Here is a 208789-nt window from a genome sequence, read left to right as displayed (position 1 = left end):
AGTCTTCTGGGATACACCTCACCTCAATGCAGACTTCAGGTGCTTTGTTGTTTTCTTTTTCTTCCTCCAAAACACCAAGAGATCAAAATTCTTGGTAAAAATAGGACTTCTACTTTCAGTAAAAGCCAAAGAGGAGCTCTGCAGGGCTTCTTCCTAGATACAGATAAAATACTCTGGTGATCTTATCACATCCTGTTCTCAAACTTTTGGCACCAGCTTCTACTCTGGAACACCATGACTTCCTTGTAATCTGAAAAAGGGAACAAATCAAACCTCAAGAACAGGTCCTACCTTTAAAACCAGTGTCCCTTCCACCAGAAACTTCTTTTCCTGTTGTGATAGACGAGTCATATGATGATTGACTCTCACAATTAATAGACAAATATAATGTGTGTGAAAAACGCATATTATATGGCTCTATGCAGATATTTACCATATGTATTTTGATGGATTGATTAGTAGTGCTGTATTAACATTTTAATAATATGATAAATGTAGTCTTGTAATTAAACGATAACTTTTGTAGTTAAAATAAGAACTATGTCAGTGGGAGTTTTTTAAGAAAGGAATGAGGCACTCGCACCAGATAGCAGCCACAGGACACCTGAATCTTTCAGAAAAAAGAATGTATTGCCCTCTTATCAGAAGAAACGAACTTCTTCCTGCCTCGAAGGCACCGTTAGGATTAGAAGGAAGAAGATGATGATGACCAGACAGAATCTTGTGTTTGAATGGAATTTATGCATCACGTATGAATTGTATGAATATGCAATGGGCTACTGTTTTTAAGGGTTAATCCTTCGTTAACAGGGGTCCTTTTCCGGGCTCCTGCTGCCCAGAAAAAGGTACCCAGACATCCGTAACTCTTTGTCTTTATCGTCTCATATTGTCCTAATTCAACTTGTCCAAATTTTTCTAATTGCATTACTATTTTTATAACCATTTTATTACTATTAAACTTTTAAAATTTTAAAAACAAGTGATTGGCATTTTTCACAATGTATATAGGTTAAGCAAAGTTTATAGATTTATAGTTGTGCTGTACCCCTCACGTGGTTATCAAGGGACAGCTGTGGTTGGGACATCTGGGAGGGCTGGCTTGGCACTACGGCCACACCTGACCCCCATTCAGGATTTGAGGAAGAGATCTCCACCAGCAGACAGCGAAGAAGGGGTTGATGGATAGAACTTCAGGAGGGGTTAAAGGGTTAAACAGGGAAAACCTCCATTGTGAGGGGGCTGAGCACATGGTGAGGAAAATCTTTTGCTCCCAGTGCTGTAACCTTTTTTTTTCATTCAATCTTCTGTTGTATTCTTAATAAGGTTTAATAAACTTTCCTAAACTATGAAAAGTGGGTAGCTATTTCTCACACTGTGGTCTGCAACCCTCACTCTTTATTACAATAAAATGCTTCTTTTTATTAGGTTTACATCAGTTCCATACACTTTTATGAGCTTTTATGCCTTTTTATCTATATATGTTTAATACCACTATCTGCTTATTGCAACATTCCAGGAATCCCTTTTGACTTTTCTCTCCATATTCCTGCAGAAGGTCAGGTCACTCTGGGTTTTAAAAAGATATTCTGCAAATATATCTCTTATACCTACATCTCACATTACTGTTGGTAAGCCCATTTGAAAAACAAAAATGCTGTTATGATGAGATGCAGGACAGTCTTCAAGACAAAAGACTGGAGTATTAGATATTAAATAGCTCACCTAAATCCCAAAGATAAAGAATTCCCAACTTTCTTTCACATTGCTTTTAATGCTTTTCTAAATAATAAGAGGTCCTTGTTTTGCTGAAACAATCTGTTCCCGCGAAACCTGAGAATTCACATGTTTCAGAAACATGCAATTTACTAAGTACTGATCCAGTTTTTCACTCCTGCTTTGTTACATTTTTAATCAAAAGTAACTCTTGCCAAGCTCACCTAAACTAGCAATATTGAAATGCACCCCAAATTTATAAGCCTTGATGAGCTGGTATCCAGCCCTGTTTAGCAACCAGTGAAGAGCTACGACAAAGAGAAGGAGTCTAAGTTGTTGAGTCTATAATGCCCGTAGAGTCTGCATTACTCAGCCAAACTGGCAAAGCAGCCTGGCTGTCCTGAAGAGAGGAAACAAGCACCAAACAGGCACAACAGCCAGCATTCACTGTCACTCCAGAAAATCTGAGAGGCAGGTCAAAACAAAGAGACAAGGCCAGAATTCCTGTATGGGAGGTTCTTGTACAGCAGGTTACAAGATTAGCCTCTGTACACTGGTGAAGCAGGTCTTGCATAACAAGTTTCTCAGAAAATTTTCTTCCGGATATTTCTAATGCTTACAAAGCTGTAATAAGATACATGTCTCATTCATGTGATGGTTCTGGGAAACAGCACGCAGATTATATTTTTATTCCACTGGAATTAGCATGCATCCCTTCATGGAGACCAACAACAGCAGCTCTCTAAATTTGTCAGATCATGGGTGGTAGCCAAGGGAAAAAAATATAACTTGATTTCTGAAGGGTAACATGAGGTATACTTCTTGACTGTATCAATCAGAGAAATCCAAATTGTGAAAACATACAAAACCAGGATACTTTCTGTTAACTATGGTTGAAAAGTACTTTTCTTAAAAAAAAAAAAAAAAAGAGTCCGAGAAGTCCATAAGTGACATGAAATCTGAAAATTCTCTAGCTATCATAAAATACTTTTAGTTACGGTAATGTGGTGAACCAACAACATCAGAATTAGAAGGCAAGCAAAAAAACTCAGTAGGCATTTAGTAGAAATAGCAAGCTTGAATAAAGCAAAACAAAAGGAAAAAAAAATAATTCAATACAGTTGAAAATTAAGAAGAAAAAAGATTCCATAGAACAATAGTCTGTTGATATGCCAGTGCACAGAAAGGTTACATCAGCAAAAAACAACAGCACAGTTCTGGGTATATTATGTCATTAATATGCACAGCCAAACAGAAAATAAATTACAGCAGAAAATTACTCTTGCATAATTGACATTTAGTAATTATTTTCTGTTCCTTACCTTTCCAATTTCACTTAAAATATTATCCTTCTGTAGCAGAATTTAATCAGAATGTAATATTCTTTACTAGACTTACCTATGTGAGGAACAAGACAGGTTCTTCCTATCTTAAGAAATAAAAGGGATAAAATAAGCAAGAAATAGAAAGGTATCAGAGCTTCTAAAATGGACATTTCATCTCTAATATACTTATGGCCATATGCTATAGTGCAAGATGTAAAGTAAGATGCAGTTTAAGGGTAAAATTTTTACAATATGGCACAATAATTTTGTCTTACTGTCACTAAAGGATTTGTGACACTCTTTAAAGCAATCCACTATTAAAACTCATATTAACCGGATTCCAATTTGGAGTGCTTGTTTAAAGCAGATAGTGTTTAGAATTTTGAATAAATTGATGAAAATTCCTCTCCTCTCCTCTCCTCTCCTCTCCTCTCCTCTCCTCTCCTCTCCTCTCTCCTCTCCTCTCCTCTCCTCTCCTCTCCTCTCCTCTCCTCTCCTCTCCTCTCCTCTCCTCTCCTCTCCTCTCCTCTCCTCTCCTCTCCTCTCCTCTCCTCTCCTCTCCTCTCCTCTCCTCTCCTCTCCTCTCCTCTCCTCTCCTCTCCTCTCCTCTCCTCTCCTCTCCTCTCCTCTCCTCTCCTCTCCTCTGTCAAATGTAGGTAAACAGTTTTTGTTTAAAATGAGACATATACAATGAAAGAGTAAATAATTCATAACTACAGACTTCATTATCCAGGTGTAACACCAAAACTTCTTGAGTTGGATCTGTTAAGATGATCCTGATTAATCTGGTTGTACATAGAAAGTTTAAATCTGCCCTTAGCAGATACTGTCAGTGCTATAACACCTTTCAACAATCCCAGTATGTGGCCATGAAAAAATGGTTTTTGTGTCCTGCTGTTGGAGCTGTCCATTGGGACTGTGGCCCTGAGGCCTCATTAATAAAAGAGGGATAGAGGGTAAACATTTTTGTCCAAGCAAAACAGCTTATAATCAACTCTGTGATCACAATCAGTATTGCCTGCCCTCAGTAGAGAGAAACATCAGAGACCCTGATCATCACACAGTTGGTAGTCATCACACATGACTAATATTTTCGATAATATTTAATGTATGACTATGAAATCAGCACTAGTCAGGAGTATTTCTGCTATCTGAGGGATGCCGACATACTCTCATACTCCTCCCTTGCTGCAGTGTCAGGAAATAATGACAGAGGGCAATGTAGGCAAATCTTATGGGACTTGCAGCCTGGGATTTGATTTAGGGAATCAGTAGCTGGGAAATAATTTTATGCTACTTTGAAGACATCATTCTGACAACGGGCAATTTTTAGGTCACTTAAGCATGCACAAAGAGGTGTCCATTTTAGAAAAAACTCTCTCTTGTCTGGTAGGTATGAGAGCACTCTGAAACAGCACTGAGGAAAACTGCAGGTCCTGTCAACCTGCTCAGAAGCACCAGTAAATAAAGGTACCAGGAAAATATTTGTCATAATGAAGGCCAACTGGCACAAGAAGACTGCAGCTCTTCCAGTCAAATCTTTAGACAGGTTTCCAAGAGAGGAGCTGCAAGTAAGCTACCTGTCAGAAGTGGAGGGGCCTGATGAATTCTGACTCCCAAATCATACCCGAGGATAATTCTAGGCAATGTTAGGCAATAGAAAAAATATGCCAGGAAATATACTAGGGTAGGCATATCCAAAGAGTTTAGCAGGCTTTGGATCTAATAGCTTTGAAAGGAACTTTTGTGGCTTATTAGAAATGACTGCACACACAGAGCTGGACTGCTTTGCTGTTACTGCAAGCCAGGAACAGAAGACTGCTCGTTTTTATAGCATTGCTCCTTTCAGTGCCCTATAAATTTTGGAGATTTTATTAGTTGGCATTTCTATCTTAAAAGTATTTTAAAAAGCATTGCATGATTTATGCAGTCTTAGTAAGAGATTTATGTCAGAATTCATGGCTATCACCCAGGAGCCTGAGAAGAAAGTTTAAAAATTTAATGCTCAGGTGGAATGTGGGACATTTATCCTTCTGAAGTAAGAGGTAGATCCTAAGCTAAATTTCACATTTCTTTTTTTATTTAAAGTGCAGGTTATTTTATAAGAAAATTAGAAGAATGACTACCAATTAAATAAAGATTAGTAATTTTGGAGTTGAACAATAGGAATTTGATAGTTGCCTAAGTTGGTGACCACTTTACAATTAGACAATCTTGTTGCCCATGAAATCTATACTCCCTCTCAATTTGTCAAGTTACAATTTTTAGGACAAACATTTATGAGCCTGTTTTTTATTAATACAGTTCATCAGATAATATTTTTCAATAATTTTCAACTGTCTACAAGTTATTTCCAGAAAAATTATAACAAAGTTAACATAAACCCCAAATGAATATACCACACACCTTGGAGGTCTTCTGAAGAAATGCTACAGGCTTTCGCAATACTGAATGAACTTTTCAGCTTGCCCACTGGTGAGACTCGACATTCATTATCTTCAGAAGCTTATTTGTGCCAAGCAAGGAAAAGAGAAACAATTTGTTTCTGAATTTGACTATAGTTACATCTCAAAGCCATCAAGAGAATTTAGATTTAAGGATGGATATGATTCCATAGCTTACTTCAAAGTTATACCAGATTCTCTTGTCGTGCTAAACTGTGACAGCTGGCCATATGCGGGTTTGAAACTGGGCGATTCACATGGCACTTGAAGATGAATGTGAGGAGCATTTTTAAATACTGCTATTGTTTTTAAACAGCAGAAAAAATACATACAGCATTTACTGCTAAAGTCAAAGTCAGAAGATTACTTCTGTGCTTCATAAGACCAGAATTGCAGGGAAGAGGAGGACTTTATGAACTCAGATGAATTTTATTTAATTGCATATGAGGACCTGTGTCTAAATAAGCTCATTACAGTTGACATGTCAGGTACTCATCAAGTACACATCAAATACACCCCAAGACAAGGAGCCAGTGCTGGGGCCAATACTTTCTAATACCTTCATCAATGGCATAACCAATGGTATTGAGTGCACACTAAGGAGGTTTGCAGATGACACCAAGCTGAGTGGTGCAGCTGACACTCCTGAGGGACAGATGCCATCCAGAGGGACCTGGACAAGCTCGAGCAGTGGCCCATGGGAATCCCATGAGGTTCAACAAGGCCAAGCTCAGGTGCTGCCCCTGGGTCAGGGCAATCCCTGGTGCCAGCCCAGGCTGGGCATGACCAGATGGAGAGCAGCCCTGCCCAGAAGGGCCTGGGGGTGCTGTGGGTGAGAGCTGGACATGAGCCAGCCATGGGCACTGCCAGCCCAGAGAGCCAAGTGTGTCCTGGGCTGCACCCAGAGCCCCTGGGCAGCAGGGCAGGGAGGGGATTCTGCCCCTCTGCCCCACTCTGCTGAGACCCCACCTGCAGAGCTGCCTCCAGCCCCGGGGTCCCGGCACAGGAAGGACATGGAGCTGCTGCAGAGAGGCCAGAGGAGGCCACAAAAAATTATCGGAGTCAGAACTGTTTAGCCTGGAGAGGAGAAGGCTCTGGGGGAGACCTTTATGTGGCATTTAAATACTTAAATGGGCTGCATAAGAGGAGAGAGTCTTTAACAGGGCCTGTAGTAATAGCACAGTGATGATTTAAACTATAAGAGGATAGATTCAGCCTAGATAAGGAAGAAAATTTTTTTGGTAATGGTGCTGAAACACTGGAACCCGTTCCTTAGAGAAGCTATGGATGACCCACTCCTAGAATTATTGGAGATCTGTCAGGATGTTGCTCTGAGCAGCCTGATTTTTTTGATGTTGCTGCCTATTTCAAGTCATTGCACTACGTCACCTTTAAAGGTCTCTTCCAATGCAAACCATTCTATGATCGTTTGATTCTATGAAGTATTAAATTTGTGGTTCTCAGAACATCTACAAGTAGGGAAACACAACATAAAGGCTGCATAACAAAGTGATTAACTCTGATTTGCCTTAACCTTTATATTTTTAAACTGCTTTTTACCTTTGCACTTGCCCGTTTATTCGCTGACTTGTGAGGCTTTGAACATTCTCCTCTACAATACTTTTATACCTAGAGTAGGATGTTAAGGATGCAACGAAAAACAAACTGGAGAGCAGCTTTGCTGGGAGGGAGACGAAGGTCCTGGTGTACAGGAATTTGGGTGATTCAGCTCTGTGCCCTGTAGCGAAGGCCAACACCATCCCAGCCTGACTGGGATAACATAATAACATGAGCACAGGTTAAGGGAAGTGATTATCCTGCCTCATGCAGCTCTTGTTAGACCACAGTCAGAGTACTCCTGCCTCTGGTTTTGAACATACAGTGAAACAAACATTGACAAACTGGAGCAAGTGAAGCAGAAGGCCTCCAAGAAGGTAGCTAGCCATGTCACCCAAAAATCCCTTCTTGGCCATCTTCTGGTGCACTAGTTGACCTCTGGGGCACTAGCTGACCTCTGCAACTCTGCTCAGCCTCATGTGGGACCCTAACCCATGTGACAGACTGCCACCTTCTCCCACAGGCACAGAGTGACATTCAAGGAGTGCTGCTCTTCAGCCTCACCTGCCCATAGGTACGGTCTGTAGGGTCATGGATTGATGTTGGACCTGCCCTATGCTCATAGATCTGTGAGATGCCCTGGACTTGGGACTGCTCTTACTTTCAGCCCATCTGCACTGAGCACTGCCCTGCTCCCTTCCTGGTGTGCTGAGATTGATTGCTGTGAGATTCCTGTCCTGAGAGAGATGGGTTCCCCTTGTCTCCCTGGGCCTGGGGACACCCTGGTTCTCTCCTGTGCTCTGGCACCTAGTTGTGACAACATTTTCAGTTGGCTGGGTCTCTGCAATCACAACTCAAATGTTTAGACATAGGTGACTAGAAACAAGGCATTGTCACGTGGTGACAAACACGTGTGGAGTTCACAGCTATCCTTGTCACTACATAGAACGTTCAAGGTAACAACTCTGACATGCCTTGCTTGAATAAAGAAAAATTATGTGAAACATGGATAGTTAAAGATGCTTATTTGAATAATCCATAGAAAAGGTGCCAATGGAAATCTTGGATTAATGCAGCAAAACCAGTCTTGCTACATACACTCCTTTCAAGGTTAGACATGTTGTTGCATTTATAAATTATACAAGAAGACACTCAGATGAAACACAGAGGATGTGTCTTTAAATGTACTTCTCTCATCATCTGGAAGTATAAAAAATGAGATCAAAACAGAATTTCCCACAGTTGAAAAAGATTATTTTTTAATTAAGCACAAACCAGATATCTAATATAAAGTGCCAAGAAATTTCTGTAATTTGATATTGAAAGTGAGGAATGCTGATAAACTACAGATATTACATTCTGTGCACTTCCATCAACAATTTAAGAGCAATTTCATCTAAAATGGTATAAACATAATCCTAGAATATATCTGAGCAGGGAAAATCCCATGTTTTACAAGACACACACTTCATAATTACATACAATGTTAAAAAGAAGGGATTATGTCATCATCTATGAAACAAAGCAAACTATTTTGATAAATGCTTAATTTAAAATATATTATGTTGAATTTTTTATTTAAACAATGAAACAGAATCAAGTCAGAACTTGTTTTAACCCCCTATGGATTCTAGAGGGCACAATTGATTTACTGCTGGTGATTAGACAAGGGCAAAAAAAAGTAAAAACCTAGTAATACATTTTTTACAGCTTCACCCACAGGTATTCAGAGCTGGAAGATGGATATCTGCCTATTTTTCATTTGTTTCATATTGCTGCAAGCTGCGGAATCCGTAGCGCTGGCCTTTGGAAGCGCTCCCACTCTGTCAGCGCTGATACACGCAGGGTTCAATGGGCAGGGTATCAGCACCTCCCAGGAAAGGCTTCCTGCTGTGTGGAATAATGCTTGCTGTTGCATAAAACTCTTGTTTGCAAATCCTACTGCCGGTTTCAGGGTGATTCACTTGCCAGAGGTCCACAGAACTCTGTGTGTGTACTCATCCATCCTTAAGACAAGGTGTAGGCCTGACAGGCCTAAACTGTATAAATGTGATATAATCTACTAAATACTCAGTATATGTCTAGTGGCACAACATACTGGATACACTAGCAAGCACCAGCTTAATTTCCAGGGCTAGGAGCTAGTCAGCTGGCCATAATTTTACCAGTACCAGATAGCAGTCAAGCTTGTATTAAAATATGAGAAAACTGTTGATCTGCACTCTTTCTCTCTCTCTCTTTCTCTTATTTTAAAATATTTTTCTAAATTTATTTTCCCTCCCAACCCTCTTTCTGAGAGAATCTATTTGTTAATGTATGTATGCTTATTCACAGACCTGACTAGCTGGTCTTTCCAGGCAAGATGTGTGAGCTCTTACATAGTTAGAAACTGTTTGGAATGGACTCTGAGAGTCAAAACTGTATGGCAGATAGCTCTTTGTACCCAGTTATTATTGCTGTGCTGAGTAATACTTAAAAGACAATTTTAGTTGTGAAATACACTGTGCTTTTAAAAGAGCAATGCTGTGTAAAGTATCCCAGGCGACTGAGCTCCACGAATCTAAAGCAGTTTCTGATAAGCAGAAATTCGGCTTTAGAGAACTTCTAAAGAAATCCCTGTGTCTCTCCATAAACTCCAAAGTAAATAATGGCAAAATTGACATTTTTTTGCCTTGGGAGCTCTACTGTTGTTTCTTTCTAAATTTTTCAGCTCCATACTTTGCAATGACATGGTGTCCCTCCAGGTATTCTCTTTCTAATAGGTACTGAAAAAATATTACTGGACAGGACAGTTCTATTACAAAAAGACATAGGATTTTAAGAACATGTTTCTGACATCAGGACAACAATTATACTTTGGCTTTTCCCTTGAGGAGGAGAGGAGAGGAAAGGAGAGGAGAGGAGAGGAGAGGAGAGGAGAGGAGAGGAGAGGAGAGGAGAGGAGAGGAGAGGAGAGGAGAGGAGAGGAGAGGAGAGGAGAGGAGAGGAGAGGAGAGGAGAGGAGAGGAGAGGAGAGGAGAGGAGAGGAGAGGAGAGGAGAGGAGAGGAGAGGAGAGGAGAGGAGAGGAGAGGAGAGGAGAGGAGAGGAGAGGAGAGGAATTTGCATCAATTTATTCAAAATTCTAAACACTATCTGCTTTAAACAAGCACTCCAAATTGGAATAGCCAAAATTATAAAATATGGGGCAACTTATACCCCACTGAGGAAAAAACTCCCAAGTATGAAAATGAGGAAGTGAGAAAAATATTTTAACAGGTTTTACTATTGAAATTACCCTTGGCACCAGAAAGGTAAAAATAACAGAAGAGTAATCCAATTTCACAAATCAAATCTGTGCAACCTTTTTTGTCACATCTAAGGAGAGGCTGAGAGGAAGAGCTGCATCTCTTTGTACACTGGCTCTGGGAAACACCTCCATCACTTACCTATAGAGATGTCAAGTCACTTAATCAGCCATGGTGCTGTGGAAACAAATTTATATAAACTCTTCACCCTAAAAAAAAGCTTTGCCTTAAAGGAACAATATTTTAGAAACATGTAATCTTATAAACTCTGTTTCATGACTGCCTTCTTGGTGATTTTTAGTTTAATAAAGTTTACTTTTATCTTCTGCTGCTGCTTATATTTTAGAAAGACTCCTTTACTGTAGTAGATATAAACATTATCTATCAAGAATGATTAAATCATCAACCTGTTCTGCTGTCTCAAGGCAAAGACTGAGCTTCTAGGCCATGGATTAACAACTTCTGTTTAAGAGTGTTTTTTGTTGTTTGCTTGCAGAATTTTATTTAGTTCTATCAGTTTTCTTCACTATGTAATCCTACCAAAAGCTGTGTCAGCACAACCTAGGGTGGTAGCATATTGCAGCATGGGAGGAGGAATGTACATTGTTTGTGAGATGCAGGAATACTTTAAGCTGGAATTTGTCCTCAAGGTGGGTTTTCTTAATACACTGAAAATTGTTTTATACAAACAGATTCACAGTGATGGCCACAATTTATTTAATCATATAAAGTATCTTAGCCTGTGCATTACAATTTTGTCTTCTCAGAGTAGAAAAATTTTTTCCTATCTCAGGTTTGGATAGGAATGATGACACCAAAGAGGTAATTCAACCCTGTTGCTTCAGGAAAGGCACGTTTTAGTGGCAATGGTAGCCTGAGGAATTGGCACACTCGTCCTCCTTCGCCGACTCCTCACTGCGTGGCTGAGTTGTGCCGGCCCAGCTCCTTCCTGGCTGTGCTGTTCAGCAGATAGGGAACATGCTTTGTTTGAAAAATTGTAACAGGACTTGCATAATGAAACCATGTACATTTTAAAGTGACAATACATTTTTAAGCCTGGTCATCTCCTTTATGTCTTTTGCAGAACATGTGCATAAACTGCTGGTGCACTTCTGGGAGCAGAAGTGAGGAAAATGCTGAAGACTGAGGAGGGAAATACCTCTAAGGTGGAGGGCATCAGAGGAATCGATGCTGACTTCAGGGATTGTATCCAAAGATTTAAAATCATTAACTGCAGTCTGAAATAAAATACCAACAGAAGGCTCAGTGGCCTTTTACCTGGGTACATTCACACACAGCTGGCCTGCTTTCTTGCAGCTGGGAAATGAATTTGCTTTAACACCATTGAAATATTTTAAGGTGGTTTCTGTATCATCTGAATGTTAAATATTTACCCTGTTTTCCAGTCTTTATAAGTAAGTAGCAAGATGTACCATGATTTTCAAGGAGAGACATTTATTCAAGGAATTATTATTCCTTTAGCTTAAGAGTAATAACGAGCTCTGGTTTTGTTGGTGTGTTAGGTTTTTTTTTGGTTTTTTTTTTTTTTTGTTTTGTTTTTTTTTGTTTTTAATTAGACAGGAGCATAATAACATGGCTTAACAATGCTGCTCCACAGAGCTAGAGGTAGAAAACTTAAATCAGTGTGTCAGTCTGTAGTGCCACTTGATGCACAGGATAAAACTTGGATAAAATTTTATCCCAGGATAAAACTTGGGCTTGTCATATCAGTAACGTGGGATCATTGTAATGACATTGCATAAACTCTGTAATTATTCTTTAATTTATTTAAATGCTCAGGAACTTACCTATAAGTCTCCTCCCTCATCACAAGTTGATACAGGATATTCTTTAAACTCTGTTTGATTTCAGTGAGTGTGTTCCAGTATTTGAGCAGTGTATCTGTGGCCGTCTATTAGGCTGAAGCTTATGACTCCAATTAATGGTAACAGCAGTAAATTTATCAGGACTTTAACAGTTTTAGGAGGTCAGGTGTTTGAATGTAAAATCAGAAATTTGAATGCAAAATCAGAGATTTGAATGTATGTTTTTAGCTTTGTATTATGAGTGGAAACTCCACTACTGCACACTTGTTCTTTGTACTCAGGCATTAGCAAGGATCAGTAGCAGCTTTTAAGAAAAAAACCATTAAATTCCCTCACACCACTGGGAATTTTCACTATTGTCTTCTGAGTTTTAATTCATTATAAAATTAAACTGAATTTGGTGGTTCCTTTGACTTCTCTGAGAAGTTCTCTGGCAGATTACAGTTTACAGACATGAAAAACAAATTGTGTATGTGCACATTGAGCCTGCTTATTTGTATATGTATATACACATATATGTACATATATGTAAATATTTATGGAAATAAATAAAAGTAAAAGTATGCTTACTTCTGTTAATTCCACCATCATTTATTTAGCCACCATAGAAAAGAAAATAGTCAAATTAATGTGAATTGGGATGGACAAGCATTGCAAGTATTAGGATTTAGCAATATGTATCTGCACTATAGCTTAGAGCTGGGAAAATCCTGTCAGGTTATTCTAAGGAAACCTCCAGGCCCCTTAAACACAAAATGTGTAGTTTTAAATAGCACAGCATAGATTTGAAAAGGGTCTGAAGGCAGCACTAGTCAGATCGTGGTGTTGCCATAGCAACAGACATTGAAATTCAAAATATGAAGTACAAAATGGGGGTGGGAGAAAAAGAAGGGTAGAGAGGAGAAAAATAGCAAGTAATAATGAAAATCCCTAAAAAGAATACGAAAATAAGACTTCTATAATCAATGATAGAATAACTATAATATCCTTACTTCGCTTACTATTATTTGCATTTTTTCACCTTTTCCACACAAAAATTTGAAGATGCTTTGTAAATATTAACAATCTACACCTTCTACCATCCTGCAAGGAAAGTATTGATGTTGTCATTTACAGATAGAAATACTGAAGCAGGGAGTGCTTTGCATAAGTAGAATACCTATGGCAGAGGTAAAAAGGGAGTTCAGCTGTTTGCTTAGCTCCGTATTCACATGCTTTTTTGCTTCATTGCTTCAGCATGCCTCAGTTTTATGATGTTATTATCTGGATATGCAATAGAAGAACCAGAATAATTTTCGTAAGAGCAGTAGCAACATTATTCTCCTTCTGACACAAAAGCTCCGGTGCTTTAATACACATTTGGTATAGTTATTTAAAGGTTTCTTGGTATTTCCTTACGATGATAGTGACAGAAAATAAGAAAAGAATGAGTAAAATGGTAAAATGCAATTTTTTTCAAAGGTGTTCAATAGTTCAGAAAAAGACATTAATTCATGCCTAACTCATCAAGCTACTGCAGCAAATCTAATTCAACAGGAAGGAATTAATACACATTTGTTGGGGATCAAGGATACATACTGCAGGTTAAAAGCCTGAGCTAACGTTTTTGTTGGGTTTTCTTTGAAAATTTATTATTTTATCTTTCACAGAAATCTCTTAAAAGTCTTTACTTCTGAGTGTATATCTATATTAATCTTTCTGTATTGCTGACTTGTATATAATAGAATCCTTTAGTATATCCAGGAACTTTATTTAATCTTGAATTTTGCAATGACTCCCATTTTACTTCAGCACTATGATGGAGTGATAATGAGGAACTTTCCATCTCTCTATTTCCTACATTTATATTTCCCTTCCAGGCATGTAATTTAGCTTACAGTCATTATTCTTGAAGGAATATAATGCTACAGTATGTCTCCTAAGAATAACTTTGAGGTTTTTCAACATCAGTATCAGCAGAATAGAACAACTGATAACTTGCATGTCACATCCAGGAATTTTAGGCAATGAGCCATAAACAAAGAAACTAGATAAAAGGTAGAAAAGAAAATATGCTGACTGAATTATAGACTTGCAGTGTAACAGAGGAATTGCAGCAAACAGAAGAACAAAGGGAAGAGAATTCTTGAAAGTTATAGTTTATCTAAATAGGACAAGAGTTTTACTATTTAAGAAGCAAAACTCCGGTATTTCTAGGACCACAAATGTGTGTGGATAGATTATGACAGACTGATAATTCTCTAGCAGTTGGAAAGCCAGAAAAAACTGAAGCACAAGCTTACAGAAAATGAGTAATGTGAGAGGTAAAGAATGACCCAGGATAGTGAACTCATTTCTTCAGGTATTTTTAACCAGAGAGCTGCAATTGTTTTAGGTGGTTGGGCCATGAAGTAATCTGCCTGGTAGCTGTTGAGGAGTTGCACCATGGAACCCAGCACATGTCCAGGTTCTGCTGAGTTTTTTTGGGAGGCAGTTTTGCAGTAAGGTCTGAAATAATGCTTCAATGGCACAGTCGTCCAAACTAGCAGGTTTTAAGTACTGATGCTGATCACCTCTGGTCTAGCATGAAGATATCATGTGTAGGAGCTAACATTAGGAGCTGCTGAGGGCAGAATGGAAAGTTTCAACAAGATTTATGAGGGAAACTCTCCTGCTGCATCATGATGTTCAAAAAGGTTCTAGTTTTCTAATGACCTCCTCAGAGAGGAAACCAGGTGTGGCTGGATCCACACCCAGTCCCAGACTTGGTCAAGAGTTTATGTCCAAAGATTTTTATAAGCATAATTAAACCTTAGCACAGCTTTATCCTGGAGAGTTAAGGATTACAAGACAATATAGAAGATTTATTCATTTTAACTGATGAAATTAAAATGCTTAGACTAAGGGATCTTAATCAGAATTTGTTACTACACAGTGAACATAGTTATAACTACTAGTATAATGCACAATTTATTAAATAATGAAGGAATAATATTAAAGCCAGCAAAACAATTACTAAGCAGAGATTGATGTTACCCACAACACCAGAGGGCAAATTTCTTCTGTTCAGCCTTGAGAGTAGCCTTGAGGGGCATCCCCGTTCAGGGGTGGAGTATCCACAGTCGCTCTGAGAAGTGGTGTGTCAGAATCCCCTGCAATTAAAAAGAGGGGCTGGGCTTTTGTGGCACAAGGTGATTCACAGTCAGATGTCTCTGGGCCTGCAGCATCACCTCAGCAGCTTCAGGTTATCAGCACTATGACCTGATGGTGCCTCTAATAGCAACTTCACTTGGCACATCCTCACCAGTGCCAGTTCATGTCAGGAAATGTTCTTCACATCCTCAGAATGTTTCACTTTGGGACTGATCAATCAGGCTGATTCTTCAACACCAAACACAGTATGAGGCCCCTTCCCCACCCACTACTGATAATTTTTTTCAAATAGGGTCAATTTTGAGCTGTTTTACCCCTACTTAGGCAGAGCATCCTGCTACAGCAGCAAAGGGGAATGGGTGGAAGAAAGTACAGCCAGAATATGTTGAGGCAAGAATATATAAATTTCCCTGATTCTTTTCATCTCTTCTGGATACTTGCAGGAAGCAGCCTCTCCAATTTTGTACTTAGGCAGTGGGCCCTGGCTCAGGCTTGGGAGGAAAAGGGCAAAGGAAATATGGACTGGGCTGAGTGAAGGAATGTGTGCAGAACTGGAACACTGGGATAGGGAGGATCCTTTTACAAATAAACTTGCTAATTTGGATTTTAATTGCAAGTGGTGATAAAATTCTAAAACTTTTTGTATTCAATTAATAACGGCACTTTCTATATAAAATTAAGAACTTGATTTTTAAAATATTTTGCATATGTCTAGACTACACTGCAGTGACTATAGTATAGGAACATCTCTTTTTCACATTTATTTTAAAAATATTTGAAAGCTGCAGGGGAAAAAAAGCCAACCCTGTTACATGAAAAAGCACACAGAATCCCCCCTTCCTCAAAAATCAAGTAGATTCTTCAATAAAGTTTAAAAATTTCTAATCAGAAAACTAATGAAGAAAGGTTTTTCTGCCCTTGTACCATTGCCTACCAGTTTTCACAAAGCTGAAGGGTCTCAAGGCCAGGTAAACTACTGAACTGTAGACAAAAATCATGCAACATCTTCTGCAGGCACACGAGACTGATAGGATACCTGCCCAATAAAATAGTCTGTGTTTGAATATAGCTGAACGAAGAGACTGGCTCATGCTGTTTGCACCAGCATTTGTCATAAAACACTCTAACTGATGACTTCTTACAGCAAATTCAGTACTTGCATATAAGATATTTATCCCAGATCTAACACAGTTGGAAATTTACAAATGTAAATTACAACTTAAACCCCCATTTTCTACAAGTAAATAGCTTTTTTTTTCCTTCAGTACCATGCAAATGTGTTTATTATTGCATATAGGTCTCAATTTGCCTCAAGGTGCATAGAGATGACGTACGAAGGAATGTAACTTTTTCTTATTTGATAAAAAGGTAAATAAAGGAAAATATTTTTATAAGTTGTTTGGGAAGCAAATGTGTGAATGGTTTAACAGAGGTAGAGAACTGCACACAGCAAATTTCATTAGTGCTCTTTAAACACTTGGGTGTAAAAAGAAGCCATGAACTGGAATATGAGTGCTCTGTGCACATTTCTGTTTTTAGAGTCCTGAATATCCATCACTACCAACCTCTCAGAAAAAAAAAAGAAAAAAGATACCTCTCTGTTAGTTTAATCTAAACTGTTAAGGGGCTCTTCAGTATCTCTGAAATAGATAATACAATCTGATTTTGTTATTGCTACTTCATTAAATTGACTTTTTTCCATTTCTTTTCAGCTTAATCTATTATAAAATACAATATTAAAAACTTTAATATTAATGGGTTTTCCTGAAACCTATCAAGGGGATTTTTTTCCTACCTCTTTTTTTGTTTTTCTTTTTTTCTCTTTTTTTCCCCTCCCCTCTTTTTCTTTCTGTTCTTTTTTGCCCTTCATTTTTTCTTCTAGTTTTTCTTTTCCCCTTTATTCTTTTATTTCCTTCTTTTTCCTGCCACTTTTTTATCTTTCTTTTTTCCTGCCATCTCTCCTCTTCCTTTTGCCTTCTTCTTTTCTTCCATTACCCACCCTTCGTTTCTATTTTGTTTTTCCTTCCCCCTTTTCTTTTTCCCTTTCTTCCCACCTCCCCCTTCTTAAATTTTCTTTTTCACCGCCTTTCTTTTTTCACTGCTCGCTGCCTCTCTCTGGCTGAGCTGCTGCAGCACCAAATCACCAAATTACTCCTCGTCCACCTGTTGGGCAGCCCAGGAGTCACTCTCAGTCAGCATGGCGCACCGCTGAGCCTCGCACGCCTCCCTCCCTGCCGCGGGCGCGGGCAGCAGGGACCTGCGGGGACACGGGGCTGTCCCCCGGGCTGTCCCCAGGGGTGCTCCCAGGGGTGTCCCCCGGGCTGTCCCAGGGAAGTGGCGGCCGGGGGCGCGGAGCGGAGGCGCGCGGGGAGGGGCGGGGAGTGTTGCCGGGAGACGGAGGCGCGCGGGAGGCGTTGGCGCGGGAGCGCGCCCCCGCCCCCCGCCCCTCCGCGCGCGCGTCAGCGGGAGGCGGACCGCGCCGCCATTGGCCGGCGGGGCGGCGGGCGGCGCCGCGCGCATTGGCCCGCGCGGGGTCACGCGGTGCGTGCGGGCCCGTGACGCGCGCGGCGGCGGAGGGGGCTCGGCTTGTCAGGTAGGGACGGTCCGCGCGCGCCGCCCGCGCCCCCCGCCGGCGCCGCGTCCGCGCACGGGTCCGGCCGCCCTCGCCCCGCCGGCGCCGCGCCCGCCCTGCCCCGGCCAGGGACCCCCGGGAGCGCCGGGAGCGCCGGGACCCCCGACCGGCAGTGGGACGCTGGCGGGCCCCGCGCCGGCTCTACCTGCGGGCGGGGCGGGGCGGGGAGCGGCGCCGCTCGCGTTCCGCTGCGCCGGGGCGGCGGCGGCGGCCGCATCCGGTCGCGTCCCGGTGGCGTCCCGCGGGGAGGTGTCGGAGGCGCCGCTCGCCCGGCGGCGGCTCCGCCCCGGCGGGGCAGGGGCAGCGCGGCGGGCGCGGGTCCCGCCCCTCCCCGGGTCCGCCGCCGAGGTCCGGGCTGGGGGAGGCAGAGGGCGGGTTCGGCCCCGGTCCGGCGGTGCCGGGCGTGTCTGTTCCTCTCCCGTGCTCCGGCCGGGCTGGAAGTGCTGGGAGTAATGGGAGGACGCGCCGGCCACCGCTAGGAGCTACGATGTGTGACCATCCCTGCTTCCCAATAAACGCAGCAGCCCCGGGAGGCGGTTTGGGGTTTTGCGTTCCCTTCCTCCTTGGTGCCGCCTGACAGTTCTGTGCAGCACAGCGGCCGCCTGCGAGAACTTGTGCCTTAGTGCTGGAGCCTGCACGGTGAGGCCTTGTCAGCGTCGCTGCCCTGGCGCTCTTCGTGTGCCTTCTGATGCTTTGTGTTTGAGATAGTGGGATTTGCGCGTGTATTGAATACTTATGTTTGGTGTTCGAGTGGGCATTAAACATCCCTTTTCATGTTGGAGTATGTTTCTGTTTGGTTGGACTTCACATGAGCATCCACATCCCTAAAATTACACATGTGTGTGAGCACCAGGGTTTTGTAAGACCTTTAAAACAAGCCAGCTCATTTTCTGTTTGCTGGAGGGCATCACTGCTTTTCACATAGGTGAAATAACTTTTCCCTGCTTTGCAACAGACCTGCTCAAAGTGGCTTTGGTGGTCTGCTCTGTTGTACTTTGTACTGCAGATTCCTTCAAGAAGTTGCAGTGTGAAAAATGATGGGTGATGCGTGAAACTAGACCAAAAAAAAATATTGGGTATTAAAATATTTTTATTAAAATAAGTTAGTTTTACTTGTTTACAATACCTAACAAGGAGATTGGTTCTACAGTTTATTTTATGTAAGTGGTAGTCTTTGAGAATCTCAGGGAGGTGGGGCATTCACACATCATCTGCTCACAGTCAAATCAAATTGCAAATGATGGACGGGTTAAGTTGAGTTAGAGTAATGATTATTGTTGGGGAGACCCATGTCTGTTCCCTCTTCTTATAAATTCTTTGTAATGTGTTGACAAAAATTGTCAGTACAATTAAAACTTTAAAATACACATGTATGGAATGTTAACTCTAAACTTGGGCTTTGGAGATATTTCATTGAGGGAGAAGATTAGGTCTCCTATGTACAATGTCACTTACTAGCTGAGTAAAAGCTGAGTTATCCATCAGATTTCCTGATTTTCTACAACTGTAACTTCATGTCACAGCTGAGTCCTTTGTCCTTTGTCAGTTGGTATTTGGATTGCCAGTGTATAAAGTGATCATGTAGAAATAATTCTGATACTTGAAAGCAAGACAGGCTACAGAAGGCAATGAACAGAGTATAGAGAATAGAAATTTTCAGTTCCTCTGGAGTTGTTTGATGGAGCTTAAAGATTAACTTGCAAAAAAGATAAAAGAATGTATCAGTGTGTGCACAGGATGTCGGGCCAATTTCGAAATCAGAACTTTAGTGATGCGAAGGTGAGATGGGCCTTTGTTAAGAGAGGGGGAGCGACATTTGCTTCACTAGATTAGAGGTATTTAACTAAGAGCATAAAAGGGAAGAAAGGTTTGCCTTCAGGAGGTGCACTGCAGTTAGGTAACATGGGATGCATTTCCATGCTTAAAATGTTCAGAGTTCAGTGTCATTCTTCCTGCAGCAGCAAGCAGAGGTGCTTTGGTGGTAGGAGAGCGGGGCTGGCATCTCGTGGCCTGTTGTTTGTCCATGGGAAATCCCCTCTCCCTGCCTGGTCTGACCTCCCAGTTGCCGCCTGTCCTCAGTGTTCCCTCAGCTGGGAGCAGCAGGGTGAAGGAAGATATGTTTGCCATGTCAGGCTGAAGGCGGAGAGAGCTGGCAGCAAGTCCAGAATTGCTCCATAGAAGGAGATGGACTAGGAGCATGAGGTCATCACTTTGCAAGGAGGAGGTTCTTTTTGCAGTGTGTGGGAAGTAGCTCTAGGAAAGGAGACTTTTTTGCTGGCAGGGAGAAGAAACAGAGCAGTAAGGGAAGAAAGACTAAATGCAATCCACTGGGAAGTAAACTGCATAGATGCTCGTATTCTAAGATAAAACTGTCCACTTAGTCTTGCCCTAATTATATTGGTGCTGTACTTGCCTTGTGAAAATAGATTTCAAAAACCTAGTGGAGAGCTTTATTCTACCGTAGAGATAGTCTTGAAATTGTTGAGTGTTCACCATTTTATTAGGGAGTTAAAGGATTTAAAATTTGGAGCATGAAAATGTGCAGAAGGTCTATGCTGTTTATCGTGTGTGTCAGGTAAATCTAGCATTTCTTTACAAAGGTGTATTTTCGAAACTTTTTTGCAGTAGTGAATCAGTAAAATTCACAGCTTTGTTTCCAGGGTTTGAGAGAAGATAGTCACCTCTTATTTTAAGAGTGTATGGTATCATACAGTACATAGGAAGTTTGGGTAAGATTCTTAAAAACCAGCAAGAGTCCTTCTAAAATAGCGTTTATTTTTGTGTTAGGGAATTATAATTTTTTTCTTGTGGAACAGCTTCACTGGATGGAAGGCTTTGATTGCTGTCAGCTTGTAGCATGAAATTATATTTTTGACCATTACGGTAATTCTCTATTTTCTCTTTCAAGTTTAAGTGCAGAGTTCAGTTCAGTGTAAGGAGTCTGAGATAATAGGGAATTTTTAAATTGCTGTGTGTTTCCCTGATGATATTAAAAATAAATGCACAATAATTTAGGGCTTAAGGCTGTTTTTAATCTGAGTGAGTGAACTGTACCTCATGACATCATTCTACTTTGGATTTCAGATTTCTGTTTGCTCTATAGTAACCACCTTCGCTTGCATTGCTGCTTTCTACACTTGAGAGAAAATGCCAGGTGCTTTAACGACATATAATTTCAGACTTTTTTCTTCATATCTGGGTTTCTTACCTGCTTACAATACTCAGATGGGTGCCTTAGCAGTTTGTAGAGACAACCCTCTGTACTCATAACTTTACTGCAGTTCTGTCGCCATGTATGGGTTTCACAGAATTACTGATCTTTGGGGTGTACTAGTTGGCTCTTTAGAGCGTCGTTGATGTTGTGGGCTTGCATCTTGAGCAAAAAGGATATTCTATTAGGATATCTGGTATGGCTGCTCTTATTTTCTGCTCAGGGCACAGTTACTGCTTGGACCAGATAATTCCTTCAGGTTGTTGACAGGGTGAATGTGGAGTAACGGCACTAATTGCATACTCTGAGAGCTTTCTGCCATGTAGCTCTCTGTTATGACAAACACATGCTGTCAGCTGTTTGTTGAGGGGGGAAATAGAACAATCATGTGTATGCTGTTAATCTGTTCTTTAGGTATGCTGTACAATACTGCCTGCAGAATACTGTAGTCCACTGGCAACCCTCTCTTAGTATGAGCTAGTAAGAAAATACTTAATGAATAAGTTCTTAATGGTTCTCATGTATTTGGCATTTTTCAATATGGCATTCAAGTCTTGGTCTGAAGACAGGTAGCTGTCTTGAAATTGTCATTACTTAATCTTAAGAGTCTCACAACTTTTTTTTTTTCATTCTGTGATTCTGTAAGTGATTTATTTCAACATGAGGAGCTGAGACATTTAGAAATTACGCTTAAGCGTAAAACTAAATTACCATAATTAAGACTTAATGAAAAACTAGTTATCTTGTAAGTAGTGGCAACCTGTGAAAAGTCTGTGAATTGTTGTGTATTACATGAGCACTCTTTGCCAGAAGTAGAAGTTAAATCCAGAGCAGTGTTAAAGTGCATTAATCATGAGCCATTTGTTCCTTGAAATTGCCTGTTTAGTAAATGGGAGACACACAATTATAGCAATGAGCCTGATAAGAGTCGTGAAGATGAGCCCCTCTGACAGAGTGCTGAATCATACTCAGAGCACTCCATCCTCTCTAATAAATGGGTTGGGCATTTCTGGAGAAAAGCTCTATGAAAATAATTACACAATCACATAATGCATATTCCAAAGAGGGTGGAATTTGGGTTTGCATCCTCATTTTGTGAGTCTCCTAATTTCTTACTCAGTTTGTCAGCTTTTCTGCTTTTTGTCAGTTCTGTTTATGCCTAACTTTTTGCTTTAGAAAATTTGGAAAATCTTCATACATTGACAGCATATTGTAGCTTACATTGTCTGTCATCACATTTGTAATGTTTGCTGTTTGAATTGAGAGTGGCCGTTATAAGTTGTTTTCTTTCTTGTAATAGAGAGCTGGAAAGGACATAGATTTAATGGTTATTTAATAAGACAGGAATTATTTTATTGAATATTTGGTGCTTTAATACTCAGGCAAATAACCTATTAAAATGGCTGAGCTGGTGGGTGTTGTTAGCTGCTACACTTGTAAACCACAAAATTCACCTTTGGTAAACATATAAACAAGTAGGAGTAGCATCATAGGATAAGTCCTGATTTTTGAATATATTAAGCTTGTTTTATTTGCTGTTACATTGTATAAATTTGTTAAATTGTGATCACTGCAGTGTATTACCATTGTGTCTGCTCAAGTACAGCTTTTTAGAATTATGCTAAAGCTTCCTTTCTAGATTACATGTGTCTTTCAGATAGCATCTGACTTCCTAGTTGTGGCTTCTGCTTTCAAATGTTCATGAGTGTAAAATAATAAGCTGCAGCATTTGTTCTCTAAGTTTCAGGAAGTACAGATAAGGGTTACAGTCAGGCAAAGTGGTTAAGTTCAAAAAATGTGACAACTTAAGCTTTGTAAAAATGTGAGAATTGTAATGTTAAAAAAAATCATACAACTTTACAGCAGCTTTTTACTGGTTAAAAAATAGAAAACATGGAATCAGATAAACACATCCTTGTTTATTTTAGGTATATTTGTTGTATGTCAATGCTGTGAATGCTGTGTTACCTCCCAACTTTTCTGAAATTTTCATTATATTGTTGATAAACTGAAGTTCATCAGATAAAAGAAGATGCCAAATACAGAGAAAATGGTGTCAGTTGAAGTGAGCATCTGAAAAAGCAAACAGTTCTATAGGGTCTGTAACAAAGATAGAAGAAAGCTATACCATACCAGTTCTGCCTTTTGGATTAGGTGAATGTTGAAATTGGAGCGCAAAATCTCTCATCAGTGAATGTGTTAAGTAAATTTGAAGCTACTATTTTAATAAATTTAATTGGCATCCAGATAATCTAATTTATCTAAATGATTTTTTTAATGAGAGAAGGTAATTATATGTCATTCTTACTGAAGTGAAAATCTCAGTTCGAGTCAGTGGATGTGTTCTAGCTTCTAGCTCTCCTTCTCTGGAGCCAGGTGGTATCCTCTGAAGGGAAGCCAACTGATGGCAGTTTACTCCAGGCTCTGCTTCAGACACAATGTGGGAACTCACTGCAGGAGATTTGTGCCCTTTGCAGAACAGTCTTCAGGAGGTATCCTGTCCTTGTATGCCTTGTGTCCCAAGGCCTCATGTTTCCGGGAAGCATGCAGTGCATACCCTGTGCAAAAAGTCAGTCCAGTGGGCTGTGACACAGCGATTTCTTGTGCTCTGGTATTTCATCACCAGTCACCCCATCCAGGCTTGGGGAGCCTGAGTGGGGCTGTAGGGGTTAGCAGTGTGGGTGTGGTCAGTCTGCTTTTGGTGGGGGGGGAGCTGCCATTTCCAAAGCTCTGATTAAGCAGATGGTTATCAACATTTGGCCATTACAATAGTGTGGCTTGTGTCTCTCTACAGAATTTTTCTCAGATTAAGTTGGGATTTCTGGTTTAGAGATGCAGTCAAATTCCCTTTATGTATCTCAGAGTACAGTAAGACAAGAATTCTGAGGGAGCTAAATAACTCTTGTCTACAGTACAACAATATTGTCATCTCTAACTTGTTTCTGAATGACACTATGTTATGAAGAATATTGTCCTTTTAACTGAAATATTGGCTGCCTGGTATAATCTTTGGAAAGAACACTTTTGGGCGGCTGAAGGAAAAGCTGGATATGAAATAATAATCTAGTGCAATAAAGATCAGATAGGCTGAATCTTATGTATGCAAATAAATTTCCATGTGAAGACTCCAATCATGCATGTGCACTTCAGGATCACTTGTCCAGACATCTGGAAGATTAAGTCTCTACCACTTTTACTTGTTTGTAATAGCATCCATTAATTAAAGCTCATACATTTTCAAATGAGAGTAATATTCTTCAGAAGGAATGTTCTTTAGCTAGGATGGCTGATGAACCCAAACAGAACTGACTGGAACTAGGGAAAGAATAGGTAGGTTTTACATTTTGGTGTATATCTCTAGAATGTATGTAATAAAATTTGTTACACACTTAAAGCATATAATAAAGTTCAACAAATGCATCTTTCAGTCATTTGCGTTTCTGGTGAGAGTAACTGTGTCCCATTTAACAGAGAGTTATCACTGTATGGAGATGGGAAGGAGCAGTCAGTTCAGGAGCAGCAAACAGAGGCTTGAGGCAACACCTTTCACTGAACCACAGGACAGGTTGTCTCTCCCACAGTGCAACAGCCTGGAATATCAGTAGTTAGCAAGAGACAGAACTGTCTCATGGGCCTATGGTCCTCATGGCTAGTGTTTTCTGTACAAAATACTGGTAATCAAACTACATTAAATGTGGTACAATGATGCCAAGGGAATAAGTGACCCCAAGAAGACTAAATGAACAGTAAGTTAACTAAGTAGAAGGTTTAATGTACCAGAAGGATATGATTAGTTTAATGAAGGAGGCAAGAGGAAGAAACATCCTGATTGCTCTTTCAGTTTCTTTTCAAAGAGCAATAAATACTTGGAACTAGATTATGTTTCTCCTGAGGAGACCACATTGTCATTTATTACAGACTAATGGCAGATGTCTTACCTAATTGTTTTGTCTGAAGTGAGACATTCTGGCTGATATTGGGCCATAGGAAGAAATTAAATGTCTCTAGACTTTATAAAGTACTTCACATCCTGAGGATTTATCTTTTTCTATGGCTGTTCTTGAATCTTGAGAGCTAAGACAGTGCTACTGGGAGAAGCTTCTGGTAGTACTCTGGATTTCTAAGTTGAAATGTGCAATGGCAGCAGCCAGTGAATTTTGGGACCTGAAGTCTTCAGGAGAAGTCTTAGGTGTAGCTTTGTGATGGTGAGAGGCCCCCAGCAGGAGTGTTCTTCAATCCTGTTCCCCTTACATAGGCAACTATGCTTACATAGGCAGCCTTGGCACTCAGGATTTGCATGTGGGCTGTGTGTATGTTATTTCTGACTTGCTATGTATTCATCTCGAGACTGATGATCGATATCAAGATGTGAAATGCTACTTTCAGAGGTTTAGGGTATTTTCTCAAATACAGGAGACTGCTTCCTTCCTTCCGACTAAAGAACTTGGTAGCTAATTGAAATCTAAATATCTAAGAGAAATCAGCAAAGATATAAGTTAACATGTTTAAAATTACTCTTCAGTTGAGGTGGTTACTACAGGTACTTTTTAATTCCAGTGTTGGCTATTTCTAGAAGTTGTTTCTACCTTCACTAGTTGTCTAAGACAAGAAATCCCTTGAAAACGCAATAGTTTAATTTTCTTTAGCTTCTCTTTTTTTTTGCTCAGAGGTTTCTGTAATACACTGTATAGTACACACTTTAAGTGAGCTTGAGTCACTGATGTATTTTTTATTCTGTTTTCAAATTGTGGCAAATTTTTGGACATTTTAACATTATGTATTTCTTCGTGATTCTGGAACAGTCTTTCTCTTTAGCTGGTAGAATTGGTTAACCAGGCTGGAGATGCACAGTACCTGCCTGTGATAGTCCCTTTTAGCAGCCTTATCCTGCTCAATCCATTTTTCTTTTAGGGTCTAGTGTGGTGATACATGTTGGAACACTGCGGAGTTGAGAGGTCAGAAAAAATTTGTCAGTCAGGAATTCTCTGTTGAGGCCATGCTTTTTTCTGCCTTTCTTTGAGTCCTGGAGCTGAATTTAAGGAAAGTGTAATTCTTGGAAAAATAGAGGAAGGAAAGCTTTTTCTTTCTCATGAAACTCATGAAAGGTAATGGGAAACTAGGCGTGTTTAGCTTTGTGTTTAGCTTTGAAAGCAAAAGAAGGGTGTGTGGCTCATTTTGTCACTTTCTCAGAGTCAACAAGACAAGAGAAGAGTCTTGAAGCATTAGTGACAGGATGTGACTTCTGTCAGCTGGACTAGCTCTTTTCTTCTTAACCTGTATCTGCCTTCACCTTCTTGTTTGTCTGCCTGATGAGATTCAGTCTTGCTATTTAGCTGTGACTGTAAGGTAGGAACTTCTGTCGGGTGGAAACAAAGCTGGTTAAGTAATTGCACCTAAAAAGCACTTACTGCATGGTTTGCTACCAGATGTCAGCTCTACTCTTTGCCCATTCTTTCACAAAAGGCCTGAGATGATAAAGAACGTGCTGAGCAAGTTACCAGGCCATGGGAAGTGGCAAACAACTGAAGATGGGGAGGAGAATGAGATTACTGTTTCAAATAGTCTTGGAAAATGGAAGATGTCATCTGGAACAAAGCAGGTATCAGTGAGTATGAAAGCTCACTGGCTGTTTGTAGGCTGGACAGAGTGGATATGTGGTGGTGGAAGATGAAGTTATGTGGAAAAAGAACATGAATTTTTGGATAATGAACAAATAAGGATATATTATCAAGTTGTTAGAAAGAGGGTAAGCACATGGGCAAGGAGCTTGAAAGTAATTTGAGCTAATTTCTTGTTCTTGTCAGAGTTGGTTGGTCCTACAGTTGGTCCTACAGTTTCAGCTTCTGACTTCTTATGTGAGATGGAGACCAGTTGCAGGGTGTTCAGAGGAGAGCAGTGGTTTAGAAAGTGGTTTAAAAGGAAAGATTGAAGATTGAAAAAAATTAGAATTGTCTTATGATTCTAGGTAGAGAATCTGGAGGCTGTCTTTTTAGGCTTCTATCTGTTTCACTTTTTTTTTGGATTGCTGCTAAGTGTAAATCCTATTCTTTGATGAAGCCCACTGCTTCTTATTTGCATTTATTTTTAATAACATCACAGCTGCAGGAACTGCTAAGAAAAAATGTGGTCTTCCTACAGGTGCACAAATGGGAAAGTGAGAGTGCACTGTTTGAGGATGTTAGTGCCTGACCAAGTAAAATCCATGTAGCTCAGTACTTGCTACTGTCAGATAAGAAGGAGCTGTTGGCATAAATATAGACTAGTAGTTCCTGTTTTGCTTTTACAGTTTAGACACATCTTGAGATGGAACTCTTACTGTTCTACAGATCTGTTTTCAAAATGAATTTCTAGAATAAATTTGTACTTCTTTGTTTCATGGTCTCAGAAATGTCTTTAGGCATTGAATTATCTAATTTAATTATTTTCTAGGCAAAGAAGGACATAAGAGCAACTTTTTAAAAATTTCATTTGATGTTCTCGAGTTCTTCTGGAAAACACTTCAGGCATTTGACATAGCATATCACTTTGTGCTACAATGATTTTTTTTTTGGTGTACTTTGATTTTACACCTGTCATTCTTACATTTTTTGTGAGCTAAAAATTCTCTTTGTGTGTAAGCTGCTCCATGCTATGATCAATATTATCTATATATTTTTTTGTGCTTTAAGTTTTTCTTTAGCTAGAAGAACTTCAACATACAGGGATACCACTAATCTATCAGCAGCATAAGGCTATGTTATGTTTTCCCTTCCCTTCATTAAAAAATAGTTTAATATTCTGGATGGTTTCTAACCTGACTGCTTGAAAGCACTGAACAAATGTTTTTGAAGCTATGTGTTCTGTTACAGTTTTTTCTGGCACTGTTATTTAATAACTCCTACCAGTGTATTATGTTGCATTTATTGACATGTGACTTCATCTGCTGCTTTCTGTGCTTGCTGCTCAGTGTTCTGAGGTTTTGCAAGTTTTGTAATGGTTTGTTGGTTTTGATGAATCAGAATAATTTTGTATAAAGCGCAGATGCTTCTGTTATGATGTGTAGGCAGGTAACCATTCTGAAGAGCAGTCCGAGTCCAGGCACAGATTATGAAGAGGCTTCTGAGCTCTTTCCCCTGTCAGGCTTTGTCTCTTAATCTTATCCTGCAAGGTCTTCAGTTCTCTAGTAGCTTCCTATCAGAGACATCAGCAGAAACTTCCTACTTCCAACACCTTTTCCCACAGGATCCTTGATGCCTTCATAGAACTCTTCAAGTTGTGGAACATGATTTTGCTCTGTAAAAGCTGAGTTGTTCTTTTTTTCTTTTGATTTATTCTAGTCTACAGATTCTTAGGCATGGTTTTAACCATCTTGTGCAGTATCAGAGTCAGACTGTGTTGTGCTTCTGATTGCCTTGTCCCATCTGAGGAAAAATTTATTTATTTTCCTCTCTTGATACTTCTTTGCTTGGCTCAACTTAAGCCCAAGTTTTTGCAGAATTAATATTTTGGAAATTTCAATGCTTTGGCTCAGGAGTGTTGGACTGGTGAATTCTTACTGATAATTTGATATTTTTAATTGCCTCTTGGATGCTTCATTTTTAGAAAATGCGTTATATATCCTAAATCTGAAGAGGATCTAATTTGGGGATTGGCCTTAACTGTCTTGTTAGTAATTTCAGAAAACAACAGATCATCTAGGTTTTCTGTTCTGTCTTTATCTTCTTATGAATTTGTCTTTTATACCTTCATTAGCTAGTGAATTATTGCATTGAGGTAGCAAGATGTTTGTAACTATCAGATTCTGCTATGTTTGAGCTCAGAAATAACAGTGGACATATTGTGAGATTTTATTGCCTTCTGGCAGATGGCTGTGCAATTCACTGGAAAGCTTTTATTATGATTCCATGTACTAGCTAGTCTATGCCTGTCAATTAGACCTGTATTGGACTTGCATTACCAGCTTTAAGTTCTACTAATGACCTGTGTACAGATGAAAAAATGCACATAGGTAAAAAGTTAATAGTAACAGGAATTCTAAGGAGAAGTGGGGTTTGCATTTAGTTTTCTTATTGACAAAATTCTGCACTCCAAAATACGTGATAGCTCAGTTCTTTAAAAAGAGAAATAAAGCTATGTTGTTGTTTGTGTTCAGGGAGCAGAAGATAGAACTTCTTTGTGTTGAAGTGGCTCCAGCCTGTTGTTTCATTTGATAAATGGACTTCATTTTACCACATGCAGTTCTTAACATTTGCATGAAACTTGAATGTGCCCAGGTGCTGGTGGTGGTGTTTGTTCCACTTTCATGAGTCCCATTTGAATGAGGATTAGGATTTATGTTCCTGTCCAGTGACTGGTGTTTCTTCTACCCACTTTGTATTTTTGTTAGTAAGATGAGCCAAATTTACTCTAATGTTTTGCTCTTGCTTGTACTTTTTTGCTAGTGGAGACTTACCCTTGGGCTTTGCAAATTTGGAACAAATTATTTTGTATCTGTTTCTTAGAAATGGGATGAATTTTATAATGCTTGTAACCTCCTGTGGTTTTTTTTTCTCCTTTCGTATCTACTTGCTGATCCTTTTCAGTGCCTGAATCTTAGCATCGCTTAGTCTTTTCTATTTTTGGTCATGGAGAATAGAAGTTTTGTATTTATATTAGGCAGTTCTTTGTTTCTCAAACATACTAAGTAACCAGAAGGGAATACTAAATAATGCTGCTTGAATGTGAGCTACGACTGTCCCTTCTCAAGGTTTTATGCATGTGTTTGTGAGCAGTGCTTTGTTTTAAATAATGGAGAATTTGAAAATAATTTTGTTTTCTTCACCCCTACGCACTTGTCTTTCTTTCAGTTTTGCTTTATGTGTTTTTTCCTATGAGGGCATTGCTAAACTGTTATGGAATGTTTTATTTGAAGTTGGACATTGTGGTGTGAGATTGTGAGTGAATGCTTATCATGGGTCCACACACAGAGATTATACAGTATACCTTACACTTGTAAGTTGTCTGCAAAGCTTGTTCTTTACCATTCGTTAAACCAAATATATTTTTTCCTTAATATAAACCCTCAAAACCTTCTGTGTCAGTTTGCTTCACCTAAATTGTGGTCCAGATTTACAATTTGAAGTTTTGGTCCTGCTAGTCATCCTAACTTCCTGACCTCCTACTTTTCTAGATCTTAGAGTAGTTAGAGCCAGACAAAAATGTATGTCTTGAGTGGTTCCTTTCTCTCATTGCCACTTGTTTTCTTCCACTCTTATGAATAACTTGGTCTTTCATATAACAAATTTCGGCCTTTTGTGCTTTCATTTTCCTTAATAGGTTTCTGTTTTCATTTTACCAAGGGCAAGATTCATAAATAAGTAAAATTGTCTTAATTTTTCAGCTACAGTACACTTGTCATAAAAAATTCCAAGAATTTAAAGAAAAATCTTCTCTTACATGTGTAGAGACAAAATTATTTCTTCACTCAAAATTATGTGTACTAAGTGATAGCATACTATTGCTAGCAGTCATTTGAGAAGTCTGCTCTTTTCTTTTAGTTGTATTGTCTGTTTTTTTTGTTTTTTTTTTTAAAGCTGGCGTCTGGCAGTCTGAAAATGCAGGGTAACTTACCTAAGTTTGAGTTTTGCAGTGTATTTGAAAATGGTGAGATAGTTAAAAGAAGTTTGATATGTTTTTCTTTCACAGAGTCTTCAGAAAAGAAAAAAAAAGTATCTTTCAGTAGGTGAAAGAGGAAGTAGCTGCTGACATAGGAAAACTGTACTAAAGGACATTTCTGAAGGAAAACTTTTAAGGTATGTGGGCTAAGTTATGCTTTGCGGAAGAGCTTTCCTGAAAATTAGGTGCCTGCTTTGCTTTGAATGGGACCAGTATTTCAAATCAGCTTTGAAATAATCAGGCAAACTTTTATTATCCCTTCAGATGTTTATTGTTGACAAAAGCTCTGCAGAAGGGTTAGTTTTACTAGTTTATGTTGTATGCATCATATCTATGCATACAAAGATGATCTTATGAATATGAGATTAGTGTACACAAAGGGTAGATAATGTATGTGTTTTGAGTTTCATGGTCTTGTGCATTCCAGGAATGGATCCTACACTAACAGAAATGTCAGTTGTTTGACTGTCTAATTTTTGTTTAAGGTATGGATGGAACACTAAGAATGATTTATTTCATTATTTTAATGGAATATAACTATTGTAAGCCTCACATTGAGAAATTGAGAAAGACTGTCTAACAAATTCATAATCTATTGTAAAAACGCTTTTAGTTTGATATAGAAGCCTTGATTTTAAGGATTTGTCTCCTGAATCCAAATCCTCTTTCTTTTCTGATTTTGAAATATTTTTAATGTTTGTAGAAAGTGTTTGCAGAATAAAAGACACGCTGTATTCTCTATGATTTGGAGCCCATGCAGATTTAGGAGTAATCTAAATTCATGGTCATGGTCATCACATGAAGAGTGGGAGAATCCAGATCTGTGATGTGCTTTCCTATTCCGACTTTAGTTGGGGGCCAGGTGTGCTTTCTGGGTTTGTGGTTTTTTAGTTGCCTACCTTGTCGCTGGTACTGTGAAACCACAAGTTCCAACTTTAGATCCATCATTATTTTAAGTTTATAAAGTCACAGCCTTGGATATAAGTGATGGCAAATATGTAGCGGAAGACACCAGTTGTTACAAGTGGAAGTGTTGCATTGTATCTGCTCTGTTCTTCCTTGCTCATTTAATTTCAGTGCGTGTCAGACACAGGACCTTTGGTCAGACACAGCATGGCCACTTTCCTGTGTCACAGTCAGATTGCAATCTTTAAATTAAACGTACATGGGTTATAGAAACTACTTTCTTCAGAGTTGCTGCTGGAATCCAGCAGCATGACTAACTGGAGTGCTGGTTTTATTTCCTGAGGGGAGTGTTACAATGTTGAAGGATTATGTGACCAGCAACTTCCTTGAAGTTTCTCACTATTTGGCTGAAAAACTTTTAACATTGATTTGTTTTGAATCTGACTGCACCACTGTGTTGATGGTTGACAGAAATTTTAAATTGTCTTTGGTAACTCTGCTTAAATTTAGAACAGGTTGAGATCTGCTTGCTCATTCACACTATATTATTGAATGTACATTCAATGTGTACTTCCTGTGAGTGATTAGTTCATTGTTTTGAGCGTAACACTGTAAAGAACGTAAGTGCTACTTTCTTGGAATTGATTGTGAGATGCATTTTACTCCTAAGTTTAACAAATATTTTTTTTACTAATATACAGGTACAGTAATTTTTTTAGCCATCTGTATCTATGTCTGTAATAGATAATATAGGATATTACATATCTTCTAAGATATTATATATATATCTTATATTTCAAAATATAAAAAAATAGCTGAAGCTCATTTGTCTTATTTGGTGGTACTGGTATTTTATTGCTTTTACAAGACGTGGTACAATTCTGTTTGAAACTTCACTGGCATGTCAAATTGTGCAAGCTATGTTCACATATGGAAAAAGAGATAAACCTCATGGATATCTGCCAGAAGCAGAAGAAATCTCTTCACAGTAAGAGTAAAGCAATTCCTGAAGGTTTCTATTTCTGTATGAATTTAGCATATCGTGTTTGTTTTTATCACTTCTCTGTCTAGTTTGTTTTAAAACCTCATGCCATCTCTGGTTTTTCTGTTAAGATAAAGTACTCTCCCATGTTTTTTTGAGAATTTTTTTCCCCCAGAATAGCACTCACACTGTATTTTCATCTTTTGAACATTAGAGAAGAAAGTATGCTTGTGTCTCAAACTCCTCATATCTCGTACCAGTTCCCCATTAAATCTTTCCTGGGTTCAGATTTTGCTGGTTTTGCTGATTTTTTTTTGCCAGTGGTCTGTGATTACAAAATCTGTTTGGGAATCTTTGTCTTTCAGTGTGAGTGTTTTAGTGTTGTGTGGTAAAGCCAAAAAAATGGGAATATTAGTATCCCATAATCCAGTAGCTGTGAACGTGGGGAAGCACAAGGAGAATCACACCATGAATAGCAGCCCAGCTAGTCTGCTGTTCTTAAATGTCTTGTGGTGCCATGGTTGGAGACACAGGGCTGATCTAAATGCATGTGTTGTGCCTGGGTGATCACTGTAGGTCCCTTCTGACTGAAATATTCTGCTGTATTGCTCTGGCCCTGTAGGGCAGCTGTCGTCTCATCTGTGGTCACTAGCGAGGGACATAGCAAACTTGGAAAAATACCTGTGTTGGTGCTAGATATAGTATTTTTGAACACTGCTTGAAAATTTGCTTGTGTTTTTTAAGAGTATTTGAAAATCAGGTTTGTGTGTTCATGTGTTTGGTAAATCTTACAGTTCTGACTTCAAATTAATGTCTGTGTGATCTGTACTGTTTTCTATTGTTTAAAAACATTAAAAATCAGAAGTGGTTTAAAGCAACAGAATTAGTTTTTAGTTTATCAAAATTTAAGCTTAGGCAAGTGGCTTAGGTCTTGAATACTTCTTCACCATTTCTTAGCCTCCAAATAAAGCACTTGAATTTGGCTGGATGTCTTGGTTGAACATTTTCTCAATTTACATGGAAGTCACATGGCAGCTGACTTACCTATTTGGGAGTCATCAGTTCTCAGTTTCTGTGCTTGTTAGTTTTAGCAAATCAGAATTGTACCACTTTTGCAAAACAATTCTGTGCTGTGCTGCTTCTGTCACAGAGAAAGAAATAATTTAAAACAAAGATGATAGTCCAGTATGTGTGCAATTTTTGCCTATGCATCCAGGCATCTAATAGTGGAATTGGAAAAAAAAAATCTGTTTACTGCTTCATGTAGAGGAACTTAGCAGGCTGGAGTAAGATATTCTTGGGTCTTTTGTTCTATTGATTTTTGTAATCCTATATCTCCTTTGTAAGTCACTAGAAGCAGCCTGAAATATCACATGCTGAGAATATTTCCTCCTTCCCTTGCCATACTGCCTCTCAGTAAAAAACAGAGGCTAGGGTAAAAGCAAGCAAGCCATTAGTTTACTCATAATACAAAGCTGAACTTCACTGTGAGACTCAGTTCCCATCTCTTCTGAATCTGGATATAAGGAAACAAGGGTACTATCTTTTCTCACAGCTATTCTGCTAGGAGAGTTTGGTAATGTGCTAAAATGAGGTAGGAGAAAGATGAAAAGTCATAAAAATGGGTTTAGATGTAAAGGACATTGAAAATTCACTACTGTAGCTTTTGTCATGTTAATAAACAGGGACTTTAAGGTTTTTTTCTTTGGTTCATGTTGCTAAAATGTTTGTGGTTCTACAAGAGTGTTTCTCAATTTTAACTGTGGATGTATTTTCATAATGCTACTAATAATGACATAGTTCATAAATACAGCCAACATAAACTATTTACTGTTGCTGCGTATGAATGAATTCCTAGCCATCAAGAAAGATTCTGACTAAAATATACAGCTTCAAATTAAAGAGTTTATGAAAGCTTACAGGTTTAAGGTTACTCATACAGCTTTGACTTGTCTGTATTGTGTAGATCCATAGTAATGTGTCCAAGTTCTAGTTTTCTTTATTGGATCTTTGTTTTGTTTTGTAGCATGGTTTGTGTTCTAAGAATAAACACATAGTACATGAGGCTTATTTCAGAGGTTGCTTGAGGTTCTGATTTGCAAAATCTTCAGAAATTTTGTGCAGTAACTGAAGCCAGTAACATATTTATTTTTTCTGAATACCTAACATGCTAAAATGCTAGGCACTCTGAAAAGTCTGTCTTTAAGCCTTGTACATGTTGGTATGAGCTGCCACAGTGTTGACATTAGTTTATGTGTATCAGTTCTTAATGCAAAATATGAATATTATAATATAATATAATATGAATATTATAAAATATGAATATTAGTCCTACTTCCCTCAATGGACTGCTAGGAAGATAAATTTGTTAATGTTTGTAGAACACTGCTAATTTAAGTGGTAATGTGTAAAGTCTATGAAGAAATTGGTATTTCTGTGTTAAAAAGAACCAAGACTTTGCTGTAGTGCAGGAATTGGTGAATAGGCAGTGCACAGGCTGTGGCTGCACTGCAGTCCAGAGATAAGGGTTGCAGTTTATATAAGTTTATCTTACCTACTTGAAGCTGATTAATATAGGAACAGGTGGTGTGTACACAGAAAAGAGGGTTCAGCCCACATTACAAAACCTTGTGCAAGAGTGTGTAGGAATTACTTCTTTGTGTGGTTTCAGCTCTTCCACAGTGTAGCTGTAGGTTTTATCACCATCAAATGCAGGTGTTTCAGAGCTAACTCTAGCAATTGGTTCTGCTACAGGGTTTCATAAGGCAGCATATCTTATGTGTTTATCAATCTTACTTTATGTCAGTTTGGTACAGTAAGACTGGCCTGTCCTAGGGTAAAATGGTGTGAACTAAAGAACTCTGACCCAGGGGACTAGTGTATGGTTGGATGGGAAACCTACTTTGGGATATTTTCTGGTTTTTGGGAGGTTGAATCTGCAGGTTTAATGGCCTGTTAACACAGGGTTTAGGAGCAAACTAGCTTCTAAATAGTTACCAACTTCTCACAGATGCAGTGCTTTATGTGGATTTTTCTGTGCTCTTAGGAGAGTAAACGTGAGAAACAAATGTTTCAGGTCACCGGGAGTAGAAAAGTGCAGCTGGCAGCTTGTCTGGAGATACTGTGCTTATTTGGTTAAATATATAGATTGGTCTTAAGTGTTTGTCTTAGATGCTGTTATCTTTACTTTCATACTGTACTTTAGGTTAGGAAGGAATGATTTTGCGGAAATGTGAACTGGAATTCTAAGGCTGAAATATTTTCCAGTCAGAGTTTGTTGTTAAAAACAGTGCTCTGAGCCTCCTTTCAGTTTACACTGAGGAAGTTAATGTATGTGGTTAATCTTATGATTAGGTAATTTCAGGGTTCAGGCATCAATAATTGCCCTTTGTCTTACCAGAAGTTTTTTCTTTTGATAATTGTCTCATCAGTCTTGTTCTCCCTTTCAGATGTGGTGAAGAGCCTCTATTTTCCCCTGTCTGGTATATAGTGCCTTAAAAAATGGGGTTTGGAGGTGACCTGAAGTATTCTCATGATGCTTTATTAAAACTGCAAGACTGGGAACTACGACTGCTGGAAACAGTGAAGAAATTTATGGTAATGAGAGTAAAAAGTGATAAAGAATATGCGTCCACTTTACAGAATCTTTGTAACCAAGTAGATAAAGAGAGCGCTTGTCAATTGGATTATATCAGCAATGTGTCCAAGGTAAGTCTGAAGTTTGAATTTGGAATATCCTTGGCTTTTGGGTTTACTTTTATTTTTTTGGTTTGAGTTGGATTCCTGTCCATTCAGTTTCTTGAGAGTTAATGTTGACAAAGTATTTAAAATGGATTATTTTAATTTGTCAGTGAAATATGCATAAGTTGAGCTCTAGTCTTGCTTTGAAAAAAAATAACTGAATGAGAATCAATGCTGATTCTTGAAACTCAGTATTTTACATAAATGGGTTGAGCCTGTCTCTTTGTTTAATGCTTTGAAAATCAAGTATGCTATAGTAAACTTTTCTTTTAAGATAGGAACTATTGTTTATGCTATATAGAATTTGTGACAGAAATAGAAAAATGCCAGGAAACCAAGGCAAAGCCTAGCATTCCAGCTGTTACTCACACTGCAGCATGTGTTGTAAGAAGAAAACATTAATTCAGGATGTTTCTCATAATTGTGAGGTTTTGTATTCTGTTTAAAGGAACTATGTTGACTTTTTTAAAAGGTAAGGCTATTCTCCAAATTACTGGTTTTTAGATTTAGAGTAACTCCAAGTAAATGTAATAATTAAGCAAACGTCCCTTATCACCTGTTTGAAAGTTTTACTCCAGACCTGGAATCTCTACTGGCAAGAGAAGACTATTCTGTTTTGATGGCTTATTCGGTTCTTGGCCCTTGTTCTGTAGCAGAGGTTACACAGTCCATTCAGTCTGGAGTGAATCCTCATTTTCTCTCTGCAGGAAACACCCTTTCTGGGTCAGGTTAAATTTCAGACAAAGCAGTTTTTATGTCATGGGCTTATTGGATGGCTGCTTGGACAGCCCATGACATAAAAACATGGCTGTGGTGCAGCATTAGGAACAGAAGTGCTCCTTGTGCGGCAGGATGGATGTATACAGGGTTAAAGTGGCTGTGTGTGACTTGGAGGCTGTGCTGATATAGCTGGGCTACTTCAGCACTGTTATATAAACTGCAGTGTTCATGTATAACATGTTCTGTTGTTGCTTCCCTCCCTCACAATAATTCTTGCCTTGTAAATTGAAATACTGCCCTTGTTTTTCATTGGCACAGAGCATTTAGCATTATAAGGTTTAAACGATCATTAACCTTCACATAGGTATCTCAGTCTAGGACAGATCCTGTTAATAACATGAGCATTTCTTGTGAGCAGATAAATCAAAAAAATCTGGAGATCTGACTTAAGCCATCTTCTTTTTGCCTTGAAAAGAGGTATACATGTCACATTTTGAAATCTTGTTTTGAATGAAGGCGCTCAAGTTGTCCTTCAGCATCATTTTCATTCCCTTTTTTTTCCTCTTAAGGAGGTGTAATTTTTCAGTGTTGCATCTCTGATTTCTATGTTTTCTCTCTTTTCCACATTTTAATAGCAAAAATATTCATATGGACTGGCTGATCTATTATATGGGCTTGCCTTATAATTTCACTGACACCTTGGATTTTGCAGTTCTGTAGTGACACTTTATGTTACTAGTTTTGGCAGTTAAAAAGCCTGAATTATTGATTATTTAATAATCTCATTCTAATTTATTTTCATCTTTTGTGATACTTTTTTCTCTCTTCCTGACATTTTACAAAACCAAAGAATGATGGAAGTATGGGAAATAAGTCAAGTTTCTTACATCTTTTAAGATATAAAATACCTGTTTTTGTTATTATGGTATTATTTGGCATTTTGTGGCATTAAAACCCAATAGCAAGCTGTTTAATTTTTAATGGGTTTTGTTTTGTTGGTTTTGTTGTTGTGGTTGTTTGTTTTGTTTTGATTTGATCTCTAAATGGACAGTAAGAATGAGCACTTAGAGAGAAATGGTGTTTGGGAAAATCTGTCTTCTGTTTTTTTTTCATGTGGAAACAACAAACTTGCTGGAAGGCATGGTAGCAGGAACTGGTAACGCTAGAAAAGGGGTGTTTTTAACAGCTTCCCGACTGCTCTTTTATGTGTGTATATGTCTGAAAAATAGTGTTAAAACAAACAATAATGTATTTTACTGCATTTGTTGAACTGTGGTCATTTTTTTGTGAAAGGAAATGCTCTTTACCTTTTCTGCTGTTCCAACCCAGCTTTTTTGTCCCATATAAATCTCTGTTATTGAAGCATTTTCATGTCACCTTCTCCTAATTTAAAATAATAAAAACACAGCACAGAAACCCCACTTTACTGATATTTCCTTATGGAAACATCACTTTCCTCTTTTCCTGATGGAAAGAGTGATGTGAAGAGCAGGGAAGTACATGATTTTTTTTTTTTAATAGAAAGGGAAGTAATTGCTATGTTTCTGGCTTATTTAAGCTCATTTAGTGAGTTATGAACTAAGCATTTCCTTAGAATACCTGTACTATTGAAAAATGCTTTTGGTGTGATTTTTCAGGATTCAAACAGTAGTTGTTTCATCAGTAACAAATCAGCCTTGCAGAAAATGGATGATTCTAACTACATTTTCACCTCTGAGAGCACTTTCATGAACTCTTCTGCAACCAGAAAGGCCCACTCTTTTCACAAGTGTTCAGTGCTGTTTTATCCTATGCAGCTTTGCAGTATGACTTCTGAAATGGTCTCCAGCCACAGCAGGAAAGCTTTAGGCCTTGACATTTTATAACATCACACTTTAAGCAGTCCAGATATCTCTGTGCCAATCTGTGGGACATTTACAAGCTGGAAGAAATGTTAAAGATAGTCCAGTATGTAGGGGAGTCAATTGTCTTCTGTTCTGTATAATCCAGTCTCTGTTGCAGCATTGTCATGTAGAGATGGAAATATTAGGTATATATGTTTGTATACAGGATATAAAGAAACTCCAAAGCTAAGAAACAAATTTTTTTCTAAAGTTTTTATCTCAGATTAAGAGCCAAGATAAATGCAAATAGAACTCTTATGCTAGGTGTCTTCACAACCTTGTAACTCTGTGGCATGTAGCCACTCTGAAATCTTAGCTATAGCACAGCATTCATTGTCAGGGAGTTATCTTTAAGGAATCCAGTGTATGACAGCAATCTTGAGGGTAACCAAGGTTTTATTTGTACTGAAGTTTAATTTCACGTTTGTGTCTCTGGTATCTGTAGATGTATATCTGTATTCAAAGCCACTCACAGCACGTTAAGCTGTCCTGAAAACTGACAGAATGACCGAGCAAGCTCTTAAAGCAAGGGTACAGAGTGATGCTGGGTTACAGTGACAGATGGGTGTTGTATCTGTGCTTTGATACTGGTGGCCTGACTGATGCTGCTGTGTGAAGCAGCTGATGTAATGGTGTCCTCTTAAACCACCACCCCTCAAATGCATATTGCTGTCAGGTATTCAGACAAAGGTGGAAGTCAGCTTGGGCAGAGCAACTATGGGGGGAAACTGGAGGACAAAGGATGTTGGAACGTGGTTGTCAGGGATGTTAGGGGTATATTTAAAAAAAATAAGGCTGCAGTGCTTTCTTTGGTGTAGAGAAATACCATGACAATGCTGAAGGGTGAATATTCAATACTGTATTTTTCTCTCTGGTGCTTTTTTATGATTTTATGAGTGAGATTGAGGCATGATTTTCCTGTTGCAGGAGGATCTTGAATGCATTTGGGTAAGCTTAAAATGATTTGCTTTACTGAATTTTTTTAAACAATGATGCATCTTTTCCCACAGTTCTTATTAATTGTGTGGTTATTGTGAGCTGAAATAAATAAGTGCTTTTCTGTTCTGACTTTTTTATAGTCTTGGTTGCTTGTGGTACAGCAAACAGAACAGCTGAGCAAAATAATGAAGACACATGCCGAGGATCTTAATTCTGGGCCCTTGCATAGGCTTACAATGATGATCAAAGATAAGCAGCAAGTTAAGAAGAGTTTTGTAGGTGTTCATCAACAAATTGAAGCGGAGATGTACAAGGTATTTTATTCATCTGTGCTTGATAAGTAGATTATAATACTCATATTTAAAAATATTAAATTAGGAGTGGTTTTTTTGGGTTTTGTTTGTGCTGTGGTAAAAGCGTAGTGGGTGATATGTAGAATGTTTAGTTTAAATTTTAATCATTTTCTTCACAGATTTTCTTTTCCTGATAGTTGATAAGGCAAAGATGGAAAAGTTTCTTCCATGAATTTCCGTGGACAGATGGAACTGGAAACGTTATTCTAGTAGAGGATAATGAATTCTTGTGTGACGCTTCTCTATTCCATCTATTTTCCTGTTCTAATTCCACTTTAGACATTCATGGGACCAGGGCACTGTAAACTATTCTCAATGAGTGCTCTTGGCAGTCCAGACTCTTTTGGGAGGGGACAGGGTTCTAGTCCCTATTCTAAAATATAGAGCAGGTGTAAACTAAACATTGAGACTGCAGGTAAAACTCTTCAGAGTGTTTTCCATGACATGTCTGTTATCCTGCTTGTGTTCAAAGTGCTGTATCTTGTCAATAAAGCTGACAGAAATCACAGTTTCAGATGCTCTGGGGGAAATTTAGCTACAGATGTCAAAAATCAGAGCAATAGTCTGAAAGGTCTACTGAGAGAAGGAAAAGCACTGTTTCTTCTTTCTTCCAGCAGAGAATTTGGGATTTGAAGTAGTGTAATTAAATTTTAAATCTGAGTAAAGCAGAAACACTGTCACGGATTGATGAGTAAAAGATTCTTGGGTCAGTTCTGAGAAGAATTTGGAGCTATTCTGTATTTAAACTAAGACTATTTTAAGTTAAATACATTGGCTCTAATAAGATTGCTTCCATAATATGCTAGAATCCTGGCATCTTCTTCAGGAAGGGACTATGGGGATGTCTTTTTTGATGCACGGTCAGTAGGCTGTCATTATCTGATAAAACTTCAAGCCAAATGACCACTTACTGCTGCTTACGAATTGGTGCACCTCAAAAAAGTCAGAATGGAAGAAGAGGAAAAACTGGAAGCATGTGTTAGAAATAATAGAAGCTGTAAAGAATTGCAGAAAGAGAAAAAGAAAGATGAGAAGGAAAGGCTGAATGGAGTAAGAGTGCTGTAAGCTCAGGTATACTTTGAAAAGAGACTATGCAATGTTCTGTTGTCTGTTAATAGACCAAACTCTAATAGAGCCTCTTATAAAATAGTTTTTTAAAATAAGATTTTTCCAAAAAACCATAATGCATACTGAGCACTTGCCAAATGATTATTACAAACCATATTAACTTTATTTTATTATGGGTTGCATAGCCACGAAGGTATTTTGCATCCTGCTGATTAAGCTTGCATTGTTGTTTGGTTAAAGGTTTTTTGGGGTTGTTTTCTTTTTTTCCTCTTCCTGAATTTGCAAAGAAGTATTTGAATAGCATTCTCCTATTGTTAGCTGACACTGTTCAAGGTTTTGTGTACCTGGAGCACTCTAAGAATGAATCCCTGAAATTCAAAAGACTTCTGATGTTTTGTGGTATTATTTCTGATTGTTATGCACAGAGGTAAAATGTCAATTATATCTCAATACAGTATGGAAAGTTTGTGAACATCAGTGTCTGTGCAGCTCCTATTTTTAGGATAAGATGGCATAAAAATATGTTTAGTTGAAATGGATATATGTCGTCCTTTCTTATTCTAGGCACCTCTACAATGAGTAATCTTACGGGGCAGATTCTTAAGAATAGTAAATAGCATGGCTTTTGCACAAATGTAGTGGACTTGTAGATTTATTCCAGTTTCCATTAAGATGTTGAATAATTTTCTTTCTTCATGAAATTTGAAGGGGAAAAAGTAGAGTACTGTGCTAATTAGGTGGATAAGACCTTTTGAAATAAAAATGGAGTTTAAAGAAATCCTTGACTGTCTTAATTCCTTAAGTGTTCTTTGGGAACAGACATGCTCTTGGTGTTGGTTTTATCTGTTGGAAAAACACAATCTAGATTAAGAATCATAATGTAGATATTATAAAGGTTTCCTAATGCTAGTGCCCTGTTTTATTTTTCAGTTTTCTGTAAGAGAAGCTGTTCTTATTATTTATTTAGGTGTTCTTATTATTTAGATGTTCTTATTATTTGTCTTATTATTAGCTGGTCTTAATTACTTCCTAATTGCATCTTTTTCTCCATTTGTGATGATGTCTTTATGACAATTTGTATTTAAAGTTATGTCTCCTATATTGCCTCTATTGGTGTATAATAACAGCAGATGTGTATAATTAACAGATTGTAGAAATATGAGATGAGTGTATGTGATTGATGTGGAGAAAAGGTTCTGCCTTCAAATTAAATATTGCACAGTTGGCCCAAAAATAGAAGCTGTAGACAGCACTTTGTTGGATCTTTAACGAATTTCATAAAGTTTTCAGATGTTGATGAAAGTAGTGTTATCTGGGCCTTGCATCATGAAAAAAAGGGAAAATGGTGAACTTCAGCCTTCTTCCTGCCAGCTGCAGGAGGAACAATTTTTCAGTAGAATGAATTTCTTTTTCTACACATTCACTGAGAGGAGCGCTTCCATTAAAAGTAGTTAATAATTTCTCTTCCATGATTTTCCAGTTGATGTCTGTTATTCTGTTGGATTTTTTTTTTTGGTTGGAATTTTTTGTTTTTCTTACAATATATGGTAGGTGATTTGGTATTGTGATGGCTGGTTTTGTTTGCAAGTTCATTATTTGGGATTATTTCTGAACAGTGCACTACTTTTGTCACACACTGAATGAATACTGGCGGAAGAAGAGAAAACTTTAATTTTTTGGTCAAAAATGTTGTGTTCAGTGCTCAGTTTCATGGTAGATGTTTCTTATTTGGTTAGTTGCTTATGTAGTTGGGTTTTTGTTTGGGTTTGTTTGTTATAGGTTTGGTTTTCCTTTTAAGGGCTTAAATTTTACCATTGATAGATTATTTCATGACAAGTTACTGTTCCTTAGTCAATTGTAGGAAGTGTAATGTCTAAAAATTTTGCTTTTTATTAGGTGCAAAAGAAATTCCTTCCTTTGCATAGGACATTCTAAGGCAGTATGATTTATTAAGCATATTTTTGATTTTTTTTGCCTTGTAATTGGAATAGAATATTGTTGATGATTAGCTGGATTTTCTAAATATTTTTAATTACATTGATGTGAATGGGGATTTGTGTCTTAGGCCTCTTACTTAATTCGATGCATTTATTGATTTTGATTTCACGCCATGTAATGTACACCATGAAATTTGCACCATGTAATATCCTTTTAAGATTTTTCTCAATCCAGTGGAAAGTGTAGCATCCTTATTTTGGATAATAAATTCTGTTAATTCTGTGTTACTAATGCTAATTTTTTTTTTAATATGGTGAGAATAAGTATTTTTAATGCTTTTAATATTTCCCTTTGTTAAAGGTCACAAAGACAGAACTAGAGAAACTTAAATCTAGCTACAGGCAGCTAATAAAAGAAGTAAATTCTGCCAAAGAAAAGTATAAAGAAGCTGTGGCTAAAGGTATGATTTACTTCATTTTGTATATTTATTAGTGCCTTTTTCAAATCTGCTAAAACTCTGACAATGAAATAAGGTAATTTTTTTATTTTGAGCTGCTTGATTACAATATAAAAGATAATTTAGTATCTTAAGTAAGCCAGGCTGATTGTCATCATGTATGTTTGGTATAACCTCTTAAAAATTAATTAACTATAAATGGTGATTCTTCTAAGTTCTTGTAGCGGCCCTTCAGTGGATATTTTTGAAATCTGAAATTGCTCAGATGGACTCTGGTCTCACCTGTATTGTAGCTACAGCCTACTTACCTGTGAATTATTATTGTTGCTACAGTGGCATCAGCATCAGTTCTTGTCAGTGTAACACATCAAACCCTTGTCAACTTCATCTAAAAGAGGAAAATAAGTCATTTGCACACAGAGATTGTTTTTTTTTAGGGAGTGATGTGCTCAATCTGCATGGATTTTGATTCCTGTTGAATTGTGCTTGAATAATGAGATAAAAAAGAGCTGTTGTTCTATTATGTATTGAAATATTGTGCTAATAGTAGTTCTTATGTGTCCTTCTTAGATTTTATTTTCTTCCTTTAGTGAAAACTGACTGGCAGTATGTAAGTGCAATTCCAAGATCCATCTTAAGGTTTTGTATGAGTGTCTGAATCACAGTTTATCTTCTTGGTTCTGTTTTAGTACAATTATAGTAGCTGTCAGGGAGGAGAGATTTTTCTTTCAAATTTGTCTCAAATTTGGACAAAACAGCAGGAGATAAGAAGTTATGCTTAGCACTGTTGAACTTTTACTGTTCTTTTTCTTTTACTGAAGTTCATAAACACTTAAAAATAAAAATGCATACTTTGATGTCAGTTTCATCCAGTTCCATGTTTTCTGTATGTAACTTAATTTGATTACTTGGTGTATTCTCAAGTAACTACTTAGCATTGCAATATGTAGTATGTATCACGGAAAATATAATGGGATGTTCGGATCTTAGTATGTTATTTTTAGCCTGTTTTATCCTCTCTTCCTGTTACTAATTTGGTCACTCTCTATTCCTGAAGCACCATACTTTCCCACTGGAATATAGGAGTGTTTTGTCTGTCAGCAGCTGTGATGTTTTGATGTGGTTTTGATTAACTGAATTAATATTTCTTCAGATAGACAGCAAACATAAATTATTTTTAAGACACATATCTCCTATGGTTTTCTTTGACCTTCTCTTTCAGGCTTTTATCTAATATTTGTCTTATATAATTCATACTTAATTTAATTTCTGGTAAAATCTTGCTTTGATAAACACTGATGCCCATAAAAATATTTTTCTCCCAAAAGTTGCAGAATTGCTTCTCTCCATCCCAGGCTCTGTTCCTGTTTGTAAATATTTGTGCATTTGATGAGCTACTACAGTTTATTAGTTGCAGGTCAGCTGGGCTGCTTGAATTTTTCTAAGTCATGGTATTTCTGAGCTTGTAGGTTGTCAAGCTGGTTTGCTGGTGAAATGAAAAGTTAGGGAAGTCTTAAAATTACAATGCTTCATTACAAGGTATTTATTCAGTAAGCTAAGCTTATCCACATTATGTGCCATTAAGGTATATTACTTTTGTTAATGTACAAACTGTTTCAGTCTTTCAGGATTTGAAGAATTATTGAAAACAAGAGAAGAAATAGTGCTTACCAGAACAGTGGGAGGGCATAAATAAGTATTGAAAATAAGCTGAAAACAATTTTGTTAAAAAATGAAAATCTTTTGACATCAACTCTTGCAAGTAATATGTTAAAAAAAGCCCATCCAGGTTCATTTATGTAAAATGTTGTTTTAAACAGAATCTCTTCCTCTGAAAGGACTGTACAAGTCTTTAAGACAGTGACTGGCCTTGCCTCTCTGGAGGCAAAGGGGAAAACTGCCTCTTAGGACATAGAATTTTAGCTTTACCCTGGGGGTTACGTACAAGTTCGTGCAACACCTGTACGAGCTGGTCCCCAGGAAAAGAATGAAAATCACACAAAGTAGTCTGACAAATGTCTCTGTTTTGCAAGAGTAGTGATTTTGAAATGTAGTATCTTTTTCTGCTTTGTTTTAGAATAGCAAAGCTGCTTTCTGGTGAGAGAGTAGGTTTGTTAAACCTAATAGTGAAAGAGGTACAATTGGTTCTTCAGCATGTGAAGACAGTTGCTTCCTAGTTTTCTAGTTGAGTTAGTAAAAGTGATGTTAAGCTCTGGGCTAAACACACATGGTAGAGGATATTAACTGATAAGGGTAAAGGCTGGCAAAGTTTGTACAGTTAAAAGTTTGTACATAACATCACTTTTCAAGTGATATGATTTTCTGGAATCAGGAAGTAGTCTCAGGTAAACTTGAATGTCTGTGTGTGATACTTTGCACCATGAAGTGGGTAGTCCCTTTGAATCAATGGCACCCTGATGCAGGGTTACAGGTGTTTTCGTTTTTTGGTGAAAACACTAGGAGGACCATTGGAAAATTAGTAAGTGTTAAGGACTGAATAATAATACTGGTTAGTTACAGGTTTTGTTAGTGTTTGAGCAATGGGTAAAGCATGTGGTGGGAATTTTTGGATAGTTTTTTAGTCGGGAAAAGGGAATTGGTTTCTGAAAGAATGCAGGAGCTTCATTATGGAAGACTTTGTGCTGTCGAGATTTGGAGGAAGGTGAAAGCATGTGAGATTGTGTCCCAGGAGCTGTTCTGGGGAACCCTCTACTAGCACTGCTTCTGCTTGTGCCCCAAGGGAAGCAGTGGGACTGTTGTGTTGCAGAGGGAGTACCACTGAGACTTGGCTGCCGCTTCCACCTTGGGCTGGTTTGCACTGCCTTGTTGTGGCCACCAGTGTCTGCCTAATGGCTCAATCAGAAATGGCTGATTTATTTTGTTTGTTCTAGCCCTTACCCCAGTAAGTCATGCATAGCTGCTTCTTTCTGGACCAGTGATTACCATAGGAATCACAAATGCAGTCTGGTTGGTTTTTCTTGTGCATGGAGGCTCCAGGTGTCAGGCAGTCTGGTTGATGTTCGTCATTTGCATGATAATTTTCTGCCCTTTTTTCCCCCAGACGTTCATTCTTATGTTTTTTAATGTATGGTAAGAGATAACAGGCAGAGAGAGGATGAAGTCAGCAAGCTGAACTAGTCCAGTGCCTCTTAAATGAGGCGTGCTTCAGGTTTTGGGACTCTGTGGACAGATTGGATGCAGTATTCTCTTCTGGATTAGAAAGCTTTGTTAAAAAAACTCCACAAAGTATGTGTAGTGGGAATGCAGAGCATGTTCCTTTGCAGAACTGGGTCATTGGAGTCATAAGGCATGCAGGGGTCTTTGGAACAAATATAAGACAAGAGCTTGTTATATTATTTTTCTTTAATGAAATTGACAGCCCTGTGAAACATTCTGTATGTGCGATACTGACAAAACATAGTGTGAACATCTTCCAACAGCAATCCAGAGTAACAGTCTCAGAGTGTATATGAGTCTGTGTTTACAGGGCTGTGCTAATCAGTGATGCTGAGTAACAAGGTGGTTAGAATGTGGCGTGTCGATGTTGCTGCTGTAGAAAAACACATCAAGCCAAAATTTGTGCCAGATGGAAAAACCATGATTTCACCAAAGAAGTCACAAATCCTATGAAATAATTTAATGAATGATGTATTAAGAATACAAAATAGAGACTGTAGGACAACTGTAAATATCAAGTGTGATATTTCATTACATTTTGAATCTCATTTGGTTGGATCAGTAACTGCTTCCACTTAAGTTTGCTGTTTGCACAATTATTTTTGTTTCTGCAGGATTGTGCATCTCTAAGTATAGTTTAGTGTGTCCATGGGGGTTTCAAATATTTTCATCCTTGAACCTTTTGATTAAGCATTACTTACTGCTGTATAAATAAGGGAATAATGATAACATGAAAGAATAATTTACTCAGTTCACTACAGGTTTTTAAAAAAGTGGAAGTGCATCAATAAAATTTAGCATCTGTTTTTGTAGCTTATTTTGGTGTTAGATGTTGAAGTGTGAAAGAGTTGCTCATATATCAGTAAATATTGCAAGTTGGAACAGAGCCAGTGTAGCTTTGGGAGGTTTATACTGAATTTTAATACAACATACTCTTTAGAAAAACTACAGTTTTTGTGTAAATACATTAATTACAGGTGTTTATTATAGTCTTACTCCTGGTTCATTACTGATTGAATGTAGAAAATATTTTGCAGTGCTCTTACGTGACACAGTGGGTCTGAAATAAACAGTAAAGGAAAAATACATGGATTCTAAGTATTTAATACCATAATTTCATTTTATGCTGCTACAGCAACATAAAGAATATTTCATTACATTTCTCTAGGCTTGTGTTCACTGACAACATTGTGATTTAGAGGAGCCTAGAAATATTAAGTGTACACCTACCACATTATACCACATTGCTTCTGATGTAAGAATGTTTTCCCTGCAACTCAGGTGATTTAATACGTCAGAATTGATGTGACTTCTGTGGCACATACTGAAGTTTCACAGCAGCATAAGCTCACATCTATGATAAATAAGGGAGCTGTTAGAAAGCTTTCATTATATCAAATTATTGTCCTACTATTTTTTGTAATGGCCAGAAGTGGTCAGAAAATACTTACTAGGTGGCTGGTGCATTCATTCTCAGATGCCTTTAAAATTGTTATTATACAGCTACATTTCCTGGTGGTATATGTTGCCTGGAGTTGTTGCTGCAATGAGGGAAACTCCTAGTAAGATTTTTTTTTTAAGCTCAGCTTTGACTGAAACTCTCATATTGTTAAGACAAAACAAGTAACACTGGCTGAACTGGTCTTGTCTTACAGAGGCCAGCAGCCTGCATAGATTTAAAATTAATGCTCTACTGCAAGTGTTTCAACACATATTTACTACCAGAGCTTTTGCTTGGAAGGGGTAGGGTTGTTTTTTTCTGTGTAAAATAAAGCTTCTAGAGCAGGAAACCCCAGGGAGTGCAAAGAGATTGTGGTGACTTCTTATGGAGTGTGAGACCAGCTTGGACATGCTGTTTCCTCTTAACACAGACATGCAGCACCAGGAGGTGCTTTCCTCACAGACCAGCAGGCACAGGACTGAGAATTGGCTAGAGGTGCTTAATAGCTTGCCCTGACAGTATCTGAGAGCAGTTCAAAATATAGAACATGCATGTTTGATATTTTTATGCTATGTTACTTACATAAGATTACGCTGATAGCTTTGGTGGACTGATTCTGTACTCAGAAGTTTAGATGTGGTATTCTGTAAATTTGAACTCTTTAAATATACACAAATAATTTTGGTGGTTTTTTTTCCCATTACAAAACTATTTATTATTTTCAGTCATTAATTTGTCAAGTCATAATTGGGAGAAACCTATCCTCTTCCCAGAAACTGGTTGAGTGGAGAAAGGAGTAAGTGATTTTATTTGTTGAAGAAATAGATTAATATAACAATCTTGCCAGACATAAAAAGGAGGAAGACCTTTGAGATTGAAGGTGAAGATCCTATCTTGTTTCTGTCTTTGTGATTTTGGTATTGTAAAACTTGTGTTAATTGAGACCACTCTGCATCTCTTGTTTTGCAGAATGATGATAAGGCTGGTCACCCACTAAACTTCTTAGCATGTTTCCAGAGACAGAGCTGACAGTCAAAGCTGTCCTAGTTTAATGGCAGCAGTTTGCATAAAAATTGCTTTGTAGAAAGGAATATTTAAAAGTCTAAACTGGGAGTGGAGTGGCTGGAGAGCAGCCCTGCAGAGGGAGACCTGTTGTGCTGGTGAATGGCCCACTCCACATCTGTCAGCAGGGTGACAGATGTCATCTGGGGTGCATCAAACACAGCACAAACAGAGAATCAGCAGTGGGATAGTCTTCTGTATTTAGTGCTTGTGAGGTCTCACCTGGAGCACTGAGAGCACTTCTGGGCCTCACTTGAGGAAGGGTGTGAAGGCACTGGGCTGCACCCAGAGCAGGGCAGTGGGGCTGGCGGAAGGGCTGGAAGGGCTGTCCAGTGAGGGGCAGCTGAGAAGTTGGGGTTTGTCCATCTTGGAGAAAAGGAGGCTGAGGAGTGACCTCACTGCTCTCTGCAGCCTCCTGGGGAGGGGAAGTGGAGAGGGAGGGAGGTGCTGATCCCTGTTCCCTGGGATCCAGGGACAGGACACATGGGAAGGGCTCATAGCTGTGCCTTGACATTAAGAAACATTCATTCATTGAGAGAGTGTTTGAACATTGGAACAGGCTTCCCAGAGAGGTGGGTGCCCCAAGTGTTTAACAGACATTTGGACAATGCCCTCCAAAACCCGCTTTATTTTTTTGCTATTCCTGAATTGATTGGGCAGTTCAACCTTGTAATTCTTGTAGGTCCCTTCCAATTGAAATATCCTAGCCTAGTTTTAGGGAAGTGAAGTTGGGCTCAGTATGGGAGTCCAAATGATTCAAAAGTCATGTCACTGGTGGTTTTTTTTGGATCAATAAGAACTATTGTATGAGGAAGTGATTTTCATAATCACCTATGGTATTTAGATGTTTCTAGCATTACAGTATGAAATATGTAATTTTATTAATTTGGATCAGAAAGGTCCTGAAATCACTTAAGTGGGTAGTACAGAACAATCAATTCCAGAGCAAGTTCTACAACCTGTGTCTTTCCTATTGCACAATAAAAATCTGGGAAATTGAACAAACTATGAGGAAATAGAACTGGAGAAGTAGAAGATTGCCTCCAAAAGCAGGGTGCAATTATTTTTTTCTCAAGAACTAACTGTAAGTTGTGTAATGTACTGTGTTTGGAATCAATTTCCGTAATTATACATTGTTACAGTGGTTTGATGTATAAAAGTAGTCTTTTTTCCCCCCACCATATCTAGGCTTTTAAATTACTTGCTGTAAGCTTAGTCCATACTAAAATTCAACTGAGATGAAGACCCTGTTCCACTCCAGTTTCAGTCTGTGGAGTAGCTGAGTCAAGTTTTATGATTCTCTCATGTAAAAATATTTTACTGTGTTAAAAAATTATGTTTCTAGAAAAAGAGCTATTTGAAAGCCACAGCCATCTCATCCATGCGTGTAAAGAATGTGTTCAGTGTGTTTGGTACTATAATGTAAGCAAATAATGTAATGGAGTGTTGTTTTCCAGGCACTATTAAATATTGCTCTGTGAAAAGGTGTGTCTCCAAAGTTGAAATAAATAAGGAAGTGACTGTATTGGACTTTTGGTATTGATAAACAAATGTAAAGACAGCAAAACACTCAGAAATGGTCTGTGTTGTTGAAAATGCTGGAAAAATGTGTAGATGGAAAGAAATGCAGTTCTGGAAAATTATTGAAAAACTGCAGTCATAAAGAATGGGAAATTCATTGTAGATCACTGTATGCATTGTCAGCTTTATAGTTTAGTGCTGGTATTTACAAAAATAAAAGTTTCTAAATCAAACTGAGGAAGAAAGGTTTGTTCTGTCTTAAAAATTATTACATGCTCAAGATTTCCATACTTATTCAGGGGAAGATTGTTACTTCCTTTAAAAAAAAAAAGAAAAATGAAAAATAGCAAAATTTCTGATTCTCTCCTTTTTTTCCATTTAAAAATATTCTGAAATCAAATAATGTGATACTTAGTGAGATTTTAATCCAGAAAATTGCAGCAACTCTGGAGCCAAGCTGCTTAGTGTTCTTTGGGACCTCACCTGTTCCCTCCTTAATCCTAACTCACAGGATCACTCCTTTGTCACCCCTCATCCATCTTGAGGCAGTGCTCCATGCACTCCAGCTGCTCTCTCATGTGAAGAGCAACTCTCTCCTTGACTTCCTGGACTGCTTTTCCCCAGGAGACTGAGCTCTACATTGCATAGCTCTGGTTCTGCCTCCGTGTTCCTGACAGCATCCTGGTCCTACAGCTGTGCGCAGACACCCAACTCACCACGTTTATCACCCCCACTGTGTGCAGGAATACACAGGAATTTCCAGGACCTCAACATGCCAGCATGTTGAGGTCCTGGAAAGGATTTATGGGACTTCTCACACTGGTGCTTTGCAGGGATCTTCTTGCCCACCTGCACCTCCTGTTTTGTTTTCTTTGTGATTGATCCCTTCCCATCTTACTGTGCCCTTTCCTTAGCAGTCTCCTTCCTCAGGACTGTAGGTCACCCTCTCCATCCTGTGTAGTTACTAGTTTAAAGCCCTCCTAATGAGGTCAGTCATCTTACTGACAAAAATACTTTTATTCTGCTTAGCAAGGGGCTTCCTGTCTTTCAAGCAGATGGTGGTCTGCAAAAATGGTCTCATGGTTGTGGAATATAGACCCAGGTGGCTGACACTGGTTCTGCAGCTACTTACCAGCCTGGATTGTCAGTGCTCTCCTTGCATCTTTTCTCTTCCCCGGCAGGATTAAGGAGGACACGGCCTAATCCCTTGTGCTTTTCATGTCTGCTCTTAGATCTCTGTAGTCACTTTTGGTACTGTCCAGGTTTCCCCTGGCAGCATCATTGCTACCCACATTTCTTATGACATTGCCTTTGCTCCTCTTCCCTGTACTTACCTATACCCAGAAATTTGGATGGGTTTGCTTTTTGCAGTGCCTGAACTACAAGACATGGTTATGCTCCTGACATATATTTTAGTCCTCAGTTTCTGTGGATTTTTAGCCACGGTTTTATTTATGTGAGATAAAGACTTTCTTCCTTCTTGTTATTTGTGTAGATAGTCACCTTGTCCTGTTTTTCATTTTGTTTGTCTGTTCCTACAATGTTAGCATATTTAAGGTTTCTCACTGTGTTTCTGTTGAAGGGATGTAACCATATATTGTGACATCAGATGTGTCATTGGCTCCTTTTGAAAACAAATTAAATTAATTGTCAAAAACTGGCCTTGTGTAATATTGTGTCATTGGTATGTCTACATGAGATGGCGTTCATTGTGTGCTGAAGCCAAAGGTCACATTTCAGTACTGGGACTATAAATCTAGATATTTAGTTTGTCTGTTGTGAGCTAAGCCTTTATAATGATCTCTGTTGAGTCTTTTATGAATACTTTATCATCACTTCAGAACGAAGGTCTTGCTGGAAGGAGTTGGAAAACCTGGGAAAACGGGGAAAAGCCTGAGCTCACTGGCATAATTATTTCTTTTAAAGCCAAAATATGTGTGAAAACTTTCTCTGTCTGCATTGTTTATTTCTTTAAGGTCAGCTTCCCTGAGTCATTTGGACTGTACATTGATGCTGATTTAAAAAAATATTAACATTATGAGCTAAAATTTTTCTCAGTTTTTTGTCCCATCCAGTATTTTTTCTTCTATTTTAGGTGATTATTAGGCCACAAGAGTCTAACAATTATGGTTGCAAGAATTTGGGATTGGCAAATCTGCCTTTTAATTGAAAATAGACTAAAACATTCTTTTCCTGGATGGCTGTGTTGTACTGTATGCAGTAAAATCTTAAATGAGTTTCTATTAGAAATTGGAATACTAGACTCCAGAATGAGTGAAAAAGAATGCCAGCCTTTTCTCTGTAAATATAAAACTTCCATAATTGAATTTTGCAAGCTACACAGTACAGTTTATGGTGTGACATATTGTATACCCATCAGTTTCTATTTACATTAAACAGTTTTGTCAACAGCTGATGGCAGTAGAATTATAATTATATCTATTTATGAAATTCATTGTAGAGATAAAGAAAATTGGATGTTTTCCTCTGTGCTAATTGACATGTAGAACAACTGTGTATGCTGCTTCACTGCATTTTGCTACTTTAAAAAATAAATTACAATATGAAAATAATACTGTAACTATGTTCCCTGAATTAAATATACATCCAAGGCTCTAATTTAAAGTTGAATGAATATGATAATTTGATTTATGTCACAATTAGTTGAGGTGTTCTTTGGAGGAATAATGTGTAGCAAAAGTGTTTAGTCCTTAAAACAGATGGAAAAATCAGATAGTTTAGATGCTAATGAGTTATTCTGAAGGAGATGTAGTATTACTAAATTGTGAGTTATTTGATAATTTTAGTGTAAATTTTCAGTTTAGTTTAGCTGTTGAAGGTGGTTTGCTGCAGTTTACAGGTCACAAGCCTGATGGTACATGGTATGATTTCAGATGTGCTAATATTTCATAAGCTGAAGACTGATAAGGAAGGTCTTTTAAACACATGCATAGACAACTTGTAGCTCTTAAACTACGACATATGGAGATAATTTTAGAATATTTGACCCAGGGGATGCTTGAGTATGAACAGGCAAACACAGAATAACCCAAGAAATGCTGCAGCATTTTTGCCTCTGCTACCACCTTGCCTGACTCTTCTGGCTTCCTGAACAGCATGGACTGGCAAGCAAAACATTTCAGCCTTGGCTTCCAATAGCTTTGTCCTCTCCTTTTTCATCCAGTCTTCATCCTCTAATGTACATGACCTGTACATGACCTGTTCCTTTCCCTTCCAAACTCTCTTCAGTCACCTTCCAGTATTTCCCGATGCACCACATACCTTTCCGTCTCCAGAAAGACCTTATGGTGTTTATGTTTTACTCTGAAGATGACCAGGTTGACTCTGTAACCTACTGTATTTGAAGAAAGTATGTATGATACTCTGAAATTAGTTGAGGTTTTCTGGTCAGGAATAATGTACATACAGGAGGAATTTAGTTCCTAAGGCAGATAGGAAAATAGGATTTTTCCCTCTTGTTACATTGTTGTGCTGATGTCAGACATGCATATTTGGGGATATTTAACTTCTGGGATGTTATTGTCATGTGTTGGATTATTTTTTCCCTTATAAATTGTCTATATTTCATTTAGAAATAAATACTGATAAATACTGTGTGTTTTCTTTTTGGGGGGGAATTAGTCTCCATATCATCTAAACATAAGTTTAGGTGATATGCCACAGACAAAACCTGCTATGTCTGGCTAAAGTTTAAGATAGCCTTGTGAATGTTATCTCTCGAAAACACTTCTACAAAAATTTTTAAAGTGGATTGTTTCATTCATACCTACATGAAAAATTCTTCTCTGGTGACAGCTTTGGAGATGTGCTTTGTCTTTGTTGTACACAGTAATTCAGACAAATTGTAATGTAAGAAATCTGTACCTTCCATGTACAAAATTAGGTCAGCAGTTGGATTGTTTTCAATTAAATGAAAGACATAATATCCTTTTAAAGTGATTTTTATTAATCTGTGTTTGAAATGCAGCTGACAGTGGTGTGAAGTAGCAAGTGTCTAGAGAGCCATAGGAGAGTACAAACTGATAGAAATGTGCTTTGGCTTCATGGTAATTTGTTACCTAGGGAGTTCCGAGTCAGAAGTGCTGTCCTAGTTCTAAGTAACTCTTCAGGATTTTTTTTCCCTTTATTTTTATTTTGCATATACTTGTCCCTTCACTGTTAAACCATGTAAATTTCTTTTTTTTTTTTTTTGCTGATGATAACTTTTACCAGAAGAAAACATAGGTCAGCTGTGTGCTTATTGAAGAAGGTCTTTTTTTTTTTACTCCTTCCATATAATGTCATAAAATGTACGGTTTTTACATTGAAAGTCGTTGTGCAGATCTGTTAACTGTGTCTGTTCTTACACGTTCCTCCTCAGACTCCTAGTGCTTCAGGACCCTTCACTGTAGTAACTCTTCCTGTGTTTGTCTTCTTTCCCACCTTTCTGATGGTAATGCCCTTTTCTAAACCTTTTGCACATCAGATATATTCTTCTTGAGGTCAACAGATTTCACACTTTTAAGTGGATTTGATCAGTAGCATAACAACCCAGTCTATTCCTTTGCTAAATAGCATTGTGTTCAGCAACTGCTGAACACTGAGTTCATATTTCTGTCAACCTTGCTGTACTGACCCCAAGATCTCATTTCTGTGTGCATTTGGATTACTAAACTGGAATAGTTCTTTACCCATGTGCACCTCTCTAAATATTCACTCTATAATTTATTGTTGTTTTAATCAGTGCCTCTCAAGGTACCTCTCAGTACCTTTTTGTGTTGGTTTTGCATGGCCTGGTTTTTGGTAGTGGGGGTCTAGAGACGTGGCTTCTGTGAGAAGCTGCCAGAAGCTTCCACCATGTCCGGCAGAATCAATCCCTGACAGCTCTGAGGATGGACATGCTGCTGACCAAAGCTGGGCCAATTAGAGAGGTTGGTAACAACTCTGTGATGACATATTTAAGAGGAAAATCAAAACAAAGGGGACACAGTTTTTTCCTATCGAGAGAAGAGGAGGAGGCAAAACAACATGGAGACACCAAGGTCAATGGAGATGGAGGAGGTGGAGCTGCTCCAGGCACTGGAGCCGAGATTCCTCTGCAGGCTGTGGTGAAGACCATGGTGAAGCAGCTGTGCCCCTGCAGCCCATGGGTGCACAGGGAATGCAGAGATCCACCTGCAGCCCATGGGGGAGCTGCCCATGCTGGGGCAGATGGATGCCTGGAGGAGGCTGTGACCCAGGGAGAGACCCAGTGGAGAGAGGGCCCTTGCTTCCAGGCTGGAGCAGCCTGTCCTTGGAGGAGTGCACCCCCTGGAGTGATCCATGCCACAGCAGTTTTGGGAGGAGTGTCTGCCCATCGTGACCGTTCATGGTGCAGCAGGTGGGGTTTGGCTGTTTTTTGTGAGAGTGGACCCACAATGGAGAAGTTCATGGAGAGCTGTCTCCTCTGGGAGGGATGCCATGGCCTCACAGGGGAAGGACTCCTCTCCTGGAGCAGTGGAAGACCCCTCAGGTGATGGACTGACCAAAACCTCCACGCCCTGTCTCCCTGTGCTGTTGGAGGGAAAGAGGGAGGGAGTGGGGGAACAGAGGTGTATTTAAGGGCTTATTTGACTTCTCATTATCCTCCCCTGATTTTTTTAGTAATAAATTCGCCTTGTACCTTTAAGTTGAACATGGTTTGCCCTTGGAGTGTTTTCTCCCCTTTCTTAATCAAGAACCCTTCCTTAACTTATTTTCTCTCCGCCCATCTCTGTTATTCATTAAATTATTTTCCATCTGTCCAGCTGTGGCAGGGGAGGTTGGGGGAGCAGCTTTCATGGGTGCTTGGCATTTGGCCAGTGTCAAGCTATGACAGCTTTTATTCCAGTTCTTCACATTTGGTTTCCCTGATGGCTACTTTCAGACAGCATCATCATCATCGTCTTCATCACCTCATCTATCAGAGTCCAACTGATGTTCCTGGGACACTCCATTGAGTTCCTACTTCCTCCTGTATAATCTAATCATAATATTTTAGCTAAAACTTTCTCAAGTACCTTTGAAGTTTCCAAGCTAAGCACCATCCAGTTCTCATAATTTGTTCTCATTTCATTTCTTCTCAACAGCCTCTTTTTCTGACAGCTTAGAAAAAAGAGGTTCTTTGACTCTTTCACGAAGTAATATTTCATCCTGGAAATCTCTGAAGGTCTGAGGTAGTGATCACAGAAGCAAAAAAAAAATCTTTTCTTGTACCAGCTCCTTTTATATGGTGACTGTTGTTTACTTTTTCTGACAAGGTTGCTGACTCCAATGTATATGAAAGAGGATTTGTTACTGGTTTTCCCTCAACTTCTTTTTAGTGTGCCTTTAATGTTGCTCTGTTTTGATTTATTTGAGTTCACAGTCCCTTGTGTATTCCTTATATGACACAGCTCTTCAAGGTCTGCTTTCAAGCAGCTGTTTTGCCATTTAGCTATGAATGCTTACATTTTCTTTTTTCTCAGCTGCTTTGTGATGGGTAGTAGACGTGTTTTTACTTACATAAATTATTTTAAGTTTCTAAGAAATGCAGTAGTCTGAATGAGATTGCTTGAGGTAGTATATATTTATCTGTGCAGGTACTTGTGACTCTGTGCTTGATATTTGCAGATATGAGAATAATTTAAAATAGTCTTAGTTCCTGAAAAAGTAATGAGATACTTGGTAAATATCAAGAAGACAGCAAGGATGTCATTAAAAGCTTATGTGTGTGTTGTGGTTATGGTTATTTTCTTCACAGTAGCTGTTGCGGGGCTGCATTTTGGATTTGTGGTGGAAAAAGTGTTGATAACATACTTCACGTAGCTGTGCAGTTACTGTGGCAAAGAATGGAATAGGTGACCTCATGAAATACCTTGTAGCTCTGCAATTCAACTCTCAGCTGGTCCTGTCAGCTTGAACTTGAGGAATTCCAGTCTCAGTGGTGCAAAGCTGGGGCTGTAGAGCCAATCTTGATCCGGATAGGGGAATGTTAGGGTGTAGGAGAGAAGCTGGGCATTTTGAGCAGGAGTAACAGTGTGAGGCTTCAGCTGCTCATGTGGACTGACTGCATCATTGCTTTATTAGGATTATAGGTAGCAATAGGAATGCTTGAATACAAAAAAATAATGTATTTTTAGTGCATCTAGTATGGGAGGACATCACTTTCTCTTCTAAAAATATGATTTTGCAAATAAAAGAAAAGCTTTGAGATAGAAATACGAGATTTCTTTGTTGTTGATATTGTATTATTTTTATACTTGTGGTTTTTATATACTTTTAGATAAGAAATTCTTACGTTTCTGCTCAAAGAAAATAACCTTTTTTCTTATGAAGTTTATTAACTTTAAAACCTAGATATTTGATCATACTAATTATATGGAAGTGGTTGGATTTTGCCTTCCTTATAGAAGTACCTTGGAAATTACTGCAGATTAAGAGGCAAACCTGACATAAATTTACCAGATGTGTCATCTGTAGGCCTGTATACTTTTTAAATCACCATTTTTGTTTTGTTTTCTCTCAGGAAAGGAGACAGAGAAAGCCAAAGATCGGTGTGAAAAAGCCACTATGAAACTCCATATGTTGCATAACCAGTATGTGTTGGCGCTGAAAGGAGCACAATTACATCAGCACCAATATTATGATACTACACTTCCTCTGTTACTTGATTCACTACAGAAGATGCAAGAAGAAATGATTAAAGCCCTGTAAGATGTATTCTTAAATATTTCTAACTTGTAAAATTTCTATGTGTAGTATTCTAATTAATTTATAAGAATAGGTGAAAATAAGAAACTGTGATTAATTACTTATATATCAGGGGATAACAGTTGAAAAAAGTCTGTCCAATTGATACATACAGTAGTTGTGAGTGCTCACTTAAGCCTATCAACAAGACACCATCTTTTTATAAATTCTTACAGATTGACTGCCGTGTTTATATTTGAACTCATGACGTTTCCTTCAGTTTATAGACTATAGCAAGTTTGTTGCCTCTCTGGTTGTCATTATTATGAAATTCCACCAGCAACGAGTTTGGTTTAAACTGCCCAACTGTCTTGAAAGTGATTGTGGAGGCGCCACAATCGGATGCATAGTTAATGGTATGGATTAGGATTAACAGAATTATGTACACTTGATCTCTCTGTAAGGAGTCTCCCCTTAAAAATACTGTGACCTCTTTCCTAAAAGATCATTCTTACATCATTACAGAGTACATGCAAAGTGGTGACATCTGAGAACAGATAGTGAGGACTTTCAGCCCTCCTTTCTGGTTTGTAACCACTATGCTGCCTCCTTGTCTTAGCTTAAAAAAGGGGTGGTTAGCTTTTTTTTGTAAGTTCTTAATTTAGATGTGAAATACTCTTTTTTAGTTCATTGTCTTCCCTGTTCTGAATTCAGAATTCATCTTTATTTCAGTGCACAGGAACTGAGCGAGAGTTGGGGACTGCACACTTTATATGGTGCAGGCATCATTAGCTTCCCTGTGCAGTAACATTTTAATTTTTTTATTTCAGGGGCTGGTATTGAAATCAAGCTTTGTAGTACTCCCTGTATGGTCCTTTTAATTTTATATGTAAGATCACAGCAAAAGGCTACAGTTAAATATGTGTGCTCTAATTCAGGTTATTGTTTTAGAATCATGAGCTGTAATAATTAACTGAGGAAATTTATGATGGAACAAGAGCTTATTGAACTTATCTTTACTCTTCCTGGAGTAAAAACTTGTAGAAAATACTTTTTTCACTACATAGACTTTTTTGTGAGTTCTGAATGTATTGGAAAATGATTCTATTATATTAACTTTTTTTTGGTGCTCATATAGAGATGCTGATTTCAGGTGTAGAGCTTAGTGTTACAACGTCTGTAAAGCAAATCTTCCTCAATAACCCTAATTTTGCAGGTGAATTAGTTTTTCAGACCTGAAAAAGTATAGATTAATATTGCTGATGATATTTTTCCTCTTTTTTGTCATTGTAATTGATATAGATTCTCTAAGATATGACACTGCTATTGTTGATGTTTATCTATCTATTCATCACACTCCTTGAAGTATTTTCTGGAACTTTTTCACACATATTCCCAGAAAAAGACAAGATTTAATGCCTTCTCTTGCCTGCTTTCTGCTCAGAATTAGTGCACTGAAAAAATCCTATCACACCATTCTCTTTTTACAGAGCAAACACAACTTGAGATCTTATCCAGAAAAAATGCATTTACACTTTTTCCTCTGCATATTTGGCTAGCCAAAATTCATCAGTGTTTTTTGAGTGGCCACCATGCTTCAGATCCTGGCAAGCTAACAAGTTTATCAGAGATAAAAATGAAATAGGAAATAATTATGAAGGTACATGATGAAGGAAAACTGAAAGTTAAGGAGAATAGGAGGGTGTTCTGAGTGTGTGTCACTGGATGTTATTAAATAAGAGTAGTGTCACAATACCACGTCTTCCTTTGCCATTCCTTTTCCACTTGGTTTTTCCCACTCTTGAAAGCAGATGACGACAAGGTTGAGTGGCTTGTACTTTCTCACAGCAACTTCTTGGTTAATTTTCTCTCCTCTTGTAAATGTATGCTTACTTGTGATTTATGCTTATTTTTGTCTGAATGATGAATAATATATATAAAAAAGTTAGAACAAGATGGAAAGCCAGTGTTGAAAGGAAATGCACACATTTCTGTAAATCATTCTGCCTTATGCCAGAATATATTTTGCCATGAAACATGAAAAGCTTCAGTGTTATGAATGGATAATGTGATGATTGGCTCTCACAATTAAGAGATTAATATTGTGTGTATGTTAGGAGAAGTTTTTGTTGATGTATGGTTATGTTATAGTAGTTTGTTTGGTCACCCTCTGTTCTCCCCATAGTCCCCTTTTCCTTCCTGTATTGTTGTCATTGGACAGCCTTGGTTGTCAGGGTCATGTGGAGGGAGGGTGTGTACTTGTGCCCCTTGTATAGTGCCTTTGGGAATGGAAAAGCTTGTTGCATGACAACACATGACCTCAGTCAGGTTACAAGAAAGCAGACTCCGTCAGCAGATGGTGAAGAAGAGTTGACAGACAGACTTTGGGAGGGGCCAGGGTTGGCTGATGGGACCTCCAGGGGTATAAAAGTTGGAGCAGGCATTTTGAGGATGAGCCTCTGGCAGTTGACGACGCTCCCAGCGCTGCCCTTTTTCTGATTCAGTCCTTTGTTGTGTTTGTTGAAGTTTAGAAAACCTTTGAAATTTTAATGTGAGTGGTTGTTTCTCACTTTCCGCGTGGTTTATAACAAGTGTGGCAAGTCCTCTGTGAAGAAGAGCATCCTTTCTGAACTATATACATTCCCTTTCCTTGTAATCTCTCCAGTTTTTAGTTTAGCTATGCTGTGTGTTGGTGCACTGAGATCAACAGAAGGAGCATGGTCTTAAGAGCCAGCCTAAGCCTGTAGAAGAAAGTCCTCAGATGATAGATTGTTTCTTTGAATAATATATTGTCATACTTTTCCCTTTTTAGCCAGCTGGAACAAGACTTTGTCAAAACAACAAATAGAAAATTTGAAGCATCTTCAATGCCATCTGTGCCTTCAGTGCCATATTATACACTAGACTTTTTTTTCCTTTCTAGAAAAGGGATCTTGGATGAGTATAGCGAAATCACCAGTCTTGTAACAGAAGAGATTGTGAATGTCCATAAAGAGATCCAGACCTCAGTGGAACAGATAGACCCTAACTCTGAGTATAATGACTTCATAGATACTCACAGGTGAGCATTTTCATCTCATATTTCTTCTTGAGAAAACCCTGCATTAAACTCCAACTGTTTAAGTGCTCAGAGGAATTTGTTTCTGTTTGATTCCTTTTACCTTGTTTCTTGTAAAACTTCATCCTCATTTGAAAATTGTTTTACTTTGCAGATACAGAAAGCTGGCTGAACAGTCTGTTTGGCTGGTTCTAGAAAAACAAATTTCCAGTTACATGAGAATAGCCAGGACTTTGATACTGACAGCAGACTACACATTGCAGTCTAGACTCAATGTGAGCCAGTTTGCTGTTTATTTGGATGCAATTTGCATTCTGGGCTGAACTTTAAACTTGTTCTAGTTTAAAGTCAACTCTGCAGTTATTGCAGGTTGAGACTTCAGAGCATGCAGATAACACATGCTCTGCGTGTATTAAAAAGTGTATTTCCCATTTACTGAACTATTACTCTGTTTTACTGTATGAAAAAATAGCTGTAAGATTTCTTTCGTTTTCTTCTTGTTATGGTTATCTGTGAATTCGTGGTCATTATGTGCAAGTTTGTGATGGAAGCAGATAACAGGCACCTGTTCACATTGGTAGTCTTTGAGAGTCTTGATTGTGCTGTGAACTTTATTCCAAGAACTGTAGTGTGTTTTATCTCATAAGACTTTAGAATTATGGTTTTTTTACGGGAAAAAGAATATGTATCCAATTGCTATCTATCCTAATATGTCATAAATAATTTTAGCTATAATCTAGTTAATGAAATACTTCAAAACCTAATGATTTGCTCTATGATCCACTCAAAGATACATGTTGATTTTTAAATGATAACAATTATTTACTAAATTAGGTCATCAGAAGTTGTTGAACAAGAAATAGAGTTTGATACTTCTTTACTAGAAGAAAATGAAAACCTTCAAGCTAATGAGATCATGTGGAATAATTTAACAGCAGAAAGTTTGCAAGTCATGTAAGTCTCTACAAATCTTTCATCCTTTGGAAATGCTAGTCTGTGTTATATCTATGCTCACTTAGATCCTTGCATGGCTGTGTCTCCATTTTTAAGGTCCAATTTCTATGTGTAGTATTTTCAGGGTACAGACTCTTTCCCATTCTGGTTGTACTGTTCTTTGCACAAAATCCTTCTCCTTAGTCTCCTCAAAAACTTTATGCAATTCTTTGTGCCAGTTAATAAAATGCCCCAAATCTGTGATGAGTCCTCTTTGGGAAGGTGCTGGTTCATTTTCCCAAAAGTGTTTCCACATTCACTACCCTAGAAGAAGCAGCAAAATATTTTGATGAAATCACTGAGTAGAGTTATGTGATCAGTGATTTAAATCACAGTGTAGAAAATTTTCATGAATAAATTTATCTTGTTTTTTAAGTGTTCGCTTTTGTTTTCTAAAGGAGATTGTGATTCATTATTGTAACCTTTAGAGTACATTAACTTAGTAACACAGATGTAGCAGTTGTATAGTGTTTCACAGTTTTTAGCTATACGGGGTGATGAACTACCTCTCTGTGTTTTCTTAATATATTGCCTAGTTAAATAGTTTCATTACTTTTACCAAGTTCACCTTTAATCATTTGTTATGGGGAATGAATCGACTGCTGAGAGTATTATATTTGTATATTATTGGCCTCAACTTTTGACATAAAATGGTCCTGCGTGGTCATCTGTGGGATTGCAACTGTTAATCGTGCATTAAAAATGGGAAATTTAGAATTTCATTGGTTGATGTTTTTGCTGTGTCTACTGTATTTCAGTTCATGTGAGACTTATTTGAAATATTTTCCCCTTATAAAGTAAAACTGATGCAAATAAGACATCAATGACATATTGTGGGAATTTTTACATTTAGTTTTATTTTCTTTAATTTGACTTCCTTAATCAAACTGTGATCTTTATTTTTTGTAGGCTTTTCTGAAAACCAAAATTAGTGTGAAGTATTTTCAAATGTAAACATATAGCAGTGTCTTCTGCAGGTTACTCTCCAGCCCCGTGTTTTCTCAACATGACAGAAACTCGGGATTTTATTAATTTCTTTTTAAGGCTGTTAATCATCCTCTCTTTTTTTTCTGTATAATTTGATTACTTTCTGTAAATGTATTCCCTTGGTAAGTACTGAAATATTTTTTAATATGAAGTATCTGCCTTCTTAATCATGAGGAAGCTTTACCTTATGAAAAGATCCCATGATAATTAAACCCCCCCAATTCCCTTAAACATGCTTCTCTTTTTAATATATTCTGCATCATTACTGTATTGAGATTATTCCTGCCTAAACTCTGAGATGTTGTACATCTTGATTTACTTAAGCACAGCAGCAAGAAATATATAAATACTTAGCCTCCTTTTTAAATGGAATATTAAAATTTTTCTAAAATTCTGCCTTTGGCTTGTCTTTTGTATCCAACTGTTTAGAAATATGACAGCAGCATATCTAAATAAAAGAGATGAAATCTTGCTTTTCTAATTAACATTTCTGATGAAGTATATAATTTTGTTATAAATGTATGTCTGTATATTTACCTACATATATATTCAGTACAATTTTCATAGTATTCTCTTGCAAACCATTCATCCACTTGAAAGGGTTCTGCAAATTGGAGAAATTTTATGGTGTAGCATTATTTATGGAACACAAATCAGGTAGCCCTTTTTCGTGTTGCTGTCATTAAGGTGTTCACTTTCTGGTATATATTTAGGGTTGTGAGAAAGGCAGTTAAGCCCTGGTAGGCCAGACCAAAGACAGACACTCAACTTTCTTCATTCCCATGTTAGATAACTGGGAAAAAGTGTTGAGAGAACAAAGCCAGGATGATCATATAATGCTAATTCCGTAGTCTCCCATAATTTTAACCTCTGAAATATTTTGAGACAAATGTCTTTAATGGCTGTGGAGGTAGTTTATAATATCCTTGGGAGTACTTTACTACTGTGATCTTCTTCAATCAGGTTCAGTGTGTAAAAGTATCTGTTGTCCATAGAATTTTTGGTCAAGGAATTCCAGAAATTAACTTCCTATTTTGTGAACCTTCTCTTATCTTTTTCCATTTTATGGTTCTTAATCTGTTGTTTTGAAAGAGAAGACAAACAATCTGTTCCTTTCTGCCTATAATAATGTAAATTTCTGTTCAACTTCTGTTCTGTGATCTCTTTTTCAGAGTTATCTTTTAGCTTTAATCTGGCCTTTCACAAAGCTTACTCATCCTTTATCCATCTGGTTGTCTTTATTTGAATATTTTCAAGGTTGCTATATTAGTTTTGAGATGAATGACTAGAATTTAACAGGTAATCCAGATAGAGAGTTTAGAGGGAGGCCTTCCAAGGTTTTCTGTGTTCTTGCTCTGCTTTGGTTTTAACAAATCCTAGAGGAGCATTCAGTTTGATTTTCTGACCTGAGCAGGTCATCAAGCAAGTGTTTTCAGGGAATCACCAACTGTATCTCCAAGATTTCATTTCTGAGTGGTAGTGGTCATTTTAGATCCATGCTCCATTCTCTACATAAATAAAGCTTTGGATTATTTTTTCCTCACTACATATTTGCCTATTTCCATATGTATTGAAATGACAGCCCCGGTATGGAGTGTCATAAGGTCCAGAATAATCCTTTTTTATTTTTCACATTCAGCCTTCCCCCGACCTCAAATAACATTATATGATCAGCATTCTTTGTCACTTTTCAAACTGTCTTTTTATTTGGGTTATTATGAATATAGTAGAGAGTGTAGATTATATATGAAGCTCCACTGTCCCATGGTACTGTAAAAACTGTTTATTATTATCCTGTTTGTCCTTTTGCTTTTTAATGCAGGTCAGAACGCTTCATTTTTTTTTTTATAGTTCTTGGTAACTTGGTCTTTACTCATATCTCTTGTTAACTGTGTTTTATATATCTTGCCTTAAAGCCACTGCAGCCAAAAAACTTGTATTTCTGTCAGCTGTGTATGATGAGAAATTTGCAAGCAAGAGATGTGTACTACATCATTTATCCATAGTTGATGACTTTTAAAAAGTCAGCTTTACATGATGAAACAATAGAAATTTGACTTTTTATCTTCAACATTAAAGTCATGGATTTCGAGCTTTAAAATGCTGCATTATGTTTCTGCAGAGGAAAACTACCTTCAGTATCTACCAAATAAAATAAATGCACATGACAGATTTATTACACAAACATTTAAAACATTCAAAGACTTATATTGATTTATAATCAATAGTATTTAGTTGAATCAGCTGTTTTATTGACTATGCAATGAAAAAATGACAGCTTTGCTTACATAACTGTTTAATCATTTTAACCACATGTATTTTAAGGGAGCATGATGAGAAAACTGGTTTTTACATTTTAAGGTGAGCTTATATTTATAAATAAAATTTTGACAAAGGGAGGTAGTTAAAAGTCAGCGTTGACTAGCTAACCTTTCTAAAGAATGATTTGTGGTGTCTCCTGATTAATATTCATAGATGTCACTGAATAGTACTGAGAAATTCTGAAAAGTGTAGCAGGGTAAGAGTTTATGCTTTGAAGAGATGCATTAAAAGCTGAGAGGAAGCAACCTCAGCTAAAGGCTGATCAATGAGCATAGTAATGTCCAATTCTTCTGAAATATGAATTCTCTAAGATCAAGCATTTGTTTTAATTGATAGTTGCAGCAGAACAGAGCTTAAAACTAAAGGAATAGAAATGGAAGCTTTCCAGGCACGGACATTATGTGATTTTTCAAGTGTTACAGTGATTAACTGTTAAGTCATAGTAACCCTTCTGTAAACTGATTGTATCCATAAGGCATATACAACACCACAAGAAAATTCCTTTGGTAAACAAGGGCCAAGATGATACAAGACAGATGCAGAGTTGTCAGCTGTAGCCAGTTTGAATGGAAGTTATTGTTTAAACAAAGAATAGATGTGAAGTGCAAGGAGGCAAGTAGTTTTGGTGTACCTGGTAGCTTCTTTTTCTTTTCCCTAAGATAAATAAAAATCTTTCTGAAGTATCTCAGAAGTTTCAGGAAGAACTACATCAACTTAATGTTTCAATCTGATATTGCAATATAAAATATAACATCTAATATTTTTGAAGAGGTGAAATAATAAAGATGTTATATCTGCACACTCATTCCTTCTACTGATGAAGTCTTATCAGTTTCGTTTTTATTTCATGACTGTTGATGCTGGATCATTAGATAAAACATGCGCTTCCTGTAAATCAGTTGTTAAGCAAATACAATATTGATTAAAATTTTGTTTAGAAAGCTGTTTAAAAAGCAGTTAAATTTTTAAAAATTACTTTCTTTAGCAAAGTATTAAAATAAAAAAGTTAGTTGGTAATAAGTTGGAGACCCAGTATAAGGAAATATAGAGAAGTTCAGCATAGAGATGTTGACAGCCTAAAACTGATAAAATGTATATGGAAAGCAGAGCTGTGATGATGTTACTTTGAGGGAAATGTTTTAAGTGTTTATCTTATCTCAAACACATGTGGAAGGTTTATCTTTTGGGAAATAAATCTTCATCATTCACTCTATGGCTTTTTTTTAGTGGTTCTAGTCTCCTAGAGTAAAGTACACGACTGGGTACAGATCATATATAATCAACATTGTATAAAATATATTGGGAAGTGAGGACTTGATTCAGTGTTTAGAATCAAGTAACTCAGTTTGGCATATATGGACGTGTGGAATAGGCCTCCTAGATATTTAGAGAGTTGGGTGTACCACTCCCTGGTCTGGAATGGTTTTGGGCAGTAGATCTGTGCAATGGTAATTGCTACATATATTTTGCTTGTGTTCCACTTTTTACTTCAGTAATTTTACTGAAATTGGGCTTGAAAATATAGGGAAAATAAATTAAGATAGTTAAAGATGTATAGATAAATGACAGAAAGGAAACAAGATGTATATGCTTATTTATCCTTAAGAGATTGTTCTGATTTGACAATCTTGATTGATACACATTTTAGAAGTTGTCATTATGTAAGCCATTTACATGCATTGTTTAGAATGCAAATGGTGTTGTATGTTCATGGAACTTTTTTTGTTATTGGAGTATTTACCAGTATAATTATGAATTGTTAGTAATAGTTTTAAAGTGTTATACCCCTTCTCTGTTAGTATTGAATGGTTTTGTACTTTACTTTTAATTAACCATTACCAGAGATTGTAACCTGAAAAGGATAATTGTAAAGAAAGATACAATCACAATTACAACAGAAAGTGATCATTTGTACTTTTGCTATTTCTAGAAGTAAATACAACCCTGCTACTGATTCTGTGTATTTATTTAACACATGTTTTGTGAGTCAGAAAGCTTTTGTCTTTCTTAAAGCATCTCACAAAGTAGCAATATATTAGGAAGGCATTAAATCATGGAACTCATCACATATTCTGGAAAAATATTTTCTTGATAGGAGAACCTGCAGACAGGAGATAATTCTGTAACCTTGTGTGTAAACAGAGGCTCACACAAAATCTCTAACAATACAGATTAGCAACGTGAAGGTCCAGCCACACAAAAAAGAACTGTCACTAAGTACTGAGTAACATAATCTAAAAAATAATGCTCTTTTACGTCTTCAGGAAAAAGATTACAATGTTCACAGTTTATGCATTCACAGGCTGGGTTTCTGAAATCTGTTTACAGGTTAAAAACAGTAATAGAAGAACTTATGCAAACGCAGCAAACCCTTCTGAGCAAAGAGGAACTTGTTTTGGAACTAGAGAAAAAAATAGAAGAGTCATCTAAGACATGTGAAAAGAAATCTGAGTAAGTTGAAATTTAAATTTCAAAATACAATAGTTTGATGGGGAAAAATGTCTATAATGCAATTCCTAAAACTTAAGTAAGAAATAATCTTCACTAATCTTGTTCTGCCTTTGTGTTTAGGAATTACTGTGAAAAACAACGGTAAGTTAGTTTCTTGTCTCTGAAATAAACCTTGCCCACTGCAGACCCCAACTCACTGAAGAGCTGTGCAGCTCCATAAGTTTAATATAATTTCCATGGTTTGGCGAGAGCTTTTGGCTCAAGAGCTGGACCTTTCATTAATTCAATTCAGCTTGCTCAAAGAAGATGAGTGAGTTCAGTTGCCTCTGTTTGGCAGAATTCCTTATGGAGGTGTAATTCTGTGAAAGGCTTTCAGAGCCTTGTGCAAGACTTTCTTATGCAGTAATATGTTTGCAGCTTGTCAGGTTAAGTTCATTCTTCTTTGCATTTCCTTTACAGAAGTGTAAATGTAAAGTATGTAAATCTCATACCCTGTACTACTGCTTAGTAAATGCCAAAGGTGAAACATTAGTGAGTGTTTTAGTGCACCATAAATAAAACATTATTATAAAGAATCATTCCTGGACAACATCTTTAAGTATTTAGTTCTACCTTTGGTTAGAAAAAATATTCACATACTCTTCTAAACTGATGTCGGTACAACAGATAAGGAAACCTTTTGTCTGTAGTGATATTTTTCTGATTCTTGTTGCAATCAATCTTAAATCTTACTAATTTGGTAATAAATATTTGTTTACAGTACCAGTAGTGAATTGGAATGCAAGTCCTTTAGGTAATCTTTCATTTACTGAAAAAGTCTTGATGCTCTTTGTTGATGGAACCTTGTCATGAAACATTGTATCACATTGTTCCATCACATGAAACATTTAATTATCATCTAAAACTTTAAATATCTGTTGTCAGTGTTTCAAATAGATATTTTGTGTCCTTTCTGTGGTGAAGTTCACATGCACTCACAGTGTGTTTTCCAATTTTTGGTTCTTGACCTGTCTTCTTTGCTGTATGCTACTTAAAGGATGAACTATATTTGAACTAGCTGAGTTTAATGGGGTGCTGTTTGGGTTTTTTCCCCTCACTATCGTTTTATTATGAGTTATCACTCCCTGAAAATAGTTTAGACCCTCACTGTGTTTCTTACTATGTGAAGGCTTCTGTGACTGATCCTTTAGCAGATGTTTGTGATATTGAGAAGATGATTTCAGTTCAAATTACACCAGTACCTGTTTCTCTTATTAAAAGGCAGGGAATCTGGCTTAGATGTGTAGCTGCACAGTGAAGGCTTCCCTGAAGTCATCCTTGTTCTGATTTGTCATTGATCATGCCTGCCTCCAGCAAACTCCCTTTTCACCTTTTAACTGCAGTGCAGAGTTGATCAGGACATTTCAGGATGTTTACTGTCCCCAGAATAACTTGTCCACCTGTAGCATTTGGTTTAATAATGACTGCATAAGGTCATACCTTATGACAATGTCTTGGTACTATTGTCCCCACACTAATATCCCTTTCCATCTTCAAATGATGATATCACCTTCAACACAGAAAATGTTTTAATTGTATTTTATTTATATATGTATATGTCAAGCATACTAACTGCCCTTAAAACATGATAGCGTATTGAATATTTAGGTTTTGGTTTAGTACACCTTTTTACCACTTTCTCACATGTAGCTGTGATTTGCGGGGATCCTTCAAAAAGATGTCACTCTGTGAAGTTGCTTGTAGCTATTACTAGCAATAAGAACTTTGCAGTTTGCACTCATGCAAGCCACAGGCAAATTATTTTATAGATTGTAATTCCTCATGCATGACTGGAATGGCAAGCACTGAAAGTTGGATTTGGGAAACCAAATCAGATTGTAATCCATATTGCCACAGTTCAGAAAGAGACTAGCTTATGAGTGACTTTTCAGGGTATTATTATGTCATGTTATTGCTGCGTCCTGTTTAGTTGAAACCATTCTGTGTTTGGGGATGTTACCCCAGCCAGTGTGTATTCACGTAAAGCCTTGCTGATGGTTGAAACCTGTTGTTTTCACATGGTGATGTCCTTTTCCTTCATAAAGGAGACCAGATGAAAACACATTATCTTCAGGATGACTTCAGAATAGTTGTTCATTTGCTTCTCTGATGCATTTAAATATGTGCATAAGTCTATGCCAAATCTCAGTTTCAGATTTGAGAATTGTGTCTGCATACCTCACAGTTAGTGTTTTTGGATGAACAATGATTTTGCTGATAGTGAGGAGTTTTGCTTATTACTGACTTGATGTAATATTCACCTGTATCAATACAATTTGTATCTTTTCCTGCCAAAGAGGAGTTTATGACATATAGTTCCCCTGTTATTTGAAACCCATTTGAGTACCCATTTGACTGAGCATCACTTTGTGAAGGATCAATCCCTGCATGAACTACTTTTGCCTTTATTTTTTTCTTCAAGGGTAGGGCTTGCAGAGGGCTTGTCTTCAAGGGGTTATCCTGAAGATACAGAATAACACAATACTGTGATTTTTCTTCATACAGTCCTCATTCTTCATAGTTCTGGTCCATTCACCTCCTTCATCTATTCTTGTAGACTGCGAGAACTCAGCATCTCCTGTAGACCACATATTACTGGGCACTGGTTGAGTGCTTATAAGGGTGTCTGTATTATACTGTGAGTGATAGTGTCTCTTAGGCAGCTTCTGTCAGTCTTTGGTTTTGGTAGTTGTTTGGGACGATAGAGTCAACTGGGTACCTGCAGATACTCTACGTGCGTGTCCTTCAATATGATTTAATCTCAACTGTCTCAAGTATTCACGAGTATAAGTGGTATTCAGAGAAGAACTATAAAAATAAGCAGAAGATGAAAAGTTGCTTTTAGTTCCTCATAAGGATACGTTTATTTAGCTTCATAAGACAGTTATAACCCAGTCCAGAAATACTTACAGTGCAGAGGAAAAAACAGATACCTCTTATGTGATGCCATATGAATGCATACTGGATGTGAGGGGAGTTTAATATTGCAAATTATTACTGCAACAACTACACTGATTAAAGTGAGTTTTTCATCACTTCAAATCATTATCTAAAATTTACTTATTCTCCAAGGGAGGGGGAGCCCCAGTATTTATCAATTCAGTCAAAAGTGGATGAAAACAGGAGTTCTACCTATATTTATTGAACATTATTTTTTGTGATAGAGAGAGAGAATGAGTGTTTGCTTTTATTATCTTGTTGCTTTGAAAATTTTCTAGAATTGCTTCATCTTTGAATAAATGATTATGTTGAGGAGTTGTCATGCTTTCTTCTCCCCAGATTTTATGAAGCAAATAGACTATTTTGATTCATGTACATTGTTAAATTTTTATTATTCTTTGCAGCATTGTACTCTTGCTGAGCCAAAAGCAAGCGCTTGAAGAACTTAAGCAAACAGTCCAGCAATTGAGATGCTCTGAAGCAAAATTTGCAGCCCAGAAAGAACTACTGGAACAAAAGGTTCAAGAGAATGATGGGAAAGAGCCACCACCTGTAGTGAATTACGAAGAAGATGCCAGATCAGTGACTTCTATGGTAAGTTTTACATCTGTTTTACTGAATTGTGTAGCCCTGCCATTGTACTTCAGACCTGGGATCAGAGTATCAAGCTGAGGTGATTTCAAGTGAATGGGCTTCACTTTGCATTTCTGGGGACTTGTTTGGACAAGAAGTTCAGTTGCATGATATTTTTTGTTTTTAAGTGTCAGTAATGTATAACAATCTGTCTGTGAGGACTTGGATTCGTCTTCTCTACACTTGATGCCTAGATTTTCATTACACTGTTTAACAAAGAAAAGTCTTAACCCTTACATAGATTTAGTATATGTGACTGCATAGCTGTTGGTAATTTACTTGGCTGTGTTGAAGAAATAAATTTACAGTTGTAGGTAGAAAATTAACAGCAAAAGCTCTTGGAATTGGTGCACATGTTATCTAATTGAGAAAAATTAATGTTATGTACTGTAATTACTCGTCTCAAACAGAAATGAACATTGGTTTCCTTACAACTTATTTTTAGGTGTTTACATGCTCTTAATAATTAAAAGGATTTTTTTTTGTCTGATGAGACCTCATATAGTTTAAATAAGTACCTTACTTTGCTGATATTTTCTGTGACTTCCTTCTCTCAGTTGTGTGCATCTATATGCAGAGTTTGTAGGTCAAATAAAAAGGCAAACGAACAGTACCTGTTTACTGAAGGGGCAAACAGTTTTTGCCTTTGTGGGTTAGTTTTGACATGTTGGAGATATTTAGTGACTTTTTTTCTTTGAGGTTTAGCCTCACATTCTTTTTGGCCCATGGGGCAGTAGCTCTGTGAAATGATAATTAAGTAGTTATTTCTGAGGGGAGAGATGTTTTTCTTCCTCTGTCTATTTGTGGAACCGTTTGATTCCCATTCTACAAATATACTTGATTGTCAGCATTCTCTTTTTCCACTACTGTTTAATATTTACAAGGCACTATGAGATGGTTCTCATTTACACTGGTACAAAACATTATTTTACAAAGCTTGTATGCTTGTCGTGACCTAGAAGGAGTTTAAAAAAGTACAAAAAGATGAAGAGAAAGGAAGGATCAGGATAATGATTGCAAAAGATTAGGAGGCTTGGAGTCTTTTTGGTGCAGGCTATCTTGTTAGTTACTTAATGCCATATCCTGTAGTAGTGTTAGTGATTAGTGTCTGCTAGTATTAGTTGAGATGATGAGTCTAGTCATAAGAGTGGTACTCTTCCCCTTCAGCTCAAGGTGACTGAAGTCTGCTTTCTGGTGTCTAAACCTCTGTTTCATTGAGTGGGAGAAAATAATCCTGTGTGCTGAGCACAGGCCTACACGGGGCCAACAGGACAGACACAGCAGCTCCATCACTACCAGCACTGTGTCACTTCCAGTGTCACCTTCAAAGGTGAGAGGGCTCATCACCTCCAGTGCAGCCGCTGATGGGCGCGCTGTGCCCCAGGGCAGATGGCACAGGGTGGCTGATTCTGTGCTCAGGGCACGGTGGCCTCTGCAGGAGGGCAGGGAAGGGAGAACAGAGCCATAGGATGATTTGGGTTGGAAGGGACTTCCAAGATTGCCTAGTTCCAACCCCTTTCAACACCTTCCACTACAGCAGGATGCACCATTTACAAAATCTTGCCACTTTAACTCAATGCAAGGTTGCAGAGAAAAGCTGTGAGAGCAATTAGAAAGGGGCCTAATGATGAGAGGCAGTCTGGTCAGCTTCTCAGGGAGAAGGTAAAATGGCATCAGGAAGTTGGTACAGAAGGAGGCAGAAATATGTAACACACTAAGGTGATGTTGTGTAAGCTGAAATAGGATAATGTTGATTTTTGTTGTTTTATTTTTTTAAACCAGTAGGTAAAATTTACTGTTAAGGCAACTTCAAAAAATAAATCAGGTATGCATTTGTATGCTGGAGATAATGTTAACATTCATTTTTAACATGGTTTGTGTACTTTAAGTAACTTGCTCTAGTTTATGCAGTTCCATCTGGCCTGTGTTATCTGAGAGTTCAGAGTGCCTTCACCTTTTATGAAAATAATGCAGATTATTCAAGCTACCTTGAAGAGACGACCTGTCATGAAGTGTGATATGTGAAGATTCATCAGAAGAATAAATTGTGCAGAATTACCACTTTCCTTGCTTCAAGGCAAAGCTTGCCAGAAGGGCTAAGCCACTCTTGGACATGCACTCTTATTTTTTGGGTGCCAGATGTGGAAGTCCTTGTCTTGTACAGGAGACTGAATGGGACTGAAAACAGGCATGTTTATTTGCACAGCTAAGTCAAGTTCAGCATTTACATGTACAGGATACAGCATTTACACGCAGGCCATTGGTACTGAGGCTGCCTTGGGATCAGCACCTGTTGCCTCAGAAAGGAGATGGTTGTGATCTACTGCAGCCTGCACTGGACCCTGTTCATTCTGCTGCTTATGCTGTTTTTTCCCTTCGGACCTGAAGAAGCTCCTGCACCTCAGTAAGGAATTCTAGCAGCTTTTAGACTTGAAAAAAGACAGGAGCTAAGCATGCCTGATGGTGTTGACATTGTCCTTGCTTTCTGAGAAGGGATTTGAGGTGATCGTTAAATGATTTGATGCCTGTGATGTTGGATAAGTCCTTAACCTGAGCTACACAGTAGAAGTGAGAGGTAGTACAGACTCTGGGGCATTTTTCTCTCACACAGCCTGTTCCCCAGCTGGTTGCTCCAGTGAGCCAGAAGTAGTCAGGCCTGTTGTCTCTGCACATGAGAGGACTGCTGCTGTCACCCTACAATGGAGCAGAGAGGATTAAGGTGGTGTTGGGTGGTCACTGTCAATAGTGGGGACGTCTCCTCTCCCACAGCTTGTGCCAGAGCTGTGTTCCCAACAGGGTAAGACTCTACTCAGGTGCTGGAACCTCTCCTCTTTTAGAATAAGACTGGTTCCCCTTATATCACTGTCTGCCAGCCTGAAGAGTCAGCCTCCATCTTTCTTATGAGCTTCCTTTAAGGACTTAAGGGCTTCAGTGAGATCTTCCTGGAGATGTTCCTTTCCTTCTCCAGGCTGAACAGCTCCTCTCTCAGCCTGTTGTCATAGGAGTGGTGCTCCAGCACTATGATCAGTTTAGTGGTTTTCCTCTGGGAGTGTTCCATCTCTTTCTTGTCTTGAAGACTCCAGACCTGGGTGCAGTTTTCAAGATGGAATCTCACAGGGGCGGAGTAGAGGGAAATAGTCACCTCCATCATCCTGCTGCTCGTGGTGCTTTGAGTGTAGCCCAGGATGTGGTTGACCCTTTGGGCTGCAAGTGGATGGTGTCAGCCCATTTTTGTCTACCAGCACCCCGGAGTCCCTCTCTGCAGGGGCTGCTCTTGATGTGTTCTTCTTTCCCACAGTCTGTGCCTACGTTTGGTGTCACCCTGACCTGGCAGTCTTGACTATATCTCAAGATGGAAAAATAATGCTCTGATGCGTTGTTTCTGTAAATAAACATAGTGGTGATTTTTAAAATGGGATTTTTTTTTTTAGTAAAACTCCTTAAAAATATAGGGTTGTAAAATATCAGAAACTAAATGTTCTTGCTGGTGATTGCTCGTCCTGGTTTCATTCAAGAGGATGACTGTTTCTTCGGCTATAAATTAAGTTTTCTCCACTTTTTCTGAGAGCAGTTAATCTAAATGTCACTCTGATACACTTGAATGTAGTTATTTATTACTGTTCAGAAATTAATTGTAAACACTTGTTTTGCAATTTCTTTTTCCTAACAATTAGAAAATCATGGTTGGCTTGTGTTGTCAGCATCCATATGAAGCAAATTTTCATGTCCTCAATTCACAAGTAATTTTTTTGTTTTGTAATTTAAAATATAAAAGAGGGATATGCAAAGCAATTTTGTTTCATATCTCCTAAGTATTTATATCATATAAATAGAGCCAATTTCATGGTGGAATAGTTTGCAAATTGTTTTGTTTCCTTTCTTTTACATTAGGTAACTGTGTAATAGAATACTAACACAAAGTGAAATTCTGAAATGCTGTTAGATATGTTTTTATAGACAGTATAATGTTATGTGAGTGTTTTTACTTAGTTTCCATGTTCTTTTTTCCCTCCATTAAATGTAGGAAGTTTTGTATTGTGTTAGTGTCTCCCATATGGTTTGCTTTAGTCAATATATTTTTTGAAGTATATTTGCTGTGTATTGGTAGTCATGCACTCATTTAAGGAAAAAAGGAAATCGCCGAACCATTCTCTTTTTTTCAATCAGGATATAACATGGAGTGAAACAAAAATTTCTGAACATTGCATTTAACAGTTTTATCATTGTATATGGAAAAATGAAACATTTTATTGTTACTAGCAATTATACTTTTCTACTGACTTATCCATGCAAGACAGAGATAATTATAATTCTGATGGCACTAGAAGTTTAAAATCTTGTTTTTTAGCCCCTTAGAGTTATGTATTTATGTCATTCACTAAGTTAATGGGAGATTTGTAGTTCACATTTTTTTCTGTACTTTAAGTATGAAGATACTAAAAAAAAGCTGATTATTCCATGTAAATAGATATATTTTGACAAAAATTCAGTAGTATCCAAAGTTTTATGTATTATGTCACTTCATAAAATTTAACTGGAAGCTACTTGAGCTAACTTTTCCACATTTAGGTGTTCAGTCAGGGGACGTATGGTCTGTCATTTGTCTTGAGTTACGTAGGGTGTATTTTTGCTGTTGATGTGATCATCAAAGCATGGCAGTAGTCCATGGTAATTCAAATGAAGAAAACAACAGCAACAAAACTTTTATATGTCTGATGATCAGATTAGAAATAAAAACGTCATTAATTTTTGAATATTGCAGTACCAGCTAAACATTTACTCAGGTAATTACGTACAATTATGATAATTTGCATTTCATGGTAAAGCTTTAAACTTACAACATCAGTATTGCCTTGGAAATTGTTACTGGATAGGGAGTCTTCAGGGAGTTCTTAAACCAGGCAATAAATTCAGTTAATATAAAATAGTAATTAATTTTGCTTAGCAATCAAATAGTGAAATCTCTATACCACTGTAGCATATCTTTTCCTTTTTCCATACATGATAAAAAAAATTATGAAGGCATAAACTCATGACTTTTAAGAATATGTGTTTGAAATTACATACTGTTCTCACCATAGAAGTGTTTCATGTAGATTTATTTTGCACACTGCAGCATTTTCCTGGAGCTGGTTGACAAAACTGAGACTTGGTGTGCAAGCTCTGCAACACTTGAGAGACTTGTCAGCAGGTGGAGCTCAGTGCCACAAGACTAGTTATGACTGAATAAGCCAAAGCTGTTAGCATGAGCTCGGGAGAGATACCCAGGGTAGAAGCAAGCTGAAGCACCATGGTACAGCCGTTGGGATGTTGTAATGCCTTGTGCCGGTAGAGTTCAAGACTTAAAACTGTACACAGTAGAAAATGGTTTTATCTGTCCTAGCATAATGCTTGAAAAAATACCACAGAAGTGCACCTCATATGTAATCACTTTTGTTGTTTGTTATTCTTTTTTAAAAGGCTTCAGAGACCTTATCCTTAGTGATTGCCTTAAAAATAAGATAAGCCAGCTTTTAGTGAAAGTTGTGGTAATTAAAAAATTAGATCTCAGTCATTACACCAGGAAAAAAACCCCTAAATACATGAAACAGAGCTGAAGTGCTATTTTATTTGTTTGTAAATTGTTCTACCTAATGTGAATGTTTTATCTTTCCATCCTTGCTTATTAGAATCCAAGACATGGTCCTGTAATTAGTATGATCTTAAAACCAATAGCCAGATTCTTGTTCTGCAGGTTTGTATTTGAAGAGAATGTGTTCAGAACTCTCACTAAAATAGTAATTGACAAATTTAATCAGTTTGTATGTTTTGATTTTTTCACTGTCAGTTACACAGGTATGAGAGAGGCTTTGCATGAGTTTGCGATTTCATTAAAGATGCTTCATTGCATACATTTTTGATGTTGGATCGCGGGGTCCTGAAACGTAATCTGCTGCGAGAACTACCACGCTCTTGGTGGTTCCTTTTCCCCTGCTGTGTAGACTATCCAGACTATGCAGGTTCTTTATTTTGAAACAGATGCAAGGAAGTGATTGCCTTCTGAGACAGGCCATTGCAGCAAGCAGAACCGTAGAGATAAATTTGTCACTTTTCTTACTGATTCAGGAGATACATTCTTATGCTCTGTAATGCATCACCAAACATCTCCCTTATCTGTGATTTGAGGCTCATGACATTTATATAAAACTAAGGTTGTATTAGAGCATGGTAGGGGAGCCCTACACAGTAATTTGATTTATATATTTATAAATCTTGTACACTTCCACCATGTTATTGCAAAATCTTAACTTTCTTGTCAATAGACCCAGGGCCAGAGTTAGTCTGTGCAGCCTTGGTATCCTTATCTTTTATTTTATTTTAGTCTCTGGTGAGGAAGTGCTGCCAGTACAGTCATGCTGTAGAAATTTTTGCCTATTTATTTATTAAAGACCTGGAAATAAACAGTTTTATTTGGTGGCTGCCTGGACAGCTGAAGTTCAGTTTTGTTTATGGCCACTTTCCAAGTTTGCTGGCTTGGACCTGTGTTTCTGGCATACAGCCAGAATTTGACATGGATCAAAAGTGCCCCAAATGTCAGATACTGTTAGGAAGTGTGGAGAAGATGAATTCTAATAATCTTTCTCTCTTACTGGATATATTCTAGCTTCTTTTTTAAATCTCAACTGCTGATGGACATATATCAGAGGAAGAACAATACAAAAGGAGATGACAAGGTAGTAGGCAGATAAAATAAGTCATGCTTTGTCCCACTGACTGTCCAGAATTTACAGGATAAGAGGTCAGTGGAGCTGTCAAGACTTTTGCCATTGAACATGCCTAGAGACTTTTGAAGTAAAAGGCTGGACTAAGTTCGCACACTAAGGCTCAGAACTTAAGTATTTCTTAAGGTTAGCATATTATCTATCAGAAATGTGTTGAGAAATTACTTGGTCTTGGGGAAAAGTGAAATTAGAAGTATAAGCAAAATTTTTGAGGAATTGAAGGAGGTGGATCATTCACAGAAACAGGACTCTTTAGAATATTTGAAGTGCAAAATTAGTTTACTCTCTCTGTATGAAGGAGAGTTATAAGCACTTGAGATACCTAGACCTCTCTTGAGCTGCCAAAAATATTTCAAGACCTTTCATTTCTTCCTTGAGGAAGCAGGCTTCACCATAGTAGTGTTCAGAACTGCATATCCACTGGGGATTTGTTATTTCACTATGTATCTTCTCTGTAGATTAAGAAAGCCTCACAGAGAAGTTTCCTTTCGAATAGAAATCACATAGTAGTATCCAGCATATGTTTCTCTGTGTGCTGGGAGAAAAGTAGTAATTCTTTGCCAGAATCATCATCATTGCCTTCTTGAATCTTTTTCATAGTGATGAGACTGAATTAGTGTGATTGCTCACTTCTCATAGCCTCTAGGCAGTGCACAGGAAGTAATATCATAGAATTTGGCTGCTTTGAATCACTTCTCTGCTTTTCTCTCTTCCTTTTTAAGTTTTAAAAATACCATTGTCCTTAAAGGCAATTATTAGGCTTCTAAAACTCCTAAAGTCTGCTGTAAAATAATTATTAGAATTAGGATTTGTGTTTTTAATCTAGTGTCACTGGTGATTTTCTGCCAGATAGAAGTGTATGATTTTATGCTTAGCTTCTGTTTTTTTTTCTGCCATGTGGGGAAGTTCTTGCCTGCTACAGACTTGAGAAACCAGAATGGCAATCCAGCTTTCAGACCACTGTCTTCAAGTTACAGAGCTATTTTTTTGTTCTCCTTTTTATTTTTTTGGGTTTTACTGCTGCTTTTTAAAAGTGGGGTAAGTGAAATAACATGTTTGAGATAATCCTTTCTTTTTCTTTTTTATCATCTAGCAGTCAGATGCAAAACATTTCTGGCCAGTTTAGGATGCAGGTGCTTGAACATCAGCACAAATGCCCGATTTTAGATTGCTTAAGGCATCCTGCCTGTGACATGAAGCTGTGACTCAAGTCTGGCAATCACATGTTGTTGTCTTGGAAATCTAGGCCATGAAGAGCACTGGATATTAGTTTTCAAACAGGTGAAGCCCTCTTTCCAACAGATATTGAGGCTGTTCCTTGTTCAAAATAGTCTTTAATAGTAGGGAAAATTGAAGTTCTGTGTGAGACAGTGGTAGTCACTGTAATTTTGTCAAAAAATTCCAGGGTACTTATCTCAATTTCTTTTAAGGAAAGTATAGAAACAGGTCATCAGAAAGTTAATTTCTCTTTGGCTGTTGTGTTAGGGTAACGTGATAAAGTCAGTGGCATTTGCGTGAAGAAAATAACAGATATCCAGGAGTTTCTGAAACTGATGTCCTCGTCCTAGAGGAAAGAAAGTTTGGAGTATCACAGCCCAGTTACGTGGAAATTTGTAGTTCTTGGAAAATTATTGAAGGTCTTTACTTTTAGAGCACTGTAGGATTTTGTAGACCAAAAGCAGGTTGTTTTCTGGAAGTTACTGCAAAATATTTTTGCAAGAAAAATGATTTCTTAAATCTGATTTTTTTGTCAAGTTTCTGAAGAAAGTAAGATTTGATGGTGTCTAGAAGCTAGAGTATAGATTATTAAAACTAGAGGGGAAAAAAGGAAAGAAACCAAATACAGGATAGAGTGGCAGAGCCAGACAGTGGCAGCTCAAGAGGCAGCAGAGTGTTTAGTCAGGGTCAGAGTGTGCCTAGGAGTCCTATCAGGAGCAAAATGAAAAGAGGTCAGGGACAGTGCTGAGGACAAGACTATCGTGTTGGTCCAAAGTCTGTCCAGGACACAGGACCAAACATAGGATTGGAGAAACCTATTGCATAATCATGTAGGACTCATGCAGGACAAAGGGCTGAAGACAGAGCAGTTGTCAGTATAATTTCATGAGACAGTATTTCTGTGAGACTGTGGCTTCATGAATACATGTTGCCACTGTGGTAAATTGAATGCTAAATCACAGCCTAAACGGTATGATAAAAAAATATACAATATATATAAGATATATATATTTATAATATACAAGGAAAGTATACAAGTAATATACCTGATCCATGTCTGCAATTTTTTGTTTCTGATGTGCCTCAGAATGACTTGTTTTGTTTCTAGATCTTGGCTATGATTACGAAGATGAAATAAAATCACTTAATGTTTGGCTTTATGTACAATACAAACTTCTGTCATTCTCCTTTAGATTAAATTGACTTAGTTTTGCTAGAACTCTGTAACAATGAGGACTTTCACAATGCCTAACTGAAATTATCTCACTCTGGAAACCTCTGTAGCATTTACTTAGCAACTCCTGTAAAAATGAAAATAAAATGGAAACACAAATATATTGGTTTGGGGGGCTCAAATGAGATGCTTGACAGTCTTGACAGTTTCTGTATCATGTTAACCTGAAATTTTTGTCTTCTGTGGTAATTGCTGTTTAGAGCAGTTGAACATGTTGATTTTTGTACTGAATTCAGTGTAATGCAGTGAATGCTGCGATACAGAAGGAGCTGGTGTGACTGAGCTGGCCATAGACAATTGTAATGAAAGATGATGCAGATTTTGCATGGCTTTTAAGTGAGGGGAGATGTATTTAGAGAATTCTAAAAATGAAAAATTTTAAAAGTAACTTCTGAGCTAGAAACAATGAAACAAGCAAAAAAAAGTAACTTCTGGTTTATAAAACTGTAAGACTAAAAAAAGTAGCTCTGGGTTTAAAAAAACTAAAAACCTTTTAGGTTTGTATTTTGCTAGTCTGAAAGAGAAACACGCATCCTCAAGGAAAATCAAAGTTCAGTGCAGCTGATATAAATTCAGTTTTCTTATGTTAATTTGTTGGCTCTTATAGCATAGCACGGAGATGATGTTTTCTCTGTAGGGGGTGGGGAAAGACAAACCTGCAAGTGGAATTATAAACTTTTCCTACCTAATAGGATCCTGCTATGATGTGGTTGTGCTCCTTTAGTGATGATTCAAGTTCCAGGCCACAGTAATATGTGACAACTACATAAGGACCATTAATGAAGGAATGATTTGTTTTAGACTAGTTTTGATACAGGCAAATGAGATAGCTTTTTGACAAAAATGCAACTGTTTTCTTCTTAGGCTGTTTTGTAGTAGTATGCAAAGCTGTTGGTCTGCTTGATACTGCTGCTGCTTTTGTCCATTTGATCTGTTCACTCTATAGGGATTTTTTTTTTATATAACATATAGAGTAACACTGGTTTTGTGGATAGTTGTATGTGCAATTTGATCTTGGTGTCTCAGGAACTGTGTGACAATGAAATTTGTAGCTGATGCATTGAATCATGTATAGCTATACCTATAAACTAGAAAATACTGATTTTTTAGGGTGGGGGGGGTGTGGGCACAAAAGGATTTTCTTCTGTAAAAGAAGAGACTGTTCTTTGATTCAACAAGCAGCTTGAGTATGCCAAATAAATACAGCTTATGAAATCTGAGGGAACGCTGCTTGGTTGTTCGCTTTTTAATAACTAATGACGCTTTTTAATAACTAATGATTGAAATAAAAAAAGGAACTCTATTGACTGAACTAATAACTCAAAGTGTTTGCATTTCTGTAGAAAAAGTGCTGCCTGGTTTATTTTGGTTCATCATGCTAGATAAAATTTATGAACCTTAGCTTGAATAGGATTGAAATCTTTTATTTGGTACAATTACTAAGACTTACACACTGACTCTGTCCTCCGTGTTTATTTTGATGATGTTTATATATTCAAAGCAGTCTTGTTTGTGTCCAAGATTTGTAGCTGTAATCTGTGCATGAGTTCAGTGGACCACAGGCTTCACTCAGAGTTGAATTTGAACACTGCCAGGAGGGTTGGCATTGATGTTTCTGTTGTTTAAATTGGCAGATATTTGTTGTTTTGGCACCCTGTGAGGATTAGTTATTAAGCCTACCTCAGTTATGATGCTAAACTTGTGTTCAAGCTGTCACAAAGTTGGTCCATTATTTTATCTATTAACATGCAGGCTGATTCGTGCATAAACAAGTATCTGTCAAGACCAAAAGTAAACATCCCATTCTGATTACCCTGCCAAACAGCTGTCAGACAGAAATACCTGATCAGATTTGAATCTAGGCATAGTGCAAGCTCCTTCCAGTTATGAAAGTTTCAGTTTTATTGTTTAACACATCTAATCTAAATGTGGATTTGGCTAAGAACCTGTCATGTCCCATTTGACTGAAGTTCTTCAGGGTCATGTACCCTCTCACAGTAGGATTTTCCAAACAGTTACAAACACCAGTCCATATTTAGTAATGCTGTTTGCTGGGAGAAGAAAAGGGCTTCATATCCTGCCTGATCACTTAACATATAATGCCATTTCTTGGTACCTGACACAGCATTTGCCAGGTGGTGTCATTAGAGCCAATCAGTGAGTCACCTCAAGCCAGTTAATGAATTATAAGAGGAATCTTGATTAATAGATGCCAGTGTGTAGAGGGCAGAAGTGAAGAAATCTTTCTTTGTACCAGTCAGAACACGGTGATGACAAACATAAAGATAGCACCCCTCTGGTGCGATGACACGGTGGTTGGCTGGGGAGACAGGATTTCTCTGCTGCCTATAAGAACTTCCTTTGAAGTTAGGGAAAAATTTGGTGGTTTCCCCTCTTCACACCCCTAGAGAATAGTGTTTTCTGTAGGTTGGCATGGACTTGTGCTGAAGTTGGGCTGCAGGTCCCTGCCTGCAGCCTGGGTCTTGCAGCTATTGGATATTTAGTTTTTGATGTCTTTTGAACCATAGGAGGATTCATGGATTTCAGGATCATGCAATATAGTGATGCTGTTCTTACTCTTTATTCTTTACACGTTGACTTTTGTCCACTGCTTCCCCAACAGCTGTTCAGGTTTCAGCTACTACAATACATCTAATCCCTTCCAGAAACCAGACTTTCTTGAATTAAATGCCTAAGATCTGGACTCCACCACTAGCTTTTAAAGCACTTATCTTCAGCAGGTATTGCTGAGTGTAAATATGGCTGAAAACCAACCAAATCCATCAGTGTTTGAGTATATTTAATGAGATCTGGAAAGACTGTCATTCCTCTTGTTAGTGAGTAGGGCATTCTAATTAAAATAATTGACCGATGTAGTAAGTGCAGTCACTAACAAATGCCATAGTCAGTTCATGCTATGTTTATAAATACTGCATTTAGATATATTTTGGGCTTAACCCCCTGTTGGCCCAGTTGGAAGAAGCATCATCTGCTTCATTTGCTGATGCACAGAGTACTTGCTCCCATAGCTTTTCTTTTACCTTTATGCAGTTGGTACAGCATCCAGTTAGTTGAATCAGTTGTCTTCCCATGTCTTTGGATACAAAATGCTGAACTTAAACACATGCAGTCCTCCTTAGAAAACCATGTTTTGGATGAAACCTTTGCTTGAGTTGAGGTCAGGAAATTTTTTTTTTCAGAATCTCTAGGAAGAAACTTCCCAAACTGTCCTTCTCACTGACCTGTTGCCTTAGTTCTCCATCCCCTGTACTTTACTGGAGCGTCTTCTAACTAACCTCCATGGCAGAAATAAATTGCCTGCTTGCAGCTCATAGCTGTAATTCTCTTCTGTGCTGACTTATAATCCCCCCCCTACAAACTGCTATACAGATTTACTTTACGAGATCACATTTTGTCAAGGTACTGATGCCATTGTACTCAGTGAGAACAGAGAAGCTCTGCCTCTGCAGATCTGGAATAAAAGAATGAGAACTGTTTTTGTTTTGTTCTCTGCAGAAATGTGGCTTGGCTTCCTGTTGTAGGGTTTTAGTTTTAAAATAACTAACACAGGTTGTAATGAGGAAAGGAGAATGGCTTGTGCTCTCAGTCTGCAGGGTGTGTAAGTATATATGGCAAGCCTGTTACTGTTATTTTAAGTCTGGGGCTAGTAAAGACAATTTCCAGTTCCAGATGGCATTCTTTGGCATGCACACTGCTCTTCAGGAATTTGTCAACATGCTTGTGGTAGCTGTGGATGATCTTCATCACTTCCTTACTTCAGCCGCAGACTGTTGCAGAGAACATTAGGAGTTGAGGTATTTTGGAGATTTATTTGCAAGACTTTATGTTTACAAGTTCGATCCTTGTGTAAAAATGTCCTGGACATTGAGGTTGTATTTGCTTGGTCTGCTGAGTTGAGAACTGTATGCATAGCTTTGTTCTTCAGGCACTTGCAGTGGAAAATTTTGCATGCCTCTTGTGAAATGTAGCCTAGAGGTTCTTCACTTGTGGCTTTTTGTTATCAGCCCACAGAGTGGTGACTCTACTTCTCTTTATTAGTCCAGTAGTTGTATTAAAGTTCTTTTGGTCCTTGAGTAATATTTACGGGTTTGAAAAGCTTGATGTTAACTTTTTTAAAATTGAAGCTAACTACTGTACACCTAAAACTTCACCATTCTATTGAGGAAGTGCCATTACAGAATACTGTAATTTTTGAACAAGTGCCAAAACAACTCTCTACCTTTATACTTGGTTTTGTGAATAAATGAGTATATGAAAACATCAGGACATAAATTTTATTTCCTACGCTAATTCCCATCTCTAGTGGAGGAGTACTGTTTTCTTGGTTGCTGTTTTATCACAATCTAGTTCATTAGAGATGCAGTTTTCCAAGTAGGAGTCATGCTGCAAAACAGGTGTCTATGTAGAAAAAATCAATTTCTTCTATTACCTTAGCCAGAATTTTCATTCTAACTCAAGCTTTGTTTTGTTTTTTCTTTTTTAACTTGAAAGAAGGATGCAAGACCATCTTTTTGTGCATAGATGCATATAAGTTCAAAAATATATTGTAATTTGAAGACTTGAGCACTTCAAATGGCAACTGTAGTGTTGATCTTGATTAAAACTCTGGGGCAGCATGAAGCACTACTACATTTCTCTGTTTTTCTGAGAATTCTGGTCATAAAACCCTGAAACTGTTTCAACTGGATGTATGCAGTACTAAAGAATAAAATTAGTCTCTTTGATTGAAGAATTCTCCCAAGAATTTTAACGTTGAAATGGTTTGTGGATGCACATTTATTCACTGCTTTTTGACTTAGTTTTCTTGAAGCAGCAGCAGCAGCACAGCCCAAATGTTGGGCATGTTGTCCTAGCAGATGCTGACCTTCACCAGCAGCCAGTTCATCATACAATTGTTTTTTTTCATGCCATTGGTTTTTTGAAATATTAGCTGCCAGTGGATGTAAGATGTTGGCTTTCTTTTGTGAACATTAAGTACTGCAGTATAACTCTGAGTACTCAGTGCAGTCTGTTTTATGTTCTCCCATTGCAACTTAATGAGCACAGAATTATAGCAAGAGAAAACTTGTGAGTATATTTGGAGATCTGTTAGTGTGATGTGGCTATGACAACAAAGAAAGAGAAGGTCCATGCCATGAAAAGATAGTTCCCTTTCATATATAGCAAGAGCAGTCATATACAGACTGAAATTTAAATTTAATAGTTTTTTATTACTTGAAACAAGTAAAATGATCTTTTGAGAATTAATATTTTTTTGTACATTCAGTTAATAACGGCATTGTTGATTAATAACACTGCTCTTGAAATCAGTGAAACAGTTCATATCTGCAAATGTTCATACAAGCCTGAGGTTTTTAAAGGATGGAGGTCTTAATTTTCCCTGTTATATGTTTCCAAAGTTAAATAAGGTAATAGCGTTTAAATTTATCTTTAAAAAAGTATTTATTTATTCTAAATTTGTCCATAGGCTTTCAAAAGTTTTAATTGGTTTGTTAAATTGCCTTTATTGATATCAGGTATAATTTACTTGGCATCATTATGTAATCAATGGATAGTGGTGTCTTGGGATTTAGTGGTGTAGAGATACAGCCATTAAACAGAGAAGGAATACTTAATTTTGGGGGCCTATCTGCACTGCAAAACCCTTGTCTGGCTACCTTTTCCTTCCACAAAACCAGTTTTTATACAAGATCTCAGTGCCTCAGCTTAGGTGTTGAAGTATATTTAGTCATCTTTTTCTCTAGAGAGCTGTTGACATTCTTGACGATAATTTGGTGAAATCCAAGTATCATGTTTTTAAAAATAAAAGTGCTGTTAGGTGTATATAAGAGTTAAAATGGACTGTGTTTCTGGAAACATTATTGCTAACCCCCATTATGAGGTGCTCGACTTTCATTAAGACATTTAATACATGTTCATGTGTTTGGAAGATTTGCTAATTATTTAAAAGATGAAGGTGACATTTCCCTGACATTTCATATGTAGCTTGAAAAATTAGCCTTCTGAAAGTCTTAATTAAAACAGAAAACAGGGCAGACAACTTAACTGTACATTCTGTTATGATAGATAGGGATTCAAAAAAGAGAGTGAAGGGTCAATCATATTGTAATATCTGTAATTCTTTTTTTAAAATTAATCTATTTACACAGAGTGTTTGCTGATAGCCAAACCTTTCCTAGGTAAAATCTGCCAAAGATTTTTCAGGTTTTTGTCTCCAAATATTTCACCAGTCTCTTGCTTAATACTTTTTCTTGCTGCTGTTTGTAGCCACTGTTGTAACTTCAAAATCTGATATATAAGAAATGAAATACATAAAAGTAATCATAAGAGAAAAAAACTTTATTTTGAATGAAAACAAATGTTTTTGATAGTAAGTTAAATAAATCCCTGAACTTTTTACAAATTGTACGTATTATTTCTAACACCCTTTTAAAAACTTGTAACATTGGCATTGTAGTGTGTTACTACATTCCTGTATACCAGCCTGTAGTAATACTGCCTGATTTCATATAAACCATTAATGACTTCTGATTTACCACTCAAAATAATGTCTAAATGTTGCTGAAGATGTGAGGTCACTAGAAGTGATCAAAACCAAAAAGCATGCCAGAAAGTTTCAGGAAAAGAAGAATAGAGCAGAAAACATTACGTCGCTGTACTAATTGATGTGCACCTGCTTCCCAAATGCCATAGAACCGCAGAATAATTTAAATTGGAAAAGATCTCAGGGGGTCCACCTGGTCCTGCTTCTTTCTCAGAGCAGAGCCATCTTTAATGTTATACCAGACTGCAAAATGCCTTAGGCATGTTGAGGTTCTAGCAGCTCCAGTGTTGGAAGTCCCTCTGGGAAACCTGTTTCAGTGTTTAATCACTGTCCTCATTGTGAGGTTTTTGGTTTTTTTCAGTATCTTAACTGGTGTTTTCCTTAATGCAAATCGTCCTTTTGCTATGTACCACAGAAGAGTTTGGATTTATGTAACTGATTGTATTTTCAGCTCCCTTAATTAAAAAACTGATGTAGAAAAATTCAGAAAGACAAAATAATAATGCTTAGATATGTGGAGGAGCTTCTGTGGAATTAGTGAATAAGCAGATTGGGCTTTACAAACTTGAGAAGTGCAATGAAAGGGATTGTGATAAAGATGTAGTGGGTGTGGGGATACATGGGGAAAGTGAAAAAGGAATAACGACTTTTCTTTGTCTTTGCAGAAGCAAGAAGTAGGGCTCATCAAGTAACCACATTAGTCAAATGATTCAAAACAAGCACAGAAGCATGTTCTTCAAAAATGTGTAATTAATTTGTGCAAGTGTTTGCTACAGTAAGGCATTGTAATAAGTTACATAAATTCAGAAAACAGCTAAAAAATATGGAAGGAAAATCCTTCCATGACTGTTGCATGTAGAAACATCACATCTTAACCAGTGACACTTATCTTATACTACAGCTGCTTGGAGAACAAAGACATGCTCTGAAGAATAGTCATTCTCCTTTTCTTACAGGTTATTAGTCCACTGGCGTAGTCTAGGATATGCTTTTGGTCTGAGAAATTATAACAATTATCAAATTTCACACTACTAAGTCTTGTTTTTCAGGCTACCCCCTGCAATGCAGGATAGGTAACATTAATTTTCATCCAGTGCAGTGTTTTATAATATGTATACATCAATTATGCATAATTTCTGCTGCTTTGGAAGGTGTTTAAAACAGAAAATGCTACCTTTATCATAAAGTGATTTTTGAATACCTATGTTGTTTTAATTGGTTTCACTGTGTACATGAGATATTTTTAGTTAGCTTTGAATATTTAAATTTTTAATAACTGTATTATATCTACATGGCTCTGCGCAGTTCTAGATATCTACAGTAGTAAACTAAGAAAATGCATATTATAATTCCTGGAAAGGAACTCCAAAGAGATGATCTACTCAACTCAGGCAATCAGCTTGTATCCAACCAGCAACTGGTTTTGTGTGTGAGTGTCATGTTAATAATTTAAAATACTCTGTGTTTTTTTGTAAAGATGGCATGATTCTTTATCTGGTTTTCTGCATGTGGTCTTTCTGAGATACCTAATTCTGTCATGAATGGGACCAAAAAAAAAAACCCTAATAAAACAGAGAACAGTGTTTTGAGTAACAAAATTAGTCTTATTTCTGAAACCATGTCATAGGCTTTAGGGGTATTGGCCATGTTCGGCTATATGCCAGAATTTTAATATGTCAGCATTTATATCTCTTTCAGTAAGTGCTAACAGCTGTGAAACAGACATACAAAGTTTTTTGTGGTTAGTATATCCACTCATCAGTTGGCAGGCCAGAGTTAATGTCACAGTAAAAATTTATTACATGCTTTTGGGGCCACTCCTTAGTAACTTCTAATCTCCACTACTGAAGTGACTAATGCAGATGATCATTTTCAGAAAGTTATTTTCTCTGTTTTGAAGAGTTTCTGCTTGTAAATCACAAAACTTCATTCTCACTCTATACTTCCATAGACTTCAAAAAAACCCAAATGATTCCTTGTTCTGCCCATTGTCTAAATTTTAAGCCTTGAGATGAATGTTGTTCAGCACTTTTTTCATCGAGGAATGTGTATTATCAAACAAGAAAGGAAGCTAGCATTCACTTTACAAAAACTGTATTAATTACTCTGGCAGATGCTGTCTGTATGCCTGTTTCATCTGTATGTTCATTGAACATCGTTTGCAGTAGTTGCTGGAATTTCCCTGTCAAATTTATCTTAGAGCCCTTGTATTCTACTGAATTTTCATCAAAATGTCTGAGGACCAGTTCCCTAGCCAAATTACAGAAACAGTGATATGATTCTCATCTTTTAGATATCACTGATTAATTTCTTCTAATTGAAATCCCTTTTCTTCTGAGAGCATTTTCGCTTTCACTTGTAGAGTCATCATCACATTTCCTCTGAGTTTTCTGTGAAGGTTCTATGATTTGGTTTGCACGCCCACATTCAACTTCTGTATCCATGTGGACAGCTCACATCTGACTCATGAGACATTTTTTTCTTTGAATGGAGTAATGTTAGAGTATGGGCTTATTTGTATCACTGTACATACATGGCTCACTAGTGTTTTAGGAATATTCAATATATGTTGCATTGTCCTTTGACTCTTGCTGACAGTCTTGCACCTTTGATTTGCAGTGTTACTGTTTTCCTGTCTCTCAGAAGCATTGATTCTATTTTATTTTTATCTTAGGTCTCTCTCTAGCCTCTTACTTCATTGCTTTTTAAAAAAGAGTATAGACTATTTTTCTTTTATAGAAACTTGTAAAATACAGCCCTAGTCCTGGATTTATACCACTAAAAAACTCTTCTGGGCTTTTACACAGTTCAATTTAAGCAAAACCTTTTTTTCCTGTTGCTTTTTCTTGCCTATGTTCGTTGAAAATACTGTTGTGACTCTGACTCATCTGGTCTACCTTTTTGATTGCATCACTCTGCTGGGTATATTGTTTTATTTCTCATACACTGTTAAGATTTGCAGTGATTGCACTCAGTGACAAGACTGTGTGCTTGGCAAATGAGCGACTTGTCCATAGGAATGTATCAGTTAAATGTCATGACCATGGAAGAAGATAAATTGTAGTGAAAAATCCACTAAAACACACAGCATCTCTCACTGCACAAGATCCCCCAAAGACAGTACAGGAAACACAGAAGCCCAGATTCTGGTCATATATAAAGATGCAGTTGAGGAAATCCTCAGGTAAAATAGCAGGTGCTTCACTCATGGTTTTCAACTGACCTAAATCCTGCTCTTGTTTTTTGGTTCTTATGCTTATTTTCTTCTTTCTGTCACTTGTGAGAAGAGAAAGAATGGAAGAATGTCAGAATGGTTGTCTTCTGTTGTGACATCTCTTGAAAAAAGCTGAAGTAATTTTTCCCCTCTTAAGAAGGAAAGAAAACTGAACAGCTTTTCATCCTTCCATTCTGACACTCCACAGGCGCTGCCCTACCATGCTTCAGTGATACCAGTGAGGTTATAGCCCTGAAAGTGTGAGCACATCTCCAGTTCTTCCTGTTTACTCCCCTGCTATCTGCAGCTGTGTAGAGTCATTTCAGTGGGCTCCCAGCAAGGCTGACTCTGTGTCTGGGGTGACTGAAATTCCCTGGTGTTCTTTCAGGTGTTCTCCTGCTGACCTGCCTGGCTATCCCAGGCTCTGGGCATCTCAGTGGTGTGTGTGGATGGCATCTCATCCCACAGCTTATCATTGTTAAACCTGATGATATCCCCCACTTCAGTTATGTCTAGTTTATGATATAGTTAATTTCAATTTGTTCTGGGGAGTCATTAGAAACATGGCTAGTTATAAAAAGGAAAATATCAGTCATGTATTTTTCATAATTTTTTATTATGTGCTTCCATGACACATATGTGTTTAAACTCACTTAAAAGAAATAGGTTAAAACGTTTTCTGATGACAGCTTGTATTTGCGTGCATACCTAGCTTCTTAATGGTAGAGTACAAGTTTTTCTGTAGTAATTCAGTTATTACATAAAATATTATGATCTACAGGTTAGTTTGCTTTCTAGTGAAATTGGTGTTATATAAAATAAGTGAGAAATCATGCTGCCATTTTCTTGATGTCTCTGAAACTAATTAATTTGAACTGAAATGAAACTGAATCAGCTAATATGCTTTAGTGGCTGTGTTGTGTATGCTAGTAAGTGTAATACTCCATATTGCTCTCTATAGCATCACTGGAGCAGAATTCCTAATACCTTTCCAGTGTCTAGATCAGATTGCTTAGTCTGATAGTCACATGTCTTACAACTTTGAAACTTTTGTCATGACTACATATTTGGCATGTTTGTTCTGTTTGGTGACATGATTTCTGTTGGAATGAGCACTGTGTGCAATTGTAATGAACTTTCTGAGTGAAGAGTGCCTCTGTTCTCTGCTAGGTTCCTTCAGAACTTTTAAGTTACCTAATACCCTGAAATAATTCTTTCAACTACTAAATCCTTTGTTGAATTGAGAGTGTCTTGACTAAGAGGTTCAAAATTTGGGGCTGGGGAGAGATCACTGAAAGATAGCTGTGATGTGCATTTGCTTTTGTTTTGTAAATCAGACTTAAAATAACACCCTGATTTAACTAGTAAGATATTACACACGCATGTACATAAATACATTTTAAAATAAGTAGATGGCATCTTCTGGGTTGCAGTTCTACACTAGTTCAGAAAAAAAGATATACTTAATGTGCATTAAAAAATCCCTTTATACTGATTTTTATAATATTCTGAGTGAAAAACAGGTTTCCTGCAAGATCAGACAGTTCCTTCTAAGGCACACTGCAGCTGGAAAATGGCAAAAAAAGTCAGCAGAAGACCACTTTTGTAGCTCTTTAGCTTTATCTAGGTTGCCCTAAAATACTTGAATGGAATAAATAAACTCAGTACTGACTGCAGTTGTGTTTTGTCATATGTTTGGTTAGGCCTGCTGTGCAAATTCTGAGTCTTCATTGCTGTAAGATATAGACTAGTTTCAATATGTCAGGGGAAAGAACTGTAGAAATGCTAAATACTGTTTATAAATGTGCTATAGTTGGAACAGGATGTGCTACATTTTGAACAAAGCCAAAGCTTATCCCTTAAATCCACATTTCAATAGTCACTCTATTTAATGGAGAAGTTTGTCTTTGTATGTCGTTCAGTGGTGCTTATCAAAGTTGTCCCAGGCCTTGAGCCTGATATTTTGAGTGAAAAAAGCCCCCTGTTGTTAATGTGTTTTTGTAAATGAGAAATTGGTGAATGTAGGACCTTACTTGTAGTTTGATGTTGTTGCTAGATAAGCAGGCTGTTAGTGTCCACTAGAACGGGAGCTCTTGAATTTTGGTTGTGGGAAGTGAAGTAGAGTTTGTACATCTTTTGGTAACTTATTTTCTCCTGTTATGTAAGAAGTATACAAATAATTGGTGTTAAATCTCCTGGCTCACTTCTGAAGAGATGTGTGGAGTGGATTATTCCACAACCAGCATGCAAGCTAATGTAGACTTTGTGTCTTAGTTGTTAATGAAGTTTTTTTGGTTTTGTTTGGTTGGTTGGTTGATTTTTTTTTGGGGTATTTTTGGTTTTTCCTTTTTTTTGTGTAAGCAGTTTAATTCAGCAGCATCATAAGAATAAAAATCAGGTTTCAGCACAGAGTTGTTTTACTAAAATTAAATTACTTAGTGTATGATAATACTGAGTCCGATAAAATGTATAAAAATGTTATTGATGGGTAAGTGGGCACCCTGTTAATGAGTATTTCTGTGACAGATGCACTCCCTATCAAAGTTCTCACAATTTGGCTGGTTTTTGCACTCTTTTATTCAATAGCGTACAAATTAAGGCAAATTGCAGACTTCTGCTAAAAAATAAATAGCGTTATTTTGCTAAGAGAGCGCTTAACCTGTATCTTGTAAAATAAACTCTATTTGGAAAAAATTTTCAAAGACTGCTAAATTTGGTGTGCAGATTTGTTGGAAATCTTGGAATAAACTGAAGCTGCATTTCTTACATTATGAGATCTATGCTTTCTTCTCTCAAAGGTGTATATTGGAAACTTGGAAGCAATTTTTCTTTGTAACACTGGCAGTTGTAGTCTGTCTTCATTGTCAGTTTTTTACAGTTTTGAGTTAACCTAAAGCATGAGGTTGTTAATGTGTGATTTTTCTGCTTCAAGTTTATATACCTTATGAGTACTCATTGAAGTATCTTTGTCATTTCTGAAGGTGATTTACAAGTAATAAACTAAGTTTATCCATATTGAAAATACTTTTTTTTTAAAGGTTGTTCTTACTTTGAGAGCTGATAGTAGAGATGAAGAAAAATACAGTCTTTGGACTAAGTCAGCTTTTGAGACTTTGGAATTTATATTGATTTCTGCTGAACTAGAGATGCTTAAAGGCTGTTTCAGTGTTCCAGTCAGAACCCTCTTCTTGCAGAATTTTAAATTCAGGCAGTGGCTTGTCAGAAGTGACAGTGGCGCTTATGGTTTACAGTAATATCAGAAGAGAAATGGCTCCTATTACTTGCACCAATGGATGCTAATATTTACAGGTAGTCTGTTGTTAGAGAAGGACCTGTTAATAAAGGGAAAAAATCTAAAAACCTATTAAGTAAGGATAATGCACATACATAGAGTTTTTTACTGTGTGGGGATTTTTATTACATATTTTCAAATCATTGTCCCTTTAAAATTTCAGGTATTTCAGGAGAACTGAGACTTATGTCTCTTGTTTTTGGAGTAAAAAAGAATTTCAGTTTTCTTTATAGTCCAAATATTTGCACAGAATATTTTAGGAAATATAGAATTTGTAAGTGGTTAAATTGATCTCTGCTTAATCCTGCTGATTTTGACACTTTCTGTCTTGTATCAATAGCAGTTCAGCCCATATCTTTTATTTAAGTGAAATTCAGGATTCTATATTGTACATTCTCCAATAAATTAATGATCCTACAGATTTGCCTTTTTTCACTAAAGATTATGGCCTTTCTCCTAGGACAAGAAGGATAAAGTGTCAAGGTTTGACACTATACGTCATTCCATAGCTGGAATTATAAGGTCTCCAAAATCCATGTTGGGTTCATCATCGGTAAGTAGTACCAATACTGTAGTGTTGTGATATTGTTTTTTCAGCTTAAATAAGATTTCTTTTTCCTTTAAACATCATGCATTTTCATCTGAATGGACAAAAATGACATTAAAACAATGTTATATATACATTGTTCTGACTGATCAGCATACAGGATAATATCATGGTATAGTGGTGTGTCAGAACAACTTGCCACACTTCAGGAGAATCACATTTTGTATGTTCTTTGCAGCTTCCAGAGTGGTGCTATATCGTTCACAGTATTCTTCCTGATGAAGCTGATTTTCTTGAAATGCACTGTATGATAATTAGGTTAGATGGCCATACATGTTTTACCAATTGTTGCAGTAATTGTATTACCCGTATTTTTTAAAAAAAAGCTCCAGTGTACAAGCATATTGTTACTTATTGCTACTACTCCTGTACTGTATAAGTTACTTGAAGTAATCTTGCCTAAAACCCTACTAAAAATGGTTGTTGAGTATCTCTGAGATATAGTTTGCTTTTGTTGAAATTCTGTAATTGCTGGACAGATGTCCTTGTTTGTTTTACTTTTGTATTTACTTCTGTTTGTTTCATGTGGAAGCTTGCAAGTTTAGTTAGAAGCCTTGAGCCTCTACTTGTGGATGTATGAGATTGTACTTGAAAACTTGAAAGCCTTCTGCCTTTTTCTTGAATATGTGATCACCATAACCCTCCCAACTAAAAATAAAACAAAAACCGCAACTCAAAAATCAAACAAAAGGGGAAAAAAACCTGGAAGAAATTTGGGTGAAGTTTTAAAATTCGTTTAAAATTGCCTTTTAATTGTGATCTTGTCACCTAAAATACAAGCTCAAAGTAGCATTCTTGAGAAAACTTCAGAAGTAATGGGTCTTCTATTTTATGCTGCAGGATTGCATCCAAGGACCCATTAAAGGGCACAGCAAACCATATTTAAGCTAGATAGTATACAGAAGGGGTGGAAGAGATAAAAATTACATATGTGTAAATACACATGTTGTATGGAGAGGACAACTGTACATAGTGATGAAGGAATGGAAATATAAATATAATAATGAGATAAAATTAGGGTAGAAAGACTTTTCCTCTGAAAAACATAAAAGTTGTGTGGCATTTGAAAAGTAATAGGAAAAACCTTGCTAAAATATTAAAATATCCTTGATGTTAAACAAAATCTCTACATTATTGTGATCTTCATTTTATTAAAGTTCTAGTTGTGGTAAAAATGCAGCATTTAATATTAAAAACTGATGAAAATGTGTATTTCTGTGACCTCTGTTCTTTATGTAGGTGAGACAAAGTGTTCATCTCTGTTTCTATGTATTACAAAACTTATGACTTCAAAACAAACCAAAAAACTTCCACAAACCACAGAAAAAACTTATCTGAAACTGCTTCAGAGAAAATTTGGAAGATAAAAAAAATCTTGAGATAAAAAAAAAACTTAAAAAAAAATCTTGAAATAAAATGCTTAGATTAAATCAGGGAAAGTCGATGTCAAAATGTCAATTGGCTTAAAGTGTCATTTTAAATAGTCTATGTGCCACACTCCAATTTAATTCCATGTAAGGTGATGTAAATCTGGCTCTAGTGCGTGATAGATAGGATTGGTGAAACCTTGGAATATATTTGGAAGAACTAAGATTGGTGTTGGTTCATTTGAGTCAGAAAGTAAAATCTAGTAACAAGTGCAATCTTGATCACCTGTTTCTTAAATGACACTTAAATTACTTCAGTTACAATGTATAATTTCAGCCAATTTTCACTTTTACTTTGTATTTTGATTTAGCGGCTTTGTGTATGTTACAAAAGCTGACCAGTGTGTACAGCTCAAATTTGCTTCATGACTTAGCTATTAAATGTGGTCAGCTATTTCCTTCTGACAACTACATAAGCATGTTTAATTGCTAAATATATAAACTGGTACTTAAAACTTATTATCCATCAACAAAGTATTCAAAATTATTACTGAATGTGTATTTAAAGTAATACTAACATCCATTTAAAAAAATATATATTTTTAAATGGACCAGTACAAAAAGGATGTCAAAGCAGATTTGCAAAAGGACTGGTACTGATCTTCTCATATAGTCTAGTCTAAAATGATCCTACCTACCTGTTTTCAAATTATTGATTTGGAGCATTTAAAGTTTTTAAAGTATTTCTAAGTATTCAATTTTTAAATATATTAAAACTTTAGAAATGGAACAATGTAATGATTTAAATGTAGTGCTACATTATAAACACTGTCCAGTATTTTTAATTGGTGGAATAAATTGAATTTTGTTTGTACAAATTTGAGAGGACTAATTTTTTGTGTGTTATCTGGAAAAAGTCATAGGGAAACTGTGCCATTGTAAAAGCAGACAGGAGTTTTTTGTGTGTTGACATTGAAATTCTGTATGTGCTCTCAGAATGAGAGGGTAATACAGGAAAAAAATGTTGTTTGAAGAGAAAGAAACAAGGTGAAGGATTCAGATAGTTTTTGGACAAAATACAAGCCAATTTTCTATAACAGCAAGAGATGTAACTTAAATGAAATGAGGAAACACAACAGTGGGGGTATCTTTCATGTACCAGTAATGAAATGCTGTGAATAATCTGAATGAAGAGTCTGAACAAATTGCATCATGAATGCCAGCTTCTGCCCTTCTGCATATTTTTTTAATATGAAACATTTGAGCTTGACAGAAACATCTGCTTTTATTTATAGGATTTTTTTTTACTGTTTATAGGATAGTAGGTGGAATTACTGCTTGTTTCAGATGGTGTACTATTAGCATGTGGGCATGAGCCAGGTACACAGACTAAATATTCCATAGGGTATTGTCTCCAATTAACAACTTAAATTTATTACTTTACATTCTTATTTGTGTCAGTGCTACTCTTTTACTCCGTGAGAGAAAAAATATCTTGAGAAAATGTTTTGTTTGCTCAAACATGGGAAATAAGAGATTACTGAACATTTGCATTCAGAATACACACAAAAATAGAATATTTAGCATGCTGTTAGTGCAATAAAATATCATCCCCATTATTATTTTTATTTAATTCTTGGTGCAAGTGCAGGAATAATATACAGTTTTTTGAGTAGAAATAACACACTGCTGTTTGCTCAGTTTTTTTCTTGAAATAAGGGAAGCAGCAGAGGACTGCTTCTTTTTACTGTTGGAGAAGAGCATATGTTTTAATGGGTTGTTACGCAGGGAGAAAGGAGCTCAATATAAGGAAAGAGGACAACATGATAAAATACATGAGGATTTGATGATGATGAAAACCATGAGAAGCATGGTGAAATACGTGAGGCCATCTCCTTGTAGAAGAAAAAGTGTGATTAGATATATAAGAACACACACCGCCCCCCCAGCCCCACCCAATAATCCGTGGGTGCAATATGGCAATAAATGGAGATCTTAAAGGGCAGTGGAAATCTTAGAGATAGGCAATAAACAAAAAGTTGGGGAGAGGGAGAGTTGAAATTTGCAGTGTGAGTTCCTTTCTCTTTGCACAGTTTGGTTAATTATTGTTACCTTCCAGCAAAATTAACAAATCCTAGAAGCAATATTTCTTCCTTTAGGCTATTGAATCATTGAGTGCTTCTGTAAGTGTACATACAAATGAGCAAGAGATCCATCCCCAAATGAGATTGTAAAACTTGTCATATTAACTTGCTGGCTGATATTTAAGTAGAGTCTAAAGAAAAGCAGTGAGTGAGTTTAAAGAAAATTTCATTTTGTGCAGGTAGGGTTTTTTTTCCTCCTCTGTTTTCCTTGAAGACTAATCTATCGTCTAATTCTAACTATAAAATGCAGTAGAAATATAAGTACTAATAGTGGTAAACTGAATTAAAATCAATATTGAAGTAGATATATATCCTGCATTGGTACTCTTTTTTCTAGTCTTTCAGCCGTGTTTTATTCTATAGCCAGTTAAGGTCAATATTATATCACAGAGGAAATATGTTGGAATCAGGAGACTTGTTCATAAAAATAATGTGATTTTAATAACATTCAAGACAAAAATAATTGCTGCTTACTTCATCAGAAAAGCCACCTTGATATGATAAAAAGTAAAGGTAAGGTAAATTGAAGGACAATCAACAAAGAAAAGTCCACGGAATTTCCACTCTTTCTTTCTGAAGTAATAAACAATACTTCAATCAAATTTTAAAGGGAGGGAAAATTTATGATAGAGTTATACACAATACCATTGTTATCTGTGTCTAAAATGGTCATAAACTCTTTCTCTGTCATAAAGGCTCTTAAGATGCTTTGTTTTGAGATTTGATCCTGATTGTCTGAATGGTGCCTCAGCCTGAACCCAGTTGTACATAAGCATATTTTACAACGTGGTTGCTTCATTTTTAAGATATAAATGAATTGCATGTCTGGTTGGTTTTTTTTTTAAACTTTCTTTCATGAAGGCCATGAAGTAGATCAGTCACCCTGTACTGTCCTTTTATCCTTAGGAGCATTCCCTCTCAAGTAGGAATCTGCTCCTGTTAAAGAGTTTGCTGCTCTGAACATAACAGAGATCGAGGTTTTCTTTCAAGTCAAGCTCAGAATATTTGAATAAATAAATAAAAAAATACTTACTTGAAATAAATGTTCAAGTAAATAACATTGTCTAACATTTTGAAAGCTTTTCTCTTTCTTTTAGAAATTTGTGAAAGAAAATGTCATAATGTCATTTAACAGTGGTGAACAGTTTTCACCTGGGATGTTTTTTAACTGTTGATGAAATTGAAAGATAGTCATATCTTCTTGGCCAATCAATATCTCTGCTTTTAAACAGCTCATTGTGCTGATAAACACATAACCTTGTAGTACAGCTTTTGCCTCTAAAAACTCTGTGCAATTTTTGTTCAAGCTGTAGTTATTTCTTACATAGTGCTTCCTATCTCTGACTCTGTAACAGAGCACACTCTCTCTTGTGATCAGCCTTTTGGTTTATAGCACTTGTTTCAAATCTCAGGTCTGAAATTCTCCTGAATTTCATCCATGATGATTCTCTCTCTCTGTTGATACCTGAGACTACAAGGGTCTGTCAGGTTCTTAAATATGTTCTCCAGTTTTCCGTCAAGATCCTGGCCAAGGATCCTGACAAAGAACTAAACTGGTTCTTTGAAGTATAACTTAGGCAACTGGAAGCTAACAAAGATATTTTTAACAGCTAAAAATATGTGCAAGTACTAAAGAATTGCAGATATTTGGAAACAAGAATTCCTGTGTAGATTCCCATTCTTGGGTCTGCTCATTTCCACTCTCTGAGTCTGAGACCATTCCTAGTGTTTTTTGGACTAGGTGAGGCATTGTAGTCTAAGTATCTTCTGAGAAGAACCTTAAATGTACAGATGGCCCCCAGCCTGGGGTGTTATCAGGGCAGAGCAATAGCAGAGGTTAATTCAGAATGGTATTGCTTTGCTTGCATCTGTTTGATTGTGCTTCACTGAGACAGAGATCTCTGTGCTGTTGCCTAGGTGCACTTCAGGAGTCTGGGAAACATCTGCATACCTGTTCTACTCACAGTGTGTACTGTGTTACATTGTTCAGAGCTTTACCACTCTGGCTGTGAGAATTTCTATGAGCTTTTGAATTACCTACAGCTTAAATGAGGGCTTGCCTTCCTACCCAAAGGTAGGAATAAATAAGTCTGAAGTGGTCAGTGACAAAATACAAAGTTTTAGTCAGAGTTTTGTTAAACAATGTAGGCATGTTAAAATTAACGTGTGAAATAATAGATTAAAACTCATTAGCTTCCACTTATAGCTAGTAGCTTCCATTTGCAGCCAATTCCATGTAGTGAAAACAATTCCTTACAATCTTTGTGCCTTACAGTAGAGTTCCTAAAGACACTACACCCAAGTGTGTACTCTGCTCTACAGGGTACGTGTTAGGAAAAAAGGCTCATAATTGTTAATTGATTTGGGATGCAATTGATGAACTCTGAAAACAATTTTTCCAATTCAAGTGCTTTGTATGAGTCTCAATGTGTTATGGTTTTGTCTGAGAAGTTTCTGTCTGGATAGAGAAATTACTAATTTTCAGTTGTTAATAGCATGTCAGAATGTGTGAGAAAGAGTTGGTCAGTATGGCTTACGAAAAACTGCAAGCTAGATGAAAAATATTGCATGCTTTATAGATGATTCCTTAAACTTCTGCTTTTGATATATTGATTTTTCAGGTAAAAAGAAAAGAAAGCAACCGACATGCTTTTGTGCAAGTGTAAGAGCTGTAAGAGCCTTGATCTTGTTGGTTAATAGAAATACATAATTTAGATACATAAAACAGAAATTATTGTTGTTTGTGGTACTTTTCATGTGCAAGGAAATTCTTAAAGTGTACTATTATAGTAACATTTTTCTTCAATATTTTTCCCAAGTTCTTTGATGTAATCTCAACCACTGAGAAACCATTGGCTGAGCAAGACTGGTATCATGGTGCAATTCCAAGAATAGAAGCCCAGGAGCTGTTAAAGCAGCAAGGAGACTTCTTGGTGCGAGAGAGCCACGGGAAACCTGGTGAATATGTCCTTTCTGTGTTTTCAGATGGACAACGGAGACACTTTATCATACAATATGCTGATGTACGTCTCTGATATAGTACTGAATATTCAATTTAGGATCTACATAGTTTGCTGTAGCAAATGGATTTAGCCTTTATGTGCAAATATGAAAGCTGTTAGAAATATTTCCATCTGTGCTGTAATCAGGAGTAAAGGTCATTCTGGGAAATAAAGGAAAAGTAGAAAGTATCAAGTTATTCAGTATCTTTTGTCTTATACTGAAAAGCCAAGATATTTCTGTAAATGTTTTGAAATCTGGAAATTGTTACTGTTTATTTATGCATTTACATTTGGTTATTGATTGGTTGGTTACCCATTTTCATAGTTGGTGCAAATTTAGCTACTTCTAGTTCAGACTGTAATGATCCCACTGCATCTTCCTGAAAAATTGAAATAGCCATGCAGAAGAAAATAATCTGTGTGGTTTTTTGTAAACATGGGAATTGAAGTCCCTGTTGCACTTTGGGTGCCTATTTTCTTTTTAGTCGTGTGGTAATTGTTTTGTTCAGTATAACACAAACACTTTTGGATGTTGCACAGTGTGTATGCTTCTAAGGACCAGAATTGACCCCCTTGTTGCTCTGAGGAAAAATCGATGACTTAATGAACAATATATTAATGATCTACCTTTATAGAGTGTGGGGTTTTTATTCTTAATGCATTGCTTGGTTTTTTTAATGTATGTAAGTTTCTTGTTACCTTGCCGAATTTTAAACTTATTCAAAATGTGACAGTTCCCATAACATTGCTAGAAATTTTTCTTGAAGTATGAAATTGCAGCAAATCATTCTCAGTTTTGATTCAGTAGTGCTGTCTCTTCAGTCTCTTGTAATAAAGTTTCCCATGTACAGAAAAATTCTCAAATTTAATTGCATAATGATACTACACTGAGGGAATTTCATTGTCTGAATCCCCAGATGATACAGCATGCCTGGGGTAACTCAGTATTGTGTACCTGGTTTATTTTCTTTTGAGAAGCAGCAATATTTTTCTGAGATTCACAGAGTTTGCAATGCTTCTCTAGGATTAATGATTATGGACACTTGTCATGCTGGAGAGTGTTCATTAGTTCTCACCTACAATTTTCCTTGTAGAAGTGAACACACAATCAGTGTTTATTTTATTTTGATTGTATGACGTTAAAGTATTTTGATATGTCAGACTGCTAAATGAGAAAATTAAAGCAATAAAATTACCTCTACCTAGAATCTTACAAGGTGCTTGGTGCACCCTGATCTGACCCAGCAGAAATAAAAGGACATTATGTATGTGGTCTAACTGAAATAATTTCGTACAAATCACTGTATGTGCAAGTACATCTTGAAAAGATAGATTGGACTTTCAAGTCCAAGTTTCAACTATTACTTTGGGGCCTACCTGTAAGCTGACTTCTTCTTTTGTGTGTCTGTGTAGGAGGGTTTCCACCAAAGCAAAACAAAACAAAAGAAGCTATCTTTCTCTCCATAGAATCTAGCAGTTAAATTTGAAATGTAAGACTGAAACTGTTGCATGGCCTGGACAGTCCCAGCATTGTCAGGTCGAGATATTTACCTGCTTGTACATTTACTAATCTACAAGCATTTTGTTCAGCTGCTCTTGGGATTAATTTGTAGTAGATTTTCTTGGCAATCATGGAAGTTAACACTTTCTTTTTTTCTTCAAGATGCTGTGTCCACTGTATGCATTCCTATTCAGTGAATTTTCTGAGAATGAGGAAAAAGTTTATTAGCTTTAGAAGGCTGGTTAGCTTTATTAAGCTCTAGAAAATAGGTGTTGGGAGTGTTAGGGTCACGTAATGAGGGATTTATTCATGTACATTTTTGTAGGCAGGTTTAAGGAGGGTTTAGTACAAAGGATTTGCTGGTTTGTTTACATTGGTATGAACAATGTAGATTTGGGTTTCTGACTGGTCAAACCACACTCTTGGATCACTGACAGGTTCCCATATTTTTTTCTGATTCAAGTACTGAAGATTAGAGCAGGACATCTGTTTTAACAGCAATCCTTCAGTTGTTTAAGTGTTCTCTCTCTGGTTTTACCATTATTTTAAAAGCTAATCTTGATACAATTATGTGTGTGATAAATTAATTCATCATTCAGCTTTAAGCATAAAAATTCATTGCTGTCATTCAAGGCTATCATTGTTTTCATTTCTGCTTATTTGAGACTGTGCCATTTAAAAATTTTTGTTTGTTAGTGATCTTAGTAAGGGTCACAATTGGGTATAAATACACAGAATGAAAGGACAGTGGCTCTGCTCTAAAGGTTTTACATAAATGGCAGCAGATGGGCAGTGGCTGGATCTGGAATGAGGAAATTATAGGCAATAGTGGTAGTTGTGCTGAGGAGTCTCTTAGGACAGCAGATTTTTTGGATCATCATCAGAAGTATGAAGGAGCTTATTTTAAAGGAATGGGAACTAGTCTTAGTGGTCAATCAAAGCTGAGTCACTATTTAACAAACAACAAAACATTCAGACTGTGGAAACATTTTTATGACAGAGATCGGTGAATGTTAAAAACAGCTGACAAGACCCTGCTGTCTTTACCAACAGCAATGACACATTTCAGGAAGTTAATGCTTTAACCCTCAAGGAAACAATGAACTTAAAGTCACTCTGTAAGGAATTCAGCCCTTCAAGCTAGAAAGAAAGCATGCCAGTGGTAGAGGTGTTCATTGCCCATTTGTGCAAATGAACTTGAATCACCACCTGTGCTCTGAGTTTTGAAAATAGCAGTACTTGTTCATTGTTGCATTGTCAGGCTTGTGGCAGATACTGCCTTCTGGGAAAAGCTCTCTGTCTGTAGATGCTGAGACTTAGGAAAGCAGAAGACTTTATCGTGTTTCACAATCAGCTGCAGGATCCTGCCCAACTTCCCTTTGAAGCCTGTGTATCACCTGCCTTTGTCTCTAGCTCGTTTAGACATTCCTGATAAATACTCTTTTTACAGACCAATCATGCATTCTATACTCTGTGCCAGGGATTTACTAATTTTAGGAGACACTAAGTACAGGAAGATGAGATTAGGATAGCTATTGTGTATCTCCTGTTTGTTTTATTGCTTGTTGTATTTTATCATATAGATTTTTTAGTTTGCTTGCTGTAATTTTTAGAAATAAATAAGAAGTTGGTGTTGTTTTTTCTGGTTTATAATATTTTTATTTCACTCTGTAATAATTTTGATTTTAACTGGCCTATCTATTTAAATTACGAGTTTAAATAGTTATTTTATCATATTGCCTTAAATGACTGATGCAGTCATTTTTCTTTTATTAATTTATCATTTTCATAACTGCCATTCCTGTTAAGTGAGTATAAATGCTACTCAATAGATCAGAAAAGACATCTAAAATAACTCTATAAAAATGTACATTTTTTTTCTGTGTTGTTACTAATGAAGAAAGTTTGGTCAAGCACTTTTGCAGTTTCTTGTCCAAACTATTGCTTATAGAAAAATAAGTTTTTCCTTTTCCTCCATACAGAATCAATATCGTTTTGAGGGAACTGGCTTTCCAACTATTCCTCAGCTTATAGAACATCATTACACAACGAAGCAAGTTATTACAAAGAAGTCGGGTGTTGTTCTGCTTAATCCTGTTGTTAAGGTAATGCATACATTCCAGAACCTTTATTTGACAGACAATAACTTTGGGGGTTTCTGTTACTATTTAAATAAGCTTCTATGGAACTTCTCAGCAAATTTTTAATTTTTATTTATTTTGTGACTCTGTTCTTGATCTCTATTAAACTTCTCACCTCTGTGCAATACTTTCACTTGAAACAGCTCTCCATCCTGATTCTTACCATGAATTTTTGCTATTTTGAAAGAACAGCATTCAACTTCTTATCAAGTATCCTCATACTTTTATTTTTGGTTTCCCATTTGGATTTCCCTACTAAGTAATTCAAAGTAGTAGTTCATTTTAGTTCCTTTTATAAAGGAAAAAATCTATTTTATACAATGGAGAAGGTCTCATGAAATTTTGGAAGACTTATGGCAACTGCATTTTGTCCCTATTTCATATTGCAAAAATAAGTTAGATACAAGAAAAGGTACTGATATTCCAGTATCAATGAAAATTTGAAACAAAAATTTACTTTTTAATCAGGAAGCTATTGCAGAAAGTCTTTCAGGATGGAAATAAAAAGGACTTAATATTAAACTGTATCAGTGTTTTGAGAGTCTCCTTGAGTTCTTCCAGCAGTTTTACAGTTAGTATTTATCTAGCTGGTACTTCATTCATAAGGCAACTCCACTTGTATCTTTGCATCTCAGCTATGGATAAGCCTTTTGTTCTTGATACATTTATTTTTTCAAGACTGGTTTCAAACCCGTGTTCATCAAAATTTTAGGAAGTACGACAATTTATATTTCACCATTAGTTACCTATTACAAGATCCTAGTTTTTTCCTGCTAGTCAAGTCAAGTATGTTCTTTTTCTCAAAATTGCACTTTATCTGCCCTTAACTATTCTATATAATTTTAAAATTTTAAGAGTGGGACATTGGAAATACACATTTTAGGTTAGTATCTTGCTGATTACCAAACTGATGCTTCATTGAACATAAGTTACTGCTTACATTCATTCTAGATCACATGTGAAAGCAGAGAACATTAATTTTAATGTGTAATTATTTTTGATATAAATGGTTTAAGCTACAAATAAGGGATAGTCAAACTCAAAATTAATTTTTTTAAGACTGTTTGCAAATTTCTCTCTCTCTTTAATACCATGTTTGTTTTAAATGTGACTGTACATAATGTGAGAGCAGCCCTGTTTCAGCAAATGTAAAACAGTAGTATAGAATATTATCACATAATCTTAGTTATTGTCTGATAAACTGGAACACCTTATCTGTAAAACAGCATTCATTTTTCATTCTCTGTTGCTTACTTTGATGATGGGGGGTTTCTTACTCCTTCCTTTTTTGTTTCATTTTGTATTTTCTCTTCATAGAGTTAAGTTTAGGGTAACTATAGCCGAATAATTTTTCTAGTCCCTATCTTATAGAAGAAACATATTCCCAAAAGACATTCCTGGTCATTTCACCATTACCGCACTGGTGGCAGCAGCGAATTCCCCCCCATGAGGCAGCTCCGACCATTCTCCAGAGCCGAGAGAGCAAGATGGAGCTCGCAGCTGCCCCAGCCCTCCTTATTTCCAGCTCAGTTCTTAGGGTGTCTGTGCCCTTCCGAGAGAAATCCTCACATAAGAGAGTAACTAACCCGCACCTTTTTGGGACAACTTCTTTTTTCTTTTAAGTACCTGGTCATTATGTCTCTCAGCAACAAAATGGGAAATAATTCTCTACGAGAAAGATAATGAAAGGAAAATCCCAAACTTCCAACAGGCCTTTTGTTTTTCCTCTATTCAGGGGGAAAATGAAGTGGGTCCACTCCTCCCTGGGTTTGTTGACTTGAGTTAGTATCAACTAAGCTCAGTATTAACTAAAAATTAGTGGAAATAATAATATTTCCTCTAGAATTGTGTTAGTTGATAGTTGATCTGAGGTGCAGTGCACAACTACTTCAGTTACTCAGGTTTCCCAAAAATTATGGAAGTAATCGGCATCTATTTGTAAAATCCACAGGCTGCATCTGTTTTTTCATATGACTGACCTTGTCCTGGTGTGCATCAGTCTTAATATTCAAGAGTCCTTTGGGTTAGTAAGCCTTTCTACTTCCGTTCTGGTATGTTATGTAAAGTAATGGAAAGGGTGACTGTTAGTACTAAGAAAAGTATTGGATGACAGGAAAGTGAATGTATAGATTTTTTTAAATATACATGTTGCAATTGCATGTAGGCTTTCATGAATTTATGAAATAGGATGTCAGTTTCTAGAGCTGCTAATACTTGGAGTAAAATAAAACCAATGTATAGTATACTTAGTGCTTCCTGACCAGCAGTTTGAGCCAAACAAGGCAGTGTTGAAAAGGGTGTTAGCTACATGATTTGAATTTTTTAAGAGCAACTGTTCTCAAAAATGTTTTCATTGTTTTGGTTTGAGCTATAATTTTATGGTGGTTTTACTTCTCCCATATGATAAAAACTATTTGCAGTATTCTGAAAGATGTACTTCAGAGTTAAGCAGAAGATGGTTGTGAACTTTCCTTTTTAATTTGCATGGAACTCTTTCATATGGGAAAGTGGAGACATTTCAGGTCGTTTTCAGAAGTAGGATATGCACTCTGACACCTAGTGTTGGGGGTAATTTATGCATCATGTGCTATTATCAAGATGTCTTTAATCATTTCCTTAAAGTTCATTTGGCATCTGCAAAGACTGTTTTTGCATTATAGCTGCAGAGCAGTCATTGTCATTTCATGTAATCTTTAATCTTCTTATGCAAATTGCTGTCCCTGTAATAACCTATTTAGAAATTGAAAGTTAAATACGACAAACTTCACAGAAAAAAAAAAGTTATTCTTTTTAGTTTGCTTTTGCTTTCCTTCCTTCCCAAAGTCATTCATTCTCCTTTACTATATTAGGAAAATTAGTGTTCACCTTCTGTGATGTTGCCCTTGAAAGGAACAGGCTTAATTGTGTCACAAAAGGCCTGTCCCATGTCCCATTTCATGTAGACTGAATTGCCTGCTTGGAATTTTAATGATTCTGTAATAATAGAATTTAAATTAGAAAAACTGATGGCATTAAAAAGATATTTGCTAATAACTTCTTTAATGGAAAAGTGTCTCATACTTATTTATAATCTTCTTTAAAAAAGTGTACATTATGTTCTTCAGGTTGTTATTGGTGGATTGACTGGCACACAGAGCCGCTGAGTAACTCAAAGCACACCCAATGACTTCATTATATAAAAAAGCTGTTTTAACCATACTGGATGTATTTTAACCTTCTAAGATCTTTGAGCTCCTGTTTTTGAGGTTGATAGATTTCTTGAAATATAATTCCTTTTTATATTTTTACAGATTACACCACCTGTATTAAGGTGTGAATGTGCTTCAGTTTGACTACTAGAACAGAGAATGATCAAAAAAATAAGGGATACCATTTTTATTTAAGTGTACCTGTATTAAAGTTTTCATTTGGATCGTAAATACACCTTTGAAGCAAATCTGCCCAGGATGCACAGCTGCTCATGGGAGGGAGCTCAGTTTTCAGAACCAGGAAAGATTTAGCCTGAAATGATGCTTTTCTCCCAAATACATGTTTCAGATTCTGAGCACCAGTTGATTTGCTCTGAAGATCTACTACTATTTCACTAGTGCTGAAATACTCATGGTATATGAATGTTCTGTAGTTAATTCAAATTCTGAACTTATGAAAAAAATTAACTGCTGCTTTGTCAGATGAGTTAAGCCATGTGTTTGTTACTAGTAACTTTAATTTTAAAATTCTGGGGTTTTTTTTATGTGACAAAGAAGCCTGTGATATGGTCTGATATGTTTTGTGTACATAGGAAAATGATGGATCAATCATAAATGATGAGATGAAAGAAAAGTGCTGAAAGAAAAAAAACCAGGCATTTCTTATTAATGTTTCTAGTGCTGATAAATAAGTTTGCAAGTGACGTGAAAATTCTCTGCAGATCTGAAGCTGTCTTGCAAGGTATGAATGTATTGATGAGTTAGACTTGGAAGGAAATTGTGAAGAGCTGTAAATTTAAGTTAGATTTTCTTCATGAAAATCCATTAGTAACAATCTGAAATTATGCTAATTTTTTGTTGATGGACTTTCTGGGGAGGCTTGTTTTATTTTAGCAAAGCAAGCTGAGGTTCACTGTTGCAGACAACACATGTGCTTAGAGTTCAGGTATTGTGTGCCCCTCAGGCCAGCAAAGCACAGGAGGAGGAGGAATTGAAGGAGGCTGCTGAGCAGTCTCTGTTTCAGGGAAGCACTCTTCAGCCTGCTGGGAGATACTGAATAGAAACAAGGAGACTTAAAAGGCCAAGTTTATCACAAAGTAATGCTGTCACACAATTACAGATGCTCATTTCATGGCTGGAGACAATTAAGGTGCTGCAGAGGGAAGCAGTGGCAATAATGGTGCTCCCTGTAGGGAAGATCATCTTGAGTCTGTTTGACCTGAGGACAGCTCTTGAGGAGCAGGAATCCAAAAGACAGCAGAAGCCTGTAGCAGGGAGTGATGCAGTTATTGCAGCTCTACCTTGGCTAGATCTGTCACTCCAGAGAGGATTACAGCTTATCTTACCTGGCTTACCTGTGTGATACCCACCAATTTGGCCAGGCATTCTGTAGAAATGCCAAGAAGCACATGGTGGTAGTGATCTTTGGGCATTGGTTTTTGGCCTAAAGCTGTAATTTTCATGGGCGTGGTTAAAGTCTAATACATGCATTTTCAAATGTCAAAATACATCTTCAGTTTTTTTTAAGGAAATTGATCACAATTGAAAGGGAATGTTTATAATATGCAAAAGACATACTTACAGGAAATGAATGTATTTATTGTATGTGCACTAAATTAATCAACAGCCTGCAGCTATTGACATTTGAGAGCAGAGTTTCATATCCTAATATTAGAGGTACATTTCAGTTACATTCTCATTCCTTCAGAATTTGGAGAAGTGTCACAGGATTTGCTTTTAACATTTTTTAGCAGAGATTATTGCAATATTTCTGTCAGATAACAAAAGGAATGCATCATCCTTAATGGTGGCCTGTACTTGTCAAGGCATGTCATCCTGTAGAGAAAAGGGAAAAAAGAGAGTAATTTACTCTTTGTGCTAACAAAGTACTGAACCAAATTTATGTATAGTTTCAGGTATATTGACTTGTTTCAAAATTGAAAGGATTTATTTTCTCAAAAAATCTCATTAAAATGCTTCATGATAATGGAGGCAGATAAGGCTACTTGAACAAAGACTAATAAGGATTGTTTTATATTCAGTGATCAAAGTTTTTTATAGTTTTTTTAAGAGGCCATGGCAATAAACATCAGCTCTGTTGAATGTTTCTGGTTCAGTCTTGTTTTTCTGGTATTTCTTTCCATGATGAGGTTTAGATTAAAATTGAAAGATAGCCCTCCTAAAGGGTGTAAGCATTACGCTCAAACCTAGAAAAAAAAGTATTTTATCAAGGATATGAATTTCATTTTAACAAACACAATGTAATTCCTGACCAATTTAATAAAGAAAATTCTCTGTCCTTGAAATTTTAAACCTTGGCAACATGTGCATTCCTACTTTCTGTGCAACTTTCATATAAAAAAATTACAGAATGCCATACTGCTGTGTAGAGTGCAAATTGAATAAAATGAGTTATCTCAAACACAACTGAAACAGTAGGAAGCAGAAAAAATAAGTAAAATTTATAAAGCAAGAGATGGAAGCAAGCAATTCATTCTTAAAAAAAATAAAAAGGTATATTATTAGGAAAGGGTAAAAATTTTTAAATGAAAGATTTAAGACGATATTTTTTTATAACTGATAGCTAAGAGAATAAACTACTTCAATCAAAGCATCCTTCATCGAAGATTATTTAGATTTACTAGAATTTGCTGCTGTTTATTTGGCTATACACGTGAAAATCAAAGGATTGACTGTGTTCTGTAATATTCTGGGTCTAAATTGTGCCTTATGGAGCACTTTTAAAAACTGGGCCTTTTATCAGAAGCTTTATAACCAGATGTTAATATAGTGCAATAAAAATTATATTGGAATTGTGTATGATTGCAGCAGTTTTTCTGTTGAACTAAAACTCTTGTAGTCCTTTGTAGTAAACTTCTTGTAGTCCTCTAATTATATTCTTATTCCTGTTTTCACTAGTGCAGTCAGGATGACTTTAAGGCAAATAATGCTTTGAGTTTTCAGTGTTTTCATGGTATGTGGCTGACAAGCACATAACCTTCCTTGAACACTGGCTCTCATGGGTCAGAAAACACAGTGTAGATTAAGAATAGGAATGAGTGCCTGTGCTCTTAAATTCCTGTGAAGTAGCTTGTGGTTGCTTAAGTATTTGGCCTCCGCCAATTTAAGTGGAACAAAATGTTAAAAAGGAGTGAAATGGCATTTCAGCTGTGGAGGAATAAAGGATACACACAAAAAGGAGCTACAGGGTAAGAAGGATACGTTTTTCTTAAATCTGGTTAGTGCATCTGATGTATGTAATAGTGTCTGAATTCTCAAGAAGATCTGTTTATTTAAATGTTGATTAAGGAGGAGTTCAGAGGTGAGAACAGGTAAGGCTTCAGGATTCCTTATTTGCAAAGTAAATACTGTACTTAGCGTACTATTGAGGGTAGTGCATGGATTTCATGCTCAGTTCATTATGAAGTAAATGCTATTACCAATTCTGTCCTTTCTGTCGCTTGGATTTCTTCCTAATAGATTTGCCAATGACTTACATAGTGTATTACTAAAATCAAGATCACCCCCAGAGGGTGGTGATCAGTTTGCAAAGTCTAATTAGAGGCCAGTAACTACTGCTCTACCCCTAGGGTCAGTCGTGTGTCCAATCCTTCCTTTATCCACTTCTTCATTTACAAGCTGGGTGATGGCTAGCAATCTTACTGATGAGACCAGTCTTGGAGGATGGGCTGATAGACCAGAGGGTCAAGCTGCCGTCCAGAGCAGCAGGAAAGGCTGGAGAAATGGATTTGACAGGGGCCTTGTGCAGATCAACAAGGGGGAAAACAAAGTTCTGCAACTGGGGAAGCACAACTCCAGGCACCACAACATACCTTCACTCCAAACATCTTCCCCCTTCCTTCTTTTTGAGCAGCTTTATATGGTAGGAGTGATGCTGTATGGTATGGGATATGCCTTTGGTCTGTTTGGTGTCAGTTGTCTTGTTTCCTCACAGCTACTTGTACAGCTGCTAGAATAGGTGGTAAATTCTTCAAAACATTCACATTCACTGTTTATATTTCATGTTTAATTTTAGAGAAGGATGTGCACACATGCATGCCATAAAGATTGCTTCATGGGCAATCATCTTTGTCAAGAGAATGCTTTAACATGTAAATCAAAATATAACCCCAGACTAGCTACTGTGAACAAAATTACCCCAGCCAGAATCAACACAGTAACAAAGATTACTGTGTAATCTGTCTGTAGAATCTGTATATTCTACAGACCAACCACACAGGAAAATTTTGTCACTAATACAGGAGAAAAAAGATTGCGGAAGACAGCATTTAGAAGATTACTAAAGTAATAATAGAATCTGCTAATATCTAGCAGAACCATTTCGTGTATTTGCTTCTTCCTTTTGTGTGTCCTTCATTGATCAGCTTTTTTTTCTGCTGCTAAGAGATTTTCCATTGCTTTTGCTATCTGAATAATGAGTTTGTGGTATGTGAGAAAATACCAATATCTTGTTAAAGAACTGTATGCATTTGATGTAAAAAACCCAGTGCAGCATGTTCTTTTTAAACTCTTGGCATCCATGTAGTGTTGTATGACTTCTGATTCAAAGCCAACATCTTACATGGAATGCAGGTCAAGCTCACTGGTACACTGAAATCTCATAAGTTAAGGCTACAGTTTCCTTTCTGTGTGGCTTTGCCTTTTTCCTGTGCTCTCACAGTCGCAAATCAGCTAATACATCAGATTATTTGAAATTTGGACAGCTTATTTCTGTTCCAGCTCAGCGCTTTTAACATGCTATCTGAAGCTTATGAAAGACAATGCAAAATAAACATGTGTGGCTAGAAAAACTTAGGATGAAGAATCTTGGGGTTTTGTTATTAAGAAAATAGTAATTTGGTGGAAGGTCTAATGTGGAACTGTAGCACTCTGAAAAGTATTGCATGCTGACCACTGAAACTTAGACATTATTTTTGAGGGATGAATTGAGCTTTTCTCTTCCTGGGGTAAAGAAATCTAAGTGGAAATAACTGGATATGGAACTAAGTATGTGGCTAAGTGTCTTATATAGTTCAAGGAAACTGTCTTGGACATTGTTACAAACACCTGTAGTTCCCCCAAGCCCATTTGACCTTTCCATATGTGGGTGGAAGTGAAAATGTGTTTGCACATATCTGAAAATATTTTAGCCTATTTTAATAATTTGAGTGTTTGGGGAGTGTGTTGTGCATACATAATGTGACTCTGCTTTTCCATTCCTCTCTGTTTAAATTACATGGAATGTTTAAATGAAAACTCACGTTACCCCATGGTTTTGTTTGCCTTTGAGTGTTTTGTTGGTCATACCTGATCCAGAGCTGATAATTTTTCTGTTGGAATATATTTGGTTAATAGATGATTCAGAGTACTTTGTTTTGGTAGCTGAATTTACTGTATTCAGTCGAGAGGAATAGTGTGTGTTTTAATGTCCTTGAAATATAAAGGTTTTGACATAAAGTTGACTTTCCTTTTCCTGTGCTTAAGTATTTCACATTCTATGTCTTTTTCTTTTCTCGGTTGTTTTTTTAAACTTCTTTATTTTTCTTTATTTCCTGTTTTTTTCCTGAAATATTTTTAGCATCATTTTAGCCCTTTCATGAAAAAGAAAACATAAGTTTAGGGAAGAACTGCAAAAAAACCCTGAGGAAAACAGGTATTGTATGTTGAATTGTACAGTCACTTTGTCTACTGATCTTCAAGAAAGAATGGTCAAAGAACAGCTGTGCAGGTAATCTGAGGTCACTTCTGCAGTTTATAAATTGCACAGTAGCTTTTCCAAATCTTACTTCTCCTGTTATATGATAATTCAGAATTTGGTTTAGCAGGAGGGTTGAACTTCACAGAGTTTTTATGTAATAGTAAGAAGTCAGATAAAATAGTACTTTTTTCCCAAGGAGCTAAACCTGTCTGTGCTATTATTCTCTTTTACAGCTCACATTGAGTTTCATCAGTGTGGCTTAATACAGTGCTGTTAATAATGCAAAGCAGCTTCCATAACAATTTTTACAGCTCATGAATCTTTATTCTGAAACAGTTTTAAAGAAGTTGCCAGTGAGGTTTTTCAAAACCCCTCCTGTAAAACCCACTTATTCTTATGAAAAATCTTTCCCATCAGCTACCTTTATTTCTGTACTTAATCTGAAGGACTTGAAACACATAGTTTATGATTCATGAAATTGATATGAACATTAGATCTACTGGCATAGGTGGTATCAAAAATAGTACTTCTCTAAAAAGACAATTTCTCATTCCAATGCTGATAAGCCCTATCCACATGTACACAGCTGTTACTTTTTTTTTGTCTGGTTCATCAAGTTCTGATAAGTGAGATTTGAATACCCATCTGATGAAAATTGTCTGTGATTCTGATTTTCTTAGCCATAAAAAGAATATTACTCTAATTATCCTTACTATTGGAAATGAAAGATTAACTTTCCATTTTTGTTGATGTGGAAAAATAGCTCTTAGCTGCAGTAATTCATACTACCGTATTTCCTATTTAACTTGTAAGAAGGAGAGCAAATAATACTTTCCAAAGTATTTTTAATGCATTTTTTCTGCTTAAACCATGAAGAAACAGGCATCATCTTTGTTTGTGCACTTGACTCCTGAGGTGTTGACCATATCCCTCTATTTTGAGTTTTTTTTGAAGAATGTTAAGGATTAATGTACTGGGATGAGGGAAAGGGGAAGGATATTTAGGTTTTTCACAATGTTCTGGGATAGATTCTTAAGATTGGAAAGTCATATGTTTTGAGTTCTCTTAAAGCAATAAGTTTTGGTTGATTCCTTCTGGGGCTCCTTAAATCAGCTGAAGTTTCCAGCCTATAGAGTTTTTTATCCTTTTTCACTTTGCTACATCTACAATTAAGATGAAAAACAGTGACAGTTATAGATACTGCCTTTTGACCTAGGAAGAGTAAATAATGTGACAGAGAACAGGAGATGAGTAAATAACAGTGATGGTAACAAAAAGTCTTACTTACTCAGAGTGTTGGTGCCTGATCAGTATTTCCTCACTCTTCCTCTTTGAAAAATCTTGCATTGGAGTTTGGGTAAGAATCTTGATGTTGTTTGGTGGTTCTCTGAAACTGAATACACAGGTGGCTTTTTTCCTCCTGCCTTTTCTCTCTCCTTTTAGAAATGGTAAGATTTTTAGAACCAAGTATTTAAGCTGAGGGTCATAAATTCATACCTAATTCTCAAAACATCTGTTTTTAAAAGTTTATTTTCTGATTGCTTTACTGCTGGTTTTTAATTTGAAAAAGTACCATTTTAGGATTGTTAATGATTGAAATTGTTACTGAGAATTATAGAAAAATAATGCTAAGGGAATTTGAACACTAAGTATTAGATCGTGATTATGTTTTCTATTTTACTGAAAGCTATTATAATTTACTGCAGATGATTTGTAAACTTTCTTCCTGGTATAGTAATTTGTGATCTCTTTGATGTAACTTCTCCTAATGAAGGGAGATGGGCAGGATAAAAACTGCATTTATGTGTTTTGAAGATGTTTAGGGTAATAGTGATAACATTTTAGTCTCATAGCTCAGAAAAGGAAAATTGAGATTTCATTTTTTGCAGCAATCAACTGCCATTCAAACTGTTTTCAGTGCCTTGCACACAACTCCACTGTATGCTCACTAAAGTAAGGAATGATGAACAATTGCATCTTTGCTAACAGTTCAAGGTTTGAACCTTATCATGGCCTAGGGAACCATGTAACACCCTAACATTATAAAAGAATGCTGTGTATACAGGAAAAGAATAGTGTATATCCAGAATACTTTATGAGTAAAAGGAGACATTTCTTATTATTTCTAAGTATTGCTTTTCACAATTGAAAGTTTTATTTCTTTAATTACTGGTCTGTTTGAGGTTTGGTTTTTGTCACTTACAATTAACTTCTGAAATAACTCTTCTCTTTGAAAATGCTTTTCTTTGTTGAAATCAGACAAGTGTGCTGAGTGGTTGCCCAGAGTCTAGAAAGATAGTCACTAGCAAGCTGCTGCATATAAAAACCTTGTGTGTGATGTGGGTTATCAAGTGCCTGGCTATTGGGTAGGAGTAACTGTCATGGCTGACCAAGTTCTCCCCTTTGTGAACTGTCTGGTTGACAACTTGTTTCTCAGTGTTTGACCAACAGATGTAGAAGTACCTCCAAAGTAAGATAAACTGATAGGATTCCTATCAGTAAACCTGTTCTTCAAGTGTGATGTTCATGTAATTCAGTTTCTCCTCCTGGGGGAAGCTAGAGGACAGAAATAAAGCAGAATGTGGTAAGCTTGTAGATGTCCCAAGTTATTCCATTTGGAAATAAGGTATATAATTAAGATTACAAATGAGTATGCTCAAATGCTAATTTGTGTGACTGAATTTTTCTGAAGTGTTTTTATATTCTGTGGTCCAAAATTAATCTGAACAAGCACAAGGCAAAGAGATAGCGATGTCACAAGAAAAGGGCTGCATCATAAATGTCTTCCTTCTGGGTGAAATTAATGGGCATTAATAGTCTCAGGAGCTCTGCTTGGTGTCATTCAGATTACTTTGATTAGGTACAAAAATGTACTGGATTTGCTCCATTTGATTTAGAAGCAACTAACTCTATTGAAATGAAAAATTCTGTGACTTGGATTGATATGCATTAAAGTGTCTGTTGATCTACACCTACATTCAAGAATATTTTTGACCCATTCTGCTGTCACATTTCTTTTGTAACTTTCATTATCTTTTGCACACTTGATGAATCTGTAGAGTAATGGCATTTGACAGCTGGAAAAATCCTTACATTCTAGTCACAATCAGAATTAAGCAGTTAGAGAAGATGATGAACTTCGTGATCAGACACATTATTTCATAACCTTTGTTTATGAGTGCTAGTATTTATGCATTGATTTTGACATTGATAAGTGTGCCTTATTGATGTCTTTAATTACTGACAGCTATTCAGATTATTAATTGATGTCATATTAAACTCAGAGCAATTCAAGTAGATTTAGTGAGACAACAAACTTGGAGTAGAATGTCTTATTATTTTTGACCTTACTGTTCATATTATAGTTTACTAATTAAAGGCAATTATCTGACCAATGACACTGTGTTTTGAACACTATATTTAAATTAATGTCTAACACATTGCAAATTAGAAAATTTGGTTTGTTTCCTTTTTAACGTCAGAATTGTACATTGGCATGATGTATATGACTCTCTCTTCTGTTAGATTTTTTTCTTACTGTCTGCTGAAGGAACTACTTTTGTGCAGTTTATAGGAGTAGTATCAAATGAAGCTGATCAAGCTTTGACTAATTCAATGACTGTGAAAAATCTGGCAGAACCACAATAAATTAATAAATGAGTTAAAGTGGTATAAAGAAATGACTGAAGGCTTTCATAAAAAGTACAGATAAATGTGCAGATGCAGTGATAATAAATCCTTCAACAGATAATTTGATTCCACTTTATGTTGTTATTTTCTTTTGTTAGTTCTCTGAAGAATTATCGGATTTTTTTCCTTCATAAACAAGCTTTTGAAATGTCACATTGTCAATTTATTCAAAAAGTTATTCACTGAAGTACAGAATCCTTGTAGTTAAGCAGTAAAAAATCCATTCAATTTTAATTTTCTAACTTTTTGGCTCTACCACACTTATTTCAATGTTAAAAACTCTTATGTTAATACCTCTAGGTAATAGTTTTTGTGTTGGTGGTTTTTTTTTTTACAGCTTTCTTGGCAAATTATTTTCTTAAATGTATTATTATTGAAAGAGTGTGCAGTTTGATGGCACTTCCTATCTATTTGTAGTATAACAGCTTCTGAATGTGACATTCATTCTGCAAAAAGTATCAACTGAGATGAAGGAAATACATTTCTTATGATGTTTGATCAGTGAGGCTGTAGTTTTAATCTGTGTATAGGGGAAAAATATACATTGTATTGAGAATTGTATTTTGAGAATTTCCTCCTAAGTCTCACAGCTTCCCACCTGGGGAAGAGATACAGTAAAGATTGGTTTCCATCATGCAGCATGGTAGTGTGGTACAGGAATTCTTGGGATGGGACTGAGAGGTGTTGTGTGCTGCGAGTTTGGGTTAATGGAGGCATTCAGAGAGTCTCTGGAATGCACACTTGTAACATTCGACTTATGGACAAAAGCATAGAAATCACAATAGCAATGATCCCCGCCCCTTTTTAGATTTGTTGAATTCATGTTCGACAAAAAGTCGCCAGAGATGGTGAATCCATGACCTCCCTAGGGAGATTACTCCAGTTCCTAACCACTCGGTCAGTTAAGAATTTTTTTCTAATTTTCAATCTGAACCTCCCTTGGCACTATTTAAGTCCATTTCCTCTTGTCCTTTCATTTGGGATGTGGCAGAAGAGACTTATCCCCACCTAGCTTCAACCTCCTTTTCTTTAGACTGAGCACCCCCAGGTCCCTCAGCTGCCTCCTATCAAACTTGTGCTCCAGGCCCTTCCCCAGCTCCAGTGCCCTTCTCTGGACATGCTCCAGCCCTTCAATATTCTTCCTGAAGGGAAGGGCCCAGAACTGGACATCAGTGCCCAGCACAGGGGGATGGTCAACTCCTGGACAAATGCTTTACCTGTCATGTGTTATCTTTTCAAGCAGTTGCCTGTATTATTTCCAACTTCCAAAAAAGATATAAGAGATGCAAATATGTGTCTTGTTGACAAGTCAGAAGATCAGTTCATTTCCATGTGCACTGAGGAGAAAAATGTGGGAGTTTTTTTTAATTTAGTAGTAAGTTACTTCATATACTAAAATGAAGTCTTCTTATCTAATTTTCACTTGACAAATTGTTAAAATCAGGGTGCTAAATATTATTTCCAGAGCTTGTGTGAAACTTTGCATAGTGCTAATCTATCTACATACCATCATGCTGTAGGCTTAATTTCTAATAAAAATTTGCTATACGATATCACCCACTATTTTATTGTATAGCAAGATTTCTAAACTCTTGAACTATAAATGCGTATGTGTAAAATTTCTTGGTATGCTTGTGACTGAGTGCTCTAAATGTAATACTTCTTCAGCTCCATTTCTGAAATGTGTCTTAGAGAAACTGTATCTGGCATATTTGCACAGACTGAAATTTCTGCGTTCCTTTTCATAGGATAAGAAGTGGGTTCTCAATCATGAAGATGTCACGCTGGGGGAATTACTGGGCAAAGTAAGTAATAAAGTGAGCTAAATAACATTTGAGTAAGCATACTTTAATAATTAAGCTATTTCTGTATACCTTTTCTTTTAAATTGTTCTAGTATGTAATTTTTATGTCAATTTTTTACACTAATACACGAGACAATCTTATGCTTTAAACAGACATAAGTCACACTTACTAGTAAACATTATCATGATTGTGCTGAAAATATTTAACTAGCATACATATTTTTTTCTCTTTTGGAAGTGTTTTGAGGTAACTAGATTTCTATAAAGCATGATGTGGCTGTTTTACTTTCTGTAGTTGGAGACAAATGTTGCAAAATATAAATAAAAACACATAGAGAAATAGGTGTATGCTTATGCATTTGTGTATAAAATTTGATATGATGAGATGACGAAATAATTACTTATTAAAACAAATACTAATTGCTTGTACATAATTATTTTCACTCATTCATTGATGGAATCAGATAATTTCACAATCTTATTAAATCGTGTGTAGGTCATATACATGTGGTTTACAAAGTCTGCTTAGCAACTACAGATCTTTAAAATCAAGCAATTCCTCACTTTTTTGGCACCTTTGCACCTGCAAAGACCATTTCGGGTGCTGCTCTGGACACAGAGTAGTTTGAAAAGATTTTCCAAAAACTGAGAAAATAAGATTAAATGAGGAAGAGACAAATCAAAGTAGTTAATTGCCTTCTTACTATGGTGCACACTAAAAAAAAAATCAGTAAGAAATTCAAGAATAGGGAAAAAAATATTTCCATAAACTTCTGTTTCCCAGTATAAAAGCTTTTTCGGAGATTAAGATGACAAAAAATATGACCATATTGAGCTGTGCCTTCATAAAATACAGGTACTTAGGATCTTCACATTCTTAAACAGGATGGTATCAAGGGAGAAAAATGAAGATGTTCCAGCCACAAAAAAAAAGCTTTGACTTGTTAAAAAATAAATGTGAATTAGTTTTGAAAAGCATTTTTAGTAAATTCAGTTTACATGGTATTGCATGTTTTTGGCACAAAGCATTTTTAACATTCAGTAAAGGCAGCTCAGAATTTTAATTATAGAAGGATGTTCTTTAAGAAATACAGAATAGGCTAAGAGCTTTATTGGAACACAGCATGATTCTTATGCATTCACCTCTAAGAAGATGTGTTCATACTAAAAAATATAAGAATGACAGGAATATTGACATCTGTATGACAAAATGTGAAATAAACTATAGCCATTCACCACAGAAGTGAGAAATCAGATTCTACAAAACCTTGAGTGGCCTGGAAAAGATGAGGAAGAAATCACAAAATTTTAATGTGTAAAAGATGCAAGTTTTAGAAAAGATGCACCTCAGGGGTGAATGGTCAGTTTATTTACTCAGTGTAAATTCAATAGTATCCACAAAATGAAAATTGCAGAATTGGAATGTGTTTTACTAAAAATTATCTATCCAATAATACTTTAATATTGTCAATAAAGAAGTAAAGCATTTTCAAGACTTAAATAAAGCTCAGGATGGATTCAGATTTCACTGTTAAATACTTCTGACCAGAATGGTAAAGTGGCCTGGGAGCAATTCACCTGCTTACCTTGGGTGCCTCATGCCATTTCAGATCTGAGAGGTAATGTGCTAGCCCCTGGAAGTGCTTTAGAAGGGCTGTCAGAGATCCTGAGCCTCACTTGCCAGCTACATCTTCCTTGTCCCAGCATACAGAAAACAATTCTGCAGGCGTGTTCAGCCCTGCATTTATTCCCTTGTTACTGGAAGCATGTTACTCTCTTCCATCTGTGAGTTTCTTTTTTTCCTTTTCTGTCATCTTTCTTTGGCAACACTAAATTCAGCTGCATGATGTAATGAAATCTTCGTCACTCAGGAAAGGAAGGCAAACATCTCCAGCAGATTTTTTTGAAGTCACATGCAGCCCCAGACATCAGGACACAGAACTGTAGTATGTGTAGAAATTAATCAGACATAGTTTCAAAATTGGGTTGTGCTTATTCTTTGGGAAATACAAAGCTTTACTAGATGTATCAGATCTGTAGTTTTCTTCTTGTTTCCTTCTCTTGAGGGTTTTTTTTCATTGATACCAGTGCTTTATACCTCACAATTTCCTTCTTCTTTCAATTTGTGTCCTAATTAATTTTTCTTTTCTTTTCATTACATAAAAATGCATCAGGTGGAGTCTTTTATGGTATTTAGTACTTCAGTTTTCTTCTATGAAAGCTAAAAAAACTTAAGTTGCCTTGGGGGTATGTTATTCACTACCTAAAATGTCTGATGATAAAAGGAGCTGCTTTCTAAAGTCTTGTCCAAATGACAGCCTTACAGATTTGTCTTTATAGAGCAGTGCTGAGCTTGAGTTTTAAAAAAATTCTGGATCACCATACACAGCAATACATTTTGAAGTGGGTTTAATTTATTATAAAAATTAATATTCAGTGTTCTCCTTCTTCGTATTTTCTGGTTTTTCTTTCTTGTATATGAGAATGTTTGTGTTATTTTGGTGTGTTGTGTCACAGTTTTTGAGATCAGGTTTTGGTCTCTTCCAGACTGCAAGTTAAAAACTATTCACAAAATACAATAATGTGAAAATGAAAGAGGGCAAGAGTAAGAATAAGAACAAAGTACTACAGTTGATTTGAAAAGCCACTAAAAGGTTTTATGAGAAAATTCTAATTACTTAATTAATGGTGTTTTTTTCCTCCTTCCAGCAAGGTCAAAACAGAACTCATATGCTGTGTCCACATAATAGATGTACTATGTCAGAGTGAATGGCTTTGATTAGGACAGATACTGAAAGAAAACCTCATTTGGCTTCATAAACACATTCCAGAGTTCTGGTCCACTTTCAGTAGCACTCTGCATTATTTCTTCTGACAATTCATTAAGATTTTATTTACCTAGAATGATCTTTTTTCTCCTGATTTCAGGGTAATTTTGGTGAGGTGTATAAAGGAACATTAAAGGATAAAACCCCTGTTGCTGTAAAAACTTGCAAAGAAGATCTTCCTCAAGAACTGAAAATAAAATTTCTGTCTGAAGCCAGGTAGGTTCTCTAAAATTACTTGTGGCAGTTTTTTTCAGTTTTTATCACCAGATGCATTTACAAAACCTGACCTTCTAAAAAATTCAAGAAAGCAGTTGTCAAACTTTTCCTTCTTTTCTCTCCCTCAGTACATTCCACAGCTGTCACCCTCGTAACTAAACATTGGCATTTTTAACATGTGAATGCAGTAGCATTTTCACTTGCTGAAACCATCTTGTTGACAAAGCAAGCCATGCCTGTAAAATAAAATTTTGTTGTCTTAAGTGCTTTCATTTAGAACTTCTAAGATATACCATGAGGATTGGGATAAGAAGAGTGGAAATGTTGTTAATTTAAGTGTGATTATACCAGGCCTTATATTCATGGCTGGTAGAGGTGATCAAATGTGTGCAGATTGCTTCTCTTAGTGGGGTATAGGCCCCATTCAGTAATTTTCTCTTTGTAAGAAGAGTTTGCTCCAGTAGAGCTTTTTTTTTTACTGTGTCAATCAGCATGAGATTATATGCTTATTTTCCAAATTACATGACATGATACAATGTGCAAAGCATTCTGAGTATCAGCTAATGTACATAGGTAGATTCTTAGACTCCAGGGTGAGGGCCATCTTGAGATAAATGTCATAATTTTTAAACTACCTTGCTTCTTCTTGCTTTGAGAATCCATATGCTTTGATTTCCACTCCCAAGTTAGTGTGATGAGTATTGGAAAATAAAAGACACCATCTGCGTTTATAGAATGAGGATCAGCCATCCTATCTGTTGAATAATTTAAAAAAACTTGTAACTTGGCAACAGCAGAGATATGTCATTTTTTAAGCAGCTTGACACTAATGGGAAAAAATGGTCTGAAAAAATGGAATGTGTTATTTTTTGCTAAATGTGTGTGTAGGTTAGTATTTTACTCTTGTTCCTTGGGAAAAAGGGAAAAAGAGGAGGTGCTTTGAGTCAGCAAATATCAGAAGGAACATTTGAGTTACAAGGTCTATGTAGAATTTTTTCTTGCTCTTCTGCATGCTCTTTTAGGCTGTAAATCTTCTTATTAAAGCATTGTGTCAAAAAATGTAAATAGTTCATTTAATTCTCAAAAATGATGTCCTTATAGTCTTCTGAAACTTACTGTATTTATTAATCTCTCTAAGTAATATTGTAACAAGTGTTCTTTTGAACAGTGCAGCAGGGAAACATACAGACAAGCTGTGCATACTGTTTTGATGTTGTTCTGTTTCTGGTCCACCACTGAAATTCTGATTATATACAAGGGTTCTATTAGGCCATTTTTGAGTTATATATAGATAAGTGTCACATAGACAAATGGTAAAATTACAATAAGAATAATTTTTTATTTATTAGTGAATTAGTTATGATGTTCATTTAAAACAGAGTGGTGATTGATCTAACAGATTCTATCAAATCATTGATTTTGATAACAGCAGTGATATTTTTTCTTTGATAACAATAATGATATCTTCCATTAAAGTAACATTAAGGGTTTTAGATATTCTCCTATAATGTTTAATTAGCCTGTACAATAAAGTTTATTAATATAATAAACTTCTTGTGTGTTTTGCAGAATACTCAAACAATATGATCATCCTAATATTGTAAAACTTATAGGAGTTTGCACTCAACGACAGCCTATATATATTGTTATGGAACTTGTTCCAGGTAATTGGTTTTTTCCTTTTTTTTGCAGCATATTTCCATAGGTTTCATTGTTTCCATAATGTGAAATGTATTATTTTCTATTTGTCTTATTCTGCCTTCCTATGGCTGACCTCAGAAGTCACCTGTATTGAAAATCTTTGAAAATGCTGGGTTCTACTAGCTTTGGATTGGTTGAGCTCCACAAATCTATTGAGAATTTTACTGTAGCCTTTAACGACAACAGAAGCTTTATTATTCTCCTGATAAGATATAAAATGTTATTTCCTTTAACAATAGAGTTCAGTATTGAATAAGAAGTATTTAAAGAAACTTCATGTCTGGGTAAGGTCTCAATTTTAATAACTCTTGTTTGGGTCACCTTTATTAATATATATTTTTTTCTTTACCAGAATGTATTATTTCGTTTTAAGGTTGCTTTATTTTTGGAATTGAGTTCATTTTATTTAGCAATGGCTGGAGTGAATTTCAAATTACTGAGATGATAACAGCTTTTGGGCAATTTTACCTCTTTGTTGATTTTCTCAGCAGCTGCAAAATGTGTTGGTTTGGTAGCCTCTAGTACTGCTTAATATGCAACACTGTATTTGTTTTGTATATCACTGGATTTATCTTGAGAATTATACAGCAAGCTTCTTTAATAACCATTTTATTCAGGAAGACTTAGATTGCTTATAATTCTTGAATACTGACTGTAGAGCGCTGATGAAATATTTGACCTTGTGGAGTTTTCTGCCTTTATTAAATTAGATTATATTAGATTATTATATTTGTATGCACGATTAACTTTATTAAAATGGAGACTGAAAGCAGTGTCCTTGGTTTTAAGGGGTACTTTAGTAATCAGCTTCTCCAGACATCTCTGAAGATAAAAGTAAATCCTGATCTTTTAACATCTTTATCATTCTGGTTCAGGTTTTCCAGAGCCTTGTACAAGTTGTTGAAACATGCTAACGCAATTGAGGAGGAATTGAGTCAGAACTTTCTTCTGATTCTTATGCCTATTTTGCAGTTCAAGTCTATCCAAACATTCTTGGAACTGAATTTGCTTCAGAAAGAAGCTTCTTCCAAAGAGAACTGTTGCCCTGTTTCAGTGGTCTGTAAACCCCCTGGGCTGGCTGCTCTGCCTGCACACCCAGATAAACAAGGGACTGCCTTCAAGCCATCACACTTCCCCACGAGCTCTTACTTCTTGGCACACTAAAAGACTGACCATATGAGCAGAAAACATAAGGATGCCAGAGAAATGTCAAATCATTTAGATGAGTAGAGAAGCAGCGATTCTGTTGTTTTTTCTCTTTTTTTAGTGACAAATTTGGATGAGATGACAAAAAATGGTAGTTAATAGTGCTCTGACTTGGTATTTAACACTGCCCTTTGAGGAACAGAATAATGATAAACTTGTCTTCTACTTGACACTAAACTTTCTCAGTATCTTCATTGTTTTGTTTCAAATGTGTTTATGCTTGAAGGTGTTTAAGCAGTTTAACTCTGACATTCTGTTTAATAACTAAAAATGTCAAGTTTTAACTCAGAATTGTGTTCTGTGAATGTATGCCTGAGAACACATGTAGTTTATAAATGCCTGACAGTTTTTTCCCCGAGGATAAAATTAGAAACATCTCCATAAAACAAGGGATTTCTCCTGTGATTTCGGACTTCTATCTAATGCTTGCAAATTTTCTGCCATTTTTATAAATACACATCAGCTGCACACCTACTGTGTCTTTTGAGACTCCTCTGGTGTGGTTCCATAGCAGCTAATTCTGCTTTGCATTCCAATTATGATTTCAAATCAGAGTCTTAGTTTAGTCAGGTCTTAGAAATAGATATTGAAGCTTAGGACTTTATACAGAGAGGTGGTGCTCTGTTGGTGATTCTGTTGTAAATTGGCTCTGCAGACATATCTTTGTTGAAGGTGTAAATGGGATTAAAAGCAATGCACACAGGCATCACTGAAAACGGTAAAGAAAGGTTGCAGATGCATCTTTAATTACATGTTCATCCTTTGGTACATGTAAAAATAGCCCAAATGTTGCTAGCAAGTAACAGAGAAACAAAGTTGTCAAGGACAATTACTTAACCCCTTTTCTTATGGGGTGTTAACATGAGTGATATGTCCTGCAATAAAGAAATGTCGAGATGGGTGATGTAGGAAGGATTAACTGAAATAGTAAACAATGTAGCATGTCATGGATATATAGAATCATAGAATGGTTTGTGTTGGAAGGGGCCTTGAAGATCATCCCATTCCAATCCCCCTGCCATGGGCAGGGGACACCTCCTGCTGGAACAGGTTGCTCAGAGCCCCACCTCACCTGGCCTTGACCATAACTAACTACATATTAGTGAGAAAAAAACATCCTTTGCCTACTGTTCACTGGCTGTTGGCCACACTGGTCTCACTGTACATGTCCTCCCAGTGTCAATCCATCACAGATTGCTCCAGTACAGAAGGAAAGACTTGGTTGTTTTTACAATCTGTCTATCAAGAAATTAGGGAAAGATCTTAATGTAATGTATGTGTGTGTTGTACAGATCTCTCTTTAAGGGACAGAGAAAAATGCATCTGATCTCCCTGGCATTGGCTGGGTTTTTAGAGGGCCAGGTCTCTTCTCTCCTGAGTCTTTTCCTACAGGTCTTTCTGCAGATTCCTCTACAAATGGGAAGGAACATCTTGTTCCTTGCAGAATGTGTGCATTGTTTATTTATTGTAGAATTCAGATTTAGTGTTGCTTTCTATAATTTTTTATTTTTAATTGTTGAAGAAATAAACGAAGTAAAATGTTCTTTGTTGTATACTAACAGAAGCTAAACTGTATGTAGCAGCAAGAAATGAGACCCAAAACCACCATTCAGGAATTTGCAGTTACTAAAAGTTAAATTTTTTTTTAATCCAAAACAAATTGTCTTGCTTTTCCTCCCCTCACCTTCCCAAAATTACCAAGATAGAAAGGAAAATGAATCAATAAACTGTTACTATTTTTCTTATTAACATTTTATGTATTTGTTATTTGAGATCTATACACAAATCTGATTTGCAGGCTTAAGTTATGCTAGCTAGTTTCTGTGAAAAAGGAGTCTAGCCAAGCAGATGGTTTATAAATTTTTGTGGTTGCATAATGGATAAATTTGCAATAACCTTTAAGGCACTCTTGCAAATAATTGATTTTTTTTATTTTTTACCTAAATGACATTGAAATACTAACTAAAAGGATAGACAGCCCGGATCTTTATAAGGGCCCAATGCTGTAGTTGCTGGATTGCTTTTCAGCTATCATGTAATAATAAAACACCCTGAATTTTACAGTGGCCTGGTTTTCTTCTGTGAAATTTATAGCAGACTAAGAAATGAGAAAATAACTCTACTTGTAAATTGTTATCTTTCTATTAAAACATTTCGTTATTAATGGAGAATGTACCATAGAGAGTTCCCCTTCTTCTGTGATTTATGACTCTTTCTCAATGACAACTGTTGTTCCTAGTTGGAAAACATGAGGACTGTTAAAAAGACTGCTGCTTAGATAAATCAGACCATTGCAACATGTTAGTGTCTTGTATGACTCTGAACATCATGTAGGTTGCTATAGGTTATTTTCTTTGTAATATTCCTCTTAATTTTTACTGCTTTATAGTGAAATGCTGTTTAAGATGGGTTTGATAAGGTTTGTTGCAAAGGTCACATTTGGTGGAGTTTTTTTTTCTGGTATCTTCTGATCTAAAAATAGGAATACTGGACTGCTTCATAACTGAATACAGTAAAATTTTATTAATCTGTTGTGATACACTTTAATTATGCAATTTATCCTGAGAAAGAGAGAGGAAGTTAAAATGAGAATTGCTAATGAATTTTGGGGGAAGAAACCCCGTATGTTGAGACTTGCCAAATGCGTGATGGTAGTGTAGAGCTGTGAGTTTGTATTGTCCTATGGACTTGACTAACCTTACTGAAAAGTAATGTAGTAAATGTGCAGCATGAGTTTTAAAGCTATTCAGGGGGAATTGCTGCGTATTTGCAACCACTGGAATTTTCTAATGCAGATAATCCTTTGTTAGGGATTGTTTCCCACATGAAAAAGAGCAGAACTTTGTGTAAGAGTTTATAGTGCTGTGTAAGAAAGAATGTTACTTTCCTGTAATGACAAGTCAGTCTGAAAAACTGAGCATTATACTCATATTTTCTGTGTTAATTTATTAATTTTTCTTTGCTCTGTGTCTGTTGTCCCAGTGGAATTTCTGTGCTTTATCTTGCATTGTTGACCTTAAAACTGAAGAAAGCGAAATAATTATGAGGAACTGCTTTGGTATTCAGAACAGTGAAAGAACTATTTGCCATTGTCTCTTTATGCCACACAGGGCATAAGGAGTTTTCGTAGCAGCTCATTTTCGGCAAATTTATATGATGATCAAAAACACTGCCTGGAATACTGCCAGAGTCCAGACTGACAGCTGAAACAAATGGATGCTGTATTTTATTGGGGCGTGGAAAAGATTTATCAGGAACATTCTGAAGGGGCTACAAAGCCTGCTTCCTGTTCTTTTCAAAGTGAACTCAACATATTTTCATTTAAAAAAAAGGAAAAAAAAAGAAACTAAAATCCCCTTCTCTTTTACCCTTTTAAACTGTTATCTTTCTGGCCCCAACTTCTCTTTTAGTGATCACGGGTGACAAAGTGTGTTTTAATTCATTTAACTCAGGATCATTAAACTGCATTTTCATTTGCTTATAATTTGTCATCCAATCTCCCATGTAATCAAAAAGGAACTGCAGGAGTCCCATTAAAAATGTGAATGTTTTTTCCTCTTTCTTTAGGGGAAGAACAAATCAAGATCAAATGTGATCTGTAAGATGCAAAAAGCAATCCCAAGCTACAACGCTCTTTCTTTTCCTTCTTTATGTTAATTTCAATTCACTTGAATCTTAGTCCTGAAAGGAGAATTTTATTTAGAGGTAAGAACTTGGTGTGTCCCTGAAATATGAGTTCTAGAACAGTATCTATTTTGAGGATAGATGTGGAATCCTGTGGTGCAGTTACCACTTCATGCAACTATTTTAGCAGCTTATCTTACAGAATCTTCCATGGTGCCTCTGTTCCTCCAGCAAAGAGTGTGCAAGATAAGCACCATCATCGTGCTTGCACCAGCTCTCTCTGAAAAATTTGTCTAATTAAAAGTAGATGCAAACATCTTTGTGTGTTCCAGTGCTTGATTCAAGGTAGTAGATGGAAGCTTGAAGTCACATGTTTTGTGACCTCTTTCTTTTCGAAGCTGAAACGTTTAATCTCAAGTTGGTAGCCTGCTTTCTCTGTTTTGGGTTTCTATATATTTAAACATTTTTATAACCAACATAGTTAAAATTAAAATCCCAAAAATATCTTGGAATAATTTTATTTCTGCTACGTCAGGCATTCAAATATAGGCAATTGAAGTGTCTGTCTTGTCTCTTGAGCCTTAATATAGCTTCCTCTAGCATATGCATTATGCTAATATGATCCATGATGAGGATATTATATATTATGACATTATGAAAACTAGATGATATTCCTGTTCCAGGTCCAGTACTTCAGACAGTTCTAAACAATTTCCCAGAAGTTGTCTCTTGGCTCCTGATCCATTCTGTGGCCACATACCATATTTAGTCTGTTCTAGCAGTGATCTGCTCTGATTTGATTCTCACCCCCTCTCCCCAGTGTGTTCATGGACATTTTTCATTCTCCTAATGCATTACATTTCACTGGGGTACCAGTGTGCCTTACTGATACCACTGTAGAATTCCTTTCTGTTAATAGATACATGCTTTTAAAAAAAAGCAACTTCCTTTTTAACTTAACAGTGAATTTGTGTTTGTTGTTTTAGCTACCTCTTGTTGGCATGTTCTAAATGCTGGCAGCTGGAAAGAGGTAGAGCTATGCCTGTACATGTAAACAGCTATGGAAATATCCAGTAATCTAGTGGGAAGATTGTCAGAATTAGGTTTTAGCTATACTCAACTTATATCCAGACATGTGCAGCCAGCTTCCAAGGGGGAGCAAGGTCATAAGTTCTGTCTTTGCAGCTGGATAAGGTAACCTGTTCTGTTCTGAATCGTTTGGGATACAAATTGCCTGTGCCACTGATGCAGAAACAAATCAGAGGTGGCAGGTTTTATGAGCTCAGGTGCAGCACTGCTGGATGTGCCCTGACTCCCAGGCACACCCGGAATGAGCATGGCCATTTCTGCTGTGCCTGTAGCCAGTCACCACTCCTGGAAGTCCTCAGAAAATGACTAAACCTAGCACTTTGAAATATGGCTTAGTGAGCATGGTGGTGTTTGGTTGAAGGTTGAACTTGATGATCTTGGAAGTCTTTCCCAACCCAAGGGATTCTATGATTCTTAACCCAAGTGTGAGATTACCTCTGAACCCTGTTCATGCTGTCCTACCTGTGGTTGGATTTGGTCTGGCTTAGTTTATTCACTCCCTGTCTTCTGAAATGTGGTTCCCATTGCTATTTTCTCTATGTTAGAACACTTTTCAACTTCCATGGGGTGTGTTATGTCAGAAACGTGCCAATGAAGTGTGGTGTCTTCCTGACCTACCAGGCTCACTTTTTGGCTTTTTTTGGAAAAGAGGGCTCCAGGGCATAAAGTGTAGAAATATCTACAGATCCATTATAGGCGGTGCTGGGGAGCTGATACAATTTACTAAATCTTAATTTACTTTTGTGGAATTGCTCTTATTTCCTGCATGTAGTGATAATCCGGAGTATAGCACCAAATCACAGCTGAGTTTATGCATTTCTCTTGTTGCTTTCACTGGAACCAGTAAACCCATTTATAACTAAAAACTCAGTTCTGAGACTGAGATGTGTATAATTTATTTATTAATATGAAATACAACATCCCTATTATCTTGAGCTTTTTGCTAAATTAATTCTCTACTTGGATAAAGGAGAGCAGATGCTAAGAGCAGCTGAAGACCATGTATATTGTGGCTTACTTGAGCCTTAGATTAGACCTCCTGTCTTTGAGGTGCCACTGATTTCATGCCAGGCCTGGAATGCTGGTTGATGCTAGTAAATATCTGAACTTTTACTTTCACATTGTGTGATTCAGCTGCTGTGTTTTCTACTTCAGTATTTTTTTTCCTCTTTCCTACTTTTGAAGGCAGTGAGATCTCTGTAGAGATCATTCATGTTTTTTTCCTAATTGCTTCTCTTTAGAGAGTCCCTTAAACTTTAAGAAAGTTTTGCATGATCTCACCCATTGTTTGTATTGGTTGTACGTCCTCTGTAGCTGTCTTTTGTGAGCAGATTTCAGATCTGAGTCCTACCTTGCAGTCACATCCTGAGTCTTTACTGCACACTGTCCAAAATTAATACAACAGAAAAAAAGAAGGATCCATCAAATGCCAATTAGAGATAAACTGCAGTGATAGTGACTGTCTGGCTTTGTTTCTATTCTGTTCTCTTTTTTTCTCCAGTCAAATAAGTTATCTTCTCATTATTACTCATTGGTGAAGCCACCTTCTGTCTACCCTACAGTTTCTCTTCACACAGACTCCTGTCTGCTTCTCTAGGTTTTCTCTCTCACGTCATCCTCTTAAGTTTCCAGCTCCCATTTTGATTTGTCTCTGTGTCTCTGCAACTGGCTGTGCTTCTGCCTGTGCCACCTCCTGTTGTTGGGCGTTTCACTCAAAGAGCCAGACACCTCCCACAGATTCCTTCTCTCCATGTGTCCAACTTTTCCCTCTCCTCACCAGCCCTCGTGCAGTATGCACACAGATAGGAACAGACCCTGTTTCTTCTTCCTTGCCTTCCTCATACCTCTGTAGGGCATATGGGTCTCTTCCTCCCTCTTTGCTTCATGGATTCCAGATTATTAAGAAAAGTCAGATTCCTTTGTAGGTGGTGGTGATTAAAAATTTCTTTTTTCTCAGAGCTACTGTTTAGTAAAACAGGACCAAAGTTCTGGTCTCCTTTTATAGTAGCATTTCAGACTATATTTCGATTTTTTGTCTCTTCACATGTTCTAGGCTTTGATGTTACTATATTTTGTATCAATATTGTACAAAATCAAATCAGCAAGTAGATTAAACCAGAAATTCCTTTTTTTAAAGTGAATAAAACCAACCAAACATAAAAAATTAGTGAAGTGTTGTGGTAGTTTCAAAAACTTCTGTATTCAACTTCTTTCTTTTTATTTGTTGTTATTCACTTTTTTCTTTTTACTTTGCCTAGAGCAGTTTTTGCTATAGTAGGTATTTAATGTGTCTGTGTTTAAAAAATGTTTACTGGTTAATTGTTTTTCTTTAGATTAAAAAAATCCTCTGTTCTTCAAGTACATTCTGTTTCATATCAGCTATCATGTCTCTGCAATACTTTTTGAGGCCTTTGATTATGGATTATTGAGCATAATCAGTTTACAGGAATTATTTATTGAAGAATGGGAAGGCCCTCCTTTCAGGTAGCTTCTGAAGTAGGTTTTATCTCTACACTCACAGTGGGTATCCTTACAGCCACAATACTAAAACATAAAGAATCCAAGTAGTCTGGGTAGTGTTGTTTTGGCAGCACAGAAGACAAGGGATGCCAGCTGTTGATGTCTTGCTATGATTTCTGATGTCTTCTTGACAGGTGATTACAGACTGTTTTGGACAGGCACTTACGTCACATGGGATATTGTGTTCATGCTCTACCTTATTTGATCCTCCTGAAATCTAAAGCAGGACTGCTGAGCATAGTCAATATTTCCTTTATTTTGATAATCATATATCTGTGGTCTGTCATCCAGTTGAAAGGAAGTGAAATAGCGCATTTAAATGTGTTGTAACCTTCTTCTCATCTTCATTTTATCACAGTGCAGTTATATTTTGTGCTCATGAATCATCTCTGTTCTGATCTCACCACAAGTGTCTGCTAAAAGGCCATCCACAGCACAGTTCTGGTACAAGCCACATTTTCTCTGTTTACTTCTTTGATGCTGTTGCTCCTGTCCTTGGGTCTCAGTGCACACTATTAGTTTAACTGTTTTTTTCTTTCTTCTTCTTTTGTTTTCACATACAGATATTTCTACTCATACTTCAGTACTGCCATTGTTAATACTACACATTGGCAGCACATTGCATGATTATAACAACTTTTATTTGCTTTGCTTTACAGGAAAAGTAAAGTTTTAACTGAACTTCACAATACTACTCTCTATGCAGGTTAGAAAAGTAAACCTTGGATTTATTTACAATTTCTGTACTGTACAGAAAGTTATATAAATACATATATATAATATGTAGTATTTCTGGTACTACATATATAAAATAAAAGAACAAAAACAATATTAAAGTAATGCATTGCACACAAGTGATGCATTAATTGAAATGTGAAGGTGCAGTACTTTACTGAAAATGTGTTTTAGCATTTTTAAACCCTTGTACTTTAAATAGGTTGTCAGTTGCTTCTTACATACTTAAAAAACATATCCCCTAGAATTCCCTAGAGATACATGTTTACTATTTTGAATTCATAGTTTTAAGTAACTCCATTTGGGCTTATGTTTTTGATGCCATGTATATAGTATTAAGATACTGGACAATAAAGGAAATTCTAAATTGCTTTAAGGCTACTTGGAATACTGACCATTTAAATTCTCAAATTTATAAACACTTACAGGTGCAGATAAAGGTAATATCAATAATATTTCAATGGCATGTAAAGCAATTAGGAATACTGAGTTCTAAAGCTCCCCTGGGTTAGGTGACTTTTAGGACATATGGCCACAAGCAAGATGCATCTGCATGGTGAATGCATGTATAAATATAAGAAGAATTAAGCAACCTCTTTAAACAAACATAATTAAAAAGGCTGTTTAACAAAGGAAATTACCCCACTTTATTAAAATTTGTTTGTGAATAAGGATACATATAGCTTCCTATTGTTCATAATAATTGGTATTGTATTAAGACATATGTTAATATTTGTATAATTATTTATAATATTATTAGGATACTAGATAGAGATACAATATATTAACAATGTATGTGTATATACCAATTCAGTGGGATATTTCCCATCTTCATTTCAAAACATATTTTAGTTGTGTTCAGCGTCAGAATTGTTGTCAGAATTGTTGCCAGCAGTGCCTAGAGCAGGTAGGTAGGTGTCACTATGGACACTAGATCAGGAAAACACTGAAATATGTGGTCGTAGTTGATGATAAATGCCAGTCAAATCAGAGATTGCCATAACTTAATACTTTGTAAACCTGTTTAACATTTTTCATTGTTGTTTCTTGCATTTTTGGTCTCTTCTCATAGATCACAGGGGTTTTTTCTCTTCCAAAGCAACAGATTGCTTTTTTGTGTGCAGAGGAGTGAACTGTTTTATTACCATGATATGCCACTTATTGTACAACAAGAAGTTTATGATGTAAAGCACAGCCAATACTAGGAATTGGTGATGTGTGGTATTTTCATTCTCAGAATTCCAGCATGTAATGAGAAATAGTTCCCATCCAGAGCAAAATACACAAAGGACTATGTTCAGAAACCCAATTATAACAGGCTGGTCTCATGGAGCTTCTGCTCATGAACTGTATTTTGTCCTCTACTTAGTAAAATAATTCTCTTGTACTAGGAAGGGATTCCAGTACTGTTATATATCTTCCTGTAAACCCAAACCAGGCAAGCCATTTCTGCTAGGTGATATATAAAAAATGGTCTAATTTTTTTGATAATTCTTAGTGCTGTTAGAGCATACCCCATTTTCTAGAGATGTTGTGGGCCATTAACCGGAATCACAGGTAGCTGTGCAAAATCCAATGGAACTTCCACACAAAAGAGAAAACATTGCTTACTATTACCTAGTGTCCTGGTCTGTTTATTTCATTTGTATTAACAGTTATTACGCTGGAAATAATGCAGTGACACTCTGTGCTGCAAATGCTGAATTAGGGCTTTCATATTAAAATTTATTTGTAAAAGTACATAAAGATGTTAGCAAACCACTGCTCTGCACAGTAGAGTTTGTAGAGAAATACTCTTAATTCAGCCTTGGAGATATTCATGCGGGTGCTTTGCTGTGAAGATGAATAGTTGGAACATTGACCACAATAGAGGTCAGAATTTACTGAGGAGTAACTCTGTTACTTAAAGGACAGACGCTTAAGCCTATGTTAGTATCACAATGATGAGGATAATCAGATTTAGCATAAACATTACATATATTGTACAGAGCGAGATGGGTGTTACTTGGCTCTTTTGTCTAACTAACAGAAGCTACTAACACTGCTTTTAAATTAATATTAAACAGAATATTTAGAAGAAGTTTTTGCCATTTCTACGCAAGGAGAGGTATTTAGAATATTTAGAAGACATTTTTGCCATTTTTATTCAAGGACAGGTACAGCAAAACAGAAGATGAAAACCCTGAGACAGATTAAAGTAATGTAATTAAAATTTAATGATAGGCATCTAGTACACTGTATACGGCTCGACATATGGTGCTGTTTTTGCTGGAAACTCTAGAATTTCATACAATGCATGCCACACTCTGAAAATCAGCAAGTCTAAATCACTTCCTGATGGTACTGAATTGCATTGGCAAGCCTGTGCTTTTTGAGTTTGACATATTCTGATGTTAGGAACTGAGCAGCTTTTAATATCATTCAGAAATGGAGTGTTGAAAATTGGGATATTAGTGTGATTGCTTGAGTGTATTGAGAAAGAATTTATAACATGTATTATTTTAAAAAATTTTAGTGGATACGGTTGGGTTTTCTTTTGTTTAAAGTTTGGTTGAAGTTTCCTTATTGTCTTTAATACCTTGCTACTTGAGAACAGATAAGTTTCACTGTTGATTGTAGAGAGCATTAATTTATTTATATGAAGAATTTATATGTATTGTGAGAATTATAGTTTACACTGGTGTTGTTATAGCAAGTTTTTTTTAAATAGAGAACTTTTGCAAGATTTTTAGGGGCATTTGTTTCTGCGTGTTTTTTTGCTTGTTTGTGTTTTGTCCTTTTTTGTTCATTTGGTCTTTTATCTATTTTATTTTCCCAGAATATCAAACTGAGCTTATCTGTCTTTTCAGTTCTTCCTACATGAAGTTGCTAGCAATTATTAATCTTCAATATTGAAGCACTGATTGATTGACAGTAGAGTTTTTTTTAAGATCTTAAATGCCTTTTAAGGTCTTAAATATATTTTTATAAGATGCCTTCATTTACTGCTCTTATTAAAGTAATGCCACAGTCTGTGAAGAAGGGAAGATTACACATTCATAAAGGCTTGTAGTCATACTTTCTCATTCAAAGATGATTCCTGCGTAGAGAGCAGTGAGGTCTCAGCACATAAATAACAAAATTTTCGTCAGTTTGTTGTGTGTGTTGGAGGGGTGAATTGCTTGCAAGTTTTTTTTAGCTGTCTGCTGTAACTAGAATCATTCTGTTTACATGTACAAGAAATGACACATTATTTTTTGGAGTGCTTATCAGTAACCTCTCAGATTAAGGAAAAGATATCGTTGCCCAGTCAGTTTGCAGAAGTCATCTGTCCTTTTTCACTGGAGTTTGAAAGTCAGTATAGGGTGTTTTGATTAGCTTTAGAGTCAAGGCTATCCAGTCACCTCTTGCTCTCCTATCTATGTGTTACCCAGTCTGGGAGTAAAGAGCAGTTCCAGCATAATGTCTGAAGGCTTCATAACCTCTGATTTTTTTCTTTAATATAGTCTTACTTTATTTCTTACACCATGAAATATAAATATAGATAACCTCTTAAAAGAAATCACATATGAAACTTTTCATATAATACCATAATTTCATATTTCTAAGAAAAGGCAGTAAATAAAATTGTGTAACAGCTTAGAACAAATCGTAATAGTTCAGTCCTAAATGAACAGAAACAAATACTGGGGCAATGACTGGCTACTCACTATCGAATAACTGTGTTATACGAAAAGGTCTGCTGTGATTTTTTGGTCTTTGCCTGGAACAATAAAATGTATTTTGGAAAAGTCTTTTAATACATTTGTATCCGTTGGAACATGGCTTTGCAGTGTTTGTGTAATATTCTTCCAGCTTACCTTTGTCCTAAATCGGTTTTAAAGAATACTTTTTGCTAACACAAACACTTTTTGCTAACTTTTTGGGAACTCTCCACCCTGAGCCCTTCCACTTCTCAGATGAGAGGACAGTGCCTTTGCTCCTCTGAGGGCAGAGTAATAACTGTTCACCTTCCACTGCCTGGGTGAAATGTCCAGTTAACACTGCCCCAGAAGAAAAACACTTTGTTACTCCTCCAACACATCTGTGTAGAGTTAGAGAAGCATCACTGCAAATGATCAGTTAAAATGTAATTACTTTCATGTAGCTAACAGGACCTAACCTCTTTATTCACAATTAGTAATTCTGTGATTAGAGAAGAATGTGCATCACAGATTATCAGTTGTTGTCAGCGGTTTGTGAGTCTGTATTTAATGTTCACTAGTGAAGACTAGATGTTTTCAAAAGCCTGCTGTGCAATTCTCACTTTCAAGCACCTACTATTTAAGGAGAAATGTATTTTTGAAAGATGAGTTCTTTCCTTGTTCTTGGACTAGCCTCAAACTTGGGATGAGGAGAACAGCTAATAACCTGCATTTTGTTTGGTCTTGCATGCCTAATGAGAAATGAATGTGTATGTCCTATCAGTCTGTCTCACTGTCCATCTGTCTGATTTTCTAGGAGGTGATTTCCTGTCATTCCTAAGAAAAAAGAAGGATGAGCTGAAAACCAAACAGTTGGTGAAATTTTCATTAGATGCTGCCTCTGGTATGGCATATCTTGAATCTAAAAATTGTATACACAGGTAAGGAAGATTTTTTTTCTCACTATTGTACCTTTGCTCAGTAGAATTGCAAGGTGTTTAAAGGTGTATGGTGTTTACTATCACACAAGTGAACCTTACGATTTAAAAATACATACTTTTTCTGATTAACTGGTCATTATTACTTATCTAACTCAAAAATATTCAGTTGGGTAACAAATAAGTGCTACATTATTTGATGTCTATAGTTTGGTGCTATTAGTGTAAGTTAAAAATTATTTTTCACCATAATGATATGCATTATAAGGAGCCTGATTCATACAGTGAGAATGAATCATAGTAAGAAACAATCTGTGAGGCTTATGTCGTGTCTGAAATTTACAGATTCTTGCTGGGACAACAGAGAACTTACAGTATTAAATTAATACCTTAAGTATTAAGAACTAAAATTCTGTATTTTAAAATATTAATTTCCTGAACTGCTCTCTCAGAGGTATGGAAGATTATGGAGCATTATGCTGTTTGAGTTTCTTATTTCTGTTCATACCATTCCTTTTTCTTGTTTCTTCTCCAGTTTGACTCTGCCATCGCTGTTTATACTCCATTTGTATCAAAGAGGATGGAATTCGTTTCCACCTGTTTTGTTCTTTCACAATAGCACAATGTACTTAATGCTGTGGCTGAAATATGAGATGTAAACATAGTGATGATCTATTTCACAGAAAAATTATGGAGAACAAGTTTTGATTTCTGATCTTTATGTCTTACATTTTGTGAAATGTGTGACATATCATTTACATCATCAGTTAATTTGGGATTTAACACCTTTCTGGTGAATGCTCTTACCAGAGACCTGAGTGGCATTTCTCTTAGATTTTCATCAGCAGTGAATGGGTCAGTTGCAATCCTGCACATTGAGTTAATCAAAACAATTCTGCAAGATCATGATCTATAAAAAACACTGAGAGAAAAAAACCCCAACTCATGATCTAAAACTATGTAATACTCCCTTAGGGAAACCCAAGAAGGGGGTTGTAAGCATTCTCTCATGACAGAATGTGTTTCAGCCTGGCTCTGTTTGTCAAGGATATAATGGCATAAAAATCAGAGCAAATAACAGCATTAGTGATTTACACTAGCCTCATAAATGCTCCTGTGCTTAATAACAGTCAGATCAATGTTAAATCTGAAGTGCCTGTTTAAGCTCTTCTGTTCTTAGTTAAATAAAGCAAAGATAAAAATAGCAGCTGGATAACTGAAGTTCGTTATTGCAATTATTGAAAAAAAATTGCAATATTTATTCATTAAATGGTAGTGTGCTGCCTAAATTATAAGTAGCTTTATATTTATTTTTTTTTAACACTGGGAAAAGGGTATTCCTGCACAGATATATGAAAAAGAATGTTCTAGTAGCTGTAGATGACATTGTGGCTTCACTGTAGCTCTAGATATTTGCTCTGCTGGTTGGTGAATAGGAACTTCTATTCCTAAAATTTGTTTACAAAGCTAATAGTGATCTAGAGAATGTGTTTCTGAGAGAAGATATGTGGAGTATTGTCTTACTATATGAAGATTTCAGTTTTTCATAATTTTTAGTTGAAAATCCGAATACAAATGTGTCATGGAGTTCCCAAGTCAGGAGGAAAAAGAGATGAAATCTGACATGTTTTGTTAGTGCCATAGATGTGCCAATGCACACAGTCTGGGTTACACCTACTGTAACACAAAGAGAAAGGAACTTCGATCCCCTTGTTTACTTTTTAACTTCTAAAATTTTAATGAAATTTGTTGATTACCACAGATTGTCAGAGAAGGTTATCACAGAGAGGAAAAAGGAAAAGCCAAAATTTTTAAGAAACGTATTCTAAATAAAAATAGTTTTAATGCAATGAAACAAGCAAGCCATGCGTTCAGGAGAACTTCCTGCTTTTATGAAACACACAGGTTTATAAACCAAAATATGCATTTCCAGTATTAGTTTGCTGAAGCGGCGCGGCTGAAGATGCAAGCACGGCAAGCACGCCAGCACCGCTTGCAGCCAAAGAGGCACTGTCCCCGCCTCGATGCCAGGGACAGCGCCTACGGCCAGCACCCTGCGTTACAGCAGCAGGGCGGCCTTGAACAAGGACGTGGCCGCCCTAAAGCTACTGCCCGCAGGGATACGAGAGCGCTCCTCAGTTACAGCAAGTCTGCGTTTATTGTAAATCCAGGGAGGCCAGCAACCTAAAAGGAGGAGGGAGGGATTACATGAACCTATAAAGGGAAGGGAATCCAGGGGAGGAGTCGTTCTTTGGACCAGTAGGGTGACAGGGGAGAGTGGGGTACAAGAGATTGACATAAAAGAAACACCAATTATAACAAACTGAGGAAGGGGCCCCGGCCCCTGAACCAATCACTCAACGCCCTAGCTAGAATGTTCTAGAGAAAGAGGTGGGGCTGAAGAGTGACTGGCAGGGCACTGGGGTGGGGCTTGGAGGAAGATACGTTGGTTTCTAAGGAAACCGGGGAGGGGTCAGGAAAGGATACATTTGTTGTCAGGGCAACTGGGGAGGAGCTGGGAAGACTGACAGAAACAGGGAGGGGAGGAGAACCAGGGCAGAACCATTATATAAAACAGAGAGAAGAAGAACCAGCCACCGCAATAGAAGAGTTTACCAGTCTTATTTTCTTCCGTATACAACATTCTTTATTGTTTTATGTGGTTAGCTATAGCACCTGCTTACTTTATTTATGAGTTAATTTTTCTAAATTTAATAGGTAAACATAAGGAAAATTTCTGAATCAGCAAACAACCAACATAGTTTAGTGATTCTTGCAGTAATAATAACGAACTTGTGTTGGTTGGTTTTATTTTTAGTTGCTAACACAGGTTGATTACAAATGCTTACTCTGGGAAAGAATCTCATGAAGTTCTAAAATGTATTTGATCAATGGCTGAACTGTAATTTGGTAGGCCTGGCATACATAGAATTTTGCTAGGTCTGTCCCCTCTTTGAGTGCTGATCCAAGATTTGTGGACACTCTGGGGAGTGGCTGGAGCTGCATCAGTCCAGAACCCCTGTCTGCTGCAGGAGCCCAGGAAAACAGGGAAAAATCAAGCTGTGTTATGCTCCATGAGCAAGTTCTTGGGTGTTCTAACTCAGAAGCCCACTGGAATTTCCCAAGCACTGGAAGTGCAGCCATCTGGCTGCATGGTCTGTACAAGAAATTTGGGAGTCTTTGCTGCCTCCAGTTTAAGTCAGATAGGACAGATTGGTCATGTGTAAGTTTAATGTTGACAGGAGGTAAGTGGGAATGGAACAATTTAATTCATAACAGTAAGAAGCTTTAGCACTCTGTAAAAAAGATAGTGGTTTTCTGAAAGAACATTAAACTTGTTCTTTTTTTGTCAGAAAGTTCATCCACTGAAAGCGGTTCTCAGGTAAAAAAAGAGGTGAGAAAATTAACTAGAGGCAACGGACCAAGCAGTGGTTAAAAAAACCTTAATATTTTTGTTTGTTTAAAGGTCCTTAGGCCTTGATTACTACTGCTTAAAGATCAGTAATGTACAGTTAGAAATAGTTTCTATGACATAGATTGCAGTAAAGTGAAATTGGTTTGCTTCATGCTGTTATCTTTTTGTAGTGTTCAATTTAAGTTCTTTGATTTAAAGATTTTTTTCAGAATCACACATAAATATTTGTAGTATTTTAGGTGATTAATTTAGTACCATGCATAATTGGCTATCTGCTAACAGAAATTAGGGCTACTCGTCACTTTATTCGCATTATTTTTGACGCTGCTCTTTAGTTGTAACTGCAGTAGCTACACTTAGCCTTTATATTTTAAAATTCTACCCCAGTTTGTGTTGGATTTTGGAAATTATTGTCTGAATTACACTTTAACTTACCCTTTAAGTGGTCGGGACTGCGCCACAACTAATGTGCTGTTTGTTTTCCATTTTTTAATGTGTTAACTATATCAGTAGGTGAAAATGCTTACATTGGCATGTAAGTGATTATTGAATTACTATTTGATCCACATTTGCATTTTCTCTAGCATACAGATATCACTTGTTCTTTGCTCTCTCTTTAAAGAACAGAAATTACTTCACTTTCAGGGGGAAAAAAAGCTGCATGAAAAGATGTTATTTAAAAAATGAAAAGAGTAGTTGAACATGCACAGAAGAATGTAATCATTTCATCTCCATTTAATTAACATGAGGTTGAAGAATTGTTTCTTGCTTTCATTTTTACCATATGCTATTGTTTAGATAGTTCAATTTTTCTGTTAATTAGAAACAGAAGATAAGGATGGAGATGTGATAATTTGAGTTGGCTTAATAAGCATTTGGGAGTGGCCTTCTTTTCCAGTACTTGATTTGCATGTGGTGAATTCATTTGTCCATAATTTATCTTCAGTTTTCAAAGGTGTCTTGGGGGCTATAGGAGGGAAGCTGCAATTTCTGTTGGACTTTACTGGATGTGTGGGGAGGTCTTCTACAAGATCAGGTTGACTTTTTTGCAACAGATGCACTATGAATGTGAGGAAACAGGGACCAAGGTCCCTGCGTTCAATGTCAAATTTTCCTTTCAGTCAATGAAATTATCTTCTGGAGGTCTCCTGTATTCTGAATTAAAGATGTGCTGGTTGGCAAGAAGATCATGTTTTCTGGCCTAGTTTTTCCATTTTTAGTCATATTGCTATTTCTTCTGTTTGCTTTGGTTATGTAGCTGTGAAAACACCTGTGTTATGTTAAATCTGGCTTAATTTCATGTTATGAAATCTGACTCTGTGGATACTCTGTGGATAGTAATTCAGGATTTCTAGAGTTTTCATTAGATTGTATAATTTAATTTAATTACATATAAATTGCTAGGAACGTACTTGCTTCCCTGATACTAATCTCGTTTAGCCGATCTGCTCTGCTATGAGAACTTTTTTTCCTCTCAAGTCTGGTAACTGCCAATGTATAGAATTTTGGAAAAAGAGTGTCAGAACACTTTCATAACCATGAACTTAAGAGCTATAATAAATAGTTAAGTAGGTCTTTTATTTCCTGTGAATCTTATGTTTCTACTTGGAACAACAGTTCAGTTACCCTGAAAAAGATGAAAAGTGATCCTTTTAAGTTTAGCAAAGGTGCTGCTCAATTCTCTGTGTTGCAGGAGGGATTGGAGCCTCCTGGGAGCAGGAGAGTGACAGTTTAGCTCCAAAATGGAGCAGATCTCCTTCCTAAGAAGGAGGAACAACCTGTCTGCTTGATTTCTCTACTTAAATCCCGTGAAAGATAATAGCTCAACACTTCTGTGTGTGCCCTTGGGAGGCTCCACACAGCCCTATGCTCCCTGGAATAACAGCTTTGGTTCTGTTCTGCAGCAGCTTGGGCACTTGTTTCTGAATATTGCATTTCCTCCTGGCCAGTTGCAATGCCTGAGACCTTTATTGCAGTTTCTGTAATTTTATCTGCTAGTATGACTTACAAAGAGAGACAACATTTAGGTGGTAAAGCACCTCAACTCTCTGAGGTTTATTGCAAGGATTAATTTGCCATTATTAATTATCTTCTTATGATTCTTTCCGAATTACATGTGAAAAACAATGATCTGAAATTCCATTTCTATAGCTTTCTTTCATAGAAAATTTATTTATAAGTGAATGAAAAAGTATGTGCTACTGTGTTGGTAATACCTGTTGATCATGCTTCAATGAATAAGTGTTTGAGAGAATTATAGTCAGTGCTACAGTTGAAACACTCTGTAAATGTAGTGAATAATCATAGTTTTGGTCCTTTTTTATAAGAAGATGTTTCTGCTTTATATAAAATGATGTTTGAAATAATTGTTTTTCAATATAAATATTGGGGATGTTTCTATTCTGTTTAAAGAGAAAAACAAATGGAAACTTTGATGAAGAGCTGTTACTTTTTGCAGGCCACTTTATATAAGATATATTGTTAGTTTTTAAAAAATCCACTAAAATTTACTATGTCGATAAAGTAATTTTTAATCAAACTTTGAACTTGATTGACACATTACCATGTGTTGAGCTTTTATTTCTTAATATGGGCATGACTTTCTCTGTTGCCTTTTAACTGGTGAGGGTTTATCACCAAAATGAGTATTTCCACTGACTTTATTAGATTATAAATATGCTGTGCAATTAAAGCATTGCCAGTTTTATACACATTATTGTTTTTTATTAATTCTCTTGGTCATAAGTATACTAATGAAAGAGCCATTTGCAAGATTACAAAAACCCTCCTTCTCGTAGTTCTGTGATGGGTAAATAAGGATCAGTCTACTAACTCTTCCCAGAAAAAACTGAGTTCAGAGAGCTGCTCTTGGGACTCCCAGCTGTTGCTAAACAAATAGAGGAAGGCACTGTTTCCAGAACAGTGGTGCTGCTCACCTCTCAGCACATTAATGCCAGCGCTCCAGAGGTGCTGCTGGGACATTTGGTCTGCCATGATCCTTCTTTTATTAGTGGCTATTGAAACTGCATTTCAGACCATAATACTGGCAAAGACAAATGTGTTGGTGCCTTCAAATGCACCAGGAAATTATTTGTCTTAATTTTCATTCAAAATGAGGTGTTTCCAGTCCTAGAATAACTAATACAGAGCTCTCCAACTGCTGTCATCCAGAAGAGGCAGCTGAACATTGCTGGATTTCACTAAGCTTGCCATTTAGGGATAATTTTTAGAGTATTATATACCAGGTTTCAGCTTTTAAGAATAGATTTTTAAGAGATTCCCGCCTCTTTTTTTTTCCTGCTGTTACATTGGTAAGTGTGGTTTGATCCTAGAGATGTACATTTGTGATTTAATGTGGATCAGTTCTGAATTAGTATTTCTGGTTGTCTGAGATCTTACTTGAGCAGAGTGATTATTTTTTTCTTTAGTGAGCCTGTATGAATCTAATCTGAAAGCATTAAAGGGAAAAAAACCCAGGAAACATGAGTATCTAAGCCCATGAATATTGTATACTTTAAACTCATTATAATAAATTAGAGTGAGTATTGAATTCGAAGTATATTGTAATGGAAGTGCCTGTGAGCTATGGTGAAGAGTTGCTTCTGAATAAAAATTGAACTTTCTTCTATTATCTGTTTCTCTAAGCTATTCAATTTTGACATGGTTGGTAACAAAAGAATTTAAAAGGACGAGAAATACAGTTTTTTCCTTGTGGACGCTGTGCAATTGTTCTGCTGGTTGATACTGCTTTCCCTTGTGTGCTTCATTTGAAATTCACCCCAGGCTATATGAAAGCAAACTAGGCATCACAGATTGAGCTTTGCCATAGCTGCACAAGGCTTGTAATTAGAGTAACAGGTGTGTGGGTTTGGATGGCCAAAGTGTGGTATAAGAAAGATCTGCGTATGTTTTTGTTTACTGTAAATCCCCACGTCATTCTGTCTTCCCTAAGACCATGCTATCTTTATATATTCCTGATGTATGCTCAAGGTAGTGCTGTTACCAGAGGAGTTAGTGGTCACAATGTGCAGGAAAAACATATTTGAATTGTGGCTTTTTCATGTTACTGTATTAAACAAACATGCAGTAGACTACCCAAATACACAAAGTATTACATTAACTTAATAACTGTTACATTAATGATAGAAGTGAATGCTCTGGTGCTTGGTTTTTCTTCTTTAGGAATAACATGATAGTTTATTCAGCTGCTATTAGGACAGATTTTATTTGCCATGGGGATTTTCCACTACTACTTAGTTCTACCACTTACTACTCTTCTCTTAAAATATTAAAATATAAGGTATCTATTCATACTAGTGGAAAACAAAGTTCTTGTTCAACTGTGGCCATTCTGAGGCTAATATTAATAATTTATTTTCCCAGAGGCCAGTTTAGTATAGGATATTAGATTATGCTGTTCCTGAGCTTCAAATGGCAAATTGAGGTTTCTTCATATTAAATAAATAAAGGGAAATTACCTTTTTCTTTCTATGTTTGTATTTTCTTTTGAAAAGGCTGTTACAATGTTTCATCTTTATTTTTGCCTAATTGACATTTCCTTTAGCTTCCATTTTATGTCTGAAGATAGCACTGCCTGTATATCAACTGAATAGCATCAGGGATAACCCAGTATGATCAGTTAAGCATAGTTCTTGATATTAATGTTTTGAAGTGTGTGTTAAAATATTCAGTAAGACAAATATTTTCATTTTATTGTGAATTTTGCCTAGTGATCCCTATTCAGTATGTGCTTAAGTATCACCTTCCATGTGTTCTCCATAAAATGGGGAAAATATCCAGTCCTCTGAGCTTTCAATATTCCAGTTTTTCTAGGATGGTGATTTAAAATGTCATATACTGTTAAACTAAAGGTAGTAATAATTAAATTGGTTGGCATGTTATTGCAGAATTATTTTGTAAACCTAAGTATTTAAAAAATATAGTGTCAATATTGTCAGTAAGCTGTATTCGTGCATATATATGCGGTGATAGAATTCACTGATAACTGCTAATATAAGGGAAGCTGAAAATCCATTACTTTTCAGAATAGCTAGAAATTTATAATGTCTTATAGTTTTTCTTTCTGTTTGGTACATTTCACCTGTCAGTTTGCAATTGGAGGTTGGATATTTACCATTAGAAGGCAGATTCTTCATTCTGGTCAGCTGACTCTTGCATTTTTAAAGAACATTGAGCATTTATGCATAACTTATTTATGGCTTGAGGTCTTAGTCTCACAAAGAAGAACATGAAAAATCCTTGCTAAGGATCATATGTTGTGTACAAATATAAAGGGACAGAAATGTGCCCTTTTAAGGATAATATTTTGTAAGAAAGTGACCCTAAAGCTTAAACTTTTTGAGGTTCTTTTACCTTCTGTTAGTCCAGGGCTTTTCCTTCTGAGATTTCACAGCTTTCCTTTACATTGTTCCTGCCCTTCTAGATTTTACTGTACAAGTGGGTAAGATTGTGAGTGAGAGAAAAAATATTGGCAAAAAGAAAATTGGTTAAGAAGGAAATATTTTGTTCTTATTGCATAGGTAAAGTACATATTGCATAGGTAAGGTTGTATTACTTACTAGCTGATATTTCTGCTCTTACAGGTGTAAGTGAATAGCAATGAATCTGTTCCCTGAAATCTCAGATAATGGTCTGCTCTTTCTGCCAGGCTGAATTCCTGTTTGGATTCCAGGAATCATCAGAGAATCCAAAAAACTAACACAAAGCTCAAAATATTTCCAGATACTGTAACAAAATGTATGTGATGAATATAGCTACATGATCTCATCCTTTAGAAGTGCATCTATGGTATTCTAAGGGGGCAGTTGTTCTGTGTAAACCAACATGAAGTTATTCGAATTTAGTAACTATTTAATAGTTGGTATTTTATAGACAGTGAGGAGAAACATTAAGTATTAAAAGCTAATTATAAAAAGGCTTATATCAGAATAAATTCTCAAGTAGTAAACAATCTGTAGGAAATGCCAGAGAGATTTAGATTTTTTTTTTTTGTCACAGAAATTGCATAGTATGAAAAATATTTATTTCTTGCCATTGGAGTTGAATTAGTCTATTTCTCATGAGATATCCCTGATACAGAAAGCTCCCTCCTAAAAAATTAGTAACCTTTGCTAGGAATAAAGAAAATAAGGCTGAAAGAAGTTAAAGCAAATTTTCTTAGACTCTCTCATTCTGTTTAACAAACAGTAACATTTTAAATGTAACATTATTGTACTGTATTTGTTTTTATTTGCTGCAGTATCACTTTCTTGTTGATAAATATTAGGCATCTACAAATATTACTCAGTAAAATAATTTGAATAGTATTTTTAGTATAATAAATCTACTCACTGCATGAAAGCAACATGCTCTCTCTAATTAAAAAGCAAAAAGGAAAAAAATGAAAGTTACAGGCTGTTGAAATTGAAATAAAAATAACATGCTGTTTGTGTTAGTGGAAGCTGTAGTGCTGACCATAAAGTCACATAGCTCCTCTGGATAGTGTAAATAATATTTTCTCTCGTCTCATAATCCTGGTACAGTGGTGAGCAGTGAGTGAAATGTAATTACTTTCTAAGAAAGATGGGCTGCAGTATACCATTTGTGCAGTGGGCAAAGGAGGTATTAGTAGATGATGAACAATGAATTAGATGATAGGATAAGACAAAAGCAGAAGATTGAGGGAAGAGGAGAACGGGAAGAAGGCAGAGAACTACATCAGTTGCTTTAAAAATGAGGTTTAGGGTGCTCTTTGAGCACAAGTCATTGACCACAGCGTGTGTCAGTGTTTGCATAGGGAGGCTAAAACATGCTTTCATGCACCACTTTATTTTCTTTGGGGTGTAGATCTTTTCCTGGTTTCTTTCCTACAGCAGAAAATTCTAATTATTGTTTTTGAAAAGGAAAAATATGTATATCTAAGATACAATGCACTAAGATATTATGTATCACTTCAATATTTTCTTGGCTTCCTGATACTAATTCTTGACATTCCAAAGAGGAATATACCACAGTTGTCTCCGAGTGGTAACAAATTTCTTTTAATAAGAAATTTTTAGGCTCTATGTGGTAACAAACAATTAATTCCCAAATTGTTTTCCAGAGGAAAAAGTTATTTCTCTTTTATGTGTTTTGTAAATATACATACACACAAATATGTATATATATGCTTACTGGGTTACTCCTATTTTGTGGATTTGACAAAATAGTAATCCACTATTTTTACGATAGCACTAATGGTAATATACTTTACGTGGTTTTTATCACTGTCTCAGGAGGTTTTTCAGAAGTGCCTGCAACCTTTTATGGTGCTGTAGTTTTATCACTGATGTATCATATTCAGCATTGTTATCTGGCTGTGTATGTAGTGAAAAAGATGAAAGAAGGACATGTGATGGGTTTTAGTGTGTATTCATGAAATAACTTGGTTTTAAAGTTTATGGAACTGGAAAACTTCATGGCATGTAGGTCTACACATCAAATCATATAGAGAGGGCTGTTTTCTAGATCTTTTTGTAAAATCAGGACTTTTTCTTATAAAGGTAAGAGAAACTTATGCCTGTTAAGCTAGGTTCAAAGGTAAATTCAGTTCCAGTAGGTACTGCTCACAAAAAATGTTGTGATCAAATTTAAACTGTCTGAAAGAAATTGCACTTGCTGAGGATGAGTACTATAAAACACACAGAAAGCTTAGTGCATGTTTTGTTCATTTTTTGCCATTGTTCTGTTGTTCTCAGCCTCTTTCCTCCTCATTCAGCAAAACTGTAGTGCATGGATACACTTTTATGAAGCAGTATTTTATCACTGTGAGTTTTTATTCAAATAAGGAGTTACTCTTTGTCAAAGGCTATTTCAAAATCCTTATGCAAGGTAGTAAACAGCAAGGGAGAGCATACTGGCATGTTAACTGGTTTGGAAGGTAGATGGAGATCATCAGGGTACGTGGAACTGTGAGAATTTTTCAGTCAATGTTGCTGTATTTAAAGGCTGACAGATTTCAGCTGAGTCATTCAAGCCAGACATAAAAAGCTCCTGGCAATGATGGATGTCAGATACTTCATCAAGTGTTCTGGCTGCTGGGAAATAAAAATAGATGAGTGGAATAAGGGCCAAGCCCCAGTTTTAAAAAAAACCTCAAACTATATGTAGGAGTTAGCATGCTGTAAGTAAAAATACCTGATTTGAAATGTTTCTGCTTTGGAATAGTTTTGATTTAGGAGATCAGTAAGATAGTTAGCCTGCATGTGCTCAGAAGAAAGGGTTTGAACTTTACTGCTCCGAATATTGCATCTTAGTAGTTAGTTGGTAATAAGCACCTCCAGGCCTATCCACAAACTAATTAATTGACTGTCCTTTCTGCTTGGTATCTTAGACCTCTCTGACTTCTCATCTGCTTCCAGGAAGCCACCCTTCCTGCCCTCCTTTGCAGACCATGCTCTCTTGTATGAGATTATCTGGACTAGTTTCTTACTCTTCTTCACGGTCATGCAAAATCCCACTCCCTCGTCATGAAAATTCTGAGTATCCCAAATGAAGGGCAAAATTGAGATGACAGGGTCTCCCATGCTGCTATTGTCTTTTTTTGGCAGAACTCAAGTATAAAATATTAGTTTTGTGGTTATAAATATTTATATCTACCCTCATTGTTTTTTAATAGATATTTATTTCAAAGGAGTTATTAAACTTCTGTACATATTATTAATCTTCTATAACACAGCTGGACTTATGTTGTAAATTGAAACCAGTTGTTTTTAGTTTTGTAAGTCAATGAGCATCTCTAACCACAAGAGAGCATTATGACCTTCAGATAGAGTCAGGTAGACAGAACTCTTAAAAATAAGACTGTAAAAGTCATGGAAGATTTTTCTATGTCAAATATAAAGACCTTAAGCAGGCAGTTTCTGCTTCTTTTAACTATCAAGGAGCTATTAAATTTAAGTGCTTCAGTTCCCTTTTGGGGAGTATTTTACAGTAACTTATATGGAGTTTGGTAATCTCTTAGATTTGACAGTGGGCCAGTATTTTTCTCTGACGGTTTTAACCTATTCTTTAAAATTGCACATTTCACCTCTGCTGATGTTCCAAGCCCCTTGCAGATGTCTGAACCTGGAGCTGGGCTCTGATGTGCTGCTCACACCAGCCTGGGTTAGGAGAAGGGGAAAACTGGTACTCTCTAGGGAAGCCTGCAGTTGAGGAAACCAAAATTTGTGTGATAGGTTTGCTACACACAGTGTGGGGCCACATTTGACATGTGAAACTACCTGTAACCACAAATAAATACCTGAAGCTGCCTGATGGAAATCTGAGGAGACTCAGCAGCAGCTGTGTCTTTCTAACTTCATGGGAATCTACCTGTACTCGACTGGCAACACTTGTAACCCTTTTCTGTGCAGAAATTAGTAGTTTGTGTCATTGCATTTGGAATTTTGTTGTTTCTCCAATTATGTGATTGGTTGAAAAAGTCACCGTTTCATATGATAAAATGAACAAATGCACTAGGCCAGGAAATTAATAATTCTTTGGGTCTCTCCCTCTTTGACCACTACCTTTTTGTTGTGTACTTACTTTAGTTGTGTACTTACTTATGCCTGATACTAACAATAGATTCCAGGGCATCTGACAATTCTAATGTTTACTGAAAGTCAGTAAAAAGTTGGGTTCATTTACTTAATCCATCCCTTTGAAACAGACACTGGTCTGTACATCTGTCGAACTTTTTTTGGTTTATTGAGCAACTTCATTAATAAAATAGAATTTCTTACTTTTCCTAGACAGATTTCTCACAGTCTAGTAGATAATGAGCTTTTATTTTTCTGATGCTCAATTTAATTCCTTTACTCTTATTTAATTGGAATCCATATCTTTTTAGGCTCTCTTTTTTTCTATATGATTGCCTAGTAGTATTTTTTTTTTACTGAATGTTTGTATTTAGGCTTAATTTTTTAAAATATAATAGTTCCTGTTTTACAGGCTATGTCTAACACTTATCCCAACAGATACGTTTCGTCCCTCTCTCCCCCTCTTTCTCCTTCTTTCCTTTCCTCCTTTTTATTTATTTGCCCTTATTTTGCTTGCAGCTGCTCTTAATTTGATATTATCTGGAAATGTAATTAAATTCCTGTTTGATTTTTCCCTCAGATCATGAACAAAGCTGCTAAATGAAAACAGGCAACTCTAATTTATTGCCCTATATTATATCACCTGCTAAGATATTTCTTACCCATGATTTTTTAAGCAGGAAAATTTTAAATGTTTATCAGTTGACTAGCTGGACTTCAGTTATTTTATAACGTTTGCCCACAATAAATGCTAAAATGAATGTAACATTAAATGGCAAAGAGGATCCTGTCTTCCTAAAGTATAATGGCAGAATAGTTTTTCCTGCAGAAATATTTCAGAATAATCGCCAGGTGCAGTAAATCCGTAGCTTTGCAATAGCTTTCTAATAGTTTTCTCTTCCTGTCTTACATTAAGCACAGGAAAGTGTTTTCTGCACCTCCAACAAACTTTGAATCCTGGTAGGACAAGGAACATTCAGATCTGTAGGGAGTCAACCCTATATAGGAGTGAACATGCTTCCACAGAGAGCAACCAGAGGCAGAGGAGCTATTTCTAAATACAGAACTCTGGATTTTCCGGGGCAGGGACATTCTTGTAACAAGCAAATGACTTTTGCTATCAGATAGCATAAGGTTTTAAGAGAAGAAAAAGGATAGAGTTCAGTACGTGATGAACTTGGAGCCCCTGTACTTACTAACATCTCTTCCTCTACTCAGCCCAGCTGTGAAATTCTACCATGGTGAATATGATTGTGACGTGTGAGTTCATCCAGTTCCCAAAAGCTGTGGAAATCCTATCCTGGCTCCAGCTATCAATATGAGATGTAATCATGATCCTTAATCAGCACTGTCATCTCCTTTTTTTCTTCAACATCTCCCGCTTTGAGTATCCCACTATAATTCCATGAAAATTCCATCACTTATTTCTTTTTCTTGTGATGAAAAAAGTGCAGAATATTTTCTTTCACATAAAAGTTTTATTTTTGAGTGGGAAAACTATTGTGGATTTTAAGTAATAGAGACAAAAAACCAGGAGAGAGGTACAGTTTATTTACTGTCTTGTTAATTTACAGGAAGTTAATAGGTAATTTTATTCCTCTCAATTTCTATATATATAATTCTCTGCAATGTGTTAGTCACCTGAATTTCTTTTGTATTTCTCTAAGCTAACTGTGGATCTTACTTAGCTGTCTAAGACAATTAGTAAATTATTCCTCATCTTTATTTTCATTCATCCTTTTTTATTTTAGTTACAAAACAGGCTATTTTTAATTTACTGAAATATTTGTATTTGTTGGTAATCCTTGATTAAAGGTAGAGAAATATTGTAAAGCACAAATTAGAATTTTTTTCTCTGACTGGAAAATTATGAATTAGTGGGTTATTACTGTACATCTTTGTCAATGGTTTCCATTATTAAGAATGCTTAGCTGGCATAAGTAACCTGTGCCATTCATCTAAATTCTTTTTTCCCTAAATAAGGAATGTTCCCCAGATGAATAATTGCCTTAAAATATGGCTGACTTTCCTTCCTTTGCTATTGGCTTTCTTTGTGAGTGTCTCCTAAAAATGCAGGACATTTTATTTTTGCTTTCTAGCCACTCTGGTTAGGACTGCAGCATAATCCTCTTGTCTAACAATGCTTGATTTTGCTAATTCTTTGTTCTGTCTTTTCCTCCTCATTTCTAATTAGACCTAATGTATTTGGTTTCTCTCTTATTCCTTGTGTATTATTTTCATGAATATGTAGTGGCTTGTACCTTAATTATGCTGGATGCTTCATTTCTTTGTAGCCTGATTATTACCTTTACCTTTTTTTACCTTCATTAACAAAGTGTTTCAGGATCTGATTCATATAAAATACTTTATCTACTGAAAAATCATGCTTGTCTGTTACTTTTAAAATCTTAAATGATGCCTCTTTGTTGTAGGAACAAAAATAAATTTAAGTGATGGAAATGCATGGAGAGATAACTTAAACTACAGCTACTGTTGCATGCCACATTATTGATTCTGGCTGTTGAAAAAGCAATAGAGTTGCTACTCTACCTGTCTCAGATGAACTTTGATATTCACCTGCGGCGAGTACTTAAATGTACCCTGAGAAGACTTTGAAATATTTCCTGTTTCATTAGGACTTAAAGGCCCTGCAAATACTGTATCATTGTGCTATTTTATTTCATTCTAGTGAAAAAAGGTGGGAAAAAAGTGACCCATATTATAATCATGCTTTTGAATTTCTTGATTTCTTGCACACTTGCAGTGTTTTTCAATTCCACATGCTCTGCTTTGCATTATTAGTCATTTGAACTTCATATATTGTGATATTAACACTAGAAAATGGCTTTATTTAGTAGAATGAAAAGTTTATTTTCTAAAAACCTTAATCATCAGAAAAGTCAGTGATAGAAGCTACTCTGCTTTAGACATTTTCTTTTAATCCAACATGCAGCCTTTTCTATCTCTGATACCTTATGAGCAAGGGAATGTGAGCCGTGACCATATCTGATCTGGCTCTTTGGATGATTACAGTTTTATAAACAAGTTAAACCAGAGTTTAATGCTTCTGTGCAGAGATATCAATTACATTTTTACATTATATTATATAATAAGATATAATAATAGAAATATTGTAGAATTAGTAGAATAAGGAAGAGATTAATTCAAAACTAGATTCAGAATTAAGAACTAAATTGAGTGATCCTTCTGGTCTAAAAGGGCAAGGACACTCATTGTAACAAGACTTGTGTTATCACATATGTTGAATAAAGCCATGATACTATATTAAAAAATGTTCCTGTTAGCAAAATGTTGTGCTCTACTGTTGTGTTTCATTTTAGTTGCTTCTGTGAATGATACAGTGTAAATTTTTGCTTGAAAATGGTATTTTTCTTCCTATGAATAATACAATATACTTATATAACTGGTTATGGAAATGGATGGCATTGTGATTGTAATTTAAGTCCACTGTAATTTTATCAAGCACAAAATGTAAACTTGTGTTCTGGTACATCTTGGATAATTAATTTTTGGAGACTTAGTTTCCCCTGTAATTCAGTTAATATCAAAGAGACTTTCCAGGACTGTTACAAGCCTTACACATTTCCTAAATGTCATTATGTCCTGTAATGCTTCTCTTGATATCCAATAGCTTAGGAATGGTTGCATGGAACCCAGCAGGGATGTTTATTCCCATGTCTGTTCTCTCATTAAGGATTTCTAGACTGTATATTTAATTCTCGAGTCACTCTAATATTGTAGGATCTCCATGAAGTTGCCTGTCTTCCTCTCTGATTACTGTCCAGACACTTTGTTTTTCACTAAAATGGGCACACAAAAGAAATTGGATTGCAAATCTTTGTTTCAAGATATAGCACAAAGTAAAAAAAAGGACATTTTGTTCAGCATATTACATATAATCAGCAGTGCACAGGAAAGAATTGGTTATAAAAATCTGCAGTGATATCAATGCTTAGACTGTTAAAGACCAAAATGACTGTGATGTCATTTTCATCAAAATAACTGTTCAGAAGAATACAGGCAATAACTATTAAGTTCTAAAACAGTTGAGAAACAATGCAGATAAAAACCATTTAGATGGTACTGATAGGAATGTTTCTGTTCCAGGAGCAGGCATTGTGAAGACAACCTTCAAAATAGGAAAAAGCGGGGAGGAATAGATGATGCAACAATTTATTGCTTCATTTCCGTTTTCATAGTCTACTGCTTTGATTCACCTCAGAAACTGCTCATTGTCTACTATTCCCTTCTTTATCTTTCTTAAAATTGCTGGTATAGAAAACTTGCCCTGCTAGGAAAATGGAGGGCGCATTTTTGGTAGCAGTAGCCTACCAAAAAATCCTCAAAGATAAAAGTTTTCTAATGTGTCAGTAGATCTGTACAGTCCCTTGAGTCATATCTGGGTGGGAGACAGTAAATGAGTTGACAGTTGTGTTCAGCTACTGAATACAATTTTTTGGGGGTTGTTTTGTTACTTTTCCTCCTTTTGAGTTCCTTTTGCAAAATTTTTAAGTCTTTTGCTTAAGTGCAAAGTGCTTTATAAAGAGTAATTGACGTCCACCAATGCTGTGAGGTGGTTGAAGTTGCTTATTTATAGTTGAGAGGAACTGAGCAATATCCGAAACTGGATGGCAAGCCGAGCACCTGACATTATTGAGAAATCACTACTGTATCCACTGTATCCAACTTGGAGTTTCTCTGGTTTGCCAGCACCGTTCATCAGTGGAGATGAAGATGGACTTGCATTATATATGAGGAGCTGAGAGCAGTTATTGGCATTGTAGTTAATATGGCTCCAGTATTTTCATAATAACTAAAATAATGTAAAGAAATAATTAAATTGAAGTTAAAAGGGGGAAGAAAATACTGAATTCATGGAAGGATGTTCTTCTAACCCTCTAATGTTTTCCCAGTCTGTTACTAGGCACGTGTTATTTGTTGTACCCTCCACATACAGCAAAATTAGCATATCAGGAAAGTTCTGAAATAGATTTAGGCACGACTGTATTTTGATTTAGACATTATTGGAAATTGCGTCAGGTGTTTGAAGGTGAGGTATCTTACAGTTCACAAAAAGCCAGCAATTTATCTTGTACTTTCACTTCCCACCCCTTTTTTTGTGTTTAGGTAATAGACCATTTTCATTGAATTTAATGTGCAGAGGAGATAAACCGATCCTGTTCACTAATTAATTACTTGCTTTTATCACCTTAGAGTATTTTAACTGCATAATCCAGGGATGGAATATAAAATGACTAATTAGTTCAGTGAGGCAGTCTGTGCTGCTGATTTAGTAATGAGGAGTTTGCTCTCTAGTTTTGATTTGCTTTAACACGTGGAATTCCATTGCAATGCTAGGTAGTACTTTCTCTGCAGATCCTGTGGGGTGTGGAGGGGAAGAGGGGAGGGAGTGTAAGAATGTCCTTAGAGAGAAGGCTTTAGTAGGTTTATGTCTTTACTGACAGATGTGAATCCAGGTGGTAACAGCTCCCAGCACAGAGCTCTACTTCCTCCTTGAACTGGCTGTTGGATTTTTAGCCAAAGTCCTATGACCTCTCTCTTAAAGTTTCAGCAGATTTGACCCATATTGCCATCCCTAGGAGATGTCCTGTTTGTACTTACAGGAACTGCAGAGCAATGCTTAAAAAGGAAATTTCCAAATTACTTGCTGGTTTTTACTTGCTAGTAGCTGGGAGGAAGAAACTTTGTTTCTAGCAGTACTAGGAGTTTATATAATCTTGATGTTAAATAGTGAGAGTCAGCTTCTCTTTTACTAAGGAGCTTACTCTATAGCAGTTCAGTGTAATATGTGCCCAATTTGTAGAACTTTCACAATGTAAATAAAGAATATTTTCTTGCTTTCTGTGTTAAAGATAAATACTGATTTTATGAAATTACTGCTTTAAGTAGCAAATGCTTTATGAGAAAAAAAAATTCCTAAACAGAGAGACCAATTTTCATAGAATTATCTCTGTGTTTCTTCAGGATGTTGGCTTTAGAGAGCATTAGGGAGAAGGAAGAGAAAGCAAGCAGAATACACTGGTTTTTCAGAGGCAAGAAGACAAATAGACTGTAGTTGATTTTCGTGGAGTTTTTTTTGTTTGGGGGGCTGGTGTGCTGGAGTTTTGTTGTCATTATTTTTTGGGGATTTGTTGTTCATGTGTTTGATTTGGTTTGGTTTTTAATGTTCATGTAGAAAGAGTCATGATTTACTATGAAAACTTAACACTGATGAAATCTTTAATGTTGACATCTCATAGTTAATTTTGGTCATCAGACCTCTGTATTTATATTTTCATGTTTCCCCCAACTCATGTTGTTTATCTTAAAAATGGAGTAGAACTCCACTGTGGATTTCTTATGGAAGGTTAAGGAGTAAAGGGTCTTTATAAACCCCTTAAAATTATTATACTAGAACGCCTATCTGTAGAAAATAGAAATTAATTATAATTATGGAAACTGAAAGAAAATTAATGTCGTAATTTATTATTTTAAAGTAATGGGAGTAATAGTTGCTGTTGCCATTTTTTTGCCAGATTCTGGCTATAAATTCTGTAATAAATCTTGTTGACTGAAAGCATCTTCTGTATTTTTCTCTTATGTCTAGACTGAAAAATAACATCCTTTTTAAGGAAGCTGTCAGACATAATGAAGAACAGTGAAGAATTTATTTGAAAAATACTGAAAAATCTTAACCAAACCCTCAGAATAATAGTAAAAAAAACCCGACAAAAGCTGAGGTACCCACAGCTTTCAGTGTAACTGTTTAAAAAATGTTTTTAAGTGTGCAAATACATATAAAAATTATCCATAAAATTAAGCAACAAATCACTGAGGATATGAAGCAGATGTAAAATGACAGTGGAAATACTAAGAAGGTAATATAACTTTGTGACATTTATATGCTTGAGGAATGAAATTATCACATCTAAAGTATTTTCTAAGTAAGTAGTAGAGTGAGCATATCATACTCAGGATGTTAGAAGAAGGCAAATTTGCTTATGTCAGAAATAAATACATGAAGTGCGCACAAGACTTTATTAACAGAAATTATGTATTGAAAGTAATACAGAGTATTATAGCATTTAAAATGGGAGAGTTTTAGCTAAAATTGGAAAAAGGCATTAATACTGTGAGACTCAAAACATGCAAACATTTGATTTCTTTTTTGAGGTGTTAATTTACATGTATCCTGAACAGAGTGTCACAATTTTTATGAACTTCTACGAATGCCAGTTGATTTTCATGGAAGTGTTTTAGTCAATTTTCAGTAGGGATGAAAAGCTTTTTCTCTAGTTGATTCTGAATGAAAAAGAAAACTCATATATATCTCTATGTACAAAGCTGACAAAAATTATGCAAACTGAGTGTAATCTTTGTTTATAAGCACCATACTGTGCATATTATTTACTATCCACTTTCCCAAATAATCAGACTTATGCATGAGGAATAAACCTAAGTCAGCTCAGTATATAGATTTTTCTTCACTTGACTCAATATTTTTAAATGCTATGTCATACTTCAGGTAGGGGGATGACTGCACTTTCAATTAACTATAAATTTTCTTTGAGATACAACCTCATTACTTTCCACTCCTTATGTGCATCAGTTGCAAAATCTAGACTATATTGAGTAACATGATGAAAAACCTAATTACTGAAGTATGATTGGAACCTAAGTCATAAATTCTTGAAGTTCTTGGTGATACTTTTTACACACTTGAGTATAAACAATAACAATTTGATTTTGTTTTGCAGCTCGCTTGCTTTAACCAATATTGCTGTATGTAATGATACTGCATGCTAATATCAAGCTATGTAAAACAGTGCACACTGAGCTGTTTTATGCATTTGTGCGCATCTTCAGCTGGTGCCTCTGAGTTCAGATTTGTTTGTAGTGATCTGTCTTCTTGAATCAAACTATTAACTTCGTTTCTGTCACTCAAGCTCTAGAGCTATTAATGTTTTAGGGCAGAAAAGCTGTGTGGGTCAAATATGTTAAAATTCTTAAATCAAGTTATGATATTTAGGGTCGTACCTAGGCTCTGTCTACATATTGAATAACATAACCCAGTATCAATATGGATGAGCTGATTAAAGCCAGATGTATGAGCTTCAGCATCCTTAAATATGGCTCAAGACTTTTATTTTGGGTTAAGCGTAGTTCAGTCCTTTGTCATTACCGTGGGTAATGCTGGAAGCTGTTTGCCACTGGTTCAAACCTTTCTGCATTAGCTGTAGAAACAAATTCCTTGGAAAGAAAATTCTGTCACTAGAAAAACAAATTTCGTGCCTATCATGAGCAGAATTCTAAGTTAGTTTCTTCCAAGAGCAATGTAGTTTGCATGCACCAAATTCATCCTTCAAAAACCAATGAATGTGCATTAAGTGCTCAAGGGATTCACTTCAGAACTATATTACAGGTCCAATTCAAAATATCAAAGTTAATACAGTTTTTCCGGAATATTCATGTAAGCCATTTGTGAGCATATTAGCTATTTAGGTCAGCAAAACCACAGTAAGATTAGTTTAAAAAAATATTTTGTCCATGATGTTCATAATGGTATGGAATTAATCCTCTTGCTTGGCATGTCTCTCCCTTTTTATTACATTACCATGGGAATAAGAATATATATTTTATTATGTTGTATTCTAATAAACTGTGAAACACTGAAATGTAACATACATATAGTATGTTGATAATATATTATTAACATATAGAGAAGTCACAGTAGGTCTTTTATCAGGTATTACTGCATGTCTTCTGATCTAAAAAATAAAAAAAAATTGAGGTGAAGGGAAGGAGTTGACTTTCTGAGCTTCTCATCCATCACTGAGCCAAAATTTCTTTTCTATGCTGAGTAGCTTTAACTTTTGATAAAAACTCTAACGGGCAGAGGGAAGATGGAGCGGTTTCTCAGGTTTCTCACTGAAACACTTCCTGAACACATTTCAGAATGCTTCTTCAAATTCTGTTTCATTTTACATAGGATCCAGTTCATTAATCTGGGATTTATTTTTGTGGAGGAGTAAATGGAGGGCAGTTGTGGTGGGTTGACTTTGCATGACTGCCAGGCACCCACACAGATGCTTTCTCACTCCCCATCCTCTACAGGATAGGGAAGTAAAATAAGACAGAAACACTTGGAAGTCAAGATAAAGGCAAGGAAATCATCTACCAATTACCAGCATAGCAAAACAGAATGAACTTAGGTAACGTGAATTTAATGTATTGCGAATTAGAGTAGAGTTACATGGTGAGAAATAAAAGTCAAAAACTGAAATAGTTTTTCCCTTTCCCTTTTTCTGAGGCACTCTTTCATTGTGAAATGCTTCACTTCCTCCCCTGAGGGGTGAATGGGAAATGGAGGTTCTGAACTCGCCATAACAGCTCCTGTCCTTCAGCCTCACACTCCTTCCCTGCTGCACTGTGCCTCTTCTCTGTGGACTGCAGGAGAGTCTCTGCTCAGGCACTTTGAGCATCTCCAGCATCCCCTCTCCTCGCTTTTTCATAGGATTATTTCTGAGGTTTTTTTCTCCCTTCCCTCACTTCTGTTTCCTCACGACTGCTGTGAAGTGTTTTTTACTCTTTTGTAAATAAGCCTCTGAGAGGTACCACTGTCTTGGCTGAGGGGCTCAGCCAGTTTAAATGACTTCCAATTACTTTCAGACCTGTAAAAATGTGTTGGTTTGGGTTTTCTTTTTTTTCTAATTTAGAGACCTGGCTGCAAGGAACTGCTTGGTAGGTGAAAGCAACATCTTGAAAATAAGTGATTTTGGGATGTCCCGGCAAGAGGATGATGGCGTGTACTCATCATCAGGCCTAAAGCAGATACCAATCAAGTGGACTGCTCCAGAAGCTCTGAACTATGGTAAGAGTATAACTGGATTTTCTGGAAAAAAGAATAAAAAATCCGAAGTGCAGTAAAGAGCACCAGAGTCCCAATATTCGACTATATGTACATACAATTCTTTTCCCTCATTCAAATTAATGAAGTTTAAAATAATTTTAGTATTTCAGTCTGATTTATGTAAAAAATGCAGTTGTGCTGCTGAAAAACAATAGGGCAGCAACGTCAAAATTGCTATTATGCAGGAATAGCAGAGTGCTTTGGCTCTGTTGCTGACTCATTCTTGTAGACAGCCTCGTCAGTCATCTAAATTATGATCGTTAGCAAAATGAATGGCAAGTTCTGCATATTTATAGCCCCTCACTGAAAACAGTAGAAAATGTTAATGTGCTGTAACACTGTGTTAGATAATTCATTGCATTTGTGAAAGATACAGTCATTGTTTTATTTTCAGGGGGTTTTAACTGCAGTTTTACTTTGCCTGCATTTACTTTACCTGCATACCTGTATCACTAGGTTTTTACATTGGGGATAAAAATTCATTATCTATCACGGAGGGAGGTGGTCCACAATACTTGGTTCCAGAATAGAAGCTGAAGCTGCTGCTCTTACCTTTTTTTGCTTATATGAAACTATAAAAATATGTTCTTCTAGGTAAAGGGGACTGTGGAGAAGCAGCGCATTTAACAAATGATGGCATGTTTCGAATGTACTTCTCTAAAGCAGTTCTTTAGTTGAGTACACAGAATAAAATATTTTTGAATTCTTCATCTGAAGTGTCTATAAATATTTCTACCATCTCTTAAATTTAGCCTTTTTTTCAGAAATCATAAGTTTGTGAATTATGATTGATAGCAGAATGCTTCCTCTCGTTAGCACTTTTGCAGCAATTAATGACATAACACAGTAATGCAGATCTTCCCTTTAAAAGGCTGACAGTAAATTCAGTTTAGTAATTGATCCTGTATTACCAGTTACTCTAAGAAGTGTTAGTGTTGCCAACATTCACTGGTGAATGCTTTGTTCTTTTGGGTGTTTGATCCACTATAAAAGGTGGTTTTAGTTTTTATTTTTGTTATTTTGGAAATACATATGGTGTTTTTGATGTATTATGAAAATGTATCTTTATAACCATGTGTGGTCCAGTTGACTGCATTTAGCATTTGTGACCACACCTTCACTTTGTACTGCTGAGTCTGTTTTTTCTGCACAGTGCAGGAGAAGAGGGGATTGTTGATTAACATCAACTTACTTTGTGTTTCCTAAAGCACATACACATTCCAGCAGCTATAGGTCATTGTCTGTAATGTTTGGTAAATAAGCTCCCCCAAACATGTTGATATGTTCAGCCGTCAGTATTCAACTTTCAAAATGTCATGGAAGATTTCTGTGTGTTTTTGAAGGATAGATTTTTCCACTCCCTTGAAAGATGCTAGTAAAACTTACTGGATTATGTTTATTGTTTTCCATTCTAATAATAAGGTTGTAATAATTGCATTGAATTGTGATTTATGATTGGTGGTTTTTAAGATATCAAAATGAAATAAAATTAAATCTGCGGTATTTCAAAACTAGTTGGTAACCACTGGCCAGGTCAGTCCTGAATATCAAGATTCAAGGGTTGGAGGAAAATGACAAATAGGATCATTTGGCCATTACATGAATGCCAATGTGATTAAGAAGCTACAAAAAAGTTATTTTTTTGTCTTTGCTGAAGTCACTGTATATGACAAATTAAGAGTGGTCACTAAAGTATGTTAATTAAAAAAAAAACCCACAAGTTGTGAAGGCTAGAAACCAGGCTAGGGCAAATGTTGTGGTTCTGACACAAATTGTGTCAGAAGTTAGAAGCAAAATTCAGATGCCACTGGAGTTTTTGAGAAATGGAAGCTTTGGTTCTGTGGGTGCTGTTCAGAGCCATTCTACATTGCCTTCCCATTATTGGGAAGGCAAACCCCATCACTCCAAACAGCTCCCCTGTCCTCCTTGGTCCCCCCACCTCATACACTGAGCCTGATGTCACATGCTCTGGAATCTTGCTTTGGTATGTTTGGGATCGCTTGTCCTGGCTGTGTTCCCTCCCAAGGACCCCCAGCTTCCTCCCCAGCATGGCAGTGGGAAAAGCAGGGAAGGCCTTATAACAAAACCATCACTGAATTATCAACCCTGAGTTCAGCACAAATCTAAAACAGAGCCCTATACCTGGCACTGTGAATAGAATTAATCCTACCCCACCAAAATTGGCACATATTTAGGATGATTATGGGGTATTTTTGCTTCCTGATCTTTGAAAACTAAAATACATTTAATATGTATGTTTTCTCCCTAAAATATTTTGAGTTATTTGTGATGTTAGTAGTAATGTGGGGAGGACTTGGGGTTTTTTCCTAAACAGATCTTCTTTTTTTCCCCTCAGATAATGAAATAGCATAAAATATAATTAACTGTACAGAACTTGTACTTTTTGTAAAAAAAGCCTAAAAACCAGCTAATCACCTATCTTGTATTAGCTGAATGCTTTCAGTGAAAAGTGTTAAATTACTGGATGCCCAACTGTGGGAAGTTGATACACAGACAAGAAAACTATTCTTACTCCAAAGAGCATAGTGAATATCCATAATTGCCAACCATGAGGCACACAAGCTAACATAGGACAGCTTGAAGTGATATTTAGTCTAAGAGTAAACTGAGATTTCTGACATCAGAAGGTGTCACTGTCATCAACTGTCACTGTAATTTACATGTATTTTCATTTTTTTCCTAGTCAGAAGTGGCTTAGTTTGGCTTGTTTGATGATTAGAGATAAACAAGCAATACATTCACAAGTGTTGTTTTTAAGAATAAAGATATGTAAATACAAAGTAATAGTACACAACAAAGAAGAACAGTCATGAAAAATGTTGAAAATGATGTTGAAAATGGATTTTTAAGGTAACATTTTCACTGATTCTGCTGCAAAAGGCTGGGAGTCTTAATTTTCTAATGAGAATCCATCAGGGACAATAGAAATATCTGCTCCAAAATGTCTCCCTGTATAGAAAGCTACAATTCCACAAAGAGGCTTGGAATTCAGTTATCTATCAATTATCTGTTTTGCTATCTCTGAAGCATAATTGGAGGCAATTGGGCCAGCAGGCCTGATTTTTTTTTCCTTAAACTCATTGGGTGTGTCAGTTTTGCAGCAGCTAGCCTTACTTTGATTTTCAGAGATCAGTTTCTCAAAGCATAAGAACCAGGCCTTCTTCACACTTAGAAGCAGTGTTGGTGGTAGCTCCTCTAAGAATAAACACCACCATGCTACAATGGAGAACTAGAAAAGGTAACTTTTTAAAGAATATTTGGAATTGAAAGCAGTTGTAAATGAGTAGGAAAACTCTGACTTTTTTTTGTCTTTTTATATTAAAAGAAAAATATTTTTGTACGTTAAGAAGGAAAGAAATTCTTAACTTGCTTGACAAACTGGAGTTGTATACTGTGTAGAACTTAAAGTTAGCTTATGTTACTCCAGAGTCTTTGCTTTAATATAATTTGTTCATTCTTTGAAATACTGGAGACTGTGAAATCTGTAGAATGTTTTATTAGTAGCTACAGCTTTGTTTTGCTTGGAGATGGCCAGTGTAACACTTTTACCTTTACAGGAAATTTGGGCCATAATTATCTGAAATACCAATTTCTCTGTATGTTAAATTCAAGGTTTGCTTTCCTTTTTTTAGGGAGATACACATCTGAGAGTGATGTATGGAGCTTTGGAATCCTTCTGTGGGAGACCTTCAGTTTAGGAGTGTGCCCATACCCTGGAATGACCAACCAACAAGCAAGAGAACAAGTTGAGAAAGGTAATTATTCCTTGAAAGTGAAACAAATGCTGGATAAATGGTAAGGACTCAGTGTAAAATAGCCAAGAAATAACATACAAGTTTTGTAGCAACTTTAGCAAAAACAGTATGAGGTTTCCTAAACTGCTGACCAACTCTCTGGGAGGAGTAGGGTGATATAGGCCTTTTGGAAAAAAAGGAATACACTGACCAGTAACTTAAACGTTGGAAGACTTACAGCATGCTGACTTTCATTATTGCAGAACTAACAGGTGAGATGGAAAGGAGGGATTTACTGCTGTGCAAAGCAGAAGCTTGAACAGAATGAAATATTTAAGATTATGCTAATGCAGGTATAAATATTCTAAACTGCCAGGAAAAAATCTCTATCATTCCATCTTCTTTATTAAATAATTTCACAGAAAGATTTAACAATTCTGGTGGAGAATGGTAAGCTAGTTGAGCATTGCAAGCTGCATTTCTCTTTTGCTAAATAATCAAAAGATTAAAATAGCAAATAACTGTGAGTAGGAGTTCAGGATTTTGATTTATTTTCATTGTCTTTAGTGGCATTTCAGAAGTGTTCCTTCCTTACATAATACTACTGTAAAATTTATAAATATGTTCTAAGCTAGTAAAACTTCCAAATTATTTAAAACAAAAACAAACTGCAAACAAACAAAAAACCTCTGGTTTGCTGATTTACACACATTGTCAGTGTTTGTTATAGTTTTATAAGCACTGTAGGTGATAATAAAGTTTCTCCTTAAAGGCCAAATCCAATCCTGGCGCCTGAGCCATATTTGTCTGATAATTTGTGGAATCACAGACTCAAAGAATGGCTGAGGTGTGCAGGGAGCTCTGAATATTGTCTGGTCCAACCACCCAACTCAGCAGGATCACATTCAGATGACTTTTGCATATCTCTGTAAATGTGATTGTCTTTGGACAATCTGTACTCAGTCACCCGCACAGGGAAAAAAGTGTTTCTTGATACTCAGGAGGAATTTCCCATGTTTCAGTGTGTGCTCATCACCTCCATGGCCTGTCACGGAGGTGGAACGGGCATGGAAAGAGCCTGGACCCACCTTCTTTGCACCCTTCCTGCAGGTGTTCATATACATTGCTGAGATCCCCTGAGCTTTCTCCTCTCCAGGATGAGCTGCTCCAGCTCACTCAGCATTTCCTCATAGGAGAGAGAGATGTTTCAGTGCCTCCATCACCTTGGTGATCCTTCATGAGATTCTCTCCATTGTGCTTGTGTCTGCCTTGTACTGGGGAGCCCAGTACTGGACCCAGAACTCCAGGTGTGGCCTCAGCCACTACTGAACAGGTTGGGCAGATGATTTCTCTCAACCTGCTTCAGTGCTCCTTCTAGTGCAGCCCAGTGTGCCATTAGCATTCTTTGCTGGAAGAGCTCGTGCTGGTGTCCAGCAGGACCCCCAGGGCCTTTCCTGACAAACCGCTTCCCATGGGGCATTCTCTGCCCGTGCTGGTGCCTGGGGCTGTTCCCAGCTGCAGCACTTGGCTCGTCCCATTCTTGAGGCTCCTGTCAGCCCCTTTCTCCAGGGGCTCCTGGCCCTAGCCTCCTGCCTTTCTCCAGCCTGTCCCTGTGGACAGCACCACCACCCTGTAGTGTATCAGACCCCCTCACGGGTTGGTGCCACCAGCAAGGAGGACACTGCCGTGTCACCATCGCTGAGGGGGCGCCTGCCCCTCACTCCCAGCCTTAATGAAGGTGCGACACAGGACTGGACCCTGAAGCTCCACTCAGACTTCGAACCACTCATCACCGCCCTTCAGGGCTCACTGTTCAGCCTGTTTTCAATCCACCTCCCTGTCCTGTCTCTAGCCCATAAATTCAGAGGTGTCTTTGTGGAATTTTACAGTGAAATCCCCTCATGTATCAGGCCACTCATCACATTGAAGAAGTTTCTCACATTGGTCAAGCATGACTTGCTCTTAGTGAATCCATGCTGACTTTCTGCATGCTTACGCCTGATGACTTCCCTGTGCTGCCTGGAAATTGCTTCCAGCATTAGGTGCTCCATCACCTTCTGGGATCAATGTGATGCTGACCAGCCTGCAGTTCCTTGGGTGCTCTGACTTGAAGATAGGAGTGGCATTTGCTTTACTTCTGTCTTCAGGTACTCCTCCCTGTAGTTGAAGTGATGTATGAAAGATGATTTGGAATGGTGTGGCAGTGACATCAGGCTGTTCTCTCAGCACTCAGGGGTGCATCAGAGCCCCTGGACTTTACTAAATCTGATGTGCTTAAGTATTCTCTGATCAGGTCCTCTTCCATCAAGGGCACATCTTCCTTGTTCCAGCCTTTGTCACTGATCCCTGGAGTTTGGGATTCCTGGAGGCTGGTCTTGCTAGTAGAGGCTGAGATGAAGAAAGTGTTGAGTACCTCAGCTTGTCCCTGTCCTGTGTTGCTGAGTTGATCAGTGCCTCTTTCAGCAATGGGCACACATTTTTTCAAGCCTTTTGTCCCCTGCATAGTGAGAGGAACTCTGCTTGTTGTTGACATGCCTGGCCAGATTCAAGCCCTTCTGGGCTTTGTCTTTCTTAGCTTCATCCCTGGAGGCTCAGGCAGTGTTTTGGTATTCCTGCCATTACCTGATTTTGTGTTTGATTTTGTCCAGGAGCTCCTTGTCCATACATACAATCCTCCTGGCATTTTTCCCAACTTCTACTCATTGAGAAATTGTCTTCACTGCTGTGAGTACACCTCTGTGGTCCAGGCTATTGATGATAAGCCTGAATAGCCACTTACCTGCGACTTTTGAATGATTAGCTGCTAATTTACTTTACTGATTGTCCATTCTCCTGCTCATTGTCAAGAGAACTGCTTGGCTGATGGCAGCAGAGAAGTGTGGAAGCCACTGCCTGTTTAAGCAAACCAGAAGAGAGATTTGAGATAAGATGGAAAGATCCAAAAGTCAAGAAAACAGAGGGAGGAAAAATTAGTTACTGAAGTGCAGGTGGGGAAGAACTTCCTTAAGGAGACAAAAAAGGGAAGAAATGTGAGAATAAAAGTGGATACATCTTCAAAAAGAGCAAATACATTTACTCGCATCTTCATTTTTATTATCAGTTTCCTCACTGCAGTGAAGTAAGGAAATACAACTGAAAACCAGAGGGTAGCCGCTTTCTAAGATACAAGAAAGAAATCTGTGTGAGTTGCTGCTCTTAGGAATGGGCAGCATCACAACTTGATGGTGCTGGTACTGGTACTGAATTTTAATTAGTTTCATAATTATCTGTCATGTATAGGATACGTATTTAAGATGTTCCTCATATTGCCTTGAAGGTCTATATAATATATTTGAACTTTGCTCTTATCTTTTAAGATTTGTCGATAAGCATCTGTTTTCAGTACTAAAAGTTTTCTCACTTTTTCTGTGTAACAGGCTACCGAATGTCTGCACCACAAAAATGTCCAGAAGAAATATATAAAATAATGCAGAGATGCTGGGACTACAAGCCAGAAAACCGGCCAAAATTCAGTGAGATTCAGAAAGAGCTGTCTTCAATCAAAAAGAAAGTGACATAGTGATGAAGAAGTGCCAAACTCAATGTCTGGGACTTTATTTTCCAGTGAAGTAATTGTTTCCCTCAAACACTATGCATTTATATAGCATTATTTGCAATATTCTTCTAGGATTACTTTGAATTAACTGGTGTACCATCTTGAATGGTGCCTACACCTGCATTAAAGATATATACTGCGAAATGCTATATATCTAGTCACAGTAGTACTGTAATTTAGGTTACATGTACATAGGAAAGCACATACTATAAATTTAAGGGACTGTGGCTTTTTTCTGTTTTACAGCAAATAACTGCTAGTGACATTTTCAGAAGTATTCTACTTTAAGCTGTGCTCCCACTCTGCTATCCCTGTTCTGTATGTCAGCATATTAATGTGGGGATTGTCATACATGTTGGCCTTAAAACTCAAGACAGTTTTGACAAGTATTTCAACTAGAAGCTTTTTTTTTAATTCTTTCTACATCTAATATATTTATTTAGGTGATACTTGGTTTGAAGCATGAAGCTCGGTTAGATTCTGGATGCAAACATGCTTACCAAATGGAAAAATCCAGAATTTTTGGTAGTTGAATTACTTGTGCATTTGTTACCATACAGTAGAAATACTTCTGACTTTTTATGTGATCTATTTAAATAATGCCTTTTTTCTCCTTCAGTGCCATCAGAATTCAGTAGCATGTTTCTTTTATGGTGACCTATGTTTATTTTAGGAAAAAAAAGACTAATATAAAGTATATTTCTTAGCACATGTTAAGAAATACTGCAAACAATACTGCAAACTTCCAAAAAATATGTGAAATTACTAGGCCAAGAAAAAGAGGTTTATTTATGATAGCAGCAGATGACAAATTTTGATCTTAGAGGCACTAAAAAAATATGCTGCTAGATTTGCTTTTGACCCTGATTTTTTCCCTTAAATTGGTAGAAATTCTCAGAATCCAGCTGGAGCATGCAAAAGTTTATTCTGAACAAAAGAACATTTCATGCATAGTGTCCAAAGGAAAATACTACTTCTGTATGGCATGAGGAAGTTGTGCAAACAACCAAAAGGAAAGAAGTATGTTTAAAGCCTCTGACAGGGAACAGCAGAGTAGAAATACTAACCTTCTATTTTTCTTACATTATTGCAATCAAATATCAAAAGACTGGGGATAAACAAGGTTTAAATGCACCAAGAATATAAACCTTGTGTTTGTATATATATACATATAAAATATATATTAAAAAAAAAAAGCCAGAAAGAATAAAACCTTACTAGATAGTGGAGGGAGGAAGTGCACCATTTGTTACTTTGACTCTGGGTCCTCTTTGCAGCTGGAATTGTTTTCTAGGGCTCCGAATAAAAATAGGAACAAGTTACTGTGTCCCTGTCTGAATTCCAGCATTAAGGTGCTTAAAATACTTCTAGGAATTTACTGAAATATTCAGATCAAGGGATACTAGTTGCTGCTAATGCAAGTAAGAAACAGGGATTGTAAGTAACACAGCATCTGGAATGTTAATTAGCCTTATATTTTAGTGTTACGGTGGGAATGAGATGTAGTGAAGTCAGTGGCTACATTACATTTTTATTTCTGTTAGGGTGGCTTTTCTATTGTCCACATCATCTTTTGCTCTCTAAAGTATATTTACAGTAGTGCTGAGTGGTGGTTTAGGGCTATGTGTGACCAAAATATGTGTAGGCTAGAAGAATTTGTCTGTTACATAGGAATCAGTGTCCAGCTACAACAGTGAATGGTTGTGTGGGATCACATCACCTGCATTTGAGGTGGTACTGTCAGTATCCAGCTGTAAGGAATGGTAAGTGCTTCTTGCATTTTGTTAAGTGATTTTTTTTCTTGGAGATAAGGAAGCATTTATATACACATACCCATTAAAGTGTAGTGCTTGGAAAACTTGGTGGCATAAATTAAAACTTCATTGTAAGTGTACTGGATATATTTACTTAGTTCTGTACTTCAAGTAGCCCAGAGATATTTTTCAAGAGCAGTAGGAAACGTTCTTGTTAGCTTGTATGCTTCTAAGTAGTACACAGAGTCTGTGCCTTAATTTGCTAGTATGCTAATGCAAGTGCAAGTGTACTAAGATCTAAGAGATGTTTCACAATCACTTGGGAAAACCCATCCAACAGCGTTTCCTTACATATGCATCCCTGAAGTCTGCAAGTAAGGATGACAGTGTCAGCATTCATAGCTTTTCTGGAGAGTTAATATTCTTTTATTAGAGAGATGGACTGTTTCTTTGCCATGCGCCCTCTTGACAGCAAGAAATACTGCTTCAACCAGATAAAATAAAATACTGTTTTATTTGTCATAAATTAACCAGTCACCATCCTGACTCTCATAGAAGGATAAAAACAGTACTAACATTTTATTCTGGAATTGTTAACCTCCATACATATATATCACACTTCTGTTTAAATTTGAAGTCTTTTTAAAACAGGGAATTTCTACAGCATTGGAAAAATTTGTTACTGTTATTGAAGTAGGCACCAGTTCAGTTCAAAACTAGTAATACTTGGGGAGAATACCAGAATGGCTTTGTAAATATAGAATAAATTTCAACACAGGTACATGTCTTTTCAATTATTTAAACTTTTTGTAGCATTCATTTAACAGTTTGTGGCAGAATTTATTTGTCATGTCTGACTTGTAAGTGTTGAAACTATTCAATTTAGGAGGTGGACTCCATACCTATAGCTACTGTAGGCTTCTCACAGGAGCATTCACAACCAAGCCTGCCATGCCATGAAAATTAAAAGAAAGACATGGCACTAAAGAAGCAAAGCTGCAATATCTTCTCAATATGGCCTTTTGATGACTTAATCTTGCCAGGTTAATATTACCAGGTTAGCCAGGTCATTTGGCTCATGTACTGTGTTTAGGGAAGTTAAAAAGAGAATTTACAAAGAAGTTAAGCTTCAGCCTCTTTGGCAAGCATGGATTTCAGGTTAGGTTGTTACACTGGCATTGTCACAACCAGAGGGACCCCGAGAGAATCCTGAATTATTTTGTGTTGTTAAATGTAGGAAACTCTAAATACTGTTATCCTCACCTTGTAATGTGAGAGGGATTTCAACAAGTTTTCTCTTATTTTCATGGTTTTCCTAGCAATTGCATTCATTGTTTTAAGAAAATTGCTTTGACAGCAAGAAGTGCATCCTTAGTTTGTTTTTAGTAGAAAATTAGTGCATATTTTCTTCCAAGTCCAGTCCTCAGTGAAGTCATAAGTTTTTCTCAGCTTCTTTATTTTATGAAAAGTAAAATAGGAAAAGTATCTTGTCTGGAAACAAACCTTGGTTCCGCAAAGGGTGGTAATGTAGTGTTAGCATCCCACAAAGGCATTAACTTTGAAATTCTTTGAAATTAGTGCATTTTCATTAGTTCTGTAAAAAAACAATGAACTAGCTTTTTGTTTATCAGCTACAGTTATATTGCATTTCTTCTTAACAAAAATATGCCCTTTTGCAGAATTGCTTAAAACTTTTTTGGAAATTGTTATTGGGAAGTGCATCACCAGAAGGCCATCAGTGAGAACTGCAGCTGGTAAAGCCCATTCTCACTGAAAGGAAAGAGAAAACTGGTTAAGGAAATATTAGGTTATTCATACTCAAGTATTTTTTCATTAATGTCTTTGACCACCTGTTATGCTTACTTAAATACAAGCGCATGATTAAACTTGACTATGAAGTTACCTATTTGTTATCTCTTTATAACTGTTTTGTTACCCCTTTTGCACTCATTGTAAAGGTAATAAAAAAATCAAAAAAGAAGAAAAATCCCCCACATTTTTCTGAGGTTACAGTGTAACGAAGGCTCAGAAGTATTTACAAATGTCTCCCCTCCAGTTTTCTCAGATGTGCTGCTGCACAAATATTAACAACAGTGATGAAATACTAGCCCTGTTTCCAGTATTCTTGCTGTCATATCCTCTAAATGTCCGTGCTACTCACAGACTTAAGGGAGTGCAATATTTGAAGACCTAAGCTAGTGTGTAGATAGTGTCATCAAACATGGTATTCAGCAGTTCTGAGAATAATTGATTGTCACAAATAATAAATCATTATAAAGATTAAATAAAGAGAAAGAAGCTGAGAGAGTCCACTTTCTGTAACAGCTGTCCTCTTTTTAGGCACTAGAAATATTTGTTTGTGCCAGTGCTCTTGGATTTGTAACATTTTTATGGCTAAGCATAAAATAGTTTGCTATTAAAGGAAGAGTTTGCCAATTAATGTTTTCTTCTTGTAAAGCACAAAAGGACTTCAGATATTGTTGGAAGCTTTCTTCCTAGGCTAGTCAGGCTACCAATGAAGCAATGCATTTTTTTCCTCTTAGAGTGGTTTTCATGCAGTCCTTCACTTCTAGTAATTAGTAATACAGGACCTCAATTAGTAATCAAAAGGTGCATGGCAAGCACAGGGCAAGTCCAGTATTCCTGAAGTTCCAAACAACCATGAGTTTTTAAGAGATCTGATAATTTGAAATATCAGCTCTATTGAAAATGTTTTCTTTTACTCCCCTTTTGCAGATTTACTGAAAAAAATAAAAAAGCAGTCCTTAATAACCAGCAACAACTTACTAGGAAAGTGAATCAACCTCAGGAGCCTATCAAGTTTTTCTAAGAGTAACTATTCCTTGGGGTAGCTTCCCATTGTAAACACATAAAGTTTAAACGTGGAAAGCCTCAAATTGAAATGGAAGAATCCATTCACACGTCACATTATGAAAAGTCAAGTATTACTACCATTTATTTCCTCAAAGTGGTACTGAACTGTTATATCCAGTTCCTATATGCATTGCAGAGTTGCCTTTTAGTATGTTATTAATACCAACTTTACTTTGCTGAGACTTGAAATTTCAAACAAGGGAAGATTCTCTCATTGAAAATTCCAGCAAGATCTGCCTGTAGCTCCAACATTTTTGCGTATTTTCACATCCAGTTATCAGAGTCATTGTGTTCATTGTAGTAAGTACCATATAGAACAGGGCTGGAAGCCCCTGACTTTAAACTTTCAGAGTTTTGACCCTAGAATCCACCTTGATTTCACTTCTCTGCCAAATAAGCAAAAGAAATATCTGTTTTTCAGCCTTAGTACTACTCTATAAAACAGAAAGTTTCAGAGGTGTATTTACTATTCTCTCCCAGGGAATGCTACCTCCACCAACAACCCTAAGTTACCATTATTTCCCCTTCTCTTTGATATAAAATTTCAGCTGAAATATATGTCGAAGTATAGAACTTGGGTGTTAACTCAGATTTGTTTTATTTTCAGGCAGTTGTATATTATTGGCTATTTCACAGTGCCATTTTCTCAGACATCATCTAGGCAGGACTTAAATTAGAAGTTTCAGATGGTTTATTTGGGGGTGGGGGTGTGAGCTAAACAACTAATTAGTTCAGTAGGTAAATTGTTGTTTTGTAGGTGTTTGAGATTGTAGCTGTGGAAGGGTGGTGCATTTAAAGATCTCAGATCCATATGCCTTCTTCAAACAAAAAAATTCTAGGCATATTTAGAAAAAAATGATAAATAAAACCCTTAAATCTAGTTGACTGAGGTAATGAATTGAAAACATAGAAGAGCCATGAACTAGATTCTTTCTTCCTCTGTCTCGCAGAGTGGAACACCTTGTAAATACAACTTAATTGATTTATTGTTTACTGATAAATACAGCCTCTGAATCAGTACAGTAACATAGGATTCACACTGAGCAGAGAACACTTGGAAGGATCCTGAATTGCTACTATTTGGATCTGTCGTCTAGTTTTAGAAACACAAATGTTTATAGATAACTACTTAAGTTTTGTGAATACAGTAAGTAAGCCAGCCCTTGAAACTCTTCATCAATATAAGGCAATTAGACTTCTTAAAACAAAAATCAGAACAGTGATTCCCTTTGCATTACAGATATTGAAAGTATGTGCCAGCACTTTCCATTACTAAAAAAAAGATGCGCTGTACTCTTTTCAGTCAGCTCAGTCTTTCTCAACATATGAAGAATTCCTTTGCTGTTACATGCAAGTAATAATGCAGAATTCTTGGGTAACTGATACATAACCAATTGACTCTGATCTGTTGCCTCAATTCTCAAAGAATCTTTCTGCTCTCTAATGGGGGTTGCAGCAATCTTACACTTCCAGCTGAGCTCTGCTGTAATAATCTTTACTGCTGCATCTCTCAAATGTTTCCTAATTCTGAAGGCTCCATGTATCACAGATGGCACTCTTTCACTTATCAAATGAAATTATTCTGGTGACAGAAAAGTCCAAATACACTCCTGCTGTTGTTTAATTAAGAAGTAATGTGGTGATGTTAAACTTTAAAACCTGGGGCAGTGGGTTTGTATGAAAATGGAAGTAACCATGAATCAAGGTAAAACATATTGTTCAAATCACATTTTTAATGAAATTGCAGACCCTAGCTATATTACAAATTGTCCACATCATAGGATACATCAGAGGAACAACATTTGTTACTGTCTGGTTTACAATACTGAACATCCTGCTCCACACAGGGAGAATTAAAGAGCTAAATATGCTCCTTGACATTTTGCTGTGGCTGGATTGGAACAGCGTCTTCCAAATCAACAGCAATTACTTAATTCCACCTCAGCCTTATTGTGAACTTCCTTCTTCTTAAACAGACCTTTCAGACAGTGTTAATTTTCATAATTTTGCTGTCAGGAATTTGAATTCATTATGTCATACAACATTTATTTACAGAAATAATTGTACAGCCCCACCACTATTAAGTGCTGAACCCTGCAATTCCAGGAGATAAGCATTATTGTTGTGTACAGGGAACTGCTCTTGCACTGGATTGCAGTTGAAATGTCTGTTTACATGTCTGTTTCCAGTGTTAATTGTACCATTACCTGTAAATCACAAGTTAATTTGTTTTTTTTAGAAAGCTTCCCACCTAGTTTTCACTAAAATGCTGAAAACATGTAATAGGAAAAAACTCCATGATACAGGTTCATCACACAGGACACATAAGGCAGGCAGACTCCTGCAGAGAAACACTGAGGAGTGAAAGCCAGCATTAAACACCTGCCTTGTACCTTCTGTTAAAGGACTTCCAGGGATGAAACTGGGGCTGGGGTTGTAGGACTGCTGATTTTGAAATTGCATGTGTTGCTTTTCCTTTGTGTTACTGTTGGCAGCTGGAGACAGAACAGGGTGTTAGAGAAGGAGGGAAATTCACATCACTGGCTTGCCATCGCAAGCCAGACTTTTGTCACCGGTAGCCTTGAGTGGACACAGATGCCATTTGCAGATCTCTTTAGGTATCCAGTTCTCAATTTTGTGCCAAAATACGCACCAGCAATATCAGGTAAAGCACCTTTTATGCTCTTTGTTGTTTAAAAATAATATATTTGTGAAACAGATCGATAATACATAACACTGGAAATGGGTCCTTCTTCCCTAAAGTACATGTAAAATAAAATTTAAAAAAAAAAGAAACAACATTTGTGAATTTATCTGGCTTTTAATCAAGTCTGAAAATTATAACTATGTTTTACAGTTGCCAGTTGTTGGTCCTTTATAATTTTAAATAGATCTGCATTTTAACTTTATTTATTTGCCAATTTTTTATATACTTTAAAGTTACACTTTAGAACTCAAGCTAACTTTTTATTTTCCTAGGCTGTTATGTAAGAGATTTTCAGTCTTCTTGTGAACTGCAGACCTCTTTTGAATAGTCCTTTGTCTTCTCCTTTGGACCACTTACCACTAATGAGTCTGCAGTCCCCGTTTCACTGTACTCTTCCAATAAATGTAAAATATTTGTATCAAGCAGTCTCATTTTATTTGATATTTACAAGTTGTGTTTCTTCATTTGCCTCTGTAATCAAGTGGAAGACCAATTCTAGTAACATTGCTTTTGGGAATAGACACAATTCAAAATACTCTTGTTTCACACAGCAGGGGGAGACCCAATTGGATTTGATTTTTTTTGAAATTTCTGGAGATAATCTTTCTGTATGATCCTCACTCGCAGTTTTGCATTACTTTTGTTTACCTTTTGCATATCAGAAGAAATTGAAGCAAGAAGTAACCTAGAGGACAGAAGGGAAAGGAGATGTTGAAATGGGCTGGGAACTTTGTTATGAGAACATTATTATGCCTTAAAAAATACAAACATATTTTGAGATCCTGTGGGTAACATAAAGTATGCCTAATGCTCCCTGCAAATGCACCTTGTTTGAAGACCCAAAACCAGGCAGAAGGATGTGATTTTGGGTACCTGCACCTTAAATGGTGTTGTTAAGCACTCTGCACACTGGCAGAGCCCTATGATTAGTGCCTGACTGAGGAAGGAGTTTGTAACATGTAAGGCAATTTACAGCTCTGGTTCCTAAGTGGGACTGAGGTACCTGGGATTTGTGCCAATTTTTTTTTCTGATAGAATACAGTTTTAAATAAATACATAAATAAATACAGTTAAATACATAAATAAATACAGTTTTAAAAACCTTTGAGGTGTTTTTCCCCACCATCTCCCAGTAATCATGAATGGATAATGTGTAAGTCCAGAGCTCGTCCACTGAATTTCCCCAGTTTGTGTTGGAACAGAAGACAGCACAGCATGGGGTTGCACACAGGTCTGGTACAATTCTGCTGAGACTAATTTATTAGCAGGATTATTTTAGAAAAAGTTACTGAAGTTACTGCAGCCAAATCTGTTTTTCTCAGTGAGGCCTGGCCTCCAAATAATAGAAATATGTTGTTTGAAAATCTGTGACTGCCAAACACTGAGCAGCACAGGGTGGTGATAGATTTCCTCATTTGAAGTGCCACTGCAGTGAAGTAGAAATGAGGCTGAAGAAAGGAGCCTTGAAGAAGATCAGGGCCTTTGAACAGTCCTTCAGTTTTTCCAGTTTAGAAGTACAGTTAAAAGATTGGCTGTTGAAAAGATTTAGTTGATTAAGACTTCTCACAAGATCCCAAAGGACACTGGTGCACAAGGACTGCTTTAAATGGCAGATCATAGCATTTCCCTATTCTTGAGATGGTGAATTTAGCCATGCAGGTACATCTTATCCTAATAAACCTCATGGCCTGCAGTAAGAAAATGCTCCAAGGTGGATACTCCCCAATTCCCAGGTGACCATAGCACCTTATTTTGTATTTCAGTTCAAGTTCTTCACTTGGGACTTTTTATGTCTTGCTGACTTGTGAGCCCTAATGTTGCTGGTACTGTGCAGCTGGCAAAACTGCACACAGAGGACATTTGGACAAAGAAGGTTTGATCCTGGGTAGCAGTTCTGTTTTGGGGTTCTTTTTCCAGACAGCCAGCATTTGCATGTCAAAGCTGGATCTGTTCTTTTTCTCCCTTTTACATCCAAATACTGTACATGCAAAAGTGTTTTGATACTTGGGTTAAAATCCTCTCTTGATGTTTGGCAGAAATAACATTTTTGTTAAATGAAGGAGAGATCAATCTTGCTCAGAGACACAGAAGAGGCTCACATCTGAAGACTCCAAGTAGAAGAATGTGCCTGCCTTCAGCCTGGTGATGAGCGGAATTTGTGCAAAATCAGAGATGGAGAGAGTTGTTTCGGGGAGTGAGTTTTTTTCAGCATATTCAATTTAGAGGCGCACTAGGTTTGCTGACTTCTGTAAATGTTCTCCTAGATCCCTGTGTTTCCACCAGCTCCACACTCTGGAAGCTTAACTTAGCTGAGGACCATAGAGAGATCAAAAGCCAAGTATTGCTATATTTAAGATTTTTGGTAGATCTACCCCCTAAAAATAAGTCTGAAGAAATCTGCAATAAGATGCACTTACTCAGTGTGGAGCTCAAGGGCCATTACAGATCACTGAGTATGAACTTTAACCAGGGCCAGAATTTTCTGATAAGCTCCTGATATGAAAATTGTTTAAAGGATTGTCTCATCACACACTGCAGCTACTGTTCAATCTTCCTTGAACTCCTGTTCCAGCCATTAGAAAATGCAAAAATGCAGTAACCTCACTGATAATGGTCTTGATTACAGCTGGACAGTTTACACCTAAAGGGACATGATACAGATAACCACAGAAAATACACAAGCCAATGACACATGCACATAGCTCTAACCCTGCAACACACAGAGGTCTTTGATATAATTTCATCAGTATTCTTCTCCTCATCCATCACCCTCCATTCCTTGCAGGTCTACTACACTAAAGGCACTGCTGCTAAACTGTGTGCAGAAATGCATCAGGACTAAAGAAATAGCTCTGTCTTGAGAATACAGAATAATGAGGCACTGTGCTCTCTCTATTTTTCTAATAACTAAGCTCCCGTAGCTTTCAATGACCTAATCTGCTGGAAAAAGAAGTCAAGGGAGAGAAAAATCAAGCTACTAACTAGCTTAGAATCTTCAAAAGAATCCTCAAAGGAACAGGCTGCTATTTGACCAGGCTGTAATGGGAAGAAGCATGTATCTTCAAGAGACATTTCCAACTCAAGATGGATTAATTCTCTGACAGCTGAAAAAAAAAAGAGATTGCATTAGAAACACCTGGAGTATATTGAAATATTTTTCTACTCTCTATCTTAAAAGCTTGCACTGCCAAGTGCAATTCGCTAAAGAGAAAGTACAGAGAAGGGTTAGTAGGATAATCTAGTTGCTGAAATTTAGTCTGCAGTCAGTAGCTATGAAAGCCCATCCTGTTAACATTAAGACATGGAAGTCACAGCCCCTGTAAAGTCAGACAAACACATACCAAGCCCTTACCCCCAAGGGTCATAAAGACCTTCACTCAACTAAACCTACAGCCCTGTACATTCAAAAATCTTTTCCACTGCTCTATTGCCCTGAGTCTGAAACGAAAAGAATGCAGTGACCTAGATCTTGCTAAATATAATTAGAGAACCTTGAAATATGAAGGAGCTAGACAGCACCATTTCTCTCACAGCTGTGGACCCAGAGGGTCAGGTGTCTAAAGTCTGAGCCTGAACAGGGGTCATTTTTGTGCTATGCGTCTGATTTTCAGAGAGATACCTTGACTTTCTGTCTTTCTCCAATACTTCAGGTGGACCAGGCCCTGGGGCTTTGTCAAGCCCTGTGAACCTTAGGATAGGATGCAGGTTTTTTTCCTTTTTATCGTTCTGTTTTGTTTTTGGGTTTTTTTTGGTTTTTTTTTTTTTTGTTTGTTTGTTTGTTTTTTTTTAATACAGCAACAATATTTAAGCAGGAAACCTATGGAAAAAGCCCTTCCGAGTCCTTTTGCACTCCCAGCTGGTTGCTGCTGGGGTGGTATGAGAGGCAGGAAAGCCCTTGCCTTAGTGCCCCAGGGCTTTACTGCTCAGCAATAACTAAAACATCCTTGTGTTATCAACACTGTTTTCACCACAAACACAAAACACAGCTATTGAGAAGAAAATTATCTCTATCCCGGCCAAACCAGCACAAGAGAGCACACGGAGAAATTTTAGGTCTGAGGGAGTGTTCATGCATCTCCTCAGGGTGCAGCTCACAGCAGCAGTCACACTTCACACTCCAACCCCACGAATCTGAAAGTGTCTCTTGTGAAAGAGCTGCAGATGTGCTGGTTTAAAGCAGCCGGTGGTCAGGGCTGTTCCTAGGGCAGGGTGGAGGGATAAAATAAAATAAGCAACATAAGCACCCTGTAGGTGTTTACATCAGTCCCCAGAGTATCTCCTCCAGCCCCATGAAGTCTGTATTTTCACAACAGGAAGGAGCAGAGAGAAAAGCCCTTATCCAGCACTTGTGACCTTGGCTTTTAGGGCTGCAGGGAAAGGCCTTGAAACAAAGTAGATTGCCTCCCTGCAGACCCAGTTCTGGCTCTAGCTACTGAACTGGGGAAATGTCCATTTTGAGGCTCACAGATGTGCTGAATCCAGAAATGTGTGGGAGACACTTAGCTAAGCATGGAGGTGGCACCAGATATTCCCCCCAAGGGGCTCAATCTGCCCCTTAAAAACTGGTGTCTATGCCAACAGCTGTCTTGGACCTTGGCAGCTCCAGCATCCTGCATCCTTCCACAGCCCTGTCCCTCCTCTGAGCTGAAAATACCACCTAAAGCAGTTCCTGAAAGGCAGAGACTATAGATGACTTTGAAAAGCATAAACAACATATGCCACAGTCTGTCACTCAGGGATTATTAGGTTTATATCTGTAACTTGTCTAATTACAAAATCACTGTGAAATACAAGGTTTAAGTGAATTTAAAACTAGCAAATGGGAAAACCCATGCAGCCTTTTAATTTTTCTGCAGTTTCTTCACGATCCACTTGTAAGCAGTATACGCTTTAAATTCGGATGCTCATCTACACTGGTATAGGCAAGGTTTTATTGAGGGGAGGGTAAACAGTTCATTAAGGATTAGTTTCAGGAAAGAAATTGTGCCAGAAAATTACAGAAAGGCCAAGTTCAGGCAGTTTTATGCTCAGCTACTTGATATATAGAGTGAATACTAAACTGCTAGATCTTTTCATACAGTGTTGTCATCAGCAATGGTCCTTCCTCTCTCTGTTTTACTCTTCACAGAGATAATGGAGAAGTCAGATTAAAGCAACAAAATCAAAGAGTCAATATGCTATTATCTGAAACAAGCACCTGATTTTTATGGGGGAAAAAATTTGAAGCAGATAAATTCTTACCTTTTTTTACAATAAAAGCAGCCTTCAATTTCTAAGACATCTTGGGGTGCTCCTGCTGTGAGGTTAAGGGCAGCTTTTACGCCAGAAATACATTCTCCTGAAACATTTTGAGGCAAGCAAAATCTGACAAACATCAAAAATCAGAACATGGCCTATCTTTCTTTTATTCCTTGTTATTATAATATTCTTCAGCCACAAGGATATCAAAGACTTTTGTGGCAATGGATGCAATTTAACTGCTCCCTAGAGATGGCTTTAGAGAATGCATAATCAATTTTAGAAATGAGCAGCTGGCCTGCACAGCAAGGTGCACTCTGCGTTTCACCAAAATGAATAATGAATTGCATATACTCTGCATTAAGAAGATTGGCTTTCCTCTCAGAAACTGATATGACTAAGTCTTGTTTGTTTCACTTGTTGAAAGATAAATGAATGCCTGGCTGTTGCTTAGTGTACCCAATGTTTTTGCGTGGTAGCCAGCCCCAGCAGAGAGAGGCTGTGCTGGGAGGAGGCTCCCAGGCACGGGCCATGGTCAGGCACCCAGGTCAGCAGCTCATGGATGTCGGTCTGCCCACACCCTGTGGATCCTTCACTGGAGTCAGCTACCCGTAAGCCTGAGGCTCCAGCCTTGGACATTATCTTTTGCTGGCCCAACAAACTGATAATCTCAGCTAAATGGCAAGTATTTATTTTTATATTGAACAAAAATATTTCATTGCAGAAACATAAAAACAATTTCCAATGCCACATCTATTTCTCTCAAACTTAGTGATCTCTGTGATCCAGGACAAAAGTTTGCTCAGGCCCAAGGGCATTTTGTTCACTTTCCACTGGCCTTTAAGTCTATAATGTGATTTCTTGGGTCTCTGTGTGGAAATGATTTGTGACTCTCATATTCCCATTGAGAATAACCCATCCATTATATAGCCTCCAGCAAAAGCTGCACAGTGGCACATGTTTGAGGTCAGATAGGCTACTGCAATGCTTCAAATGGGCAGGCATGACAGGCCTGCTGCTCCTCACAGGGCACAGAAAGCAAGCCGGAAGGGAAGCAGCAGAATGTGGCAAGTAAGAAACAGAGCATCTTTACAGGGGCACATTCGTACTCAGATTTTTACAGTACATTTTTTTCCTGACAAGAAGTCTCTGAATAAATCTGACTTCAGCTGCCCTACTCCAGCCCCCAGGAAATGTCCTTTCAAAACCAAGTCTTTCCTGAGATTCCTAGGTGTGCCCCATGAGATTTCACTGGCATTTACATTTTCATTTCTTATTATTAGATGTACTTGTAAGACAGCACTGAGGGAACTGTCATCACTGCTAAGAGCTGGCTCCAAGACATCTGTGGGGTTGGTTTTTTTTCTGATCATGTTGGTGTTTTAAGAGAGTCGTGGCAACAGTGGTGGAAGCTGTGCAGGCTATATTCAGCAACAGCATAAGACAGGAGAAAAAGTACACTTGTGGGAGCACATAGGAAGGGTGCTAGGCTTGGTGTTCCATGTGTGCTGCAGGAATTCAGCACACAACACCCATGACAGCACTGTGGGCCTGCTCCACCCCTGCACTTTCTAATGACTGAAGCAAAACACCAATCATTCTGTCTGCTCAGCTTTTAAGTCTCTACTACTTTTTTTGACAGTTCAAGCTTCTGAAGATAGAGAGATGCAAAATGAAATGCAGCATCCAGTGGTTTCATTGCATCACTGCTTATATGGTAACTTCCCTCTTTTCACTGCATAGAATACCATAAACTTAGTCAAGACTTGAAGCATCACACCTTTAAATGAACCAAAGACAACCACGTGGAGACCTTGGCACATAAGTTCTGTTTCCAGCACTAAGGCCGAGGATAGAAGCCCTGTATGGAATAACACACCACCCTGTGGTCTCCCAACCTTCGAGCAACCATCCAGGATGTGATTAAGGCTCCTGGCTGTTACCAAAAGCTGGCAGGGCTCTGCTGGGAAACAGAGCTTTATGCTCCTGACACACCAGCAGCTGCAGTCCCAAGCAAGCACAGCAGCTGCTCTAGCGGCAGCTCCCAAACTGCAGCACTGCCTCCAGTGGCAGCCATCCCAGGTGGCCAGGCCAGGCATGGATAAAAAGGCCTGAGCATCCCTCCTCTTCCTCTTGCTGTTCTAGGTGTGAGGACAAGGAGCAGGGACCCAAACTGGGGTTTGGCAGCTGCTCCTCTCAGAGGGCACCAGAGCTCTGTCCTGCACATCCAAGGCAAATTTTTGGATCCTGTTTGCCTTGTTTTACTGAGAGCAGCCAGGTAGCCCCTCCACTTCTGCATTCTGCTTCTTGAGTATTCAGCTGTGCTTTTCCTCTGTTCTCAGATCAACTACTGATCTTTTTAACATCAATAATTCACAAAAACCTCATGAAGTACTTTCTAAGTTCTAAACAAGTTCATTATGTGACTACTAAGTAATTAGTCTTAAAACACATTTTTAAAGGCAGCTGTAGACAAGATCCAATCTGTTACTAAACCTTGAAGATATTTCTTCATGTGGGCAGCTTGCTTTGCTTCAAAAATACTACCACAGCCTCACTAGGAATGAGCCTGCTCTTTCTCTCTTTCTGGCTCGTTTCTGGAGAAATGCTCCAGAATCTAGGACTGTGGAGGGCATTATAGTACTTCAGTGTCACTGGCATTCCATGTGCAGCAAGCAGACTTATCTGCACCCTCCCTTTTGACAGCAAGGTTGTTTTCCAAGGAGAGGCCAATTTGTGTGTCAGAAAACACATTTCCAAGTCTTTTCCTTTTGCTGTTGTGTTCAAGAATAAACAGCACACTGCAGCACGCCAAGTGGAAAAATGACAGGAGGCTGACACATTGTGAGCCATTTGGATCATGTCATGTCACAGAGTCTTGGCTGTGGCAGGACTGCCAAAGGGAATGGCTCCCCAGAAAATCTGGGACTTCACAAGCAGGAGAGAGGAGATCAAGTCCTCAGAGAAAAGGACAGAAATAGTCAATACAGGGACAAAATAATCCTTATGAACAATATATTTTCCTGTATGGTTCTTACTCCCTTTAGCAAGAATTCTGGATAGATGGCACTAGTTTTTAATTATTATTTAGGGGGGAAACCAGTGAAAGCTAGTAAGAAGCATTATGCGGGACCTGAAAAGAAACACTAGTTTTACTTTCTCAGTAAAATCTTAAAAGGCTGCTCTTTCATCATGCTCTCTGACAGCAGCTGATGTCATGAACAAAAGACTTGGCAGTCACCAGATTCTTCTCTGATTATGTAAATGCTATTACTCACACTAAAAAAAAAAAAAAAAAAAGTTAAAAAAGATGTTAAATTTTCAGATGTTTGAGATATTTAGGGTTTTTTTGGTTTTTTTGAACAAGAACTCTTTACATACCTATGCCTGTTTATTTGCCTACCTATGCAAATTCTGAGGATCAAAAAGAGCCACCAACTTTCAGATACGTTTAAAATAAATTTTATTTTTGTAAGTAGATGAAGCAGGTTATAACCAGGCAGCTTGGGCACAAATACAGCTATAAAGGAAAAAGGCTGATAGGATAAATAACCTATAGTGCATGGGCAAACTGAGTGATGCACAGGACTGTGAGCCACGGGTAAGAGCTGCTTCTCAAACTCAGTTTTCACGTGTGCAGCTGGTCTGTGTTGTAGGGAGGGCAGGGCAGAGGGGTGGAAAGCCCACCTGTGGCACCTTGCTTTCCAAGGCAGAAGACCCATTTTGCACCAGTTGTATTAAGAAGCTCATAATTAAGTGCCCTGTCAAATTTCCTCATTACCCTGCCTGTGCATGCAGAAGGTCAGTTGTACTCTACTCATTTGACAGTGGGTACATGCGCCAGTGTCTGAGGATTTAGGTGGCTCTGTAGGAAATGTTCACTGTAAAAGCTATAGGAAAATGTTCCAGCAACGTGAAAAAATATGAGTATTGCAATAAGGACCTGCATATCACCTCTTCAAGATGGCATCTCGATGCTGGTGTTAATATTTAGGGCTTTTCTCCAGTGGTCTGCCTGTATCCACCACCAAATCTTTTCCTCCTCAATCAGCAGGAGTTCTGTTCTGAAAGTACTAGTTAATCTTTTGTGAGAGGTTTCTGGTAGGATTAGTTCTTTGTTGTTGGTGTTGAGTGTTTGGTTTTTACTTTTGTTTTAAAGAAGGTAGCCACCAATTTACACAACTATGAGAGGAAATAGAGCAGCAAAATGAAAGTTAAACTGGTATTGAGTTGTAGTCTTTACTAGTAGGGTTTTTTTACTTTACCTAATAAAAATGAAATGTTTTTTCAGTAAGAAATAGGACTCTCACATAAGTCAGCAAGTATTACTTATGCATTAGCAGAATTATTCAACAATTCAGTGCAATCCTCACAGCTGGTCTTTGAACAGAGGGCGAATAAAGGCAATGTAGTTTTTGCTAGATGAAAAACACATCAGCAGAGCTCTTGTTAGAGCTACAATCACAAAAGACACACTTGACAAACTGCATCCTAACTGTGCTGCCCAAGGAATTCACAGCTGGTTTCTGCGCAAACATTATTCAATCAGGCATTTTTCTTCTGTGGTCACCCTGTGGGCAAGCACAGCCCGGGGGAGAGGAGGCCAGGATGTTACTGCTGGTACCATTCCTTCCCTTCCCATAACTGTTACTTTGCCCCTTGGCACTGCGAGCGCATTGAATTTCCTCGCTATTGATTACACAGTAGGAGATGTATCAAAGGCATTTCATTGCTGGGTGTGAACCCTGTCACTGCTCCAGCAGAAAAGGAAGGCAATTAAATTTCCTGAAGGTAGATGGGGTGGGGTTACAGAGCACAGGCCCCCGAAGATCACCCCTGCTCAAAGCCTGCAACAGGACAAGTCTGGAATCATCCATGCAACATTACAGTGGATGTCCCACCTGCTTCCATTAATCCTCCCCATCTCAGCTGGCTCCTTGCTTGTCATAGTGTCAGAAAATACATGGAAGTTCAGCAGAAAAGTTTGGTCAGACCTCAAAGCACAATGATTTCTGTCTATTTTTCTTTTCCAAAACACAGGCACTGTTTCTCAAAAAATGAGATTTCACTTCAGTCTCTCAATTTGTTTAGTTTATATGCATGTTTATCCTGAAACTCCTCTTTTGATCTCTGCTACAGTGCTTGAGCCATGCAACAGCTGATTATTTGTTTGAGAGAAATCCATTCCTATAAGGCACAGGTGTCGTCTTACTACGTATCCATACATACTTTTAGAGCAAATTATTATTAGAGGTGAGCAGGAGGCAGAGCTTCTCTAATTCCTTCCTGTTCAAATGTTAACATTTTAAGTCAAGCTCAGATGACAGGACTATGCTTCAGTGATACTGAGCACAGATGGGAAAAAGAGAGTGCAACAATATAGGTTGAGAAAAATAAAGAAATATTATCTTCCATGTAAACTTGTAGGTTTTTCTCTTAATTAAGCAGGCATGAGCTGTCAGTGTCACTGTCCAGCCAAAGGGTGATGCCGCTGGGCAAGCAGCACACACTGAATTGAGGCAGGGCTGTCCTGGGAAAGGGTCTCAGCCTTCCCCTGTCCAGCCTCCCTGTGCGGGAGAGGCCAGCCCTTGGAGCAGGTGGGTGCAGTGGGCAGCCAGCTCTGACCATCAGGGCCACCCTGGCTCAGAGCAGGGAGGCGGCAGCTGCTCTCCAGATGGCGCCTTGGCTTCGTCCATCGCCCCACATCGCACACCCCTCACTCATGCGTAAAACTGCGGGTAGGGATTGCACAGAAATCCAACATCAGTTGCAGTAAAATGCGGCCTCAAAGAACAGCAAAGTGCTTGCAGAAAAGCAAACATGACCAGGAAGAAGTTTTACTGTAAGTATTCTAGGTGTCTTGCCAATTTATAATTTCTTGATCATGAAGATCAAAGCTAAGCACTTTATTTTTCTTTCTTTGTAAGCTTTGGTTCAGAGATGCTTTACAAAAGAGTCAGAGGGGAGAAAAGGCGTGATTCTGCTGTCACTACTATGACACTATTGAATCCACATGGAGTAGTTCAAATATGGAGTAGTTCCCCCTCTGAAAATAGCATTCATCCCCTGAAGCTATAAGCTAAAGACATAACTCTTCCACAGAAGATGCTGTTAAGGTTAAATTGCTTCTGAATTTAGGGAGTTTTGTATCACCTTCACATGTGGTAGCATCCAGGAATTAAGGAGGTTTTGGGTGGGCCCTCCAGTCATGCTGTCACCAGGCTGGCTCTGGGAAAAGCAGTGCCCTTAGCAGGGATCCCAGCCAGGCTGCCTCAGTCAGTGTCTCTCACTGCTGCTGGTGCTGATGAAGCTGCTGAGGTCAGGAGGGTTGTGGAAGGCTCATTTACACCACCAAATGTTCTGCTTTGTATCAGGCAGAACATTCAAACCGTGCATCTGGTAGCTGAGTGGTCTTCTATCTCTGACTGTCCCTTGCTGTAACTGGAATTGGCCTGGCTGATGACGGAAAGTTATTTCAAGGCTTCTGTAGCCTTCAGACTCATGTTTCAAGACTGGAAAGAACATTACATGTTTCTCTTAGATCCCAGACAAGCCATGACATTGATTTGTCAAGGACCTTTCAAGGCTGCTGATTTGTCACTATCCATGTAACTCCCTACAGGACACATCTGTACCCACCAATTACTGCAAAACATTTTCCTTGCAAACAGGAACCTCCTTCCTTCCCACATCCACGTGCACTTAGACAAGTACCTGAAAGACACAGAAGTTTTAAATGTATTTTTTTAAAGGGATGTGGATACCATCAACAAGAGTCAACTTTCACAACTCTCCCTTGTTTTAGCATCATTTAAAAGCTCTCAGATGCCCCATAACCACATTGAAAAATCAATTCTACTTTTCTGAGAGTAAAGAGAATCTGCTGAAAAAACCATGCTAAAATAAAAAATAGCACCCAAACCACAGTAAGTATGGTCTCTCTTTCCTTCCTCCCCTCTTGCTCCTGCTATTAAAATTCTTTTTGAGTACTTATTTAAGCACTTCTTACAGTGTTTAGTCATTCATTATGAAAATTGTCATGTCCTTATGTTCATGGTTTCCCGTCCTGCACAATTAGGAGACATCCATCAACAACATCATAAAACATACACCTGCACTATAATCAAGTCCAATATTAACTGCAACAACCCTTCCAACAAAATATTGTGTGCTTAGTTAGGAAATTTTAAAAGGGCAAATGAGTCTTAAAACCTTTGCTGAAAAACTGAAAAACTGAAAGAAAAAAGAAAAAAAAATCCTGACTACATACACCAGCACCTACATACATAAAACATCAGTTTGAGTCATAAAATGCTCAAGATCTGTCTTACAAAAGAAATGCTCTTAAATATCCCACCACTCATCTTGGAAACTTGTTTTTGAACCTTCTGTGAAGACTAGAAGGTGCTTCTTACCTATTCCCCAATTTATCCTCTCATTTTTTGTGCTGGTATTTTCTTCCATGTCATAAAGTTCTTTTCTTCCAACCCTGGCCAGTTTCCCTTCCGGGTTTGATCCAGCATCATTAAACCACCAACCAAGAACAGCAGAGAACAGTAGCTGAACAGCAGTTTAAAGTATTTTAACAGTAGTTGAAGCTCCAACATAGATAATACATTTCTGCAGTATACATATAGTGCAGGCTGTGGGAATAAATGGCTTGGAGTGTCCTGAACATCTGCTCCCTGAAAGCTGTGTCAAGTGTGAGCAGCAGTGATGGACAGGACAGAGAGCGAGACCTTCCCTGGTGTATTTCACAGGGAGCCTGATGTGTCCTCTCCTGAGGGCCCAGCTGAGCATCCAACCAATATCCCTTCCACAGGTTAAATGGACACAGAAGAGCCAGCCAGTGAGCCTGCACTCCTGCCTTATTATTTTCTGTTTCATCAACTAACCTTTTCCTTTTACATTATGTTCTTTTTCTGGAAAAAGTATTATTTTATGTTACTGCAGGCACCTCATGTAGCAACAGATCGAAACATATCTTACACACTAAAGGCCCTTTCAGACATCTTGAAATGGAGATGTTTCAGGGCAAGAGCCCTGTTGCTTTTCAGGGACTGATATTGTCCAGTGAAAAGATTGGAGAAAAATGAGGGTAAAAGTGGGGGTTTCTGCAATGTTTCTCTTTTACCAACCAGTCTTCTTCCTCCTCATGACACAAAACTTACAGCAAAATGGAACGGTATTTTAGGGTACTGCACGGCTGCAATTTGCATACTCAGTAATATCTCCTGTCCAGTTTTGAAAGAGCAACTTTGTTTTGAAAGAAGAAAATGATGAAACATACAAAAACCTCGAGAAGGTTTGCCATCATTGCATGCCACACTACAAAACCTTGAGAGAAAGGAAACCTCCTCTGAACTACCGGGAGCTGCACAACCCCCTTTCCCAGCTACACCTAAAGGTCCCTCTGCAACACTGCCTGCAATGCAGCATCTACAGACCTGTCTGGCTCACAAATGTGGAGCTCTGGTTTTACTTTGACTTCTGCTGTAGCATGCAGAGGCAATATAACAGCCAATACAAGCAAGAAAGACAGGGGAAGGAACATGGACATTCTAGTTTCTTTCATTGTAAAATAGAAATTATCTGGAATGTATTAAATGACTATTCACCTAACCTTTGCTCAGTCTATGGCCATAATGACAAGTAAATTAGGGAAAGAAAAAAAAAAAGAATAAGTGTTCTGCATAAAATGCCACCCTTCAAACTGCAAATTATCATGAGTCACTGTTGACTAATCTAAAAGGTCAATTTGCAAAACTGGAGAAGCACATACAGTCTAGAAAAACATGCTGTCAGCTCCTCCAAAACTCAAAGCAGCAATGGTTTTGTCCTATGCAAATCATATAATCCCAATTGTTGCCAGGTTAGTTTCATTCCCTGTAGAAACTCACTCTAAGGCAATAATTAGATTCACACCTTTTAATTGCTTTTTTTCCTCTTTGGGTTAAAAAGGCCAGAATTTTTGCATTTCTGTTGGGAGGGAAAAGAAAGCAGAGACTGAAAAAAAGCCAACCCTAAGAGATCTGTCACTTCTCTCTCAATCCAAGACACGTTCCTGCTCTTATAACCTTTTCTGGGCACACTGAAGGAAGTGTTTCTGTATGATTTGGGAATTGCAAAGACAGATCCCCATATCAGCCACCTTATGGCCAAGGAGAAACAAGGAAAGGAGCTACCACATCTCTGGATTTGCTCACCTCTGCTGGGAAGAGGAGAATGCTGCATGTGCAGAACCAGGTCGAGGATGCAAACCAATGTAAAACTCCCTTTCTATAGTCCCAAATCTCTTGCCTCCTTTCTCAGAGAAGTGAACCTCATAATAGAGACTAAGACTAATCAATGAGAAAGCAAGGGGGAAACCAAAGGCAGAGCAAATAAACTGCGGAGGCCAAAAAATAAAAGGGAAGTTCAAAGAGCTAGGGGAAAAAAAACTAAGGAAGAGGAAACAATGAGTCAAATTCAGATGGGGAATGAGGGAGAAAAACTTCACTGTAGTCACTGTTATGGAGGTATATTGCGAGCAAAATTCACAGTCCAGCGACTGCAGGATGAGGCAAAGCTAGTTAATACTGAACTGAACATCCCCACTGAAATTTAAATGCATCCAATGCATAACACAGGGGCCCAAAGCCTCCAGGAACTGTGGAATTAAACAGCTTTATAGTTAACAGATTTCCAGGAAAGACTGTGAGACACTTTTAGGCAGTGAGGGAGCAAAGAACATTTCAAGCCAATAAGTCTTTGGGAAAAGTTTGAGTAGCCAATGAGAAGGACCAGCAAACCCTGCAGAATGATAGATGAAATTCAAAAGGAGCAAACAAAAAAAAACACTCTTGAACTGCTGAAGCTAATTTTTAAATGTGGAATAAGGTGGCTGTCAGATGTTCTGCACCCCTGGTAAATACAAGTGATGCACTTAAAAGTGGATGCTAGGGTTGCCCTGGTTATAGAAAAGTTGTGTGGTCTTAGCACTGTTTTTACATTAATTTCCCCCGTGTCTGGGACCCTCAACACATTGTTTGTTCCAGCACAGCTTATGTTGTCACTGAGAAGGCTCCAGCTATATGGAAACACTGTACAGAATAGTGGGGCATTAGCACTGGGAATTGAAATAGGAAGAAAAGAATATCACACATATTTAAAAAAAAAAAAAAGCTGCATACATTAGAAGTTATCTAATTCCTAGCATAAGTAGGCTGAAATAAATTTTGTTCTAACTTGGTTAGTTCTTGGGTTCTTTGGGATGATCCTTGCAAGAACATAGACAGAAATTCCAGAAAGAAAAGGCTGGAAATCAATGTTACAGTAAATACAGTCTAACTGACCTACTAAAGGTCTGGTTTATGTGAAGAAGGAAAAGGAAAGCTAATTTTTTTCTCTCTGTATTTGAACCAAGGAAAAACATCCCCTGCTATGCTTGAATTACTCCTAAGTGTTTTCCACAGTCCACTACAAGTTTTCCAGAGCATACTTCATGTCTCCCTGCTCCTGCAGCATTCTTAGGGCAACTCTGGCAACCACAAAAGTTTGGTTCTAATGTCCTTGCTTTTGAAAATCATCAAGAATACTTCATGCATCAAGCTGTTTCCATTCTGGTTGACAAAGGTATTTGCTAGTTATCCCTCAATATTCTCTTTCCTGCCCACACCTTTCCACATTTCCACCTTCCACCAGGGATAAAACACATTGCACTGTACTAAACACAGAACTATCTCTTAAGAAATTCTGCTTGCTTGAAAATCAAACCAAACAACTAGAGGTGCAATCCTTGGTATCCAACACAGTGATCCAAGAAAAATCTTTGTCCCTTTCTGAAATCTACAGCATCCCTCACTCTGCTATAAACTGCAGACATAGGTACCAATCCTTTCTCAGAAATACACAGGAGCATCCTGGAAAAACCCACTGCCTTTTCATCAAGTAGCACAGGTCCTCCCAACTGCAGCACAAATTCTTACTGAAACTGAATTTCTCTGCCAGCTGTTTTCTGTGTAAGAAGCAGCATTCCAACTCCACTTAACAACCAGCTTAAATTTTTTGCTCTGCAGCAAAATGGGCAATCCTATGGAGGATTAAGGAACATTAAGATTTTAAAGTGCAAAATAAGAAGGAAGATCAAAAAGCATAATATACCACTAGCTCGCTTGGAAGAAGAGCTGCCTGTTTTGGACACAGCAAAGGATAAAACCAAGACAAGGCATGGGAAATTAGAGGGCTGGAAGAGGTAAATTTATGCCTGGAAGCACAACCTCTTAACTTTGCCAATAATAAATATTATCTGTGTACCATACAGTGATACTACTTTCTCAGTGTCTGTAGTACCACTCTGAAGGAGAGATGCACCTTGCAAGGAAATTTATCACTGTCTGCTTCTATGAAGTTTTGCTGTCCTAGGTCTTTGCTGTTCCTTGCTCTAGCCACATCAGAAGGACATCCTGTTACAGCAGGACAAAAGTATTAAGGAAAGGCAGCATGTTTTATTCTTGCTAGAGGTCAATACCCTGTTTTAAAAGTTGCAGTTGCATTTTTAGGAGATATGGCTAAAAGTATGTAAGCAATCATTTTTCTGAGGGCAAGGCTGAGTTAATGAATTGACATACTTTTCTGTATTGTCTCTTTACACCATTCTTTGATACAGATATATGACAAATGTGCTCTACAGGGTGTTTAGAAAAAAAATTAATGCAGTTTTTCCTCCTCCTTCAAAAGTAGGACTGGTTTCTCTGACTGTGATGGATGCGCTCTGCTTCTGTTTTCCATTGATCCTAGATTGTAAAGGAATAGTAAAACAGCCTTTTTCCTGCATTTGCATCATCCAACAACAGGTCAGAAATGTTGATTTAGGATTTCAAGCACTATTTCTAAGCAGGGTTTGCAACAACAGTTCAGGAATTCCTTGTGTCAAATAACTCAGCAGCTCTTTTTTATTTCTTTGCCTCTTAAAAATTGCTTTTATCAGCTTGTCCTCAAATGAAGGCTAGTCTGTCATTAGTCAGAGCAAACAGGGGGTCTGTTGGAGATCACTGCACAGAGAGGCTGCACCGAAGGACTTCTGTGCTAAACATCACCCCCAGGGAGCCTGCAATAACTAACAATATCACAGCTGCCTGCGTGTAGTTTAACTTTAATCAATGAACTTTTTGATAAAATTCTGATGCTCACTGGAATGCTGGGGAAAACAAAAAAATTCCACTATATGAAGGCATTATCACTGTTTTTGTTATGGAAAACAACCTGTGTATGCATATTCCAGGACTTAAACTATGCAGTGAGTGTGCCAGTCAGTACATGAAAAGAAAAGCCCCTTACAGCATTGTGGGCTGTACAAAGTAGAGGACAATAATATCTGTCACCAAGGCCTACATTTGGGTGAATTTTGGTGAAAGCTTAGTTTTGTTTTGGGTTTGGTTTTGGTTTTGGGTGAAGAAGAGGAGATCAGACAAAGATAGCAGGATTATTCACTGCCCTTGTAGGATTCAGTTGTGCTTATTACAAGTGCAAAGACCACCTTCTGCTTCCATTCCTCACACAAAACCAAAGAATTGAGAAATTGAGTACAAGCATAAATCTCAGCATGATTATCCAAAAGATAAAGGGATCCTGTCACTGTGGCAGATGGCTCATACATTGTTCAAGGCAAGGATATTACAGGGCTTAGACAAGAGGATCCATATCTTCAAAAACACCTCGAAGCCACCTTAAAAAACAAATTGCAAGACAAATTTACCATTTTACTTCTGATAAAATCCCTTCTTCCTGAAACCAGTATGTTGTTCTTAGGCTGAAGGACAGCATTAGAAACAAATTCAGATATGTAAATCCTACACACTTTATGTTATCTCAAAGTTGTTTCTAATAAGTTGCCAACATCTCAGCTGAAAATTATCATGTACAGCCATCATTTAGTTTAGAAGTTATATGATGTCTCATTAATTGCCTCTGGCTGCTTTTTCCAAGGCAATAATCAATAACCTGTATTTCAATTCACAGGTTTGGTATCCTGAGACATGCAGACACGTTTCAGTGACTCAGCTGGACCTGTGAGAAACAATACGTTTAGTTAGCTTTAGGTGACATATTACTTACACTTGATCAAAATGTGAACTAGGAAGCACCATGAAGTTCAGTTTTAGCACTCACTGCCATGCCCACCAGGGTCACTTAGAGCATTGTGATTTTAGACAAGGACATTAGTGGAACAAGGCATACAGAGGCTGATCAGTCACACACAAGTTTTGAAAACAAGACAGATAACATTACCTCTCAATATTTCAACAATTGCAGTGCTCTGAATTTAAAAGTTCTTGGGTAGTGTGTTTCTGGGCCTGCAGTTTCCTTCTGTGCCTAGGACTGATGTGAGCAGAAAGCTTTAGAGAGGATGTGGTATCCTACATTATCAGTGTAAAAGCCAGCACTATGCCTTACAAAATGTCACTACCTGGTCAAGAGATCCAAACTAACATTTAAGTGGTATCACTGGATTTTTGCTTCTTTAAAATAATTTAGAAATATGTAAAAAAAAAAAAAAAGCTACAAAGCATTTCAAAAACATTTGAAACACAGCATCTCTAGCTTGGAAAAGAAAATGTAGAAAAAATATCCTGCAATCACAGAATATTCTGAGCTGGAAGGGACCATGAGGATCATCAAATGTAACTCCTGGCCCCACACAGCACCATACCCAAGAGTCCCACCATGTGTTTGACAGCATTGTCCAAACACTTTGTGTACTCTGTCAGGCTTGGTGCTGTGATCACTGCCCAGGAGAGCCTGTTCCAGTGCCCAGACAACCTCTGGATGAAAACAATTTTCCTGATAGTTAGCACAAGCCTCCCCTGACTCAACTTTAGGGGACAAGACCCATTCCCTTGGGTCTTATCACTGGTCACCACAAAGAAGAGATCAGTGACTGCACCTCCTCTTCCTCTCACAGGGAAGTTGTAACTGCAATGTAAGCCAGTCTCCTTTTCTCCAGGCTGAACAGATCAAGTGCACTCGGCCTCTCCTTGTATGGCTTCTCCTTGAGGCCCTTTACCATCCTCATGGCCCTCCCTTAGACATTCTCTAGTATCTTTATATCTTACATGGTGGTACCCAAAACTGCCCCCAGCACCTTACATGAGGCGGGCCCAGAGCAGAGTGGGACAATCCCAGCTGGTGATGCTGGGCCTGATGCCCCCAGGACAGGATTGACCCTCCTGGCTGCCAGGGCACTGCTGACTCAGATCCAACTGACCATTGACCAGGATTCCCAAGTCCATTTCTGTGCTGCTTTCCAGCCTCTTTTCAGCATCTCCCAATTGAATGGGACCAAGCTTTAATTTACCTTTGAATCCTGTGTCTAAGTTTTTTATGAAGATCTGAGGAGCACAGGGATGAGGATGGAGCCCTGTGCAACCCCACTAAGTCACACGTCACCAGTGTGATTTCACTCCATTCACTGTCGCTTTTGGTGCCTGACCCATGAGCCAGTTACTCACCCATCACTTGATCTGTTTATCCAGCTGTGGGCTGGGTGTTTTGTGTTCTGGGTGTTTTGTCCAGAAGGGTCTTGGAAGAGACAGTATTGAAATCTATGTTGAAATCCGAAAGACTGCATCAAAACTGCATGGTTTCCCTTGAGCCCCATAGGTGGGTTACTTTGTCACAAAATTAAATCAGATGCAACCAGCAGAACTTTCCCCTCATAAAGCCGTGCTGGCTGTGGCCAAGAGCTGCATTGTCCTTCAGGCATTTTTCAGTACCTTCAGGAATAATTTTCTCCATAATTTTACCAGTGACACCACTGAATGTGTGACTGACAGGCCTGCAGTTTCCAGGGTCATGCTTCTTGCCCTTCTTGAAAACTGGGACAATGTTCACCAGTTTCCAGTCAACTCAGACTTCTACAGATTCCCAGGAATGTTCAAAAATTATTGAGAGAGGCTCATGATGACATCAGCAGCTCTTTGAGTATTCTCAGATGAATCCCATCAGGCCCCATAGATTTGCAGGGATCCAGCTGGAGCAATGGAACCTGCACAGGCTCAGGGCCAGCTGGGAGTTTGTCACTCTCACAGTCGGGGTCCTACAGCTCAGGGCACTCGGACCCCCTCAGCCCATCAGCACTGTTGGAGACAGAGGCAAGGACAGCATTAAACACCTCTGCCTTGTCTCTGTCCCTGTTCAGGAGGTGACCACCCTTGGCCTGTGATGGGAAATGTTACCTCAGCACTGCCTTTTCTCTTCAGCTATATAAAAAAAGCTCTTTTAACTGTACCTCACAGTTCTGGCAGCTTTAACTGCAGTATTTTTGGTTGCATGAATTTTGTCCCTTACCAGAGTATCTCTGTTTCCCTCCCATGTCTCCTGATTTTGGCCACACATTTCCTTTTTCTTGCTTTAGCTTCAAAAGACCCCTGCTCAGCCAAGCCAGCCTTCTGCCTCACTTGCTTTACTTACAACATTTTGGAATGGCCTCTTCCTGTGCTCTTAGAAGGTGGTGCTTTAAAAGTGACCAGCACTCATAGCCTCCAGCACCTTCAAAAGCATTTTCACAGGCATCCTTACAGGTTCTCTGAGCAGCCTGAAGAAAATATGATCTACTGAGACTGCATGGTGTCATCAAAAATCTGGATAGCATGAAATGGAGATCTATTTAAAAGTTAATCAGCTTACTTCAGCTTTTAAAGTGTTTTAGCTTTCTCATCAGAATAAATGTGCAATTATTAATAAGTCAAAATTTCAGCCCAAAACATGCAGGGAGCTCTGCAACAACAATTAGTTTTTGATAGTGCTAAACCCCGGAGAGGGGAATGAATCAATTAATATGAGGTGGGAGATAAGGGACCTGAAAGAATTGGAGGCAGTAAGTGAAGGGAGGAAGCAGTTTTGCATTATTTTTTTAAACAACACCACCAAGAAACACAAAGTCAAGAAAATCTGCAACAGTGCAGAAAGTAGAAAAGATACAGATGAAAGGCAGCAGCAACACTTGAGAAGAATAAAAGCAGGATATTTTAATTCTGATTCTGTCACAATTCAGTGTATAGGCTTGGAGAAATGGTTTCTCCCATGACTCAGTCCTCCTCTGTTTGAAACTGGAATGACAGTTTTCAGAAGTGTTTTCCCCCGACCTTTCCACAGCATGCTAATCACTGGTAAAAGAAAAGCATGTGAAGCCTTCCAGCAGGTTTGCAATTGCTAAGTAAGGGTGTTACTGCCTGTAGTTTTCAAAATATTGGTAAGAAATCTAGTACTTGCCATGCTGTGCGGGACCTGTGGTATGTGAGGTCTCACTCCTTCCTGCACAGAGGATGCTTCTCTGGAATTTGCAGGTGTTCAGTGGAATAGTGGAAGCTGCCAGACACTCAGGACTGGAGTAGGCTATTGGCAAGAACAATGAAGAAGGCAGACAAGGCAAGAGCTGAAGTGACAGGTGCCTGAGTCATCACTGCAGGGACACAGACACCATCTGAGTCAGAGCCCAGGTTTGTGTGACAGCTCGTGTCATCGCACGGAGGAACTTCCGACTGAAGGCTGGCATGTGGGGAAAAATGAACTGCAGTGGCTGCTAAGGAGCTTGATGTGTGAGGCAAAAGAGCTGTCACTCCTGAGCCCTCCTTGGAGGCCCAGTGGGGCTGCCCCTGCAGCACCTGCCACCAAACCATCTCTAGACTCTCTGGCCTGAACAGAATCTCTAAATATTCAGGATCTCAAAACCTCAGTGTTATGTCAGATGTGTCAAGGTGTCTCCTTGAAAGGAAAAAACAATGACAAGAGCTAAAGTCCTCTGCAAAATTGGGTTTGAAAAAGAAAATAAGTAGAAATTCCCAGCCAGCAGTGGTATGAGATTGAGGTGTTTTTAATATAGATCTGTTGCAGGACCTGTGAGTTACATACTGTAAATAACCAAAAGTAGTAAGGAAAAAAAACACATTCCGGTTCTCAGCAAAGGTTTGGAACAAGCAAAAAAAAAAATTTTCGTCCCTTTTATTTCGTCCCATTTATTCACACTAATAACATAAATGTTCTATAACTTTGATTAAAGGAAATAATTTCATCTTTAATTTCAACTTTGAAGTAATTTCCAGCACAAACACAGCATCTTTTTAATTAAAATAGGAGTGGACTTTTTTTTTTCCTTGAATAGTAATCATTCTTTCTGTCCTTGGAGATCAGATGAGCATGTTGAAGTGTCTGAAATTACAGCAGAAAATTTTGATTGTTTTTAAGGTTAAATTATGTAAGACAGTAGCATTAAGCAACAGGTTCAGTATTGAAAGAAGAAAAGTGTTTATTTTTGAGCACTTGTTATGAAACTGTAATGAAAAAAAGAAATTTAAAAAAAAACAAACCAGAAAAAAAAGCACCCCAAGGTTCTTAGATTAGTTTTGTTTTTAAAAGCAAAATGGTTTACAATCCTGTAGAAACCTGAAACTGCCTGAACACAGCAAGTCACTTGATCTGTATTGAATCTTAAAGCAGAAATAAAGCATTTTTTCATTTCAACGTAAGGCCCAGTAACTGAGGTGTGTTTAGTGTGTGTGTATGTGTATGTGTTAGGGAAGGAACCCATGCCAGGGTTTTTATTTGTAGCCCATTGATATTGTTCAAGATCTTTATTATGGTGGTTTGTGTTGTAATATGCTTTATGAAACTTCCTCTGCCAATAATTTTCTATTAACAAGCTGGTGAGACACAGCACTGAGTGTTGAGCTCAGAGCAGGTATGACCTCTGCAGTGAGAAGTTGTTCTATGCTGGACAGTCTTCTTTGTCACTGTTTTCAGGCATGGATGGTTTTGTTGTTGCTGATGTATTGCGTCTCTAGTCCACAGGAGCTAAGCCAGGCAGAACAAGGACACCTGTGTGAGGTGTGTGACCAAGTGGATGATGGCAGAGCTTTGAAGGGAAGTGGACTGGTTAAGGAAAGATCAGGGAGTCTGATAAAAAGCTGCTGGAGCCACGCACTTCCTTCCCTGAGACAGAAATAGGAACATGTGTGAGAAAAAACATCGAGATCCTGTATCCCACACCCTGCACCCCCACCCTCAACCACAGAGAAGGCAGTAACTTACAGTAAAGGAGAGAATAGAGGCAAATCTGTGCTTAGGGTGGCAGGTGAACCCTCTCCAGGTATCTGCCTCACCTCCTCCGGTGCCTCTACATAAGAGGTGTGAGGCTCTGGAAGTGGCAGGTCTGTCAGCTGATAATGAGGATGATGGTCCATCTACCCCAGAGGTGCTGCCAACCTCAGAAAAGCCAACCCTCGTGTCATGACCACCTCCATGTGGAACAAAAGATGGGTTACAATTGTTCCTTGTCCTTTCAAAATGCTACCACTTAAAAGGCATTCCTTATCGCCAGACAACAATTCATGTACATCTTACAAATATGCAAATTATAGTTTTACTACAAGCTAATTTGTGTTTATTTTTCTAGGAGCACCTAATAGGAAAGATGCACAAAAGCACAGAAAATTGGAAGAAAATCCTTATTTTTCCCCCAGAGGAAAAAAAATGCCTTGTGCTGCACTTCTCAGTATTGAAAACATTTATCACATAAACCCCATGAATACATGCCTGAAGGATTTTACAAAGCAGAGGTGCTGAGGCACCTCAGCAGATCCCCTCCCTTGGTTTGGCATGGGGGGTTGGTGCAGACTAGTTCTCACTCCCAAACCAGCAATTGCCCTCCCACAGCCCCTGCCATTGCCTGGTGCTGAGAGGGGAGTTGTGATGAACAGTGCTCTAATAAGCAAGATAATAAACAAACAAGTAAATAAATAATTATATAACCACAGTTATAATTAAAGCTGTCTGTATTTTCACCTCAGACATCTCTCTGCATTTTCCCCCATGAAGTATTATTGTTTGGTTTTATTATTGGTTATATATATAATTATTATTTTTGTTTTATTGTTTTAGAGGGTTTTTAATTTTCTGTTCTCTCCTTGATTTCCTCAATTTCAGTGTCAAAAGAACTGCCTGACTGCCAGGCACCCAGGCTCCCAACAGCTGGAAGCTCTCTAGAAGCTGCTGCTCTCCACCCAGTGGGCAGCCCAGCATCCCATAGAAGTGAGAAAAGAGCCCCCCCACAAGCCAAGGAAGTACCAAGAGGCTGATTAATGGCAGGCAAAAGCTGGGCCCCATGCTGCAGCTCACACACCCAGGAAGCCCTCTGGCAAAGATTAAGCTGCAGCTCATGGGCCAAGGAATTGCATTCTCTCTTTAGCCCTGAAGGGGATGGTTTTTTGTGTTGCTCTCTGCTCACTGGCTCTCGTGCTGGGGCAGGCATTGAGGGGCTCATCCCCACACCTGGCCTGGGCCACCCGAGCTCCTGCAGCCCCTCAGAAGCCCTTTTCTATGCCAAAGAGATCTGCCTCCCTCACCCAGATCCAGGCTGGGAGTTTTGACAGGAAGAGCAATCCTAAGAGTGCTTTTTCATAAAAGCACTGCTGACTAAAATACATCTGCCACTCAGTGGATTGAGCCATTTGATTTGACATTTAAATGTAGAAATCTCTTACTGTGAAGTGATTTAACACTCCACTGAAACATCATGGTTATAACATAATTTTCAGAGTAAGAAAAATTTAAAGAGTCACCTGTCCAACCAAGCTGTTCCCAGAAGTTTAACAAGGTCTGCAGTTGTCTCTTTTTGGGCAGAAGCCCTAGAGTTGTTGCTGATGCTGGCAGCATTGCCTGTCCCTCTCCCTTCTGCTTTACAGGAGTAGACAGGAGCAGCATAGAAGGGAACAGACAGGCACAGCAGGCACAGAGTGCTACAGCACTCCCTGGGCAGCTGCACCCAGACCCTCCTCTCCTCCTTCTCCCAGGAACAGGCTAAAAGGGGCAGCTTTTCTGAGCACTGTTTGGAGAGAAATGTGTTGTTGTGGCTGGGAAAGAAAAATGGACAGTGTAAGAGGGGATAGAGGAAAAGCTGAGAAAACAAGAGGCCTCTGAAAAATTTCATGACTGAACACAACACAGGAATAATGGAGGAAGAAATCAGTTCTTCACTGGAGAAAAATCCAAAATAATAAATAGCAAGAGAAACTGAAAAATCCAAAATAATAGTTCCAAACCAACAGATTAAATCAATGCATTCCTCTCTGCCTTTTTGGCAGCACTAGGCTTATGATTGCCCACTTATCCACAACTGAGGATAATACATTTCACATGAGGATTAATAGGAAGATTATATTTTTTTCCTCCTCACTATTTCTGAAAATAATATAATACATCCATCCAAAGCTAATACAACCTACTTTTCAAATCCAGAATGCATTTTCAGTGACCTTTTAAGGAAATCCAATATTGACAGTTGATGCACTGTAGAGTATAGTGGAAATATGGGAAGGTTAGAGGACAGCGAAAGACAAAAAATATACCCATGTTCCTCCTTTCTTGTGTGTTTCATTTTTCCTGCTCTCAAAAAAGAAAGGTTTTCACCTCATACACATCTGAGTGCTCAGAAACATGATAATGACCAAAAGGTTATTAGAAAGCATTTAACTTTCTGCCACTTTTACAAGAGATGTAATAGGTATGTGCTATCTTTCATTTTCATCGCTTGCAGCAAAATATTTTCCAGGTTTCAGCACAGTGCCTTTTTCCTTTTCTTGATGATGCTCACCACAGGACTATTTCTGATAAGGATAGTATGATTTCTCTCCTACACCTACAGAGTTCTATTTGTCTAGTGTATAAAAACACAGTGCACTGCCTGGACTTAATATGCCAAAGCAAACTAGGAAAACCAGACTGAAATCAATGCAGTTAAAACATGCATGGATTTGGTTCAATTAAAAAAAATTATTACAAATATAAGAAGAATCTATCTAAATTCTTCTTTTAAGACCAATCAGACCAATGTCAACAATAAAGTTCCAGTAATCAAACAATAAAAATTTTGTATTTTCATCTGCACTGTATTAAAACCAAATTATTTCATTTTGTGTGGGAAAGCACTTCCAAATATGCAGAAAAAATGGGCACAGATGCAATGAACAAAACATTACAGTCACATGCAAAATATAATACATACCAATGCATGTGCTACATTTGAATCCAATCATGCTTTTCAATTCCATGAACTATTTCTAAATTGCCTCATGTCAAGGAGAAACTGTGCTACACTTTATTATCAGATTTCTTTTACCCCTAATCTTCTCAGTATTTTCCTCTAGCAATCACTGTCACTGCCTTTACCTTTCTCTGGGGTGTTAGAAGGTGAATGGCGGAGCTAAAAATCCAGGGATGCAGAAAGAACAACCAGCTTTTAAATGAACTGTTGAATTTTGGCACTGAAAAATAAAAAAAACCAAACATCTGCATGAGCCTGTGCTAGAGCAACCCATAACTATATTCAGCTCTGCTCAAAACTGCATCACAACTTTTAACCTCAAATGTCCTGTTCTAAAAGGACATTTCTTCTAAGAGAAAATAGACTTACAGCCAAAGAAGACCCAAAGAGAAAAATATTCTGGTTCAGAAGGTATTTTAAGGGCACAACTGACAGAAACACTTCAGCTTTCAAGTTTTGTTGTGATGTTACATCATCCTCATATATGATACCATCTGGAAGCAACAGTAACACATCACAAAATCCCTTCACAAAAACAGAGTAGAGACTACCCAAACTGTAACCATTCCTGGCAGACCTGAGAGATCCATAGCTGGAGGACAGCACTTTTCCCATATGCCAAAGAAGTATACTTTTAAGTGAATGAACCATCAGCTTCTACCCTCTCATCTTAATGTCCATGTTTTATTGCTCTCTCCTGTATAGCTACATGAAGAGATGCAAAAATGTACTAAATTGCATTTAGTTACTCTAAAATCACATTGCTGAAATTACAGAAATGTACTCATTTTTAAATACATGATAAACACTAACCCATCTATTTAATGACTTTTTAAACAACATAGGGTTTGTATCCTTCCAGCTATTACAACATAATATTGAGATAAAAAAATACTCTTTTCTGACTTTTAAAACTCTTGGAAGGGCAAAAGTTTTCTTGACTGGAATTTGCACAAGTGTCTGTTGGCCCAAATTCCCTTTTGAGCATCAGGGAGCAAAGTCTCCTCCTTCCTTCTGTACATTTGGGAATAATGCAAAGCTCTGTTGCTCCATGCAAGTCACCTCCAACTGATCCTGGAGAGCACTGCAGCACTGGCAGCACTTGGCAGAGCAGCACAGACAGAAGGGCTACAAAGGACCTGGTGAATGTTCTGCTCATAGATCATGATCCTATGGCTGCACACAGGAGCATATGGCCTTCCATACCGCACTGTATAAATCTTCCTTGTCTCCTCCAGTCAATGTCAATTCAGGGATTCTCAAACATATTTGGGGCATGATTTTTGGACAGTATAGAAACAGTATATTGTGATGACCTGTTATGAGTGTACTGTCCCATAATGGCACACACCAAGTTCCTGCTGGCTACATGGAGCAATAAAGGCTACCTTTGAGGACACCATAGCACAAACCACCTGCTTTCAGATTCCAAAGAAAAGAGGTATGCTAGGGGCGCTAAACCAGGAGTCACAATTCTGGCAACTCACCTTAAAAAAGTATGCCCTAGACTTAGAGGAAAATCACAAAATCATTGATCCATTGAATCACAGAATCACAGGATATCCTCATTTGGAAGGGAACCACAAGAATCATTGACTCCAACCCCTGGCCCTGCAAAGGACCATCCCCAAGACATGGGGATGCCCCAAGACATGGCCCTGCACAGGACATCCCTGTGGCATATCATGTATGCAGCACTGTCCAAATGCTGCAGGCTTGGTGCTGTGACTGCTGCCCTGGGGAGCCTGTTCAGTGCCCAAATATGCACAGGCAAGTTTTCACTCTCTAGCTGAAAAAAACCTATTTCTGATATTTAATCTTAATATTTTCTGACTCATCTTTAGGCCATTTATTTGAGTCCTGTCAGTGGTCACCACAGAGAAGAGATCAAAGTCGGTCCCTCCTCTTCCTCTCACAAGGAAGTTGTAACTGCAGTGAGTTTCCTCCTCAGTCTCCTCCAGGATGAATAGACCAAGTGCTCTCAAGCCTTTCTCATACTGCTTGCCTTGAGACCCTTCACCATCTTGCCTTCCTTTGGACACCCTCTGATAGCTCAATGTTTTTCTTATGTTATGGTACCCAAAACTTCCCCCAACACTCCGGGTGAGGCCATCCCTGCCCCAGAGCAGAGTGGGACAATCGCCTCCCTTGCCTGGCTGGTGATGCTGGCCCTGATGTCCCCAGGACAGGGTTGGCCCTCCTGGCTGCCAGGGCACTGCTGACTCAGATCCAACTTACCACCAACCAGGACCTCCAGGTCCCTTTCCACAGTGCTGCTCTCCAACCTCTCATTTCCCAGTGTGCTCATATATCCAGCGTTGCCCATCCCAGGTGCAGCATCCAGCACTTTCCCTCGCTGAGCTCCAGATGGCTGGTGATTGCTTATCTCTCTAATTTGTGTAAGCTTCTCTCCAGGATTTAGTACAGTTATGGCTACACTATGACTTCTGAAATCCAATATTTGGCCAGACAAAGTGCAGCAATAGTGTACACTGCAATAGTGTGAAGTGCCGGAGAGCCTCCTGTTCCCAGCACCAAGATGCCTTCTGGTAGAAAAGTGTCACTGCAATGCTACCTGTCAAACTCCATAAAGACTCTGCCTTGTCCTCCTTCACAACCCATATGAAAGCTCTGCAGAGATCCACTTTGTAATCTGATCATGCTGAGACAGCTGCCGAGCAAAGACTGTCCATTTGTATCTAAAATACATTTATTTTGCCGACATTTCAGTCTCCAGTAGACCATACACTCCTGCTGCACAGTTCTTACTAGTGCTTTGTGTAATCCCACACTATTTTATACAAGTATTTAGGAAATGTAATATTTTTCTTTCTTTTCTCTCTTTTCTTTTCTTTTCTTTTCTTTTCTTTTCTTTTCTTTTCTTTTCTTTTCTTTTCTTTTCTTTTCTTTTCTTTTCTTTTCTTTTCTTTTCTTTTCTTTTCTTTTCTTTTCTTTTCTTTTCTTTTCTTTTCTTTTCTTTTCTTTCAATAATCCTTAATGCTTTATCAAGTACTCTGGAATTTACTGCATCAAAATTATAAAAGCCACAAACTAAAGGTTTATGAATAGCTGAAGAAAACAAATGACATATGCCTTGAGATAGTAGCAAATAAAAACTCTCAGAAGAACTCAGATGCTTCTGCATTGAATAATACAGTTGTGAAGAGAAATTTAAACCTATTTAATATTAATTTAGTACACTGATTTCAGTGGGAATATTGCCTGAAAAGGATGTCACTACTAAGATTTCTGGAAAATAACCAAGCTTTTCATTTTCCCTTGCACATTGCAGTCTGTATTTAGCTACTGAGGGACAGCCTTCAATCTTCTGCTTCCCTACTTTGAACTATAAATCACTTCCCAGTTGCATTACACAGATGCTCAGGATGAGAAAAAGGATAGTGGTCATGGTTAAGAAAACATAATAAAGCTCATAATAAAGACATTTAAAGGCTGAAAGATTAACACTTGAGCATCTAGTACTATCCTCCATTAGCTTTTTAAGTAGCACAGAAAGGAATGCAAATGCTTGTAGGCATCTTTGCAATGAATATGTATTTTAGAATTTCAAACTGAACTTTCACAACATCTTTCAGCCAGTTCTGCCATTCTAAGTTATATTCCTGAAATTTTTCAAAATTAGTCATCACCTCATATGTCAAATTGTCACACATACAGAGGACAAGAGACTCATTTAAGGAAACAGACAAAGGCTCAGCTACTTTTTTGCTTTCTCACTCCTTTTTTACCTCAGGAAAGAAAAAAACTAATTTGCATCTGAATGAGGATGTGTGTCATATAACAGCAACAGAGTTTTGCATTTGGGAACTGCAAATATATTTGAATTTTATGCATGGAAAGAGCAGCAAGAATTTTGAAGAATTAGACCTTCATCAAAGCTTAATTTATGTGATACAGAAAGACATAAATAGCATTCATAAGAATGATAGCAAAAAGCTGCACGAGAACAGTTTTAACTGTAGCAAATAAAAATATATATATTTATTTTTTAGACCAGTGTTTTTTAATTAAAATGATGCAATGACAGACCACAATGCTTCAAGAAGTTCATCAATATTTGATATATTTTTTACTTGGATAATGAAAAGCCTGAAAGGATTTCTAACTGATCTCTGGAGCTTTAAAGTGAACTAGAAATTCCACCATATCTTGTACATAGCTGTGATCTGTTTTGAAGGCAGGTAATTATGTTAAAAAAACCCCAAACAGTTTATTCAGATACTGTACTTCAGTCTAGCCCTGTGGTATCAACTCAGTATTCAGATGATTATCCAATGAACACTGAAACTATGCAAAAAAATCTATGAAAAACTGGATCAGCCCTGACATGCTCCCCCCGCCTCCTTTTCTTTTAAGGCAATATTGTCTAAAGTCTTTCTGACAAGCTGCTACCCTGCATTGCAGCACATTCCCTGAGTGCATCTGTTCTGGTACTGTAAAGGAGTTGAGGCTACCTTGCACTCTCCATTGTGCTCCAATTCACAGCATAACAAGGCAACCAGAATGTTAATGCAAGTTAACTAATTATACTGCCTTGCTGATAACTTCAAAATGCAGCAGGTGAGTGGGAAAAGATTTAGTTTCTCCCTTATATGCATGATGTCATGCCTAACATAAGACAGAAGAAAAACAGTTGCCAGCAGTACTGGCATCCCAAGTACAAACCCTAAAACATAAAAATCATCTATAATTGTTTAGAACGTAAGTTGCAATTTCAATATGTATTTATTCTGAAAATGAGACACCCATAGGTTGCTCTCGGTGCTCTGTGCTTGAATTATGCCCACAAAGAGACATCTTCTCTCTGGAAGGTGTATAGAAGGAGAAAATGCTGCCCTCAGATACTTCACTAACACACACTGACTGTAGCAGCAATATATGCCTCTGATTACTGTCATTCATCAAATCAATTTCAGTGACAGAACATAAATTAATTTTTCTCAACAAATTAACTGATGCTTCTTTTTTTCAGTTAGATATGATAACTGATTCAGAGCGGGAGAGTGTACTGTGACACACTCTGAAGTGATAATTTAAGATAAAGACCCTTCTGCAGGTCACATGTGTCTCATGAACACACTCTTAACCTGCAGGGCACACAGGCATCCTTTCTGTGTCCCTGACACCAATAAATGCAAATTATTCCTCTCAGTCAGAAAAAACCTGTCTTACAGATAATGTAAGATTTAGACCAAGAGACTTTGAATCTATTTTAGTGATCAGGCTCCACATTTCCTGAAGAGCTAGAGGAGTGCAGTGGGCCAGTCAGCAGTGCCTTGGGAGCTTTCATGCTTTCTGCTGTGGGACAGAGCTACCAAAAGCATTTTGGTGCCACACACTCATTTTTTTTTAGCTTCTTATCCTCTACTCACAACTGAATTTGGTCTTGGTTGATACTGTAGATTGCCTAGATTCCCTTGAAAGACCACATTTTTTCTGCTCCCATTTCTCCCCTTCCTGCTGGCCACTTTCAGAAAAAGACTGCATGAAGTGAACGGACCTGAAGGGCATTCCTTCACCAAAAGTCCTGGTGAACTAGAAATTTGTTTCAAAAGCTCCAAGGAAGATACTTGCTGTGTCACAGAGAGAAAGATAACTGAAGGACTGTGGCTATCTGCAGGTAACAAATACTGCTGAGGATCCCTTGTTCTCTTGCATCACTTCTGTTTAAATGGTGCTATTCATTCATGTCCTAAAAGCTCACCATTTAGGGGCAAACTCTTTAGTCAGGCTATTTTGTTTTATTTGTGTGTGTGATGCTAGATTTGCTTTGTGTTGGTCCATTCAGTTATTCATATCAGAAGAAAAGCCTCACAGTCTTATGGAGCTTTAATGTAAATAATAAGGACTAAATCACATTTTTAATCTCTATAGCAAAACTTCCTTCTTTCATACACGACTTGTGATTCTGGGAGTTAAAACAATAAAGAAGACAAAGGCAGTATGTGCAGTATGCAGGCTCCAATTAATTTCACTAAAATAGCTTAAGAGGAACCTATTTACAGTATTGCTGACAAGAACATCTTCCTTGACTAGCAAAGCAAGTTAACACCTTATAAAAGGATGTCTGGAATATGCAAAAAGCATTTTCAAATCTGTGTCAGTGTTTCTGCAGCTGACATCCTCCTATTGCAGAATTAAAGAAGTATTAGAAAAGCATTTTTTATGTTTCTGGTTTTAGTAAGAGGAGGGAATTCCACTCATCCACAAGGAAACCCTTCTACCCATTGATACAGACAATCTTCCAAATTAGCAGGTCATACATATTAGCATAGTACTCAATGTACAATAAAGAAATACTTTCACCAATGATTTTTATATCCTAATAAGAAATTTATTTCCTCTTTAGGTTTTCTTAATACAAAGCTATGAAAAATCAGCCAGGTCCTAACTATCACCAATGAGTAGCACTTACAACACTAAAATTGTAGCCCTTGGTTCTTGTCAATTAGAAAATTTGACATAAAATACCTAACTTGCCTTGGAAAACATAATTCTCACCATCACATTAAATTTCATTGACTTCCTTGACATATTTTCAAAGGTTCCTGCCTGGTAAGCTAAAGAAAATTCTGCTTCACAACTGAACGAAGGACTTGTTTTTATTGTGATTTAAAGGTAGGTGACGAAACCAGCTAGACTAATCCTCCTTCCTATTTCCTATGTACCTAATTGTCTTTTATGCCTTCTGGAGAGCCTTTTCTTATGCCTCAGGAGGGCAAAGCAGCCATAGTATAAATGAAAATCATGCCCTTTACATTTTGGCCTCAATACATAATTAAATCCTCATACTTACTCATTAATAACCATTATTAGTTGTTTTGTGTGTAATTATTTATCATGCATGGCTCAGAGCACAGTAA

General features: G+C 37.3%; 1 protein-coding gene across 4 annotated transcripts; it reads left to right on the top strand.

Annotated features, from left to right (window-relative positions):
* Positions 1-17795: 17795 nt before the first annotated feature.
* On the top strand, positions 17796-175996 carry FER (FER tyrosine kinase). Of its 4 annotated transcripts, none has more exons than XM_064735465.1 (20): positions 17796-17875; positions 30789-30895; positions 36096-36354; positions 40070-40243; positions 43649-43748; positions 58472-58655; positions 61559-61696; positions 62528-62647; positions 68324-68446; positions 71830-72019; positions 94803-94895; positions 101280-101483; positions 104946-105068; positions 119429-119485; positions 122413-122528; positions 124098-124192; positions 137883-138006; positions 160713-160867; positions 164560-164682; positions 168078-175996. In XM_064735465.1, exons 3-20 carry the CDS (start codon positions 36148-36150, stop codon positions 168218-168220), a joined length of 2469 nt encoding a protein of 822 aa, XP_064591535.1. In that variant the 5' UTR covers positions 17796-17875; positions 30789-30895; positions 36096-36147; the 3' UTR covers positions 168221-175996. The 4 variants fall into 4 exon arrangements, with proteins under 4 accessions (XP_064591535.1, XP_064591538.1, XP_064591537.1 ...); XM_064735466.1 differs by lacking the exon at positions 17796-17875 and adding an exon at positions 18240-18553; XM_064735467.1 differs by lacking the exon at positions 30789-30895 and having other exon boundaries at positions 17844-17875.
* Positions 175997-208789: the final 32793 nt, after the last annotated feature.

The sequence above is a fragment of the Zonotrichia leucophrys genome, chromosome Z (genome assembly GCF_028769735.1).
Source record: "Zonotrichia leucophrys gambelii isolate GWCS_2022_RI chromosome Z, RI_Zleu_2.0, whole genome shotgun sequence".
Taxonomy (NCBI): Eukaryota; Metazoa; Chordata; class Aves; order Passeriformes; family Passerellidae; genus Zonotrichia; species Zonotrichia leucophrys.
Note: the sequence above shows the minus strand (reverse complement) of the source record. Positions and strands in the feature narration are given on the sequence as shown.

Excerpts from the sequence above, each read along its gene's own strand:
- FER (XM_064735465.1), top strand. The coding sequence starts at position 36,148 with ATGGGGTTTGGAGGTGACCTGAAGTATTCTCATGATGCTTTATTAAAA. Across the intron at positions 61,697-62,527 it reads GACTTCATAGATACTCACAG|GTCATCAGAAGTTGTTGAAC; the intron begins GTGAGCATTTTC and ends TTACTAAATTAG. Across the intron at positions 122,529-124,097 it reads AAATTTCTGTCTGAAGCCAG|AATACTCAAACAATATGATC; the intron begins GTAGGTTCTCTA and ends TGTGTTTTGCAG.